Genomic DNA, 238,887 nt, shown 5'->3' on the forward strand with positions numbered 1-238,887 from the left:
GTTTTCTGTCTACCGGCTCTTGCTCACTCAAGAGAGAGGTGTTGAAGTCTCTACCTATAATTGGGGATTGGTCTATTTCTCCATTTTCTTCTGTCAGTTTTTGCTTCATGCATTTTGAAGCTCTGTTGTTATGTGCTTCATAATATCTAGGATTTCAAAACATTTAGAATTGCTTTATCTTCTTGCTTCAATGACCCATTTATCATAATGTGATATTCCTCTTTATCCTTGGTAATATTCCTTCTTCTGAAGTCTACCGTATCTGATATTAATATAGCCCCTCCAACCTTCCTTTGATTAGTGTGTCTGCATCTTTTAGTTTTGATCCTTTTACTTTTAACATGTCTATTTCTTTATATTTAAAATGGGCTTTTTGTACATAGCATGTAGTTGGATCTGACTTTTTTATCCAATATAACAATGTCTGTCTTTTAATTGATGTGTTTAGACCATGTGTGTTCTTTCATTTTTTAAAAAAATGTTTTTAATTTTTAATTTTTTAGAACTGTTATAGCCATTTCCAGGGCCCTTAAAAGACTTCGATGTCCTTAGAGCTTGTAACATGGCTTTACTTATTGCTAGCTTTTAAAAAATTTCTGCAGAAACACTTTCAGGTGAGCATATTCATTGGCTAGCTTAGACTGTTTGTATTTAATGTCATAATGCTATGATTGAATTTAAATCTACCATCTGTCATTCACAAATCCAAACTTCTTCACAACCTTAAGCTCCCCTCTTAGGATTGAGTGCTAATTTATGGTTAGTAGACCTTTCTGGAAGATCACACAGTCATTATCTCTATCCCTAGCTTTTCTCAACTCCATGCCCTGAGAGAACTTTGCTGATTTCAGGGAAAGCAAAATGAAAACCAATTTGGGAAATATATCATTTTGTACTCTCTTACTGTGACACTCTGGCTTGGATCGGAGAACTCAGAATGTAAATCAGATCTACTCCACCCACACTTTCTTCTTCCTGCACATGTCCGCCCACAGACCAAGCAACAGCAGCCAGTGAGAACTGGGTGATGTACACCCAGTGGCATGCTGGAGCCTGCTCATACCTACTGGTGAGAACCAATTATTAACTTTTCAAAAATTTCTCCAGCTGGCTTTTAAACACAGTCATTATTAAAACTTAATATACACATAACTTTATAATGAAATTATCTTAAAAACAAAAATGGTGCTCAAAACTCATTACTTCCTGATTATTTTACCTCATTTTGCTATTATTTATGCTCTTAAGGTTACTAATGTCTGTTGTATCTGTATGGTGGAAATCTTTATAATGATATGGTACTGCTCATCTCTTCCCAAATCTGTGTTCAGTGGTATCCCATTGGTAGCTTGACATTGGCCATGGTAGAAGTCTTTACACCATGGAAATCAGTATAAATTATTGTTTTGTTTTGTTGATTTTCTAGACCAGGGGTCAGCAGACTCTTTCCATAGAGAGCCAGATAGTATTTTAGGTTTTGTGAGCCATATGCTGTCTCTGCTTCTTTGGTTGTTAGATCTCAGGCTATACAAAAACAGGCCACAGGTTGGCTCTGGCTCACGGGCTAGACTTTGGCAGCCTCTGGTCTAGACTTCAGAAAGTAACAGGGAAAATACTAATAATACAGATTAAACTCAAAACTCATACTGGTACCCCTGAAGGAAACCATCAAAGGATTACAGCAGATTTTGGCAGGTGACTATGACCATCTCCCAGAACAGGACTTCTACATGGGGGGGACCCACTGAAGAAGCAGTGGCGAGATAGCTGAGAAGCTGGCTGAAGAGCATTCGTTGTGAGGGGTCCTTTTGGCAAACCAAGCACTCATCCTTCATGCTGTCCCTCTCCTTTAACTCCAATCCAAAAAGCTTCAGGCCACAGAAGAGCCTTGATTGAAGACATTATGTTTTGTCTGAAGAGTACTTAAGGTTTCCAATAAAATGTATACCCCTCAGAAAAATACATTAAAGGCAGTGCCACACACAACCAGGGGGACTATGGGAAACCCAAAGCAACTAACATGGCAATTCACTGATGAAGAGTTACAGATGTGTCTTGTACAGGGTACGAGACCGCTTGGAAACAGCCAACAGACGAGCCTTAACTCACATTGGACTTTCTAATTAGAGAGTCAAAAAGCTCTAAAACTTGGTGGAATTTTTTTTTTGTTTTATTTGTTTTGTTTTCTAAACAAATTATAGCTTATAAAGAACAAGTTTGCCTTCTAGTACAATGTCAACCCTAGAAGAACAGGCAAACACCTGAAGTTTTATTTGAATCCCGTAACAGCCAGTGTTGGCCTTAGAGAGTCCCTATGTAGTCTGTCTTGGTTCTGGTTGAGAACAGGCTCCACACCAGAATCTGAATTACTGCAATGCCCAGCGGGACCAGGCAAATCAAACCAAACATAGCATCGTGAAGATCTGGAAGTATACTGGGGGGAGGGGGGAAAGATATAAAACATAGTTAGTTTTTCCAGTGGCTTCTTATTTACTCAAAGCTATTTCATGAAGCATTTCAGAAAAGTTTTATCTATGAACCCATTAAAAAAGTAAAAGAAATTTTATCATATAACTTCGATTTTTTTCAAATAATCTCTACCTCTTAGTTGCTCATACCGGAGAAGGCTGATATGTAAACCTGTGATCGCACAGCCTGGTAAAACGTGCTCCAGCTACAACAGAGGACTGAGGGCCAAGGTAAGAGCACAGATCATGGACATGCACATGTGCACGCTCATAATACCTAAGTCTTGATGAATCTTTAAGTTAAGACAAAAAGTCTTAAAATTACCATCCCACAGGTTTTAAACAAAGTATAGGATTTGGGCATTCCTTTCTAGTACTAAACTTACTTCCATTCAACACACTTAGTGGTTACAAGAGGAAACCAGTGTTAATAATATTCAGAGGTGATAATATCAGACATGGTCTGATTTTCTGTGAAGAACTTTCATTAAGACCAAAGATTGCTACAGTTCTCAATGACATTCCTGATAGATATTTTTCATTTAAATCATGTACAGTACAGAGGAGTTCCTGATTACTCAGATGCTGATTATCTTGTCTGCAGCCTCTTTTTGGTCACCTAGATTATCTAAAACAGCACCTCATTCATTCGGCCAATTGAAGAAAAATTTGAAAAAGTCAAACTATGTAAGAAGAGGAGGGAGTTTGCTACATTTTCCTGCTAAACCCAATCACCATTACCAGAACCTAAGTGTCATTCATTCATTTAAAAACTAAGTACTGTGAGATTAGTAATGTGCAGGGCACTGGGCTGAAAACTGGGTATTCAGTGGAAGGCAAAACTGATAGAGTCCACACACCTGAGGTTACCTGGTAGCACAGGAGACAGATCTTAATCAAATAATCATAAATGAGTTTGATTTACATATGATTACACAGGATGACTGTAAAGAATGCTACAATGGAAGAGCTCAAGGTATTAGATGAGAGCTCATTGTCACAGGGTCTGCCTACTCTCAGCCAGTGAGTCCGGGTAAGGCTCCCTGGAAGAAACGGTATTTGAGCTGAGTTCCGAAGCCTACGTAGGCATTAACTAGAATCACATGCAACACCTCCAACCATCACTACCTCCTCCTCTAAAAGCTGTAGCTGGGAATGTCCTTGGTGCTCTGGACCAGACTATAGTTGACTATATTTGCCTCCCACCTGCTGCTCCTCATGATCACCCTTCACCTTGAGTCCTACTCCGCCCAAGACGTGATTATTACCTACCCACGCTCTCCTCTTCTGTTGCTGCTTTCTGGGCTCTGAGATAACCACAGAGGCCAGGGTCATAGGCTGGGCCACCCCCCACACAGTGACTGCAGCCTCTGGGGCTGGCAGAAGCACGGACGGTGCTGTCAGGGTGTGGTGACACTTCTATACCACCCGAATTATCTATGGAAAGCCTCATTTCTAGGGGCATATGGTGTTTTGTCTTCCCAGCACTTCTTCCTTCAAGAAAACTCCTCTCCCCCTTCCTTAGTAAGCCCACCTCAGTCCTTGAGACTTGGTGGAGCCCGACTGTCCCACTCCCACTGCCAAGGTCAAGCGCACGTCCAGACCTAGTCAGAGGACTCCACGATTCAGGGTACAACTGCTGCCTCAGTGACGGGCCTGTGACTCACGCAGTACCTTTCACAGTCCACCCGGGGACTTTTTCTGTGCTACTGGAACAAAAATGCATGTTTCCTCACAATCTCGGGCTGTTAGGTCCCCATAAACCTGGAGTTATCTTGCTGCCCTGTGGTAAAAGCTTGTACCTGACACAGAAAGTTCGAGATCCAGTTCTGCCTGACTTTTCAGTTGCCTAAGCTGCTATGTTCCTTTTTTGTTTAAGTTGGCCTAGCTTGGATTTCTGTCACTTGCAGCCATGGTGGTTTGAATAATGTACCTTTCCAATGGGTACTTGTGCCCAAATTTCCATGAATTGGCTGCCTCTGACCACTCTAGGGAAAGAATTCAGTGATTTCTAATTGACTGCTACCGATAAAGACAAAGGAGGTTTGAAATAGCTGAGCACAGATTTTTGACAACGACAGGGCAAGGTCACGATTGTACTTTTGAACTTGATGTTGCAGGTGCTCGCAAGCATGACGCTTCTCTCGCTGACACTGTTCGCTGATTGGAACCATGAGACAGACTAGATGGGAGAACCGGACCAACAATGGGCTCAAGATGCCCAAAAGGTAACGGAAACCCAAGTTCCGCGCTTTGAAGTGGCATAAATCACACATGCCTCAAACACAAAAAAGAAAGGAAGTGGCCTGATCAGGACCTTTAAAAAGGGGGGAAAGCCCACAGCGCCATGGCCACGAGCGGCCAGGCACAGAATTATTACAACGTGTTCAGAAACCCGGTGTGTCATGAGAAGATTGGTTTCTGCTTGGCTGCGGCACCTCCGTGCTTTTTGTCTGAGTGTTGGGTTAGCGGCGGGAGTCCATTATCCTCCAGTGCTCTGTAGTTATAACAGATTCCAGTTTCAGAAATGTCAAGGAATTGGATTCCACCTGCCGGTAGTTCTCTCTGGGAGATTTTCTATCTCTGAGACAGAATTGTCTTTTTCTCCTTTTTCCGTGGGGAGAGGGCATGGGTAACACCTGTGACAATCTGCAGAGGCAAAGCCTTGCATGACCACACTGACAACCCCGCAGAGAGAAAGCCTTAGGCTGGAAGTTCAAAGGCAGTCAGGGGAATGAACGTTTAAATGAATAAGGCAGTTTGATAACTACCATGTTGTGGTCCAAGACCCAACACTTTCAGGCTTATGTTGTTGTTACTGAAATTTTAATCTTTTTTTTTTTTTTGAGACCGGGTCTGATTCTGTTGCCTGGACTAAAGTGCAGTGGTGTCATCATAGCTCACTGCAGTCTCAAACTCCTGGGCTTAAGGGATCCTCCTGCCTCAGGCTCCAGAGTATCTGGGACTACAGGCATGTGCCAACATTTCCGGCTCACTGCTCCTTTCTTAAGATTTCCTCTGTTGGCCGGGCGCGGTGGCTCACGCCTGTAATCCTAGCACTCTGGGAGGCCGAGGTGGGCGGATCGTTTGAGCTCAGGAGTTCAAGATCAGCCTGAGCAAGAGCGAGACCCCATCTCTACTAAAAATAGAAAGAAATTATATGGACAGCTAAAAAATATATATATATATAGAAAAAAATAGCCGGGCATGGTGGTGCATGCCTGTAGTCCCAGCTACTCGGGAGGCTGAGACAGGAGGATCGCTTGAGCCTAGGAGTTTGAGGTTGCTGTGAGCTAGGCTGACGCCACGGCACTCACTCTAGCCTGGGCAACAGAGTGAGACTCTGTCTCAAAAAAAAAAAAAAAAGATTTCCTCTGTCACCTAAAATGTTATTCCAAGCAGGGAGAGATGCTCATGACTTTAGAGAATTTCTTTTCCTCTCTCACATTATATCCACCCCACTGCGATATGAATGAATCTATTGACGACTAGCTAGGCTATTATGCCTTTGGAATGTCTTCACCTCTCATTTCCAACCTGTTTAACAACATTTTTGAATGAATCTCTGGTAGAAAAATAATTCTGAAGTCCTGCTTATGCTCTCATTCAACAAATATTTATTGCACACCTACTGTTCTATGTACTTTGGATACAGAATAAAAAAATCCACAATGATCCTTCCATTCAACAGAGCTTACTTTCTAGTGGAGGCAAAGAGACAGTAAACAAATACATTTAATATCATCTTCTTATAATGATAACAATTGTACCTCTGCTCACGGAAAAAAATTTTGCACCCAATTTTCTCTTACTATCTTCTACTTTCAAAAGAAAAAATATCTACCTGCAGGTAATAAACTTGTAAAACATTACTGTCTGGTGCCCTTTACGTCATTTTCTTAGCTTACACCTGCCAACCCATTTGTAAATTCGGCCCTGTGTGGTAAAGGGGGCCATACAAATTATCATACTCTCACCTCTAATCCTATCATCTTTAGGACCCTCCACATCACAAAATTAAAGCAAAGTCTAACTCCTTTCCACTCTCCTTTTCCTCTATCAATAGCAACTCAAAAAAGTATGAAATGAATAATGTTGCAGCGTGATGGCATCCGTGAAACAACTTCATGGCCATTTGCATAAGAACAGACAATTCTGGCAGTGGAGTTGCTACCCAGATCTGTCAGTGAGCACCCCTGCAGAGAAAAGGGGAGCTCAGGATTGATAAGGCCAAAGAAACCTAAATAAGGTTTACGTGGCAATGTGGTCTCTTTTGAATTAGGATCAGGGAAACTTGAGTCCACATGAACTGCTGCTACCTCAAGAATAGGAAGAAAATTTCTCCTTTCTAGGGTCAGCCTGATGAGTGCCTTTTCAGAATAGTGGCATAACATGTATTGCAGGAGACTTACTATGTGCCTGGTCCTGTGTTGTGGTCAGCTTGGGCTGCCATAACAAAATAGCACAGATTGGGTGGCTTAAATAACAGTAATGTATTTTCTTATAGTTCTGGAGGCTGGAAGTTCAAGATCAGGGTCCCAGCATGGTTGGGTTCTGGTAAGGGATCTCTTCCTGGGTTGCAGACAGGAACTCTGTGTATTTTCTGCTCAATTTTGTTGTGAACCTAAAATAGCTCTAAAAAATACAGTCTATTAAACCAACCAACCCATCCTTTACTATTAATACTTCGCCATCACCATTCCTCTTATAGTGAAATCAAAGTAATAAACAAGGCTGCAAGGCCCTGCACGATCTGCCCTCCCTCCACATCCCTTCTCTATTTTACTTATTTCATTTCTTGTCTGCCTCCCTCCCACTAGAATGGAAGCTCTGTGTGGACAGAGATGTCTGTCCTGTTCACTGCTGTCACTCACTGCCATATCATGGGGCCTAGCACTTGCTAGGCTCTCGGTAACATTTGTTGAATGAATACATGAATAGCTTATCGAGAGTTCACTTGTGCTTCCAGATATTTGCCAAGCTGTTTTCTTTACTTGGAATGACATTTTCCATGTGCAGGAGGGAAATCCAAGTCAGCCTCCAAAACTCAGCTCAAAGACCCCCTTTTCTGAGAAGTGTTCCCTGACCCTTGGCAGACAGAAGTAGCAATTTCTTCTCTGAATTACCCCAGTGTCCCATTATACCTCTGGTGGGGCCCTTATCACAGTTTGTTGCAATCTGTAGGGCCCCTTAGAAGCTCTTATTCATCTTGTATTCCCCATACCTTTGTACCTGGCATATAATAGCAGGCCCTCAAAAACATTTGTAAAATGAAATAATGAATGAATGACTTGGATAAAACAATCAATATGTAGCTTAGTGTGAATTATATAGACATACATAGTATGTACGTAATCTAAACAATGTACTTAAAGATACTCCTATTGAAGTCCGTTTAACATTAACACGTTTTATTGTAGCTTGTTTGGGATATATGAGTTAATGGCTAATAATATCCAAAGTCCAAGATAGTTGCTTAGTGATTAATGTAAAAGGCTGAGTTTGCTTTCATATTTCTTTTACATTATTTCAAAGGTTTTTTACTTTACCTGCTGTTTGGGTTCCCATATCCATGCTGGTTTAGCCTAGAGAGTATCATCATGGGAGCCAAAGACTGAGCAGGTTTGGTAAACAAAGCATTGATGCCAAAAACCACGGAGGGAAGGGATGACCTGTAACAGACAAAAATAGCATGGGTGTATATCACACACAAATTACATGTGTGCATATGTTTGTTTGTATATGTGTATGTATATATGTATTTGTAAATATGTGTCAAGAACCTTTTTGTCCATGAAGTCTTCCTTGATCCTAAGCAGACAATAGAAATATTAATAGTATAGTATTATAAAATATTAACCCTTTAGTTGTTAGGGGTTATAAAACTAAAAAACTAACTTTTTTTTTTTTTTTTAGATAGTCTTGCGCTGTTGACTACAGGCGCAAGCCACCACACCCAGCTAATTTGTCTATTTTTAGTAAAGACGGGGTATCTCCCACTGGGCCAAGAACCTAACTCTTAAATGAAGAAACTAAGATTCAAAGAGAAGACATGAGAGTTATTTGTGCCTTGTACTGTAGTATGTGTTGTAATTATTTCACTTAAACCCCACGTCAATCCTATGGGAAGGACATCACCACCCCTGTTTTCGAGATGGGAAAACAGACTAACTTGTCCACATTTACACAACTGGTAAATGGTAGAGCTGGGATTCGTGCCTCAATTTTTCTGCCCAAATTTCATTACTTTAATGTATTCATTAAATAGAGTTCATTAAATAGTAATCCTGCCATATAATTTTTAAAATAATCATGTCATATAAAAGAAATCAAGTACATTGAATAAACTGATGTCTTATCATATTTCAACTAATGATGGAAATCTTGCAACTGAGGAGGCAAAAAAAAAAGACAAAAGGGAGGAGAAGAAAGAAAAAGAAAAAGGGGGAAAAAGAAAAGAAAGAAAGGGAAGGCAAGGTCAAGGAATTAGAGGACTGGGCTCAAGCCATCCTCCTGCCTCAGCCTCCCAAGTAGCTGGGACTCCAGGTGTGTATCACCATGCCTGGCTGATTTTTCTATTTTTCATAGAGATGGGGGGCTCTTGCTAAGTTGCTCAGGCTGGTCTTAAGTTCCTGGCCTCAAGCAATCTTCCCACTCCAGCTTCCCAAAGTGCTGAGATTACTGTGCCCCAGCCTGGACCTTGTTTTTTAATTTTAATTCTTTCAATGTCACAGAGTAAAGGTCATCTTGCCTTATTGTCCTGTGTAATAATGGATATGCAATATGTAGAACATAAAGCTAACTGAGACTTCACTTCGGTTTCTTAGATATTGGCTATGTGAACCCGAGGAATAAAAACTTATGATTTCCTTTCAGAAATGGGGAAAAGTTGCCTAGGGCTAACAAATATGAATATCTTATTATAATCTACTCCCTGGTTCCCAATGATGCCTTTTACAATTGTCTTTCAGATACGTGATTTGTAGCAGCAATGTAACTGAGATATGGGAACTCGTGCCTACATGTGATATTTCTGTGGCTAATGTTTGAATAAATATACTTACTGCCAATTGAACTTTAGTAAATCTACATCAACCATGTCAGCTAGTGGCAGGTTAAACAAGGAAAAAGAAGCTCGCAGAATCATCCTAGAAAATAATTTAAAATATAGGTATGAATATTTTAAAACTGGGAGGCAGAGCTTTTTGAAAAAAAAATCAGATGAAAGTTGTTGACATTTGGCTCACAAGAATAAAAAGGAAATAATATACTATAAAAGTAAAGACATATTAGGCATATATTAATACTCCTATCCCCTCAAATATTACATATCTATGAGCATATAACTCTCTTTTAAAAATGAAGTAACTACTTTCACTTGGGATTTTTAAAAATGGATTTTATGCTTTTTCCTCATTCCCAAATGACTACCTGCTCATTTAATCTGCTTAAATTATGAATAAATTCTAAAGAATAGAACATGCCAGAGAAATGCATCAGACACCTTTCTCTTGATATCAAGAATAGGATAAGTTAAGAACTGGAAAAGGGCATATAATATTTTAATTATGATAAGACAAAAAAATTAGGGGGATGATTTAAGTTAAAAAAAGGCAAATAAAAATTTTTATTCTAAAAGTTACCACAAAACATCATTGTAAATATTATATAGCCAGAGCCACTCTTACATACTTATAAAATAGTTATCCATTGGTGTTCTAATGCCTTAAAGTCTCATATACAGATTCAATCCTCTGGGTCCATTACTACACTCTCTACTACCAATTTGGTCAAAATGTAAATAAACCCTCATGAAAATTTTCTCAAATTATTCCAGCAGGGACCTAAAATAGAATTTATTAATTCATCCACTCAAAACACATTTTCTAAGGACTATTTGCAAGAATTCTAACGACTAACTATTGGCAAGAACTGAAGTAGGTAATGGGTCACAGTGATAAGAAACTAGACTTATGCACAATAAACTCAGTCTAGTGGGGACCACAGACAATCACAAGTAGAGAGGCATAAGCACTGCAGCAGAGATAAGCTTTGGGCATTGGGGTCATGTAGGAGGAGCACTAATCCAGATAAGGAAATCAAGGAAGGCCTCCCACAGAAGCACATACTCAAGCTGTGGCCTAAGAAACACTGAGAGAGAGCCAAGCAGGAAATGGGGAAGAGCTTTCCAGGCACAAGGAACTGCATCTGCTAAACACGGAGGTGTTTGAACCCGGAGCTGCAAAGTCCTTCTGTATGGCAGAGAGTGCAGAATAAGTGGATGAGTAACAGGAAATGAGGATGAAGAGGGAAAGAAGATCTACATAACAGAGAACATCACATGTCATCATTTGGATATATCCTGAAAGCAATGAGAAGCCACTTAAGACTGTTAAGCAAAGGAATGACATGTCATTCTAGAAGCAATATGGGAGAAGGGGTTGGAGGGACTGCAGAGTAGAGACAAGGGGACCACAGAGGAGGTCATATAAGTCCATGTAAGAGAATGAGGACCTGAGCTGCAGGAATGGCAATGGGACAGAGAAGGCATGGATTCAGGACACATTAGGAAGATAAGAGGGCTAATAATTGGTAGTGCGTTGGATGTAGGTGTCAAAGAAGAGAGTGAAGGCAAAGACAACTCCTCAGTCCCTGACCTGGGCAACTAGAGAGATGGCAGAACCATTTCACAAGGTGGTAAACAATGGCAAAAGAGCAGATTTGGGGGGTGAGATCCTTGATTTGAACATTCTGGGTTTGAGATGTCCGTGGCAGGGGAGGAGTGGGTGCTTGGGGAGGAGGAGGAGGAGAGAAGTTGCAGGAATAGAAGGAAGAGTTGAAGGAGGAACAGAAGCTCAGCCTCTTTTATACCTGGCAGCAGGATTTACTAAATCTTGCACTTTAATAGGTTAAAAAAAGGAACTTTACTCCAAAATTCAGTGTATGAAACTTCTTTTAAAAAGCAAGCTGGTAGGTAACTTTCAGACAATTTGGCAGAGAGGTACAAGGACTCTGCCTAGGAATGAATATTAAATTCAGTTCAGATCAAAGATGTTTTACCACTTGAGTGAATGGCAAGACACAGTGTAATTTTAAGATTGGAACTGGCATTTACTTACATGATGAAAGTGAGATAAAGAGCGAAACAGTAATAGTATTGCCGTCCCAGAAGTAGCATGACAATGGAAGCTGTTCCTTCTAGGTAGAAAGAAATTAAGATAATCTTATAGTAACCAGACTTCTTCAGCCAGGACAGACTGGTGAGTACAAGGCACTGAAATGGAAACAGAATGGCATTGTGTTAAGATGGAAACCTGTGCATTATGCTTGCTTACTCTTGCTGATGACAAAATAAATGTTCTCGTTACACAATAAATTTGCTTTTGAATTATAGTATCAGTTGAAACACACAACTAATGTTATCTTGGTTAGAAATGGTATTATCCATATATGTCAAAAAATTCACTATGGATAGTAACTTCTATAAATAACAAAGAAATAGCAATTATTTCCTATGAAACAAATTAAAAAAAACAGGAAATTGTTTCCTAATTTTTTATTTTCATGCTGACATAAAGAGATTTTATTAAAACCTGACCATATGAAAGAATCCGCCAGTTAGAAACAAACAGCATCGCTTTATGGTAATGTGAAAGGTCCAACTCAAATCTAAAATAAATCCAAATTTAACCCCCAAAATTTAACTCCCAAAATTTGGGGTTAAAGCTCAGAATTCACCTAGCACATGGTGGTGAAACAAATATTTGTTGAATAAATGTATAAATAAATATCTCATCCCTACTCTCATAGGTCTGAAATGCACTTTTTACCCTAAAATCAAGCATCCGAAGTACATAATAGTTTACAATTTTATTTATATTTCTTCTGGTTCCTGTGTACTGCCTTACCTTATAGATTTTTAACCATTCCAATAGATTCATGTTAAAAGCTAAGACTGGATTTTTTTTTTTTTCCTGCATTGCTTACTACCAATGAAAAAAACTCATTGTTCTAGGCTGAAAAGTTTTTGCTAAATACACACATATACATTAATAGAGATCAGAAGGTAATCTTTGTCAGCAATAAAAAAGCACATTGTTTAGCCCTGAAAAGTTTTCACTAATCAAATGTATTTACATTACAAATAAGAAGAGAATTTCAAATAATATAAGTGGAATACAAATATTCTTTAATAAACATAAGGGCTTTTTTCCCCTGACTGATTTTTGTCCTTCTCTACTTTCAAGGAACAAGAGCTCATTTTCTGGGTTGTAAAAACAATGGCTCAGCGATTGATACAGTGCAAAGCATTTCTTAGAGTTCTACAAGAGAAAGTACATAAAACACCCCAGCAAGTCCAGGCATGGAGGCTCATGGCCTATAATCCCAGCACTTCGAGGCCAGGAGTTCAAGACCAGCCTAGGCAACATAGCAAGACTCCCCGTGTCTATGAAAAAAATTTTTTTTAAATTAGCTGAGCATGGTGACACACACCTGTAGTCACAGCTACTTGGGAGGCTGAGGCAGGACAATCACTTGAGCTAGGAGTTCAAGGCTGCATTGACCTATGATTGAGCCACTGTACTCCAGCCTGGGTGACAGAAATAGACCCTGTCTCTAAAAAATAAACAAACATAAAAAAAAAAAGAAACACCCCAGCAAGTACAATTATATTCTTAAATAGAATTATAATATTATAAAGTAACACATTTCCACATGTTGACATGAAGCTGCTTCTTCTCGATCTCTAATACATAAATACACAAAATAAAAGAAGTTAATAACATAAGAAATGTGTGGCAGAGTAGCAAGTGCAAGATTTGAAATCAGATGTCCCTAGGTTTGAATTCCAGCTTTGTCACTTTTATCAGCTATGTGTTCGCAAATTACTTTACCTGAGGGGCATTTCCCCACCAACTAACTCTCTCTCTCTCTCTCTCTCTCTCTCCCTCCTTCTCTCTTATCTAGCACCATACTCAACATATAGGGTACTCAATAATTGTTAGCTGTGTTTTTTGTGTCCGATATATAAGAAGATATAAGCCAATGATGAGTAGTATTACAAAAATCATGAGAAAAAAAAGAAGAGAAAGACTGCTTTTTCTTTTACTAAAATAAAGCCTCTACAAACTGAGGATTGTGGCTCCCCGTTCAACAGTGAGTCCCAGCGTAAGTGTTGGCAAACCTACACCAAAAGAGTCTAAATCAAAACAGAGAGAGCCCGGATAGCTCAGTCGGTAGAGCATCAGACTTTTAAATCAAAACAGAGAGATGAAGGCAGTACTGTGCTTGCAGTGAAAGTCTAATAAACATCTGCTGTATTGAATTAGTTGTACGTAATAAGAACTAACATTTCTAGAGTGTTTATTTAATGCCAGGAAACATTTTAAGTACTTTGGATGTTTTAATTCATTTAATCTTCATAGTATTAACTATTCCATTGGGTAGGTACTGTTTTGATTCTCATTTTGTAGATGAGGAAACTAAGAGGTTGAGTAACTTAGAGTCACACAGCTAGAAAGCGTGGAGTCAGACTCCTCCTGGGCAGACTTCAGAGCCTTTCTCTTAACTCAGCTACTATTCTGCTTCTACGAGGGGAGTCAAATGTGGAAAAGTGACAGACCTATTAAAAACAGTTACTGGAGAGAAAGAGCGCTTGTCCATTCTTTTCTCCTTTCGTTTATTCAACTCCCCCCCAAAAAAACCCACTGAAAAGACAGCCTGAGAAAATGAAAATATATTATAGTAGGTTCTCACCCTTCATTACTATACCTGATCATTACAGTGTTAAAGAGACTTAGCCAAATTAAACAACAATAACAAAAGATTCCAATGAGCTGTCATTTTTTTACAATGATGATTTATGCAAGTGTTACTTCTCTGGAAATTAAGAATAAATTTAAAGCAACTTTGGGTTTCCATTTTATAATGACTTTTTATTGAGATCAACAGAAATTCATGTTCTTGTGAGGACTTGAGAAAAAGGGCTGTTGAAATCTTTTGGTCATACTTCTCTTAACATTTAATAACCAAGAGAGACTAAGAGAAAATATTTACTGAACATATATCTGACAAAAGATACATATCTAGAACTCCTACAAATCAGTAATACAAAGATGGATGATTCAATTAAAAAATAGACAAAAGATTTGAATAATTCACCAAAAAGATACACGGATGGCAAGTGAGCACATAAAAAGATACTCAACATCACTAGTAATCATTAGGAAAACATAAATCAAAACTACAATATGATATTATATACTTTACCTAAGGGTAAAGTATATAATTATATTATATTATTATAATTATTATAATATATTATATATTATACTAGCATGGCTAACATGAAAAAGATCAATCATATCAAGTGTTGGTAAGAATATGGAGAAACTAGAACATTTATACACTACCGGTAGGAATGTAAAATGGTACAGCCATTTTGGTATCTGTTATCTCAAAATGTGAAACATGGAGTCACCATATGACACAGTTATTCCATTCCTACATGTACACCAAAAAGAATGAAAATATACATCTCTGCAAAACTTGTACATTAATGTTCATAGCATCATTACTCATTAATAGCCAAGAAGTAGAAACAACCCAAATGTCCATCAACTGATGAACAGATAAACAAAATATGTTATATCCATTCAATGGAATATCATCAGGTCATAAAATGGAATGAAGTACTCGTACATGGTACAACATGGATGAACTTTAAAAACGTGCCAAGTCTACATCAAATTATGTCTAATGTTTAAGAAAACATGCTAAGTGAAAGAAGCCAGTCACAAAAGACCACATATCATATGATTCCATTTATATGAAAGTCCAGAATAAGTAAATCCATAGAAACAGAAGGTAGATTAGTGGTTATCAGGGGTTGAGGGGAGAGTGGAGATTGACTGGTTCTTTTTAGGGTGATGAAAATGTTCCAAAATCGATTGTGGTGCTGGTTGTACAACTCTGTGATTATATTAAAATACATTGGATTTTATGCTTTGAGTGAATTGTATGGCACATTAATCATATCTCAACAAGGCTGTTTTTAAAAATCTATCTACTCTCTTTTCTTACATAAGAGTATAACAAACTTTACTTGGAGAAGAGGAGAAACTATAAGCAAGTACTGTACACTGTACGTAATTTAAAGTAAGAAGGTATATACAGCCCAGAATCTGATAGCAAGTAACAAGCACAGACAGGAACATGAGCAGCTTCCCATTGTGGGTGTTTGAACTAGGAGCAAACAGCTTGATGAACCTCAAATTGCTCTGAAAGGAGAGCATTGTTTTATCATGCACGCACCTAGGACTATATTGATAAACCAAAATGAAATTTCATTTGATATACTCTGCTAAATGAATGATGTAAGCACAGTGCATTTTAGAGAGAGAATTTTAAAGTGTGTGGTCGTAAAGGCAGATGCCTCTGCACCTCCCTTTTTTCATCTGTAAAGATAAGAATCTCTCCCTTGAAGGTTATTGTGAGCATTACATGAGGCAATGTATACAGTGTGCTTGGCACAGCAAGCACTCAATAATTGTGAGTTATCATTATTATGGTACACACAGTAACCATAGAGACCTTGGGATAGACTTTCAGAAAGGCAAATTCTATCCTATATTCTTTGCTTAAGGAATTGTGGCAACACTTAAAACATTTTAGAACCATTTCTACCTTAAATGATTTAAATATTTTTGAAAGTTGGTAAACAGCAAAAACTAGTCTATCTAGAACAACTTATTCCCTAAAAAGTATAGGTACCATGTTTTACTTATCATTTAATTGTGAAAATGGGAAAATCCATATTATAGGCTAGATTAAGTCATATTTTTATTTTTATTTTTTAGAGACAGGGTCTCACTATGTTGCCCAGTTTGGACTTGAACTCCTGCGCTCAAGTAAGCCTCCTGCCGCAGCCTCTTGAGTAGCTGGGACTACAATTGTGTGCCACCATGCCCTACTCAAGTCATATTTTTAAAGGATATATTTAGGTTAAGGGGGGGAAATACATCAGCTCTCCAAATTGTATAAAAAACAGCAGGCCAGTACATTTTTTTGAAGAACATGCCCTCTACAATAATGGTCATGACCATGGAATTTTAATAATGCTCTGGAATTCCAGGACTCAGGCTTTTAGCCAAGTGTTTTGAAACCTGGCTCCAAGAATTCTTGATTGAGTAAACTTTTCTTCTATGTAACATTAACAGAAATCTTAAATGCCTGAATAAAGCAAAACTATTAATACAGTTCACATGAAGCTGCTTATTTTCTTCCATAGCTCTCTGCTGAGGCTTAAATGAAAAAGCTTAGGTGAACAAAATCCAAAAGTTGAAACTTTCACTAGGTTCTCTTTTCTTTTTTCCTTTCGTTTCTTTTTTTTCCATTATGTTTCTGTTGAATCTTGTTTAATATCTGGAGTTCTGAATCTTTGGGTCTCTTACTACATGTGTGTCATTTTATTCCAAGCTATTGATAAAATCAGGTTTCTAATTTCCTCACCCAGGTAAGAGTTAAATCTCTAATCCCTGCAGGAGGAATACATGAAGAATTATCACATACCTGTGAGCAAATAAAGCCTGCCCCGTACATGAGGCTCCTTATGGAAGAAGAAAGAGCATCCCTGGGAATGAGACTGTCTGCAAAGATCATCATGAAGTTGTTGAAGAAGGTTAAATGAAAGACTTGGAAGAAATTCATTATCAGAAAGAGGTAAAAGTTCTTCTGGGACAAGATTTGTCTCGTGGCTAAGACGACAGTGGTCCAGGCGAGATCTTCTTCACTTTCCAAGAGAAGGTTTTCCTTGGGGCTTCTTTTAGGTTCAAAATGTCTCATGTCATACATGCCAGCATAAAGGCTGGCAGCAGCAAGAAAGGCAATGACAATAGCAACTGCCTGAAAATAGGGCAAAATTTCCATGTTATTAGAGATGAGGTCACAGAAAAGGATACTGGTGGATGCTACCAGTGATGCCACTTGGTTAATTTTAATAAGCTGAAGCCTACTTCCGTGTCTAGTGAAAATCTCTGCAAACAGTGCACATTGGGCTTGTTGAACACAGGTGAGTGTGCTATCAAAAGCACATAATGATACCACCAGGTGCAGTCCACTAAGCCAGTCACCTTCTTGATAGTATTTCCAAGGGAACCAAGGAAGCAGGAAGGCTATTGCATACAAAGGGGCGCAACACAAGATAGAAACATGACGACTTGAGCAGCATTCAGCCTTAGAGTTGTCGTGAAAATACCCAATCAGGTTATTAAGAACATTCCAGATCATAAAAATTATCTAGGGAGAAAAAACACACAGGATTATTTCAATGTATTAGTATAAACTACTCCATGCATACAAAATATGCATATAAAATAAAAATGACCCCTGAATTATTTTTCACTCATGTGAAGTAACCAAAGCTGATCAGTACAAAAGCTCACTGTTTTCAGAAGTAGCTGAAATATTAATAACAGCTAATACTACTCAAAAGCCAATGTGCATTCACATTGTGTTCAGACATGGTATAAGTGCTTATGTGCATGATTTTATCAAATCCTTAAAAACAACCCTATAAGACAGCTACTATTGGCCGGGCGTGGTGGCTCACAGCTGTAATCCTAGCACTCTGGGAGGCCGAGGTGGGTGGATTGTTTGAGCTCAGGAGCTGGAGACCAGCCTGAGCAAGAGCAAGACCCTATCTCTACTAAAAATAGAAAGAAATTATATGGACAACTAAAAATATATATAGAAAAAAGTAGCCAAGCATGGTGGCACATGCCTGTAGTCCCAACTACTTGGGAGGCTGAGGCAGGAGGATTGCTTGAGCCCAGATGTTTGAAGTTGCTGTGAGCTAGGCTGACGCCATGGCTCTCTAGCCCGGGCAACAGAGTTGAGACTCTGTCTCAAAAAAAAAAGAAAAAAAAAAAAAAAGACAGGTACTATCATTACCTCTCACTTTACAAATGAGAAAACTAGGGCCAGAGAAGTTAAGCAACTTGCCTAGCTAATAAACAACAGAGCCAGGGTCCGTGCTTTCAATCGTTATGCTAGAGTCTAGCCAGCAGCTAGACTGCCTCTTAACAGTGGCACGCAGGGTCATGCCTTTGCAAAGAGTGATGGCCTGTTTACACAAAGGCATTGTTTTACATAATTTCATTAGGAAAAGCTAAATATCAATGTTTATCGTCTCAAAATGGATCTAATAAGTATGTTATTGGTGGTAATAAATGGCTAACATTATAAAATATGAGAGTTTTAAAACCATGAACTCTATCCAGCCTGACCTAATTGGTCATGAGTTACGATACAATTTGTGAACACTATGGGCCTTTTCAAGGATATAAATATCTTAATAATATTACTGATTGTTCCTATGTAATTTTCCAGATAACCAAAGCTTATCCTTTAAACTCTAAAGCCTTTATGTTTTCAGTGGCAATCTTTTAGAAGATCTTTCTTTGCCCTCAAGCAGAGAAACCTGGGCATGAATAACTTTTTCTGATAATTCTTTCAGCTGTGTTGAAGAAGCAGCTCTTTGGCAAATTACAACAATACACAACTGTGAAGGAGGAGAAGGTCTGACCTACGTGAAAGGACAGTAAACATTCCATCTCACCTGGGCTTGATAAAAGGCCATATCCGAAATCTTGTACAGATGTAGAAAAAGTTTCACATAGTAGAAACTGAAGACAGAGTTTAGCATTTCAGTCCCTAATGTTATCATAGAGTATGCCCAAGCGATGGGTTGCATATTTAAAAGTGTCATATTCCATGCAGAGGAACTCTTCTTTCCTTTGTTTAAAAAAAAAAAAAGTTAAATTCACTGTTTGCATACAATAGCTGGTGGGTGGCAAAATTCTACTGGACATTAGTTAATTTTAGTTAATTAAGAGTCCAAAACTACTCTCTGTGGATATGTCACCAGATTTAACACTTTCTTTAATCATTCAATCAATATGTTTTTGAGATATTGCCAGGAACCCTAATTTGCATGGAGTGTGACTCTACTTATATTTTTATTATCTCTTCTAACTTATAAAGTGGGATTTATCCAACAGTTTGGACAAGCTTAACTAGTGGTCAGGGAGATGGGTTTATGGTATTATTATCCTCTCTATTTGGGAGGGTGCAACAGAAAAAGAACAAAGTGACAGCCTTTTGCTAAGGTCAGAGAGAAGATACAGAAGCAAGCCCTTCATCTTACTATAAAGTCCATTCAGTAGTACAGACTTGCATTTGAAGATTTAGTCTTGATCTTCTCCTGACAGACAATGTAGCTTTGACCCAAAGGATATATCTAAGATGGGTATAAAAATAACACATTCTGATCCTTGCTCTGATGTACAGGCCCCTCTTAAATCTAACCCATTGTCTTACCTTTTGATTTTCACAATTGGAAAACAAGAAAAGGCTACCCAAGCAAGAAGTAGGCATAGAGTTATCTTCCTTCTAATCTTGAGTATAGTTTTACGAGAACACTATGATCTTCCTGTTTTATCTCTGGCTTACTGGAATATTTGACCAGGTCTCCACAATCTTAATCAGAAAACAGACAAATATGTAAATAACTCGAGGGATGTCATTTGCTTGGATAATCCTTGGGCCTCTGCTTTAACTTTGTAGACTCAGGAACAGAATTAAGCAGACACTTCAGTCTATATTGCCAAATTTCTTAGGGAAAGGGAGGGCAAGTCAGAAAGAGGAAGTAGGCATTTGGTTCAGATTATCAAATTATTTAAAGTCCCTAAGCTTCACTTTGCACCGGGGAGACCCAAGAATGATTCTAATTCTCTGAGTGGTAGGGCCCTAAAATTATCAAAAGGGGTTATCAAACCCATTTGCATAGCAAGCACTGTCTGTAGACTGAATAAAGAATATTTTGCCTACATGTTTACTTGCATTCTTAAAATGTTTGTAGATTCTGCTGTAATGATCAAATACAAATACGATTTTTTTTTTGTCATAATGCAGTTCTCAAACACTTGAAAAGTACAAGTACTATTGTGAGGAGGTCAGCCAACATTTTTGGCTTTAAAAGGTAATTCTCAGATTTGAAAAAGCTGGGAAGTACTGGTAAAGATCTCTAGGGAGTTTCTTTTGGCTTACGTGAGAATGAAGACTGAGGTTAGAGGTCGCTTTGTTACTAAGATGGTCAAAAACAAGGGAGTCGATAGAACCAAAAGCTAAGATACAAATTTAGCCTACAAAAATCTAGGCACTCTTTGTTTTTTCCTTAGCTTTATTTCGGGCATGCTAAAACAAGAAGCATGCCACACCCTTCTAAACTGATCTATCATTAAGTCAGAAGGTAAGTATTCATAAACTCAAAATTCTGAAAGGGTCATAAGCTGCCTGATTTGAATTGAAAATTTTTTTCAAAGAATTTAAGTTAAGTACCCAGCCTGTCTGAAACATAAGAATATAAGGTTTTAAGAGCATTATGCAAAACTCTGTAGTCTGAACTCTTTGTTTTTATATATTGAGAGGAGGAAGTAAAAATCTTCCTTATAATTCCTTCTGCAAAAGAAGTTATCAATATTTTGCTTTCTGTTACTGTCATCATAGTAAATACTAATTTTTATAAGTATCAAACTGAAAATCATCACTTATAACTTTTTTAAAGCCACCACTACTATCTAAAAACTCTCCTTACATGAATTGATTATAGCAAAAAAACTCAAAAGAACAAGTGCATTGTATCTTTACAACCAAAGACAAAGAATTTCTAAAGCTGGATCATCTTCATCACAAAATGTTTTATATAGACTTTAAAAGTCGCAAAATGATGTAGTGATTAGGCTGGGCAAGTGCACTAAATAGTAATGAATTATTAAATGAATGCCCCAAATCCTCCTTTTGGAATCAACTTGGGTAGCTATTTACTAACCTACTACAAAACCAAATAATATCAATGTCACCGAAGAGGCTACTTATTATTGCTTCTAAGCTATGACTAAGTAGACTTTAAAAGAATAACGGTGATCCCTCCAAATTTAGCGCGGAAAACTAGCACTACTTTTTCAATGCAATTTTTGTTTAAGATTTTCCGGGGGGTGGTGGGGGGAAGTTTCCTTAAATAGTGTCCTTAAGAAGAACCCGATAACACACCAAAGGGCATAAAAGCTTGTGGGGTGTGTTGTTTGGTTGTTATTTGAAACTATCAATAACTTTAATTCTCCAGATGGATTTTTCTTTTTTTTCTTTCTTTCTTCCTTCCTTCCTTCCTTCTAGAAAGTTCCAATACACTTTTTCCATTTGGAGTTAGAATGAGCTTCTGTTTGCCATGGAGCAAACAGCCAGCACTTTCAACCTTCCAGATCAGTGATGATCATGCAGTCAGGTGCATGATTTTGGCCCTTGAGCTTCCACAAATCACTATTAGCAAACCCTAAACCCAATTTTCTCTCTTTTCAAAGGGCTCTATCTGTAGTGATTTGGATAGTTGGTTTTAAATGATTTTATTTTGACTCTGGACTAATATCTCTACCTGAATATTAACAACTAGCGTAATGGAGGATTTATAGGAGACCTAGCTTTCTTCTTAATCTAACAATAAAAAGCAGATCAGTAACATTTTGCCTTTTAGTATATCTGGATTCAGAAGAAAGGGATTTGTGAAATTACCATTCCTCTTTTATTATTACTTTCTAGCACTGTGATTCCTTCTACATTTTTTGGTTGGTATCCTACAGAAAGAGCCTTCTTTTCTCTCCCATTTATTTATGTATACTAGTATGGATTCATGGATTCTTCCTTTATTCGATGGGTTATAATCCATTATTATCATTTATTTTGATGCTCATATTTGTCCCCAAGGGTACCTGCACTTTAACCACTATCAGTAACAATGACACAGCTTTACATTTAAAAAGGGCACAAAATACTTCTTCGTAGTGTTTCTCTTTGATCCTGCTAACTCTGTGAGCAAGGCAAAGAGGCAATCTCACCTGCAAACCATTTGGCAAAAGGCTTCTCTGCTGGTACCAACTATGGCTAGAACCCTAGCTTTTCTGACTCCAGACCCATTGTTTTCCACTCTATTAAGCAGTCTTTGTTAAGGATCAAAGGGCAAAACTTGAGGCAACAACCACACAATGGGGAGGTCTTCTGTCCTTGGCCAGATTTCAAGGGCAGTGGCCTACAGCCTATGTAAAAGGTGACCCTGGAGTCAAGCTCTTTGACCCTCACAGCATCAGCATGAGGTTACACTGACTTGAGCAAGGATGGGGAGGCAGTAGACACCCTAAATTTTACTACCCACAAGAATTATTCGGGGTGAGTTTTTCCCCTCCAAATTACCCAAGTCTTTAAAAAGACAAACGTAGTTTGAGAGTCTACAACGCCTTCCCTACTATTTCCCTTATTTTTCATCCCAGTAATGTGTACAAAGTGGTAAAAAAAGAAGATCACAGAAGGGTTTACAATAAAAAGCCAAAGTCCCCAACCCCAACTCGCCCCTCCCCTGAGGAGGACTTAACTACTTCCCATATTTAGTTCTGACAGCTCTCTCCATATCTGTGGAAATGATTTATTGAATTATCAACTTAAGGTATTTATTATCTGTCAACTCACTGCTAAGATAGATCAGGGTTTAACTCATACTACGCCCCTTCTCTTCCCTCTCTCTGAATTTCTGATTGTTATTACCTTATGTTCTATAGATATTCTTTCAATAATATACTCAAACCTCTATTTTTTGTTCTGTTTCATCAACGTTAGACAGATATTGGCACTGCTGTCTTCTCCTCTCAGCTATAACTATACCTGTACCGTCAAGGTTGAGAACACTGACCTTCATTCAGGTCTGTCGCCCTATTAAGAGTTTCCGTGCTTTGTCTGCACGATGGTGCTAGAAGCTTAAGTCTCGAGCAGTATTTACTGTTTTATGTCTGGAGGACAGCGTGCACTACCCTGCTGGCCATCAAGTGCCAGGGCTGCAGCCTCTCCTCTCCAGGGGCAATGTCATGTCTCCAGATGTTTACCTTGTGGTCTACCTGTACCTTTTAAAAATCGTATGCACAATCGCTTGCAATTTTTTGTCCCCCAAGTAGCAGCTTCCAGCACCCCTCCCCGCCCCAGATTCTCGAGTAGGTCTGGCGCCCATCGTTGTAGCGGGAGTGAGTACCATTCCCAGCGGCTCACAGGGCTCAGATGTCAAGGAGAAAAGAGCTAATATACAGAGGGCGTTTTCTCAGCCCTAGACTCCCGATCGGCCCTGAGTCTCCCAGCATCACCGAGAGCAAATCTGAGACGCAGGACCCGAGAAGGGCTACATCGGCAGCGGACCTCGGGCTTCCGGCACCCCGCGCGCCTTCCGCGGGCTCGAAGATTCCCCAGGACAACCGCCCACTGCTCAGAGGCGGAGTCCTCGGCCACTGACCCGCCCGCCGACCGGATACCCACCACAGGAGACGCCGCCGCCTCCCCACCCCGGAACCCCAAACGCACTTCCAGAAGCTGCACAAGGCAAATGAGGGGGCGGGGCTCTCGGCCGCACCCCTTCGCCCTTGCCCCGCCTTCTTTGTTCCTTCCAGAGGCGCTATTGGCTGCTTGTCCTCGAGACCGGGCGAGCCGCGGGCCTTCGGGGAGACGCGATTGGGAGAAGAGGCTGCCGCTCGGCCGGCGGCCCGCGCGGGATTGGTCGAGGTGCCGCCGGGGGTTTGAATCGCAGCCCGGTCGGGGGGGCAGCTGCCAAAGTGCCACGTTGGGCCCGGCTGCGGCGTGGGGAGCAGGCTCCGGGCGCCTGCCGGGACGCTAGCGCTGGGGTGCCGGCCGTTGGGGCTGTTGGGCTGCGCAGGGCGCGTCGGGAAGCCAGTCGGCGGCGTGCGCTGAGGGCCGCTGTGGTGAGGCGACGCGGCGGAGCCTGGGCGGCGGCGCGTCCCGCCTGAGGGCGGCTCTGGCTGAGGGCGGAGGGACCGGGGAAGCGCCCGGAGCAGCGGCTGAGGCGGGACGGCGGTGGCGGGAGCCGCTATCCCCGGAGGACCCGGCCGAGATGCTGGCGGAAAACCTGGTGGAGGAGTTTGAGATGAAGGAGGACGAGCCGTGGTACGACCACCAGGACCTCCAGCAAGGTGAGGGCGAGGTCGCCCCGGGAGCGGGCGGCCTGGCCGGGGAAGCCCCTGGTGCGAAACTGTGAAAAAAGTTGCTTTTGCTTGCGGGCTGCCCAAGCAGGTGCGAGGAAGGTCTCGGGCTCACCTGCGGCGGGGCCGGCCTGCCCGCCCATCCCGCCCGCGGAAAGCCGGCGCGCGGGGCCCGCGGCCCTGCTAATGCGCAGCACTTGGAATAACCACTAATGCGCGCTGAGTGCTAACTGCGCGCCAGGCACCGTTTTAAGCGCTTTCCGTGGATTAGCTGATTTAATCCTCACCGCATTCCTCCGAGGAGGAGAGGGGTGAACCAGCGTACCCCGCTGTAAGTGGCAGAGCCGAGGAAGCCGCCCCTTAGCTTAGCAGGCTGCAGACCCGCTGTCTCTCCATCCGCGAGTCATAACAGCGCCTTTAATGGCCAGCTCCGAGGGTGAGCTGCTGCAGGTGGTAGTGGCTTTGCTGTGTGGCAGGAGCTGTGCCAAGCTCTTTGCATACCCCGTTTGATCCGCACCATAGCTCTATACGAGAGAATAACTTGTTATCCCATTTTCCAGACGAGGAAAGCAGAGGCTAAAATGGTAAAGTGGCTTGCCTGAAGGTAGGTCGGGAGCAAGTGTTATCGAACCCACACAGAATGAGGAGTCGTGGTCACTGCTCAAGCCCTATCTCCTTATCCCAGTTTACAGCTTTTTCAGTTGGGCGTGCGTCCACTGGGTGCCAAATGAAGTGATGTGAGGGCACTTGTACCTCTGACACTTCAGTTTGAGGTCTGTCTTGGATTTCTTGCTGATGGTGTCTCCAGAGAATAATCTTAGTGCAGCCCTCGATTTGGAGCCAGTGGCCCCCTTTTTTGCATATTAATAGCAGGTGCTTGCAATTGGGGAACACTTTTTATGTGCCAGACTCTGATAGGCCCTTAACACAGCTGCACATTTAATCCTCCCAATAGCTATAGAGGTGGAAGTGGATAGTGTTGGGTGAGCTGGGGTTCCGCTTCAGACTCCACAGCCGACATTCTTAACCACTGCACTGAATACTGAATAATGCTCAGGAGTTTTTCCAGGCATCTTCAGTTTCTGCAATTTTGTGTAAATCAGTTATTTTGGTTCTAAACTTGCAGTGAAAATTAACATCTCTTTTAGTTAAATATTAAATGATCATGATTCTTGTTCATGCTGAACATTGAGCTTGGAGGGGAAAAAGAATGTAGACTCAAAAAAGGAAAATTAAAATAAAGCACCTGTTTGGGGAGAAGGTGATTTCTTAATATGCAATCACTTAAACCAAAGTAGTTCGCCATTAATGCTTATATAGCGCAAGCATTAGTCATTTGGAGTGCGGTGTTTGCCACCATGTTCTCTATGTCCAAAAGACAAATTTGTCACACGTTTTAAAAGACCTGTTTTTGGATTTCCCCATAAGGATTGATGGCCTAGTTTGATACTTTCTCCAGGATTTATGAGGCAACCACTGTGGCAGTTGCAACATTTCCCTCTAATTTAAGAAGTTTGTATAATCAAAACTAAGTATTTTTCTTTCCTGTATTTAAGAGGTATAAATCTTTAAGGACATAGAGAGCAGGCTCTCCAGCATCTAGCATAATACTTGGCACATACTAGAGACTTGATTTTAATATTTGTTGAACTGAACTGAAGCACTCACACAGGATTATGGTTTTCATGGCTCTTCCATCAGGTGCCTTAGTCCACACTGCACTCTTCCGCTGTGGGAGGTTGTTAAGGAACAACCAGTTGTAACATTTCAATCACTGAAAAGCAAATGCAAGGTGTCCCGGTTACACAGGGAATTCTCTTTAACCTCTGATCAAAATGAAGTTGTCTTCAGGTTTAACAAACTAAAAAACACAGGTCTGAACCTCTTTACTGCCAATTTGCATTTGGAATTTGTGCTTTTCAAAGGATTTTTGCCTCTAGTATCACAGTGGACTTTGACATAACCCTTTGTCATAATCGAATATGTCAGGTAGGAATAAAGTATGTGACGTTACAACAATTATAACTTGTGACTATGGCGTATAAAAGAATGAAGGCTGCCATGGTGAATAAAAGGATATCTTCCCCCAATTTTGCTAAATTATGTTAAAGAACTCCTAAATGTCTAACAGATTTTAAAACTTGTTCATTTCTCAAGAATTTTTTATGTGCTCTATGCCATGTATTCATCTAGGCACTGAGCCCGCAGTGCCTACCCATGCGATAGTATAGGCAGGGTTCCTCCTCTCATGGAGTTGATGTTCCAGGAAATGTGTTCACTAGAGAAGCCTGGAGACGCTGCCTCCTACTATGTGCCTACTACAGTGCCTGGCACACTGTAGGCCCTCAGATGTTTGCTGCTGAAAAAGTCTGGGAGCAGGTCTGTCCTGTTAAACAGATTGCTTAAGCAGGTCTAGTGGGATTTTATCATGTGCAAACATCTGTTCATTTTTAAACATCCTCACTATTAACTTACTGAGCAAGGCTTATTTGGGGAGAGCTGCTTAAAACAACTTTTTTTTTTTTTTTTTGAGACAGAGTCTCAACTCTGTTGCCCGGGCTAGAGTGAGTGCCGTGGCGTCAGCCTAGCTCACAGCAACCTCAAACTCCTGAGCTCAAGGGATCCTCCTGTCTCAGCCTCCCAAGTAGTTGGGACTACAGGCATGCACCATCATGCCCGGCTAATTTTTTCTATATATATTTTTAGCTGTCCATATAATTTCTTTCTATTTTTTTAGTAGAGATGGGGTCTCGCTCTTGCTCAGGCTGGTCTCGAACTCCTGAGCTCAAACGATCCACCCACCTCGGCCTCCCAGAGTGCTAGGATTACAGGCGTGAGCCACCGCGCCCGTCCACAACTTTTGAAGATCTTGTTCTCAAAGTCTTACAACTACAAAATTTTTTCCTTTAGCAATAGAAGCCATTGTTTAAATAGATTGAATCTTTGTATCAAGGTGAGCTATGGCATTCCTTTTAAAATTCAAATTGCTGGAAAACTCTAACCTCAGTAGACTCTGGTCTACTATTCATACCTTGTTAGAAACATGCAAAGCTGTGTGTAGGCAGGAGGAGAAAACCCTTTGCTTTTTCAAAACACTTTGATGAAGAGACTGTCTTTTGTCAGAGGGCTGAGTTGGCACAGTAGGAAAAGTGACAATAATCTCTGTGGGTAAGATCTTTTCTGGGACAGCAGGAGCCTTCAGTTCAGGTAATGATGGAGTTTGCTTTGAAATGTGCCCCTGGGAACAAGGTGGAAAGACTTCAGAGACTGGATTTTCTTTTAGGCCAGCTGCTATTATAATTGTCATTTGGTGAGCTGTACAAACTTAGAATAAGGATTCAGGTTTCTGCTATATGGATCAGCAAAGAACTCTTAAGTTTAAAGGAGTCCCAAAATTTCTTTTCAAGATGAGTACATCTTCCTTGTGTGCAACTTATGTGCTGAATCACTGTTTAGAAGGTTACTAAAACTGATGCCATCGTTTTTCTTGATGTTTATATTCAGTACTTTTGCTTTCCCAATTATAGTAACGTTGGCAACAGGAGTTAAACAGGCGTCACCAAATGACGCATTTGACTTTGTAATAGGAAAAGCTTTCAGCCTTAATGTTATTGAATGACTGCTAGACTACAGCTAACATGGGAATGTGATGTCCTCGGATTTTTTTTTTTTTTTTTAAGAAACTGAAGTAAAATAGGAAAAATATAGCAGTGGGATTTAAAGGTTTCAAAATTCTGAAAGGAAAGTCCTTTTAAAAAAAAATCACTCAGCTGCTAGTGCTGATTTTTTGTCTGAGGCATAGGGCTGAGTGAATATCTGTTTAAAGCTAACAGTTTATACCATTAAAGATAGAATATTATTACCTACAAAGACTCATTGGTGAAAGAATATTAAACGTATGAATATATTGATATGTTGCATTTTCAAGCCTGCAGGAAATCTATGGTATTTTTAGTGCCTGTCTAAGCCAGGGCAGTTCAATAGGATTTAGAAAAGACAACCTCTTAATGAAAATCTTTATTGTAATCCTTATGGAGGTGAACAGGTGTGCAAGGCTTCAAAACTATAGTTTCCTTTTCTTTTGTACCTTAATAAAAAATAAGGGACATTTAATATTCTCCTATTCCCTCCACTAATTATTTAGAAAACCTTCTTGGGCTTACTGCCAGTGTTTGGCTCTTTTGGTTATGGAAGCCAGATGCTACACAACAGGAAACAAACTTTTTTTTGAGACCAAAAAAAGTCCGGTGTCTTTAACAGATGAAGTAATATCCTATTTTACAGTGTGACTTCACAGAAAGCTTCTGTGAAGTTCAGACTTGACTTGCTAAAATTCTATCCTAAACATTCCATGAAATATTTAGGAGACTGAGACTTCAGGTTACTGAGCCAGGTTGGGGCTTTGTTTAATTGGAAATAAGGATTGAGATAAGGACAAGTCTCAAATTCTTTTTTGGTTGCTATTTACTAAAGAGTGCTATACTTGGCATCTCTTTCTGTAGCAGCAGGAGCAGGAGAGATGTTCCTGGCTGCTGTTAAGTAGCATAGGTAGGTTCATTACTGAGTGAAAGTGGTTGATGATGGTCTCAAGTCACTCTTGATTCTCAGAGAGGTTTCGGCTCAGGTTTTGATTGCTAGTTAAGAACATTGGTGAGTCTGATCCTTCCCAGTGAGGAATTACCACTTTACAACTTAAGGAGAGACTTAAGTAATAACTAGGTAATATTTTTATGCCTTGTCTTTAATACAGTGTGTTGGCTTCTAAATGGGTCTATGTATACACATTACATACCCTGTGAGTACAAAATCATTTTTTCTGGAACATCTTCAGCCATACATAGTTCCTTTTTCATTTGATGAAAACAAGATATTAACTTGCCTGGGGTTGTATGTGCTTCCACTGGCAGAGCTGGCAGTAAAAACCCAAATAGTTGAACACTAGTTTCTCATCACCATCTAGGAAAACAAGTAGAAAAGATGAAGTAACCTCAACTACGGGGAAATTTATATTCTCTGCGTTAAAGAAATACGTGGACACCCCTTTCAGTAGCCTTAAAACTGTGCAGATGAGGATAATAAAGACTCGTGATGAGAGTAAGAGTTAGAACCTGTAGACCTAGTAGTTTCTGCCTTGTCCGTGACTCACCACGTAGATTTGATCAGGTCATTGAACAGCTTTGTGCTTCAGGTTGTCCTCATCTGCAAAACTGGATTAAATACCTTGTAAAGATTTAAAGGCTAATGTCTCGCAAATGCTTTGAGCTGGTTTGTAAAGCTTCTGTGTTTTGTGAATACAAGATGTTCTTTCATAGACTTGTTAACTAAAGACTTAATGTTATGATAGTAATGGGCATTGTTAATATAAAAATCACATCAGACAAGACCATAGGAGACGAGGAAAAAAAAAATCAGTAGAGAATGTATTTTAGCACCTATCTACCAACAATATACTTTTTTATTTAAAATGGATGTTAAGTGTTTTAAAGTGATCTGGAGTGGTGTGTGGTAGGTTCTGCTGCTTTGTTTCTATTAATACTAATCTAGTAGAATACTAATTACACACTTGAATGGACATTACCAGGTAAAAAGTTGTTGTCACTTACTCTAGGTTAAATTTTACTGTCAGTAGTAATGGACAGACATTAAAACTTGTCAGTCTCTAAAAATTAAGTTTAAAAATCATATGTAGGTGAGGTTCCCTGTTTTTATAATAAATGTTTTTATGACATTAACTGAAATTACTTTCCATTGTACCTTGAGTAAAATTCTGGATTTCTCTGCTGTAGCCTAGAAAATCTTGTATGGTCTGATCCCTGCTTGCTTCTCCCACTTCATGTCGTCTCACTTGCCCCTCATGCTTCTGCCATACTGGCTGCTTGTAAGGTTGTAGAGAATATCCCAGGTTCTTTCCTGGCCCTTACATGGTAAGTTCCTTATCCTTCAAGCTCTAACTAAAATGTCACCTTAGATCTTCCTACCTTCCTTCCTAAATTGGGCCCTTTGTTCATTATCACCAAATCCAAGGTTTTTTTCCCCTTTTCTCTCTTACACTTTGTATTGAATTGATCAACAAATCCTTTTAGTTTTACTTTAAAAAGATGTCAGAATTCTCCTTCTCCCCATCTCTATCTCTGCCACCCTAATCCAGGGCACCACCATCTGTCACCCAGATGATTGCAGTATCCTTCCGTCATTCTGCTTCCACCTTTGTTCCCTTCAGTCGTTTTATGTAGTAGCATAGCGATCCTGTCACACCGCCACTGGGTTCCATCTCATTCAGAGTAAAAGCAAACTCTTGACCTCCTTAGTTAGGCCCTGCCTATGTTGGCCAACCTTGGTGTCCCTCTGATTTGACTCCTGTCCCCCTCCACCACCACCATACCCATACACATACTTCTCCAGTCATGCTTCCTCCCAGGGTCTTTGCACTTGCTTTGTTTCTGTCTGGAATGCTATTTCCTTAGATAGATCTACATGGGTCACTTACTCAGTTCCTTCACATCTTGATTCTAATGTTGCCCTTGTCACATGTTCTTAAATTTCAACCTCCCACATCCATACTCCTCTTATACCTCTCCCTTGCTTGATTTTTTTCTCTTCAGCATTTATTGCTTTTTTTTTTTTTTTTTTAAATGTAGAGATGGGGTCTAGCTCTATTGTATAGTGTTTTCTCATGCTCTTTCTCCCAATAGAATATAAGCTCCATGAAGGCAGGAATTTTTCTTATCCAAGTCCCTTATGGTTCCTAGGCACCATCCCAGTACCTAGAATGGTGTCTGATATTGAATGCATGCATGTATGAATGGTGTTTATCACAGTTTCTAAGTTTACTCATTTGCTGTCTGGCTTCCTCCATTAATCTGGGAGTGTCAGCAAAGCAGGACCTTCATCCATGTTATTCACTATTTTATAGCCAAAGCTTAACATAGTGCCTAGCAACAAAAACATTCATTTGTGGATCAATGAATGCTAGTAAAACTTTGCCCGTGTATTGTAGCTTAATTTGTAAAGTACTCCCTTATTTCATTTGACTTTCAGTTTTATATTGACAGGACAGTCATCTCTCTAAACAAGAATACTAAGTGTAGGGACTTTTAAAGTCACCATATTGAAAGTGCTCTGGTAAATGGCAGTCAGAACCGGACCTTAGACCTTCCCGTACAGAGTACAGCACGTTTCTCGCTGTTCCAAAGGACTGCTCCGGAAAATTTACTCGCTGATTTCAATTATGTATGTTACAACTAGGGTCCTTTTTTGTATTGTTACTAAATTATCATTTCTGGGATTGAGTATAATGTAAACAAATTCTGTTTTATGTGCATATCTGCCTAAGAAAGAGAGTTGAAAAATGAAGTTTAAAACAAAATATGGTTCTGTGCTAAGTGGAAATATGAGCTGCTGACATGTAATTACCTCAGAAACCATATTGCTCCTTTGCTTCTCTGGTTTGCTCGTCTTACAGAAGGACGTGAAGAAATGTAGAAAAAAAGACAGACCCGGGGCAGTGTTCTTAAGGGTGATGTATTTTTCCTTTTCTTGACTTAATCATTTTTAGTCCGCTTAGGAATCCAGGATATATGACAATAAACTTTACTTTGACAGTTGTATTCACAGCAGCCAGATTCATGGGAACTTCAGAGATTATTGAAAGATTGTTGAAAGGTTTATCTATACTTAGGCTCAAGAGTCCATCCAGAAAAATTGACTGTCAGAATATGAGTATGTTCATTCCCTTAGCAAATAATTATGATTTTAGAAGTCAACAATGCTGAATGATCATTCCTGAACTAATGACTACTTCTCCGTAAAGTAGATGACTATTTTTCATATCTTACAAGTACAGCTTCATTAGGAGTACCTGCTTGAAGGCCCCAGTTTAACTGAACTTCAAGTAGAACTCGGGTTTCCTTCTGTCCTGTTCCACCTTCCATTGGGATCTAACTTAAACTATGTGTTGGGACTTACTTGAGGGGGACTGAGTTATGTAAAATGTTGACATGAGATCACTTGTATTATTCTAAGATTCATTTGTTGTTGTGCTAGATCTCCAGCTTGCTGCTGAGCTTGGGAAGACATTACTGGATCGGAACACAGAGTTGGAGGAATCTCTTCAGCAGATGTATACAACCAATCAGGAGCAGTTACAGGAAATTGAGGTAATTTACTTAGGAGAGTTAGACTTTGAGATGTGACATGTTGCTGCTGTTACACTAATCATATACTGCTAAGATAACACTTCCATTTAGAAGCAGCATGTAATTTCTAACACAGACATTTTGAGAATAAGAACCATCAGAGAAATGAGGAGGTTGATTTCTACTTTGGTTAGGCTTTCCCAACACATAAGTCTGTTCTGATGAAAGAGATTAATCTCTTCACTCTTGGTGGAGTGTACTAGAAGTAAATGGGTCCAGTATTTGCCATTATGTGAAACAAAATGAAGCTGTGAATATTATATTTAGTTTTTCAGTTTTTTTCTTGAACTCCTGACCTCAAGCAATACTTCTGCCTTGGCCTCCCAAAGTGCTGGGGTTACAGGCATAAACCACCACATCCGGCCTTAAGTCTTTTTCTAAAAAAAAAAAAAAAAAAAAAGTATTTAAAATTTATAGAAAGTTATAAAAGAATAATACAAGTGAACACCCATGTACCCACCACCAAGCTTAAGAAAGAAAACTACCCACACTGTTGAAGTTTGCTGGCATCTCCCTCCCTCCCACTACCAAACACCATCCTAAATTTGGATTTAGGTAAAAAATTTAAAAAACAAGGTACCCATGCTCTGGTTTCTCTTCAGATCGTATAAATCTTTCGCTTTTTAAAAAACATAGTGCACGATTTCATAATGTGTTTAAATTTTTGGTACCATTCAAAGAATTAATCATAAAATACATCTTTCTTTCTCCCTGTTATGATCTTGATTGATTTATATTTGGGGTGGGTATTTTTCATTAAAATATTACTTTTTGCCTAGTTTAACAAACTAAAATGAAAAATGCTAGACTAAGACTTTAAAATGGAAGGTACTGCTGTCTTATAAATGGTCCCATTCAAGTAGCCCAGTTATGTATAGGCCACTTTGACTGTAAGGAAGATAATTGTGGATATTAACCAGACAGTTGTTCCATCCGAACACCTTTCTCCATGCCCCAACCCTCCTCCCACAAAAAAGCTTTGCACTTAAAATTAGAAACTCCTCCCTCCTCAAATTGGTATAGTAGACCAAGGACTCTTGTGTCAGGCTAAGAAAAATGTAAAAGACCCTACAACAGTCAAGCAGTTCATCATCAGTAACTTACCAAGCTCTGATTATTTACTGAAACAGGTGCTGGGAATTCAAAGACGCATAATTACACAATCCTTGCCTTAGAAACAATCAGATTCACAAATTTCAACTTTTAGGAGCTGGACGCAGTGGGATGTGCCTGTAATCCCAGCTACTCGGGAAGCTAAGGCGGAAGGATCACTTGAGCCAAAGAGTTCAAGACCAGCCTGGGTAGCATAGTGAGACCCTGTCTCAAAAAAAAAAAAAAAAAAAATTTAAATAAAAATTTTAACTTTTGAATACAAATTAACCTAAAACTAAAGCAAATTTATAACCACGGTGTCTATTAATTTTATTTAGTAGCCATAAAAGGCATATACAATAGACACTCTCCTTCAGCTGGGTTTATGTATATTGCCAGTAATGTGACTGACATACACTTTTATAATTCCAGGGTGCTGTAGCTTGTAATGATATTGTAGTTGTCAGGTACCATTTTTAGCACATTTTTATATCAAAAGAACATAGAACATGCTGTACCCTAAATTGAATTTAATGACTTGTAGAGTTTGCCAGAAACCTGAAAAGGCAGAAAAACCAAGCATTTTAAAACTATTAAAGTAGCCAAATGTTATATGTGGTCAAGGAATTTTTTCCTGCTTTGTTTCTTAGACTTTGTTTTTCAACTGATTGGAAGATTTCAGAGTAGTCCTCGACTATCATACACTGTGAGGTACATGTATTTGGGTAGAAACATAGTCTTAATGCATTGTATTGATGTTTCTTTTGAAAACATCTATAAAGCACTATAACTGATACTTATTTTAGCATATCTTCCTGGTATAGATGAAAGATGTCCAAATATTTTGTAATTAGGAGAATGATGCCTATTGGTTAGTGTAGGAGATTACAAAATAATTGCTTTATTTATTTATTTTTGAGACAGTCTCACTCTGTTGCCCAGGCTAGAGTGCCGTGGCCTCAGCCTAGCTCACAGCAACCTCAAACTCCTGGGCTCAAGCAATCCTCCTGCCTCAGCCTCCCAAGTAGCTGGGACTACAGGCGTGTGCTACCATTCCCAGCTAGTTTTTTCTATATATATTTTTAGTTGTCCATATAATTTCTTTCTATTTTTAGTAGAGACGGGGTCTCGCTCTTGCTCAGGCTGGTCTCGAACTCCTGAGCCCAAACAATCCACCTACCTCGGCCTCCCAGAGTGCTAAGATTACAGGCGTGAGCCACCGCGCCCGGCCCAAAATAATTGCTTTATGGTCTAAGTTGTCTTTCTACCTTTTTCTTTTCTGTAGTGTCAAGGATGATTAGACAATTAAGATAGATCCATTGATATTCTAAAAGAATCCAAAGGTCTTTGAGATTCTCTAAATCTACAAATAGTACTCCACCATCTAATGTCATCCATAAGATGTTACAAAGCATAATGGAAATGAAGTATCCAGTTCAGACCTTAACGATTACATAAATATAAAATTAAATACACGTATAAAATTATTCAAATAAATTTCAAGTATTCTGGAGTACTTCCAGAAACATTTTCATGAGTATCTTGTTTCTATAATAGAGCATGTGGTCCCCTGGGTCATAGATCTGAGCATTGCAGAATTCAATGTTTTACTCTTTATCCAAAGCTGTCTTTTGGTTAAGGACAGTCACTGTTTTAGATTTCAGCCATTACAGTTGGCTTTCTTCTTTTTATAAATCAATTCATGAAGGTAAACCGGGGTGGTATGAAGTGGAGAGGTGAGGTGGCAGTACTGGCTAAGCCCACTTATCAGCCAGGGGACTCCCATAGATCAGCCTTTCTGCCTGCTCATTCACATCTGTGCCTGGTCATACTTTAAATCACAGTGTGGACGCCTGAGGTCTCTCTCCAGTAGTCTAAAACAAAAAATGCCAGATGCTCTAACCAGGCAGCCCAGAGCCTAACTCCCTGCTAAAAAATGACCCTTGCATTGCATGCCTCTTACTATTGCAACCCTCAGGAGGCCCCCTAAACTTTATAAGGCTCTTTGCTTAATTTGCACCTTGTGTCAGTTTTTTTGTCTTTACCTAAAACTTTTTTTTTGTTGTTGTTTTTCTTTTTTGAGACAAGGTCTTACTTTGTCAACCAGGCTGGAGTGCATTGGCGTCATCATAGCTCACTGCAACCTCAAACTCCTGGGCTTAAGCGATCCTCCTGCCATAGCCTCCTGAGTACCTAAAACTTTTTATTGAAATACACAGAAAAGAGCACAAATCCTAAGTGTACAGTTTGGTGAATTTTCATAAAGTAAACATGCCTATGCAATTAACACCTTAGATGAGTTTAGTCTGTTTTTGGACTATACATGAATGGAATCACTTGTAAAAGTTTTAAACTAACTTTGTGGAGTGTTTATTGGGAGTTTTCCTGGTTAGAAAAGAAAATACATGATCATTTTTTTGATTTAGAAAAATACATAGCTGGAAACCAAAAAATCAGCTCTTATCTCACCACCCAGAGAAATTTAACTCTGACTTATTATGGAAATAAACAACTGGGACACTACCAAAGGGTATTTTATAAATAGAACCACAAGTGTTCTTTCAAAGAACACAGGGTTTCAAATAGTCCTGATAATATTGATCAGTATTTTTGGTAGGCATTGTTTTTAATGAAGAAAAAAAAAAAATAAGCTATTGAAAGTAATGGCTCCGCTGGCTTCAGAGAGGCCTGTAGCCGTACTTCTTTTCAGTGCTAATTGGAACATCTAATTTTTTAAGAGTCTGGAGTAAGTTTTTCTCTCCTGGATGGCAGAAGGGAGACAGGGAGAAAAGCTGTGGAGAGTAATGAGATCTGACACCATCAGACACAATTGGATTCACTTACACTTTTCTACAATCGTGTGAACAGGCGGGAGGGTGGTGCGCAGGAGGGTGGTACGCGCTGCTTCTCTGCTTAGACCACCTGCATTATCCCCCACAGGAACTGTGCCTCCCAATCAAGTGGTCCAGCCTTCAAGGCGTCCCTTCTTTCAAGAGTTCATGACCTCCTTGGAAATTTTAAAGCATTGTTGCTGTTCTTACTGCATTTATCAATACACTCTGATATATTGTACTTATTTCTTGATTTGTTTTACTCTACTTTCCCCTCATTTCCTGTTGCGACATTGAGAGCTGTTCCTGTGTTTGTTTATGGTCTTTCCAGCGTAGGAGGTAATCAATAAATACTTGTTAAAATCGGTGTCTTAACACAGAGGATAAGCACTTTATGAAGCTCTTCCATTAATTCCTAAACAGAGTTTCCACCTCTAGAGAGATTTTTTTTTTTTTTTTTTGGCAGAGTCTTGCTTTGTTGCCCAGGCTAGAGTGAGTGCCGTGGCGTCAGCCTAGCTCACAGCAACCTCAAACTCTTGGGCTCAAGCGATCCTCCTGCCTCAGCCTCCCGAGTAGCTGGGACTACAGGCATGCGCCACCATGCCCGGCTAATTTTTTTTTTTTCTATATATATTTTAGTTGGCCAGATAATTTCTTTCTATTTTTAGTAGAGATGGGGTCTCGCTCTTGCTCAGGGTGGTCTCGAACTCCTGACCTTGAGGGATCCACCCGCCTCGGCCTCCCAGAGTGCTAGGATTACAGGTGTGAGCCACTGCGCCCGACCATGTCTAGAGATTTTTAAAGGAAGTAGAAGGAGCTCTGGCTTCTGTGTAGGAGATTCAGGGTTAAGCCCTCAATTTTATTTGCAAATAACTAGAGAATTTAGCCATGTGAATTACCGCTGAAATCCTGTTTTCCTCTTTAGGGAATGGTGCTAAGAGTGCTTGCACTACTTTGGTACAGGGTTGTTCTGAGGGGCTGAGATTACAGAAGTGTATCAGTTTTGGACAGTATGAATTGTTGCATAGTTTACCCACGTTTTAAGAATTTTAATAATGAAAATCTTTAAAATTTTTATGGGTACATACAGTTTACATATTTATGGAGTGCATGTGATATTTTGATACAAGCATATAATGTGTAATGATCAAATCTGGGTAATTGGGGTATCTGTCACCTCAAACATCTATCATTTCTTTATGTTGGAAACATTCCCAAATCCTTTTTTTTTGGCTATTTTGAAATATACAATTATTGTTAACTATAGTCGTGAAAGAGTCTTGATTCTGAAGAAACAAATCTTCTTGAATAACTGGAAAGTAGATTGTAAAAACAATCTAAGCTTTTAATTATCAGATTATAGGTGGTTTTTGTTGTCATATTCATTTCCCCCTCTAAGTTTCCTACAGGGGAAATGTATTACTTTAATCAGGGGAAAGATTTTTTTCAAAGGTAATAGGAATATTTTTTCACTATTGTGGAAGTTCATTTTGATAACTAAATTCAGAGGATTTGGGCTGTAATCCTTAATTTAAGGATAATCCCAATACTGCTTAACAGCCAAATTTCCATTTCATCTCTTATGCGTTTTTAGTTTGGGTTATGTCTGTTTTTTTCCTACATTCCAGGTTAGGGTTCTACAATTGGAAATGGGTGTTAATATAATCCTGCTGGTGTTTATTTTCCAAAGATTTACCTCAGCTGTAAAGGAGCCTATTTATAGTTGTTGTGCATGACCTGAACCTTATACTCCATAGTTGAGGTGACATTCTCTGTAAATCCCTAGACATTTAAACTTTGATACTCTTGCTATAAGTGGACATTTTTGCCTTCATTTCTGCCACTCTGTATTTCCCTTCCCCCACCATTTTGCTTAAAATATCTCCCTCTCCCCTGTTAAGTATGGCAGTCAGATTGATTTGAGGCTGTGTATCAAAGAGAAAACCAGAACGTCAGCAGCATATCTATACCTTGAGATGAATGGCAGGAAATTAGCTAATCCATTTCCTTCTAGATTCAGGAAAAAAAATGATAAATACTAAAAGTTTTAGAGGCTAATCTTTGAAGCTCGGTATCTGACTACATAGAGCTAGCTGTCTGGCCTTACATCAGTACTTGCTTAGAGATTTAATAATTTTTAAGTTGCTGACCAATTTAGACAGACTCCCGTGTAGGTACCCTATAACTGATTCTTGGAGAAGTGAAGGGCTTTTCTGATTAATTTTGGTCTAATAAGATTAAACTCCTACCCTGTGAAAATAAGCTCCCTGCCTTTTTTTAGATTGTCCTTAAAGCCAGGTCCTCTAAGACCAAAATACAAGTTCTTAAATAGTTTCATTGTGTTTTTTATCACAGGTTTTTATATATCAAACAAGAGGAACTTTCTGTAGTTTTAAAAGTGGCTTCTTTGTACATACTTACTGACCTGTTTCCTATCTATATGTTGGCCACAACCTTAATTTGAGCATTATATCTTTAAAAGGGAGCACAACTTGGGACCCATATAGTACCTGGTAGGAATTGTAAATGTCTCCCCTTCAGATTACTGGGGGGTATTGATGCCATGGGAATAAATACAGAGAAGTGATCTATAAATGGGGAAGCAGGGAGAGAATTAGTGGCTAATAGGCTCTTTTCCCAAGAGAGCTATGACCAAAGCCCTTCTCAAAATCTTTCAATTAAATCTCTCTTGACATTTCACAGTCTGAGTTGTGATGCTGAGCACCATAAGCTGTTGTGAATAGAGATCTAGAAATTGCCATTGTTTTTTTTAGTCCCTACTGTGTGTAAGGAATGGACTAGATATACAAGAGCCTTCTGTTCTTACGGCACGACAATAATAAGTAAACAATTTAGTTGGTTATTACTGTGTTAAGTATTTTGAGAGAAATCAATAAGGGTACCTTGGAAAGGGTGCCGATGTAGACCAGGTGTTTTGGAAAGGCTTCCAGAGAGGTTATTTGAAAGGAGGCCTGAAGGATGACTGAAGTTGAACCTTTTTTTGTGCCATGGGTGCCTTGTCCAGTGAGATCTATGATGATCCCCTTAAAATACATTGAAGGCTAGGCGCAGTGGCTCACACCTGTAATCTTAGCACTTTGGGAGACCGAGGTGAGAGGATCATTTGAGGTCAGGAGTTCGAGACCAGCCTGGGCAACATAGTGAGACCCTGTCTCTACAAAAAATTTAAAAATGGGCTAGGCATGGTGGCATAGGCCTGTAGTCTCACCTACTCCAGAGACTGAGGCAGGAGGATCACTTGAGCCCAGGAGTTTGAGGTTGCTGTGAGCTATGATTGCACCACTGCACTCTAGCCTGAATTTGAATTACCATGGAAATCTGTTATATTGAAATATGTACCAAATATTGAAAAAATAAATTTGTGGTATAATAATGTAGGTATATGTTAACACATCAAATGCCAAGATCTAGAAACTACCATGATTTCAAATAGTGATGAATGTAAGCAATAGATCAAGATTTCTGCAGTCACTATAATGTGATATGTTCATGTTTCATATTCGTAGTGTGATTTCTATTGCTGATGAAGTCAGAGATACCGCTAATACTACTGGTGTTTTGTTGCCTCTGTCAAAAGACAAAATTAGGTAGCTGGGCTTGGTGGCATGGGCCTGTATTCCCACCTACTCAGGAGACTGAGGCAGGACAATGGCTTGAGCCCAGAAGTTCAAGCCTGCAGTAAGCTAAGATCACGCCACTCCACTCCAGCCTGGGTGACAGAGTAAGACCCTGTCTCCCTGTAAAAAAAATAAATAAATAAATAAATAAAGATCTTAATTGGCTTTTATTTTTGATGCTAGAGTTGGGCAACACCTCATTCTGCAGAATGAATATTGAAATGAGCTGAGCAGAGGAGATTGGCCTTAGAAAAGGGCTAAGGAAAGCAGGAAAAAAACAAAAAGCAGATTGGTTGTTTCAAAGTTAATTTCCTTATAACATTTAAAGCAGAGGGGACTTCCTTATCATGCCAGCTAAGACTGGCATTTGGCTATTATTTGTCATCCCAGTTTCTCAAAACATCAAATAAACAACTTAGTTTCAGTTGAGTGACATGGAACTTTAGCATGAATGACTGACTCCATTTTGGTTTGGTTTGTTGGAACTAGTACAGGAGCTCAGTCCAAACCAATGGCCTCTTATACATTTCATTTAACGCCTCCATTCATAATTGAAGGAAATGCTAAATTTCAGTTAGAAGTTAGCAAAAATGGGCCTGGCAAAGTGGCTCACACCTGTAATCTTAGCACTTTGGGAGGCCAAGGCAGGAGGATCACTTGAGACCGGGAGTTTGAGACCAGCCTGGGTGGCATGGAGAGACCCCGTCTCTACAAAAAAAAAAAAAAATAGAAAAATTAGCTGGATGTGGTGCCATGTGCCTGTGGTTCCAGCCACTTGGGAGGCTGGGACAGGAAGATCACTTGGGCCCAGGAGTTCAAGGTTGCAGTGAGCCATGATCACACCTCTGCACTCTACTCCAGGCAAAGATCGAGAACCCTGTCTCAAAAAAAAAAAAAAACCCAAAAACAACTGCTGGATTAGATGGAGCCAGCCAGGAGAGGTGCATCCTCTGGGATAGGGTAAAAATAGGATAGGAGGGAGGAGCTTACCTTAGAGTGGGACAACTCTAAAATTATAGTGTGAAATAAGAAAAAGCAGTAGCTGACAAATGAAAGTGGAAGAACCATTTAAGAGACAATTGGGAAAATATTAATGCTGAAACATAATAGATGTTAAGGAATTATTGGGGTTTTTTTCCTTTTAAGAATTGTGATTATTTTAAAATGAAAAGTCCTATCTCCTTTAGAAACACATGAAGATGTAGACTTGAATTAAGATTACTTGGATTTGCTTTGAAATGATTGGGGATGAGAAGAGTGGAGGTGAAATAAAATTGTCTCTATGTTCACAGTTGTTGAAACTGGGTGATGGGTAAATGGGAGTTCAGTCATTTTCTCTGCATTTATATATGTTTGAAATTACTCATAATAGTTTAAGAATGTAGTGGATAAGATGAGCCATCTGTTTGGTCTGTAAGAGCATGGGCCAATTAAAAAAAAAAAAGATTAGCCATCTGTAGAAAGTTAGTATTTGTGTGGACCTGAGAAGTTAGCAAGGAACACTGAAGGTTAAGGCAACTAGTTTGTAATTTCAGGGAATTAATGATTGTAAGAACAAATCAAAATGTAATATGGTGAAGAATGCTGCTGTGATATAGTTAAAAGATAACCTAATCTTAGTGAATAATTGCAACTAAGCTATAAGCTGAGTCCTAAAAGAAAGGAAATGGTAAACGTTAAGCTTAAGAGTGATTTTTATCCCAGTGAATACTTACGTCTCCTCTACCCAAGAGAAAGAGACGAGGGAACTTCCAGGATTTTCCATGTCCAAGATCAACATTTCTGTACTAAGTGTGATCTGTGGGCTACTTGTATTATACTAGTAACACCTGGGTTTTTTGCTAAAAATGAGGAATCCTGGCCTGACCCCAATCTCACTGAGTTAGCATATTGGGTGAAAGGGACCTAGGTTCCTACACTTTAATATAATAAATCTTCCAGGTGAATCTTAGCACATGTAAGGTTTTGAAATCTATAGATAAAGATGACAATAGCTACCTATTATGGAGAGCAGTTTTACCGTATGCCAGATACCATGCTGAACTCTTTATTCTTTTTTTTTTTTTTTTTTTTTTTTTTTCTTTTGAGACAGAGTCTCACTTTGTTGCCCAGGCTAGAATGCAGTGGCGTCGTCACAGCTCACCACAGTCTTAGACTCCTGGGCTCAAGTGATCTTCCCGCCTCAGTCTCCTGAGTAGCTGGAACTACATGCGCGCACCACCCCGCCCCTGGCTAGTTTTTTCTATTTTTGGTAGAGATGGGGTCTCGCTCTTGCTCGGGCTGGTCTTGAACTCCTGACCTCAAGTGATCTTCTTGCCTCGGCCTCCCAGAGTGCTAAGATTACAGGCATGAGCCATCACACCCAGCCCTGAACTCTACATATATTAAGCTTTATGTAAATTAATTATATTTGCATATATAGGGGAGGAAACATAATTTTCTTCCAACCCTCATGAGTTCTTAGTTGGAATGGACCCCTGTAACAAAAGACAGATTAACAACAGAAAGACAGAAGTTTATTTACATGCATTATATCTCTTATATAATGGGAGATACTCGGGGAATGAATAATTCTCAAAGCAGTTTGAATTCCAGTTTATACAGCATCTTCAACAAAGAATGGTAAATTTTTGGAGAAGTGACAAGACAAAGGAAAAGGACTTTGTCTAGGGGTGTCAACTTGTGGGAAGGCAAATAAATGGCAGATAAAGGCAAATTAGCAAAGCTTATTAATGTAGATTCTTCTGGTGCTGTCTTCTGGCCCATAAGGGCCTAAAGTTGTCATCAGTGGTTAACCTTTGTTCTCTCTGGCAGAGAGGGAGTGGGGCAGGATACCTTTTGTCTTTGTGCCAAAAAGTCATATTTTGGTGTGACATATTCCAGTCTCTCCCACGCACATATTAATCTTTACAGACTTATTAAGATAGTTGATAAGGAAATCTCACCTTAGAAAAATAAAAGTTACTTACTGAAGGTCACCCTGTTACAAATGGCAAAGCAGGACTTCAAACCAAATTCTGACCCCAAAGTCTATGCTCTTAGCTGCGGTACCACTGCCTCCCATCAGACTCTTGACTCTGATCCTGTGCCCACCAGAAAGACTCCATTCATGAATTGGCCTTTCACATGCCCTTTGTGGGGCAGATGTGTCCTATATAGAGGATGTGAGTATTCCAGTCACTGGGCAGGAACAGCTCCTATTGTAAATTAATGAATTAGTGTCTGGTTTATATATTAGCCTTTTTTAAGATTGTTCTGAGTCAGTCCCAAAGAATACTTAAGCCTGTATTTATAAAATAGCTTGCACAGTTTCTGTAGCTATTATATATACATTCCTATGATTTTGAAGCTTTTTTCCACTCCGATATTACTCGGAGATTGAACACATTCCCATCAGTGACAGGAACCTCCTCTGGCATTGCTAGCCAGAGGACAGGATTAAGGCCTACTCCTATAGTTGTGAAAAAGCTTAGCCCATGAGAATTAGTGGTTGATTTCCAAGGGACCAAGAGAAGCTGGTGGGGATTTGAGGCAGTGAGAAATAAATACAGGCTTCTACAGGTCCCTGCTGTGTCCTTGCTAATTTAGTCCAGTCAGTTCTACATGGTGGATACTAACAGATCCATAACCTCTTATTATCAGTTCCTATCTCAAAAAGCTCTATAAGCCAAGATTTTTTTCTTTAAGTTTATAGCAAATTCATGTGGCAGCAGATCCTGACCTGAACTGATGTGAGGCTTTTTATAATCTTTGTTCATACTTTTGATGCAGAAATATTAGTGCTTGATTACAGGGTACTGCCTAAACCTCATAGGTGATGATATAAAGTTATAAAGTATGTATAAGGTATGAGGGCCATGTTGTCTTTCTAAAATTCAAAGAATTTTTCAAAACACTTTTGGCCCCAAGAGTTTTAGATGAAAGTTGAAGTTAAAGACAGGTTAGATGTTTGCTTAACACATTGCTGCTGAGTTATGTAACTAACTAGATTTGAAAAAAGGGTATATATACTTTAACACTTGACATAAGAGACCTTTGAATATCATTTAGCTCGTTCTTTTAGAGAAGTCTGTTAGCCTTGCAAATACTTGCATAGTTGTATGAGAAACTTAAAAAGAGTGTTTTTAAAGTCAAATGCTCAGCGTATTACAATTTGATCATCAGTAATGCTTCAAACTACTTTTTTCCTCTTTCTGGTCATGTCCGTGGAAATATTATGAATATTTCATTTGAAATATACACTGTGTTTTGGTGTCTTGGGTAGCTGGGGGGTGGGAATCAAGGTGACTTAGCACTGCAGCATTAAGAATTGTCATCATTCCCCTTGATCCTTGGCCATTTACAAAGTAGTCTTAGAAGGCTCAGAATAATCTGATAAATTTCTCACAAATAAGGAGGTTAATGGTGATAACATTCTCATAGAATTAAAACATAACAGGGGTCTTTGAAGTGTTATTAAGCTAAAAGAACTCTTTATGGTTAAATCAATGTACTTTTCAGTACTTTTTGTCCAGAATGCCACACTCAGAGAAAAAAATTTATTTTTTTCCAAGTGAAAATCATCTAAAATCTTCCTCTTTAAGTTTTATTTCTGTTAAACATATTTTTGCTTAAAGTTTGATCACATGTTCCATGCTTTCTTCTGGTTCCTGGCATAGAGCCTTGGAGTTTGCTGATAGAATGGGGACTTGGTCACCAGAGGACCCAACTGTGTGATTGAAGCATTAGAACTATTGATCCTACCCCACCAACCTCTGGAAGGGGAGAGAGACTGGAGATCGAGTTCATTCACCAGCGGCCAGTTACTTAATCATTCCTGCCTATGTGCTAAAGCATCCGTGAAACTCTGCAATGGGGCTAAGGGAGTGTCTGAGTTGGTGGACAGACAATGTACTGCGGGGGGAGGGCAAGCCCAGAGAGGGAAGTGCTGCACTAGCCCCCACCCCCACACTCGTTGGTGTTGGAACATTGCAGGTGTCTCATCTGTGTCACCTGGTCCTAATCTTCTCTTACAGTATCTGACCAAGCAGGTGGAGCTTCTGCGGCAAATGAATGAACAGCACGCAAAGGTTTATGAGCAATTAGATGTCACAGCAAGGGAACTGGAAGAAACAAATCAAAAGCTAGTTGCTGACAGCAAAGCCTCACAGCAAAAGATTCTGAGGTAAATTTTCTAGAATCCATGGAGGAAGCCCCAGGGGGAAGTTATTTAGTGTAAACTAGAGTGGAACGTGGCTGCTGTGGGTTTGGGTCGATATGGGGTAAAGTTTAACTTAATTCTTTTTTGAGAATGGAGATTAACTGGAAGTCCTTCTCAATTAAGAAAGCCCAGTTTGAGTGGCTTGCACCTAATCTCTCCTCACTGCTTTTGCCCTTAATTTATTGTGACAAGCGGCAATTGGCTTCTGTCTGTTCCTCGCAGCCTGACTGAGACAATTGAATGCCTACAAACCAACATTGACCACCTCCAGAGCCAAGTGGAGGAATTGAAGTCGTCCAGCCGAGGGAGAAGGCGGCAGGGGAGGTGTGACCAGGAGAAATCGGCGCCCAGTTTCTCATGTCTTAAAGAGCTGTATGACCTCCGCCAGTAAGAGCCTGCCTTTCTGTGGATTTACAGACTGGGACTGTCGCACGTCATTGACACATTCTGGATTCCAGTAGATTAAAAGTACCATTTTAAGAAATGCCACTTAGTTATTAAACTGCCAGTGGTTTGAACAAAACCACTTAAACATACAAATTATAGAGTTCTTGGGTATTAGTAATTCTGTGAAAACTCTTTTTGAAAGTTGAGAGCATTTATTTCAGTGCTTTTTAAATGTTAAATCATAGCTTAAGATGAATTACTTCTGATTACAGATTTGGGGTTGTATTTCACATTAGTGTGAAGAGAAAAGTAGAAATTTCAGTAAAACAGAAATCCAGGCGAGCAGAAGTTTTTTTAACCTAAAGAAATGCCTTTATACTTTAGAGTTATGGCTTTGAATCTTTAAGAATTATTTATTGAACACCTATTATGTGGAAAGCTCTATGCCACACTTGAGGAATGGTGGCCCAAATAGACCTAGTTCTTGCCCTCATGAGCCATCAGGCCAATGGAGAGGCAGATGAGCAAAGAAAAATACAAATGCAATTACAAGTTGCCTAGGACTTAACGGGAGAAACCAGCTGGTTTGTTTGGTGGTTCTCAACCTTGGCTGTACCTCAGATCACCTGTGGAGTTTTTCAAAACTCAAATACCAATATATTTCCTTGGGCTTAAATCAGAATTTCCAGATGTGGGTAAAAAGCTGCCCAGGTGATTCTGCTGTGCATACCTGGTGAAAAATTGCGACAATAGTGGTCCTCGACCTTGGCTGTGTATTATGAGTCACTTGGAGAGCTTTTAAATAGCCCCAAGTCCAGGTAGCAAAGCAGCAAGGTTTGGAATCTGTAGGGTAGGACCCGAGACATCGGTGTTTTTTAAGGCTATGCAGTGATTGTGATCTGCAGTGTAAGGGAGCTGTCATGCTGCTGGTCTTTGGGAATGGATGTTCTGTAGTACTTTTAATGTTAAAGATTAGTCACAAAAATTGTTTGCTTTCATGTGTTTATTTACCAGCCCCACACAATTTTATCTTAGCCACTGCTCTCAAGTAGCTAAAAATCAGTCACTGTCACAGCTTCTCTGAAATGTAGTTGAAAAAAATGGCCAGTCTCCCTCATTTCATTCTCAGTTGACCTGTGTAATATATTATTTCAACATTCTTTTCCGTAGACACTTTGTGTATGATCACGTGTTCGCGGAGAAGATCACATCCTTGCAAAGTCAGCGAAGCCCTGATGAAGAGGAGAACGAGCACTTGAAGAAAACAGTGACAATGCTGCAGGCGCAGCTGAGCCTGGAGCGGCAGAAGCGGGTGACCATGGAGGAGGAGTACGGGCTGGTGCTGAAAGAGAACAGTGAACTGGAACAGCAGCTGGGGGCCACGGATGCCTACCGCGCACGGGCGCTGGAGTTGGAGGCTGAGGTGGCAGAGATGCGACAGATGTTGCAGTCAGAACACCCATTTGTGAATGGGGTTGAAAAGCTGGTGCCAGACTCTCTCTTTGTTCCTTTCAAAGAGCCCAGCCAGAGCCTGCTGGAGGAGATGTTCCTGACGGTGCCGGAAGCACACAGAAAGCCTCTCAAGCGCAGCAGCAGTGAGACAATCCTAAGCAGCTTGGCCGGGGGTGACATCGTGAAGGGCCACGAGGAGACCTGCATCAGGAGGGCCAAGGCTGTGAAGCAGAGGGGCATCTCCCTTCTGCACGAAGTGGACACTCAGTATAGTGCCCTGAAGGTGAAGTACGAGGAGCTGCTGAAGAGGTGCCAGCAGGAGCAGGACTCCCTGTCACACAAGGCTGTGCAGACCTCCAGGGCTCCAGCCAAGGACCTGGCTGGAGGGAACGCCCAGTTGGAGCTCATCGCTGGTGGCTGGGAACTGGCCTCTGTCACCCCAGAGCCTGTCGGTTCCCCCACCACAACACCTCCAGAATACAAAGCGCTGTTTAAGGAGATCTTTAGTTGCATCAAGAAGACTAAGCAAGAAATAGATGAACAGAGAACCAAGTACCGATCGCTCTCCTCTCATTCTTAAATGAACCTCTAGCTCTACTACTAACTTGCCTATTTCCCACCCATTCAGACAAGTGTTCATAGACTCCAAAGCCTGATGTTGCTCATGATGGCTGCCTCCTTTGGGTGTTTAGCAAATGCATACAGTGAGGATCAGAGGTGGCTGCCGGTGTCGGTTCTACAATCTGGTTCTGTTTAAGCTCCCGAGGAAATCCCATGACAAACTGGCCTCTAGCTGGTGCACTGATTAGACTGTGATTCCTGGAAAAGAACCAGTGGAGGGAAGATCTGTATTTCTAAAGAAGTAGGCCTGGAGTTAGCATAGTATGGGGAGAAAGGGCAGAATTGGAACAAAGCTAGGGCAATTCTTATTGCTTCTTTGCACAACTTCTCACAACTATATATAGTCGGAGGGCTGCCAAACTGAAATCTCTTTTGCAAACACTGTTGGATACTGTGAATTCATTAAGAAGAACGTTCAGGAGAAAGCAGGGGTCTAATCCAAAATAAATGGCATTAACAAATGCTCCAAGCCCTTGAGTTTTGTTACATCTGCTACCATTTGAACTGTGACTGACAGGTAATCCTAATATATCTAAATCCAAATTGAAAGGGCAAGATTTGATTTGATCAAAGTTAGCTTGTTAGCATACACCCTAGAGGGCCTCCACCCCCCCACATTCAAATATTTTTACTCAAAGCTCTAGCTTTTAGGATAGGTAAATATGTAAATCTTTAATCCCTTTCTCAAATTCAAACCCCTTCCTCTCCTACGTGTTGTCTGAGCTGGCTAACTTGCCAGCCACAAGCTGCTCTTGCTCATTTTTACCATTCCTGTCCGTGTTTGACTTGCTGTAGAAATTCCTGTCTACTATTTTATTAAGCAGTATTGATGTTCTGACTGTGGAAATATCCTCTCACTTGCATACTTTTAATTTAAAACTATTTAAGAATTGAGGTTCTGATTATTGTATATATTTTTCTAAAAACCAAATAAAGCTACTTACGAAAATGAACAAATAGATGTAGTGCTTGTTATTACAAGTGTAAACCGTTTCACTGTTATAACCAACTGTTTTTTCCTTCCAACAGGCATCTGTAGGAAGATTTGATAGTGATATTTTTCCCATTGTCTTTTAAGCAGAGAATCCTTGGGATTGCTGCTGGAGCCCTCAGGCAGGCTGACCTAGCACCTGGGTCTGCAGTGGTATGAGCCTGGTGCCTGCATCCATGGGATTCATCCTGGAACCTAGATCCAGTGGGTGGACCAGTTGATTGGGTCTGTGGGGTTGTGACTGAAGCCTAGGTCCATAGCCCGGAGCCTGAATCTGTAGGGGTGTGCCTGGGTCTTGGGTCCACAGGGACTGTCCTGGAGCCTCAGTCTGCCAGGACCTACCTGACATTGGGATCTACTGGGGTGGGCCTGGGGGCTGGTCAGGTGCTAAGGCAGGCATGGAGCTTGGGTTCACGGGTATCATTTTGGAACCTGAGATCATGGGTGCCGGCCTGGGGCCAGGTAGAGTCTGGAGCCTGGGTCTGCAGGGAGAGGGGAAGCCTGAAGGCTGCGTGTGCACATACTGGACTCTAGAGACTATGTCCATGGGGGCTGCGGGGGCCGGCCCAGCACTGGGGTTTACTCAGATGAGCCAGCACCCTGAGTCACAGGAGTAGGCCTGGCATTGAATGAATATGCTTAGGGCCTGTTCCTGAGGCCTAGGCTAGGGGTGCTGACCTAGTGCTGGAGCAGACCTAGAGCCTGGGACTTGTGTGGGCCAACCTGGTTCTGGGCTGGTCTGGACCGTGGGGTAAGCCTCTAAAGCCTGGGGCTGTTTTACTTGGGTGATCCCTGTTTGGGGGTCTTATACTCACTCTTCCTTCCTCCATACAGAGGATCTCTCGCTTCTTCCTTCCTTCCTCCATACAGAGGATCTCTTCCCACGCTGTGCTGCCTCAGGATGGGGAAGGGCTGATGCAGGTAATGTAAAACAGTCCTTCCTACCCTCTTCAATGCATTTGCTGTGCCACACCCAGGGGCTGTAATCTCTCACGTGGTTTCCTTAGCTTCTGTGAAGCCATTTTTGTGCATGGATAATTCAAATTGATGTTTCTGCAGAGGGACAAGTGCTGGAAAGTCCTATTCCACCATCTTGCTAATATTCCAAGTCTCCTCTCAATTTTTTAATAATAATTTCCTCCTACCTTCCGTAAGTTTTTCTTGCTATTTGAATTTAGTGTTTTAACTAATTCCTTTTTGTGTAAGTATTTAAGGCACCAACTCCCTCCGCCCCCAGCCCATGAAGTTCTGCTGTGTGGTAGTGCCGACATTCTCTGTGCTATGCCACATGAGGGTTTCCCCTTTCAAAGGGAGAAAGAAACATTAGTATGTAATAGCTGAGACATACTCTAAATCAATTTTGGCAAGTGTTTACTCTTTCCAGGTTTATGCATGTTAACAAAGAAGAGCATAATATACAGTCAGCCTGTTCAAACTACCAAATACTTATTTGGCAGAGTATGTCCCTATTACATGCTTTTGTTTTTTGGCGAGTGGGGAGACGGCATGGACCATCCTTTAAACCTTCAGTGGCTGTACCATACAAGAGGTGATGGCAAAAGCCTTAATTATGTACCAAAATTCACATCTCGCCCAACCCAGTTTACTCTTACTTTTCCATCTTCCCATAGGGCGGTGCTGTCCAATGCAATAGCCACTAACCACACGTGGCCCCTGAGCACTTAGACTGGGGCTAGTCCAAATTGAGTGCTGTGTGTGTAAAATGCCAGATTTTGAAGACTTACCTTTTTTTATACTATTTTTGATATGTTGATGTTTTAGATATTTTGGGCTAAATAAATACTAAAACTTTTTTATTATTTTAATGTGGCTACTAGAAATTTTATATACGTGACTGGCAGGTTTCTACTGGACAGCCCTGCTCTAAGGAGTTCTCCCTTCCTGTGGAGTAAACGTAATGCTTTGCAAGCTCAGACAGCAGCACCATGATGCCATTTCAGTGTTAGTATTTATTTTAAAAATACACAAAATAGAAATTTTTACATCAAAGTGATAACCTCACTTACATTGTTCCATACTTACCTGGTTTTGTTTGCATCTTTGTGCAAACATTGAGAGTAGATGGATTTGATTCTAATTTTTTTTGCTATGGTTCATGTAAACAGTTGAGACTGCTACATAAAGTAGGTTGTTGTAGAAGGTAAGGTGGCCACAGAAACCCAACAGTAAAACAATTCAGTTTGGTTTGTTTGATGAGATTGGCAGAGGTCTTAGCAGATAGATAATCCAAGACTAAATATTGTCTTCTAGGCATTTTAAATATTAAAAACCTCGAGGTTTTCCTCATCTTGTAAACATAACTTAATGCCAACAAGGTCTAAGTTTACAAAAGAAAATACTAAACCATGATTTTCATCATCCTGCCTGTGTCAGTATACACTCACTTTATTATGAGACTGAAACCAAATAATAAGCAAAATACATGAGGATTTTCAAATTGTACTGCACAGAATGTCCCAGCTGGTCTCTCCGGAGTGATCTAACTTAAGCTGACCCTGCCACTGGCTGAGTGTGATCCCTTCTGTCCACTGGGCCATGCAGTGCCACAGGCCGTGAGCGGGTCAGTTCCTCTTGCTCCGTGTCTTCCGAAGCAAGTCGAGACTCTACTTCCGGCTCTGCCCTTCTTCCCTGGGCTTGGACTCCTTGGGTTAGCGGTCTGCTACTACTGTCAAGACTGTACTGTCCCTTTAAGGTACCACATGCCACCATAGCTTACACAGCAATCCTATGGAGAGAGAGAAGCAGGTTAAGGACAGATTTTTCACAGAATATCGACACTTGATTAATGATTAATGGGTAGAATACAAACGGGAAATCAAGAACTGCCTAACCACACTGCTGTCATAACTACCGGCTACCCTTTCCTCAAATATTTTAAGAGTGTTGAGGGACTATAAAATGAATGTGCTCTGTAAACACAAGATATAAATGCTGTTAATAAGTTGGCCAGAACAAAAGTGCTTAATAAATAGTACCACTGATCTATTAGATGGTATTCTTTTATAAACTAATTTGGACTCTAACCTAGGCTTGTGACCCATAAGACTACAGTGTCCGTAAGAGATTAGTACTCTCGCACGTGCCCCCACACCAGTACCGATCGTTACCGGTTGCTGAAGACGAGCCTGACTGGGGAGGGGCCCTGAGGAAGCCTGAGTTAATACACAGTGAGAGGAAGGGTATCCAACTAGAATCCTCACCCAGCACTGTCAGCTGCCTCCTAAGACGAAGGTAAGAGCTAGTCGTGGACACCCTCACTCTTAAGCCCAAGCCTTTGAGTGTTATGCACAAAATGGATGTACCTTTAGCACTTTATCCACCTCTTGTTTACTTAGATCTTCTCCACACTCTTGAGTTAGCCGAGACTGGATCATGTTTCTTCGTACCCGGTAATTTTTGGAAAAAATCTCAAGCAAAACCTGTCGATGCTTTAGTAGCAAAAACATGTTATTATGGGAAACAATGATCTAAAAGAGAAACATCCCCAAATAAGACACCTAAAGCCATGGACCTAACCCCACATTACAGGCTCTGATAAAATTCCTTGCCCACAGGAGGAGCGCTTGAGCCCAGGGAGAGGAGTTCAAGGCTGCAGTGAGCTATGAACGCACCACTGTACTCCAGCCTGCATGACAGAGACCCCAGCTCTTGATGTATAGAAAGGTATGTGCTCACAGAACAAAAAGAGCTGGTGAAGAGACATCAGCAGATGAGCAGCTTAAACATACTTTTTTGCATGATAAAGCACAGTGACAACCGATTTAGCAGGCAGGGGAAGCCACATCTAAGTGAGAAGACAACGTCAGAACTAGTTTAAAGTCTTGATACACAAACATGCCATTGTATCCATGAAATACGATGCCATAAAAATGCATTATGCCCCAAAATAAAACTTAAATAGAAGATTGAAGCCAGTATGTCCAACATCTGACATAAGTATTCTGAAAGAACAGAAAAAAGGTGAAGTTACTAACTTGTAGGATTTCCCAAGAACAACCCAATTGTCTAGTACAATGATGACCTACCTATATACCAGGGCACATCTGAAATTGACTAATATAATGAAAAACTCATCAGTTTGGGATAAAGGAAAGGATATAGGTCAAATTTAAAGGAGCAAGAAGGGGAATGTCATTGAACTTCAAAAACTCTGAAAATGTAACAGAATGGAAAAATACCTTAAATTCAGAGTAAATGACTATCCCTTAAAATTTTAGTACCAGACCAACAATAATGCATGAGGACAAAAGAAAGCTATCTTAAGAAACAATGCAGATAGCTCCTCTGCCCCCTTAGAAGCTAAAATAAAGCCAGGAAGAAGCCAAGACTAGAAGCCAAACAACAGACGTGGGGAAGAGCCAGTCACACTGGAGGGGAAGACAGTTATCAGAAGAAAGGTATCGACGTTGGTATGTACATGTTTAGAAAATCATGCAAGTAAAAATGGGAAGTGGCATCTGGCCCTATGGTGAACCAATTTGTTAAGTTGAACAGTTTGTTCAGTTACGATGCTATAAACAGCAATAACTGATTTAGCCAAACTATCTACACCTCTGCATTCTCCCAATGGTTGAAAGCCAAATCCTCACCAGCCACGATGAGAAGCCCATTGATAATATCAAGTTGATACTTCTAACAGTATATGCATATTTTCTATTTTAAAAACGGCAGTAACTCTTTTAGTGGTATCTTCTGGTAGCTTAAAAAGGGATCGTCCCTGAGGAGTGGGAGTCAGGTCAGACAGGGCAAATTTCCCCATATAGTCTTACTTGGTTTTTCAAAACTTTTTTTTTTCTTTTTAGTTTGATCAGAGTACTTCAGACTAGGAAACCCAGATGTCCCTATTCTGGCCAAAAGGCCCCACCAGTCAGCTACCTCATGGAGGAGAAGGGGACGGAGAACTCTGGGGGCTTCCACTCACTCCCTTTCTCACCACACCTTAGGAGGACAGACCAATCTTAAGGTTTAGGTGAGTTCACGATGTAAGGAAACCCTCTGGACCTCGGGATCCTTGACTCTGCACTACACACACAGCACTGCTAGCTTAATTCACATTTCTGTTCACTGGACAGCTGTGACCCTCCCTGCCCGGGCGTGACGAGAGGCAAAATGACCAATTTCTCCAACCTAAAACTGCAGGACCTGAGATCTGATAAGGAGTCCTTTTGAGTCCTGCTGTCAGAGGCCACTTGAGAAAGGGATCTCATCAGTGCTTCGCAAGCCCGGCTGGCGCCAGAATCCCCTGAGACACCACCCCACACCTACTGAAGGGAAGTGGATAGTGTGTGTGTGTGTGTGTGTGTGTGTGTGTGTGTATATATACATTTTCCCAACCAATCCTATGGAAAGTAAAGAATCCATGTATTTTTTAAAAGATTCTGATGGAACTGGCCCAGACTGGCATTTCAGAACCAGAGGTTTAGGCTCAAACTATCCGTACAACCAGCCTATTTTGTCAGCAGAGATAGGGGGAATGTTTAACATCAGGAGTGGCTGGAAAATCTGAAATGCACACGACTGCACTCATCTCCCCAAAAGCTCTCGACCCTCCCCGAACCCTCTCCCCTCCAGTCTTGGGGAAGATGGCAGCAAAGATCACCTCACCTGGTCACTCATGTCTCCAGACTCCCAGAGGGCAAACACTTTCTGCTCATCCGGGGAAGCAGCAGTCTGTGGAGGAAACTGAACAAGGCCCAGGTATGAGTTGGTGGTTTCTTTACCACGTGGGTCCACCTGCCCGCCTCACCCCTCCCAATCTGCACCAGCCCAGTTGTAGGAACACAGGTTCCGATCCCAGCTGTGAGGGCCTTGGGCAGCCACACCCTCCATCTGCTTCCTCACCACACCATAGGGAGGCAGCTACCCTCAACCCCAGGGCCTTACAGGGCTCCGGGGAGAGGAGTGTGAAATGCACAGTGAACTGCCCAACTCAAAGCCTGCAAGTATAGTCGGTACGGTAGAAAAGCCAAGTTCTTCTGTTTTTCCCATTAGCCTGGCTGCAGGTTCCCCTGGCCTGGGCACTCAGAACGGCAGCACTCCCTTGGTAAGAGACAGCCATCGCCCCACCTCACACCACTCTGCTGCCAGGTCTGGGCAAAGCCTGGGAGGAAGGAACCAGAACAGCCTCCCTCAGGCTGCAGCCTGGCTCTTCACCTCAGGGAATGGAAACGGCCTCCAACACACCTCCGTGTCGTGGCCCCACCAGGGACAGAAAGCAGTCCCGGGTGCTTGTTCTACCACCCTCGAGGCCTGGCACCAAAAGTGCTGAGAGGCCAGGCCACGGAGCAGGTCCCAGGCATAAGCTGAGGGCGCTGTGGGGAAGCGCTCAGCTCATCATCTTAGGTGAAGCAGAAAGGATTCAAGGAGACGCTACACTGAGGTTCCAATTCCAGCTCTGCCACTTCCCGGGCATGTGACTTTTAAACAAGTTCATTTCACTTCTTAGAATCTGTTTCTTCATCTGCAGACTGCGAAAAGGATCAAATGATAAGAAGTGAAATCATTCCAAACAGTGGCCGAGCTGGTATGATGCCATCAGGGGGTGAGATACCAGGAAGAGGAACCCTGCCCTATCCCAGGCTGCGGGTAGGGCCTTCAGACCCCTCATGTGTAATAGCTCTTACAAAAACCAACGTTGTCGCACACAGCCATCACCTGAGAGCAGAGATTCCAGAGAGCCGGCTGCCCCAGGCCTCTCCCCCGGCAAGCAGCCTTCCCACAGCTCCCAGGTGCCCTCCTGAGGGTGGCTTCCCTTCGTCTGCCCGTCCCAGCAGGTGCAGGCTGTACTTACAGGCACCAATATCTGTTTGCAGCCAGCGGCCAGCACCGTGTCCTGCAGCATGCGGTCCGAGATGCCGCTGAAGAGCGTGTGGCCGGGGGGCAGGCTGGCCAAGTGCAGGTTGAAGAGGCGCTTGAGTTCGCTCAGGGTGAGCACAAACTGTCTCTGAAAGGTGGCCTCCACGAATGCCCTCAGTTCCCGGGCCACAGGGGTGCTGGCACAGCCTGGGGGCGGGTGCCCATTGAAGCTGTCCCCGCCTGCTGCCCGCCCAGCAGGCAGCCCGTTGGCCAGCCTGCTGTTGAGGCCACCACTGGGTGACGTGTCCATGGGCTCCTCTGTGTCCTGCTCTTCCTCTTCCTCCCCTTCCTCACTCACAGGCTCCTCCTTGATCCGCACGCCGGGCAGGACCGAGGATGGCTGGATCTGCTCCTTCCGCCGCTGCAGCTCCCGCTCCAGCAACGCGTGGTTCTGCTGGGCCTTGGTTTTGGCTACTTGGACCCGCTGGTCCCCAGAGACCAGCCGCGCAGGCCCTGGGGGAGGGAGGCAGCATTGCTCAGGAGGCGCTGGGCCCCCTGAAGACCAGGGTCCAGCAGGGGGCCCAGCCCTGCCTTTCCCCACTGCCTTACTCAGGGAATCGAGTTACCCAATGGTGAGGGAAGAAAGAACTAAGGGGAAAAAATCGAATTCCCACGTCCCAAGAGGCAAGCACGGATGGGTTACTGCCACATTCCAGCCAGCAGCTCCTCCTAGGCCCCCACCTTCTATTCACCCAACAGGGCGAGGTCTCGGGAACCCAGACACGGCCCCTGAGGTGCTGCTGCAGGGAAGGGAAGAGGGCCCGGACAGGGTGGCGAACAGCAAGGGCCACGCGACCCTGGTCCAGGCCTGAGAGCTGAACTGCAGCCCTTCTGGGCCAGAGGGTCCAGGGTGGGGCTGCCCTAGCCCAAGGCCCCCCACGCACCTGACTGTCCATCCGGCTTCTTTGGCATGGCTTCCTTTACGAGATTATAGACTTTCTCTAACCTGAAAAGAAGAGTAAACTTTCTCAATTTCAACCGTGTCCCCAGTATCTGCCTCCCAATAACCCTCCCCCCGCCCGCCGCAAGCCCCAGCACATGCTGGTCCCTGATGGCAGGACGGGCATGGAGCACAGCCAGCCCCATGGGGTCCCTCTTCCCCCGTGGGCCTGTCCCAGCAGCGTGCAGGCCCCACGTCCACCTCCCCTCGCCTCACATCCGGGAGGATGCGTGGAGGAGCAGCACGCAGGTGGGCCCCAACGGGCCTGCGCTGCCCAGGTCCACCCGACCGCTCCTCCCCGGAGACAGGGCTGTCCCTGTCCCAACCCGCAGGCTCCGGCAGGCACCTACTTGGCCTGGATGCCGGTCCACAGCATGTGCTGCCGCTGGACCACGTCCGGATGCTTCCTGATGAACTCCCCGTCGTAAGGCAGTACGAACTCCCAGCCTTTGTTGATCCTCACTACAGCCATGTGCTCCAGAAAGTCCTTCACGTCCTCGGCGCAGAGCTGAGCGGGAGGGAGAGCCCGAGGTGAGGCAGAGCCCCCTTCCCCCCGGCAGGAGGCCTGGGCCTCAGACCACGACGACACTTACTTTCGTCACTGTTGCAACCTCTTTCCTGACCACCCAGCGGCTCTGTGTGAACTTCCACATCTGAGGGGAAAAGCAGCACGTTCCAGGAGGCAGCATGGACTGGCTGCCCCCAGGACCCGCCCCAGCCCCACCGAGTAGTTCCTGGGAGCCTGCACCTCATGCGGCGCTGGGTCTGGCTCCTGGCCTGGAATCTTCCCAGGCCTGGGGCTGCGGGTCATGACTTGGGACTCTGAGCCTGTTTTCTCCCCTGGAGAGCATCTGCTGGGCCACCCCAAACACTCCCTGGGGCGGGCAATGCCCTGTCTGGCCCCGGCTGCACCCCGGCCCTCCCTCAGGCTCTGCCCGGGGGCCCTTCACAGTGGGGGCTGCTCTTCATTCCAAAATCGCACAGCCCCCTGCAACCCCCCACTCTGCCTCAGCAGCTCTCCTGCCCCCCAACTGCTTTAGGAAGTGCCTGGGAGAGATGACAGTGGATGTCTGAGAGACGTGGGGGAAGGGACAACTGACTGTCACCTATGCTAACTCACATGGAACCCAGACCCTCTCCCAGGCCCCCAGTCCTGACAGCATAGCCAGAGGGGAGCAGGCAGGAGCTCGGGGGACACCGGCACTCGGCTTGGGTGGGTGACCCTAGGGTGGCCACCTGCTGTCCCCCAGAGACACAAATACACTGCTCAGGCACCTGGACACCAACTACCCAAAGGAGCTAGTGTTCAATCAGGAAGGAGAAAACACAGATACTCTTCAAGCAATGCAAGGGCTGCCCTGTGTGACCAGGCTGGCGGTAGGCACAGCGAGGGGCATGGGGGCAGCGTCCAGGAGGCACGTTTCAGGCAACACAAAGTGTGACACCAAGGTTGAGGAAGGCAGTGTGGTTCCCAGCAGAGGTCTTGGGTGGGGATTAAGTTCTGGATGGGGGCAGGACAGGGCCACGGAAGGACTCTCGAGAGTAGGAGTGGGAGAGTAGGAGGCCAGAGCGCCCAGGTACTTACAACAAAGTCCCGGCCCCTGCAGAGCACCTCGGCCGGCACGCCGCTGTGAGGGCTGGACGAGTCCTTGGGGTACAGGATGTCACTGTCAAGGAAGGTGGGGGTGGCAGGTCAGTCCTGTCCTTAGGCCCCGCCTGCCATCTAGGCTCTGAGCTGAAGCCCAGCCTGGGCCATGCCTCTTTCCAGCATGGGCCTGTACAGGCCTGAGCCCAGCACCTCCCGAGGAGCCTGCTCTGTGAGCCCCACCCAAGAGTTCTTCCTCCAAACCCTTCTCAACCCACCATCCGCATACCGGCCCAGGCCCCTGCACGTTCAGGGAGAGTCAGGGGCTCAGGCCAGGCAGTAACTAAAGGCGGCACGTGCAGCACCAGGCACAGAGCCCAGGGTGGAGTCATGGAGCTCAGCTCTAACCCCAGCTCCTGGCTGCCTTGCTTCGAGACTTCTGGCAGGTGTGTGACGAGATGGCCCCTCCAAGCTTTCATTTATTCATGGCATACATACATATAGGTGGTTCCATTTAACAAGTGACAGTGCCATTGCAAAGGGCTTCCGTAATGGACAACAGCCACCAGGTACTGACAGTCATGTTTACTGGTGAAAGAGCGCCGCCACGTGGCAGTAACGTGAATACACGTTACAATTTGTTCATATTTGGCCAACCAGCTGAAATCATGAGCTTTCTGCAATTACTTTTTTAACAAATTTGGAGCAATTCACATTTTGTCAGATTGTTCACCTTATACTACACTACTTAAAGAAATACATCCTAATAATAACGTATTTTCTGTAATACCATTTAGAATTAACATAATTGAAGTATGCGTAAAACAGAGCCACGCCGTATTTACCAAGGGGCTGCTGTGTGCTGGGCACTATATGGGGACCTGGGGGGACAGCAGAAAGTCAGAACAGTCTCCACTCCCTTGACTGGACGTCTAGCGGAGAAATCACAGAAGAAAAACGACCAACAGGCACCGAGCTACACATTTAAGGCCTAGGAACCCCAGCAGAATATGTAAAAAGAAATTCACACTGAGACACATCTTAATAAAACTGGGGAAAGCTGAAACAAATTCTTAAGAGCAGCCAGAGGGAAACGAAGGGAGATTACCTTCAAAGGAACAGAATTAAACTGACAGTGGCCTTGTCAGCAGAAAACAATGAAGTCAGAATACAGAAAGGAAAATCACCACCAACCCAGAATTCTACACTCGGTAAAAATATCCTTCAAGAACAAAGGTGAAATACACATTTCCAGAGAAACAAAAATCAAGAAAATTCATCACCAGCAGACTTGCATTAAAGAAAATACTACATTCTTAGGCAGAAGGAAATTACCCCAGATAGAAACTCAGAGATCCAGAAAGAAACGATGAGTAAACTAAAAAGGTAAATACGTGAGTAGATCGAAGGAATACTGATTAACCAGATACAGCAATGTCTTGGGGAGATTAAAATATACAAATACAGAAATACCTGCGTGGGGAGGAGGATAAATACATTCTAAGATCTTCGAACTGTCTTGGAAGTGGGTAAAAAGTGGCAATCAATACCAAACTGGGTGAGCCATGAAGGCAAGCCGAATGCTGTAGGGTAACCAATTTATGAGCCAAGGGAGAATAACTTCCGAGGAAGCAGGAAAAATGGGAACATAGCAGGCAGGACAAACAGAAAGTACGGCAGATTTAACCCCAAAACATCTGTGATGGCATTAAATGGAAATGGACCAAGTGCTCCCATCCAGAGGCTACGGAACAACTTACCTCTTCACCACCCAGTTTCCTTGGACTAACATCGCTACCTTCTGGATGCCACGCAGAACAGCCACGGAGTCGATGGACGGGCCCAGGAGGCTCATCAGGTTGGCAAAAGGCATGACCTTCACTGAGGAAGACACAGGAGACGTCAGGCAAGGGAAGGCGGCCTGGCCCTCCCTTTCCCCCACCAAGCATTTGCATGGCTTCAGGCTCACGTGACAACCTCAGAATGTGGACAATAGTAAGAACATCCGTGAGGGGAATAGCTCAGATTCACTGTCTGCTTACTACCTGCCGGGCACCATGCACCTTGCTGAATCCTTCTGAGGATCCTACAAGAAGTGCCTACTGAGGAAGACTGAGGAGTGCCTCAGTAGGAGGGGGCTATTACTACTCAGGCCTGGCCCATGATCACTTGGCTAGGAAGTGGCAGAGCCAGGATTTGAACCCAGGCCCCCTGGCTGCAGAGTCGGTGCCCTTAATCACGGTCTGTTGACCCCCAACCCAAGCAAGCACTGGGCAGGGCCTGGGGAGGTCCTCTGCAGGAAGCCCAATGGCCTGGTACCCTGGTAGCCCCAGAAACAGCAGGGCACACCCCTCTCGACTCAGGCCCGGAGACCTCACAGTGGCATCTCCGGAGCCCAGAGCCTGGGGCTCCACTCTGAGTTCAGGGCTCAGGTCTGCTACTCACCAGCTACAAGCTCCCTAAAGGTTCCAGCCCTCACAGTCCTTTGAGAAGAGGAAACCAGTCCCCACTGTGCGAGTCTGGTGAGGGTGCCACAGTATAGAGCAAGCGAAAGCACTTTATTATGAAAGTGACTCTAGTTCAGCCAGGTGTGGTGGCTGTGCCTCGGTCCCCAGCTACTCGGGACGCGGAGTAGGAAGATCACTTGAGGCAAGGAGTTTGAGACCAGCCTGGACAACATGGCAAGAATCTCTTTAAAAAAAAAAAAATTAGCCAGGCCTGGAGGTGCACACCTGCAGTCCCAGCTATTCACACTGAGGCCCGAGAATGGTGCTTGAGGCCAAGAGTTCAAGGCCAGCCTGGGCGACATCGCGAGACACCATCTCCAACAACAACAACAACCACCACCACCACCCTAGTTCATGTTCACATGAAAGGCTCTGTACTAAGCCCTTTAGAAGCCTCATCTCTGATTCCTCCCATCAGCCCCTAGGAATTATCATTAGTCTCTTTTTATAGATAAATACACTAAAGCTCCGAAAGGTTAGTGCCTGCCCAAGCTCACAGCAGGTGATGGCGAGGATAGGACAGGAACCCACTGCATTGCTGTCGTGTGCCATCCTCCCAGACAAGGGCGGAGCTGCAAAGCTAGGCAGACTCTGGGCAGCAGGGGCCACTGGCATTGCCCCCTGGTCCTCAGACTGTCCCACAGACTCCAGTGGGGCTGGGGCCCCCGAGAGGGCAGAGGGTGGCCACCCACCGTTCTTCATCAGGATCTTGATCTGATCGGCCAGGGGCAGGGTGCGCAGTTGGGCCATGGACAGGACATTGCTGGGGGCCACGGGCTTGTCTCTGTTGGAAATGAAGGTGACGGGTTAGAGGCGGCCGGCCCGGGGGAGGGAGAGGGAGAGGGAGTCCAGCCCGCCTTACTCACTTCTCCTCCTCCTGGCTGGGCGGCATCAGCATCATGAGGTACTCGCTGCGGGGAGAGGGCAGGGGTCAGAGGCCCGAGGGCTGAACCTCATCGGCACCCCCGGGTGAGGGTCTGGGGAGGGGGCGCACACAGAGGCCCCAGCAGCCCTGGCTCACACGATGAACACTCCCACAGAAGGGGATCATTTCTTTCCAGGCCCACCCTCCTGGCCCTCTCCAGAGGACAATGGGGCCCCATGCCCCTCCCCTATGATAGAGAAAGGGCCACGGGCCCAAGGGAGGACCCATCCTGGAGGGACCCTCTCCTGGGGCCCCTGGCCCAGCCCGTCCCACCTGGGTGACTTGACGAGCTCGGTGTTCTCCACCCCACTCGAGCCTGGGCACAGCAGGTACTGGCGCTCGTGCTCAGAGCGGCTGTCCTGTCGGGGGAGGGGAGCATGTGGGAGGAGCCTCAGCCAATGCCCCAGGCCTGGGCCACCCCCAAGGCCGCCTCTACCTTCCACTCCTGCCACTCACTGTCCAGCACCAAGGCCAGCCACAGGACCACGTCCAACCTCCTGAGCATGGCACCCAAGGCCTCTGATGTGGCCTCAACCACCTGCCTTCCTGGCTTTATGACCTGCCAAGCCCCAGCACCAGGGCCTTGGTACCCTGTCTGTAATTTGGGAGCACTACCAGCAATGATAAATAATAGCTAACATTCATCAAGCACCTAAGATGTGCTAGGCTGTGTTCCAATGGCTGTACATATCTCATTCTCAAAATATAATAACTGTGACGTAGGTACTATTATTACTATTCCCATCTTATAGATAAGGAAACTGAGGCTCAGAGAGGTTAGGCAACTTGCCCAAGGTTACACAGTAGGAAACAGCAGAGCATCTGGAAGTCTGACCCTGAGTCTAAGGCTCTGCCAACACAAATCTCTTCCAGGAAGGTTCCAGAGAAATCAGGAGTTGCTCCTCCCTCCCAAAAAACACTAGGGAGCCCTGGCCCCTGGTGTCTTTGGGGGGGTTAATGGTCAATTGCTTCCCTCACTCAGTACACAGTTTCAAGGATTAGGTTCTCACGGCAACACATGAGATGAAAACCGAGTACAGCACCTCTGGGGCACCCGACAGATGGCTGACCCTCCAGCACCAGACAGTGTCCGGCCCGTGTTCCGGGCCAGTGCCGCGTGAAACATATGGACCCGAACGCCAGCCCCGCCGCAAGCCCCGCAAAGTGCCCACACTCACGGGCACCCCAGAGGGCCAAAACCCCAATCGGGGAACAGCAGACTTGCATGTCTGGGCACACACTGGCTAAGTGGCATGGCTGGAATGAAGGACTGCCCACGGGACTTAATCCTCTCCCTGTGGTATTACCGAGCGGCTACGAAGGAATCTGACATACGGAGAGACCAGGTGTCCACTCCGTAACACTTCTGGGCAACAGGGCTTTCCCCCAGGATGCCATCGGGCCCCAGCTCACCCTGAGGCCGTAGTAGTGCAGGTGGACCCAGGGCTCCTCCGCGTGCTTCTTCTGCAGGAACTCATAGGACTGCACGCGGCGCTGGCGGGCCTGCTCTGACTCGGGCCGGGAAAACCGTACCTGGGGGTGAGATAGGGGGAGAGACACACGCTCAGGCCTGTGACCCTTCCTGGGCTGCCTGCAGAGACCCAGGCCCAGCCAGGAGACCAGAGAACCCCACAGAGATGTTTTCGACTCCCTCTTCCTTTCCTGACAAGGATCGTTTAAACCAGTGCCAAAGGCCAGGTGCAGTGGCTCACATCTGCCATCCCAGCACTTTGGGAGGCCATGGCAGGAGGATTGCTTGAGGCCAGGAGTTCAAGACCAGCCTGGGCAACACAATGAGACCGCGTCTCTACAAAAAATAGAAAAATTAGCTGGGAGTGGTGGTGCACACCTATAGTCCCAGCTACTCGGGAAGCCAAGGCAGGAGGATGGCTTGAGCCCAGGGGTTTGAGGATGCAGTGAGCTATGATCACTCCACTGTACTCCAGCCTGGGTGACCGAGCAAGGCACTGTATATATATGTATATATATAAATAAATAAAATCAATTAAGTTCCAACCACGCCCCTCTCTGTGAGCTGCCCAAACAAGTCAGGGAGCAGCTTTTCCTTGCTTTATGCCTGCCCTGCCCGGAGGCTTCGGCTGGATTATAGAATCCAGGGGTGCCAAAGCCAAAAGAGTCTTTAATGTACATGGGCATAAGAATGCCGCTTCTAACAAGGGCCATGAGTCCCAGCAGGGGCAGGGAGTTGCTAAGGTCACACAACAAGCTGCTGAGAGAAGAGGACAAGCTCCCCAAGGCCTGAGCTCCGCGCCCACATCAGGGATGCCAGCAGTCCCCGGGCCTTGAGGACATGTGAGCATCTGCCACCACTTTAGTCATGCCTGGGTACCATCTGCATCAGTATCTACACAGCATTTTTCTTTAAACACTACTCATTTTAACCTAATTATGCTTAAATAGGGAAAACATTATAAACCATAACTGGAAGGTAAATATTCTTCAAATCATCTGTAAAGTTCAAGAATTAACTATGAAAGATGGAAACTGTTCGTCTGGGCACCATGGAGAGGATGGAATCACCAGTTCACTGACACGGGACTTCGGCTGTCAAGATATGGGTCTCCTGGCAGAGACTGTGTCTGCGGGTCACCCGGGGCTCCTGGGCCTTGGCTTCCTGTTCCGGGCGACCCCAGGGGGCCCAAGGAGCACCCATCACACACAGCCAGGGCTTCTGTCTTGTGCACAGCCGTGACAACTCAGGTGGCCCAAGAAGAAGGCTCAGAAAGGATGGGCACTGTTATCTGTCGCACCCCCTGTCTGCGTAGACTCTCCTGGCGCTCGCATCTCCGGGCAGCTGAGCTACAAAAGCGGTCCTGCCGCTGCCCACGCCGCACCCTCTTCCCTCCCAGGGCCACAGCTCACTGTGATCTGCTTCACATCTTCTTCCGCCTCGTCCTGCGAAGAGTCCCCCGCTGCAAGAGAAACAGCCACTGCTTACTGCCTCTAGTGGACTCCCAACTCCCCGTCTCAACCCCAGAAAGAGGTAGTTCCGTAAGTTAGTGGTTCTAAACCGGGGGCAGTTTTGCCCCCCAGGGGGCATTGGACAATATTTTTTGGCTTTCGTAATTATGGAGTTGGGTTCTACTGGCATATAGTGGGCAGAGGCCAGAGATGCAGCTAAGCACCCTATAATTCCATCCCTGCAATACCTTCCCCATGACCAAGCCACCCCGGGAAGATGCGGGCAGGCAGACAGCAGGGCTGGGGACCCAGGGCTCACCCTCATTGGCTGCCTCCCTCTCACGGTGCTTGGCGTCTGCCTTATCCAGGTAGGAGAAGCTGGGCCGCAGCTGCAGGATGCCATGTAAAGGTGTCAGGTGGAGCTCCCCTGGAGGAGGAAGAAGGGCTTGGACCTGACTCTAGAAACTGATGCTGAGCCTCCTAGCTTGGTTCAAGGGAGTCACCAAGTCTCCTGAAAGCCAAATCACCCCCCACCCCTGCCCCAGCCCCCCATCTACAGCCCCGGGACCACCGGGCTGGGGGCCAGTCCCAACTCCACCTGGGTCTGCTGGACACAGCAAGCACACACCCCAGACATGAACCATGAACCTGGACTCTTCTGCTCAAAGCCGCTTCCTTCAGGGCCACCTCCCAGCCTCCCCGCTCTCCTCCCCCAACTGCTCGCCCACACTGGCTATATAGTGCGCTACGAGCATTCCACTGCACTCCAGCCTGGGGAGTCGCAGAGCAAGGCACTGTCTCAAAAAAAAAAATCTATAAATGTACATATATGTGACATATGTATTTTTATATATAGGTATATGTGTATATATATGTATGTATGTGTGTATATGTGTGTGTGTGCATAGAGACAGAGAGAAACATGCCCTGCTCTTTCCGTTCCAGGCCTCTGCCAAGCTACCCTCACTGCCCCTGCCCTATACCCGGATCTCTTCTCCTCATCCTCGACCTCTTCCTGTCAAAATCCCACCCGCCCGTCAAGGAGTCTGCCTGCCAGTGCCAGCGTGGCTGGAGAAGCAGCCCTGCTTGAGCTGAGCACATGAGTGTCTGCATGGTCTGTGATGAAGATTATGACTTTTCCTCATGGTCCTGGCTGCAAGGGACGTGGCTTTAAAGAATTATATCTTGGAGACACTGGGTCAAAACATAAGACTACAGTTACTGGACATCCTACTTTTGATTCTATTCTGGTTCCTAGGTGTTCAAATTAGTTTCACTTATTGTTTTAGGGACTCTGAATACTTAAGCACCTTGTACTTTTTACCAGCTTTGAGCTATGACACATGCGACTCACCCATTAGAAACATACAATTCAACGTATTTTAATATATTCAGAGTTGTGCGATCAGCACCACGATCGATTTTAGAACATTTTCACCCCAAAAAGAACAGGTCAGTGTCCACTCTACTCTCCCCTGGTGACCATTAACCTACTTCTGTCTCTATGTCGCTTCATAACGTGGATATGTTCCGAGAAATGAGTCTTTAGGCGATTCTGTCATCATGGGAACATCATCGAATGTCCGTACATGAACCTAGATGGCAGAGCCCGCGACACACCTAGGCTACGGGGAACAGCCTACTGCTCTGGGCTACAGACCAGCACAGCATGTCACTGTGCCGAGTACTGCGGGCAGCTGTGACACAATGGTCAGAACCTGTGTATCTAAACACAGAAAAGGTATGGTAAAAATATGGCAAAAAGATAAAAAAAATATTCTTTCTTTATATCCTTATTCTACGAGCTTTTTGCTATTTAAAAACTTTTTCTTTTTCTTTTTTTTCTTTTTCTTTTTTTTTTAACTTTTACACTTTTTTGTTGAACACTAAGACACAGACACATTAGCCTGGGCCTACACAGGCCTGGGTCATCTAGACATCACTAGGCGACAGGAAGTTTTCAGCACCGTATCACCGTACGGGACCAGGTACACACATGGTCTGTTGCCGACTGAAACATCGTTCTGCAGCGTGTGACTGTAAATGGAAGCCCACGACACGTGGTCCTTTGTAGCTCGCTTCTCTCACTTAGCACACTGTCCTCCAGCCTCATCCATGTGGCATGTAGCATGTGTCATGCTTCATTCCTTGATAGGCCAAATACGCCACCGCATGGATGCGCCACATTCTGCTTATCCATCCATCAGGGGATGGACATTTGGGTTGTCTCTACTTTTTGACCATCTCAAATCATGTTACTATGAACATCTGTGTACAAATGTTTGTGTGGACACGTTTGCACTTCTCTTGGATAGATGCTACCTAGGAATGGAAGTGCTGGGTCCTGAGTACCTTGTATGTAAAAACAAAATTCCCTCCCAAAAGCTATGTTGTGCTGTGTGTGTGTATCTGTGTTCCAGGAGGGCAATGGCCTTGGAGCCTCACCCCTATTGGATCGGGCGGTGTCCAGCCAAAAGTCCCCAAAGGTGGCCACTTCCAGTCCTGACAATCTGTAATTTCTGTCATTTCCACACCTGCCTGGCCCCCACAAGTGTCTAGTGTTCAGGGGAGGTGGAAGCTGGACCCAGGCTGGCTAAGGTCTCTCCCTGACCCAGCCCCATCCTCTGTCCCTCCCCCTCGGACGCCCAGCCCCGGGTACCTTGCCTGTAGAGCGCAGCCGCGTAACGGGATGTGTTACTGGTGGTCTGGGAAGAGCAGAAGGTCTGCTTGTCCATCAGCTTCCTGGGAGCAGAGAAAGAACCGACGTCAAGAGGACGGAAGCCCTGGAGCCAAGGCCTGGCTGGCGCAGCCCAGGCCACCGCAGGCAACTTCTAAGATGCAACAGCCGGAGACCAAGGCCACAGGGTAGCCCGTGTCTGCCTTGGGAGAGGAGCCGGGGATGAGAAAACCCATGGCCTTGTTTGTGCACCAAGAGGCGAGGGGCATATGGGAGCTCCAGGGACCAGCCAGGTTGGGGGGAAGGTGTGGGGTCCACGACAGGCCAAGCACCCCAAAGGCTGGGACGCTGGTGGGGAGCCCAGCAGTGGGGCGGGAGGGATCACCGTCTGTAAGGCCTTTCAAAGGCTCCTATGTGAACACGGGAGCGCAGAGGGCTTGAGGCCGGGGACTCACGAGGAGTACGTGCTGGTCTCGTCGGCGCAGGCCCCATCCACGTTCAGCGCGATCTGCTCCCCTTTGCTGCGGCAATAGTTGGGATTCAGGGTATCGATGGCCATCTCAAGCTCTACCTGGAGGCACCAAGCACCCCCACCAGCTATGAGGACCCCAAGGCACAGCTCCCCAGGGGCCACCCGTGGACCCGCTGTGGCCACCTCCTAAGATGGTCTCTGCCCAGAAGCAGGACTGACACATGTCCCTCCACAAGGGACCCTGGGCTTCTGTCCACACCTGAGATTCCAACAGAAATGTCCACACAATCTTGTTCGTTCCCTTCTCCACTCCCAAAGATCGAAATTAGGAGCCAACATTTAAAAATCGAGACCTTTCTCATAAAAACCCTTATTTCCAACTTCCCTTGAAATGTCGGCAGAACTGGCAATATTGGAAGAGGACTTCCATGTGGCCGCAGGGGGCTGGAGCTGCAGCCACCGCCAGGGATAGGGCGTGCGACTCCGATTCTCCTTATCCTGGTCACCCCACCCTGTCTAGGTGCTGTACCCTCTTCCTATCGGTCCCGTCTCCTCCCGGGAACCCGACCCCGAGCTCCAGATCACCTTGAGCCTCATCTGCCCTGGCCACTCTGCAGCTGCCCACCCCGTTCTTTCTGGAAAATCTTTCCTTCTTCAGCTTTTCAAGGCCCTGTGAGCTGCTGGTTCTCCTAATTCTCCGTTCACTCCTTCTCTGGGCTTCCAATCCCCAAAGGGTCCATCTCCTGTCCTGCAGCAGCTCCCCCCCAATCACCCCCACCCCAATTCCGCCAGAGGGCAGCCCCACCTTCTGCTGCTTGGGCTTGATCTTGGCTGAGAGGTGCGGGATGTCATCATAGGTCATCGAAGCTGGACGCACAGGGTACTGGGGAGGGGAAGGAAGCCGTCAGAACACCCTGCCCGGAGCTGGGCTCCAGGAGCTCCGACCCCAACCCAGACAGTGGCCAGGGACCCAGGCTGGACAGGCCCTACCATGAGGTCCCCCGCTGGTCTCTGCCTGCAGTCCCCTTCTCATCGGTTCCTCCTGGCTTTCTTCCAATGGGCAATTTTAGGATGTCTTTGACTCCTGAGGGACATGCCTAACCACCAGGAACCCAAACAGGCGCCCTGTGGCTCTAGTAACCCCTAGAACACGGCCGTGGGAGTGAAAAGTAAGGCCTAACCACCAGTCTACAGGCCATTTGGGAGAAGACCAAGTGAAATGAGACCACAAAGAATTAAGAGGGAAAATAAGACTGGACAAATGGCGTGGTGCAGTGGCTCACACCTGTAATCCTAGCACTCTGGGAGGCCAAGGCAGGAGGATCACGTGAGGTCAGGAGTTCGAGAAGAGCCCGAGCAAGAGAGAGACCCTGACTCTACTAAAAAAAGAAAAAAATTAGCCAGCCCCATGGTGGTGGCGCACACCTGTAGTCCCAGCTACTTGGGAGGCTGAGGCAGGAGGATCACTTGAGCCCAAGAGTTTGAGGTTGCTGTGAGCTAGGCTGACGCCATGGCACTCTAGCCTAGGTGACAGAGCAAGACTCTGCCTCAAAAAAGAAAAAACAAATAAACAAAAAGACCAGACAAGTGTTGCTCATCGAAGCTGGATGACAGACATGGGGGTTCAGGCTCCGGTTCTCTCTCCTTTTACAGTTCCCCGAAGAAAACGCTGGAGAGTGAAGGGAGCTGAGCGCCCCATCTCTGGGCTCTCGCCCTCTCATGTAAAGTTCTCTCTGTAAATGGCTCACACTACAATATGCTGCTCCGAAACCTGTTTGTTTCTTTGATTGGAACACACGGGACGCCATCCCATGTCCATCCTCACGATGCACCTTCCCTTCCTGTCTCCCCCACAGCAGGCTCCGGGTGGAGGAGCCACGGTTTGGACTCACCCGCAGCTCTGGCCAGCGCTGCCTGCCTGCAGGACAGCCTCTGGAATGAGCCCGGTGGAGGCGTGGCAGTGCGGAAAACAGGCTCTGCTTCTGGGACCATTTTAGATCAGCTATGTTCTAGCCCAAGGAAATGGTCACTTTCTAAAAGCTCACTTAAATAGCGATGCAGTGACTCCTCCCTGCTTCCTGGGCTAGGGCTGGGGGCAGCTCTGACATCACCTGACCTGGAGCTGGGAAGGTGAGGAATCACACAGGCCTGGCTTCCAGCCCTCACTCTGGCACTTGCTAACTGCCTGGGCAAGCCCCCTGCTTCCCTGAGAGTGAGTGTCCCCACCTCCCAGGGCTGCTGTGAGCATGGAGGCCACAAACGGAGCCGAGGCCAGCACAGAGCCTAGCACACCGTGCACACACTCAGGAGTCACCGTCACCACCACCATCACCGTGCGGTCAATCAAGGGCAGGCCCCCATGCCTGCGGCTACGAAGGCAGGCTCTGGGGCAGCGGAGCCAGGCCTCGTCCAACACACGCTTGCAGCACTCGGCTGCAGCCCTGCCCCAGGCCCCTTGTGCAAGTTAGGGCCTCCCCGTGCCTCAGTTTCTCATGTGCAACATGGAGACACACAAACTTAACCTTTGTTGGGAATGCAAAGTGGTGCAGAATAGCCCAGCAGTTCCTCAAAACGCTGAACACGGAGTTACCATGTGACCCAGCAATTCCACTCCTAGGTATACAACCAAGAGAAATGGGGACTTCTGTCCACACAAAGACGTGCAGTGGCTCATGTCTATAATCCCAGCACTCTGGGAGGCCAAGGCAGGAGGATTGCTTGAGCCGAGGAGTTCAAGACCAGCCTGGGCAACATAGCAAGACCCGTCTCTACAAAAAAAAAAAAAAAAAATTTAAAAATTAACCAGGCATGGTGGCACACACCTGTAGTCCCAGCTACTTGGGAGGCTAAGGCAAGAGGATCATTTGAGCCCAGGAGGTTGAGGCTGCAGTGAGCCATGCACTTGCCACTGCACTCCAGCCTGGGCAAAAACATAAGACCCCGTCTCTTAAAAAACAAACAAACCTTGCACATGAATGTTCATGGTGGCATTATTCGTAACTGCCAAAAAATGGAAACAACCCAAACTGCCATCAACTGATGAATGGATACACAAACCATGGTATATCCATACGATAGAGTATTATTCACCTATAAAAAAAGGAAATACTGATACATGCTACAACATGGGCGAACCCTGAAAACATCACGCTAAGTGAAGGAGCCAGTACAAAAGGCCACATATAGCATGATTCCATCTATACAAATGTCCAGAACGGGCAACCCACGGACAGAAAATAAGGAGAATGGCTGCCTGGGGCTGGAGGTGAGAATGGGGTGTGGAGTACATGGGGACCGAATGCTAATAGGTTTGGGGTTTCTCTTGGAGGCACAGAAATGTCCTAAAATAGACTGTAGTGCTAGTTGCAAAACTCATGCATAGACTAAAATCCACTGCATTGTACACTGAAATGAAGACATTGTATGGCATGTCATTTATATCTCAATAAAGCTGTTATAAAAATATAATGATAACCACCATAGGGTGATTGTGGGATCAAATGAGTTATGTAAAGTGCTGTAAATAGTGCCTGCAGTCAGTGCTACTGAGCTAGCATATAGCCACACGCTAGCCACTGTGATAAGCTTCTGCACCAGCAGAGAGGGGAGGGGTAGGGGTGACCACCTCAGGGCACAGACCGCTGGCAGGACTGAGGGCTCGTGGACTCCGCCTTGGAGCTGCTCCAGAAAGCCCCATCTCTGAGCCTCCGTAACTATCATGTGGACTCATCCCATCCTCGAGGGACCCTATGAGGCAGGCATCATTACTGTCACCACTATGCAGATGAGGAAACTGAGGCACAGAGTGGTTAAGAAACTTGCCCAAGGGCTGGCAGCTAAGTCGTGATGGAGTTGGATCTCTCGGTCGGGACAGTCTGACCCCAGAGCCCAAGCTTTAACCACTGCACCGTTCTGCCTCTCCTGTGTCACCTCCGGTATTTACACCTTTGAAATGAGAGACTAACATTAAGCCACCCACAGGAGCAAAGAGAACTGTCCTATCACACACTCCGTCCACACCAAGAACCCTAAGCAAGGCCAAGGTTTCCCACCGTTTCTCGCCCGGCTTCCTGCCTCTCCCCACCTGTGAACACTTGCTTTTCCCCTTCACCTTCAAGTCCCAGTTACCTGAAACAGATAGAGCTTCTCTGCCAGACTCTTGGCCAAGTACACGTCGATCTGGGAACAAGGGAAGAAGACTTAACCAGGAGGCCGAGCGCAGCGTCCCCCTGCCCCGGGACACGCATACTCCTCGCACTCCAGTTAAGGACTAGGGGCTCGGCGGGGTGGCTTGGGGGAGAAGAAACCAAGTCTTCAAACTGCACATGCCCAGGAATCCCTCCCGACAGCTCCAGGGGCACCAGAACAAGAGTTCGCCTGGCCCTTACCCAGTTCACTGCAACCCAGCAAGGACACATCCTCCCCTGCTGCCCTGGTCAGGTTAGGCTGGGCAGGTGAGGGGGGAGGTGAGGACGCACCTGTGCGTGTGTTGCCTCTCTGTGCCCTCCCCCTCACCTATCCTGGACCAGGTGGTCTACAAGGCCCCCCTTGACCGCCTGGGCCTATTTTCTTCCTTCCCAGCTCTATCCACGCCCCGCCCCTCCACGCAGCACTCATCTTCCGGCTTCCCCTGAGTGACGTGGGCCTTCGCACGTGCTCTTCCCTCCACCTAGAGCGTTCTTGCCACATGCCTCACCAGCCTTCCCTCACCTGCATCCTAAGGACTCGGCTGAGTCACCACTTGAGCAGGAAGCATCCAGGCCCCCTGGCTACAGGGGGCGCTACCTCCGTCCTCCAAGTCCCTTGGGCTCCCTGGCCCATCACCAACCAACCCTATTGTAACTCCTGCTACCGCTGCATAGTGGTGGCTTCAATGCATTTAAACAACTCAAATTCAAAAACTTAACAGCCCCCAGGCAAGAAAGAGCCACCTCCACTCATCCCCAGGGACCTCCTCCTTGCCTGCCCCTCCCACTAGAGGTCTGGCTCTGTGTCCAGGGAGGCTGCAGGCAGAGGCGGTTACTTTTGCTCTCTGACTCCCCAAGGTCTAAGTTCTGGGTTGAAAAGATTCTGAAGTATGAACAACTCTCTCCTTTCATGCTGCCTCTGAGACTCCTTCCTTGTCAGTGTCGCCAGTGAGCCCCCAGGGGGCGGGGACGCTGCCCTGCCCACTGCTGTGTCACAGCCCCCGGCACACGGTGGGTCCAGTGAGCAACTGCAGAACGGCTCACTCTGGGTAGGCCCAGAAAGGAGGGGGAGCTGCCGAGCCCATTCATTTGTTCATTCATTCATTCATTCATTCAACCAACAGTCACTGACAATGGATTAAGTGCCAGGCACTGTCCTTGGCTTTGCAGACACAGGGGTGAACAGAACAAAAGCAAATGAACTGGTATCTAGGGGCTGACGAGTGCTACAGCCAGTTGGAGGTATGGCCGAGGTAAGAGCAAGGGAGAGACCCGCAAGGCTGTGCAGGAAGAAAGCTGCGGGAGGGCGGGCGTCAGGGAGGCCTCTCTGACAAGGCAACGCTGGATCAGAGACCCGAGGGCAGGGCGGCGTCAGCCATGCAGGTGTGTGGGGGGCAGCAGAGGGGTCCAGGCAGGGGAACAACAAGGGTTAGGGGCCCCCAGGATGCCAGCAGGTCCCAGACTGGCCTGCGGACGCGTGGAAGGGGCCCAGTCCTGCAGCCCCAGGAGTGGAGAGCAGAGTCACCTCCTGTACGACTGGGTCATCCTCTTCATTGGCCATACTAGGGGACAGCTGGCCTCGCAGTTCTCAAGCTCCACCTGCAAAGGAGAGCAAGAGACCTGAACCATCGGTCTGCCGTTCAACAAAGCATTTCTGGGGCTCCTTTTCTGCAAAAGACCCTGCACTGGGAAGGAGGAGCCCGTGACAAACTGACCTTTCTACATCCACCGTGAAGTCAACAGTGGACAGCCAACTGTATACCCCATCAGCCAAACAAACAAAGAGAGAGAGAAACCACCCAGCAACGGGTGTGAACACGTAGACCCATCAACACGTGTCAGCTGTACCTGTGGGGAAAATAAATGGCTGGTTTTAAGGGTTTTTTCACCACTCACAAAGATTTCGCCACCAGGCAGGAGGACAGAGGCTGGCTGGGCCACAGCCATGATTAAAACACTCGAGAACTGAGGGCCACAGGGAAGCTTTAAAGCGCCAGCCAGCAAGAATGACATCCAAAGGCCGTCTCTGACATTTGAGTTTCAAGCTGACTTTAACTCTAATCCCAAGTGAGGTGACTCTCCTTTGCTTCTGGTCTAAAAATGACCCTATTCACACACTTCTCTCAGGCATTCAACAGCACAACCCTGTGAGGTGGCTTGAGTGTCCCCATTTTATAATGAAGAGACAGAATAGAACTCGGAGACACTTGACATGTCTTTATTCAAAGTCACACACCAAGCAAGATGACAGACGGGACTTGAAATCCAGGCCCTCTGACTGCAGGCGACAGGTACAGGTACAGGTGGGGGAGTTCAGAGCGGGGCAGGGCCTTCCTGCTAGGGGAGGGACACATGGACCGTGCCCTGAAGGACAGAAGGATTTGGACGAGGCTGGACGGCAGAGGAGAGGAGGAGTCCCAGGAAGCACCTCCACCAGTCCCGGCAGGGAAGGCTGCAGGTCTCCACAGTGCGGGGAGAGTAATTCAGCTGGGCTGACCCTTCCGATACCCAAAGAGGAGGTGGCATAGTTAGGAAGGCACCTGGGCACCTGAGGACCTCAGCGGTTGCCAGCTTTTAGGTAAGACCAGCACAATTTTTGTCTTATCTATTTAACATGTGAGCTACTTAAAAGGGCATAATACCTTCACCATGGGATTCAATGTCATCTAAGCCCCCTCCCCAGCCACCACCTGAAACCGCCTCAGCCATCAAAGGTACACATTCCGAACCTGAGCTTGCTCAGGCCAAAGCGCTGGCATCATCCTGCTCTTCCTCTCATCCCACACCAGCAAACCCTGTCGGTTCCACCCTTGAAGTACAACCAGAATCTGGCCACTGCCACCACCCCAGCCCAGCCTAGCCCAGCCAGCTCCTGATCACTTCCTGATCACAGGAGCCGCCCCCTGACCGGCCTCCCTGCTCCCACCCTGTCCCCTGCAAACTTTGCCCATACCCACAGCCAGTGATCCTTTTGGAAGCCAAGTTAGATCATGAACCTTCAAAGGCTTCCCCTCCCACTCAGAATAAAAGCCAAAGTCTTTATCGTGCTATGTAGGCCCTAAACAACCCCTACCCCTTAACCTCTCACACCTCATCTCCCACCAGCCTCTTCCCCTCCCCTCTCTCCCAGCCCTCTCTGGGCCTCTGCAGCTGCTCTGCTCCCAATAACTTCATGGCTTCCCCCTTTCAGGTTTTTGCTCAAATGTCACCATATCACTAAGACCTTCCCTGTCCAACTCAAAATTGCAAACTGCTGCCCGCCCCGACTCCCTCCTCTGCTCTGGTTTTCCCCTTGGCACATAGCACCATGTGACAGTTTACAGCTCTGCATCTGTCCCCATCCCCACTGCTACTAAACCATAAGCTATGTGAGGGCAGAGATTTTGGTCTATTTTGTCCCTTTGTGGTACTCCTGGTGCCTAGTACGCAGCAGGCACTCCATACATGCTTGTTGTCTGAATAAATGGACCACAGGAATGCTATCTAGTAGGGAGCTACAGGAGGATTTTGAGCAGAGGAAGATCTGGAGGGGGCAGAAAGAGAGCTTGCAGGGAAACAGGTTCTCATAACAGTGCAGGAGGTAGAGGACTGGATGAAAATAGAAAATCAAAAATCGGCCGGGCGCGGTGGCTCACACCTGTAATCCTAGCACTCTGGGAGGCCGAGGCGGGTGGATCGCTCGAGGTCAGGAGTTCGAGACCAGCCTGAGCAAGAGTGAGACCCCCGTCTCTACTAAAAATAGAAAGAAATTATATGGACAACTAAAAATATATATAGAAAAAATGAGCCGGGCATGGTGGCACATGCCTGTAGTCCCAGCTACTCGGGAGGCTGAGACAGGAGGATCGTTTGAGCCCAGGAGTTTGAGGTTGCTGTGAGCGAGGCTGACGCCATGGCACTCACTCTAGCCCGGGCAACAGAGCAAGACTCTGTCTCAAAAAAAAAAAAAGAAAAGAAAATCAAAAATCAAGTTTTAGTGCAGACAGAGGGCAGTGTGGAGGGAGAGCCCGAGACCCCACCCCACTTGCACTGGCTGCCAAGTGCCAGACACACACACGTCAAGCATTTACCTTCTCTGGAGCTTGCTCTGTGGACAACTGAGAGGTTGGGGACTTCCAGGTGATCAAGGGAACAGAGCACATGCACTAAGAGGGTATGGTTCGGGAGGTTCCCAAGACGCAATCACTCTTTCTCAGTTATTGCTGTGCTCTGCTGGCCTCTGCCCAGCTACTGGGATCAGGGAGGATGAGCTGCCCTCTCAGCTGGAAAGCAGGGTGCCTCCCTCTGGAGAGGACACCTGACTGCGTTAATGCAAAGGGTGTCCCCTCCCTTCATTCCCCCGCCCAAGATGATCCAACTCAGTGGCTTTGAAAGTTTTCAGCCTAAGACCCACAGGAAGAAATTAATTTCATATAAATGACCCAGAACATACATACAATTACATAACCAAAACAAGGTTTCATAGAACCGTAATTGTCCCTACTATATGTGTTGCAGTGATGTTTCCTACTTTAGTTCATTTGAAATAAAACAGTTGCTTACAATCTCCCTAAGCTGATTTCATATCCCACTAATAAATCTCGATTTGTAACGTGAAAAGCACTGATCCAACAAGTCTCCCTATAGCCCCTCTTTCCTACCTCCAGCAAGGACAACTGGCATCCTTGTAAAAAGGTAAATCACATCACTTCCCTGCTTAAAACCCTCCAATTGTCACATAAAGTTCAAACTCCTTTCCATGGCCCCCCTAAGGCCTTCCATGATCTTGCCCCTGCCTTCCCCTCACCATCCACTAGACTTGCTGGGCCTCCAACAGTCCAAGCTCCAGCCTACCTCAGGACCTTGGCACACCATCTATTTCCCCAGGGCTGTTCAAGGCTAGGTCCTTTTCATTAGCTATCATCCCCTGCCCCCCAGGAGAAGAAAGATTCCTGACCACGGTATCTTAAAGAACCTCCCCCAACCCCTCCCCAGGGCCCTACCACATCTCCTTGTTTTCCTTCCTTAGTGGTTCTTATAATCTGAAACTACCTGGCCTACTTGCTTAGGTGGTGTCTGTCTTCTGCACTAGGATATAAGCTCCATGAAGGCCTCTCAGCGCTTCAGTTTCCTCAACCATAAAATGGAGATGATAATTATACTTACTTCATCAAGTTGTTATGGGGATTATTACTTTTTTTAAATCCAATGCTGTTCTCCCAATACTTAGAACAGTGCCTGGCACAAAGTAGACACTCATTACAGTGCAAAGAATAATTTACATTTTATTTTCTCATTAGCTCTGTAAGTCAAAATTTATCCTCCCGAATTTAGAAATGAGGAAACTGAGGTTCAGAGCGTAAATAACTCACCCAAGGTGGAATCAGGGCAGAAATCTGGGTTTAGCTGATGTCAAAGAGCTTTATTCTTAACTACTATACTGCAGACATATTTGATAAAAGGCAGTATGGTTTAGTGGGTAAGAGGCTGGACTCTGGAACGGAACTGCGCAGGTTCAAATCCCACCGCTGCTGCTCGCTATCTGTAGCCCACCCTGAGTTGTATGAGCTTGATATCCCTTCCTATTTTCACCCCTATCGCGGGGATAGAAAGTACAGACCCCCGGATGAAGGCGGTAAGGTAATAATGTAACCTATGGGAAGGTTTGTAACTTGGCCAGCAACATGTTTTCTTCCAACGTAAGAAGGTATGACGAGGTATGACGAGACTTAGCCACAAATCAACCGCTGCAAGCAGGAGCATCACCCGACTTACCCTACTGAGCTGTCACCACAATGCTATGAGGTAGGAGTATCTATTATCCCCATTTCACAGACGAGGAAACTGACGATTGCTGAGATCTCTTCCTTCCGCCCCCAAGCCCAACGATCCTAAAGCTAACTTAACAGAACGACCTTGTTTGTTTACTGACACCTCCTCTGACCCAATGGTCAGAGCCGTATCCGCAGCGCAGCTGGCTCTCAATAAACACTGAATGGTTGCCTGATTAAATGAATGAAGAATTCCTGGCCTCGCCCAGCAGAGTAACCCAGCACAGCTGCGAAGGGGCCCGGGTAGCCTTAGGCACCCTCCCCTGCACGTAAGGCGGGCCGCCAGCCCAGAGCCACACTGTCCAATGGTTTCGCCTCCCTCGCAGTGGTCAGGCCCTCTTCTCACGCCCACCACGCAGTCGCCGCCACGCCGGCGGGACACCGGCTGCCCTCGGACAGGTGCTACTCCCGTAGGAGGCCGACTCAGCCCGGGCGGAGCAGAACGGCTGGACCCTGAGTCACCGCCTGCAGCCTCGGCCAAGGCCTCTCTGACTCCTAGGCCGGACCGGGAGATCGGAGTCCGGGGGCGGTCTGGGTCTACTAGGGCGGGCTGCCCGTCCTTCGCGTCTGAGTCCCGAGAGGCTGCCAGCCTCTCGGCACGGTGCGGCGCGGGCCTCCCCGGCCTACTTGGGAGCCCAGCCCAGGCCCACCTCCTGAGTGCGGTCCGGCTGAAGCTCGAGCCCCGTCGCTCCGAATTCGGGACTCACCTCTCCGCGGGGGCCGCGCGCGGGCGGCAGCAACGGCCCAGCTACCCGCGGGCTGCAAAGGCGGCGGTGGCCCGGTTCTCTGCTCAGGCGGCGGCCATGTTGCTGGTAGAGAAACTCCGGCGGACACGTGGGGGGAGGCCGGCCCCAGCGCTTCCTTTTACCCACAATGCCCCGCCCCGGCGCACGCCGCCCCGCCCCTCCGGTCAGCGCCATTCATGCAGGACGTGAGCCCCGCCCCGCAGCAGGGGGCGCTGATGCGCGCGCAAAACGGAGCTCGGCGTCAACGTGGCAGGGACAAAAACAGACAACCCTGGCAGCGGTGGGATTCGAACCCACGCCCCCGAAGAGACTGGAGCCTTAATCCAGCGCCTTAGACCGCTCGGCCACGCTACCCAGACGAGGGCGTTATCTTCTAGACAACTACTTAATGCCTTTTTAGAGATTACGTTTCCTTGACGTCGCAACGTATTTCTTTCAGAGTTTCTTAGCTTAATACGTACTTTTTGCTTGACGCCAGTAGAATTATTTAGACTGCGCCATGCGTTTGAAATAAAATACTTGCCCCAATATTTATACCTAGGTTTGTTCGAAAAGTGAAAAGCAGTTTAAGAATCTGTATTCTAAGTCTAATGGTTAACCCAGAGACCCTCCTGGTGAACCCGCACGTTAACCCACACGACCTGGATCAGGTGTTTCCGAGAGAAGACAATGATCCGGGCAGAAACACGCACCTGGGGCTCTGACGGCCAAATCAGGGGAGCTGGTCTAGGCTGTTCTCTCTGAAAAATTATGTGTTTAAATTTTTAGTTACACAAATAACATGTAAATTATTGCAAAATATTAAAACTTTGCAGATAAGATACGAATAAATGCTCTGACCTTCCTCTGACCGATTCTAGTCCCCTCTGCAGAGGTAATCAGTATTATCAATTTAGTATATGTTAAGGTTTAAATGTGTTTCCCAAATTTCACGTGATGGAAACTTAATTCCCAATGTGGCAGTATCGAAAGGTGGGGCCTTTAAGAGGTGATTGAGATCATGAGGCTCTTGAATGGATTAATCCATTCATGGATTAGTGGATTAATGGATTAATGGGTTACCATGGGAGTGGAACTGATGGCTTTATAAGAGAAATCTGAGCTAGCATTGGCACGCTCAGCCCCCTCACCATGTGATACCCTGCCCCTCCCCCCCCAGCCCCGGAGGCTCTGCAGAGGGTCCCCACCAGTAAGAAGGCCCCCACCAGATGCACCCCCTTGGTCTTGGACTTCCATAATTGTAAGAAATAAATTATTTTTCTTTTTAAACCACCCGGTTTCAGATATTCCGTTATAAACACCAAAAACGGACTAAAACAAATATATTTCCTTCCAGATCTTTTGCTGTGAATTTGTATGGATATGTACGGATATATTCACATGGAGATATATAGCCATAGAAAAGAATTTTGTGTTTATTGTGTATGGGTTTTTACATAAATATCATACTATTAGTATAGATCTGCAATTGGCTGTTTTTTTCCACCAGGCTACATATTGTAATATCTATCCACATTTCATATATGAATAGATATTTTAAAATACAGGAAAAGTACAAAGAAAAAATAATCATCCATAATCCCACTACCTGGAATTAAATTAATTACTGTTAATATCGTAATATTACTGTTGATATAATATATTAAATACTGTTAATAAAATAAATCTTTTCCTATTTATATGGCAGGAAATATCCCTGTACGTGATTCCTTATGCGTGTCTATGGATATTTCCCTAGGGCATACACCAAAAATGGAAGTGCTGGGCCATATGTATATTTTCCATTTTATTAAATATTACCAAATTATATGGACTTGGATGACTTTTTCCCTAATTCTTCCTAGGTTTTCTACTTTTTCCTGAGTCACATTTGGTTAAGTTATAGATTTCCGGGAAACAAAGCACTTCACTTGATTTTTCACATTTATTGATGTAAGAAATCTCAACTCTCCCTCACATCTGAGGTTTTGTCCCCTTTATCACTGTCTACTATTTCTCTTTCCCTCTCTCATTTGCATGGCTTCCTTTCTCGATTAGTTCAGCTCAACACAAGCTCCTGAGTCCACTCCTTGGGGAAAAATTAAGCAGCAACCCTGCCAATGCTGGTGATGCTCTAGACGTGTCCCTAGCAAGCCACAGAAATCACACTTTTGTAAACAGAATTCTGGTTTCCCGTTGATTTGTATTAAACGTTTCAGAGACAAGATTCAAGTTTCCAGCTAATATCCAGTTGGTACACACCCCTAATATTTGGGCATGATGTAGCTCTCCCTTGCTTCATTCCCTCCTTAGCCCATTTTTTTCTCTCCAACCACCTTTAACACAAGTAATGACATGCAAAGATTTCATTGTGCTAGGAGAGTTTGTTGCTTTTAAAGGAATTTTTAAAAATAGAGAAGCAGCCATCTATCTACTGAGGACACAGAGCAGGCAATGTGGAGAGTTTATAGCTAAGTGGCAGGGTGCAGTGGCTCACGCCTGTAATCCTAGCACTCTGGGAGGCCAACGCGTCTTTTGAGCTCAGGAGTTCGAGACCAGCCTGAGCAAGAGCAAGAACCCATCTCTACTAAGAAAATAGAAAGAAATTGGCTGGACAACTAAAAATATATAGAAAAAATTAGCCGGGCATGGTGGCACGTGCCTGTAGTCCCAGTTACTCCAGAGGCTTAGGCAGAAGGATTGCTTGAGCCCAGGAGTTTGAGGTTGCTGTGAGCTAGGCTGACGCCATGGCACTCTAGCCTGGGCAAAAAAAAAAAAAAGCTAAATGAGGACTAGCCCTTGATGTCAACAGGAACATTGATCTAGTGTATTTTAGTACCAAGAGGGACTTGATTTGTTTGTGAGTTGTGTACTGGGCTTTCCGATAGGAAATATCCCCATAGTGAAGGATAATTGCTGGCATCTCTGCCCAGTCCCACTTTTCTAGGAATTGCCTGACCAGCCCAGAGAGGGTCCCTGGCAGCCACTTTTGTGCTGTGTGCCTCTAACTCCCTCAGCTATGGCCAGAGGGTTCTACAGTGGACATAGGATTCAGGTTGGACCAATCAGATTCTTTCTTGAGACTCTGAACTGAGATGTAATGAGGCATCAATTTGTTAATTTAACTGTGCTGTGTTGGAATTAGTCTCGGAGACTGGCTGGAACTAGGGAGAAAGGGAGCTTTGGGGTGGCCATACTCTGTGAGATGAGTTGGAGAGGCAGAGAGAGCCTGTGCATAGAGAAAGAGAGAATGAGTAAGGAAGAGCAGAGTCATAGAGAAATCCTGATGGTTTTCTGGCTCCCAGCTCAAGACCCTTCCCAAGGCCCAGTGGACTTCCCATTCTTGGACACACCCCTTTATTGGTGTCATAAATTCCCCCTTTCTGCTAAAGCGAGTGCTACCTTGTAGCTGTCAATTGTAACCAATCTGAGCCTGGCAAGGGCTCAGATGAAGCCAGAGATATTTCTGCCAGAACATTCTGGAGCAATTGGGGCCTGTCCCTACCATCACACACTGCCCAGGATGCTTAAATAACAAGGAGCCTGCAGGCTGGACCTGGAAAGCAGAGCCCTGGGCCACCTTTTGGGAAATTTCTTATAGTCGTTCAGCCCACAGTAGCCCTGTGACAATCAGATGTGAAATTCTCAAGCAGGAGAAGCAGAATGTTGCATCAGAACCAGCTCAAGCACTACAGATCCAGCGTGGCCCACTTGGTCCCCACTGCCAATGTAAGGGCTGTCAGGTGCAGGGTGTCTGTCTCCATATCCTAAGTCCTAGGCTGTGGGCAGTGGGAAGGGGTGTGGGGGCTCAGGCCTGAGTCCCCTCCACTCTTTACTCCCTTGCCCCCCACAAGGAAAATGATCTCAAACCTGCTCTGAGACCTCAAACCTCTGCTCTGAGGTTTCTGGTAAAAAATTGGCATTCCTGGTAAAATGCTTAAGCATTTTTCTTAAAAAATTGAATAGCAGTGAGATTTTTACTGAGAATCTAGCTTTCTACCCACCCAGTTGGCTGTCATTTGTCAGTGAAGAGTGCAGTGGCCTTTAGTGGAACATTCTTTTCTTTTCTATCTTGTCTAACAATGAGTATCATTCTCTTCTTCTATAAAACGTCTCCACCAAGACAGAGGTCAGAAGAGTGATCACCTTGTTTGGGGTGGTGCGGTGTGTGTTGCCTGGGAGGGGGCCCGAGAGAGCTGTCTGCCGTGCTGGAAATGTTCTATATCTTGAACTGGGTTGTTAGTACATGGATGTATACATAGGTAAAAATTCATCAAGCTGTATACTTAAGAATGTGCAATTTACTCTATATAGGTGATACTGTGATAAAAAAAACCAAATTTTTTGAAAATGCCCCTACCAAGTACCAATCTCTGAATTAAACTCCCAGCGTGTTTAGGCTTGCAGCAAGATTGTAATCAAATTTTGGTGTATGCTTGTAACAAAACCATCTGAAAAGTGTTCTTTAACACTGTGCTTTACTATTTAGGGCCCTTCTCCTCTTCCTCCCCAGTGGGAATACCCTCTGGATGGGAATCCGTGTTCTTGCCTTAACATCGATTCCCCCATTTTCTAGTTCCAACATGGATTTTCTTTTGGGGGAAACACTCCTCCCCTGTGGTTTTGGGGGAACTGTCAATCAACACTGAGGAGGCGGGCACAAGACGCAAATTAGGCCAATCAGATGTTTTCTCCTGGGACTGTCAGTCTGGATACCAAATACTAATGATTTAGCTCAATAGCAGAGCCATGAAGAAACTTCCAGACTGTCCCTTGCCGACTGCTTCCTACAATTCCACTCTTGCCCTGGTACCTCCCTTTCTAAAGCCTGATTCTTTCCGTTTTACCTTCCATTCTGTAAGCTACTTCCTTCCAGAAAATTGCTTCTGACTAAAGTCGGCCAGTATTGATTTTTGTTCCCTGCAACAAAGGAACCCACCCGATCACCCAGGCTTTCCGAAAAGGAACCTGCTCTTGCAGAATAGTCCATTGAACACTCACCTCGACAGGGTGACCTGGAAACTTTTATCTGGAACAAATGCTTCCTTGGAAGGAGAGCTTGGAAACAGGCGTGACCTGCTACTCTCCCTGGCAATCTGGAACGTGGGGTCCTCTTCGCCCTCCGCCACTCAAAGATCCACCAATGAAGCCCAGGGCAAGACACACCTGAGCTGAAAGTCTTGGTTCTACTGTAATACATGCTAGCTGGCTAGCAATCTGTCAGCCCTGTCTGTGGCCCTGTGTCTGGATGAGGTTTCCTGTGTTGAGTCAAATTAAGGGGCTGGCTTCCGTACTGCTGGTGCCCTTCGGATCGTTCCTGTAAGTTTCAGCTTTGTAATCGCACTCCTGGTTTCCCCGGCAGGTGCTAATGGTTCATCAGCATGGTAGATCAGTATTGATCTTCCAACCTCCACCTTGCCTTTCGATCAGTGAAAACATCCTTTGCTGTTGCTTTCACTGTGGCACTGCCCGCAAGCCTGTTTTCTTATCTGTAAAATGGTCACAATAACACTCAGGTTTGTTGCAGGGTTAGAGACAACCATATGTGCCAACCCCATATCTGACATATCCTCTGTCATTGTTTCTAAGACATTTTTTTTTTTTAAATTTTAGAATCTCAAAAATTGACCTGTGTTTTATGATCAATGGTATGTAGTTTCTTTCCAATGTTTTTTTCTTACTAATACATAAAATAATGGTATATCTTAAGATTGAAGGTTTCTTACTCACTAAAATACAGTAGTAGATGCTCAATCCATGAGTTACTATAATGAATTTTTAATTTAGCAAGTTTAATTTTGTATTTTTAACTTAGTAAATATTTTAAATTCTTATTTTGACAATTTTATCGAAGTTATATATGCACGTATCAATTCTACAAGGCTTCTTATTAATATCAAAATTAGCAGCAGTATACCTGTCCCTCCTCTCTCCCTCTACCCAGGCAACCATTTTCAGCTTTTAGCTGATTCTTTTAAATTCCACTGGTGTAACTTATCTCCACACATCCTAGCAACATGCTTATAATTGGTGCTTTTTCTCATCTTTCATTTCAGTTTCGGGCATTTCCTATTTCTTTTCCATGATGGAAGATGAGGATTTAACGCCAACTACCCCTTCCCTTACTCACATAAACACTCCCCTTACTGTCACCCTCCTAAAAGAGTCATATTATAATTTCTTTGAGCAATAATTTTTTAAATTAAAAAAACCTTTTTTTTAGAGACAGGATCTGCTCTGTCACCGAGGATGGAGTGCAAAGGTGCAATCATAGCTCAATGTAACCTCAAACTCGGTAGCTGGAACTACATGTGCACACCACCACACCTGGCTAAAATTTTGTAAAGATGGAGTCTTTCTGTATTGCCCAGGCTGCTCTCAAACTCCTGGCCTCAAGTGATCCTCCTGCCTCAGCCTCCCAAAGTGCTGGGATTACAGGTATAAACTACCGCACCGGCCTCTTTGGGCAACAATTGGTAAAATGCTATTTACAACTTGGCCATCACTTGGCTATGACTATTTTCCTTTTCTGGAAAAATATTGTTTGCTTTATAGTTAATAATTGCCTTTTTAAAAATTTGCCTCATTTCTATGAATTCATCTTTAACTCAAACTGTCCATCCTTGCAATACAGACACATGAGGTATTCATTCTTTTTTTTTTTTTAATTTTTAAAATTTTAGAGGTGGGATCTTGCTATGTTGCCCAGGCTGGACTCTGAACTCCTTGGCTCAGAGAGCCTCCCACTTCAGCCTCTCAAGTAGCTGGGATTACAGGTACGCTCCACCACGGCCAGCACACTTCATCTTCTTGAAGGTCTCTCTCCTGGCAGGGTCCAGGCAGGGCTGGCTTCACAGCAAGCCCGTCGGGTTAGGATCGCAGGGACCTCACCTCATGTTTGTGCTGGATCCCTGCATCTCTCTTTAGTCTCCCCCACCAGCCCTGTTTTGTTGGAGCACATCCTCCAGTTGCTTCTGAGAAGGGCTACATGAGAGATTACTTTTTTTAGAATTGATGTGTCTGAACATGTCTTCATTTTACCACTAGACTTGATTAATAGTTTGGGCATATGGTTCTCGATTACAAAGCATTTTCCCCGCAGTTTAGCAGGCCCATCTTCTAACTTCCAATGCCACTGTTGCCCTGTCTGATGCCACTCTGACGATTCTCGATCCTTTGTGCAAAACTGGTTCTTTCCCCCTGGGAAGTTTCTCCTTGTCCTCAATGTTCTGAAATTTCATGGAGATGAATCTCAGTGTATATGTCTGATTTCTTCCATTGTGCTGGATCCTCCATGGGCCCTGTTGCCCTGGAAACACATCTCCTTCAGTTCTGAGACATGTTCTTTTTTTTTTTTTTTTTAAGATTTTCTCCCCATTTTCTCTGTTCTCGCCTCCTCAAGTGCCTGAGTTAGGCTCCTAGACTTTTTTTTAAAAAATGAGGTTTAATTAAAACTATTACACTTCTATTTTCCAATAGAAACTACTTTGTGTAGTAAGATCTCTAATTCTTTGGAATTAATTCAATTTCTAATTGGGAAAACTAAAACTGTACAGGAAGTCAGAAAGAAGAAATATATGTATGCAGAAAAACAACTGGGAACCTCAAATGGCTTATAAAAGAACAAACCCAGTCCTAATAGACTTATGAGTTCCTTTTGGTGATCTAAAATACTGATAAGTATGTCAAGGTAGAAGGAAAGAAACCAAACCCTTTGGAAACCCTCACTGAAAAGTATTTGTTTATGGCTAAATGATTTGCACGCTGGAATAAATTTAACCAATATTAACTATAAAGAAGTATAACTCAGTCCTAAATTGGTTTTCCCTTTTATGAGCCATTCAAGGTATCTAGTTTTAGTTCTCCCAAGTGCTCTTCTGGTGTGTGAATTTTAGAATTGCATCTTGTTCTTTTTCCATGGAAGCCATATTTCATCTAAGGATAGTCATGGCAGCTTTTCTGTTTTTTTAAGTTTTCTTCTGCCTGCATATTGTTTCTTCTCAGATATGTTCTTCTGATAGTTTGTTTTGATGTTTTTCATACTAAATGCTTTTCTCTTACATGGTGATTGTTGGCTGTCTGCTTAAGTTTATGAATGGAGCTGTAGTAAGTTGGTCGGGAAGTCCTGGGGCTATGGGTGGTCTTAGTGGCTGAAGCCTTTCTAAGGCAGCCTGTTTCATTATGGGGCGATACCTTTAAGTCTTTTATCCTACGCTAGTCAGATGCCCTAGGGGTTTCTCCCATCATCTGCCTTCTGCCAGAAGGGTCCAAATCAGGCTGCTAGTGCCTGGGAGCACAGGCGGGGAAAGGCTGGCAGGGCCTCTACATCCAATATGGAAACTCCCACCTACCCATCCTTGCAGAAGAGCAGCTTCCCTCTCTGCTGTGCCTGCTGTTCCAGGCCTCTGCAGGGGAACAGAGACACAGCAGGCTGGCTGCACAGCGTGTCTAATGACAAGGTCTAACAGTCTTTCAAATGATCCTCCATTTTCAGACCCATTTCATTGACCCTTCCAGAAGTTCCTCATGCCAATTCCTCAGCCTTGTGGGGGTTCTTTGACAATGAAAGTTGGGTTGTTTCTCAGATTTCCCTACTGCTGACTTAGGATCCAGACTTCCTGGGTCCATTGATTCAGTCGCAGTCCATCTGTATTCCAGCATCCAGAACTTGATTGCGGTTGACTCCTCTCTCTTCATCCTCATGGGCTTATGCCATGGGAAAAAGTCCCCTTCTGTCATTGTACTGGGGATCTGGGAGCAAGTGGACCTAAATGTGTGTGTTTGAGCTACTGTGCACAGTTAGGCTACTGTTCGAATTTCCTAAAAAAAAAAAAAACTGTTAGCTTGAAATCAAAGGATCATACTGGTAATCAAGAGTTTTGGATCAAAAAACACTTTTCTCTGAAGCTGATGATAACCCTGTAATGGCAAGATTATTCCTTATGTTCTACAGGCAAACAAATCAAAACATGGGAGGTTCACATACTTTGCCTAAAGCAAACTGACAGCACATGGGCCAAATCTGGACAGCCTTACAAATTATTAGAATTTATTACAAATGTTAAAAATCAGACCATGTGTTTAAAAAAATCCAATTTTCAGCAGCTCTTGAAAAACTGGAAAATGGGGCAGCACTGGGCCAAACGTCCCACAGTGACAATCACTGGAAGCTCAACGACGGCTGCCCCTTTCGGAGGGTTCACCCCAGCCTCCAGCCAGTTACCTCACTTCATCTTTTACCGGGAGACATTTGAATTCGAGACAGGAAAGAAAGAAACCACTTTATTTGGAAAAACAAAATGGAAGTTAGTACATATGCCAAAACAAATCTGTAACACAGGCCACTTCTCTGGGTCCCACTGAGTATCTGCCTTGAGTAGGGTCCAGTGGTTACCTCAGAGACCAGAAATGCAAGAAAGGGGCAAAAAATCCAAGTGGAGATATGCATATTTCATCTCCTTCCCCTCCCCCCAACAAGCTGCATATACTTGTGTAAACATTTGTTGATTCGTAAAACATGTCTGCGGACAAACATGCTGGGATGAAAAGCAATAAAGTCACTAAAACAGCCACAAAAGCAGTTTTTCTGGATTGGTGCATCCAGGTTGCATTTGATGATAAATTCCCACAGTGCCTCAGGCGAGGGGGAGGAACAGGGATGTTCAGAAGCACTGGGGTTTGGGAGCTTTTTCTCTTCTTATATCCACAAAGCCTGGCATTTCTTTGTTTATTTCCTTATTATCTTTCTCTCTTACTTACAGCAAAACTGAAAGGGTCATTAAACTCCAGTTTAAATTTTATTCCCAGGATCCGCTAATAGCAGCTCTCAAACACTAGCTCCAATGTAGTGCGCCTAGCTAGCAGCGTCACTGTGAAATAGCCTACCTGGCAGAACCGTGGGTTCTCTGTGAGTGAAATGAGGGTGCCAGATGATAATTAGGAACCGGCTCTGCTAATCTCCTGGACTTACATCTGCTTCTTGCACTTGAATGTGTCCTGGGTGAGTTTTTGGTTTTTGGCATGCCCAGCATGTGTGGAAAATGATGATGCCCTAGCCAACTTTAGAAGGCACGTAATATGGTTTTGAAGGTGAAGTTCATCTGCTGGCTTGGAAGGATCTCAGCATCTTGCAGGTTGCTTTTCTACTCTCAATTTGCTTAACCCTATATTCAGGCCATCTCAGCCTCCCAGAGGAGCAGACCAACTACTGACATTAAGGCCACGTGGGTGGGGAATGGAATTGTGGGGCTGATGGTTCAAGCCAATCCAGACAATGAATCGTTAATTGCTTGGAGGAATCGGAGCCTCAAAAAGTAAGTGGAACAACTAGGGCTGACTCTCCATCTATGCACGCACTTGTTGAGTGCCTACTCTGTGACAAGGCACTGTGTTTTTGAGCCCTGGAGGCCACAAAGTTAAGATAACTCCTGCCCTCAGGACTTAATAAAGTAGCTCTCAGTCAACAGAGCAGGAGCTGACAATCTACAGCTCAAGAGGGCTCCCTGTTTTTGTTGAGTAGTTGCAACAGAGGCCATGTGGCCTGCAAAGCCTAAAATCTTTACGATCTGGCCCTTTACAAAAAAGTTTGCCAATTCCTACTAGAGAAGAGATGACATATAACTAAGAAATTAGATGGGAATACAAATTATTTGCATAATAATATCTCAGAGAGGAGGCTGGCTGAATTAACAACAAAAAGCATGAATAATATGAGGCTTGATTACTTTGAAAAGTCACAACAAAGTTCCTTCTTACATTTATCATATGCAACTTAACTATATGCACTGGTTTAACACACACTCACATATCTTAATCAACTACTGATCTGGTACAGACATCAAAGGGCTGATCAGTTCCAACTTCTAAAGGAAAACTGGCTGTGATGAGTCCATATGAAGAAAACCAGGGACGCTGTCATTTATGGGTGGTCTAAGGGATTTTTCAAGGGTAATTTAGACTCCGCTTGATTTTTCCTTTAAGGGTACATTCTGGACTTTGAAACCTAATGCTTGCGCAGGTTCATGACTCCACAGCACTCAACACTAAAGCGTTGAAGGACCTGTTTTAATGAACAGATAAGAATGGTTGACTGGGTACAGTGGCTCATGCCTATAATCCCAGCACTTTGGGAGGCCGAGGCAGAAGGATCGCTTGAGGTCAAGAGCTTGAGACCAGCCTGGGCAACATAGTGAGACTCCATCTTTACAAAAAATTTTAGAATTAGCCAAGCATGGTGGTGCACACCTGTAATCCCCGCTACTCAGGAGGCTGATGCAGGAGGATCACTTGAGCCCAGGAATTTGAGGCTGCAGTGAGCTATGATCATGCCACTGCTCTCTAGCCTGGGCAACAGAGTAAGAATCTGTCTCAAAAAAAAAAAAAGAAAGAAAGAAAAAAAAAATTTGTATGTTATACTCTGCTTTTCTATGTTTTGCTTTTTAAACAAAGAAAGAGAGGCTGCTTTAGCATTTGGGATCGATCAAAGAAGTTTGCTTTCTTTGCTATTTGAAACACCAAATGAAATCATACTAACATGAAATCTAAACTCTGTTTAAAGGAAAAGCTCATTAAATTAAGATAACCATAGCCTGGCCGTAGGGAAACTACCAGAATTAATGAGTGCTTACAGTTCTTGCCCTCTCACTCTCAGACATCTAAGATAAAACCTCAACAGGCTACTGCTGAAAGCATCGTGCTGCAAATTACAAGAAAACCAACGTAGCTTCAAGCAGAAAATGCCAAGGATGGGGTTTGGGGAGCAGATTCTACACAGGAACATCAGATGCTAAGAACATGTTGAGGAACACTGTACAAGGGACACTTCAGTCACGTTGTGGATGCTGCCACTGAGATGCGGAGTACATGTCAGCTTGGAGGAAAGGCTCCAACATTCCAAGCCACTGTCCTTATATGTAAAAGCTTTGAGGTGCACCCTCTTCCACACTAGCTGACGTAGGAGTTGGAGGTAGTAGATGTGTGCATACAAAAGTCAAACCTGTTTTGTAAAGCTCACCATAGAAAGCATGCTTAAAAAACGGAATTTGGCTGTAGGCCAGAAAATCAGTAGCATTATGGGAGGGAAGTAAACTAAAAGATTAGAAAACAGTCAGTAAGCGAGCCCTTCCCTAGAGCCGAAGGGGGTGTAGGTATTGTACAACCTCACATCCACCGAAAAATGCCATACACGCTTCCAAATGCTTCAAGAAAGAAGGCTTCGTGCTAAGTCACAACAATACGCATCCCCCGGGAAGTTAGCGTGCAGCCCCTACACTCCCCTTCCCGATTTACAAAACGCAGGGCTCTGGGGGCCTGAGATTTCAGTCCAGCCTGAAAGGGCTGGTGAGCGGAGCCCTAACATTGGCCATCCAAGGCAAAAAGCACTTTCTTACATCTCGTGACAAAAAAAGGAAATACAAATAAAAATAGAACTTCAAAATGATATGTCAGTTCATTAGGCTGCTTTTTCAATCCCCACTCCCCCAAAAATGCTGACCCCCTAAGGGACAGCTGTAGTGTCTCTGCTAGTAGCAAAGACATTTTCGAGAGTCAAAAAATGAAATACAAAAAAAAAAAAAAGTTGATTTACAACACACTAAAAATGCTTTCCCCAAACTAAGTAAGTCCTTTTTTTTTTTTTTTTCTTTTTCTTTTTCTCCTAGCCCTTTGGCTTGGGACTAGCTGGCAGTGATCCTCCTGGCAGGTCACTCTTCCATCTGGGCCCAGGCCTCCTCTGCCTTCTGGTAGTACTGGTTGGCCAGCCGGCCCTTCATGGCCTCCATGGCTGCCTCTGCCGCCTGGGTGTACAAGTCCCCTGAAAGAGAGCAAAGTGGGGCACAAAGTCGTGATCTGCCTGTTGTTTTTGCCAGCCCAGTGTCCCCTACTCCTCCCTGGGAGTGCACCTGAGGCTTCCTAAGGAACCCAAACTACCCCTTTTGCCCTCTCCCTCCTGCCAGGTGTTCTGGGTGGTGCTTTAAGGGTGGGCATGCAATCAAGCCTGACCAATCAGAGCACTCTGCCCCCCCCCCCACCATCCAGAGATTGGTCCAGTCTTCAGCATGGCCAATCAGAGGAAGCCATCTCAATGACCACAGTGATTGGTTTAGGGATGCGCAGGTGATTCAATTTGAGCCAATGGGAATCAGGCTGAGGACTTCTGCAGAACTAACTGGGGATATATGAAAATGGAAGAAATAGACTATAAACAGCTTCACCTCAGCTCAAGACAGATTTTGCTACCAAATTCTATGAATTCATGCAAAAGTTACAAAACTACTTTTGGTTTTCAGATGTTTATGGATTTAGAAATTTTAAATAAGATTATAGATTTGCATTATTATTTTCTAATTTTTTATACAACTTTAAAAAGAAAAACCTTTTTAAACTTAGCTTCATCCTACACTTGTGAAATCAGGAATTTAGTAAGTTTATTATGTACTATGGACTGAATGCCTGTGTCCCCCTTCCCCCTGTCAGGCCCCCCGATGCACAAATTCAAATGTTGAGGCCCTAATGCATGATAAGACTGTATTTGGAGATAGGGCCTGTGTATTGGACTGTCTTGTGTGGCTATACCAGAATACCACAGACTGGGTAATTGCTCATGAACAGAAATTTGGCTCACAGTTCTGGAGGATGGGAAATCCAAGAGCCTGGCAACAGCATCTGGTGAAGGCCTTAATGCTGCACCATCCCATGGCAGAAGGCAGAAGGGCCAGAGAGGGTGAGTACAAGTGAGCAAGGGGGCTCCAAATTCACTTTTGCAACAAAGCCACTATCGCAATGACTGACCCACTCCTGGGGTGAGAACATAATCCATTCAGCAGGGTGGAGCCTTCATGGCTGAATCACCTGTTAATACTATCACTATGGCAATTACATTTCAACATGCCTTCTGGAGCAGACATGCAAACCACAGCAGCCTGTGAGAAGGTAACAAAAGTTAAATGAGGTCATAAGGTGAGGCCGTCATCACACAGGGCTGGTGCCCTTACAGAAAGAAGAGACAGCAAGAATGTTCTCTCTCTGCACTTGCATCCAGAAGAAAGGTCTTGTGAGCAAACAGTGAGATGATCGCTGTCTAAAAACTGGAAACTGAATTGGCCAGCACCTTGATCTTGGACTTCCCAGCCTCCAGAACTGTGAGAAATAAATTTTTGTTGTTTAAGCCACTCAGTCTATGGTATTTTGCTATAGCAGCCCAAGCAAACTAATACATTATGTAACAGAAAAAAATATATAACTTGTCCATCAACTGATGAACAGATAAACAAAATATGGTATATCCAGACAATGGAATCTTATTTGGCAATAAAAAGGAAAGGAGTTCTGATACATGCACAATATAGATGAATCCTGAAAACATTATTCTAAGTGAAAAAAGCCAGACACAAAAGGCCTCATATTGTATCATCCCATTTATATGAAATGTCCAGAATAGGCAAATCCAGAGACAGAAAGTAGGCTAGAGGCTGGCAGGGATAGGGGTGGGGGGAATTGGGAGTGGCTGCTAACTGGTACCGGGTTTCTTTTTGGCGTGAGGGAAACGTCCTGGAATTATATAGTGGTGATGATTGCACAATACTGTGACTATACTAAAAACTCGACCATATACTTCAAGATGGTGAATTTTAGGTTATGAAAATCTGAACTCAATTTTTAAAATTGCAAAACTCCCCCACAAAACCCTAACATATAACCATCAAAATAAAAATGTTCATCTTCGTATGAGCTCCATAAAGGAAGAGGCTCACCCAGGGGCAGGTCTGCCAGGCCCTACCTGATCTCTGCGGGTCCTTCTCCAGCCTGCAGCCGCCTGTGAACAGCATCTCGGCCTCCCTGGCCAGCAGCGTGTACCGGGGCTCATCTTGCATCCCGTCGTACTCGCCACCCTCATCGCAATCTGTCCTCTCCAGGGCAGCATTGTACCAGTGCAGGGCCTCCACCCAGTCTTGGCATCTTGCCAGGAGATGAGAGGGAAAGGGGAGGTTACCATGGCAATGGAGTGGAAGGGAGAAGGGCCACTCAGCAGGAGGGGAAGTCAGGGATCCCAGCAGGGCCACCACTTATGGTTCACAACCCATCATACCCACGACCACCACATCTCAGGGACACCTTCATATTGTAGATTTATATACTGATTAAGAGAGCAGTCAAGTAGCTTTTCCTTAACAAAATCAGTATATTACAACAATTTCCCAAGAGATAGAAGGAAGTAGAGCGCCTTGAGGAAGGGAGCCATTTTTCTAGTTTGCACCAAAGCACCTATGAGCTAGCATCAGCAGCGTCCTGGCGGAGCTGCCCTCTGAATCGGGTAAAGAACGGGTGCACGGGACACCCTCCGCAGAGGCCTCCAGGGCCATCTGAGCTAACAGCAACCGTTCAGCCCCCTTTTCTGCCCTCCTGCGCTGGCCAGCCCTTGCTCTCCTGCAGCACAACGTACAGCTTACCCTGGAATAGCCGACTCCCCCCTCTTCCAGCTCTGTCCCCCTACCCTCATCCTCCTCCCACTGCAGCACACGTATGGCCACCGCACCCCCAAGGGCATGCACAGATTCCCGCCAAACCACACAACACAGAATACAGAGCCAACAGGGCGGTGGGCTCTTTTTCTTTGGGTGTAACCCATGTGAGTAACTGTTTACAGTATATCAGGAAAGAGCAAAGAGCGAGACCCAGATAAGAAGGTCTGTAGTTCTCATGAAATCTTCCAGGAGCAACAGCTCTAACGACGCACTGTCCTCTCTCCGTGGCCACAGCACCCTCCGAGGCCTAATCTGACCCGGTCTGCCCTCCTTACCGGCTCCTGCTCATCATCCTCTGCGCCAGGCTCACAGGTTCACCTCCTATTCCCCAAACGTGCGGCTCCTGCCTGCTCCTTGGCCGTTCCAACTGCTGTTCCCTCGCCTTGGAACATTCTTCCCCTAATTCTTTCCACACCTGGCACCTTGCTGCTGTTTGGATGTGTGTTCCTTCCAAAACTCGTGTTGAGATTTGATTGCCAGAGTGACAGTATTAGGAGGAGGGACATCTGAGAGCTGACTGGGCTGTGAAGGCCCTGCTCTCGTGAACAGCTTCATGCTGTTACGGGGGAGTGGGTTCATCATCAAAGGGTGAGCTTGGCCCCCTACGACTTTTCTCTCTCTTCCCTTCCCTGTCACCCTCTTCTCCTTCTACCATGTGAAGCAGGAAGGCCCTTGCCAGATGCTGGACTTCCCAGCCTCCAGAACTGTGAGCCAGTAAGTTTCTCTTTATGATGAATTACCCAGTCTCAGGTATTGTTTTATAGCAGCACAAAACAAAGACACTTCTCACCCCTCCAGACTCAGCTCACAAAGCACCTCTTCAGAGCCCCCTGTCCCCAAACACCCTGTTTCTTACAACAGTTATTGCAATCTTCAATTCTCCTTGTTCACTTGTTTATTATGGTCTCCCCTGACTAGCATATAAGCCCCAAGAAGGCGGGGGCCTTAGTCTGTTTTGTTAACTGTTAGAATTCCCAGGGCCTGGCAAGCAGCACAGGCTCAAATATCTGCTGAATGAATAAATGTAAACCAGTGACTGTCTGGGATGGTTTTCAGGAGATAACCTTGACTCCATTTTATCTTATTAAAAAATGGAAATCATTTGAAAATTATTGGTCGCATGCTCAACAAACTTGAGTTTTAAAGCTGGCTGGAAGTCACTAGACTAGATGACTTCACTCCTTTCTGCTCTGACCCTCCCCCGTCTTAAAGGGCAAAGCAGAATTGTCCCGAAAACATTATATGGGAAAGGGCCTAATCTCTCCCTGCCCACCCCCACCAACACTATCCCAGTGATACGGTGCCCACCCTGCCTTGGAATTTCCAACATCTTTTCCTTTCCCTATTAGATGGCAACTTCAGAGAGCCAAAACCCCTTAAATGCACATTTGGGCCCTGCCTTACCCATAGCTGGTCCTTAATTAACACTCCCAGAATGGAAGAGGTTAGACCTGCTTGGAATAAGGATGAAGAATAAAAAAAAAAAAAAAAAAAGACTACAGCAGAAGCTATAAAAAAAATCTTGATAGATTTAACTATATAAATACTAAAAACAGGTGTGTCCCCAAACCCAATAAACAAAAGTCATTATGTGATGCCTGTGTCCTCACCCCATCTATGGTAGCCATCTCTGAAAAACACCTTTTTAAAGAGAAACACATGCCAAAGGGATAATGGCCTTAATATGCAAAGAATTCTTACAAATCAATAAAAAATCTATCACCTTGAATAGAAATAAAAAGTAGAAAAAGGCAGGAGCACACCTAGCAAAGACTTTTAAGGATCACAGATGCAAATATCCAACGCCCAGCTCCAGCTACCCCCACGCATGCGGTGCTTCCCCAATGGGCACCATGCGTATACACTGGCATTTGACCTGATACGATCACGTCAAGTCTTTTTTTGATTACTTCCCCTCCATGTCAGTAGATATACACTGGCTGAGGGATGAGAAGGCCTAAGTTTTGACCCTGCCGTGTCCCAGGTATTTGACCAGGGGCAAAGACCCCTCACTTCTTAGAACTGCAGTTTAGTCATCCATAAAATGGGGCCAAAAATACCTGCCCTGTCTGTGTCAAAGAGATGTGTTGGTTCATTCATTCACACAACTGCTGAGCCAGGCTCTGTGCTAGACACTGGGACCACAGCAACGTAGGAGACCCGATGTTTGTTTTTGATGAAATAAGATCACAGGATGAAGTGTTATCCAAACATAAGGGAGCATTACTGTTACACGGTAGGTGTCTGATAAATGTTGGGGCTACGTGATATGTAATACAGGCAGGATGCCATGTGTCCAGAAGTGTTTGACCCTGGGAGCTTGATATGATAGAGCCACAGTCCTGACTTTACTTTGAAACCCCTGAGGGAGCTGAGACCTTGACACCAGCGAGGAGGGAACCGCCATGGTGCTCTGATCCTGGAGGTTTAGACAATGAAGGTGCCCACCCCACTCCCTTCTAGAAAGCCACGGGATGCTCCTGAGGATGGGGTGGGGGTAGCCAAGTTCCAACGGGCACCAGAGACGGTGAGCAAAGCATCCCACGATAACTTCAATGCCCCTACACAACCTCTGCCCCTGGACTTCTGGGACCTTCTACTGGCCAAGCCAACTCCCTGAAATGACTGGGCCGTCCACTGCAGGAACCTGTCCTGGCATCTCAGCCTGAAGGATAAATGAAAAGGGTTGACACCTACAGAGCCGCAACCTTCAGGAGTCTCGAAGCCATTGGGGAAATCTCACCCTGGAGCTTGCCTCCTTCTACCTGCTCCTTCTTAGAAGTGAAAAATAATACAAATAAAAATAAAAGTAGGAAAAGCCAATTAAAATCACCCATCATCCTAACACCTAGGGACAACCACTCTGACCTTGACGCTGCATATCTCAGATTTTTTCTTGCATATACTGGCTAGAACGGCTGCCGTGTGTCACGCACTTTACATGCTGGGCACCGTGAGAGTCACGGGCAACATCTCATTCACTCCTTGCACAACAGCCCCAGGATACGGATGCTATAACTACTCCCAGCTTGCAAAACGAAGAAACTGAGGCCAAGGAGGTAAAATAACTTGCCCAATGTCACTGGATTGGTAATGGGGAACCAAGACTGGAACCTGGGTCTGTCCTAACGCTGGAAGGCAGCGTCCGCCCGCAGCCCTGATTCCCACCAGCTCCACCTGAGTGACAGCCGCAGTACCTGTCTGGGCTGAGGTTCTGGCCGCTGTCAAAAGCTCGTGCCACCAGGATCATGGACTGTCTGTCGCCAGCTTCAGCTGCCTTCAGTAAGTAATCGAATCCTTTTGTTTTATTCTCTTCTGTCTCCTGTTGATACAAACCAAAGAGGGAGAAAGCAAAGCAAATGAGGCTTGCGTTAGAGGAGGCTGCCAAGATCTCACTAGTCAATCCTCCCCGTTTCTTGAGTTATTTTGAGAGCTCTGGGCTGGGCTGCTGTAGAAGTATATGTCAGCCATTTTTAGTATATTCGCAGAACCGTGTAACCATCATCACGATCAATTCCAGAATACTTCTACCAATCCAAGAAACTCCATACCCTTCAACTGTCAATCTCCCCTCACCCCTGCTCTCCCCAGCCTGCCCAGCGCTAGGCAACGACTAGTCTACCTGCCATCACCATGGATTGCCTGTTCTGGACATTTCCTGTAAACGGAATCATACATGTGATCCTTTGTGACTGGCTTCTTTCACTTAGCATGATCCCTTCAAGGTTCATCTATGTCGTAGCATGCATCAGGACTTCATTTCTTTTTATGATCAAATGGTAGTCCATTGTGTGCTCATCTCACATTTTGTTTATCCATTCATCCAATGATGGACGTTTAGGTTGTTTCCACTTCTTAGTTATTATGAATAATGCTGCTATGAACACTCGTGTACAAGTTTTTGTGTGGATGTATGTTCTTATTCTTTTGGGTACGTAGCTACGAGTGGAATTGCTGGGTCACATGTACCTTTATGTGTAGCCTTTTGAGGAGCTGCCTGCCTGTTTTCCACAGTGGTTGAACCTTTGCACGTTCTCCCCAGCAGTGTAGGAGAGTTCCAGCCTCCACTCTGGTCCCCTGCGGACCATTCCACAGCAGCTACAGAGATGCTTTTGTTTTATTTTTTAGAGATGGGGTCTTGCTCTGTCACCCAGGCTGAAATACAGTGGTGGGATCATAGCTCACTGCAGCCTCGAACTCCTGGGCTCGAGTGTTCCTCCTGCCTCAGCCTCCCAAGTAGCTGGGACTATAGGCATGTGCCATCATGCCCGGCTAACTTTTTTTTTTTTTTTTTTTTTTAAAGTAGAGACAGGGTCTCACTATGTTGCCCAGGCTGGCCTTAAACGATCCTCCTGCCTGAACCTTCCAAAGTGCTAGGATTCCAGGCTAGAACATTTAGCCGGAGAGATGCTCTTAAAACCTAAGTCAGGTCACGTTACTCTATTAAAACTGCTCCATTGCCTTATTACCTCGCTCAGAGACAAATCCAAAACTTTCATAGTGGCTTATAATGTTCTTCTTAACCTTCAAGCTTCAAGAAGTGTGGCAGGGACTACCACTTACCCCCACCAGCCACTCTCATTCTCCCCCGCCATGTCTTCACTGGGCATAAGGCTGACCAGCTAATGACTACATTTCCCAGGCTCCCCTGCAGCCAGAGCCTGTGTCCTAATACAAGAGGCCTATCCCATCACTCTTGATCACATGCCCCATCATATTTTTTCCTCCCTTGCACTTTAGAACAATGCTTGGTGCAAGTGCTCAATAAAGGTTAGCTACTTTTAATTCTATTGGAAATGTTTTTATTTGTTAATTATTATCTGTATTACATCCTAACCCATCTGAAAAGGTTTCCCCATGAGCGCAGAGATCTTGTCTGCCTTACCCACTGCTGTGAATAAGAACCTAAGACAGTGCCCAGGTTCTCAAAATGCAGGTACCCGAATGAATGAATGTCTTAGCAAGACAACAGAAAAAGGCCCAAAGAGTGGGGGCGCTGGGGGAAGTGGGAAAGGGGCTTCTAGAGCACACAGTGGCCTCTCAGCGCACGTGGTGATCACTTTCCTTGCTAAGCTGTAGCCTGGCCGGAACACAGCTCACGTCCTTCCTGCCTGCTGTGTCCTAACCCCACACCGCTCTATGCAGCCACACTCCTGCTAGGGGAAGCTGCCAGAGTCTGTCCCCTAGAGAAAGGCCCTTGGAACACCTATAGATGAGGAAGCTGCGCTTGCTGCTTAATTCCTTTACAAAGTTGCTGGGGCGGGGCGCAGATGGTGTAAATAGCATGGGATTGCAAGGCGAGTTCGAAAGTCTCAGAGAGATGGGATCACCCGTGGTCCTGGTCCCCTGCACTCTTTTATTCTGCCCTCAAACACTTCTGAGCTGTCCTCTCTGTGCCGGGCTCCGCGGTAAAAGCTCGCACAGGCTGAATGCAGCTGTGTGCCGGAGTCGGCTTGCACAGGTTTGCAACAGACTTAAATTTTCAGGGATTTGGCAAGCCAGTTGTAAAACACGGCCATTATTAAAAATTATATCACATAAATTATGCTTATGAGATAACATAATTATGAGATGACTTATATTAAATGAATTATATTAAAAAACCAAGGCAATAAATACTCAAAACTCATCACCTCCTCATTATTTTTACTACATTTTACTATTATCTATGTTCTTGAGTTTATTTATGTCTGTTGCAGGGTTGCTCAACCTTGGCACTAGAGACATTTGGACCAGACACTTTGTGGAGGGCTGTCTTATGTTGTGTGTGATGTTTAACACAATCCCCATCTCTACCCACCAGATGCCAGTAGCACCTCACTGTTTATCACAATCAAATGTCTCCAGACCTTGCTAAATGTCCCCTGGGGAAGGAGAAGGCAAAATCCCTGCTTAAGAACTGGTTGAGAACCACCGCTCACTGCGTGTGTATGACGGAAACACCAGATAACGATGTGCCACTGCCCACTCTCCCCAGCTCCGTGTTCAGTGATGTCACCATGGTAACTTGAAATTGGCCGTGGTGGGAGCACGTACCCCACAGAAAGCAGATGACGCTGCAAATCAGGGTTTGACTTATTGTTCTGTCAATTACCTGAACTTAAGAAAGGATAGAGCTTACAAGCGGGTCGAGTCTGTGGCCATTCTATTGTGACAACCACAGGAAATCAAAGAAATATTCCTCCAGTATTTAAAACTACGATCCGATTCAGGAAAGAAGTTGGTCACATCAGTGGCAAATGAAGTTCCAGTTCTAACATATCTCATTTTCATCTTATTTATGTCAGACTACACTCTTCATCAAGTGTAACCATAGGTTGGCTATGGATACAAGAGTTTCAACAATAATCAGTGAAGTATACTGTGAAAATCAATTGACTATATGGAATTTATAATAAAGAGTACTTTTTTTGTTATTTGTAAGCTGAATGCTAATATTATTATTATTTATTTATTTTGTTTTTGAGACACGGTCTTGCTCTCCCTAGCTAGAGAGTGCAGTGGCATCATCATAGCCCACTGCAACCTTAAACTTCTGGGCTCAAGTGATCCTCCCACCTCAGCCTCCCGAGTAGCTGGGCCTACAGGCACATGCCACCACGCCCAGCTAATTTTTAAATTTTTTGTAGAGATGAGATCTTGCTATGTTGCCCAGGAGGGTCTTGAACTCCTGGCCTCAAGCAATTCTCCTGCCTCAAAGTGCTGGGATTACAGGCATGAGCCACCACGCCTAGCCAGTTTCAACTAACTTTGAAGGATCTGCCCCCAAAGCGACGGCCAGGACATTTCTGTGCGCTGCATAAACTTCTAGCAGGGGAGGCAGGTGAATGAACGACCAACAGGAAGGGAGGTGGCCGAGTGACGGGTTAATCAGGCCTCCCCCGACCCCTCACCTTCACAGAGACGTCGGCCAGGATGTGGTGGGGCAGCTGTGAGTACATGAGCCCCAGGCCCACGATGGCCTCCAGCTCGCCCAGGTCGGCCGCGTGCTCCAGATGGAAGACCGCCGACTCGCGGTCCCACTCTTCGTCCTTCTCGCAGAAGCGCCCGCCCTCGTGGTAGCGCACCATGGCCAGATGGACCTGCCACACAGACTGCGGTGTTGGCCCGGCTGTCTGGGAGGCCGAAGCTGCACCCCAGGGCCGCCCAGCCAAGCCTGCGGGAGGAAGCGATTAGCGGAGGAGAGGCGTGAGCTGGGGGCCTCCGGGTTAGTGCAGAGAGGGCTCTGAGACGGGTATCGTGGATACCTTCCCCAGAATGGACTTCCCGATTTTCTTTTCAAGGTCCAGAGCATTAAGCCTTTGCACTTCCAGGGCCACGGCCGAAGCCCTCGGCAGGTGGAGGCGGGAGGAGTTGAGGAGATTCCACTTCTCTACACAGACCTGAAGGGAGAGAACCGGCCAGAGAAGCGCGGGGCTGGGGTGGGCACATCGTCAAGGGTTGGCAGCCCCCACTACTCAGGAGCCTGGCTGGAAAGGGGGGAGCGAACCCTCACGGTGTCACAATTTTATTGGACAAACATGGCTCCAATTTTAACAGTTCAAATGCCACCAGCAACAGGGCCACTAGCTGCCACTAACCGAACAGACTGCAGGAGCTCAAGGATGCGTTTCCCCCTCGTTTATCAGTGCAGCAACCCCCATGCCAGCTCCCCATAGAAGGCACCAGAAGAGCCTGACTCAGACCTTCCAGCAAGTCACTTTGCTTTCCTCTGTGAAATCACCACAGTGCCACGGGCAACATCCACAGGGTGGTTCAGAGAATGGGTTTAGAAAATACATAACTTCTGCCAGCCAAAGACGCCCTGGTCCAGAAGTTCTTGCAGCATGAAGCTGGGTATCTATGTGCGGTCCCGTGTGTGTGCTAAGCATCCCACAATGCACAGGGCAGCCCCCACAGCAAAGGATGATCCAGCTCAGAAGGCCAAGAACACCACGCCTGAGCAACCCTGCTCCACACTGAGCTGAGAAGACCCCGACTCCACCAAAAAATACCCCATGGTAAATAATTAGTGTTCTGGGAGGAACAAGAGTCACGCCTGCAGGGGTGGGCAGGGGAGATTCCCAGAGAAGGTGCCACCAGGATCCAGGCTTGGAGAGCAGGTAGGCTTTGAGGAAAGATGACCAGAGGGGGAGGAAGGACCTTGCAGGTGGGAGAAAGACTCAACTTAGCAAAGGCTCAAAGGCGAGAGGTTCAAAGCATGTTGGGGAATCAGCTAGAGGAGTGGGCAGGGGACAGGGCTGGTCTGTCCCAGACTGGCCTAATGATGACCGTCACCTAAGATGCTCATTAGACGTACGAGCTGGGTAACTGGGGAAAGGTGCATAAGACCCCAGTTTTCTTGCCCCTGAAATGGGGATGAATGATATCAGCCTGTCTCCCTGGGTGGCTGCAAGAAGTAAACTGATGAATGCTGCAAGATGCCTCCACAGCAGGCACTTTAACATGTGAGCTGTAGCTGTTGTGACGTCCCCTCTAGGACGGGGCTGCTCTGCTCTGATGCTCTCCATAGTTCCCCATCCCCCACATCCAGTCCAGGGCCCAGGCTCAAAAATCCCCCCTTTGCCGAGGGGATCTGCTCCTTTGCAAAATCCTCCTTTAGGACATGTAGGCAGATGGGCAGGCGGCAGTGACACGAGGGAGGAGAAACAGCACAAAGCCCAGAGGAGGCGGGCAGCCGTGCCCAGGGAGCCGCGGGGCGCATTACCCGTCCGGAGCTGCCCAGGCTGTCCTCGTCAGACTCGTACCGCCGGCTACTGTTGGAGTGGCCCTGAAGGGAGGCAGAGATGACAGTGATCCAAAGAGCAGGTCTTTCCCCCAAGAACCTCCCCCTGACAACCAGCCCTATCCTCCAGGGGAAGCAGGAGCCCTCGTCTGGCCAGCAGAGGGGGTGCTGGGTCAATGGTGTGTTGGGGCAGCCACGGCCTCGAGGTCCCTCTCCCTGTGTGGACAGATGGGACCGGATCCCAGCAAAAAGCCACTGGGGAAACAGTGCTGAGTCCTTCCTTTAGCCAAAGCTCTTACTGCATGTTTTATATTCACAATCATAAAGCTGAGACCAGACGTCTCCCAGCAAGACTGGCCCTGACGTGCAGGCTCGATCTGGGGACATGGTCAGTATGGCCTCTAAATGGCCGACACTCCCAGGATGCTGCGGGGAGGGGCCCTGAGGAAACCGATCTCTGCAGCCCTCCCCAGGGACTGCCAGGACCCTGTGTGCCTTGGAGCTGGGCCCTCCCACCTGCGCCAGCACCCTCTCTGCCCTGCAGCCAAAGGCTCCCGCCGCACTCTAACACTTGTCCGCCATTTTCAACCTTATATCCAAGCTTCCTCACTTGCCCCCTGACTGGTCCACATGATCCTGCTTTATCTTCTCTCTTGCATTTATCTTTATCTGAAATACTCTTGTTTACTAATTTACTTCTTATCTTCTCAGGACCCACTCACATTCCCCCTTCAGGAAGGGGGATTTTTATCCTCCTGGAGGATAAACGAGGCAACAGGGGACACTGGTCTCCTTCCCTGGTGGATTCCTTACATGATCTCGGAGCTCAGGGTCATCCAGCTCACCCCGCTTCTCACTGGGGTATCCGCTGTCCCCACTGTTCTCAGAGTCCTGTGGAGAGAAGATGATCTTAGGGTCTGAAAGGTGACCTTACTAATAAACTAACAGAATAAAATAAACTATCCAAGAGAAAGTAAGAATAAACTCACAGCACATAATTGCCCCTTTGGAAAAACAAAAACCTCACAACTACCCCCTTTGTTTTGTTTAATGAAAACACCTATGGTCTAACTTGTTATCTCTAAGACTTCATTTTTCTCAGCCTTGAAGAGCCCTAAGCGGATAGTAGGGGTACGAACTCCCCGCTCCAACTCTGCCTCAGTTCCTGCAAGAAACATTATTTCAAGGACTCAGATAAGCTGGATTTGCAGAGAAAAAAAAAAAAAAAAAAACAGAAAAAGCAAACACCACTGCTCCACAGCTGCTCCTGTTGTCAGTTGCTAAAGCAGAGGGAAAAGCGCCATCGTTACCCTCCAAAACACCAGCTGCTTTTCTCAACTACCCGGCACTTTCACTCCTTTCTCTGTGGGCTGTGGCCACTCCCTCCTTCACGCACACTCTGCCTTTCTTGGGAAAATCCATAAACTCTGTACATCTCTCTACCCTAAACTCTGTGTGAGAATTCTTTCTCCAACCCACCATGAGCACCTAGAAACTTTCCACCCTAACAGGGTCCCAGTGGTCCTCTAAGTACCTGGCGGTGACATCTGGACATCCCAACCACTGGCTCTCTCTCCTTTGTCCATCACCTCACTTAACATCCTCTTCCTTGCCCCTTGCTGGTTGGGTGACAATGAGGCAGGATAAAGTAATGGTAAAGACCTTGGGCTTTGGAGCCAGACTGCCTGGGCTCAAACCTGGCTCTGCTACTCGCCAGCTGTGACCTTGGGCAGTTGCTTAACCTCTCTGAGCTTCAGCGTTCTTAGCTCTGGGGATTCATTACAGCACCTACATCAAAGGGCTGGCCGTGAGGATGAAGCAAGGTGTTACACTCTGCAAACGTGGATAGCAGTAAGGGCTTTACTCAGAGTGACTCACCCACTTCACAGGCAGAAAAACAAAGGCTGGTTTCAGGTCTATGACCCATGGACAAAAATACAGCCTTGGGAACAATATTTACTATGAGTAAGTCCTCAGCCAACACTGCACAGGTCACCTGGGCATGTTTCTTGTCCTCCCAGACCTGAGTTCTGTTCTGAAAGGGAATCTGGTATAATTTAGAATTTCTAAAACTTCAGTCATGTGCCTAACCAACACTGAGTTCTGGCCTTCTCTGCACGTCACCTGCCCCGTTAGTTACCAAATACTTTTATTTTCTTTCCTTCTTTATTCTACTAGGAAGTATTTCAAACACACGAATAAGCACTGAGATTCTAAAATGAACTCCAACACACCTACCACCCAACTTTGTCAACACCTGACACTATGCCTTAGTTACCCAGGATCTTTTATTTTTAAAAGGAACTAAAATGTTACTGTTAAAATTTGGACCTCTGTGTGTCCCTTCCCCTCCCATTCTCTCCCTGCTCCAGATAAAACCACTTTCCTTCTCCTGTCTTTAGAGAAACCATTGTACGTTACTTAAATAAATACATATTTTTTAGAGCAGGTTGGTATCGCCACCATAAACGTAAAACCTGGATCTCTCTTGCAGATAGACGGGAGGCGTTCAAACATGTATGGTGAAATCCTTGGCCTCCGCTTTGGCCAGGGACCCCCTCGAGCCCGAGGAACTGAGCTGTCCTCAGAGGGCCCTGCCCTTGTCTCTAGACAACTCTAGAGCCTTTGTCCTGCGTGAGCTGAGAGGCTGATGGGTTTTTTAAAAAAACTATTTCAATTTTTTAAATTGAGGCATAATTTATGTACAATAAAATTAAACTGTTGATTTTGTTGAGGGAAAGGCTGTTTTTTGGAGAGGCTCAAGTGACGCTCCCACCTCAGCCTCCCGAGTAGCTGGGACGACAGGCACTTGCCACTGTGCCTGGCTGTGAAAGGCTGTTGTTGAAAATGGATCACAGGCCCTACCTGCCCAAGAGTTTCACAACCTCGGGCACCTCGTCCCACCCTCTGGCGCCACTCCCAAGCTGTGACACAGAGAGACTCATTCAAACCCCAGGTCTGTGATCCCAGCGAGGCAGCCAAGCTCTCCAAGCTCAGTTTCCCCATCTGAGAAATGACACGAACACAAGGCGGCAAGGCAGAGGGTGAGCGTGGGGTCAGACAGCCTGGTCTGACCGCTGGCTCCATCACCGAGTGACCATGAGCAAGCAGCTTAACTCTCTTGTGCCTCAGTTTCCTCTTCTCTAAACCAGGGATAATGAGAGAACTGCCCAAGCAGCTGCTAACACTGGGGACAAGATGCAGGTGACAGAGGGCAGGGGTGCAGGGAAAACTCGTCACCACGCTAATCCTTCGTGCCTTTTCCTTTTAACACGTGAGGATGTATTTTTTACCTATTCTAAAATCTTAACATTTATTCTAATTCTAGAAGAAATAAATAACATCTACCTCGTAAGTTGTTGTGCGGATTAAATGAGACTATCTACCGAGCCCATAGTGATGCTTCCAGATGTATCAGCTATTATTATTATTATTTTTTTGCCATTCAAGAACTCTGAAAAGCAGCCAGGAGTGAACTTGAACCTTTGGGACAACCTGAGAGTGCAGCTTAAAGTGAGCATGTGGTCTGTGCAAGTGTGACATTTCTGCAAAGTCTATTTAAAAAATTCATAAGAAATTTTAATTTGACACCTTAAAATACATTTGCATGCATGCTAATATGATGCCTTCAGTTTCTTACCACTGAGTCAACCTGACGCTGCAGGAAACATTCTGTTTATCCAACCCAAGAGCATCACAGGTTACTGTGCTACGTGTTACAGATCTGAGACCCAGTATAGTGGCGAGATGAGACAACCGTCCACACATGTGGCCAAACCAAACCTGGGGCTGAACCTGGCGTTTACCACAAGGTCGCACTGCCGCTGATCTGGAGTCCCTCCTTCCCTAACCATCTCCAGGATCTGCAATGAACCCAGCTCTTCCCTGAGTAAAGCTCTGCCTTGGGCAGAAGGCTGCAATCCATCTGTATCCTCCTGCCGCCCCTACCCCATGCCTTCCTGGCAGTGCCCAGGGGAGATCTGGGCTGGGCTGCCTCCCTCTGAGGTTGAAGATTCACCCTCATCTCCCACTGGGATAGAGTCCAGTCCTCCACCCCAAGGACACTGGAACCTGCAGCCTCTCTCCCTCCGCACTCACCCGGTGGTTGTCCAGATGGTCATGGTCTCTGGGCGCCATGTTATCGAGGTCACTGAACACTGGCCAATCTGGGCAGGGAGAGACAGAGATGACGTGCTGGTTCCACTGCAGGAATAGTCACAAGACCAACCTACAGCCCAAAGCAGACCACACCTGGACACCAAGCCTTTATTATTATTTTTTTTGTTTTAAAGAAAAGCACAAGAGAACTTGGTCTAAGTCTGCCACTTGCCAGCTACATAATTCTGAGCAAGGAGCTTCACCTCCAAGCCTCCTCAAGGCTGTGATAATGCAATTATACTTGTAATGTGTTTATTAGCATGTGTGCCTGGCTCATACTCGGCCCCCAGTAAGGGGCAGTTGTGAAGGAAGAAAAGCCATTTGTACATTTGGGGCCCAAGAAGTGGGCCTCAGACAGCTTCAAAACCAACCATCTCCTGCTGATTCCCTGTCTCTGTCTCCTGCCAAGCTCTCTCGAGCCAAATCTGTTTGGCTGCCTGTTTTTATACAGATTTTAAACACGGCTCTTGCATTTTTAAATGGTTGTCAAAAATCAAAAGAAGAAGAAAAAGAATTGGTGACATGAGAAAATTATATGAAATTTAAAATTTCAGCGTCCACTAGTAGTTTTATTGGAACACAGCCACACCCATTCACTTAAATACTTTCTGTGGCTACTTTCATGCTGCAAATACAGAGACTGAATGACCTGCAAAGCTTAAAATGTTTCCTCTCTGGTTCTTTTAAGTCTGTTGGCCCCTGCTCCAGACGATCCCAAAGGTCTTCCAGGGGAGACATCTAAAAGGCTCCTTTAACGTTTTGACATAAAATCTTCCCCTCCTGCTCTGAGCCTGCACCCCTATGGACTTTCCCTGAATAAATGACCACACTATCCTTCCTGCCTTACCTGCACACCCTCAGCCACATAACCACAAACTCTATCCCTTCAACTTCAGGAACAATGATTCCACTTTTCACCTCTGACCTAACATCATGTTAATAGATTTCCCAATGTTGAACTACCCTCAGATTCCTGTGAAAACCCTATTTGACAGACTATTCCTTCAAGATACTACTAGTTTTTACTTGTTAATACCTTATTTAGAATTTGTGTGTTCTGTGGATGTACATGGGTGTATATTACTGAGGTTGGGATATAGTTTTCTTTTTTGATGTTTTGTCAAATTTTGATATAAGAGTTTTGCTAGCTCCATAAAACACACTGAAAAATGTTACCTTGTTTTCTACAACAGGAGTTGTTTTTATGGCATTTAGATGACCTATGTCTTGAAAGTTCATTCAAAGAACTCACCTGTAAAACCATTGGGGCCATGCATCTTTTTGGTTAGCATGGCTGATTTTTCTAACACAAATGAAAGCCAGTTTAGCTCTGCCCTACCCCTTGCCTGTCCCTTCCAACCACAATGACCAGGGACCAAACCATCACTCACGGAGCTGGTCCAGCTTCTGGCTGTGTGGTGTGGCCGAAGACGGGGAGGAGGGGAGAGAGTCAAACGTCACATCGCTCATGTTCTCATCTCCAGAGTTTTCTGAGAGGCGGAGGAGCAGGGGGGGCCGGCTCCCAGAGAGGGTCCTTACTCGGGGGCTCCCACACTTTTCCTCTGTCCCCCTCAAGATGGTCTTGGCTGATTGCTGGGGACGTTAACAGGGATATTCATGTCACACAAGCACCCTCTGGGGAATGAAGGGCTCTTCCTGTTGTTCCCTTTAACCCTGAAGCTCTTTCAGCCATGGCTCCTGCACATGCCCATGTAGGGGCTGATAGAAAATTTATAAAAAATCAGAAGGGATTAACCCTAAGACCTCCAAGGGGGGACATCTGGAACAGGAGCTCAAAGGACCTGCCAGCCCCTAAAGTGCTGACCACACTTTACAGCTCTGAGCAGGAGAACATATCCCACTCTATGTCCAGAACCCCAAGCTGGTCTTTGCCAACATTCTCTTTTATCTGGGCCATGTGGCAAGGTTGGGGCAAAGGGGCCTCATCCTGGACACATCGAGGTGCCCGGAGAGCCAGGTCTAAGTCCAATCATCTGTCGATACACCACACAAACATGCACACCACGCACACACCTTCTCGCTGTCTCTGTCCCCTCACCCTGGTCAAAAATGAGCCCGACTCGAGCAGACACCAGCCACTCTATTGTGGGGACAATCAGGAGGGGTGAGTTGTGGCATAGATGTGACAGATCCTTCCTACCCTGGTATTCTTCAATTAAGCATTGCCAGACCTGGCTGTCACCACCCAGGGAGGCAGGGCTTGCTGTCTGGGTAGCAGAAGGGCCTGCCTGGCCAAGCAGGTTCATGTTGGGCACCCACCAGCAGCTTGGTGTTCTGATTCACCGCGTCCTTCTCCCGTGGCGAGAGGTCGAAGGGAGCGAGGCCCATGCTCGTGCAAATCCGGTTGCAGGCATGAGAGTAGAAGAAGAGAGCCATCCCCCGGACACCTGTGGACAGAGCAGGGGTGTCTGGAATGGTGCTTTGCTTTGTGACAAGGGACGGTTAAGTGCCAGCCCCGTAAGTGTGCCTGGGGCAGGTGTAAAATGTGCTGAGCTTAGAGCAGTCAGACATCCCAGGCCCCCATCTCGATGACCTTAGGAAAGCTCACAGACTGTCGCAGTCTGTTTCTTTGGGTGTATAAAGAGCTGGGAGATTTTAGTGGGCAGGTTGATATCCGTGGAAATAGGCTGGCTTTCCTACCTACCTAGGTTGCCATCTCCAAAGTCAGTGCCCATCTCAGTGTGGATCTGCGGGTCGGTGTAGAGGTCGCCCACGCCCTGGATGTCCACCACTATCAGCTGATGGCCAGAACGCTCAAACGTGAAGTGGCTGAAAGCCTGTGGGGGACAGGAAGAAAAAGGTAGTCACAAGAGACCAGGCTGTGACCTGTGCAGACACTGGCCAGCCTCTGGTCTGGGTTGAAATGCCCCAGCTCTGCCCATGTTGGGGGCTTTCTCTGCAAGGAGGTGTATAGAGGAAAAGACAAAGGAAGGAGGCCTGTTTAATTGGCAGAGACCTTGGGGCTGCAGTCCTGTGGCCACCTTAGGTCTGCTGACAGAAGTCAACATGGGGTGACAGGTGTCCCATTACAGAGTCTTCTACAGAATGCTCCAAGGGGCTTGAGGGTCCTCTGAGGATGTGGGATCCCATACCCACAGGGACCCTCCTCTCTAGGGCCTGAACCTGGCCAGGCTCCCATCCCAAAGGGCTGGGGTGGGCAGAGGGTGGAGGTGCAGGCAGGGTGAGCCTGGGGCCTCACCTGCGGTGTCAGACGGATGTTGTCATCACGGACAAAGCCTGAGTTGGAATTGTACTTGATATACTTGCCCTCGATGTAGTGCTCCAGGTGGAAGAGGGGCTTGCCTGGCCTCTCCTTCAGCTCAATGATGCACATCTGCATGATGTCCACCTGGCAACAAGGGAAGTGGCGTCACATGGAAGGGCAGGGGGAGGGGTTGAGAGCAGCCAGCTGCCTGGGCACAGATGCTGGCTCCATCATTTACTAGTTTGTCTCCAGAATCCATTCTCCCCTTTTCCTTTTAGAATGAAAACACCCATCCCTGAATTTTAATAGGATATACAGCCATCAGCTAGAATGACATTGCTGAGCTTCCCTTGCAGCTAGGTGTGATCATGTGACCACGCCTGGCCAATGGGAAGTGAGCAGCTGCAATGACATCACTCCAGCCTGCCCCATAAGGTGGACTCTTCCTGTGAGCCAAAACTAACCACGTGGTCCACAGCAACCCCCAGGGGATGGCAGAGCAACAAGATAGAAGGAACCAGAGCGCTGGATGGCTTCAAGAAGGCGAAGTACCAGCCCACCCTGTGGCACCCACCCATCAACAGGACTTTTACGTGAGCAAGAAAGAAACCATGTCAGCACATATTTGTGGGTCTGTTTGCTAAGCAACTTCACCTGTGTCTTACACCAATGCTGTGAATTCGGGTAAGTTATTTTACCTCTCTGTGCCTCAATTTCCTCAGCTGTGGAATGGGAATCTCAGGCTTAGTATGTGAGTTAAATGTATTGATTCACAAAGGAGCCAGGAACCTTTGCTCATGTTGTTGTTATCAATAGACACAGTTCTAGAGTAATATTAGGTCATTAAATATGAAATGTCCAATTTCAAATCAAAAGTTTAGTTTATTATATCTTAAGAAGCAGTACAATTAATCAAAGTGTACACCCTAAACTACTGACACAGTTTTACCATCTTAATGGTAGCTTGTTTATGCCACCAGTGAAGAAACCTGGAGAATGAGTGGTGAAATCTCGAAAAGGCATTTTCCAGCTTGTTGAGAATTGAATATTTTTCTTTGTAGAAGTGGTCCAAAGCCTGGAACAGGTGGTAGTCAGTTGGTGCAAGGTCTGGTGAATATGGTGGATGACAGAGACTTTCCAAGTCCAGCCTCTGTAGTTTGAGCAGCATTGTTTATGTGACATGCGGTCAAGCATTGTCTTGCAAGAGGATTGGCCTGTCTCTATTGTTCAACCTCGGCTGCTTAATCGCAAGCATCCTCATCGCTTCCACCCAGTTGGTTCCAGTAGACATCACTGTAATCGATTGACCAGGTTTCATGAAGCTGTAGTGGATAATACCAGTGCTGGACCACCAAACAGAGACCATTAGCTGTTTTTTATGAATATACGGTTTTGGACTATGTTTCAGCACTTCATCTTTATCCAACCATTGTGCCAAATGCTTGTGATTGTCTAAAAGAATCCATTTTCCATCACACCAAACAACATGGTATAGAAATGGTTTGCCTTTATGTCGTGACAGCAAAGAAAGGCAAGCTTCGAGAGGATTTCTCTGCTGGTGCTCGTTTAATTCATGTAGTACCCATCTATCCAGCTTCTTTACCTTGCAAATTTGTTTCAAATGGTCCAATATTGTTGGAATAGTAACATCAAACCTTGCTGCTAATTCATGCGTAGGCTGAGATGGATTGGCTTCCACTACAGTTTTCAGCTCATAATTATCCACCTTGGTTTCAGGTTACCCACATGGCTCATTTTTCAAGATTAAAATCATCAGAATGGAACTTCTCAAACCATCAACATACTGTGTGTTCATTAGCCACGTCCTTCCCAAACACTTCGTTGATATTTCAAGCTGTTTGCTGCACTGGTTTCGAACTCACATTCAGAAGTAACGTGTATTTTTGACTTATCCATGGTTTCACAAAAATTGCTCAAAAAAAAAAAAATTGGAAAGATAATCACAAGCCAAATGTGTTTGAAATAATGAGGATGTACCTTCACAATAAAAATAAAACAAGAAGTGTCAAAAGGAAATGTCAGAGATATCCACTGTCAAACTTAGTACTTAAGGAAATTGGATATTTCTTAATAATCTAATATATACCAATATATTATATATAGGTTATATATTATACATATATAACCATTATATTATGTATAATATATACTAATTATGCCATTATATATATATATATATATAAAATAATAAATATATATCTGTAAACAGTGGTTTTCTCCTGCAATGGGGAATTATGGGGAACCTTGACATTCTTTGCTGACTTTTTTTTTTTTTTAACAAAGTATATGTTTAATCTTGTACACAGAGGAAAATGTATAAACAGTGTGTATGGTCTATATAGCGGGGTAGGGAAGACCTGTGACTTGAACGTGGATCTCCTGCCCTGTTACGTAAGGTCTCAGTCACAGCACTCGCTCCCTCGGTGCCACCTACACCATGGGAGGAGCCGGCTCCAGGTTTCCCAAGGCAATGACCATCCAGGGAGGGGGAGTCACCAGGCAGGCAGACAACAGCTGCAGAGGCCAAACGGGCCCTGAGCTGAGAGTTTCCCCCCAACATCACCTCACTTCTGAGAACCAGCCTGAGGGGAAGGAGGAGAGGCGCGGTTCTCAGAGGGTTCTGCACCAAATGCTGGCTCCATCCCTACACCAGGAAACCTGTATCAGGGCCACCTGCTCGGCCAGAGGGCTCCCTGGGTGAGGGGCAGTGGCATAGCCACTCGTGGACAGCCAGAACCTCCTCGAGCAACCATATCCCTTCCCCTCCCTTCATTCAACCACATTATTACTTACTGGACATCTAGACGGTGGGAGACAGCAATGAACAGAACTGATAAAACCTCTGCCCTCGGGGACAGAAGCAACTAACATATGAACTGAATGAATAAAACTCTCTCTGCACTAACTGCTCCAAAGAAAAGAAAACAGAACAAAGCAGAATGCCATGGGAGAGGTGACTGGGTGGAGGGGCTACTCCACTTAGGTCGGTCTGAGCCAGCCTGGCTGCAGAGGGGACACACAGGCTGAGACCTGAGCTATGAGAGGACCAGCCACGCAAGTGTCATGGAGACCAGTAATGCAGGCTGGTGGCATGGCCAGGGCAAAGGTCCTGAGGCAGGAAGGAGCTCAGGGAGGAAGAGAAAGGAAGCCAGGCTGGAACACAGCAAATAGCTGAGGAAGTCACAGCCCCCCAGAGTGGGGACTGTGGTTTGTGTGCCCATCCCACGTGTGCTTAAATCAAGGGCCCAGAAAACAGGAGGAGCTCAATGAATTCTGCTGGTTGCCTGGAAGTGCGGCTCTCCCGAGGCGCCCAGGAGGCCTTGCATGTAGCAGATGCTCAAACTACTGGAGGGCTGAGCAGTGAATTTAGGCAGAGCAGAGGCTTGGAACAATGTTTCCTTAAATGGCCACAGGCAGCAGGAAATTGGCCCTGGCCACAGTGACCCAACACCCTAGGGCTCCAGTGAAGGACCCAACCTGGCAGGGGGCTGGACAGCTTGGATTTGAGCCCTGGCTCCATCCCTGCCTGCTGGGGCAAGTCATTTAACCTCTCAGAGCCCTGGGTTCCTCAGGGAGTGGACATGGTATCCATTTCCCTGTCCTTCCATTTTTTTCTTGGGAGCCACCCCTCCGCCAATCTCAGCCTAGGTGGTCTGGGTGGAACCCCACATTCCCAGCTCTAAGTGGGCTCAAAGCTCAGGCCTGCCCAATCTGCATATCCCCTCCCCTTGGCCATTATGATTGGCTCAGTGATAGGCATCTGACCTTATCAGAGCCAATGAAACCCAGTTCTGAGACATTCATTCGAACTTCTGGGAAAACAGGTGCCCTCATTCCAACAAGGCTGCTGAGAAGACAGAATGCAAAGCTTGCAGCTGCTGGGGGTTGGCGTGTCACTGCAAGTGGAAAGGCTGCCTGAGAGTGACACCAACATAGAAGAACACTCAGCCCAGAGATGGAGGAAGATTCCCGAAACTTCAGTTTGGTCCTGGATACAGCCATGCCTGTGGCCAGCACTATTTTTCAGTTACATGAGGCAGTGAATTGCCTTGTTAGATTACATCAATTTGAGTGGGCTTCTGTCATTTGTAAACTAAAATCCTGACTGATACCCATCTATAAATGGGGATAAAAACATTCCAGTCTCAGAGCTCCAATTTTGAGAACAGTACTCTCTGCATATATAGTATTTGGCCCACCATGTTCAATAAACAGTGGTTGTCATTCGCCACTGTTAAGAAGGTGAAGGAGGGACCCTGCAATCAGCCCCACCCTCATTCCCAGACACCGTGCCCAGCTGCCCTGGCATGGGGAGGAGGCGGACAGGGGGCACTCACCTGCTTGGGGGGCTTGTGTCGATTATACTCCTCCCCCCAGAGCTTGGCCTCCATCTGCAGACGTACATCCTCAAAGTACACGTCCCTGCTCACAGGCTCAATGTAGCGCTTTGCCACGTAGTTGGAGGCCCCCTTCCACTGCTGGGCGTGCAGGAAGTTGGAGAGCTTCTTCCTGGGGGGAGAGGGAGCAGGGAGTCTGCCTGGGTGCTCTGGGGCCACAGCCCTGGGTCCTCAGGACGGTGACACCCTGCCTGGCTGGCTGCGGTCAGGAACAAAATGTGGGCAGTGGGAAGGGTTTTCCTGCCCTACTGTATCCTTCAAAGAGCTGGGAAGGATACCATGTCCACTCCCTGAGGAACCCAGGGCTCTGAGAGGTTAAATGACTTGCCCCAGCAGGCAGGGATGGAGCCAGGGCTCAAATCCAAGCTGTCATTGTTAAGGGCCTCCTATCCCATTTGCCTTGACCTCTAAGCGCCAGAGCAGAGATGAGTGGGCTACTCCCTGTTCTTCCTGAGCCATCCCCACAGCCAGGCCTCGTGTGTGGTCCAAGGGAGACCAGAAGGAGAGAAACTTGGGACACAGGAGGGAAGAGGCTACTGTCTCCATTCCTTGGCCAAAAATGTCCCAGTGCCCCAGCTTTTAGAGGCCTTGGGGAGTCTGGGCAGGGCTCCAAGCACCAGGCTGAGTCACTTACGTCCTGAAGCACTCCCTCATGGCTCCTCGGCCGAAGGGCTGAAAGACACCACATAGAGAGTAATCAGTCCCTACGCCCCACCCAGAAGCAGCCCTGAGCCAGATGTCACCCTCCAAATGGGTGTCCAGGCCCTGGACCTCATGTCAATCCTGAGAGCCCTACGCTCTCCCCTCCCCCACCAAAGCCTGAAAGGTCTTCCAGTCCAGAGGCTCTGGGATGACGAGGACCACCCCATCCCTCCACCCCAGCTGAGGGGAGGAACCCACGGTGGACAGGATGTTGGGGGAGAGACAATGCAGCCCTGTCGGTAACAGAAAAAAGTGGAAACAACCTAAGTGTCCATCAACAATACACTGGAGAAGTCAACCAGGTCTATTCATTCAAGGAAATACTATACGACGCTGAGAATGAACACAAAATGTCGCGCAACAGAAGCCACGCTCAAAAGAACACCTGCTATATGGCTCCACTTACAGGAAGTACGTCAGCAAAATTAAGCTGGATGCTGGAATTCAGAGTGGTGCTCACCCTGGGGGCAGGTAAGTAGACACGGGGGTGGGGGGGCTTCTGAGGGGAGCTGGGTATGTTCTGTTTCTTGACCTGGGTGCTGGAGTCCACTTTGTGAAAACTCAGCAAGCTGTACGTTTTTCTGTGTGTATGTTACACTAAAAAAGTTTCACAAAACAATCCTTGCCCTCACTGTGCTGGAAGACTCTATTTTCTAGCTTTTTTTTTTTTTCTTCCCCCTTTTTCCCCCCCAAAGGCTGGTGACAACCTACTGAATTTATTTAACAACTCAGTAATGGGTTTAAACTTTAATTCAGCAATTTAAAAGAAAACCTGATATATACATTTATGGTCAATTGTTTTCCAGCAAGAGGATAGTCTTTTGATGTATGACATCTTAGTATATGGAAGACCCAGAATAGGCAAATCTACAGAGACAGAAAGTAGAACGGTGGTTGCCAGGGACTGGGGGAGACGAGGAAATGGGGAGTGACTACTAATGGGCATGGGATTTCATTTGGGGAGCGTGAGAATGTTCTGGAATTGGTTGTGGTGATGACTGCACAACTCGGTGAATATACTAAAAACCACTGAACTGTACACTTTAGACAGGTGAACTGTATGGTGTGTGGATTATGCCTCACTAAAGCTGTTACAAAAAACACAATAAATAAACAATAACATTAAGAATACCCAAAGTTAAAAAAAATTAAATAAAGCGGGTGCGGAGGGCAGGGTGCACAGACTGAAGTCGGCTGGAGGAAGTCCCCACTCATCCCTGTCCCCATGGGGCTCTGGGCCCTGCTCACCTGAGACGCCATCTTGATCAGAACGTCATCTTGTAGCCACTCCCCGGTGACAGCGTTGTACCTGCAGAGACCAGAGCCCACCCAAGGGCACAGTGTCCCTGATACGATCCTGTCCCCTCACTGGCTAAGGCACGAGACCCTTCTGGGCTCCGCACTGCCCCCAGGGTCCAGCCCCGGCTCCACCGTACCCCCGGCCCCGTCTCCCCGGCACTCGCGGCCAAGCCACCTGCTGGCTTGCTCTGTCTTGGGCTTCCCCAGGGACGGTGACTCCACAAAGCAGGCCCACATCTGTCTTCCTCATGCTGCCTGCTGTGTGTGGATGCTTAATAAATAAAGCCGTGGGGAATGAGTGATTGAGCAAATAAATAAATATCCTGATTATAACTGGTCTACGTAACGAATGGACATCCCAGGAAGGGAGGCGACAGTGCCCTCAATCTTGCCAGGCAGCGGGGCATCTCCCAAGCAGTGACCACTGTCTGTGCAGGCGGAGGCGGGAGAGGGTCCTGCCTCTGATCCAGCCAGGAAAGGGGCCGCCAGTTTAGGGACAGATAGGGGGTGATCCCTTTCCTGCCATCACAAAGGTCACAGCCAACAGCCCTATAACAAAAGGCAGGTTAACGAGACAAAAGCATGATGAATTAATTTGATCATAGTTTTGCGTGACACAGGAGCCTTCAGGACAAAGACCCAAAGATACAGGGGAAGCTACCAGATTTCACGCCCAGGGTCAATGAAGCTGGGACAGCTGTGGAGAAATGCGACTGCACAAAAAGGGCAAGAGCTGATGGTCACAGACTGAGTGGGGAAACCCAGCATGGCTTGTCTGTTCAGATTCTCCTTGGCCTCTCTGTTGTAGCATTTCCTCCTCCCGAGTATGGGGCAAGGCCCCTCTGGAACCAAGATCTTAATTTCTTTAAGGCCAGCTGTTACGCAGAAAGTTTGGGGAAGGTTAGAGTAGTATTTTTAGGTTTTGTGGCTGGCTTTGGGCGAAAAGGGTTCAGGTTTCTGTGACCTGCCTTGGGAGAGAACGAAGCACGAGAGACAGGAGGGCAGAAGGTCAGAGAGAGGCTTTGCTTCTGATGCTGTTTCTAAGGCCTTGACTTTGGGTATCATTTTCTGAGCCCCAACACTGGGTTGTGATATTGTAAAATATATATATTTGGTGTCGGACACTGTTTCCCAGCATACAACTCCGAAAGTCCTTAGACTCTCCAAAGGGATGTCTTTCTGTATGCTAATGAGATGGCTGGTGACCAGCAGCCCCTTGGTGGCTTCAGGATGGGGCTGGTCACCAGAGAGACCATGGCAGGATCAGGGGGTTGGACTCTCAGCACCGCCCCCCCCCCCCAAACCTCCAGGGAGGAGAGAAGGCTGAAGGTTGAGTTCATCACCAATGGCCAATAGTTTAGTCAATCACACCTACGCAATGAAGCCTCCATAAAAACCCAAAAGGACGGGGTTCAGAGAGCTCCCAGACAGCCAAACACAGGGAAGGTTCCAGAGGGTGGCATGCCTGGAGAGGACATGGAAGTCCCTGAGCCCCTTCCCACATGCCTGGTCCCATGCTTCTGTATTCTTTGTAAAAAACCTGTAAATGTGAGCGAGTGTTTCCCTGAGTTCTGTGAGCTGCTCCAGCAAATTAACTGAACCCAGGGAGGAGGCTGTGGGAAGCCCAATTTGTAGCTGGTTGCTCAGAACACAGATAACACGGTCTGGGACTTGTGACTGGAATCGAAGTGGCGGGCAGTCCCGTGGGACCGAGCCCGCACCCTGTGGGATCAGATGCTACCTGGGTAGACGGTATCAAAAGTGAATTGAAAAAAAAAAGAAAAAAAAAAAAAAGTGAATTGAACCAGAGGACACCCGGCTGGCATCCCCTGCAGATCCAACTGCTTGTTTGCCGGGGGAAGAAATCCCCACACATCCTGGGGCCCCAGCAGCATGCTGTGTTGTGAGACTACGGTAGGAGAAACTGAGTTTGTTTTTTCCACAGATGGGTGCACACCCAAGGCAGAGAGAGAGCTGGAGAGGGTTCCAGAACATTTTCATCTTTCCTTTCCCAGAGCAAATCAGCTCCTGGGCCTGGCTGCACCTCAAACAGGTTTGCTTGGTGGAAATCTCAGCTCAGGCAATCCCTGAAGTCTAAAGCCTCCCTCTGGGCTGGGGTGTTCTTAGCTCTAGTTAGAGGCCTGCCCTGGCCCACCCTGCAGCTAGGGCAGGCTCCAGAACACTCCCAGTCTCGGTGGGAACAGGTTTCCCAGAGCTTGAAAAACAAGCAGAGGCCTGGCAGGTAACCTCCTCCGGGCTCAGAGGAAGGAGAGGACGTCAGACCTGCCAACTGGCTGGCACCGGCCTGGGCAAGCACAGCTGACCCTGGGGCAACATGGCTTTGAAGTGTGCGGGGCATCTTATACAGAGTTTTTTCAAATATGTCGGAAAATTTTTTTAGAGATTTGCAACAATTTGAAGAAAACTCACAGATGAACCTCATAGCCTAGAAATAATAAAAAATTTAAAAGCTAGGTATGTCATGAATGCATAAAACATATGTAGACACTAGTTGATTTATGTTTTAATTGACTGTATGTTATTAGCATGTTATGGTCAACAGTAGGCGATCGGTAGTTAAGTTTTAGGTGGCCAGAGTGATGGCTCACACCTGTAATCCTAGCACTCTGGGAGGCCGAGGCGGCAGGATGGTTTGAGCTCAGGAGTTCGAGACCAGCCTGAGCGAGAGCCAGACCCCTGTCTCTACTGAAAATGGAAAGAAATTAGCTGGACAACTAAAAATATATAGAAAAAATTAGCCAGGCATGGTGGCACATGCCTGTAGTCCCAACTACTCGGGAGGCTGAGGCAGAAGGATCTCCTGGCCCCCAAGGGTACTTGGGCCTCACTGATTGTCAGCAGAAGCAGGACCCATCCCCACCACCCAGGACTCCTTAAGGCCCCTGGACAAGCTGCTGACCTGTGCCGAGTAGCACATTCTGTGGCAATGTCCTCGAGGTGGAACTCAGCCCAGGGGTCGGGCATGTGCTTGGCCTTCTCGATCGCATGCTTCCAGGCTTCCTGCAGAAGGAAAAAGGTGGCGTTAGGCTCAGACCAGGGCCCTCAGGGACACTGCAGCCCAGCCTCCTCCCTCTCTGCTGTTTCTTCTGGGGGACAGACAACATCTGTGAGAGAGAGGGTCTCCCATCTAGTATTCTTTCTGGAACACAACTCCATACCCCGCAAAGACCCTACTTGCTCTCACAGGCACAATCTTCCTGTAGGCAGAAGTGATGCATCTTAACTAACACCATTTCACTAGAAACTGGAAAAGTTGAGAGTGAAAATAAGACACCATTCCCCCGTTCAGACCGACAAACATTTCAGTGAGTGCTGGCCAGGATGTGGGGAAATGAGCATCCTCACAGATCATCAGTGGGTCCAAACCTTTTCTGAAAGGCAATCCAGCAGTGTAGTAAAATGAAAAAAAAAAAAAAAAATGTATTTCTTAATTTTGGTCCAGTAGATGTAGACCCAATGCTACATCTAGGAATTGATCGTGAAGAAACATGAACACAAGTGTGCAAGCATATATTTATAAGAAGTTTCATTGTGATCATGCAGAATCGAATTTAGCCCAAAGGTTCATGTGCAGGGATTGGTTAAACACATTTTGATTGCATCCATTTAAAAGGTTAAGCAGAGGCCGAGGTGGGACGACTGCTTGAGCTCAGGAGTTTGAGACCAGCCTGAGCAAGAGTGAGACCTCGTCTCTACTAAAAATAGAAAGAAATTAGCCAAACAACTAAAAATAGAAAAAATTAGCCAGGTATGGTGGTGCATGCCTGTAGTCCCAGCTGCCCGGGAGGCTGAGACAGGAGGATCACTTGAGCCCAGGAGTTTGAGGTTGCTGTGAGCTAGGCTGACGCCACGGCACTCACTCTAGCCTGGGCAACAGAGTGAGACTCTGTCTCAAAAAAAAAAAAAAAATAAGGTTAAGCAGCCCTTCCAAAAGGCTGCATTTGTTCTATAGGGAGACCCAGTGCCCCCTTTTTATAATAAATATTGCCTAACACACCTCGTTTTACTGCCCCACATGAAATCCTTAGATAACACACATAAGCATGCTGAGCTCAGAACCATGCCAAAGGTATGTTACCTTTACATGGAACCTGGCATCAAGCTCTGGACTCAGACCACTGTGAACTGATTCCCACGAGACATTCCAAGGTCCTGTGGGAGGCAGGAAGATCCATCGTGCAGAGCTGCCCTGCCCAGCTCAGGGCTGCTAGCATCCCTGGCCTCCACCCACTTGTGCAGTAGCGTCCCCATCATTGTGATGCCCAAAAATACCCCTCAAATTTTTAAAACCTGCTTAGAACCAGAGCTTTTTGAGTGTTAACTGGGAAAGATGTCCAAGAGAAGAGAACAAGCTGCTAACCTGTATTATGGAACAATCCCATCTTTGTTTTTAAAAGCCCATTTTATGAGCCCACAAGTTTGAGTCTAACCTGGGCAACATAGCAAGACCCCATCTCTAAAATAAATATTTTTAAAATTAAAAAATTAAAAAACAAAAACAGGGACAGCAATTCCACACTTCTCCACACCCCACCGGCATCCCTCAGCTGCCCCAGCCTCTGCGGGAATCCAGCCTCCCAGGAACTCAGCCCAACCGGGGCTGCACCTCACCCACCCCCCAAGCCCGGGCCCCTCTGCCAGGACCCTGCTCAGAATAGAAGCGGCTCAGCAGAGGAGCTGGACCTTCCACAACATACACACACAGCCCAGGGCTTTCTAATCTCTGCAAGTCCAAACAACAAAGCCTGTAATTCTTTTCTTCCAATCTGGAAGCCAATTAGGCTTCATGAAAACACTTGGAAAACACAGAAGACAAAAATCCAACGCACCCTGTGCCGTCCATCAGAGCCACAGTCGATGCCTTGGACTAGTCCTCAACCAGAACTTTTATGTGCATTTTGTAATACGACTGGAATCCACACTGTAAATAAATAGAATTCCTATCCTTTCAGGAGAATGGGCCAACAGTTCTTTATACTTTATTGAGTGATCTTGATCTTTCTTCCTCCAATTCCGCAAGTATGGTCTGCTTCACGTAAACACTGCAAGCACTGTAGAATTCTAGACCAGGAAGTGGGAGTCCTTCCTAATCTGCTTCCTGTGAAAACCACAGCTGATGGTTGATGGAGACATGTTGCAAGTTTTTCCTATGCCTCAGTTAACACAAAGATGTATTTAGAGCAACACGACCACACCACATTCTGCTCTGCATCTTGTTCCCCTTCACACAGGATCTTGGACATCTTTCCGTGTCATATGTACAGACTGGCTGGGTGGACTCATTTCCTTCCCACGGCTGCCAGATACATAATTGTATGAACGGACCTTAAGGTCTTTGTCTAACTTCTAGTTCATGAATATCTGGATTCTCTCCAACATTTCCTAGTACAAACAGTGCTGAAGTGAACATTCCCTCATAACTAAATCTTTGTGCACGAACTCAGGTGTGACCTATTATTTTGGAAACGTAACTGCTGCATCACATTTAAAATTTAGAAATTACCGAGTTCGCCTCCAAGAAAGTTCTCCTAAGTATACTCCGAGAAGCAGTGAACAAGTCACTTAAATGTTTTTTCAAACACAAGCATTACATCAAACAATTGTAAAATTTACAAGTTAGTTCCGACCTGCTTTAACAGTTGGGTAATAATCCACAGGATGAGTTTATCGTTACTATCTATTCACCTGTGGTTCTCCACCATTAGTCTTTGAGCTTGTCACGGAGTTTTCCCTGTTATAAATAACCCCACAGCAGACATGTGTACATCTAAAACATTTTCTTTATTCCAATCCCCATACTTTAAAGTGCCACGGTCTCTTCTCGTATTCCAGCGGCTGTGAGTGGCAGGGACAGCCTTTGACCCCCACTTGTCAGGGAGCGGGCGGTGTGCTGAGAAGTCAGCAAGCCGCTCTCCTGAGTGTGTCTACACAGGTGCCCTGCTCTCTGCCTGACACACGTGACTCCGACTGTGCCTCTCTCAAACAGTGACTCTGCCACTCCCTAAGCCGCCAGTGGCAGGGGCCTCCCCATTCAACGAGGATTACCAACGAAATTACCTCCTGGCTGGATGCCATGGCACGAGCCACAAAAACCAGTCAAGGAACAAAGTATTTCAGAATTAGAGGGTGTAGTATTTCACAGGGTCAAAATTACCTTTTTTCCCCAAACGCAGAAAAGAATCATGCCACGCCTTATTGGCAACAGGTGGGTTTGAGGCAACTGATTTTTTATTAAAAAGCACAATATAAAAAGTCCTGTACTAACATTTGGGGCCCTTAACCCTGCTTCCAGCCCACACTGACTAGCTGTGGGAACTTCCACCTCCTTGTTTACAAATGAGGATGAAGAAGGTTTGGGCTACTGGTGGGCAATGTCTTCCGTAGCCCCTGGACCTGGGGTAGATACGCTCCCCCCAGAAACTGTGGGTCAGGAAAAATGTGCTAATAGAGGCCTGGGAAGTGGAGAGTCTCAGACACCTCGAGGGGAATGAAGGCAGGTATTGCCACCTTGCAGAGCCATCTAGCAGTGGCTGTGAACCTTCTCCTGCACTGACTTGTGACCCAGCCATTCCCATCACCTCCCCAGGTGTGCCCAAGTGACCTGGCCCAAGGACAGTCAGTGCTTATAATGTTATAATGGTCCAGCAGTGCACACAACCTGCCTGCCTATAGGGGGATGGTCATACACGTTTGGTATACTCAGAACGAGGTGCTCACATGGGCAATTTCTTAGACTTATTGTTTAGGGGGGAAAAAAGCAAGTTGCAGAACGATATAAACACTATGACACCATTTACTGGTGAAGGAAACCCACAAATCAATACCATGGATTTTCTAAGGATGTATCTGTAGACATATACATAAACGTATATTTATACGTAAATATATAGAAAGAGGTCTGAAAAGTGATTTACACCAAATATAATAGTTATCTCTGAGAACAGAGGGTATAAGAGGGTGATCAAGTGACTTCAGCTTTATCTACACTGCATTTTTTTTATAATGAGAATGTATTTAGGTATTGCATTGTGTAAATCAAAGTTAATGAACAACAACAAAAAAAATCACTGAGTTAGATGATCCTTAAGGCCACGCTAGCTCCAATATTTTCTAGTTCTAAAGATTCTAGAACTCAGCTGTTGAGTGGGCTAATTAATCCTATGCAGAGCAGGAGGCCACGGGTGTTTCATAAAAAACAAAAATACAACCCTGGCTAGAGAATACAAAGGCTTTGATTCTTCGAAGCCTGAGAATACAAAATAAAAATAAAAGTTGAATAATAGTAATGATAATATATTTCCTGGAATATGCAGGAATGAGGCCAGATGGGCAGGTAATGTGTTTGCAATTTCTTTGGCACATAAAAATGGTAACAACAGCAAAAACATTCTATGTTATCATTATTCTTGCCACTATCACAGCAATCAAGGCATCCCCCTCTCCAGTGACTCATGAGGCCTCCCTTCTTGAAACATCGACTGTTGTAAAATACGTTTGCTTTCCCGTCATCACTTCCGTAAACTTTAAGAAATACAGCTCTGAGACAGCCCGACTCCTCTCCCCTCCTGGAGGAGGGTAAAGTGCTTAAACCAAAGCCAGGGGCGAATTAAAGCAGCAGGAACAAGTGGGGACACACAGCCAGGCTCAGGGACGGGAAGAGGCCAACGGTGCTATGTGGCTGCCCCTCTCTGTGCTGCAGGCCTTTGGAGATTTAGTACAATTATCAGTGGAATCTGGCACTGAATATGGTAGGAAAAAATTGGAAACTGCCTTAAGTATGCCTTAAGAGCAATGTCTAAAGAAACTGTAGTATATTCACGCAATGATAAACCATTAAAAAAATGACAGACTAGATCCATATTTACTGATGTTGAAAGATATGAACTATTAAAAACTGGTTACTGAAGAGCATATAAACCATCATCCTGTAAGAATAAAAACTCCATATTTATTTATTTGCAATGGTATTTATACTGAAATACAAAAAGGTCTGAAATACACCAAGACCTTAATAGCAATTATTCTCACTTTCACTGTTTTCTGCAAGGAACATGGAATACCTCTAAGATGAATTTAAAAAATGGTAAAAGAAACTAAACTAAAAATCCTAAAGAAATCACTGTCTGTTGCAAAGAGGAGCTGCAACTGATCTCCCCTGATGGGTGGGATCCGGGAAATAACAGACCCAGGACTCAGCCCAAGCCTGCCAAGTCCCAGTTGCTTGTTCTTTCACAAGAACGAGAGACTAAACGTTGCGTTACCACACGACACAGCAATTCCGCTCCTCGGTATCGACCCACGAGAAATGAAAACATACACCCTCACGACAGCAGCATTGCTCATAATAGCCCAAAAGGTGGAAACGACTCAAATGTCCACCACGAATGGATTTTTAAAATGCGGTCTATCTATACAATGGAATATTATGCAGCAATAAAAGGACTGAAGTACTAATATACGCCACAACGTGGACGGACCTTGAAAACATTATGCTAAGTGAAAGAAGCCAGATACAAAAGGCTACATAGTGTATGATTCTATTCACGTGAAATGTTCAGAATAGGCAACTCCAGAGAGACAGAAAAGTAGATTGGCAGTTGCCTGGGGCTGGGCGGGATGTGGATATTAGCGGGGGATGGCTAAGGGACATGGTCTTTCTTTTTGGGGTAATGAAAATGTTCTAAAATTGGTTGTAGGGAGGCTCATACCTGTAATCCTAACTACCGGGGAAGCTGAGGTAGGAGGATCACTGGAGCCCAGGGGTTTGAGTTCAATGTGGGCAACACAATGAGACCCTGTCTCAAAAATAAATTTTAAAAATTGGTTGTGGTGATGGATGCATAATTTTATGAATATATTAAAATCTATTGAATTGTACATTTTAAGTGGGTAAACTGTATGCTATGGGAATTATATTTTAATGTATCTGCTTGAAATTTTTTTGAAATAAATAAAAGGGGACCCTCATTAATAAATACTCTAGCACATTTCCACAAAGGACTTTAGCACATACACATTCCTTTAGAAAGAAGGGTCCCTACAGCTGGGCTCAAACCTTAGTCTCCTCGTGTGTTCCAGACACCAGGTCAGTGGGTGGCTTCTTGCCTAATGCCAGCATTATTCCTTTTTCTTCATCTGCCCAGCAGGCTCTTATGTTGCTGAAAGTTCCAAAGCATTTTGGACCAAGGCTGCCTAAGCTTCACTTCCTGATCCTGCACTCCTAGAGCACAAAAAATCCCAACCTCCTCTGAGTGTGCCAGCACTTCCCGTGGTCAGCAGCATGGGCAGGAACACAAGGCTGACAGGGTGGGGCCTCCCGGGGCTTGGGCGACAGAGATGCCTGTCTCCCCAGTGAGTCATCAGACACTGTCTCCTTGGGCACCTTCCGGGGTGATCCCTGTTCTTTGACCAAACTGTTAGAGCCACCCTAGGTGGGTTACAAGCATGAGTGTAAACACCAAGGTTGGCCAACAAGGGCGTGGGAAGCAGGTATGCCCATACATCGTGGGGGCACGTGCGTTGGTATAACCTCTTTGAAGAGCAATTGCAACACCCAGCCAAGTTTAGACACACAAACATTTTGCCCCAGCCAGTCCATCTCTGGGGAGTCCTCGGGCAGGCACACCCCCTTCATGGGTACAAAGACACATGCACCAGGAAGCACTATTTGTGTCAGGACAAGACTGGAAACAACCTACGTGCCCTTCAATGAGGGACTGGCTAAATTTATTATGATGCTTCCAACAATGAAATGATATTAAGCCATTAAAGATAAAAAACAAAACAACAAAGTAAGTGAGAAGACATACTGCAGTGATTAAGAGCATCCATTCTGGAGCAAGATTGCCTACGTTCAGACATGGCCCGTCTATTGACCAGGGCAAGTGACTTAAGGCCTCCGAGCCTCAAGTTTACTACCTGGCAAAATGTCAGTCATCACAGGCTTGCTGCACAGACTAAATGACTTGGTAAGACTAAGGCACGTAGACACACCTGGGCCACAGCAAATGTTACGGAAGTTCTGGCTCAGGGCAGTGCAGTGGGCCAATACAGAAGTTGGCCACAAGGGTGCAGAACAGGTTTGTGACATTTCTGTGAAAAAGAAAAGGGGGGGGGGGTCACATGCATATAAATGCTTGTATATGCAAGGAACATTCAAGAAGGACATCGCCCAGGGAAGCAAGGCTCAGAGGTGGAAAGCCTGCTTCTCAATGTATACCACTTACATGGTTTGAATTCATTTTGCCTTGTATGTATATTATTTACATACTATAAAATACATGGTTTTGAGGGTCTTTTTTTAAGTGAGGTTTCACTTTGTTGCCCAGGCAGATCTCAAACTCCTGGGCTCAAGTGATCCTCCCACTTCAGCCTCCCAAGTAGCTGGGATTATAAAATATGTGTATTTTAAAAGTTCCTTATATATGTGTGTGTGTGTGTATCCATATATATGAAGATATTTAATACAGCACTATTTGTAATAGGAAAAACAACCTCAACATCCTTCTTAACATCCCTTCTTAAGATAATGTCATGTAATGAAATACAATTTAATGCACACTTTAAAAAAAAAAAGAGGTGATCTATATGTGTTGACGTTGAATGATTACCAAGATCTCAGACCAGGAAAACAATTTTTTTTTTTTTTTTTGAGACAGAGTCTTGCTCTGTCGCTGCTGCTAGACTGCAGTGCCATCATCATAGCTCACAGCAACCTCAAATTCCTGGGCTCAAACGATCCTCCTGCCTCAGCCTCCCAGTTAGCTGGGACTATAGGCATGCAACCATGATGCCTGGCTAATTTTTCTACTTTTAGTAGAGACGGGGTTTCGTTCTTGCTCAAACTGGTCTCAACTTCCTGAGCTCAAGCAATTCTCCCACCTCAGCCTCCTAGAGTGCTAGGATTACAGGCATGAGCCACCACACCCAGCCAAGGAAAACAATTTTTAAAAGATAAAATTTCTGGGCTGGGCACAGTGGCTCACGCCTCCTTTGGGAGGACGGCTTGAGGCCAGGAGTTCAAGACCAGCCTGAGCAACATAGTGAGACCCTGTCTCTACGAAAAAAAAAATTTATTTAATTAGCTGGGTGTGGTGGCACATGCCTGTAGTCTCAGCTACTTGGGAGACTGAGGTGCAAGAATCACTTGAGCCCAGGAGTTCGAGGTTGCGGGGAGCTATGATCATGCCACTGCACTCCAGCCTGAGCAGCACAGTGAGACCCTGTCTCTAAAATAAGTATGAATGATGAAAATAAAATTTCTTACCTTATTAAAAAATTTAAAAATATATATGCCATGTATGCTTAGTCTAGAAAATAGAGACATGACAGAGAAGGAGAAAAGAAAGTCACTCCTGTTCTATCCAAAGACAATCCCTATTGGCATGTTGATGTGCTTCCTCCCAGGCGTGTGTGCGTGTGTATATGTGTGTGTGTGTGTGTGTGCGTGAGTGTGTGCGCGTGCGCACGTACATGTCTCACAGAGGTATAACTACGTTATACTCTTCTATAATTTAACCCTGGAGCAGAAGCACTTTCCCATGTTACGATAAACTCTGTAAACATCCTTTGTTTGGCTGCCTGGGAGGGTGGCCCCTTAAGTGATTCCGCCATATCTCAGAGGAACATGGGCGGAGGCTGGGCCTTGGCAGTGACACAGCCTGACCTTTCACAACCCACACCCAGCACCTGCGGGCATGTCCCTTGGAGGAAGGCCAGGGGCCATTCTGGTGAAACAGCCAGGTTGCCAGGCAGACAGTAAACAAAAAAAATACTTAGGTCTGTGGAGTGCCAGGGGGAATGCGGTTTGGAAAACTAAGCTGGGTTCTCCCTCTGAAGTCGCCCCAGGCGACAGTAACCCAACAGAGCCCAAAGGGTAGGAAAGGAAGAGCTACATCCTGGCTGTAGACAAACTTTTTACCAAGTGCCCACTATGTGCAAGTCAAGGGAACAGAGATGCCGTCAGACACAGCCCCTAGCCTTGCAGGCAGGCACCGACTCAAACAAACAATGACACTGCAGAATGACACATGCACAGAGAGGTCTGCTAAACGCCCCAGGAAATGCAGAGAGGGCCAGGAAAGATGTCTTAAACCTGGGTTCTGGAGGAGCCAGGACTGTCATTTTAACAGACTGAGACATCAGCTGAAAGAGGTTTCAAGCAGAGATGTGAACAAGGGAAGCCCATTCCAGGAGTTTCCAGACGTGTGGTGGGGGTGAACAGAGCCCAGAAGGTCTCCTAGGAACCTGGTGGAGGCTTTCATCCTAAGAGAGGATGCTGAACTTGGCCTTGTAGAAGTGATGCACTTTGAGGAGGGAGCTCTTTATCAATGTGTTTGTTTAGGGGAGAGGCGTTACCTGGTTATTTTGCTTTTTTTCCTTCTTTTAAAAACATCTTTTTCTCCACACAAGTAATGCACACATGTAGCTTTAAAAGTTTAGAAAGTATAAATATATACATAATATAGATAATCAAAGTGCCTTTTAATGGCCCCATATCCCCCAACCCCCGGAGAAAATCACCATTAACTATTAGATACAAATTCTTCCTTCAAATAGTTTTTGATACATAAATACTAATATGTATATATCACTGTATATATATATTTTAATAAAAGTGGGATCAGGCTGGGCAAGGTGGCTCACACCAATAATCTTAGCGCTCTGGGAGGCCCAGGTGGAAGGACTGCTTGAGGTTGGGAGTTCGAGACCAGCCTGAGCAAGAGCAAGACCCTGCCCGTCTCTACAAAAAATAGAAAAATTAGCTGGGCATGGTGGTGCACACCTGTAATCCCAGCTACTAGGCAGGCCGAGGCAGGAGGATCACTTGAGCCCACAAGTTTGAGGGTGCAGGGAGCTATGACCACGCCACTGCACTCTAGCCAGGGCGACAGAGCAAGACCCTGTCTCCCCGCCCCACAAAAAAAAAATCATATTATATTTCAACTTGCCTTTTTACTTAGTGATATATAAAAAATTGCTAACATTTTTGTCTTTATTATGGACCAGCACTGTGCCAAGCGCTTTTCATGGATTTTTTTACACACACACACACACACACACACAAACTCTCTCTCTCTGTATGTATGTATACACATATATAAAATATATACATGTACTGTTTTAAAGTCAAATCACATGGAACTGTCATCTCTGCTGTAATGTAAACACAGCATTCTGTGAGGACCACGGTCTATAAATAGACCTTCCCAGTGGGCAGTCGAGCTGCCCTCCCTGGCCTCGGTGTGCATTTCACAGCTGCTTTAGGACCGGAAATGTGCAAAGTGGAAACCTGCCTCGTCAGGGGCCCCCAAGCCCAGAGGAGACCCCTGGAGCTATTTCTGGAGCTGCCTGCCCCAGAGTGACTTCAGCTCGAACTCTGGCCCCGAAAGGAAAAAATGATCCAACTGTCTCCAAGAACTCAAATTGGTAGTTTTCTAAAAACAGATTAAATCGGAAACTATAGAAGAATAGTTTTAATTTCAAATCCCAAAATGGTAATAGGGATTTAGCTTACAGTACAGATACTTACCGTTTGTGAGGACTAAATAAGGATAACACTATTGCATTTTTTAGTTTTTCCTTACCCGTTATTACACAAAGCCCAATAAAATGTTTGCCTTTCCCCCTCTCCCTGATGCCTACCAGCTTTGCCATGGTCTGAACACAGATCCCCAACACAGTAAGTACCCTGTCCCTCAGCCCAGAGAAGGAGGTCCGATCCTAAACAGTGGCTGTGTGACCACAATCAACATGAAGAACCACATTTTATACCACATCCTTGTAGTGATCTGCACACATGCAGGGATATCAGAACATTTAAGCCCAAACTGGACAAATGTAGAAGACACGAGAGGCAGAAACCTTCCAGTGAGTTTTTACTAGTAAACAAATTTGGCAAAAGGTAGTTAATCCACGGAAAGGTTTTAAAAACCATTAATTCTCATAGTCAATGACAAATTGTTGGGGCCACGTGCTGGAATGTGGGAACAGAAAGAGAAGTAACATTTGTTAAGCATCTACGTTGTGCAACACACAACACTAGGTATTGTGCCAAAAATAATGATTAACAAGAATTAGTCTATCCCTCGCCATTGTAACCACACAGGATGGCTGTCAATGTAAAAGGAGATCATTTTTTCAGTGCTCCTAAGACATATTTGTATCAAAGTAATAGCTTATCATACTTTTTTTCTTTACCTCGATGTCTCTGCTGGATAAATGGGAAGACTCTTAGGTCTGGAAAACATTGTTGCTTGCCTCTCTGTATGCAATGCGTAGCCCAGTGACAGATACATGGTATGAATTACAATTGCATTTATTTCTCACATGTCAAAGTACCCAGGCTGGCACCTACCAAATGGTTTTCAATAAAAGTGTGTTGGTAAGTAATTTTTTAAAAAAAAATTAACAATGTGTACACAAGAGGCTGATCATCAACAATCAGTATAGTTACCAAATGTGCGTATGTGAACAGGTGTGTACATATGTTTCGACAATAAGATCTTCAGACTTCGTAGTGCTCTCCAATATCTATTCTGCTCTGTTCCATTACTTTAAAATGATACATTGGGGCACTGACCATAAGCAAGTGATATATTCACCAAGGTCATGTATGTGAATGTGTACATTATCTGTGTTCGAGAAATAAGATCTTGGGAAGGGAGGATATATACCTACATGATGGGTGCAATGCGCACTGTCTGGGGATCAGACACGCCTGGAGCTCTGACTTGGGGGGAAAGGCGGTACATGGGCAACGTATGTAACCTGCAATTCTGTATCCCCCATAACAATAAGATGAAATAAAAAAAAATAAAAAAAAAATTTCAAAAAAAAAAAAGAAATAAGATCTTAAGCCAGACGTGGTAGGCCACGCCTGTAACCCCAGCCACATGGGAGGCCTGAGGCCAGGAGTTTCAGACCAGTCTGGACAACACAGAGAGACTCTGTCTCTAAAAAAATAAATAAGTTAGCCAGGTAGGGTGGTGCATGCCTGTAGTCCTAGTCCCAGCCCCTGGAGAGGCTGAGGCAGGAGGATCGCTTAAGCCCAGGAGTTTGAGGTTGCAGTGAGATACGATCATGCCACCACACTCCAGCCTGAGTGACAGAGTGAGACCCTGTCTCTTGGAGAAAAAAAAAAAAAGAAAGAAGATCTTTACAATTTGCAGCGTTCTCCAATATTTTCTATTTCATTCTGTTCTGTCCCATTTCTTAAAAAAAGCAAAAGAGTTGGGTAAGACTCACTAAAAGATTTTCACAACCCAGAAGCTATTTGAAAAACATTGCTCCAAGGTAATGACACTTGTTTCTAACCAATAAAATCCTCCCACCTTAACAAGTATATGCTTAGATCTAGAATTCAGAGCACAGGCTAGGTTTGGGAAACACAGGGAAGACCCCAACCTACCATCCCTTGTGGTAGGTGGAACAGGTGGTTCACTCACCTTGACATGGAAGGAGCTTGCCGGGGACTCGCTGGAGCCATACCTCTCACTTTTCATTAGGTTGCTGTAGTAGTTATCAACCTTGGAATTGACATTCTGGTTTGATCTAGGGTCCTCAGTGATGGGGCAGATGAAGTAACCGTCTTCATCATCGCTGTCCACATCAGAATCTCCATCATGGTCAGCCTGGGAGGACCGGCCGCCATCAACGCCTTCCAGGCGGAAGATGAGGTCTTCGTCTGCCATGTTCCTGGGGTGTCCGTTTTACCCAAGGGGCACGTGGTACAGCCAGAGTTACTGGGCAAATGCAGTGGCGAAGGTCCTGCAAAGGAACAAGAGCCAGAGAGTGGGTGCTGCTGCCCCGAGGGTGAGAGCTCGCTGGGCACCTCACCCCCAATGCAAGAGCCGGCACACTCAGTAAAACCTAGAGCTAACTTCGGGGGAGGCAGCTGGCAGCATCCAGGAACATTTTAAACGTCCAAACCTGTCGACCCAGTAATTCCACTTCTAAGAAATCAGCACTTGGAAATGTCGGAACAAGGTGGGGAAAAGAACTGCTGCTTAAGCAACCAGAGTGCTCTTTCTAGAAAATAAATCAGATCAAGGCTCTCCTCTGCTTAACACCCCCAGCAGCTTCCCTTCATATTTATAATAAAATCCAAATGGCTTATTAAGGCAACAAGAGCTGCGTTCATCTGGCCTCCTGCCCACCTCCTCCTGCAGTCCTGGCCGCTCTCCAGGCACACTGGGTTTCTTGCTGTTCTGGGAACACATCAAACCCATCCCTGCCTCAGGGCCTTTGTACTTGCTCTTCCTTTTGCCTGAAACAACTTCCCACAGCGGGTTCTTTCTCATAATTTAGATCCCAGCTTGAAGGTCACCTCTTTAGAGCAAGTTTCCCTGAATCCCCAAGTCAAAGACCACCCCCTCCACACGCATATCCAGTCGCTTCCCAGCACGTCACCCTTTTCATTTCTTCACAGAGATCTTCCCAGGCTGAAGTCATTCTATTTACTTTGTTATTGTCCATATGCCCAGTGCCTCAAAGAGTGCCTGGCACAGAGAAGGCGCTGAAAACACTTCCCCAGAATGAGTGAGTGCCCCAAGAATGTTCTCTGCAGCATGATCAGTTACAGAAAACAAACAAACAAACAAAAAAAGCCAGCAGCCCCAAAAGTCCATCAATACAGGCTTGTTAAAAATTACAGTATTTCTTTCTACACCCTGAAATACCGTTTGACCGTTAGAAAGGGGAAGCTCCGGCTGGGCGCGGTGGCCCACACCTATAATACCAGCACCTTGGGAGGCCAAGGAAGGAGGATGGCTTGAGGCCAGGAGTTCGAGACCAGCCTGGGCAACATAGTGAGACCCTGTCTCTATAAAAAATATAAAAGTTAGCTCAGCATGATGGCATGTGCCTGTAGGGAACTATGATCACACCACTGCACTCCAGCCTAGGTGACAGAGCAAGACCCTGTCTCTTAAAAAAAAAAAAAAATAGGCAAAGGGTTTGAATAGACATTTCTCTAAAGAAGATACATGCATGGCCAATAAGCACATGAAAAGATGCTCAACATCATTAGGCATTAGGGAAAAACAAATGAAAGTTATACCCACTAAGATGGATATAATTTAAAGAATAGAAAATAACAAGGGTCAGCAAGAATGTGGAGAAATTAGAAGCCTTATGCACTGCTGGTGGAATGTAAAATGGTGCAGCCACTTTAGAAAACAGTCTGGGAATTTCTCAAAAAGTTAAACATGGAGTTACCATGTGATCCAGCAATTCCACTTCTAGGTATATAAGCAAGAGAAATGAAAACATATGCCCACAGAAAATCTTGTGGCCCAAACAAGAGGAAGACCCCACCTCTACAAAAAATAGAAAAAAAAATTAGCCAGGCATAGTGGTGTGTGTCTGCAGTCCCAGCTACTTGGGAGGCTGAGGCAGGAGGATGGCTTGAGCCCAGGAGTTTAAGGTTGCAGTGAGCTACGATGATGCCACTGTACTCTAGTCTGGGCAACAGAGCAAGACCCTGTCTCAAAAAAAAAAAAAAAAAGAAAGACTTGTACACAAATGTTCATAGCATTATTCATAATATCCAAAAGAGAAAACATCCCAATTGTCCACCAGCCAGTGAATGGATAAACAAAATGTGATATATTCATATACCGGAATGTTATCAGGCAGCTAACAAAATGAAATAATGATAATGTGCTCCGACATGGATGAAACTTAAAACCATTACGTCACATGAAAGAAGACAGTCACAAAAGACTACACATATTGCATGATTCCATTTATATGAAATATACAAAGAAGGCAAATCTATAGAAACAGAAAGTAGATTTATGGTTGCCTGGTGCTGGGGTTAGGGCAGGGGTGGTTAAGGGGAAATGTGGATGATTGCTAATGGGCATAGGGTTTCTTTTGAAAATGTTCTAAAATTGAATGTGGTGTTAGTTGCATGACTGTGAATATACTAAAAACCATTGAATTGTACACTTCAAATGGGTGAACTGTAAGCCATGTGTACTCTATCTCAATACAGCCAGAGTCCAGAGTTAAAGGGAAAAAAAAGTCAAGGAAAACTGTTAAATTTAAAAAGCTGCAGAAGAGCAGGTATGTTATGGTGACCTCATTTGGGTTAGAAGAAAAAGAGGACACCTGTACTGCAATAAAACTTTCCTGAAGGATCCATGGGACCTGCACACACCTAGAATGGGCAGTCGTGGAGCTGGGAGCTAGGCGTAGAGGGTACTTTTTAAAAATTTGTACACTTCTATACTGTTTAAACTTTTTACAAAGCTGGATTGCTTTCAACGTAAAACAAATTAATTTAAAAATATTTTTAGCTCAACCGAACAATTTCAATTATTCTCGACAGCTCTGTCCACTAAGTGTGCTGTTGTCTAGATCTGAGGCTTTGGCACTTTCTTGACAGCTAAGAAAGCAGGAAATATACTTACAGCCTAGCCTAGTATACATGGAGAAAATGGAAATTAAAATTTCAGGGAAACTGTACTTAGCCTTATACTTCGTACGATGCAGTCTTGCTATTTTCTATTCTACTTATGTCTTTTGTTTTTCTTTCTGTTTATTCTTTTCCTTAATACACCACCCACACGTTGATTTCTCCACTGACAGTTTGAAAATCAGTGTCAACCGCCAAGTTTGTTTCTTACCCTCTGGGTAAGACACAGTCACAGGCCTGGATCCAATGCCAGAGCCACCGGATCCTGCTTGTTACCAAAAGCTTCCCTGGGCCCCGGGCCCACTTCTCCCCACTCTCAGCCACTTTGGCCAGCCCTTGGCCAGAATCCCTGCTGACTAGGACAGTGTGAGCTTGAGCTGCCAGCAAGTCCAGCCAAGTGAGTTGGCTCTGGGGGCTGGGATGTTGCCAGGGGAGGGGACTGAACCACAGCATCCGCCTAGAGACCTCCAGGCAGTGTAGCTCAGTGGCTAAGAGCTCAGATTCGGGAGCTGGGCAGCTGGGGGTGCAAATCCGGGCTCTGCTGCTGGTGACCCTGCCAAATTTTCATCTCACCAACTCCCCCATTTTATAGTGTGGGGAGCTGAGTGGCAAAGTGGCCTAAGTGGGGTTCCACAGTTAGTTCTCAGGGGAATTAGAACCAGAACTGCAGCCCTTGGCCATGTCCCCCCACAGACCTGATGTTCCCCTCATCCCTGGGAAAGGAAAGTAGCTGCAGACAAGCAGCTGCGACCTTGCCTGGCACAGTGCCTTGTAAACAGCAGGCACTCGATGTGCATTCCAGAACTGAGCAACTGTGATCTGTTTTATGGCTTTCGAGTTATCACAAATTTGCTCTTAAGGCAGCTGTGGCAGCGCCAACAGCTGTTCATTCTTTCTTCGTTAGTAACAGAACCATTGGTTTTTGGCTAAGCACGTGGCCACTCAGAATAAGATCTGTATTTCCCAGACTTCTTTGCAGCTAGATGTGACCATGTGACCAGGCTCTCGCCAATGAGATGTAAGAAGGGCTGTGTGCAACTTTAGGGAAGGTTTTTAAAGGGAGGGAATGTGCCCTTCTGCTTGCCCACCTCCCTGTTAGCTGGAATGCAGGTGTGATTGCTGGAGCTCAAGCAGCTATATGAGACCATAAGGCGGAAGTCATGTGCTGAGGTTGGCAGAGCCATGACACAAAGACAGCCTGGGTCTCTTACATCATGGAGCAGCATAATAATCCTGGACTCACAATCTCCCTAAACTTGTATAACCTACTGTAATTTTCTTTTGTCTTTACTCCTTGCTAATCTTATCTGATCTAGTAATAGCCCCTTCTCTCCTATATCATAAAAAGTCACATCCTAGGCTGGGCGCAGTGGCTCATACTTGTAATCCTAGCACTTTGGGAGGCTGTGGCAGGAGGATCACTTAAGGATAGGAGTTTGAGACCAGCGTGAGCAACATGGCAAGACCCTGTCTCTCAAAAACAAAAAACTTAGCCAGGCATAGTAGTGTAGCTCTGTAGTCTTAGCTACTGAGAAGGCTGAGGCAGGAGAATCACTTGAGCTCAGGAGTCCAGGTTACAGTGTACTATGATCATGCCACTGCATTCCAGCCTGGGTGACAGAGCAAGACCCTATCAGAAATGAGGAAAAATGAGAGAAAAGAAAAAGAGAAGAGAGAAAAGAGAAAAGAAAGAAAAAGTCACATCCTTTATGATAAGTTGATGCCCAAGTCTCAACCCAGAGTCCTAACTTGGCAGATGCTCCCACATTTGCACGTGAAGACTGGGCACCTGGGGGATAGTGGATCCCTCAGACAAGCAAGGAACCCTGGTCAACACCAGGACACCAGGGAAGGCACCCAGCCTCCTAGGAATCTTTCTAACCTGGGCTCCCTCAGTCCAAAGGAGCCTGCTTCTATGAGCAGGGAACCTAGGACCCAGAGCAGGACCCCAAGATATCAAAATTCTCTAGAAGGTTTCCTCTGCCCTCGGTTAGGGATCCACATCTTCCCTTCCTGGTCCCTATTTCTATGGAAAGGCAGCGGAGTGAAGTTCTGAGTTGGAAACACCCGAGTTCAAGCCCCGGTTGCACCACTAGCTAGCTGTGAAGCTCCTGAGCTTCAGCTTTCTCATTTATTAACTGGGATGCCTAATTGTACCCACCCCATTAACTCAACAGCTATAATAATAATTTTTTTGGTCAATCCCTTGGTCAATTTGCATACCATTTTTATTATCATAAATAAAGGGGGTCGAGGCTTGCTTAGGTCCCATCCAGGCAGATGACCTGGTCGCCTGGCTAGGAGCACAGCCAAGCTGCTTCAGGATTCCTCAGAGAGCAAACTATTTTAGGCTCTGTCCACGGGAACCTCTGCTCTCACTGCGTCTTCCTATAAAGGACTGCTGTGGCAGTCACGGCGGGAGGAGGTGGCAGGAAACTGTGCTTGCAATGCTCAGGCCAGGGCCTGCTGGATCAAGCCACAGTAGCTGCCGGTCCTCCTCGGGTGTCGCCTCACCCCGAAGAGCCACTTTCGTGCTGCAGAAAGAAGTGAAATTTCCCCAGCCTCACTGCCGGGAGCCGGGATCCCAGAGCCAAGGTGGCCCACCCCCAGCCGGCCAGTGCACACGCCAGCATATGCCCCGCACGGCAGATCCCGCAGGTCTTCGACTGTAACCACGGTGGATGTGAGCGACTGATCACCCACCTTCGGTCCTATACCAGCTTCTATATGGGGATCTGCCTCACCTCCACCCTCAGGTCATGTGGTTGGGGTGTGTCATGTGATCCAGGCTTAAACCAATCACAGCGTTGGGGGTCCCACCACGGTGATTGGCTTAGAGGTGGTCACGTGACTGGACTCAGGCCATTCTCGCCCATAGCTAAGCGTGGGCTTTGGCTTGAACGGCTGGAAGAGTTGGTGTGTCATTTCCTGCCCGATGTGAATCTGAGACGGGGGCTGGGGCCACCACAGGACAGAGCTGACGTGTAGTAGAAAGCAGAACCCGAGATAGAAAAATGAATAGCAGTGACATCATTTGAGACCCAAAACCCAAACCTGCCTGAAACCAAACTGCCTACCCCCGCCTGGACTTGTGAATTACACGACACAGTAAACTTTGCCTTTGGGGGGCGGCGAAGACTAGCTGGTCACCTGCAAGTCCGAAACCCAGCCAGGACTTGAGCCACTGTGTATTACTTACATAGAGTGTTAAAATACTTTTATTAAAACACATGGTTAAAAATAACATCCCTTTCTTACCGGGGCCACCGTGAATGACCACATAGTTTGGGTACTGCTCACCTCCACAGAGCCACCTCTGCAACTGCGCATGGACAGCCCTACTTCCAACCCTTAGAGGAACTCCTTCCAACTATTCTCAGTGTTATACCTCTAGATAATATGCTCTCCCCACTATTTCTTAATTTAGCTGTTTTAGGCCTATCTTCTGATTTCTTGGTGTGATAAATGAGACTTTAGCTCCACCTCCCCTAACCACTTCCCTTCCCCACCCCACCCCCACATTGGCAGATCTTCTGCTGGTTCCTTTAGATACCGCGCCAAGAACTCTCTGTCCTGTTCCACCAACTAGAAGCAGCTAAGCGTTTCGCACAGTTCAGTGTGAATTCGTCTCACCATGAGAGAAAAGGGGAGATACAGCTCTGTGCTGCCAATGAGTGATAACAGAAGAGACCTTTGCTCTTATCCACCTGGAAAAGGCGTAATTTTTACTGAAATAAGACAGAAAAGTACACATAAAGGGCTTACAGCACACTAGATGCCACACTACTAAGCACTTGACATGGACTCTCTCGTTTGACAATAACAGGAGCCACCAGGCCCAGGAGAAGTGACTGTCTACGTCCAAAAGGGCACCCTTAGTTGGGGGAACTGCGCCATGCTAGGCTGCTCTGGGCTGCACCTGGCTTGCTCCCGGTATATCCTGAACCCCAGCTTGAGTCCTCAGTTTCCTTCAAATAAGAAACAAAACCAAAGCCCAATAGAGTGGCTAACAGCTTGTGCTCTGCAGCCGAATCCGCAGGGTGTGAATCCCGGCTCCATCATCAGGAGATGGGAAACTTCCTTAAACAGTAGATTCCATGGGGCAGGCTGTGCCTTCCTCAGGTCTGCATCCCAGGTAGTGAGTGCCTACACCGTGCACACGCTCAACACGTGCTAATCAAACACCTTTCCGCTCCACGTTTTATTTATTTACTGCGGATGCAGCATTAGGAGTAAGTCAAGCATCAAGCTAAGAGTTCACATTGGTGTCTTATTAACGTACTCCCAGCATGCAGTGGGTGCTCATAAATAAGCAATTATGTAGGCTATTGAGAGAAATAGTATACTTCACGTCAGAATGAAAGGACTGACTTACAGATGTCCATCCCTGCCATCTCACGTCCCCAACTTTCCAAGCCCAAGAATCAGTCACCCTGCACGACCAAGTTCTCTGCACCTCCCTGCCCTTGTACCCACACATCCCTCTGCCTGGGACACCTTTCCCACTTGCTGGCCAACTGCTTTGCTCTCCTCAAGATGCAGCTCAGATTCTGACCTCCTCTGTAAGACAGGGGGCAGCTGACGCTGCCTCCCCCAGGGGTTGTTTTGAGGATTCAGTGAGATGAGGCACATGGCGCCTGGCATAGACTTGGCTGACACTCAAAAGCACTAGCTGCTAATATGCCCTGACCATCCCCTACTCCCTACCCCCACTAAGTCACTTCCCTCCTCCCAAGCCCTCTACAAGCATTGCCTTACGCCCAGAGGCCAGTCTATGTGGCAGGCAGTATAACAGCCCCCCCCCAAAGGTGTCCACATCATAATCCCTGGAACCTGTGAGTAGGTTAACTGATACCGCAAAACGGACTTTGCAGATGCAATTAAGTTAAGGATCTTGAAACGGAGAGACAGACCTGGATCATCCTGTGAGCCCAGTGTAATCACAAGGGTCCTTATAAAAAGGAGGGAGGAGGGTGAGAGTTAGAGGAAGAGACGTGATCTTAGACAAAGAGAAAGACTTGAAGATGTAAAGCTGCTGGCTTTGAAGATGTCGGGAAAGGACTTTTTTCTTTTGAAGACAGAGTCTTGCTATGTCACCCCAGCTAGAGTACAGTGGCATCATCATAGCTCACAGCAACCTCAAACTCCTGGCTTGAGTAATCCTCCTGCTTCAGCCTCCTGAGTACCTGGGACTACAGGCACACGCTGTCACACCCAGCTAATTTTTTCTATTTTTAGTGGAGATGGGGTCTCGCTATTGCTGACTGGTCTCAAACTCCTGAGCTCAAGTGATCCTCCCACCTCGGCCTCCCAGAGTGCTAGGATTACAGACGTGAGCCACCACATCCAGCCAGAGGGAAGAGTCTTGAGCTAAGGAATGCCAGTAGCCTCTCGAAGCTGGAAAAGGCAAGGAAACAGATTTTCCCCCTAGAGCCTCCAGAAGGAACACAACCCTGCTAACACCTTGATTTCAGAACTTCTGACTCCCAGGAACTACAAAATAATAAAAGCGTTGTTTTAAGCCACTAAGCAATTGCAATAATTTGTTACAGTAGTAATAGGAAATGAATACAATCTTGAACAGTGGCCCTCAACCTGGGGTGATCTGCTCCCCCAAGTGACACTTGGCAATGTCTGGAGACATTTTTGGTTGCTGCAACTAGCATCTAGTGGGTAGAGGAGAGGCCAGGCATACTGCTAAACATCGTATCATGCGCAGGATGGCCTCCTACAGTGAAAAATTATCTGACCAAAATGTCAATAGTGTTGAGGCTGAGAAACCCAGCTCTAGAACGATTCTGGCAGAATCTCAAGGAATCCTCCCCAACCCTCTCTCCCCCCTCCTCCTCTTCAAAAACAAATCTCCACGAATACCATAAAACGATAGAGAAATTGGCTTGCTTACTGACACAGAAACCAGAGACAAGTCAACATTTGCTCCGCTAAAGGCTCGTAAAAATATCATTGCAGTACACCATGCTTTGTTCACATGAGACTGTCAGTGTGCAAGGGCTATCTTGTTTTAGAAATGAGACAAATGCACTTTAGAATATGAAGCAAAAAATATTGTAATTATAGCTTCAATTAGCAAAATGCACAAAACAGCTTGATTTTTAATGTTTAGTCATCTGCTGGGCACCCTTCTCGTCTCCCTGGTACACTCCGTACTCCTGGCAGGTCCGACCAGGGGTACAGCGTGTCTCACTTCTCACAAGAGCTGTGTTTACGTAGCCCTCTCAGTGGCCAGACCATGTGAGCGTCTTGAACAAAAGGGACCCTGTCTTATTCTTCTCCAGCTTCCCAGCCCAGAGCACAATGTCTGGCACACACCATAAATGCATAAGTGCAGGTTGCATGAACGAATGAGTCACTGGAGAAAAGCTGGCAATTTCCTGCTGATGTGTGGGGCACTGCAGGTGGGGGCGGAGGAGCAGGACTATTGTGTTGTAGTTACAAGGGGGTTAGTTAGCCCAGTGACACGGCGGAGACCCTAAGTAGGAAAGCCTGGATAACAGAAGACCTGAAAAACACCAAAAGCAGGATCTGGCCAAACAAAGCCTTTGCCCTGGCACTACTACCAGCTGAGCAATATTGGGCAAATGACTTCACCTCTCTGAGCCTCAGCTTCTTCATCTGTGAAATTCATGCATCCAGCAGAGTGGAGTGGAGTGGAGTGGAGCTGAGTTAAGTGGAGAAGAGATGAGAGAGGTGGCCAGGGGCCAGAAAAAGCCACTGTAGCATAGACAGCTGGCTTTCCACCAGGAATTCCTGCTCCCCTGCCTGGCCAGGGACTACATTTCCCAGCATCTCTTGCATCTAGGTGGGGCCACATGACTGCATTCAGGCCAATGAAATGTGGGGAGAAATAACTTATACCACTTTCAGCCTGTCCTAGCAGCCCATTTTCCAGTCTGGTGGATGTCCCCTGTACTGCAATCCTGCCCAAAGCAGATTGATAGCATTTCAGTATCGCTTACAAAATATTTGCCGTGTAATTCCTCTGAGCTCCCTGGAGGACAAAGGCTGCTTCCTCCGCGGGCTTTGAACACACCCTGTTCCCCGTCTAGCACACGCCCCAGCCTGCCCTCCCTACTCATGCCCTGGCCAACTTGTCTGCTTATCACTCAGGTCTCGGGCTAGATGTCACCTTAACAGGGCACAGTGGTTCACTCCTGTAATCCCAGCTACTCGAGAGGCTGAGGCAGGAGGATTGCTTGAGCCCAGGAGTTTGAGACCAGCCTGGGCAAGGCAGCAAGACCCCATCTTTAAAAAATGAAAAAAAAAAAATGGCAAAAAGATGTCACTTCCTCTAGGAAGCCTCCTCTGAACTCCTAGAGGTAGGCACTGTTAACTTCATTCTACAGATGAGAAAACTGAGGACCAGAGAGGTCAAGTAACTCACCCAAAATCACATGACTAGAAAGTAGGGAAGTTGGGTTGGAAGCTGATGGAGGCTGAATCCAGGGTTTTCAATGCAGTTATCACTTCCTTAAGTGGTTCTAAAAGTGTGGGCCCGCTGAGGCTGCGAGCTTGTTAGAAATGCAAATTCTCAAGTCTCACTCCATACCTCCTAAAACTCTGGAAGTGGGCCCAGCAACACAAGTTTAACCAAGCACTGCAAGGGATGCTGGTGTGCACTGAAGTTTGAGAACCACTGGCCTAGAGAAATGTTCTGCAGTCCAGCCCCGTGCTTTTCAGGGACTTCTGTGGCTTGCTAGTCTTTGCTAGATCTAGAAAGCTTCACAGATGGAGACTGGAACACCATCCACCCGCCGATTCTAGCCGTTTCAAAATACTTCTTTAGGAGCTCCATAGCCCTAGGACTTTGGGGGCTGGGGGACTGCCATCTTGTGTTTTATTATCTGCATGTTAATGACACACTCCTTTATTTGAAGCCTTCTTGCTGTGCCCATCAGCCTTGGCTGCAAGAATTTGATCCTGCAACAAGTTAAGGCCCAAGTCACTTTCATTCCAGTTGTAGACATGGTTGTCACACTAACCACTTTCTTGGAGTATTCTCAGTTCACCAGGTTAACAGTCTGCAGCTTCTTGGTTAGCAGAACGATGCAGACCATGTTACTCAATTCCCTGAGACTCCACAGCCTGTCTAGGGCTCTCCGCCATCAGCGCCACAGGCCTTCACACACTCACTGTGTGCCAGGTACTGTTCTAGCACCTGACATGTATTTACTCACCTAATCCTTCCAGCCACACTAAGAGGTAAATGCTAATATTGTACCCATTTTACTGATGAGGGAGCTGAGGGCCAGAGAGGTTAAGCACTTTATCCAAGGTCACAGAGCCTGTAATTGAGTCAGAATTTGAACTCAAGGCTCCAGCTCCGGTGTTTCCTGCCTGTAGGTATTTTTTCCCCCGCTTGCCCGGAGGCAGGTCGTGCCCACCACCGAGGACCCAGAGGTCAGGCTCCCTGCGAGTGTCCCCTCCACCCCTGTGCAGCCCACCGATCCCAATCGTGGTGCGGCTGGGCTCGTTCCCCCAATCCCGCGTGTGGACACAGGCCGATCTAGGCCCGGGCTTACCCGGGAGGGCCCCGCCCCCGCGCGGCCACTCGATTATTAATGCCCGTCCCCTTGGCACACACATCAGTGGCGCCTGCCAACAACCTAACTCCCGCAGCCAACAACGCAGCAAGGGTGCGTCTACACAGTCCCCGAAGTTCTGGGAATTTGGCTGACGCAGACCTCTTTTTCAGGGGACTGGGTTGGGGATGCGGCCTTGGGACCTGCAGGGGACAGGAAGGCAGCGCTGGCCGCGTCCACCCTCTGCAGGGCCCCGGGGACACCCCAGAGCTGCCTCTCCCAGCCACAGTGCAGCCAGCCCGTCGCTTGCCAACTGTTTTCCCCATCCGCATCACCATTAGTCTGCACGGCTTCCTCGTTTTACAGAAGCAAACACTGAGCTCCGGAGAGTTAACCACCAGAGGAGAAGCGCCCCCAATTCTCTTTCCACGCCGTCTCGGGCCCCACTCCCAAGCCCGGACCCACCGCACTCCGGGAACCTGCTGCACCGGGGCGCGCAGGCCTGCAGCGCCGGATCCCGGCCGCCACCCAGCCCGGCCGGCCGCACCTACCTCCCTCGGGCGGACAGGCGCGGCAGCCGCTGCCCACGGCCGCAAGGATCCAGAGGAGTTGGCAGAGGCTCGAGGTCCGGCGCTCCAGGGTGCAGGCGGGTGGGCCCCCCGAGAGTGCCGGGGAGCAGCGAGCTGGGGCGCAGGCCGGCGCTCCGGGGATGCAGCCGGGGCCGCGCGGAGCGGATGGATCGATCCCGGGGTGCAAGGGGCGCGGGGGGCGCGAAGGCCCGCTGGGACGATCCGGGATGCTGAGGGCGCTTGCCAGGGACACGAGCGCAGACGACAGCGAGCCGGGCTGGGGCAGCTGCAGCACGGGGCCAGCGGGCGTTGGATCCGGGCAGGAGCCGAGCTGGGCTGGGCTGGGGCAGGAGCAGACGGCAGGGGCGGGGCAGCGGCCGGGCTGGCGCACCACGAGGTGCTCACGTGGCCGCCCCCCGGTGGCCACCACCTCTCCGGCGGCCACCACGCCGACTTCCCGGCTCTGGTGCTGGCTCTGAGTCGCGGCTCCTGGGCCTGCTAAACACACAGTGTCGGGATCTAATAATGTATACGGTGGGTCTCGCACCCAGCGACGAGGGGGACCGACCATTCGAGAAAGGATGGCCAGTCCGGTCCCTTCCACCGCGCTTCCCCACTCTCCGACCGCCACTTGCCTAGTTCCTGTATTTGAGTCCTTTCCACGATCACTAGTAATCCGAGCCCATTGCTTGTTTGTATAAATCTATACATAACCTTAACATATTTTTATCAGAAATGTTTTGCTTTTTCCTGACTTCTGCTTTGTAAAAACTGAGGCACTTACGATAATTGCAATTATTTGTATAATTTTTAAAAATTAATATCCCCCTCTAGTCAGTCCTTATCTGTTTTGTACGTTGCTATATTCCTCACTACTCTTGCCACAGGGCCTGGCACACAGTAGGTGCTTAATACATACCTGTGGAATGAGTAGAGGAATGGATAAAAATGAAAAGGTATAAAGGACATAAAACTAATAACTACTGTGAACATTTTGATATTGTATCCTTCCTGATACTTTTCTATGAAATCTTAGAATTTTCACAAATTCTATTTTAGGTATAAAAATAATGACTGACATCTATTCAGAGATTTATCTCATTTCATCTTCACACCGACTCTCTGAGGTAGGTAGGTGTCATTAGCCCTATTTTACAGATCATACAACTGAGGCTGAGAGAGATAATGACTTGCCCCAGATGACACAGCCAAGGAAGGACAGAGCTCACACTGAATCCAGACTTCTGATTTCAAAGGTCAGGCTCTCTAAAGAATACATTTTTTCCCCTGTGTTGATAACCCCCAAAAGATAAAAATGGCTTTTGGCAAAAGACAAAATTGCACCTGAAATTCTGACCCTGGGGAAATCAGACAGGAAGAGGAGATCAAAGAGATTCTGTCCAACCCAAAGCAAGATTATAAAAAAAAAAAAAAAAAACAAAAAACCCACCAACTACTTAAAGCTCTATGGCTTTGGGCAAATTGTCTAACTGCTCTGAGGCTCTAATTTTTGTCTTTGGCAGAAATGCCCTTTCTGTGCTTGAGCGTCTTGATTTGTCTTTAGGGAAGCAGCTCGCCCTATTCTCAATTCAGAAAAACAGCCCTGTCCACTCCCCTGGCTCCCAAAGTGAATGCATGACCAGACCTGGCCAATCAGCAAGCACATTCTATCCCTTTAGCTGCATGGATTGGTTCAGGGATGACCATGTGACCTCTCAGACCAATGAGGTACCACTCTGGGTCTTTTCACAGTAACAGAGGAGGAAAAAAGTTAAAACTGTACCTCAAAGTTACTGTATCCAAGAGGAATAATGGTAAACCCTTTACAGGGGACCCTTTGTTGGCACACTCCAGTTCCAAGCTGAGCGCCCCTTCCTAAGGCTGCCTTTCCTCTAACATGGACAAAGATCCCCTCTTCACGTTCTGAGGAGCAAAATCCCCACGTCTGTGGGACTCAACTCACAGGACGCAAACGACACCATCAAGAAAGTGAAAGGAATGGGAAAAAATATTTGCAAATCATATCTGATAAGGGATTCGCAGCTAGAATATATAAAGAATTCTTATAACTCAATAATAAAAAGATAACCCAATTAAAAATGGGCAAAGAGTTTGAATAGACATTTCTCTAAAGAAAATATACAAATGGCCAATAAGGACATAAAAAGATGCTGGACAGCATTAGCCATTAAGAAAATGCAAATCAAAACCACACCCACTAGGATGGCTATAATCACAGACTCAGATAATAACAAGTGTTGGAGATGATGTGGAGAAACTGGAACCCTCAGACATTGCGGAAAGGAATGGAACATGAAAACCAGTTCGGCAGTTCTTCAAAAAATTAAACACTGAGTTACTATGTGAGCCAGCAATTCCCCTGCTAGGTATAAACCCAAGAGAAATGAAAACATATGCCCACACAAAAACAGATACACAAATGTTCTTAGTAGCGTTATTTATAACAGCTAAAAGGTGAAACAACCCAAATGGCCGTCAACTGATGAATAGATAATTAAAATGTGGTATGTCCATACAAGGGAATATTTGGCAATAAAGATGAAATATGGATACATGCTCCAACATGTATGAACTTTGAAAACATGCTATATGAATGAAAGAAGCCAGACACACAAAAATCATATGATTTCATTTATCTCAATGAATAGGACAATCCGTAAAGACAGAAGTAGATTAGTGGTTGCCAGGGGCTAGAAAAAGAGTAACTACTACCAAGTATAGAGTTTCTTCTTTGGGGTGATGAAAGTGTCCTAAAATTGATTGTGGTGGTGGTTGCACAGCTCTGTGAATATACTAAAATCCACTGAATGGTATGCTATGTGCATCGTACTGTAATACAGCTCATGGTGTCTCCACCTCACCATGGTGCAGCAGCAGGAGAGAGATCACAGGGAACAGTGGCCTTGCTGTTACATGCTCTAGCCCAGCCACACGCCTGTGGCTGTTCCCAACTACAAAGAGGAGGGTATAATCCTCCCATTGGCTCAGAGATGGTTGGAGAACTGCACTGGCTACAGGTACCGTAGGAGGGATCTGGTTCCTAAAATGTTAAGTGCTCAAATAACCTGTCCACAGTGGGCTTTGTTGGTATGATTTTAAGCAGCAGCATGACAGTCCTCCTTGGCTCAGGAGGTCCTGGGCCTACTATACATGAGAAAAGCCCATCACAGAGCCACAGAGCCATCTGGATGGCCCACCTGTGGCTGCAGAAAAACTTGCAGAAGCTATGAGATGACCACTCTTCTGTCTTTTAGACGGTATGTTCCTCCCCTACCCTGTGCCAGGCAAACCCCAGGATGAGGGTGGGGCATGTTTGAGCCTGTAGGTCCATTTGCCTATATATTTGCATAGGAAAACACGTGGAAGGATGCATGCCAAACTGTTTTACCGTGGTTACTTCTGAGCTGCAGGATTTGGTTGTGAAGGAAGACCACGGTAAGGTACAGAATTTCCCTTTTAACTTTATACCTGTGATTTGACTTTTTTGACACAGGGTCTTACTCTGTTGCCTGGGCTAGAGTCTAGTGGTATCACCATAGCTCACTGCAACCTCAAGCTTCTGGGCTCAAGAGATCCTCCTGCCTCAGCCTCCTTAGTAGCTGGGACTACAGGTGCACACCAGAATGCCTGACTAATTTTTTATTTTTTGTAGAGACAAGGTCTTGCTATAGCCCAGGCTGGTCTTGAACTCCTGGCTTCAAACAATCTTCTTGCCTCGGCCTCCCAAAGTGCTAGGATTGATTACAGGTGTAAGCCACTGCACCCACCCTGATTTGACATTTTTAAAAATGTATAATGAGCATGCATTACATTTCAAATTTAAAGAGATAAAAAACAGCTTCATTTATCAAAGCATGGGCAGTTTAAGTAGAGAAATGTGATTTTATTTTCTTACATGTGCTTTTCTGTCTTTGAGTTTCAACAAGGAAAACATATTAGTTTTGCAAAAGTTATTTTTAAATGTTACATAAAAACACACAACTAAACAGATCCCAGTTGCTCTGGTTTCTGTGGCTTCCCCACCCCTGCCTGGCTGTGGCTGGGCTTTGCATATGAGCCTCACCCTTGAAGGCATAAATCACCAGAGACGCCTAGTCAGCAGGACAGTGGGAGGCCAGCAGGGAGGCTGGGCCCCTGGAGAAATGCAGGGTGGAGCAGATGAACTGCTGGCCTTGCCTCCATTGGATTTTTATTCTGTTAGAGAAGAAACTCTGAGCAGCTCCAGAAATAGCTCTCTCCACCACCTCAAGGGCTGCTTTTGGCCTGATTAGGCCTAGAAGGTGCAGAATAAATGTTGACCTGCATTAAATTACGAGAGAGAGAGTTGGGGGGCACGGTGCTGCTAGGAAATAGTCCAACTACTGGCAAATGCTTTGAGTAATTGTGGGGGAATTTCCTAAAGAGAACTCCAATTCCCTCCTGTGGCTACAGGGGTTGAGCGTCCAAAAGAGCAGGCCACAGTCTGGCCATGTCCAGATAAAAGTGGACATGTGAGCTCTTATGTCAGCAGCTCCAGCCAGAGCATTTGCCTCTGGCTCAAAGTTCACGTGGCAAGGTAGAGTGGCCTTAACCAACAGTGCAAAACCATTTTTGCCAAGCAATATTCTTAGCACCAGCACTGTTCTGGATAATGAGGGTATAGCAGTGGGTCACCAAGACACCATTACCTGCCCTCCTGGAGTCGACATCGTAGCAGGGCCCAGTGTCATCCTGGGAGAGACTCACTGATACTGACTTGCAGCAGTGTGCTGGGGAGATGTATGTGAAATCCCAGCAAGTGACCAGTGTCCCTATAAGGACGCTCGTGGGGGGTGCCTGGAGATACCCGGAGGGAGTGGGGAACTCAGGCCTCAGGAGTCACCACCGGTCACCCACCTCATAATGTGCCAGACATCTGTCTACACGCTTGGCACGTATTAGCACATTTATTCTGTGTCTGCTTCATTCTCTGGTATGACTAGAACAGTGCCTGACACATTGTAGGTGCTCAAGAAATACTTGCAGAATGAATGAATTGAATTCTCACCGCTAATCCCCTGAGGTGGGTACTACAGTTATCACTCCATTACGGGGAGGAGCGACAGGGGCCCAGCGAGAAGTGACTTTCCCGAGGTCACACACAGCCAGGACAAGCTCAGGCTGTGTGATTCCCAAGCCCATTGGAGAACCCACTGTATTCTTTTCCTTTTGCTGCTGTAACAAATTGCCACAAAATTTAGTGGCTTAAAACAACACAAATCTGTAGTGTAACTATTCTGGAGGCCAGAAGTCCTAAAATCGAGGCGTCAGACACCTTGTGTTCCTGTTTAGAGGCCCTAGGGGAGAATCCGTTTCCTTACCTTTTCCAGCTTCTTGGGACAGCCCAGATTCCTTGCCCTGTGGCTGCATCACTCAGACCGGCCTCTTCGTCCACCATTCTAGCTCCTTCCCTGAGGCCTGCCTCCTTCTTATAAGGACGCTTGTGATTACATTGGGGCCACCTGGGTAACCCAGGCAACTCTCCCCATCTGAAGACCTTTAATTTAATCACACGTGCATAGTTCCTTTTGCCACGTAAGGTAACATATTTACAAATCGTGAAGATTTGGATGCGAACATCTTTGGGGGGCCATTATTCAGTGTACCACACCCACTTACCCGGCTGTCTTTACAACCCTGGATTTCTGTTTGCCATTTTCCTCAAACATTCAAGGAAACGGATAACCCTAAGGGAGCTGAAAAGATTTGAAACTCCTGAGGAAGAAGGAAGGGGACTGGAACCTGGGATATCAAAGGAGACTTGGATTTTATCTACAGTGTTCATTTTATTTTTTATTTAAAAAGATTTGAAGCACATAGGCAAAATGTTAATAATCCCGAATGGCAGGAAATGGAGTTTTGCCATGTTGCACTCTATATTTATTGTATTTTTCTTAAAAACAGTGAAAACTAGTCTGCATAGAAGAACAAGGGTCTCGGGAGGCTGGGAGTGCTGGCTGTGGCTGGCCTGTGGCTGCGGCACCTGAGACTACTTAGCCGCTCTGGTTCCTGCTGTGTGAAACGGGGCTGATCTAGTAGCTGTGATTGAGGGAGCCCACGCGTGCAAACGATCTGTAGGAACGTTCGATGATATTTCCCCCACCCCTGGATCTGTGATTCTTACATCGCGAGGGGAAGGGCCAGGCCACGAGGCCACCCAGGGCTGCAGAGGCGACTTATAGAGAATCCTCAGGGTGGCGACCCAGCCGGGTTCGGTGCAAACCGGGGTTCCCCGCGGGACCCCCAGTCCAGCCGGGAGGAAGCGGCAGAGCGACACCGCCCCCATGTGGCTGTAGGCAGCATCACACCCGTAGAAAACGCAAAGATCAAATCTATACATGTGAAGAGTGACTATTAATGTTTTTCATTTCTAAACTCCTCCGTCCTTTTTAATGGTGCATTCCCACTGTATTTATTGCTGCTATCACAGGGCACTGTGACTCTGAAGGAAGCCAGGGGTTGATGTGTAGTGACAGGCGCGGGAACCGCTGGTTCCACATCGGGCACGCGCAAATTCCGGGGGCGGGGCTGATAGAGCGCGAGACGCTGCGTCATCAGCCTAATATGGCCTCAGAGGAAAACGCTGCGCACGGGAGGTAGCGTGGCCGAGTGGTCTAAGGCGCTGGATTTAGGCTCCAGTCATTTCGATGGCGTGGGTTCGAATCCCACCGCTGCCACACCGTAATGGTCTCACTTTTCTAGCCCCCAAGTCTTTTCAACCTCTTTAAGTCATTCTTTCCCACTCTCTCTCCCCTTTTTCTCCTTTCTGACGCTTAATTTTTTTTTTTTTAATGGAAGGGAGAAGGGAGGAGAAAAGGAAGAAACTGCATCACAGGCTCTGACTCTCTAGCCCTGTACACAAACCTCTCTTTCACCCACCAATCCCACTCCCTTAAAACAAAAAACTGCTCCCTATTTCCAGGAGAAAGCATCTGGACTACCTTGAAAAGTTCCCAACAGCCTTCCTGGGACTTTAATTTAATCCTTCCAGGCCTGAGGCCATGGCGAGTGGGCCTCTTTCCCTCCCAAGGAAAAGGTTAGGTGGGAGCGATTGTAATCATGACCTGAGTTAGGAAGGGTCCCTTTCTGGCCCACTTTGTGTCCTTCAGAGGGCCGAGGCTGACCCCATGTACCTCTGTTGGTAGAAGAGGTGTCAGGTGACACCGTGGAGAGGGGCTGGGGTAGCAGAGGTCGGGCCCCACGTGGGGGTGTCAAACTCAACGACACCCCTGAGGGTCTCGGCTTCACTGATTCACCTCCTACTTGGTCTTCAGGCTTGGCTTAGGGCATCCTTACTTATTTATTCATTCACCAATTATTTACGAAGGGCCACCCTGTAGCAGGTGCCCAGTTCGTCCTGAGGCTACAGTACTGCACAGGGCAGACGTTTTCAAACCTGTAGAGTTTACAGACGTTGTAATTTCACTAATTCCACTTGTGAAGAGTGTTGTGCAGTGCAGCCTGCTAACCTGGCCAGGCTGTGGAAGAGTAGGAATAACTATGTGTTTTGTTGAGGCCAGTGGCCCTTGGGCAGCTCCCCCAAATCCTCCCAGCTGCAGAGCAGTGACTCCCACCCTCCTCTGCTCTTTGGAGATAGACAAATTCCCAGTTTCCTCATCTATAAAACAGGAAGAATAAGCCCTATTGACAGGTGGCCCTAAGAATTAAATAAGATCATATAAATGAAAGCCCTTTCAAACTGTTAAGCATTAAACAGACATAAAGGATTCTTATTCTTCAAAAAATTACATACACACATGCTATTCATCCTAGCAGGAGGAGCATACATTTTTTTTAGCTCCTTCACAAACTGCCCCCCTGTCCAGCAGAGGCATAGCCAGGGCCATGTTGGCTCTGATTAGCACATTCATTCCCCTCCCCCACCGTTTGTGATGGGTTTCTTCTCTGCCAGGATCCACGGTTTGCTTAGCCAGTTCCACGTGTGCATATTGTGATGTATACATGGATGTATTTACACACTGATGTCTTGGTACCTACGACTGATACCAAGATGATAAGGAGGCTCAGTTTCTGTGGAGAGCTAGGCTGGATGAACAAGTTCCGAGGCCTTAAATGTTCAAGATAATGGTGATCGACACCAGCCCTCATTAATAGAAACAATACCAAATCATAAAATATGACCAGCTTGGCTCTATTTTTCCCCATGATAACTATATTGGTATTTCTTCAAAACATTCAATTCTTTAAAAAGGTTTTTTTTTTTTTTCTTTTTTGATGCCCTTTCTGGTACTGAAGCCTGTGCTTACTATGCTGTCATCCCCAGACACCTAAGCCAGAACCCTAAAAGGCCAAGCTGGGAGGGGCAGAAGCCTGAGTCTCAGGTGGCCCCTCCAAGCCCTGGCTATCAACACACAGGGAGATCTGTGAATGAGTGAAGAACCAAGAACTTCTGGGTCAGGGAGGATCAAAAGCAATGTTACCAGAATGGATCTAATCCAAGATTCCGAGACGATCTCGGGACAAGCCCAGAGAAGCTCGGGCAGCGAGGAGGGTCCACTCTCCCCAGAAGCGGCAGCAGACAGCGCAAAGCACAAGCGCCAACCCAGCCTGCACTAGTGGATGGAGACTCCAGCAGCCAGGCTCCAAGGGGAACCCACCTGGGAGGCCGGGATGGGAAGGACTGGACCCAGAGGGAGGGCAAGGCCAGTCCCAGAATGAGAAACCAAGGGGTGGGCCCAAGCACGAGCGTAGGGCCAGACGGTGGTGGAACCAGGGCAGAGGGTCCTGGGCGTGGCAGGACTGGGCAGGAACGGGGAAGTCCCGGACGCGGAGCAGCCTGTGAGGCCAGGATCTTGTCAGTAACCGGCCCGGCCAGAGAGCGAAGCATGGGCGTGGCCAGGGGGCGGGGCTAAGTATGGGCTGGACCAGGGGGCGTGGTCAGGCCCAGGAGGCGTGCCCAAGCCCAGGAGGCGGGACGGGGCGTCACCAGAGCGCCGAGGGAGCGAGGCTGGGCCTGGGGCGGATCCGGGGCGTGGCCGTGACTCGGGGGCGGGGACAAGGCCCGGGGGCGGGGCGCGGGCGAGGGTGATGCGGGGCGGGCCCCGGCGGGCGGCCCACGGTCAGAGATGCTACGCGACCGCCCGCAGGGGTTGCAGGCCCAGGTAGTGCAGGGCCAGGGCGAGCAGGCCGAGGAGCAGCAGCCCGAGCAGCAGCCGCAGGAGCGCCCGCGCCGTGGAGCCGCGTGGCCGCGGGGCCGAGGACTGCACGTACCGCTCCACGGCGTCGGAGAAGCTGAACTTGTCGGGCGCGTAGCCAAGCTGAGCGCGGGCCTTGGCGATCTGGAAGGTGTGCGTCACGGCCACACTGCACACCTGCGGGGAGAGGCGGGGCAGCGCAGGGCGGGGCTAGCGGGAGGGGCGCGTCCTTCACCTCCGTGTCCAGGATGCCTTTTCTGCATCCCCCTCCAGCCCCGCCGAACTCGCACCTTACTGAGCTCCTCCGTCTCTAGGAAGCAAAGGTCCCACCTCTGCACGTTCCTTCCGGGCCCAGCAGGGTACTGGCACTCGGGAGGTCCTCGATACATTCTTGGGTATCGCTGGAGAAGCCTGACTCCCGCCAGAAATACATCTCCAGGACACGGCCTTGGCCTCCTGCCCCCAGCCCCAGACCAGCTGTGGCCAGGCGGGCCCCAGGCGTCGCCTTAACGCGCTCGCTAATTAAGCTTCCCTGAGAGTGGAATTCAATTGTGCAGAACTGATTTCTCCCCAGGGTCTGAGCAGCGTTTCTGGGCTTACCAGATGGCCTGGGGCCCACCGGCTTCTAGGGTAATAATGACAGCGATCAATCACGCACACACGCTGTGTTTGACCTGGGCTAAGTCCTTTCTATACCTTACCTCATTTTTATCTTCTGAGGTGGCACTTAGCATCCTCTCCGCTTTGCATATTTGGATAACGGTCAGAGAGGTTGAGTGACCTGCCCAGAGTCACACAGGGGAGCCAGATTCTAGCCTAAATTCTTCCCTGCTATGCTGGGGCCTGGAGATGCCCTCCCACTGGGTTCATTTCTTCCTCTCTAGTTCCTCAGGCAGACCCTGGGGAAGAGCCCACCAGCGGCGTGATTCTGAAACAGCCCCTGGGGACCACGCCCTGGTCATGGGTGCTTGAGGGGGTGAGGAGAGAGGCTAGTTCTTGTCCTTTTTGCCCCAGCTGGTAAGTGCAGGACTTTGGGGAGCGCACAGGTAGGCTTACTACAGCTAAGCTAGATAAGCAGGGTCCCTGGGCACAGGATTCTCAGATCTCAGGCTTAGATGTCACCTCCTTTGGGAAGCCTCCCTGACTTCCTCAGAGTTGACTTAGGTGCCCCTTCTGTGTGCTCCGAAGTTCCTCGAAATTTCCCCTACTAGAGCTCTTATCGCAATGTATTATTGAGTTGCCTGGTTAATGGGCTGTCTTCCCTTTTGGACTGTGAACTCCCTGGGGTAAGGACTTTGTCTTCTTGCCTCCATTACTCAGTACAGTGCCTGGTACACAGTAGGTGCTCAATAAATGTTAAATGCATGAAAGGCTATATATAAATTCAAACTAGACGACTGGTTGTTGTGTCGCAGACTGACCAGCAGAGGGCGCCAGAGGCACAGCGGAGATACTTCCCCAGTTTAGGATTCTTTTTGCCTTTGAGCTTAGCAAGTAAACCCACAACAGGTAAGAGTGAGGGAGCCAAGTCCCTGCCTGGCCACAACTCAACAGCACGTTGGCAGCTATTTCACATGGACAGGATTCCTGATGCATTTCACAAGCTAGTGGTTAAGCTAGAAATCATTTAGGTCTAGGTTGGAATCCCAGCTCTACCCCTTAAGTGAGTGATCGTGGGCAGGTTATTTCACTGTGTCTCTTTTCTTCCTCTGTAAATGGAGATGATAACAGGATCTACAACTTAGAGTAATAATGAAGATTAACGGAGATAAAGCACGGTGCCTGGCATATCAATAGTCACTATTGCCATTATCCTCTGGCCTCTCCTAGTCTGGGTAGCTCAAAGGAGAAACCATAGGTAACTGCTTCTGGTGGCCCATTCTGCACCCCCATTCCCTGGGTTAGAGAGCACTGGACTTGGAGTCTGAAGCCAATTCCAGTATAGGTGTGACCTTGGACAAGTCACTAATTTCTCTAATTCTCAGTTTCTCAGCATAAAATGGAGATCATCATCTTTCGGCCCTTCCTAACTGAGCAGGGCTTTGGAGAGAATCTAATGGGACAGTGCACTGGAAGGATTTTGCAAATAACCCCAAATGCTTCCTGTTGCCTTACTGTTTACAATCCGCAATTCAAACATCTTTTTTTTTTTTTTTTTTTTCCTGAGACAGAGTCCTGCTCTGTTGCCCGGGCTAGAGTACAGTAGTGTCAGCCTAGCTCACAGCAACCTCAGACTCCCGGACTCAAGGGATCCTCCTGCCTCAGCCTCCCGAGTAGCTGGGTCTACAAGCACACACCACCGTGCCCAGCTAATTTCTTTCTATTTTTAGTAGAGACTGGGTCTCGCTCTTGCTGAGGCCGGTCTTGAACTCCAGACCTCAAGTGATCCTCCTGCCTCGGCCTCTCAGAGTGCTAGGATTACAGGCGTGAGCCACCATGCCCAGCCCAAACATCCTATTTTTTAACTAAGCGAATATACACCTACCTTATTATTATCATGAGAATAATATTCTGTACACAGTAAGTACTTAATATGTACTTATCATTCAGTAAGCATGAACTATGAGCAAAGGACCGCCAGACTGTGTGTGTGTGAGAGCGAGTGTGTGTGTGTGTGTGTGTGCGCGTGTGTGTGTGTGTGTGTGTGTGTTGAGAGTTGGTGGGGTTGGGGGCATTCAAACAGTGAAGGCATGAAACCTGCCTTTGGGAGCCGCCAGTCTTGCTGGAAGAATAAGCTGCTTACGGATGAAATACCAGGGCTGAGAGCTGGGCTTGGAGCTGTCACATTTCAGACCAAGAGGGCACAGCCTTGGCAAAAGCCCAGAGGTTGGGGTGATTATAATGGTGCTAACCAGCTTTGGGCCCACAAGGAAAGTTCTGAGGCTTCAGACGAGCCATCCAGTCACGGTGTCACAGGGGTGAGGAGTGGCTGCAGTGGGGGGAGGAAGAGGCAGAGAAGGGGGGAGGGGAGCACGTTAGGGGTGGGGGGTTTCCATGGCCGCAGCCCACTTACCTCACTCCGGGTGAGCAGCAGAGGGACACTGCAGATGGGTCGCAGGGCCAGATGCAGATGCTCCATCACGGAGGCTGCGGGGAGGGAGGGGCCGTGACCAGGGGCCTCGCTTCAAGCAAACTGCAAGGAAGCCCTCGGGGATAATTCAATTGGGGGCATTTATTGGCTCTTCTAGGGGTCACTTTGCAAAAGTCATTGAGTTCCTTTAAATCAGCAGCCCAGGCTGGGATGCCTTGTTTAGCTGTGAAATATGTCATAAGTAACTTGTTATTAATAGTAAAGGACTGAGTTTTTAAATAAATCTGAGTAGATTCAAAGTTATCGCTATAAAAATCTCTCTCTCTTTCTCTCTCTCTCTTCTAAGCTAGGGTTCTCAACCTGAGCTGCACACTGGACCACTTTAGAAGATACTAAGGCTGCCGTCCCACACCCTCCCCACAGATCTTGCTGTCACTGGTCTGAGGTGTGGCGGAAGTGTTTCTCCATTTTACTTTATTATTTCAGCATATTATGAGGGTACAAACGTTTAGGTTATATATACTGCCTTTACCCTGCCTGAGTCAGAGCTTCAAGCATCCCCCAGACGGTGCGCATGGCACCCATCAGGTGTGAACATGCCCATCCCCCCCCCACATGCCCAACACCCGATGAATGTTACTACCATACGTGCACATGAGTATTGATCAGTTAGTACCAGTTTGAAGGTGAGTACATGCGGTGCTTGTTTTTCCATTTTTGTGATACTTCACTTAGTAGAATGGGCTCCACCTCTACTCAGGATAATACAAGAGGTGCTAGATCACCAATGTTTTTTAAAAATATGGAATGCTTCACGAATTTGTGTGTCATCTTTGCACAGGGGCCATGCTAATCTCTGTATCATTCCAGTTTTAGTACATGTGCTGCCGAAGCCAGCACGTTTCTCCATTTTAAAAGCTCCCAGGTAATGCCAGTGTGTGGCCCTGGCTGAGCAGCTGTGCGTCGCAGTTAACCCACGGGGAACCGAGAGGCGTATACAACCCTCCACAAGTGCCCTCGCGCAGGGCTGCAAACCCAAGCTTGCAAGCCCCTGCTTTCAATGGCAAGCATCTCAATGCATTTAAAATGCAGCACATCTAGCCAAGGAGTTCCAGAAACACAGCGATTTGTGACTTGAGGGCCACCTATCCCCTCCAGCTGGTCACTCCACGCCTGATGCCTGCTCTGCACTCCAGCCGGAAGGAGGCCGGCAGCCAGGTGCTGGGGCTGGGAGAAGAGGGCAGCTGCCAGAACACACTGTTGGACTTGGGGTGGGGGCAGAGACTGACCTGCAGGGACTGCAGGAGCATCTAGGGTCAGATGGAGCCTCCACATGTCTAAAAGCAGCCCTAACTTCAGGGTGACCTCAGGGTGACTGGGGCTCCCTCTCCTGACTGGCATGATGCCTTCCAGCGAGGCCACGGGGAATCGGCCACTCTCAGAGCCTCAGTCACCACATCTTTACAATGGGCCCAATCATAACTGCCTTGCAAGTGGGATAGTGTTGGGACGGGGGGCGGGGAGGGGAGTAAGGCGCCCAAGGTGTGAGATTTAAGGAGACGCTTGCTCCCAGGACCCTGCAAGTGCATTGTACGGCCTCCTTAAATTTTGTGCCCTTGGTGCCCCACTGACCTCATGCTAGTCGCAGCCCTGGGTTACGTCAGGCACTGGGAGGGCTCTTTTCCTTACCTGTCAGGTAGATCCAGGAAGTAGGCACCTGGATCCAGGGCTGGCTGTACCCCAGCTTCTCAAACTGCAAGGAAACATGCTCTGAGATGACAGCAGGTCATTCAAGGGCTGGTGTGAAAAGGCCACATGCTCCTCCTAGCCCCTCACCCACCCACCCAAGGGGGCAGACCCCAGAGCCAGCCCCAAGCCTGTGGCAGGCTTGAAATGAAACCCACACCTTGACCCAGAGAACTCAAGTGGGAATTGAATGCATGAGGTGGGCTTTTAACTCGCACTCACATTATGCAGTTTTACTTATATCTGTCTACACCTAAAGACACTCCAAGGCAGTTATATAGGATCTAATTTTTCTAGAATTGACTTTTGTTCTATTCGAGAAAAACATAACACCGCAGCATGTGTGGAGCGTGGCAGGAGACACATGCAGGGACGGGCTGAGCGCTCCGCTTCTATAAAACCTCTCCAGGTCAAAAAGATACACAGTTGGCAGGGTGGGGAGAAAATGGAAGCCCCTTATACTGCTGGTGACCAGTAAAATAGTGCAGCCACTTTGGAATACAGTGTGGCAGTTTCTCAAAAGGTGAAACTTAGAGTTACCATCTAACTCGGCAATTCCACTCCTATTACATATCCAGAGAAATGAAAACACATGTTCACACAAAGACAGGTACACAAATGTGCATAGCAGCACTATTCATAATAGCCCCAAAATGGAAAACCCCAAAATTTCCATCAACTGGTGAATGGGTAAAACAAAAACTGGTATAACCATAGAATGCAATGTTTTTTTGGCAATAAAAAGGAGTGGAGTATTGACATGATACATGCTACCACATGGGTGAACTCTGAAAATTAAGTGAAAGAAGCTGAACAAAAGGCGACATATTGCACATAATTCCACCGGTAGGAAACGTCCAGAAGAGGCAAATCCACAGAGACAAGCAGATCCGCGGTTGCCGGGGGTGAGGAGGGTGCGGGGTAGCGGGCAGGGACTGCTAAAGGGTGCAGGTCTCTGTTTTGTTGTTTTGAGGATGATGAAATGTTCTAAAACTATAGTGATGGTTGCACAACTCTGTGAATACACTAAAAGCCCACTGAATTGTATGCTTTAAGCAGGTGAATTGTGTGGTATGTGAATTTATACTTTAATAAGGCTGTTATTTCAACAAAACAAACCCTCTGTGGGTGCAAGAGCTGAGAGGAAAAGGGAAGCCCTAGGTGGGCTTCGCACCACAGTCTGGAGGCATGAATGAGCCCCGAGGACGTGTGCTTCCTCCCAGGCTTTCTGGTCCCCCCTGAAAGAAGGTGAAGGCCAAGGTGGCTGGGCTGCTCAGACAGGAGGTGAGCGTGCTGGGGTTGGGAGGGGTTCAGGACAGGACACCCTGGGGCCAAACACCTCCCTGAGCTTGGGTCCACCCTCCTTCCATGAACCTCCTTGGGGCCTGACACATAGTGTGAGAGGTCACAACATACAGCCAGCACGAATTGGGAAGAGGTTGGAAAGGAGTGCTGGCCAAGTAGGGAACACGTGGCCCCCCAGAGGGCAGCCATGACCCAGCTCCAGCTAGTTCCAATGTCACCTCATGGACACTGGAGCCAGAGTTGGTTTTTATTGTGATATTTTAATGTTTGGAAGTTGGAAAGGATGACAGGAAGAGAACACGGGGACCCCAGAATCCTCACTGGGGGCGGGGGAGGGGGCAGGTGGCACCTACCAGCGGGGCTATCCACTCGAAGAGGTTGATGCTGTCCCCGTCATTGATGTAGTACGCCTGCCCACTCTGAAGGGGACACACGGGAGGGGGACAGTCAGGCTCCTGACAGCTGCTCCAACCCCTGGTTCTCCTGAGCAGCCTGGGGACAGAGCTGGGCCACTCTCTGTGAATTCTGGGGCCACCACACTGACTAGCAGTGTGACCTCGATGGAGTCGCTACCCTCTCTATACCTCAGTTTCTTTATCTGAGAAATGGGAGGATAATTATGGGACCTCCCTTTTGGGCTGTTGTGAAGATTAAATGCAACCATGTATATAATTGCTTAGCATTTGGTGACTGTTAATTCTGCGACCAACAACACCTACCTTCCAGGGTCACCGTGCAGAGCTAAAGATGCTCCACAAAGAACTTGCCCCAAGCTTCCCTTGGCCACGCCAGCTTCCAGCTGGGGAAATCCCGTGTGGGCCAGGGGTGCCCTCTGGACGGGGATGGGCCCCCTGCCTGCTGCAGCCCTGGCTTAGGGGGGAGGGGGCACCGCAGGGGACTCACAGCCACATAGCCCTTGGCTGCAGTGAGCGCCTCGGCCGCCAGCACGTGTGCCTGCACCAGATTGCGCACGTGGACCCAGTTCATCCGTGTCCTGCGGTCCCCAAATCGGAACATGAACAGCATCCTCTTGATGTGGCTCTGGTGGGGGGCGGGGAGGGAGCGATTGACACAGGCTCAAGCCTGGAGTGGCTTCATTCACAGCCCACCTCTAGGCTGACGGCTCCCAGATTTCTAGCTCCAGGCCAGCCCCCCACCCCCACCCCGCCCCACCCCGCCCCACCCACCGCCCCAGACTCTTGGATCGCCGGCTGCCTTCCCGACATCCACACCTGGTTGTCTAACAGACATCTCAGCTTACCGGATCCTGGCGGGAGCACCCGCCCCTCCCTCCTTCCCAGCTCACTAAGTTCACGCCACCGCTCAGGCTAGAACCCCGAACCCTCAACCTTCCCTTCTCTCACACTCCACGCCCCACCCACCTGCAAATCCAGTTGGCTCAACTGTTAAAATCTGTCCAGAATCTGCCCACCCTGACTGCCACTCTCATCCCTCACCTGGACACTGCAGTAGTTTCCTAACTGGTCCACCTCTGTCACCCTCAGCCCCTGTGGCCTGTTCTCTGCACAGCCAAGGGAATTCTTTTAAAAAAAAAATTGATTTTTTTTTCAGGCTATCATTGGGCATGAATTTTTCGTAGAGATGGGGTCTTGCTATGTTGCCCAAGCTGGTCTCAAACTCCTGGCCTCAAGCAATCCTCCCTCCTCAGCCTCCTAGAGTGCTGGGATTACAGGCACAAGCCACCATGCCTGGCCCAGGGGCATCCTTTTAAATGCTGACCCAGACCATGCCTCTCCCTGGCCAGAACCTACCAGGGTGCCAGGCTGGACGCTGCAGTCCTGACATTGGCTGACAAGCCCTTCCTGACCGTGCCCCAGCTACTCTGTGACATCACCTCCTCCTAACCACACGCTGTTCCTGGACGTGCAGCAGGTTCCTATCTCAGGGCTGTCTGAAAGGCTTTTCCTGAAAACACCTGCATGATGCGCTCTGTCACCTCCATCAGGGGGATGCTCAAATGTCACCTCCCCAATGAGTGTCCCTTAACTGCCTGGCAAGCCCGATTCCCTCACCCTGCTCCACCTCTCCTTTCTCTCCATGGCTCCTGGCACCTTTGAACACACCTCATAACCTAACTCGGTCACTGTTTATCGTCTAATCTCACGTGGGAAGACAAGCCCCACAAGGGCAGGCATCGCCTGTTTTGCTCACCGATCTCTCCCTACACCTAGAACAGTGCTGGGCACATAGTAGGAGTTCAGTATTTGTTGAATCAATAAATAAATGAATAGGGGAGAAAATCATTCGGGTTGACCCCACATTCCTTGAGAACCCAGTTAATTAAAAAAACTAAAACTAAAACAGACAGCCCCAGCAGAGGAATGTTTTGACACTGCAGACCGGAGCTGCACCCCCCAATCACTCTCCATGGCCCCCCAGGACCTCGCACTCCCAGATCAGATCTGCTTTCTAAACCCACCACAATCTTTCTCATTTCCAGGTTTGTGTCCCCACTGCCTCCTCTATTTGTCCTACTTCCTCTCTACAACCCCATTTCCTTGGTTAATTCCTTCTTCTTTTTCCAAACAGCACAGGCACCACCACCTCCATGAAGCCCTCCTGGGCCTCTCCTGCTAGGCCCATCTTCCTGTGCTCTCCTCTACACAGCCCTTACCTCACGGAGGCTGTGACTATGGTGTCTGTCGCCCTGACCAGCCATGAGAAATCTGAGGACAGGGCCTGGAGCCCCTTGTAGCTATATTCCTGGCACCGGCTTTCCCTAGAGAGAGGTTATCTGCACGATGACTCTGTGCTGCCGGCATGGGTGAACCGTCCAGCCCTCAGGGCGCCCACACGTGAGTGGTGGCAATGGGCTCCCTTCTGTCTCTGTGGGGTCACCGCTCCATGTCTCCCCTACCCGTGCCTGGGTCTGCGTGGCACACACTGGCAGCTCTGTTCCTGGCAGGGGCATCTCCCAGAACCAAGGGTCCCCTCCCAGAACCAAGGGTCCCAGGCTCGGGGGGCCCTGCCTCGAGGCTGACGCGGTGTCCGTGCTCTGGGGGCGGGGGGTGACATACCACCACACGGGGTAGGTGCTTCTGCTCTTCAGGGCCATAGATCCCCGGGGGCCGGAGCACACACGTCCGAAGAGTGCCTCCTCCTAGGACACAGGGGAGGGCAGGCAGCAGGCCGGGTAAGAGCAGCTCGGCAGGGAGAGAGAGAGAAAGGCTGTCCACACCCCCCAGTCCCTACCTAGACAGGTTAGAGGGAAGACCAGCTCCGGGGTTTCTGCATTCAATTAGTTATTCTCCCAGTAAATCAGTTAGTCATTCAACAGACACTATTCAGAGTCCCACTCCCACCCCTTCTGCCGCCCTGGGTGGGAGCTGTGATGAGTATAAGGTCCCTGTCCGCACAGAACTCACAGGCCAGTAACAGAGTTAAGACCCAGATGCAAATATTGGCACGGCCCGTGAGAGTTTAGCAAGCACAGGACAGTGACCTCCTTCCACTCCCCCGGAGTCTCACTGTGCCCACTGCACAGATGCACCCAGACCCACACCCCTCACACGACCGCTCTCGCCCTTTCCTCGTTCTAACCATCGGGAGAGGCCCCAGTCTAACAGATAAGAACATCTATAGATGTCTAATAGATAAGGACCATCAGGGAGCTCCTACTACGTTCCTGGTGCTCTGGGAAACTGGGATTTTCTCTCTTCAAGGCAACCCTACGAGGTGGGAGCTGTTACTATGCCTGTTTTATGGATAAAAGGCAGCAGGCTCAGAGAAGAGATGTGATTTGACTACAGTCACACCGCCCAGCATGGTGGAGCTGAGATGGGGACCAGAAGCCCACGCCTTGTCCACTGATGCCCCTGCCTCTCGGGGGGGGGGGGGGTGGGGGGCGCTCAAGTGATCATCCTGCCTCAGTTTTCCGGACAGCTAGGACTACAGGTGCACACCACTGCACCTGGCCAATTGCTGTTAATGATGGTCGTCCCAGAGAGCAGCAGTCCCCAGCCTTTTTGGCACCAGGGACCGTTTTCATGGAAGACAATTTTTCCACGGACTGGGGGCGAGGACGGTTTGGGGATGATTCAAGCGCATTACATTGATTGTGGGCTTTATTTCTATTATTATTACATTGTGATATATAATGAAATAATTATACAACTCACCATAGGTTGGGGACCCCTGCTACAGTGCTAGAATTTATTCTTTTAAGAGTTTCTAAAAAGATTTAAAATGACTTATTTTACAAATTGTTTGACTCTCAGCCCCAACTCCTTAACTGAAATGGAACCTCCTGGAACGTGTTCTGCTTTCCCTCCCAGGACTCGCATTCCCAAGGGGCTGCACCTCGGTACAGGGAGCCCAGCGTGGACCTTTGGCAGCCGCTGCCCCTCCGCAGGAGGTCTTGGCGGGGGCTGACAGTCTAGACGGTGGCCACAGGGTGTTCTCACCCAGGAGTGGGACTCGCAACATCACTGGCACCAGGACCTAGGATCCTAGGAGTGGATTCACCCTGAGGAGACTGGTCACTGGCTCCCGCCACCCTGGTCCTGACACTGTCCTTTCCAAGCCCTGGTGGTCATTTTTCTAGAAATCAATTTTCCAGAAGCTATCCTATATCCTTCCAATATACATTCCCTCTTCCTCATAAACGAGCCAGGGCCGGCGTGGGTCATAACCAAACACCCTGACTGCCGCGACCTCCACCCCTCACTCCGCAATGGGGCCTAGTGCACTGGGTTCCGTGGTGGCCTCCCCAGAAGATCTGTCCACATCCCAGACCTGTGAACGTGACCTTATTTGAATACAAGGTCTTCACAGATGGAATTTAAGTCAAGGGTCTCAAGATGAGGTCACACTGGATTATCCAGGTGGGTCCTAAGTCAGTGACAATGGTCCTTCTAAGAGACTCACAGAGAAGAGACAGAGAGGGCAATATGAAGACAGAGGAAGGGCTCGGAGTGCCGCAGCCACAAACCAAGGAATGTCTAGGGCCACCAGAAGTGGAAGGAGATGAGCAAGGTCTCTTCACTAGAGCCTTCGAAGGGCGTGAGGCCCAAATGACACCTTGATTTCAGACTTAAGCCATCAAGTTTGTGGTAATTTGTCACAGCAGCCACAGGACATTGACACTCCCAGAGACAGGAGGACACAGCCGCGTTGACACTGAGCTGGGCGCTGTGGGCCTCGGGACTCTGCTCCCGGGCCCAGGAACCTCCGTGCCGAGTTAGAAGGACCGCCTCAGGGAGCAGCTGGGGGAGCAGGGAGTGGAAATCACCTGGGGTGACCGTGGCTGGGCTCCTGGAAGGCCCGTATCTGGTGAGCTTTTCTGCAAAGAGCCTGCAGCTAATTTTAAACTCTGGGTCACCTGGGCACAGTGAGGGGCGGTCGGGTTGCAGCTGATGCTGGCAGGCGGGGCACTGGGCAGTCACTTCACGGAGGGGCCGGGCCCAGGGTATCCGTGACTGTCCTGACTATGGAAAGTGGGGGTGCTCGCATAAATAATTCTTGGCCAGAGGATTAGGTGTCTAGCACGCAGGCTGCCGGGCCGGCCAGGGAAGGCCGCAGGTAGGGAAGAGAATTCAACTGCACAGGCTCAACCCCCTGGGAAACACAGCTGGATGTTCCCACTGGGATCAGGGGGCCAGGCCCAACTGGCCCAGGGTGATGGGGATGGGGGAGATTTTAGGGAAAAGAGTCCACGCTCCGGGACCCACTCAGCTGTGGCTGCAACGTTGTATAGCGGTTAGACCCCGGGCTCTGGTGTTAGACTCCCCTGGGGTTCAAATCCTCCCTCTGCCACCTAACAGCTGTGTGACCTTGAGCTAAGTCAGGTCATCAGTCTCAGTTTCTCACCTGTAAATCAGGGATTCTAATTTTAACCATCCTTCGCTTCCCAAACCCACTTGGCTCCCAAGTTTAGATGGTTTTGATAAGGAAGGGAAACCAAGGTATCTGATTCTTTTTAGTTTCTGAGTTTCCAAAAGCAAGTAGCAATAATTTGGATAGCAAGGAAGTTATCTAGATAGATTTGGCTTCTGGCTTCTAATCTCTAGATAGATTAGGCAACCAAGGGATGCCTAAGGTTCTTACCTAATAGAGATGTTATGAAGAGTTCATGAGACTTTTGCACATAAAATTAGCATGCAAAACAGGGCCTGACACGTAGTAAGCACTCGATAAATATGGACTATTTGTATTCTATTATTTTATCACTTCTCTGTAACCAGAAGAGGCAATATATTGCCTTAATGTAACAAGACAACCAAGGCAGATTTTTCTGGGAAGTTATTGAAGGTCAAGTTTTAGGACCCCTCGGGTCTTGCACGGCCGTTACAGACCACTGCATCTTATCCATATTCCTAACTTCATACTTTGTACTCTTTTATCTGAAGAGGACCCCTAAACCTCGATTCACTCCTGTGCAGCAGAAAAGACATCTAGACTTAGGTTAATGCCAGTCTCTTCCCTGCCAGACTGTGGGTGATGTGAGGGCAGACGCTGGGCCTGACTTTTTCCAGGCTGTGTCCCTGGCAGGGTGCTGGCACGTGACAGGTGCTCAGAATCTGTTGAATGATCAATGGCTACAGCTCTGGGTCCTCCAGAAGGAAGGTGGGTGTCAGACACACGTCAGCTAAACGCTGGAATCACACACATACCTCGGGGGTGGCAGCAGTGGCAGGTGCATTTGGGGCGAGCAGAGCCCGTAATACTCACCTGGGAGAGGTGTCCCGTTGGCCATGAGGGTCAACTGGTCGGCAATGGCTTTGGTTCGGGAGTAGTGGTCCACGTGCTGCCAGAGCACAGGGAGAACAGAGCCACCAGAGAGGGGTCAGCGATGCTGCTGGCAATACCTACCCGGCCTGGCCCAAGACTGCACCTGCCCTCAGACCCCCCCCAGGGACTGGACTCTGGGGACCCCCACTGGGATATGGCCAAGCCCTGGGCCCGCCCTGCTGCCCCTGCTCTCCCTCTGGATGGCAGGAGAGGGTGTCTCCTTCCGAAGTCACAGAAGCGCTGGGCTCAGAGAGCAGCAAGGCCCAGGGCACCTTGAGTCAGGGACGCTCCTGCCAGCTCCAAACAGCCTGCCCTGCGACGCCAAGGCTGGACGTGCACTCGGTGACTGACTTATGTGTCACCTGTTAGTGCTCACGCAGCATTTTCACATACACCATCGCATCTCCTGCTGTCCACAGCCCCACGGCGATAGCGATATCATGCCCCGATGAAGACACAGGCTCAGGGCACTCAGTGACTTGCTCAGGGTCACACAGGTAGGAAGTGGCCAGGCTGGAGCTCAAGGCCAGGTCTGTCTGCTTTCAAAGCCCCTGTGGGCGTGGCCAGCTGAAACTGGAGCAGGCTGGTGCCACCCAGGTTTGGGGTCCCCTTCCTCCTGGGACTCACCCCAAGTTGTGAAGTCGACCCCAGCTTCACCCATCCCTACCCTTTGGGCCGAGGGTCCCAGGCCCGTCGGCCCCGCCCACCTCTGCTGGAAGCCGAGTACCTTGTCCAGCGGGAAATATGGCACAGAGTCCTCGTCGCCCTGCTCTATGGGCTTCCCACCGAAGACGACGTTGACGGTGCTGGTGTAGATGAGCCTGGGAACCCGCCGGCGAACGCAGACTGCAGCGACAGGTGCACACGGTAACACACACGTGCACAAAGACAGGCACACACCCGGGGCCAAGTGCGAGGAGGGAGTCAGCGGACGAGGTGCCCACAGGGACCTCTCTGGGTGAACCCACCGATTTCTACCCCATCTTCAACACATGTCTTGGCCCCCAGGGCCCTCCCAGAATCCAGAGCTGCTGGAGAGGGAAGGGCTTCCTGCCCTGAACTTGGGGTGTGGCACAAGTCCCTACACCCTGGGCCCCCGAGGGCCAGGCCTGCTCCTTATTCTTTCTCAGTGTGGCTTTGGCCCCTGAGCTACCTCGCCAGGGACAAGTCAGAAGAAGCTCTCACTCAATGGGGACATAGAAGAAAGACATTCTAGAATCAGAGAGAAAAACGAGATGCAGAACAAGGCAGGACATACTCAGAGACCCCAGACATGGATCTTCTATTTTGGCGCTTTGGCAAATTTTCTTCCTCCCCAGCCCCTAAACCCCAAGTGCCAACTCTGCACCCTGCATTCCCAGACACACCGAGGCCTGGCTGTCACCACCCACGCAGGGCTCTGGGCAGGTCTGCAGTGTGGGAAGGAGGTGAGGCCCACAGGCCCTCCGTGGGAGTGGCCAGGAGGGTCCCAGCTCTGACCCCCACCCCCACCCCTGGGAGCTGGGCCTGCAGCAGGAGCGGGGCGAGAAGGGGAAGCGCAGCAGGTCACACTCGGCTCTGAGCACCTACCATCGATCACTCGTTTGGTGCCTCCGACATTTATTGACTCAATCTGCTCTTTTTGCAGCTAAAAGACAAGATGGAGGTGGGAAAGTCATGCCTTGTTGCTGAAGCAGAGGGCTGGGCTTAGGGTCAGGTGGGGCGGGGGTGGCAGAGTGTCCAGCTCAGAGGCAGGGGGTCTGAGTGGCCCACAAGCCGTGTGCATGCCCAGCTCCGCCACCATTTCCCTGGGCAGCCAGGACAGGCTCTATCCCCCATCTGGCCCTCAGCTCCCTCATCTGTCAGTGGGGTTGAGCCTCTGGGGGGTCAGCAGTATTAAATAGGACACTTGGGAGGACCTGGTGTAGTGCTTTGCACATAAGAGTCACTGAAAACCTGCTGGCAAGTTACCTTGTTCTAGGCCACATAGCTAGGAAGCGGCAGAACTGGTATCTCGTCTCATGGACGCAGAATGCAGGATGGGAGTAGCCCAAATCCTCCCCAGAGTAGGTGAAGAGTGATGCGGGATATATGGACATGAGGGGGTGTGGTGGGCACAGCCAGGACACGAATGCCACTCCGTCCAACTCCAGGCGTTGCACGTGAGGGGCTCACCTTCTCCACACCGGACATTCCGTAGGAGGCCATGTGGAAGACACAGTCCACCCCTTCGAAGGCACGGTACAGGGTTTCTTCATCTCGGACATCAGCCTGAACCAAAGAAGAAAGAGGCCGGGGGTTCAAGGCCAAGGCCAACAGAGACACCAACTCTGCACCTCGTCTGGTCCCAGAACTGTTCCCCACACCTTCCCCCGCCCCCACCACCCATAGCCCAGGCCAGGCCAGGCCTCTGCAGCTCAGGAAAGGCTGGTGGGGCAGGATTCGCTAGACAGCTCTCCAGACCAACCGCAGCACCACTGGCCCAGGTATCATGTGCTCTAGGTCACAGGGGCTGTGCTAGGTGTTTTATCATCTTGTCATCTCCCTGTGAGACCTTGTGGAGCCAGTATTATTACCGTCCCCTGTCTGAAGATGAGGACAGTGAGGATCAGAGATAGGGAGCTTGAGGCCACAGCTGCCCAGCTGGGAAGTACCAGAGCTAGAGTTGGAGCCCATGCTCTGAAACTCCATGCCACTGGTTTGACATCAGACACTGTCCCTGAACACCACCACTGGTCCCCAGAGACCCTTGACCCCGCACCTGGATGAATTCGGTCCCGGAGGGCAGTGCCCACTCGGGTCTCTGGAGGTCGAGCAGAATGACGGAAGTGCCGCTCCTGGCCAGGCTGGAACCCAGGGTGAAGCCCAGGTAGCCTCCTCCTCCAGTCACCAGAACCTTCTGCCTAGGAGCCTTTGCAGGTTGGGCTTGAGTCTTCTGCTGCAGCACTGGTGCTGAGGTTGTCATTGATTCACTGGGTTTGAGCCCAGTCCCAGACCCCCATCTGGGCCCAGGCTTTACCTCCGGCCCAAGTAGTGACCCAGCTCCCGGCCCAGGGCCCAGACCTGGTCCAGGCCCCAGAACAGCACCAGGTCCCGACCCAGGTCCTGGAATAGCACCAGGTTCTAACCCAGGACCTGGAACAGCACCAGGTCCCAGCACAGAACCAGGCCCTGCCCCTGGTCCTGGAATAGCATTAGGCCCTGGCCCAGGCCCTAAACCTGACCTCGGGCCTGAGACCCCTCTGCAGGCCTGGCAGACAGGGCAGCTCTTCTCGCCCTGGTCTGCAGCTTTGCGGGCCTCTGGGGAGGAAACTGTGGGGTTGGGCTTCATCCTCTACAGAGCCATACAGACCCAGAAACCGTCTCCAGCTGTGGGGAAAAAACAGAAGAAAGAACATTCTAGAGGTGTCTCAAGTCACATAGATTATCAGACCCCTAGGCCTGAGGAGAGAACTCCAGGTGGAAATTAGAGACCCTCTGAATTCCCAGGGAACCTGTCCCTTTCGGCATCTCAAGAACTTCCAGGGTGGCTACTGCCTCCTGTACAGGGTCGGAGACAAGGCAGCCAAGCCTTGGACTTTAGAGCTGGGTAAACTGAGGCCCAAAGTCACACTTCGTGACTGAGATTTATACCAAGCATTCCTGACTTTACCAGTTCCTTAAAATCCCAGTTCCCAGGTAGACCAGAGGAAGACAGGTCACATCATGCCAGAGGGAACCTCACCAGACTGGGAGGTGACTGTTTTCTGACTGGGGACATGGGTCGGGGGGCTTTCTGGAGGAGGAGGAGAAGGAGGAAGGGGGGGAGGAGGAGGAGGAGGAGGAGGAGGAGGAGAGGAATCTGCGTGGGATCTGTAAGGGCTCTACACCCTGGAAACCTGTACCTGATTTCAAGTGCTACGCCTGCCCCTGCCCCGACCCCTGCTGCCTCTGGTTCTCCCAGGCCCCACAGAAGTGCAGGTGGCTGGCATCGCAGGGCCTGCCCCAGCCCCCTGCAGGCTTTAGGGTCAGGTCTCTGGGCCTAGGGAGACAGCACTAAGGATCCTGTCCTCCTTGCTCTAGACTTAAAGTGAGCCAGGCTATTGGTCACTGTCACCACCAGCACCCCCCACCTCCCACTCCACCTGAGGCTGAATGAGGCTGGACCTGGGGCCAGGTCATCATCATCGTCATGATCATCATCACAATAGCAACTGTGTTGTAGGGGCCTGCTGTGCGCCAGCTGGCTGCATGACAGAACAGGTGTTTGTTGAGTGACTGACTGACTGATAAACCCCATGGTTGCTGCTCATTGTGGTCACAGGGCAGGGACTCTGACAGCCACTGGGGCTGAATCTGAATTTTAGTCTCCTCTGTCACTGCCCTGCTGGTCCAAGGTCTGGGTGAGGGCTACAATCATGCCCCGAACACGCACGAGCGTTCATGGGCTTAATGGAAGGACACCCCAAATCAGAGCCATCACAGAGGATGGCCCTAATTCCCGCAGGGGCAGGAGAGGATGCAGCTCCAGAGTGGAGCCCTCCTCTGTCCAGACCCAGAGCACCCTTCTGGGGAACGGTCTGTGGGACCAGAGCTCTTTCTACCCAAAGGGGATGACTTTTGTAGCAAGGGCTGAGACCTGGTCTCAGGCACCCATTTGCTGGGGTGTGCCCTTGGGCAAGATCCCTAAAACCTCACTGCACCTCAGCTATAAAATGCACCCAAATAACCCTGGCTGCTCCTCTTCCTCACAGGGTGGTCATGGGAGAACAGATGCCCAAGAGCTTTGCAAACCTGGATGCAAGCTCCGTAGTGTCCCCGGCACCTAGAACAGTGCTGGCAGCCCAGGGAAGCAGAGGTGGAAACTGAGGCTCAGAGAACCTTAGGGAAGTTTGATGGAGTCACTGGAAATGGCTCGGCCCCGAATCCAGGTCGATGGGGACCCCATCACAGACGACCCCCAGGTCAGGAGGAGAGTGCCCCCGGGCAGCTCGAGGGTAAGTCCCCACCCCAGGTGGCCCCCTCGCCCTTCCTCTCTCGCCCACACCCGCGTCCCCAGCCCGCGCCCGGGCTGCGCTCACCTGGCCTGGGCTCCCGCAGCTATGCCGGCACCTGCGCCGCGCTGCGGGGCTCACGCCGTGTGGGGCGGGGCAGAGCGGGGCGGGGCGGGGCGGGGCCCAGGACCGCCCCGCCCGCTCTCTCACCTTCTCCTGCGTCCCGCCCGCTCCCAGCGCGGGAGCACCGCGTTCTTTCGGGCGGGTTGGTCGGGTAGGGATGGGGCGAAATGGGCTGTGCTTCTGGGGGAGCAAGTAGGCAAAGACCCTACGTGCCGGCCTCTGTCCTGCCCGCACAGTCGTCCTAAAACCCCCGAGCACTGTTCTTTCCCCACGCCCCCATCCATCTCCCACACGCTTCTTGTTCAGCCTGCCTTGCTTCCTCCTTCCGCCCTTTCGTTTATCCATCATCCCGCTTCATCTTCCGTCCGTCTCTCTTTGTCCACCCATCCATCCTTCCGTCATTCCATCCGTCTCTCCCTCTATCATTCAAACTTCCACCCGTGCATCACTCCATCTGCTCCTCAAGCCACCCCTCCATTCATCTCTCCGTCCACCCTCCCACCTATCTGCCCAACCTTCCATGCCCCCAATTCATCCCATGTGTCTTTCTTCCACCCATCTGTCTACCCTTCCTTTCTTGCATTCTTCCCCCAGTCTCTGTCGATCCGTTCACCAATGCCATCATTTCACATTTAATGGGCGCTTCTACACTGGTGGCCTTTCCCCTGTTCTGGGAACCCAGATGAATCACACCCTCCCTGGGAAACTCATTCAAGTGGCAGTAGCTGAGGGGCAGGCACTTGTCCACAGAGCTGCTATAATGGAGCTACAGGGGCTAAGAGCAGGGAGCGCTGGTTGCTTTGGTCCGAAGAGGGTGACTGGAAAGGCTCCACCCACATGGCACCCATTGTGGGCATAGGTGCAGGGAAGAGAAAAACAAAATGGTAACCCTGCATACATCATGTGTCAGATGGTAAGGTATCCTGTTTAACCCTAACAATTCTGTGCTAGTGCAATTTTAGAGACAGGGAAACAGGTTCAGAAAAGGGGCTCAGAGTGTGGTGGGAAAAGGCCATGGGTCAGCCCTGGTTTTTTTTTTTTTTTTTTTTTTTTGAGATGGGGTCTTGATATGTTGCCCAGTTGCTCAGGCTGGTCGTTAACTCCTGGCCTCAAGTGGTCCTCCCTCCTTGGCCTCCTAAAGTTCTGGGATTACAGGCATGAGCCACTGCGCCCAGCCGGCCCTGCGTTTCAATCTTGACTTTGCACTTCTTTGTCGTGTTTCTTTGGGCAACTACAAGGCTCAGTTTCCTCATCCATAAACTGGAAATGGTGTGTACAGTTGTAAAGTTGAGAGGCTTATAGCTAACATGGTATATGCAAAATGCTGAGCATGGAGCCTGCTCAATCAGTGCTCAACTGATGGTAGCTGTTACTGTCGTTATATAAATGAGGTTGGGGTTTGAACCTAGGTCCTGCACTTTACCACGTCACAAGTCGTGTCTCTGGTCCATCCTTCCATTCACGAGAAGCCTCTTCCTCTGCCACCAGCAGGGCCAGAGAATTCACGTTCCCCAGTACCAGCTGCCGGTGTTGTCTTGCAAGAAGCAGCATAGTTTACAACACAACTGCGATGGATTGAATTGTGTCCCTTGAAAAATTTGTATGTTGAAGTCCCAATCCCCAGCACCTAACCCTAACTCTGGAAATAGAATCATTGCAGATGTGATTAGTTGAGATAAGGTCATCATGGAGTAGGACGGGGCCCTACTCCAATATGATTGGTGTTCTTACAGAGAGGGGAAATTTGGACACACACGTGCGCACATGGAGAACATCACGTGGACATCGGAATTATCCTGCTACAAGCCAAGGAGCTACTGGAAGGGAGGTGGGAAGCCTGGAATGGATCCTTCCTGGTGCTCTCAGAGGGAGCATGGCCCTGCTGGTACCTTAATCTCAGACTTCCAGCCTCCAGAACTGTGAGACAATAAACTTCTACAGTTTCAGCTACTCCGTTTGTGGTACCTTGTTATGACAGCCCTAGCAAACTAATACGACCACCACAGGCCATTTTCTCTGTGTTTACAGACGAGACCCAGAAGGGCAGCTGTCCAAGATGGACCAGACTGAGATTCGCCATGGCAGGGGCTGTGGGCCCAGCACGGAGCCTGCTCAGAACAGGAGCTTGTCAAGCCTTGTCAAGTAACGGAGTGTCTTTAAACACCTGGATAAATTTTCACTTATGTATACCCCAACGTAAGTACTGCCCAGATCAAGGTATAGAACATTTCCAGCACCCTGGATGTCCCGTTTGTGACTCCCCCACCACCAGGGTAACCACTATTCTGACCTATGTCACAATTAGTTTTGTCTGATCTTGAACTTCATATAAATGGCATGCAGTATGCATTTTGTGTCCAGTTTCTTTTGGCCAATATTGTTCATGAGATTGATACACCTTGTTGAATACAGCTGTTGCTCATTCTTTTTAAATTGTGTAGTATTCCCCTGCACAAATGTAGCACCATTTCTTTACCCATTCTACCACTGATGGACATTGGGTAGTTTCCAGTTGTGGGCTCTTAGGAGTAAAGCTCTATAAACATTCTTGTATGTCTTTTGTTGAACATGTGTCCTTATTTCTCTTAGAGTAGAACCGCCAGATCATAGAGTAGGCATGTTTTACTTTAGCAGAAATTGCTGATTAGTTTTCCAAAGTGGTTGAATCAATTTACACTTCCTGGCCCCTTCTCCTACCCCAGCAACATAGGAGTTTTCCAGTTGCTCCATGTCTTGATATTGTCAATCTTTTTCTTTTTAGCCATTTTAGTGGGCATGTAGTCATGTTTCACTGTGGTTTTAATTTGCATTTCCCCAATAGGTAAGGCTGTTGAGCATCTTTTCAAATACCTATTGTTCATTTGTGCTTGAATCCTTTGTCTATTTTTTTAAAAAATGGGATGTTTGCCTTTTAGTTATTGATTTGAAGTCCTTTATGTCTTCTGGATATGAGTCTTTTCTTTCTTTTTTTTTTTTGAGACAGAGTCTCATTCTGTCACCTGGGTTAGAGTGCCAGGGAGTCAGCCTAGCTCACAGCAACCTCAAACTCCTGGGCTCCTGCAATTCTCTTGCCTCAGCCTCCTGAGTAGCTGGGGCTACAGGCACCACCACATCTGGCTAATTTTTCTATTTTTATTAGAGACAGGATCTTGCTCTTGCTCAGGCTGGTCTCGAACTCCTAACCTCAAGCAACGCTCCCGCCTCAGCTTCCCAGAGTGCTAGGATCACAGGCTGATTCACCGTACCTGGCCTGGATATGAGTCTTTTAATAAAGTTTTATCTCACCAAAAATTTATACACATACACCCCAATGATCACTTCAAACAATTAAAGTCACTTTGATCCTATTAATGAAATAAAGCAATTTTTTAATTTTAGAAAATGACCCCAGATGACATAATACATGACGCATTCATTTCATAGGTACCCAGTGGGGCTGGGCCCCGAAGACCCAGTCTTATTTTTACATCTTGAGCAGAGCGTTCGCTCTGGACTGGGTTCCAGAGCAGCCTTCGGTGCAGTTTGGTTGAGCAGGTGGGGGGGGGGTGGCACAGAGAGGATGGGCTGATGGTGAATCCGCGTTGGTCCTCGTGGTCCAGGGTGGTGGAAGCACGGAGAGGACCGGGGTGGAAATAACCCCGTTCGGCTGGTTGCCAGAGCTGGGCTCCGCAGCTCAGCCGGATGCTCACTGTTTACTATGTGCCTGCCACGTGGCAGGTTCTGGGGGCCCCACAGTCTCATCCTGAGGGAGCTCACGGCCAAGGAAAGAGGTAGGTAAGCGAGCGAGGAGTCACGACATGCAGTGCCAAGTGCAATGAGGGGTATGGCCAGTTGGTACACCACGAGAGGGAGGCTGGAGGCTCCCAGCACTGCCTGAAGGCCTCTCTCTCTAGATGGCTCCCAGGGACATCTTCACAGTGGAAAAGATGATGTCATTTGAGCTGTGCCTTGGTGGACAAGCAGGAGTCACCAGGAGAGGGTAGCAGGAAGCGCGTTCCAGGTGGGGAGCTTGGTGCAGGACTCCCCAGCGAGTGACAGTCTTGTGGCTGGAGTGTAGGGTGCATAGGCGACAGGGCAGGAGAGTTAGGGTAGACTCGGGGATGGCCCCACACACAAAGAACAGAGCCTTTCCCTCCTCTGCTTCCGGGAAACCCTGGTGCCTGGAACCGTGTTTTCTGTGGATGAGGTGTAGGCCACTGCTTTCCATAACATCCTGCCCTCAGGGCCAAGCCGCACTCAGTGGGTGGTCCCTTGTAGGATGGCCTTTCTGCTTAGGGGAATCATTATTTCTGGCCCAGCCCACCCCTACAGGTACTAGTGTCCACAAAATAGCGCATGCCGCCTGGCCCTTAGATGCTCGATGACCTGTACAAAGTCCCTCCCCTCCCCTTACCTGAGAGTGCTTCTCTAAAGAGGAGCGACCTTTGGTTCCACGTTGTTTTGCTTCTGGAGTTGGGATCTGGTGGGCAGGAGATGAAGGAAGATGGGTCCCCCTAGTGCCCAGATTTCTGGGCTGGTGGGGAGAGGCAGGGCAGGAGCTCTCGGAGCAGGGGTGTGGTGACTGGGCAGGCCCTTCTTGATCGGGCCCAGAGTCTGCGTGGGCACAGGCACATGGCAGGTGGGAGGGGCCACTCGGAGGGCGTACCTGAAGGACTGGGCCTGCCACAGGAAGCTTCTGGCCTTGGTGATCTCTCGGGCCAGTCTCCTTAAATCATCTCCTTCAAATGGTGGCAATGCGGGATCCTTGGAAAAGGGAAATGAGAGTGAAGTTCCATCTGTTCAATAACTGGATGGGACCTGATAATCTAAAATCTCAGAAGAATTTTAGATCTAATTAAATGCAGCCTCCTGCCCAGTGCAGGAAATCTTGTGGGCCTCAGCATGTATGTCTCCAGGGATGGGAAGCTCACTACCTAGCAAGGCAGTCATTCAGCCAATGGGACACTTTGAAATAAGATGTCTGAGCGGCAACACAGAGAGGGGGGTGGTGGCCAAGCAAGAGGGTCTCTGAAGCTGAGTGAAGCTGGCACCTCTCCAGACTCAGTAGAACTGAAATGGCATCTCTCTGCCACTCAGTAAAATCTGTTCAGGCCTTTCTCCTTTTCTTCTAATAAAATAGACATTCACAGGCATGCTTTTGTGTGTGTTTGTTAACTATTAATAATAAAATTTCAGAGACTAGCCTTAAAAATACACGTCTCGGCCGGGCGTGGTGGCTCATGCCTGTAATCCTAGCACTCTGGGAGGCCGAGGTGGGAGGATTGCTCGAGGTCAGGAGTTCAAGACCAGCCTGAGCAAGAGCGAGACCCTGTCTCTACTAAAAATAGAAAGAAATTATCTGGCCAACTAAAAATACATATAGAAAAAATTAGCCGGGCATGGTGGCGCATGCCTGTAGTCCCAGCTACTCGGGAGGCTGAGGCAATAGGATTGCTTAAGCCCAAGAGTTTGAAGTTGCTGTGAGCTAGGCTGATGCCACGGCACTCACTCTAGCCCGGGCAACAAAGTGAGACTCTCAAAAAAACCAAAAATACCACACACATCTCAATTAAGTTCCAAGAAAGCTATGAAGCTGTCCCTTTTCCCCGGCAGTAAGTAGTAGCAGTGATCCCACTCTGCAAACAAAAATTCTTAAAGAATCAGACTTGATAGGTACTAAACTGAGAACCTTCACGGTAGACTCGTTTGTTTTCCTGTGTCATAAGGACCCTCGTGTGACTATTCATGACTTTTACCAACTTGTTCTGCTGTCCGTGTTATTGGTAATCTTTGTCCCTAGAAGAGTTACTCAAACAAAGCAGTCATTATAAGGCCACCCACATGTCAAAAACTGTGGCATATCATGTGAAAGTAACCTTTAACTTCCAAAAAGCAATCTGGAATTCTGATCGATTATCTTACTCGATAATTTGTTGCCCTGGAAGTATTATCGTTGGCAACACTGCATTCCTAAAAGATACAAATACGGGCAGAAGTTTTCCATCAAATCAAAAGAGGGTCACCAGAACCAGTAACTTTCCTGGATTTATTACTGAATAGATAACCTATGACTGTACTAAGACCTATTGCTTAACAGGTAATTAGAACATCTGGGTTTCAATGAATTTATAGGAATGAGTGCAATGTGCAGGAATTAAAGCACAGAGGTTACAATCGCAGGTGTCTTGGCTTCGTCAGCTCCTATGATGTCAGGTGTATGCCTAGACCTCCCCGAGCTGTTCATTCATCTGTCAAAGGGTACAATGATTAAAAGAGATAATCTATAGAAAGCAACATGAGTCTGGTCTGACCATTATTAAATAACGCCCCCAAACCCTGATTGTTCCCCAGGCTTGAAGAGAGTTGGCCTAGCCTAGAGGACAGCAGCAAGGAAATCCCACATTTTTTAATGCACGCTTTGTCTCACAAGAGAAGCAGAGGTCTCTTTAGTGAGAAGGGAAACCGCTCGGCTGTCAACAGACCTCGTAGCTCCGCAACCTACCCTTTCCTCGATGAAGCCTTTGGTCAGCAGGCCGTGGATTGTGGCGAGCGTGTCCTCACCGGCAGGGCAGTGGTAGCGGCCCCCGGTGAGCGAAGCCAGCTTTCTCAGGAACTCAACCGCGGCTCTGCGGGGAGGAACGGAGGCCGTACCAGGCAAGTTCGCTATGAGCCCCCAGTCCCACGGGGAACTTAAGTCTGTGGGGCTTAAGAGAAAACGGCCTGGCAGTGGGCCTCGGCTTGAGCCATGGAGAACACCGTGCACGTCACCAAGTACACTCTCCCGGACAGTGCCCTCCTGCCCCCATTCCCCTACTAGACATCTAATTAGTGCTTACTATGTATCAGGTCTGTAAGCGACACACTGTGACCTTTACGGAGCTCATGGTTTAGACGGGGAGATAAAATATGTAACTATGTAACCCATTTTGCTAATAATAAGGCTTTTTTCTAAAGGAGCTTAGTCTCTCTGGTTTAACCATGTTCTATAGTGACTGTTTATGAAAATACCATAATGAGGCCGGGCTCGGTGGCTCACGCCTGTAATCCTAGCACTCTGGGAGGCCAAGGCGGGAGGATCGCTCAAGGTCAGGAGTTCCAGACCAGCCTGAGCAAGAGCGAGACCCCGTCTGTACTAAAAAAAATGGAAATTAGCTGGACAGCTAAAAATATATACAGAAAAAATTAGCTGGGCAAGGTGGCGCATGCCTATAGTCCCAGCTACTCGGGAGGCTGAGGCAGAAGGATCGCTTGAGCCCAGGAGTTTGAGGTTGCTGTGAGCTAGATTGATGTCACGGCACTCTAGCCCGGGCAACAGAGGGAGACTCTGTCTCAAAAAAAAAAAAAAAAGAAAAGAAAATACCATAATGATGTTATATTAATCTGTTAGGTTTTCCCCTCTAGCTTTTTCCCCTCAATAGTCACATGTGTTCCCAAGAAAGATGGGGAGGGAGGCTATGACGTGACTGTGGGAACTAGGGTGCAAATGTGTTTCCAGGCTGTAGAAAATCGGGTGTGCAGCCCACCGGTGGGTACAGTGAGGGCGGAGAGAGGGGCTGTCCCTCTGTGGTGCGCTGCCTGCCCGGGCCCTCTAGGAAACAATGCTTCTCCTAATTTCTCACTTACGTGAGTAGGGCCCAGGAGAGACGGCGTCTGAGTGAGTCCCCGGATTAGGTGAGGAGCTCAGACTTTCCCCCGTGGGAACAGAATAAAACTCAGCACCGATTCCTTCCTGCCCACCTGTCTGAGCAGTTCAAGGAAATGGTGTGTACTTTCACGTCTCTCCTCTCCCTGAGTCTTTGGACCTCACTGAGAACAAGGCTGCAGCTCGTGTCTGGCTTCCCGTCGGTCAGGAGGTATAATCCTTCCAGGTTGTGAAAACTGAAAGCTTTCTGAAAGAGCACAGAAGGTTGTCAGGTTGTCAGGAGCAGGGGAAGGGCTCACCCACAAGGACAAAAACCAGTTGCCTGAAGGTGGGGCCTGCTGTCCCCAGGGAAAACATGTCTGGCTGGATGCCACTGATTTGTTGTCCGGTGAGACTGAGAGACTCCCCTTTCAGCCTAAGACAGACCAAGGAAGCTGCTAAGGTTTAGGAGGAAGAGCATGGCCCACGTCCTAGCTGGTTAACCCCAACTGAGTCACCTAACCTCTCTGAGCCTCTGTGTCTTCATCTATACAGTGAGAACAACCAGAATCCCTTCCTCACTGGGTTGCTGAGAAGATGAAAGGAAGTCACACTTTGTAAATTCTAAAGTGCTCTTTGTAAATCCTACAGCATCATGCAATATCAGTATAGGGGACGATGGCATTTGCTTTGCTTCGGGGTTGGGCTCAGTGGTAGAACTTGCCAGCAACGCTTGCAAGACTGAGGTGCTCCCCTGAGCTTGCAGGTGGGTCACCCACTGCATAGCCTTGTGACACGCTGCATCTGTGGTCTCCACCAGAGCTTCCTGCCATGGCTGAAGGCCGTCTGCAAAGCTGAGCAGGTTAAAACTGGAGGGGTGCAAGGGGAGAGAAGATTGGTTAGAGCAATCTGAACTGAATTCAGAGGAAGTCACCTTCCTGAGGACTACTGACGCCTGCCACTGAAGACCCCTATGACGAGCCCCGTGGCCCCTCAGGGAGAAGGCTGGGGGCCCCTTGAGAACAAGAGGGGCACACTGACAATAGCAGATGCAGACAGAAACAGGGTTAAATCCTGTTCAAATCCTAGCTTAGCCACAGACTGGTTATGTGATCCTGGCAAATTACTTAACCTCCCTAACTCCTATCTTCCTTTTTCCGGAAAATCAGGAATAATAATAGCAAAACCCTATAGGCTGTGAAGATTGATGAAATCATGCAGGTGAAGCACTTGGCACACAGAGAGTGCTCAATAAATGCTTACTCTTATTAAGGCAAGAAAGAGTCCCACCCTGGGACCAGAGTAGCCTGCTGTCCTCTCAGGGTCATCTCTTCTGGATAGAGAGAACAAACAACTTCCCCCACTTAAAAATAAAGTTCACAAAAATAAACAATAATACCAATCATAATAAAATTCAGCTGAAAGCCATGATTCAAGGCTGCGTGGTAGTCCTTTTGCTGTGTCTGTGATTATTCCTAGGCCTGAAATGGATTCTAAAAATTGTTCTCTTTCTGCTGCAGAGCAGAATACAGTGGTCTTCCCTGCTCAGGGAAGCTACTTGGAGGAGCATCTCAGAAAACTCCAGGCCCATTGGAACCCAGAGGAAGGAGCATGTCCCGCCAGGGAAGCCCCAGAAACTGCCCCTTGGATCTCCTTGAGCCCGGCCCAGCCTCCTACCTGTTGCAGCGCTTCCGCACCTGTTCCCAAATCAGCAGAACCAGTGCTGTTTTCACCTGCTGCAGGTAGGGGCCCATGGACCCCGATGTGTCCAGCAGGATGCACACTCTGCTCTCCAGGATGGCGCCGAACAGTCGGCGGCTCCCTGCTCGGAAATGGGAGGGGGCAGAGGCAGGACGTGGTGAGGGGTGCTCCTGCTGGGTGGGCTTCCTCGCCGTGTCTGTCTTACGCAAAGTCTCACAACACCCGTCGCCTGCCTGATAGTGGAGCACACATCACCCCACGTGGCAGGGTCAACTGTCCCAGGGCAGAGCCAGTCGGTGGCTTGGGCCCCTGGCTTTGCCCATGATGATTTGCACAAGTGGTTATAACTTCCCCGGGCTCCAGTTTCCTCATCCCTAAAATTGAGTGACTGTATTAAATAGTGTCACAGTATTATTTGGGGCTGGAAAAGATGTTAGGGAGCCCGTAGTCAGTCAACCGGTCCTCAGAAGTTAACGGAGCATTTGCTATGTGCCTGGCACTGCACGAAGTATGGCGGTGAACAGGAGAGGGTCCCTGCCCTGCAGAGGTTATGGCTGGGCAAGGAAGACAGATGTTAAATAATTACAATTCTGCCCAGGGTTAGGACAAAGGAGTGCCGTGGAAGCACATAATGGGGAGAACTGAAGTTATTAATGGATGGATCCAGGGTGGGGTGCCGGGAAGCCAAGGAAGGATGTGCAGCAGTTAGCCACGGTCGGCAGACAGAGGGAACAGCCTGGACAGGACGTGAGGACAGGGAGGAGAGTGTGGCCTGCTGGAGGGGCAGAGAGAAGCCCATGTGGGGAAATGACAAGGTTGGACTGGAGAGACCCGCGGAGGGAGGGATGAGAGATGAAGCTGGAGAGGTTGTTAAAGGGCTTGGGATTCAGCCCCAGGGGACACCCAGAGAGCTGGGGACTTGGCGGATCACACGGGCTGGCAGAGGCAGAACCGAGATCAATACCCAGGTGCTCTGACCCACACGAGAGTCAGGCCACCTCTGGCCCTAGTCCCAAACGGCGCTAAGACGGGGAAAGCCAAGCAAGCAGAGGGTGATGTGTCCAGTGTTCTGGAAACACACCCCTGGCGGCAGTGGAAAAACTGACAAACCACTGCAAAATGGAACAGCCTGAGCCGGCTGCACCTGCTGCCCGGGAGCCGCCAGGACTCATGTGGGATGTTCTCTGGCAATGACTGTGACAAAAGGAGAATAAGAGGTGAACCTTCCCGAGGCAGGGGGTTCCATGAGGATATCCATCCAGCCAGTCTGCCGGCGGGGGACCTCCAATCACGAATGGCCCGAGGTCCACCTTTGAAATACTGCAAGCCACCAAACCCTGTCGTCTTTTATCTCCCAAATCTCTCTGACTCTGCCTGCTCCATCCATGTCAATACCTTTTCCAGCTCTCTTAATCTTACACCTGGGCAAGACTAGGTCACCCTGATTCCACTCTGTGCCCTCAACAACTTATTTCCCACATGGCAATCAGCCAGATTACTGCAGATGCCAACCTGATCACTTTCCCCCTCTTTAAAGCCAGTTAGTGGCTTCCCATTGCTCCTAATCAATAGCGAAGTCCCTTCCCTGGCCTTGCCTGTCCAGGAGGGCCTCGCCCTTCACTCCTCTCACTCTCAGCATCCCCTCCCCACTCGGGACACCTCAGCCCACGCCTGTCCTGCCGCTCTCTGCCCAGGGATCATCTATTCATTCTGCAGATCTCAGCTCAAATATCACCTCCTGGGGAAGCCTTCCCTGACCTGCCTGCCCAGGCCCACTGCCCCTCTTGAAGGGTCTCCAGCCCATGCCCGCTTGTGCCCACACTTGTCGCAGTTGCCACATCAGACTCGTTTGTGACTCTTGGGTTAACGTCTGTCTCCTCCGAGACTGTACGCCCCGTGAGCTCAGCGACCATGTTGGGCTTTCCTTCTACCCTTTCCCCGGCGCCTAGCACGAGAGCAACACTCACTCACAGAAGAAGGAATGAAAGAGAGAATGAATAAATGGATGAGGCATCCCGGGGGAGGTTCTGAGGTGTGAGACAGCGTTTGTATGTGAGCTGTGGGACTCGTTCTACGAAGGAAGTGGCTGCATTTCTGGGGTACGCGTGAACCGGGAATGGGGAGAGGCTCACACCCACTTTGTCTCACCTCAGCCTCTGACTCGCAACTGGAGCCTACAGCCCCTGCAGACCCTTTGGGATCAGCTGTCATATGGCTGCGCCCACTACCTGTGGCCTGTGCCAGGTCCTACTGCAGGGGACTGGACCTGATGAATTTGCACAGGAGCCTGCGTGGCCCACACAAGGCCACCCGTAGGGTCTCCGTATGACTCCCTCCTGCCTCCCAGGCCCCAAAGCCTAAATCCCCTCCTGTCTGGGTCTAGCTGTCTGCCCGGCCTCTTGGACTTGGTGCTTCAGACCGTCTCGTAGTCCCCAGCCCTGGGACGTGAGCCTGTTTCTCCTCAGCCAGCCCTGTCCCTCCGCCTCTCCTGGAGGGCCTGGGCGCTCTTTGTAGAGAGGAATGGAGGCTCCTTCTCTATCAGGACCCCTCCTGTCTCCATCTCCATCTGCCAGTTCCACGGGGCCAGGTCAGTGCTAAAGTAAGCTCCTCCGGGTGAACCCCCTGTCACATGCAGGCAGACGAGCGGCAGACTGTGGCCTTGCAGAGAGACCTTGCCAGGCATGTGTTCTCTCTGGGGCCCTTTGGCCCCTGCGCCCCTGTCATCCAGCACCTCGCTGGACCTCTGAACCCAGAAGCCATGTTGTACCTGGATGACTCTCCTGGCTCAATTCCCTGATCTGACACTCTGCGAGGGCCTGGCCTTGGAAGGACTGAGCCCAGGGTCCCCGGATCCTCCCCTTCCTCTCCTGCCCCGCCACCCCCCAGGACGGTGGGCAGGCTCACCAGACAGCAGCCACTGCAGCCTCTGGACATAGCGCCTCATCACCTTCTCCACGCACCTGACGTACACCTCCATGTCCCTGGGCGTCCAGTGAATGTGTCTCACGACGCCCTGCAGCGAGGCAAGTGAAGGCAGACAGCCACCCCTCAGCTGTCTCCTTGTGGCCCCACCACCCCTTAAGACAGTTATTCCACGTGGTTCACGACTCCCAAAACATCTGTTAAGCATGTATTTTTGTTGGTTTAAAAGCCTTTTTTGCTTTTATTAAACTAGTAGATTTATGGTTCTGCAAAGGAGCAGAGGCATGAGGAGGACGGTTTTGTGGCAAAGGCAGTCACTGTAGTGCTAAGAAAATACAATATCTCTAACTTTTAAAATAGAAAACCCTGGGTGTCGGGGCGGGATGTCCATAAATTTCAGACCAAAAGATGACTTCGACGGAGAGGGAGCAGCACGCTAGAATGACCGTAAGTTCTCTCCGTGAGTCATTTTGAATTTCATGGCTATTTTAGTTTCCCCTAATGTTGATAACACAGTGCAAAAGGGCAAGGAGAGAAATGATTAGCTTTTCATTTTGTATTAACATTACTTGTTCCAGTCTCAAAGCAATGAAAAACATTACCCCCAAGTTGGAAAACAGAGACGAGAACCACCTCACTTCCTACCATGGCCGCCGTTTGCTGCCATCCGAAGGCACCATTGTCAGTGTCGGGGTACAGAGCGCTCAGGGGTGATTGCAAAGCCACTGCCGTCTGTGCCCAGCAACTGTTTCTCATCCCCCTCCACGAGCCTGGCAACCCTGGAGTGGGACTCAGGCCTCTGGGGGGCTGGCTTTTCTCCCAACAGGATTCTGCGTCCCCTATTTGCTGAGGGGAGCCCCACGTTGGGGGTGGCGTTCTTCCAGGCAGGAAGAGATGCCACGGTGCTGTGCACTGCTCTCTCCCACTTGCAGCTGAGCAGAGGCAGGAGCTGGGGGGGAAGCAACAGCGACAGCAACTGTGACTTACATTGACCTCTATGCTGGGGAAGACACTGCAGTGCTTGGCAGACGCTGATCTCCGTGCTGACTTTTGATGAGCGCAGCTGGGACCGAGGCATCTGGAGATCTCCAGCTTCAATTTTTTCAGCCCATAATTTGCTACCCACTTTGGAATAAAGGAAAGAACTATTATCTTAAGTAATTGAGGCTTAATTGAATGATTGACTCTTTTTTTTTTTTTTTTTTTTTTTGAGACAGTGTCTTGCTCTGTTGCCCAGGCTGGAATGCAGTGTCACCATCATAGCTCACTGCAGCCTTGAACCCTTGGGTTCAAGAGATCCTCCCACCTCAGCCTCCCAAAGTGCTGCGATTATAGGTATGAGCCACCATGCCCGGCCTGGCTCATTTGTTAAAACCTCATATTTGGCCAGGAGTTTGAGACCAGCCTGGACAACATAGCAAGACCCCATCTCTGCAAAAATTTTAAAAACCAGCTGGGTGTGTTGGCATGCACCTGTAGTCCCAACTACTTGGGAGGCTGAGCCAGGAAGGCTCAAAGCAATTAGAGCAGCATGACATCCAGGATTTGCACAATCAGAGCCAGGCTCAGGCTTCCATTAAATAATTGTGGGAAGAAAGATGTTCTATCTTCTTATAGGAACAAGTAGGGGGATTTCTGTTGCTTGCAACCAAAAGGATCTGATACCACTAAGTACTTTACACAAAATACACTTTAATCCTCACATCAATTTCCTTAGTAGGTACAACTGTCTTCATTTTACAAATAAAGATTTTGAGTGTAGCTAAGTGAATTGCCCAAGGTCAGGCAACTAGGAAGCAGCAGACCTGGATTTTGAATTTAGATCTATTTAACCCTTATCACATCTGCCGCAGTAAGCAGTCATTCTTTGCAAGTTTGTTCTTGTTTCCAAGCATGCCCCTCTCCTAGAAGTAATGGTTGGTGGAAGGAATTACAGTATTGCCTACAGGGCATGTGCTGGTGCAGACATCTCAGTACCTCTTGGCTTGAGCAAATCATATCCTTTCTGGGTAACTCAATGGAAGAATCAGTCCTTCTCACAACCCTTCCTTGAGGGTACTTCTTGTACACTGTGCCTAGGAGAAACAGAGCGAGGTCACTGCTACAGTTTGGATGTTTGATCTCTCCAAACCTCATGTTGAAATCTGACCCCCAATATTGGAGGTGGGGTCTAGGGAGAGGCTTTTGGGTGGGACATGGGGGCAGATCCTTCATGAATAGATTAATGCTCTCCCTGGTGGGATGGGGGGAGGGAGTAGTTCTATTAGCTCTATTAGTTTCCAGGACAGCTAGTTGTTAAACAGAGCCTGGCACCTGCCCTCTCTCTTGCCTCCTCTCTCCCCATGTGATCTCTGCACACATTGGTCCCCTTTGCCTTCCTCCCCGAGTGGAAGCAGCCTGAGGCTGTCACCAGATGCCCAGTCTTCCAGCCAGCAGAATCGTGAGCCAAAGAAACCTCTTTTCTTTATAATCACCCAGCCTCAAGTATTCCTTTACAGCAACACAAACGGACTGAGACAATGCGCACCTCTGTCCCCTCGTCCTCCCCCAGCTGCTCCCTTTCTCCTGTCAGTTCCTCTGTCAATCAAGTCAGCTGTAAAATTCCTTAGGTGCCATTTGCTGTCAGGTGCTCAGGGCCTCCCAGCTGGCATGAACTGTCGCTGGGTCTGCACTCTGGCAGCACTCAGTCGGGCTGGCCTTGGGGAATCATCCCCACCTGCTTCCCCATCTGCCTCCAAGCTAAGGAAACCGCCCCTAGTGGATGCAGCCAGAGTTCCCAAGGGTCTCAGAGGTCGCATCTTCAATACTGACTTGCCTCATTCTCTGGCCAGCGCCAAGACTTTGCGTGGCCATCTCCCTGGGCTGGGAGAACCGCATCGTGTGAGGACAGCCGTGCTCCAGAGGCACTGCGGCCGGTGTCCTGGGACAGCAGGAGGGACCTCCTTCTGGTGGGGCCCGCTGCCCTTCAGCAGTTCCCACGGGGCGAAGGGGCTGGCTGCACACTCGCACAGCCCCCAGCTTACCCACTTTATTCCCTGCGTCCGTGTAGAACAGCGAGAGTGCTGTCTCTGCTTCCCGCGACTTGGTCTTCCTCCTCTGCTCTGTCGTCACGTCCTGCGCTGGCTGGGCTGCAGCTAGAGGACATTGGGCTTGTTGGCTGGAGCAGCCCACTGAGTCCACGTGATACAGCTGTCCAGCCTGACTTAGAGACTTCTCAACTCCAGCCAGACTCCACCCCAGGAAGTGGGGCTCCAAGATGGCTTTGATGTGCCCCTTGTCCCCATCCCAAGTCCTCTGGCCTCTCCCGGATCAGCGATAGCCAGAGCCGCCACGTACTGAGTCCGAATGTTCACCAGGTGTGGCGCTCAGTCCTGGCAGACCCCGCCCCACTTCACCCCCCAGCCCCTGGACTGCAGGTGAGGGAAGCGGGACTCAGAGCTGGTCAGAAGCAGAGCAGTGATCACCCCCTGGTCTTGCTGACTCCAGAACTCAGCTCTGAGCCACTCTGCCATGTCTTTGACATTAGAAATAGGATACATGGTCTTAGGTTCTTTCTTTCTTTTTTTTTTTCTCCTTTCTTTTTTTGAGACAGGGTCTCACTCTATCACCCAGGCTGGAGTGCAGCGGCGTGATCCTAGCTCACTGCAACCTCAAACTCCTGGGCTCAGGCGATCCTCCTGCCTCAGCCAGCCACCCAAGTAGCTGGGACTACAGGCATGTGCCAACATGCCCAGCTGATTTTCTATTTTTTGTAGAAACGGGGTCTCACTACATTGCCCAGGCTGGTCTCAAACTCCTGGTCTCAAGTGATCCTCCTGCTGTGGCCTTTAGCTGACTACTTTCATAAATATCATGCTGGCCCCATCATGACCAGTGGCACCTTATCCTTAGCCCCTCCAAGCCCGAGTTCCTTTAGGTGAAATGGGAGCTGATCGAGTACTGGGCACAGGATTGTCACAGGCTTTAAGCCAGACAGTCTCATAGACGGGCCGGCGTGTGATCGAGACTCATGCCTGATCACAGATAATTTTCAGTGCTATGATTATTAATCCATGCCTCAGCTGTGCCCGTGCCGCCCCTTCACCCCGCCTGACCGTGAACATGCCTTACCTGGCGAGGTGCCTGCTCTGCCGCTGAGTGGACGCCATTTCAGAGCCTTTGAGGGGGGACTCTTCTCTCTGTCAGGGTCATCTTTAATGTCCTAGAAAACAGGCCGTCTCTCCCATCAGAGGCCTGTTCTCTGTGGCGGGCAGTACCCCACTCACCCCAGCCTCAATCTGTCAACGAGGAACTTTGCAGGGAGGAGCCTAAGGGAGGGGACTCCTCAGACAGGCCTGGCTCCTCGCCTGCAGCGGATTCAGAGGGGACTCTGGGTTTTGAGGCGAAAGAGTGTGCACCTGTGCATGCGTGTGCGTGGCAGGAGAGAGCGACAGAGTGTGCTGGGACAGTTGGGGGGGGTTGCTAACTGCGCCAGTCGCCTGCAACTCTTCCTACCGGCCTGGGATATCAGGGCCTCCAGCATGTTGAGCAACCATTCGGGTAACTTCTATGCCCTGCTGGGCACCTCAGTTTTAAGGGAGGAGTTTCATCATTACTGGGCACAACTGGAGTGTCACCCAGGGTCCTGTACCAGCTATGGAGATCTCTGGGTGAGCTGCTGGGACAGAGACCTGGAACTGCCATCCAGAGAGCCCCCAGCCTGGTATCAGGAGGGCCTATGAGAGGTCCTGTACAGCCTCAGCCTCCTCACAGTGAATCACTCAGGAACCACTGGCAGCCCAAGAGGTGAACCCTGAGATCCCAGCGTTTCACCCCAGAACTTGGGAAGGCAGGAGAGGGTGATGTGCCTGGGCTGGCTGCTGAAATCTGGTGTTCTCTGGATGAGGGCAGCGCTTGTGTGCACAGAATGCCCTGGCAATGCAGCCCTTTGGCTGGGAATAAGCTACGTACTGTCTGGGACGGACGTCCTCATTTTGGAAATGTGCTGTGTTCACAGGGGCCCGCCAGCCAGTGAAAGGCTGAAGAGCTCACGGGTTTCTGCGCCCCTTCGGCTCACAAGCACAGCTGTGTCTGGGGTCTTCCCTCTGGAGGCCCCCTGACCGCCGTGGCGGGGTGGGTACTTCATGCAGGACAGATGTGACAGGCCAGGGCTGGGGCTAAGCCCCAGCAGGCACAGGTCCACCCTCAGCCTCCTGCCAGGTCCCTGCTAAGCCTTGGGCAGCAGCAACAGAGCCCGTGAGAGACCCTGATTCCCTCTCCCTGAGAGACCCTCCAGATGTGACAGTGGCTGCCAGTTCCACGGCATCCTCAGGACCAGGCTGGGGACGATGCTGGGATAGGCAGGCAGAGCCAAAGGTGGGGAGGGGAGTCCAGAGGAGCCCCCGGAGCTGAGAAGCAGGTCCCGCAGGGGAGTTGCCAGGGCAACAGGCACCCGTGGGATGTCACCATGGAAGACCCCGCCCCCACCCCTGCTGGCCCTGGGGCCCGGGGCCTGGCCCAGGCATCTTAAGTTCAGGAAAGACCAGGAGCCGAAGTGGAAACCAAATGCTCTGAGTGTTATTAGGGAGGGGACTCAAACCATTCTGGCCACCGAGGGGGCCGTGGACTTGGGAGAACAGAGTTTCTTGGGCTGACTTCTCTGCGGGAGCATCTTTGGCTTTTCTTTCTGGAGATCTGCACTTTCCTTTTCTTTTCCTGAGCGGTTCTTCAGGGAGGCCACCAGGAAGGCACACTGCAACGGGAGTGGAGGGTTAGCAGCACCCCAGCCACCGTGGACGGACAGACGGACAGGCACACACACACCTGACAGGAACGCTTGGGCCCATGGAACCCCTGCCATCTCCTGGACTCCTCTTTTTGTCCCTAGGAAGCCACCCGGGGTGACAGTGCTGTGGATCAGTCCTACTAACCGTAAGTACCAGGCGTGGAGGGCCTGGGACGCACCAGGCACTGGGCTAGTTAATGTCACGCCAACAAGAACACGCCAACAAGAACACGCCAACTCTGCCGGCAGGGTCGGTGCTACCTTATCCCCATTTTATGGACGAGGAAACCAAAGCGCTGTGAGCTTAAGGTCCTTGTCCAAGGCGACACTACCAGTATGTAAAGAAGCTTCAATTCAAACCCAGCGCCGGCTGGTTCCAAAGCCAGCGCTCCTTCCGTGGTAAGGCACTGTGGCCCGCGCAGGGGCTGGTCAGCTCACCGCATGCCAGGCTGAGTCCAGATACTGGCACAACAATGGCGTAATACTGGGTTCCTTTGGCCTACAAATTTCTCAACTGCCCAAAAGGTCCTCCAGTAATGTCAGTGAAAGCGCTAGAAGACACCACTCAAGTGTAAGTAAGCATCCTAAGGAAGGGTGGATCGAGCCGTTACTGCCCATTAACACCTCGCGAATGCGTGGTTCAGGTGAGGGCACGGCACTGACGTGCACCTGAGGAGAAGGGACTTTGCAAACCGCCGAAGGGTGCTGGTTCCAGGACAGCTCAGGCAGGTGCAGCGGAACCACGGATCTGCCCATCCAGTGGCCACAGAGGAAAAGAACGTGGAGATGTGGCCCTGCCCTCCCAGGAGTCCACAAGCCAGCTGGGGACATGAGTCTTTCTGCAAATGTGCCTTGGGGGAGAGCCCTTTGCAGACACCTCCCCTGCCTGGACCGTGGCCCCTACGGGCTCTCTGTCCATCGGCATGGCTTCAACTGCCCCAAGTTGCTATCTCCAGCCATAGCTGTTCCTACCTGCCCACAGGATACCCTCACTTCTTGATTTCAAGGCTCCACAAACTCACCTTTGTCCCAAGTCCACCTTGACCTGCACCACCCCCCAGGGGGTCTTCTACTGTTTTCTCTGTCTGGGTCAATGGCACCACCGTCTACCGGGTCCCCCAGTAAGGAACCTGGGAGTGTTCTTCCGTAAGTGTTCTCATGTCTGTCCCCTTGTTCCCATGCTCACGGCTCCTACCGTGATCTTCCTACCTAATTGCACCTTGTACCGCTCACCTGCCTTCTTTGAGGAAGTGACATTTTAGTGCATCTCAGACAACAAAGAGCAAGCCACGGAAGGTCTAGGAGGGGAATGGTGGGCAGAGGAAACAGCAGATGCAAAGGCCCAGAGTTTAGGAATGAGCTTGGTGTGTTCAAGGAACTCAAAGGAGGCCAGAATGTACAGCACCCAGACCCAAAACCAGTGACTTGTGGGAAACACTCATGTTTCGCCCAAAGCCTTGGGTGTCAGTGGATCAGGACATGAAGAGGGAAGCTGACATGGGGTGAATTGTGTCACCTCAAAAGACAGGCTGAAGTCTGAGGCCCCAGGACCTGTGAATGTGATCTTACTTGGAAATAGGGTCTTTGCAGATGTAATTAAGTTGTAAATTAAGATGAGGTCATCCTGGAGTAGAACGGGCCCTTAACCTAAGATGACTGGTGTCCTTATAAGAGGAGAAGGGCTACAGACACACCCAGAAGGGAGACAATCATGTGAAGATGAAGCAGGGGTTGGAGTTACGCTGCCACAAGCCAAGGAACATCAAGGATTGCCGGTGACAAGGACTCCCTCCTTGACCAAACTTAGGTTCCTCTGAGGCTCCTTTTCAACAAGGCCTTGGCCTGCTGAACCCAGTTTTAGCAAATAATCCTGCTAAGTCTGGTTATTCAGACCCACTCCACCCTTGATATCTGATCAAATTCCTCATCTCCCACCTTGATATTAATGTCTAAGTCCTTGGCCAGCCTTTAGCAAGAATCCCCTTCCTGTGACATCTAATCAAGTTCCTCTTAGTAATTTTCTATCCACTGACTCTGCTCATCGGCTATAGATCCCAAGGTATCATTGTTATTACCAGAGTTGAGTTCAATCTCTCTCCCTTATTGCAATAGTCTTAAATAAAGTCTTCCTTGCCATTTTAAATGAACATCCAGTGCCATTTAAAAATAATAATAATAACTGGCCAGGCACGGTGGCTCATGCCTGTAATCCTAGCACTCTGGGAGGCCAAGGCGGGCGGATTGTTTGAGCTCAGCAGTTCGAGACCAGCCTGAGCAAGAGCAAGACCCTGTCTCTACTAAAAATAGAAGGAAATTAGCCAAACAACTAAAAATAGAAAAAATTAGCTGGGCATGGTGGCATGTGCCTGTAGTCCCAGCTACCCAGGAGGCTGAGGCAGGAGGATCACTTGAGCCCAGGAGTTTGAGGTTGCTGTGAGCTAGGCTGACGCCATGGCACTCTAGCCCAGGCAACAGAGTGAGATTCTGCCTCAAAAAAAAAACAAATAAATAAAACAAAAATAACAGTCACCCCCAGAAGCTAGGAGGAGGCAAGGAAGGATTCTCCCCAAAGCCTTCAGAAGGAGCATGGCCCTGCTGACACCTTGAGTTCAGACTTCTGGTCTCCGGAAGTATTTGAGAATAAATGTGTGTTGTTTTTAGCCACCCAGTTTGTGGTAGTTTGTTTTGGCAACTACAGAAAATGAATACAGAAGCCAGTGCCGTCACTTGGTCCATGCCCACGGCATACCTTTTGGGAGTAGTTGAGCGCCTTCTCCATCTCGGACACAATGGAGTTGATGTCATCGCTCTCATAAATGCCTGGAAACAGAGCACACTGTGAGCGTGGGGCAGGGCCTGGGTCCTGCACGTGTCCACATCTGGACGCACCTGCGGAGGCCACTGGAGTCCGAGGAGCAGGGTGGGGCCTCAACGGGCTGAGCTGACCAGCCCCCACCCCACACTGTCCAGCGGGGAAGAGGATGGGCAAGTGTGATGTGGTCACCAACAGTGAGGCTGGCCTTGTGACCCACGGCCCTGGCACCCACCCACAAGAAAAGCAGGTTAGGTGCAAAAGCCCCACTACTCCAATGAACAAAAGGACCTACCCTGGAATTATCACAATATGTAATGTCTACAGTGAACACTGATGTCTCGTTCAAGAGCGACTAGAGTATAATGGCTACGAAGACAGACTCTGAGGCTGGGCTGCCTGGGTTCAACTCCTGGTTCCGCCACTTAACTATCTGTGTATTCTTGGGCTCTGTGTGTCAGCTTCCCCATGTATAACATGGGATAATAATCACCTACTTCATTATCTAGTTTCTAGTTAAAAAAAAAATAATAATCACCTACTTCATAGGGTCATTATGAGGAACAAATCGTAATACAGGTTGGCATCCCAAACCCAAAACTCTAAAATCCAAAATGCCCCCAAATCTGAACTTTGAGCATCAACATGATGCTCAAAGGAAATGCTCATTGGAGCATTTCAGATTTTGGATTTTCAGATTTGGAATGCTTAACCTGTAAGTATTCCAAAATTTGAAAAAAAATCCAAAATCCAAAACACTTCCGGTCCCAAGCATTTAGGATAAGGAATACTCAACCTATATCTGTAAAATGCTTAGAACTGTGTCTGGTATATGATAGCTAGCTGTTGGGTAAGCGTTTGCTATTATTAGTGATAATTACCAATAGTAACTTAAATGTACGTGCCCAGAACTTTTCACGAAAGAACGAGCTGGGAAACAGGGCCCCAGCGTATAACCGCTGACTTTGTAACCACGGGCACATCACATCCCTGGGAGTTACTTCACTTAGGACTCAAAGAGGTTGGAATGCACTAGTGTGTTCTAGCTTCAGTCACTCCCATGTCACTGTCGTGGTTTTGTCTTGTCTGCATCCCACTTAAACCATGATTTACTTCAAATGTATATTTTAATCCATTCACTTTTGGTTCACTTAAAAGTACAGTCGTGCACTGCTCAATGATGGGGACGTGGTCTGAGAAATGCATCGTTAGCGATTTTGTTGCTGTGTGATCACCGCATGCACTTGCACAAACCTAGATGGCGTAGCCTGCTACACACCTGGGCTACATGGAACAGCCTATTGCTCCTGGGCTACAAACCAGCACAGCATGTTGTTGTGCTGAGTACTGTAGGTGACTGAAACACAATGGTAAGTATTTGTGCATTGAAGCAGATATAAACACAGAAGAGGTGCAGTAAAAACATGGCATGATAATCTTATGCTGTATGTTCAGTCCATCATTGACTGAAACATCATTATGCACTACATGACTGTATATTTAAAACAGAAGATTTATGTCACTGCTGACAATGGAAAAGCCAGTATTTTTCTAAGAATGTTAAAACAAGCATATAACTGTCACAATAAAAAAAATTGCTTCATGTGACATTTACAACTATCTTGCCACCACCTGTTGTGAAAATTCTATGCTTTGGGAAACATTAATCTAAGGGATTTTTAGGGCACCTTCCAGCTCTGACATTCTAAAATACTTTTTTTTTTTTTTTTTGAGACAGGGTCAGGCTTTGTCACCTTGGCTAGAGTGCAGTGGTGTCATCATAGCTCACAGCAACCTCAAACTCCTGGGCTCAAGTGATCCTCCTGCCTCAGCCTCCCAAGTAGCTGGGACTACAGGCATGTGCCACCACACCCAGCTAATTTTTTTATTTTTTGTAGAGATAGGGTCTCGCTCTTTCTTAGGCTGGTCTTGAACTGCTGGCCTCAAACCATCCTCTCACCTCGGCCTCCCAAAGTGCTAGGATTACAGGTGTGAGCCACCATACCTGACCCTAAAATACTTTTAAAGTTTTACTTTTTCTTTGTTAACTTTAAAAAAAATTGTGGTAAAAATATATACAACTGGCCGGGCGCGGTGGCTCACGCCTGTAATCCTAGCACTCTGGGAGGCCGAGGCGGGTGGATCGCTCGAGGTCAGGAGTTCGAGACCAGCCTGAGCAAGAGCGAGACCCCGTCTCTACTAAAAATAGAAAGACATTATATGGACAACTAAAAATCTATATAGAAAAAAATTAGCCGGGCATAGTGGCGCATGCCTGTAGTCCCAGCTACTCGGGAGGCTGAGGCAGTAGGATCGCTTAAGCCGAGGAGTCTGAGGTTGCTGTGAGCTAGGCTGACGCCACGGCACTCACTCTAGCCTGGGCAACAAAATGAGACTCTGTCTCAACAACAACAACAACAAAAAAAAAAAAAAAAAAAAAAATACACACAACAAAATCTATCATTTTTCTCATCTTCAGGATGGGATTAAAAAGAAATTTTTAAAAAATTGTCATTTTGATTATTTTTAAGTGTACAGTTCAGTGGCATTAAGTACATTCACGCTGTTGTGCAGCTACTGTGACTGTCCGTCTCTAGGATAGTAGTTTTACATTTTAAGATGTAATTTTCACGCAACGCTTTTCTGGATACGTCTATGGTGTAAGGGAGCTCTGTTGGCGCTGAGACAACTGTCTGGAAAGAGATGAAGGCACCAGACAACATCACATACCTGTTTCTCCAAACCAGTGGAACCGGCCACCAGCAGCCTGGGTGACCTCCCTGTAGGCAGTGGCCGTGTCATTGCGGCTGGCATAGCAGGCGGGGGGCGTGGTGTCCATCTGTGGCTCACCCACGTAGAAGAGACACACGTTCAGCTTAAGGTCGTAGCCCCCACAGGCCTCGGCCACGTAGGAGCTGAGCATGGGCTGTGAGGGCAGAGAAGGCAGAGGGGCCCGAGGCTGAGGGCCTTGAAGCTTCCAGGCTCTGGTCTGTCCAGCCCAGTAAACTTTCCTGAGGGCTTACTGTGTGCCTGGTCTAGTATTTGGCACTAAGGATAGAAACATCTTCATAGGGTGTGGCCGGGGAGCTGGACCAGAGAGCCCGGTTACACCAGGGGAGGTCTGCAGCCCAGCAGCATGGGCACCCCCGGGAGCCTGTTAGAAGTGCAGACTCCCAGGCCCCACCCAGACCTACTGCACCGGCCCTACAGTTTAGCAGCACCCCCGGGTGCTGGTCCGCACACTAAAGCTTGGGAAGCGCTGGTTTCCAAAATCAAGCTGGAGCAACTGCTGTGAGGTACCCAAGAGAGGATGGATGGGGTCGCAGAGGATGATGGACACCCAGGACGCAGCCTACCCACCATGTCCTGGTCGGGGATGCCCCCCGTGAAGAGGTAGATGCCCTGTAATTGGTGCTTGTCTTTGTCCTTGAAGTCCACTTCCACAGCCTTCCGCAGGGCACCGAGGACGTTCCTGCTGCCCTGACACTGCAGGTTCAGGGCCCACCTGGGGAGGCAGAGACAGCCGTGCTGCAGGAGGCCCCCCACGAGCCCCGAGCAGAAGGCCGTTGGTTTCTGATATCTGAGGACAGGGATGCTAGAGAGCTCTTTCCCGGTGGAGAGGGGAACAGAGAACACAACACCTGTCAGGCTGCCCCAGGACACAGCAGCACAGACTCCGCCCGACACCTACCGCCACGCGCTTTGTAAATTGTCGTGGCTCACGGGAACCATCTCCGGCCTCCAGCTTTCGATTGCGCTTCCAAACCTTTGAAGAAGCAAAGAGGGCTTGTTCTTAGGCAGGGACCATGTCTGCGCTGTGGCCCAGTGCTCTGGGCTCCACAGGCTTTTAAGGGGGCAAAGTTCTGATGACACTCCCAAAACGTCAGGATGTCACTGGCCTGGGCCAGCCACGAAACTTCCTTGCTGGTCACCGACACATTCCAGCACGAGACACAGCACGAGGACCGGCTGGGGTCGGCTTTGAGCTCCAGCCTGTGTCGCCCCTCCAACCCCCACCATCTCCCCTTCTCCTTTCATACTATAATTCCTTTTAAAAAAATATACATCATCTCATTTGCCCTGTAAGACAGAATTTAAGACCCTTGAGAAGAGGATTTATCCCCGTTTGTCAAGGAAAAGGTGTCATGTCTGTCGTTCAAGATCAATTCCTCCACCGGGGCTCCAGACCTCCCCGTTGCCAGTCTCTTCTGACACTGCCCCTCGGCTGCCCCTCACATGGACACATCCTTAACTGCCCTGAGCTCCCCTCTTCCCCCTGCCTCTCTGTATACATGTTTAAGCCTCTTCATACTTAAAAATAGCTCCCTCCTTCCACTGGGGAGCTATTCTTCCAGCAACTTCTCTCTCCTTCCTCTTTTCCCTTTATGACAAGCTCCCTGGAAAAACACTATGCGGCACTTCCTCACTTCCCTGGCCCTCTGCAGTCAAGCTGCAGCCTGGGGGGTGGGGGTGGGGGCTCGACCGGAACACCCTTCCTCCCCACTACCCCATCATTCCCATGTGCTGGGCAAACACCTACTCTCTGGCAAGACTCAGCTAAAGGAGCACGTCCTCCATGAGGATTTCCTGGCCCTACTCTGCCAAAGCCAAGCACGGTGGCTCATGCCTGTAATCCTTGCACTTTGGGAGGCCGAGGCAGCAGGATTGCTTGAGGCCAGGAGTTGGAGGTTGCAGCGAGCTATTACATGATTGCGCCACTGCACTCCAGCCTAGGCAACCCTGCCTCTGAAATAAATAAATGAATAAACAAACTCTGTTGATAGGATAGATAAGTGAATTGAAATACTCTCTAGATGTTTCTCTAACCATTTTTCTGTAGAATTTATTAGGGAAAGATTAGGCTCTGTTATAGAATAATATCTCAAATTAACTGCTGACATAATAGGTTTAGAATAAGCTCTATTTCGTGTAAAGTTGTGTAAAAATGTATACTTCAAGTGTCTTCCCTAATTAGTTAAAATGGTATACAATTCTAAAAACTATAGGCCAGGAGTGGTGGCTCACGCCTGTAATCCTAGTACTTTGGGAGGCTGAGGCAGGAGGATCACTTGAGGTCAGGAGTTTGAGACCAGTCTGAGCAAGAGTGAAACCCTGTCTCTACTAAAAATAGAAAAATCAGTCAAGCATGATGGTGCATGCCTGTAGTCCCAGCCACTTGGGCAGCTGAGGCAGGAGGATGGCTTGAGCCCAAGAGTTTGAGGTTGCAGTGAGCTGTGATCACGGCACCACACTCTAGCCTGGGCAACAGAGTGAGACCCTGTTTCAACACAGGAAGGAAAGGAAGACAGAAAAGAAAGAAAGAAGGAAGGAAGGAAAATATATATAATATATAATTTTAAAACTATAGTTTTAAAAAATTGCATACCATTTATAAATACATAAACTTAAACGTAATACATAAGATTTGTATTTAAACTTAGAATTAGAATCCTAAACGTTTGAAATGGCATGGCTTGCTAGAACCGGGCTGAGGACTAAGATGCAGGCACGGTTGGGGACCTGCCTTCTCTCTTGCATTCACCGGCTCCAAAGCCAAATGGGGCAATGAGTTACTTTATCCTGGCTGATCAAGCCTTGTTTTTTGGGGCCACTTATCACCTTTGGCCCAGTGGGACAGTCCTGCAACCATTTAATTATTCAGTGCCCCAAGCAAGATCACCCAAATCAGATAAACGGATGGCCATCCTAGGATGCCGGGTGCCTGTAACTTCAGTATCTATCATCCAGCTGTGTCCCGAAGCCGCAGCCCAGTGATGGCATCCAAACGCACAAGACCCACCCTCGCCGCCGCAGACCCTGAGAAACATACGCGACGAGGTTGAAGCAGTCCTTGTTGGACAACTGCTCCTCCAGCAGCAGTCGCAGGGAGTGCTGGATATGAATAATGTACATGGAATTGGTCACAGAGACATCGAGCAGTATAACCACCCTACAAGGAAACACAAGCTTTACGGGGAGAACCGAATCTCTCAGATAATGTTTATTTTGTTCCATTTTACTATTTAAAGTTTTTTCCAGGGGAATTTTGCATGCCAACGTCACAGCTGGCCAAAATCTTCTCTGTTGTTTGAGGGCAACAGAGGTGGGTTTATAACAGTAGACTAAGGGCGTTGTGGAACCTTCTCTCCCAGGAGGTTCTACAGTGGAATAAAGTCTCGTGGTGGAGATGATTTAAGGGGTAGTGGCTTCATATAGTGATTTCCATCAATTCTTTAAAGAACTAGCATTCAATATTTTTATAGGTTGGGATCTTTATAGGGAAAACAGAAACCAGGTGAGCAAGTAAGATAAGGAACTAAGTGTATGTGGGCCCCTTGGGAAATGTTTTTATCTTTTTGTTTGCTCTCTCTCTAAGATTCCCAGCCCCATTTGGTCTTTGTCTCCTTTTACTACTTTAAATCTTATATTCCCACCTCTTCCCCCCGATTCTCCTTTTGAGACAGCTCAGGATAACAAAAGAAAATCCACTGGATTTAGAATCAGAAGACCTTGGTTCAAATTCCACTTCCTACAGCTGTGTGGCCTTAGGCAAGTCACAAAACCTTTCTGATCTGTGATGTATTTAACTATAAACTATTTATACTAAGACTCCTCATAGGGTTGCCTTGAGAGTTTTTTTTTTTTTTTTTTTTGAGACAGAGTCTCACTCTGTTGCCCAGGCTAGAGTGAGTGCCGTGGCGTCAGCCTAGCTCACAGCAACCTCAAACTCCTGAGCTCAAGCGATCCTCCTGTCTCAGCCTCCCGAGTAGCTGGGACTACAGGCATGCGCCACCATGCCCGGCTAATTTTTTCTATATATATTTTTAGCTGTCCATATAATTTCTTTCTATTTTTAGTAGAGATGGGGTCTCGCTCTTGCTCGGGCTGGTCTCGAACTCCTGAGCTCAAACGATCCGCCCACCTCGGCCTCCCAGAGTGCTAGGATTACAGGCGTGAGCCACCGCGCCCGGCCGAGAGTTAAATTATATAATAGATGTATAATATTACAAAGCATAATATTTTATAAATGGTGATTCATGAAATGAGGTACAAAATGATAATAATGGCCTATTATTTCTCCCTATTCAGCGTCCCTTACCTCCTCTGGCAACCGTATCCTGATTTTCCTTTGGGAAACACTCTGCCCCCAACAGTGCCTTTGGGTTGGGTGAAGCTGACCCCACTCCGAGCTTCCAGGGTAGGTGCTTGACCCTGGACAATCAGAACATCTCATCACCCAGGCCAGAGTGAATGGCTCTCGGATGGGCTGGTGCCCGCAGCCCTGGGGTGCTAAGCTGGTAGAAGGTTAAGTTTGGGCGCTTCGGGTGGCCATCCTGCCCCTGATCTGAATAAACCTGTGAACCCAGCCATGCCTGAAGACAGAATCAAACCTATTCTAGCATTTTCAGTAACCTTAATCAGACTGGTCTTGTTTAAGCCAATTTGCATTTAGTTCCTGTTGCTCTTTAACTGCCAGAATCCTGAGTGATACAACGATCATGTTATCAATGTTCACGACGGTGGTGGTGACTTTTTCTTCCTCCGGGGGTTCCACTGAGAGATTTCAGATCCCTAATCTAAGTGATGGCTTCTGGTGCTACCAACAGGGAACTCAGGAGTTGGATAAATGCTGTGTCCCGCCCCCCGACACCAGACCCATGAGGGACAAGAGCACTGCCCGGGGAAAGGTACCTTTTTTCACAGACAGTGCCCCAGATTCTCCTGCTGGCCAGAGAGAGCCACTCAATCCGCCTCTCGAACGTCCGCATAGCTCTGCTGAGCTGTTTCTGCGAAAGCACGGGCCACAGTGAGGTTCGGCGGGTGGGCATGAAGGGCCTGGGGGAGGTGGGCACACGCCAGCCGGCTTCTGGGAGGGGAGTGCCAAGTCCCCCGGTGTCCAGGTAGTGTGACTGTGCTACTAAATCACGGACAAATCTGCCAAGACCAGGAAGGGGAGTCAAAGTATTTGACTGTGTCAAATGGAGAAGAGGTAGATCTTGCCCCAGAGGATTATGAAACTTTTGTCTGAGGCATCTGGGTCCCTGGCTGGGGAAGTGGGTGGAGAAAATTCCAGAGGCGCCTGTAGGTGGTGCATACAGTGTCTCCTTACAGCAGGGGGCTTGGTCAATGGCCTGGTGTCCCCACAGCCCACAGCACTTTCCTCCCGTTCCCCTTTCCTGCGTCCCATGTTCTGACGGATTGGACCCATCGCTGACCTGGTACTCATAGAGGAAGGGCAGGTCCACGTGAATATTCTTCACTGTCCCGTCGTGCCATTCGAATTGCACCATTGCCTTCTGCGCTCAGCAAGGGTGAACAGAAGCATGTGTGGGAAAGGATTTCCAGTTCAGTTTGGGCACTGAGTTCTCCAAATCAGATGCACGAGAGGAAAACGGGCTCTGAACGTAGATTCGGCAGATTCCTCACCCCCACTCCCCACCACACACACGACCACCACCACGCAGCCAGGTCATCGTCTTGTCTGGAGCTGGCAACAGAGGCCCTTCAGGAGAGTGGTCCCTGCATGAGCTGTGCCCGACAGCAAGCCAGCCTTGCTGGCTCTTCTGAATGTCACAGTCACTAAGATGTGCTCGCAGGGTGTTGGCAATAGAGAGCAGAGTCGGAGACCTCAGAACATACTGTTCTGGTTTCTTAGGTTTGGGAACCCAGATGGGCCTTCACGGACATTTGTGACTCTTGTTGCCAGAACATGTAGGAAAATGGGAAAAGCCACCAAGGAGCTCCCCTGCAGGGCACTGGCGAGAACGCTGAATGAATGCGAATTACCTCATGGATAGTGGATGACACGGTTTTCTGGAGAATAGGCACAAATTCCTCCACAGGAGAGAACGCATTGGGTGCCAGGACCTGATAAAGGCTTAATTTCTTGGCTGAAAAAATAAATAGTGGGGGTGGGGTTTGAGGCACTGCCCAGGGCGCCCCAGAGGGTTTAAGCCTTTTAGTTGGTCACCTGTGTCCCAGGTTCTGCCCGCTCTGGGGATTTACCTTTCAGACCATTGACCTTTAGCCATTCTGCTGAAGTCACGTCCAAGTTTGGGAACTCGATTGTGAGAGGAGCTTCATGCTTTGGGGGTTTAGGCAAGAGACCTGTGAGTGGCCCTTTTGCAGTCTCTGTAGAAATCTAAATGAAGTTAGAACAGCCTCGTCACATAATGGTATTTGGGAGCTGGGCAGTCTCTGCCACTGTCCAGCCTCCCCGAGTGGAGCGTCTCGAAACGTTACCTGGCAGGTTAAAGGCAGTTCTGCCTTTCTCTCCCCCTTTGTCCCTGTCCCCTTCCTTGGAGATTTCTGGTATATCCAGGGGCAAAGGGGGACATACCCTTGCAGCTTTCATTTTCCTATCCTCCTTGTCCCTTCCTTATCTGTTAAGACCAGCACCACAGACTCCAAGATGACAGGTCACCCCTCCGAGGGCTCAAAATACAGTTACTTTAGGGAACTGAAAAGTAACTCCTACACCGACTCATTGAGGGAGTCCTCATCCAGCCCAGGTGCCCCTTGCCCACATTTACAAAGTGAAAAACTACGATTCTGAGAGGTTAAATTACACAGCTAGCATAGAAGCAAAACGTAGAACAGCAACTCCCAAATTTCAGACATTTGAGCACCACCTTCATGAATTTTGCTGTATCTGAGTACCAATGTATTATTAATATTTTTAAAAAATTAAACATGTGGCCTGGCACAGTGGCTCATGCCTGTAATCCTAGCACTCTGGGAGGTCGAGGGGGGTGGATTGTTTGAGCTCAGGAGTTCGAGACCAGCCTGAGCAAGAGTGAGACCCCGTCTCTACTAAAAAAATAGAAAGAAATTATATTGACAACTAAAAATATATATAGAAAAAATTAGCTGGGCATGGTGGTGCATGCCTGTAGTCCCAGCTACTTGGGAGGCTGAGGCAGGAGGATCGCTTGAGCCCAGGAGTTTGAGGTTGCTGTGAGCTCGGTTGACGCCACCACACTCTAGCCGGGGCAAGAGAGTGAGACTCTGTCTCAAAAAAAAAAAAAAAAAAAAAAATTAAACATGCTAACATTAAAGATTTTTAATTATGAATTTAATGCTTTTCTTAGAGACTGGGTCTTGGCTCTGTTGCTGAGTCTGGAGTACAGTGGTGCAATCATAGCTCACTGTAACCCCTAACTTTTGGGCTCAAGTGATCCTTCCATTTCAGCCTCCCCAGTAGCTGGGACTACAGGTGTTTACCACCATGCTCAGCTATTTCTTCCTTTTTTTTTTTGGTAGAGATGGGGGTCTTGCTATGTTGCCCAGGCTGGTCTTGAACTTCTGGTCTCAAATAATCATCCCACCTCAGCTTCCCAAAGTGCTGGGATTACAGGCATGAGCAACCACGCCAGCCCGGTTGTATTTAATTTTTAGAATCCACTCTCTTTCACACTCAAATAATTTTAGAAAGCTCTATTACAACCATGATGAGCTAGTTTTAAATAGATAACATTAAAAAATATATTAATCTACGTCCCAGCTAAAGCCATCTGGCAAACCACGAGTAGTACAATCACTTCGTTTTGGGAAACTCCTGGCAAGATTTTGGCATCAGAGAGACCTGGGTTCAATCCAAATTCAATCTATTTCTATCTCTGTAATTTTGGGCAAGTTATATAACCACTTAACTTTAGTTTTCTAATTTGTAAAAAGTAATAGTAGACTTAGCTCAGACTGTTGTGAAGATAAAATAAAGGGATTTAAAGAATTAAACATTGTGCCTACCTTATAATGAACACTCGGTAAATGAGAACTATAATTATAATACTAATAGTTATTATGATTTATAGATAATCTATAGAATAGTTGGAATTAAAATTTAAGGTCCCAGACTCTCAGTGCTCTGTTTCTTTCACTACCGTTGGTCAAAATGCCTGGTACTTCAGATCCACACCTTCAATCAATGAAGCTATAAGTGCATGCTCACTTTTCACCTGTACACAGCAAAGTTTTCTGTGTAGTATACACAGCATTTAGCTTTTACAGCATGTGCATTCATGTGCTGGTTGAGTTATTCTGCTGATGTTAAATGAACCAAGTCGCCAGGTGCACTGGCTCACACCAATAATCCCAGCACTTTGGGAGGTTGAGGTGGGAGGATCACTTGAGCCCAGGAGTTTGAGACCAGCCTGGGCAACACAGCGAGACCGTGTCTCTATAAAAGATTTAAAAATTAGCTGGGCATGGTGGCATGTGCTTATAGTTCCAGCTACTCAGGAAGCTGAGGCAGGAGGATGCCTGAAGCCAAGAGTTGGAGATCGCAGTGAGCTATGATCATGCCACTGCACTCCAGCCTGGGTGACAGTGTGAGACCCGATCTCGAAAAAATAAAAAATAAATAGGAATGCTTGACCTACATGAGGTGCTTGGAGTGGGAATGATTCTCTTCAAGACAGTCTGTTCTATGTGGTTGAGGTTTTCGTCATTCTGCAAGGTGTGGGGAAGAGAAGGGACAGTGACAGGATGGAGGGTGTGGCAGGAGCCGGTGGGTCTTTCTCTGAAATAAATTTTTCAGTTGGAAAATCCACCAGGATCTTTGTGGCCTTGCCTTGTTTTACTTTCAGGAAGTGAGGGCATTGGTAGCTGTGCCTTGGAAAGACAGGTGAGAGGGCAGGATGGAGGGAGGCGGCCAAGTGCCTCTGGGGGAAGGTTCCAGAATCCATGCCCGCACTACCTACCTCCCTCATCATGCAGGTGAGCTCCTCACAGGGGTTGCTGGAGCTGCTGCGATGCAGGGCTTGCACGTGGCTGAGGACGCTCTGGGCCTTCTGGGTTTCTGCCAGGAGCTCATCCACGTCCCGGCTGGCGTAGAGCTGAGGGCGGGGGGAGCAATCAGCCGTCCAGAACTCACCTGGCTGCCAGCAGCCTCCAAGGCAGGAAAGGGCAGGCAGCCAGGTGAATGCCTGAAGTTAAGTGGCAGCCTGTTTAAGCCAGATGTTAACACCTGGGCCCCGTGTGCCAGGTGGAGCCTGCAAACGCATTTTGTTCCTTTGCATGGTATCAGCCTGCAGCGCTTTTGAACAATTGAAGGGTTTTCTAACTTTACAAATGCAAAGAAATTCTTTACATCCACTAGGATGGCTATGCTAACAATGATAATTTTATGATCATGGTATCTCCCCTGCCAGGTAAGTATAATGATAATTTTAAAAAATGAAAAATAACAAGCGTCGGTGAGGATGTGGGAATTGGAAGCCCTGTACATGCTGCTGGTGGGGATGTAAAGTGGTGTAGCTGCTGCGGAAACAGTTTGGAGTTTCCTCAAAACGTGAAACATAGAATTATCATCTGATCCAGCCATTCCACTTTAGTTATATGCCCAAAGTAACTGAAAATGGGGACTTAGACACTTCCACACTCATGCTCCTAGCAGTGCTATTCACAATAGCCAAAGGTGGAAACGACCCCAATGTCCATCAATAGCTGAATAAACAAACAAGATATGGTATATCCAGACAATAGAATATTATTCCACCATAAAAAGGAATGAAGTTCCAATACGTGCTACAACGTGGATGAACTTTGCAAACATCGCGCTAACTGAAAGGCAGACACACAAGGTGTATGATTCCATTTATGTGAAATGTCCGGAATAGTTAAATCCACAGAAACAGAAAGCAGATTGGTGATTACCAGGGGCTGGGGGAGGGGAAATGGGGAGTGACTAGCTTAATGGGTACAGGGCTTGCTTTTGCGGTGACAGAAATGTTTTGGAACTAGATAGAGGCAGCGGTTGTACAATCCTGTGAGCGTACTAAAATGCCACCCCATTGTTCACTTCAAAGAGGCTAATTTTATGTTCTGTGAATTTCTTTAATGTAAATACATCACACCCACAAATCATCCAGATATCTGGCTCTTCCTGAAACGTCAGAAGACCTGCATACTGAAGCCACATTCCCACAGAGCAACCACGGGCTGGGGCTGAAGAGGCCGCCTCTTTAGACCGGTGTATGTGATCTAGTTTGTCACCGTCCCTGTCGCCACTCTCTGTTGCTCCCCGTCAGAAAATCAGTTGTAATGTTTGTCATCCTTGCACTGCTTGTTTTGCTCATATTAAAGAAGAGCGTCTCTCCACCCAGAGCAGGAAAACAATAGGTAAGCCAAGAGGGCCACAGGTTTGAAGATAAAATATTTCTCAGACCAGCCAGTTTCATTCATTTACCTTCTTAGCCTCTGGGGTCTGTGGCACCTACAAACAGAGTCTGGGCAATGACAGGTGTCAAGATGGGGTGTTGCCTGACCTTGGGTCAGTGGGATGAAATGCTAGACTTTGTGATGCTTGAACACACTTGCGGGATGCAAACACTCACATACTCGTGGTTATCAATGGTAGCCAAGGCACAGCCTGTTAGCTGAGCAGACGGTCGGATTCTCCATCTGCCAAATGGGTCTGCATCCATGTTTGCTCATGGCTACCTCCATTGTGTACATGGGATGTAGTTATTAACTGGGACAAGGACACTAATGATTGGATTGGTACAAGATCGACTGCTCATTCTGCCCTACTATGGGTCCCTTGCAGCAGGAGGGGTCTAACTAGGAGAAAGATTGAGGCAATTGTTTTAGACTCAGGGCTTTGGTGGGGGCACAGGCAGGGTGAGACCTGTATTAATGGCAATAGGACAGTGATTGAGGATTCTGCCAGCCAAGCTTTCAAAGGCCTCTAGGCTCCCAGGCATGCAATCAACTCAACGTACACACTGACCAAAGGATCTCTTGTGACTTCAGGTTGTCCCTGCTCCTCCCATATATTCATTTTAACCTGATTTACCTGCATAAACCCATTGAATATGGGTCGGGTGGGGCGCAGAGGGAAGAGGGAAACAAGCACACAGTAAGGCCGTGGCCCAGACGCCCCGGCGCAGCCCGGAGACAGGCAGGGAGAGAAAGGAGGAGGGGCAGTGCTGGCAGGGGGCTTACCTCCGTCCCTGGGCCGTAGCAGTGGTAGTAGCCCCCAACAGCTTCTGCAAGGTTCTTTAGGACAGCCTGTGGGCATGGTGACAGGGTCAGCCCTCCCAGGGCAACGGCAACACTCTAACAAGCTTTTTCCTTGACTGAACCTCCCAACTCCCGTTTTACCAAAGGAAGAACCAGGCCCCAGGGGAGGTGTGTTCTGGTCCACAGCCTGGGGGCCTGTCCAGGCAGGGAGCCTCACAGGCCGGCCCAGCTCACCGCTGCCAAATCCAAGGGAAATCTTGGAGAATCTCAGGTACGTACAGGGGGCACCTGATCACCACATTTGTAGGTGATGACGTGGGTGATGAGGTCCCTTCCCATGCTGGACTGCTGGATGTAGTCAGATAGGATTTCACAAGGCTGGTCTGGGCTGCGGAGGAGACAGGAGAAGAGAAGTGGGCACCCCACGTCACATCACTTTGAGAACATTCCAGAGCAAAACGGTAGCTCCCAGAAAACATCTACCCATTCTTCACTGACCGTCTGTGACCCCGGTCACCTGTGTGGGATGTAGGGTTGGGGGGACACAGGCCCTGGCTGCCCCACCCCACCTATGGGGGGGGTGGCCTGTGAACGACATCCTTCTCTCAAGCATGTGTGAAGAGTCAGGCTCCACGATCTTTTCTCAAACAGCAGTTGGGTTCTTCAACCTCCTGCATGTAGTCTGTTACCCACTTAGGAAAGTAGACCTACCAGCGTCCCATTATGGCCACCAGGGAATTCAGCCCCTTTAGGGTGAAGATTTTCTTCAGGGCTTGCAGCAAATTGCTGCCTCCGTCAGGTTGCAGTGTCTTTACCCAGAACTTGAGTTCCTGGAGGCTGGGGGGAGACAACAACAGTGACCTAATTATATACTCTTATTAGGGGTCAGGCCCAGGACAAATACTAGCTCATTTAAGCCTAACAATAACTCATTGAAGTGGTTGGTCTCTTTATTCCCATTTTGTAGATAAGGAAACTGAGGCTCAGAGTTAAGCAACTGCTGTATGAGGGTCTGAGGCTGAGTTCCCTCTTCCCCACCATGCCACACCCAACTCAGCATGAGGCCTGGAGTTCATCCCCCAACCCCAAGAGGGCTCTAAGAGAGGGCGCCATGACTGTGTGGCCACGTCCCACATGGTCTGGGATATACACCACTGGTAAGAGGAAAAATGACTTAACTTGGTACTTTCTTGCTTAAATAGCTTGCATGGCACTAGTGAAAGAGTTCTGCTCTCTCTACCTCAAAAAATCAAAATTCTCAAAAAGAAAATCTCAGGTTGGTGCTATTTAATAATAAGTCTGTCTTCCATTATCATAACTGTTGAGTCTCCCTTTTGAACAGTGAGAACAAGTCCCAGGCCTCGTGCCTATTCCAGCCAATAGGTTTCAGGCTGGAATTTGATGTCTTTAAATTGTTTTGCTTTCATTGTATTTATTTATATGGCTACTTTCTAATTACGGCAAGTGATATGGGCATCTCAGTGACGGTATTGATAGAAAGTTTCCTTCAATAATACATCGAGTTGGTAATAAAAAAAAAAATTTAAAAATAAAAATAAATAAGTAAACTGATAATAGTACAAGTGGCAACAAGTAAAGAATAGTACACATGGCACAGATGTGACACAGGGATATGACAAGTGAAGCTCAGGAATGACCAGTGTTGAAGAACTTTTGGGTAGGTGATCTCAAGGTGACTTCCAGGTCTAACCAGAGTGGAAATCAGAGTAAAAAATGTCTCATTCACTGAGGACCTGCCACGTGCCAGGCATTCATTTTTCATTTCCTTCTCACAACAATTCTGTGAAAAGTAGGTACGGTTGGCTTTGCTCTGCAAATAAGAGAGTTAAAGGACTAGTCAAGATCCCCCAGGGACTGTCAGAGCTGGGATTCAAAGTCAGAGCTGCCAGGAACCCAGGGTTTCTCTACTTGGACACGACACAGTGCCCTTTACATCTAGTGCTGGGAAAGGGGCCTCCCTCCCGGGAAGCCAAGCAGGTGGTTTCTCCTGGGATCTGAAATCCAAGCGGGGCTCTGCCACTTTGGGCATCTTCCCTAACTGGAGTCTGAGCTTCCTCATCTCCAAAACGAGGATAATAATCCTATTCCATGGGGTGGCTATAAATATTAAACACAATCATACGTGTAAAGTGCCCATCATGGTACCTAACACATGGTATGCGTGATTGAGCATACTGCCTTTGTGGAAAAGAAATTTCTACTTTATTGGCATAAGGACGTAGAAATTCTTACACACCTCCCCGCCATCCCTCAAAAAACCCCCAAACTCGAAACTCCCAAATAAAGGATGTTTATGCTGTGGAATACTATGTAGCCATTAAAACAAATGAGGTAGATCTCTATGCACTGCCAGAGAATGATATTGAAGGTTAGGTAGAATGCCAGGGTGCAGACCAGTGTTATGTGCTCCTGGTTATGTTTAATAAGAGGGTAAACACGCAGATGCATGTATATGTGCAAAGACTGTCTGTGGAAGTAGATACAAGAAACGGTTACTGGAGACGAGAAGTGGTCTGGAGTGAGAGGGAGACTCATTTATTATTATTTATCCTTTCACACTATTGGGATTTTTAAAAACATGCGTGTGTTATTTTCACAATAATACAACTATCTTTGCTAGTCGGCTGGATAAAAATGATGTCTTGTGGTTGTCTTGTCTTTCATTTTGTGGACTGCTCCTAAGGGTGAACATCTTTCCAAAAGTTATTGGCTACTGTGCTTCTGCTTTTGTGAATTGTCTCTTTGTACTCACTTAGCTATTGGGGTCTTGAGGTTTCTACCGTAATCATTCAACTACGACACTGACACTTAGGGAGGAAAATGAACAAGTAAATATCCTGGTGGAGCCTGGGTAGCTACTCACGTGGAGGGGTTGACTTCCACGGGGTCTGGCCAGAGGGACTGGGTCGTGGTGCCAAAGGACAGGACAAACAGCTTCTCCTTCTGGCTTAGCTGTTGATCAATGAGGCTCTGTGGGATAAAAGGACGTCAGTGGCTCCCAGAGCCAGGGGCACATGGAGCCTGGCTTCACTTCTCCTGCCTTGCTGGCCCCTCTGGGCTGGGCTGTGAGCTGTGCTGAAATAGTGCTGCTTGCGGCCCAGCTCAGCGGCTGGCCCCAAGCTGACATTTGCTTCCCGCCCACTGGGTCTCCTGTGTGTGGGGTCAGCATCTTGGCTGCCCTTCTTGGCATGTGCTGCGGCTGGACCTTTGGCACTTAACTGTGGCACCCAGGGAGGGAGGACAGAGGTCAGGGGCAGTGGTTTCTCTCCAAGGCAAGTGAGTCAGGGATGGAGCAATGGGGACGATGTCAGCCTGTTCGATGCTCTCGAGCTACAGCTGGTGAGTATCCAACAGGAGCCTGCACTCCAAAGAAACCAGAGTAGCTCCTCCATCCAGCAAGGTCCGAAGCCCTTTGCTTCTGTTCTGCTGTGCTGGAGTCAGCCACCAGCTGATTGCTGTCCCCCTTCCTCTTTCCAGGGATCTGTGGGCTCTTTGAGGCAAGGTGTCTAGTTGGGAAATACTACTGTGGTGAGAATACTAGAAGTTCACGCTGCAACCGAAAATGACTCTGGGGTTGGATTTCTTAGAACTCAACAAATTTCTTTAACCAGAGGTGCTAATTAAGTGTGAACTGTTCTTTACAAAATACCCTGTTTTGCAGGTTAGTAGGCTCAGGAAGGGGACGGTGGGGGCGGTGGGGAGGTTCCATTATTCTCTGTGGCAGAGACTTACCATGAGGTCACTTTGGAACTCCTCTTTCTGAGGGCCACTGCTGATGGCTGACACATCTATGAGGACACCGACTCTGGCCCCCCTGATGAGGCCAAATGCCTAAGACCAGAGAGGGCATTCAGGAAATTCAGGAACAGCCAGCACAACTCTGTTTCTCCTGAGCCTGGCCCAGAAGCTGTTGCAAACGCCCCCTTGCCTCCCGGAGAAGCAGACAGAAGCCCCGTTTTATAGGGGAAAAAGCAAAACCCAATGTCCTGACTTCATGCTCCTACTTCTAGGCAGCCTATTCTTTAAACGGTTTTTTTCCTTAATAGTCATGGCTCATTCTTATAAAGTAACATATATTTATTATAGGAAATCTGGAGACTATAGAAAAGTATCCTTTGCTTGAAGATATAAAGTTTGATAGCTAATTATATCAGTTTATCTTCTTTCTCTATATCCTCATTTATTTTTTGCCCTCTCTACCAATGAAGGTATTTTTGTGAGTTTCCTGTTATAACAGCTGTCACTATACAGATGCTTCTCGACTTACAATAGGGTTATATCCCGATAAACCCACCGTAAGTTGAAACTATTTTAAGTCAAAAAACTCATTTCATACCCTGACAAACCCATCGTAAAGGTTTAAAATTCCTGAGTGGAGCCATCCTAAGTCGGGGACCGTCTGTATGTTAATACATGTCACTGCCGTTTGATTCTGCACACGAGTGTCCATCCTGTAGAGCTGCACTGTGATTGAAACTGTCATTCGTATGACATCGAAAGTTGTTTAGGGGTAGCAGGTTCCATCTCGTGTCTTTTGCCTTAAATCCTACTTTATTGGAGACCTAATTTGCCTGTTCAGTTCACGCTTCTCCTCTCAGAGATGAGTATTTTACATCTCACACCTCCAACATTCCCAACACACCTCCAACTCTCCCGTCAAGCGGTTTTTTCCTCCAATTTTACTGAGAAAACAGAAACAGGCAGGGCGCAGTGGCTCACGCCTGTAATCCTAGCACTCTGGGAGGCCGAGGCGGGTGGATCGCTCGAGGTCAGGGGTTCGGGACCAGCCTGAGCAAGAGTGAGACCCCGTCTTTACTAAAAATAGAAAGAAATTATCTGGCCAACTAAAATATATATATATACAAAAAATTAGCCGGGCATGGTGGCGCATGCCTGTAGTCCCAGCCACTCGGGAGGCTGAGGCAGTAGGATCGCTTGAGCCCAGGAGTTTGAGGTTGCTGTGAGCTAGGCTGACGCCACGGCACTCAATCTAGCCCAGGCAACAAAGCGAGACTCTGTCTCAAAAAAAAAAAAAAAAGAAAAGAAAACAGAAACAAACTAAAGAAAATTAAAAAAATTTTCTTCCATGTAGAACCTACCAACCTACCTGCCTCTATGCCCACACACTTTACCTTTCCCCAGTTACAATGCATCTAAGGCCAACCCTTTCACTGTCACAGGTGGATCTTCTCTTGCCAAATAGGGACTTTGCTCCTGTCATCACTCCTTCCCCAGATCGTCATTTTCTCCCCATCTATTGCACAATTTCCTTCACCACATACAGGCCACCATAGTGCCCATCTTAAAAAAAAAGAAACAGACCTCTCAGGATCTCACCTCTCCCTCCTGCTGCTGCTTCATTTCCCTGATTTCCATGTTAGCAACATGTCATCACCTCCCATTTCTCTGTGACCCACTCAGATGAGGCTCTCACCTCCCCACTCCTCTGAAGCCACACTCATCCAGGTGATGGATGACCTCCCTCTTGCCAAGCCCAATGGCCAAAGCCCAAATCCTCAACTTTCTTGAACTCTGAGTAGCAGATGACACAGTTTGAAACCCTTAGGACGCGTGTCTTCCAGGTGACCGTGTTCTCCTGCTTTTCCTTCCACTCACTGGCCAGTCCTTCTTTGTCAGAGAGACCCTCCTCCTTGTTCCAAGGTCTGAATTACTGGAGTGGCCTGGGAACGTGCTCCTGAAGGTGTGGGCTGCAGACAAACAGGGTTTGCATCTCCCAGGAGCTCATGAGACATGCAGAATCTCCGGTCCCACCCCAGACTTACCTAATCAGCGTCTTCGTTTTAGCAAGACTACCCCCAGGTGATTTGGCTGCATGTTAAATTTGAGAGGCACTGAGCTAGGGCTCTATCTTCCGTGCTCTTCTTTATCTATGCCAGGCTTTGCCAATCACACTATTGACATTCAAGGCTGGATAATTCTTGTGGTGGGGAGCTGCCCTGTGCACGGTAGGACGCTGAGCAGCATCGCTGGCTGCTGCCAAACTGGACGTCAGTAACACCCTCTCCTCTCCCCCAGCCATGACAACCAAAAATGTCTCCAGACATTGCTTGCCAACCCCTGTTCTGCACTCCCTCCCTCATGAGCTCACAAGTGTCACGTCTTTAAATACCATCTGAATGCAAACGATTACCCAAGGTCCATCTCCAAGCAGATCTCTCTTGAAACTCCTGACACATACGCCCAACAGCCTGCTCCACATCTCTGTCTGATGTCTAGTACATCCCTCAGACATCACATGTCTGGAACAAGACCGCTGGGCTTTCCTCCGCATACTTGTTCCTCCCTCAGCCTTCCCCATCTCAGTAAAGGGCCTTCAATATCGGGCCAGCACTCTGGCCTGCCCCAAACCCATCCAATCCATCAGCAAGTCCTGCCAGCTTGACCTTCCTGCTGTGCCGTGAATCCACCCTTTCTCATTCTATCCACACTGGTGCTCGAGTCTAAGCTGCCATCGTGCTCACCTAGCCTGATCTTCCTGTTTCCACCTTTGCTCTCCATAGTCAGCGGATGCAGCAGCCAGCGTGATCCTTTCAAGACTTCTCAGATCATGCCCCTGCTCTCCTGCTCAGAACCTCACCTTCGGAATCAGACCCTCCCTGATCTGAACCTGCCTGTCCAACCTCATCTCTTCTCCCCACCTTGCTCACTCTGTCCTCACTGCACTGCCCCGTGTGCTGCTTCAGGAACATGCCAACCTCATTCCCGTCTCAGGACCTTTGCACTTGCTGTTTCCTCCACCTGAAACATTCTCCCCTAGGTCTCGGCAGGGCTCACTACCTCACTGGGTGTCTGTTCAAACATCTCCTCCTCAGAGTGGGTGCTTTGACGGTCTGTTTGAACAGCCCTCCTTCTGTTCCCCTCTAGTCTCCTACTCGGCTATATTTTTCTCTAGCACTACCACTAACCGACCTTGTGTATCATGGGTTAATTTGTTCATTTTCTGTCCCCCTCCTCTGGGCTATAAGTTCCATGAAGGCAGGACCTTCATATTGGTCACGTTCATACCCTTGATCCTAGACAGTGCCTGATACGCACTGACAATAAAGATTTGCCAAATCCATGACCCAAATGGAGCGTGAGGCTTGCCAGCATGTTGCCAATCCTGAGTGGGTGGCTACAAGAAGTTAAAATTTAGAGCCAGTTCTTTTCTTTTTAAATTTTAAAAAAGCTGCCATCAGAGCTTTAGAGCTTTTGTAAGTGAAAACGTGCGTTCCATACACCTGGCCATTGAATGTCTAGACATTTATTCCATAGAAATAACTGGACAGGGACATAAGAGGGAGTTGGAGCCCAGCAATTCCAGAGATTCTCATCTTTCAAGAGACATAAAAGTGAAATCCCAGGATTTTAAAATCTTGGCAACTAATTCGAAAAATATTTAAAACTATGGGGCCAAGAAAAACATGGCTGTGGGCCAGATTCATCCTGCCTACCACTGGTTTATAACCCCTGCGTTCGTCCTGTGCAGATCCAGATCCAGAGAAGTGAGGCCACTTGCCCACAGCCTTCCCGACAGAGCAGAGGGGAAGTGGGACCAGTGATGGTCTGTCCCTCACTCCAGGCTGCCCGGGCACCCGAGGCCTCGTGCGTGGATTCCTTTAGAGGTGATCACTTCCCTGGGATGCTATCTGGGCTCTTCCCTGGCTTCTCTGTAGCTCCATCGGAAAGGGGGAGGGGCAGGAGGGGCCTCTCAATCACTGCCCACTCTGCAAAGGAGCCAGTACGGGCGTTATGGGGGTGGGGAGGTGAGAGCAACATTCTCCAAATGGATGTGTTTGGAGCCCGTGAGGGTTCCACCCCGAGGTCCTCTTGGCCTGTTGCCATGGGCAACCAGAGGGCGCGTGCCATAGCTGGAGACACGCATGCGCTGAATAGTCTGAGCCAGCGAAGGAGCCTCTTAGCGCTATGTTGTCACCTACTGGTCTTGGGGAGAGGCGGGGACTGGGGAAACATGAATTTCAGCATCTGCCTGTCTGAGGGTTTAAAACAAGACTTGAAGATTGTGCCTAAGGGTGTAAGCAAATGGGGAGCCAGAAAAGTAGCAGTTGGAGGAAGTTAAGCTAAAACAAGCAAAGGTTGATTTGCTCTTGATCACTCTTCTACCCTTGGGGTCTGAGGAAAGTGTTTAACCAAACTTTTAAGGAAAGTTATGTCCAGATAATCCACCTTAGTCTTATAAATCTCATTACGGGTCTGAGGGTCAGTGGTCTGCGGTTCTCACCTTCCCAGGATCTGTTCCCCCTCCTAGTGACGGCACCCTGGCTTTCCACGTGCACCTGGCTGCCTTTCTCAGTCCATGAGGTTTGCGGGGGGCTTCCCCAGTCACCCTCACTCCCCCAACCCCTGCTTTTCCCCAGGAGTGAGCGCTCATTCCAAGCCCAGACAGTTAGTATATTTCAACCCCTTGGCTATGGTCCCAGGACTTGGGAGGGGGTACAGGGAACAGGAAGTGAGGTCCCTTTGGACTAGAGATGTCTAGCTGGTGACACGTAAGCTTAGAGGTGCTGGTAACCATCTTCCCACGCCGTTGGGAGAATAAAACCACCCCAGAGGAAAGCAAATCCCAGAGACAAAGTGATGCCACCATCTGAGTACCCGGATGCAGCTGTGCCTGGGTTTTTCATTGATGTAGGTTAAGATTTTTTTTTTTTTTTTTTAGCTCAAGGCAATTTAAGTTGGAGGTCTATCATTTGCAACTGGAAGGCTTCTGACAAGTAGGGATGGAATGAGTGCAAGGGGCAAAGAAGGAAATCCATGCCTGTTACCTTCTTGCTGTTTTCTGTGAGCCACTGAAGTCTCTGTTGATAGAGTTCAATAGCTCTGTCAAATACCAGAAAGACTCATCACCCACAGTCAGCTTCGTCACTGAGCAACACCCACTTACACACATGGGAGGAAGGTATGAATGGGATTTTTTTTTAAATGTGTCTAAGGACTTGGGAGAATGTAAAGCAAAATGTAGCAAAGGCAAAACCGAAGATATTAGTTTTCTAGGGCACCAGGTGAAACGCCGAGGGGATTGTGAAAGGGATTGGGTGTGGAGCTGCTCTGTTGGTGATGCAGTACACACTACAAATGACCTGGTTTGGTGGAACAAGGCGTGAGCGGCCAAGTGAGGGTAGGTCTCGGGGCATGGGGGAGTGCGTTCTCATGAGGACGGTGGAAGAATCCCCTTGCACTTGCTCAAATCTGTGTCTTCTCAGATGAAACTGTTTCATCTGGAGATTGACCATAAAGGCCCAACAGAGGCAGTTTAGCAGCAGTTTCTTGCTGGATTAATAAACAAAATAACTTAGTTTCTGAAAGTAGCCAGGGGAACCTCTTGAACTTCCCTTATTGCAAACCATCCGAATGGCTGGTTGGAGACCAGCACCTACCAGGTACACAAAGTAAGGACTCAGTCACTTGAATTTCACTGACTTGCCCTCACTGAGGGCAGGTGGGATTTGGGGGCCTAGAAGGGGAGGACAAGGAAGGCCTTTGGATATGACATCATGGGACAGTCGGTGGTGGGTACAGTCAGAAGGGATACATGAATATGAATAGAGCTAAGAGAATGAGCTTTATGCTGAGACATGCTTGTGTCCAAGATCCAGCTCCGCCATTTAATAGCTGTGTGACCTTGGACAGGGGCGGTAACCTCTCTGAACCCCAGTTTCATCACCTCCAACATGAAGATAATAGCAGGATTCTGTCCAAGTCAATTTGCCAAAAGTTAATTTACTGAAAGCCAGCTCTCTGGAAATCAATTTGCCAAATGACCAATTAGCTAAATAGACTTCCTTAAAATGCTGAATTCCCAATTAAAACTAATCAACCAGAATATTGCAGAATTCTTTAAAACCTGTTTAACTTTCCAACCTTATAAAATCTACAGTTAAAAGGTTTTGACAAATTTGGCAAATGGCTCATTCTCTGAATGGCCATTTAGCAATTGACTTCTGGTTAAGTGGCTTGAGAGTAATACAACATTTGACTTGTTATAGGGGTTAAATAAGATAATGCATGAAGCCTTAGCAGAATTTCTGACACATTAATAAATGTTGCCGGGCGCGGTGGCTCACGCCTGTAATCCTAGCACTCTGGGAGGCCGAGGCGAGCGGATCGTTTGAGCTCAGGAGTTCGAGACCAGCCTGAGCAAGAGCGAGACCCCATCTCTACTAAAAAAATAGAAAGAAATTAGCTGGACATCTAAAAATATATAGAAAAAATTAGCCGGGCATGGTGGCACATGCCTGTAGTCCTGGCTACTTGGGAGGCTGAGGCAGGAGGATCGCTTGAGCCCAGGAGTTTGAGGTTCCTGCGAGCTAGGCTGATGCCACAGCACTCTAGCTCGGGCAACAGAGTGAGACTCTGTCTCAAAATAAATAAATAAATAAATAAATAAAATAAAAAAATAAAAATAAATGTTAGCTATTATTATAAGTTTTCAAGAAACCTCTGGCAAACAGTAATCATGAATCCCAGATCATTATAGCTAGGATAGAATCTTAAGAACCATCCTATTTACTGATCAAGTAGTTTATTTATCAAGAGATGTGTTTGTGTGTATATATTTGCATGTGTACACGTGCTATTAAAATGTGGTTTAGCAGTGGGATGCATGCATATTTTGGCATACACAGGAATGAACCCAACCAATTTGACATTGAAAGCAGTCACTTTTTTTTTTTTTTTTATATAGAGATGGTGGGTCTCACTCTTGCTCAGGCTGGTCTCGAACTCCTGAGCTCAAGCGATCCTCCTGCCTAGGCCTCCCAGAGTGCTGGGATTCCAAGTGTGAGCCACCGGACCCGGCCCAAAAGCAGTCACTTTTAACCATCAAACATCAGATGAAGCCGTGAGGTTTTAGGTGTTCATCCAAAGAGAACATGGATTTTTTTTTTTTTTTTTTTTTAAAGGCCGGTCAAGTGAAGCAGTGGGAGTGGAGAAGGAACAAAGGAACCTGTAACTGGTTGTGATCAATTAGTTGTAAACACCACTGCACTCGGACCAGCTGGGACCATGGATTTTTAAAGACTGAGAGACACTGATCTGATCCAACCTTTTCATTTGACAAAAGACGAAACTGGGGCTAGAAGTGGGAAGAGACCTGTCCAAGGTCCCACAGAGAGAGCTGTCTGACAAAGTTACTTTCAGTCTGCTGAAATGAGATCATTCCTGCGCTCTAGTGTGTTGGGAGGACATTGACAAACATACTTACTCAGAAAGCTTCGATTCAAAGTGGCAGATGAGCTGGGTGGAGAGATGCATTTTCTGCAGGACACTGGTGCCGTCCTCCCTGAAGAAGCAAAGCCTTATGAGGGGGTTGCTCAGGTCCAGGGGGCTGCACCTGTCACAGCAGCCTTGTGGGGGGCGGGGAATGGCTTCGGACTTACGGCACTGCTGTGCCCTGACTTATCAGGTCGGCCAAGGTGAGTTTCTCAAACTTTAAACTGTGAGTCGAAAGCCAATCTTCAGAGTCCCCCCATGCTGAAAACTGGGGCTCGTTCCCCTGCAGCCTCTGCAAGACAAAAGCCAGAGGCAAACGGAACGCTGTGGAAAGAGAGCGCCACGTTGAGAGGGCGTGGCCCATCTGTATGGGTTCCCTTCATACAGATCCCCAAGCGTTGCTAGCTTCGACTGACCTTCCTTAAAGCAGTCTCAAAGTCCGCCTTGCTGAGGGAAGGGATGAATGAGGAAGCCTGTGCTCTGGATCAGTTTCCCTGGGGAGACCGTCCATTCCTGACCTCCCACCCCATCCCTGATATGTGGCTATGTCGCTCGCTATGTCCTGCCTTGTTTAAATTTACAAACATACAATGGCCAGACAACGCGACAATAGAACTCTGACCCACAACTGCTGCAGCAGTTGTCCCAGAATGGTCAGGGTTGGGTCAATGACTGCCAGTTTCCCTATTTTTTGTTCCTGCTTCCAACTCAGAACTCACTGAGAAAGCCAAACACGCCCCCAACCCAACCCATCAGATGCCCCACTTCTAACGAGCCTGCCTCCCGCCCCTCTGTGCCAGGGACCTCCAGCCAGGGCACACCTGAAGCCTCCCATTTTTTGCATGACACAGCTTTCCCACTCCCTGCCTGCCTCTGAGTCTCTGCCAAACACAAGTGACAGTGGCTGACTCCCTTGCTAGAGCAAGCTCTGAATGAATTGTCTCTGTTCTCATTCGGGTGGTCTGTTTATTTCTACACTTGTGTTCTTTGTCTTTTCAGGTGTGTGGGTTCTGCCTCCTGTCACTCTAAGGATCCTCAGCAAACGTTGGTTGGAGGACAAGGGAATGAGTGTATTCTGTCCGTCCTAGAGGTCAGAACTGGGAGCAGTGAGTAGATGTCTCAGAGGAAGAATTTCTCAGCCACCACAGGAGTCTGGCCGTGAAATGGACTACACTCCCTAGATGTACCTCGTGACATCTGTGTCACTTACATGGTGCTAAGCTTGAGTTGTGGGCGGTGGCCTTGGTGGTAGAGCTGAATCGTTCATGGCAAGTATTCAACACCGGCAGTGTTTTCTGGAAGCCAGAGGCAGAGTCCCGATGGGAGGCTCTGAGTCTGCTGTGCCCTGTTGACCTCTCCCCGAGGCTGCCATTTCTTCCTTCCTTTTTCCAGTGCGCATCTCTGAGCCCTTGACTATGAACTAGGCACTGTCCCTGGTGCTAGAGCTACCAGGTGAACAAGATAGAAACGTTCTTGCCTTCTTAGAACTTACATTCTAGTGTGGACAGATGGACAGTGAACAGGAAATGAAATCAACATAGATGATGTTAGGCTTAAAGAATTCACCCTCCCCAAACTTCCATCCAAACCTATAAAACCCACCCCTCTCCGCTTCCTAGGGGCGTATCAGGCACATGGACTTTGCCAGAACCCAGGGAGACAAGGGAATGAGATGGAAAAGGGGAATTTACTTTCCTTATCCCTCCTGATAAGGACTACTTATCCCTCCCTGTTGTTCCCTAGGGGGATAGAGGAATGGAATGCAAGAGAGAAACTTACTTTCCTTATCCCTCCTGGTTGTTTGAAGAGGATTTATTTATTCCTCCCAGAAAACCCTCTGTAAAACCCAAGGCTCTTCCCTTTTCTCCTGTGACTGCCTTTTTCACCTCCACGCATCTGCACCCAGATGTTCAAAATAAACCGCATTTTGCTACACATGAGACTTCGTGTGTCTCCCTCTCGGCTCCGTACCTAACACGTAACACTTTCAGAAAGGAACAGTTCTATTAAGAACATAGAGCAGGGTGGAAAAAAACAAAAAACAAACAAACAAACAAAACCCACAAAGCAAAACAAAACCTGTCTCAGACCAAGGCTGAAAACAAAACCAAAACCAAAAATAGAGCAGGGAAGTGTGGTAGGAAATGACTAGGGCGGAGAGATGAGGGGGCCACTTTAGATGGGGGTGGGGGTCAGAGAAGGGAGCCGGCCCTGCCTGTGCCTCGCTAGGGACACGGTCCAGGCAGAGGTGTGCAGGTGAGAAGGGGAGGGAGGGTCGGAAGAAGGTGGCTGCTGTGGTTGGACTGTAGTGAATACGGGGTAGCATGACACAAGAAGAGGCTGGAAAGGCGTACGAGGCCTGGGTCAGGCAGGAATTCTGCAAGAATTTCCAGTGCAGCCAATGTTACATGGAATAGATGGGCCTTAAATGTTGCCAGCGTTGGCTATGACTCACTTGGGGTATGGAATGACGTCATAATGAGGTGAGGCAGGGACACCTCTTAGGGGCCTTCCAGTCTCCCCCCAAGCATGGAAATAAAGGAAAAATCTTGAGTCCCTTCAGGGGAAATTCTGGGCACCCAGCTAGCCTTAGAAAGTAAATGAGCAACTCTGTAAGCAAGAAGACAGGAATAACTTAAACAACAATAGTCTCCCAGGCAAGTAAGAGTCACAAGCTGTTTTGGTTTCCTATAGAAACTAAAAGATAACATCTTAACATATGTTCTTGAGTTGTTTTTCAGAAACCAGGATTTCCACCAGAGGGAAAATGCCAACTACTGTCACGTAGACAGACTTCAGATAAGAAAGAACTGAGGACTGAACTTTGATCACCTTTCTTTGTTCTAAGTTTCTTCCTGAGGGCCTGGACAGGGCTGTGCCCACAGGCCATCAGTCTTACTAAACTGGTCACTCTGACTCCGTAAATTATGGCTTGCTCTCACACAAGACTCTGGCACATGATGGTTAACAGGTTTCCTTATCTTGACTAACACATGTTAAGTCCAACCTTAACATTCCTTTCTACTGACCTCAAGTTTTTAGACAAAGCCGTCCTTCCTTCATCAATGACTAATCAAAGAATCTCTCACTCCACCTATGACCTATAAGCCTCTACTTCAAGATATCCCACCTTTTGGGGGCCAAACCCATGTATAACCTCTTTTTTTTTTTTTTTAATTGTTCATTTAGAGATAGGGTCTCACTCTGTCACCCAGGCTGGAGTGCAGTGGCATGATCACGGTGAATTCCTGGGCTCAGGTGATCCTCCTGCCTCAGCCTCCTGAGTAGCTGGGACTACAGGTGTGGATCATTGCACCCAGCTAATTCCCTTTTTAATTTTTTGGAGAGACAGGGTCTCGCTATGTTGCCCAGGCTGGTCTTGAACTCGCGGGCTCAAGCAGTCCTCCCACCTCGGCCTCCCAAAGTGCTGGGATTATGGGCATAAGCCACTGTGCCTGGCCCCATGTATTGATTTGCAATTTTGCCCATGACTTCTGCTTTCCTGAAATGTACCCCTGCCTTTAAAAACCCTTACTTGTAAGCCATCGGGGAGTTGGGGTCCTAAGCATTAGCTACCTGTTCTCCTCACTTGGCGCCCTGCAATAAATGTCTTTCTCTCGCTGCAAATCTCGGTGTCAGTGTTTGGCTTTGCTGCACCAGGCAAGCAGACCCAAGTTCAGTTCAGTAACAACAAGGGGAGATCGGCTCAGTCCCACTGCGACAGACACTGCCCTCCAGCATCTGATGGCTGTGGAATGGGCCCGAGCACTGTTTAACCCACTGGACCCAAGTCTGGGTTCAAAGATGTCTCTTGGGCACCGGCTTGAACGCTAAGTCGGTTCTGTTTAGGCTTGTGTATGCCAGGGCTTTCATTTTTGCAGGTGGGGTGGTGAAGACGGGGTTGAAAACTGCTGTACCTGAATGAGCCACATTGGACAGGACAGAGGATGTGGGGGACGGACTAGGACAGAGGGTAGGTGCACACAGAGACAGTTACTAGCTTTCTTCCACCACTGGTGATGTAAAGCCGTGGTGTAGAACATAGCCTTGAGTGTTTCTGCGTAAACAGTTCTCACCACTGATCCTATTTCCCCCTCAGGTTTGGTCATAAATAGAAGGTCACCGTAAAAAAAAGACAATGAATATAAAATGCTGCCATTATATTCCAGCTAGATAGCAGTGAATGCCTTAAGTTCTATGCCTGAGGCCTGCTCCACCCTCTATTTCAGAAGAAAATTAGCAAGCGTTAAAAACATGTGAAAAACACACACATAATCACAGCAAACTTAAATAGCACTTATGACTAGCAAGCACTTTCCCTATGTTAACTCATTTAATCCCACAAAGTATCTGCCATCATTATAACCCCATTTTACCGACAAGTAAACTGAGGCACAGAGAGTTTAAGTAATTAGCCCAAAGTTATCCAGCTAATGAGCGGTGGAGCTGGGAGGCAAACCCAAGCTGTAAATCTCAATGACCTTTCAGACCACAACACTGTATTGCCTCTCTAAACTAGCACCAAACTTGCAACCCTAGCACTCTGGGAGGCCGAGGCGGGTGGATCATTTGAGCTCAGGAGTTCGAGACCAGCCTGAGCAAGAGCGAGATCCCGTCTCTACTAAAAATAGAAAGAAATTATATGGACAGCTAAAAGTATATAGAAAAAATGAGCCGGGCATGGTGGCGCATGCCTGTAGTCCCAGCTACTTGGGAGGCTGAGGCAGGAGGATCGCTTAAGCCCAGGAGTTTGAGGTTGCTGTGAGCTAGGCTGATGCCACGGCACTCTAGCCTGGGCAACAGAGTGAGACTCTGTCTCAAAAAAATAAAATAAAATAAAATAAATAAACTAGCACCAAACTGTGACCATCTCCATGAAGGACTGAGAGAGAACAGGTGATAGCATTACTTTCTCATCATGTGTTCTGTGCTAATGCATGTCCTGCCCTTGAAAAGCACAGCCTAAAATCACAGTCCCTTGTCATACTCAGGGCAATGCTGCTCCGCGTCATATGAACACTAGGTGTCGCTCTTCTCATCTCTCCGGACTCGACCGTCTCCCAGGTTGGTAACACCGAGGATGGTAGATTTTATAATTTACCTTTCTTCCATCTTTCTTGCATTTGAAATGATCTGTCGTGTTTTAGGACATGGATTTTATATTACTGATACTTTAAGATCCACTGTTAAACACATTTAGAGTTTGACTGTAGGCATGCTGATTATATACGAAATTAGCCGCTTTACATAGAGAATGGTAAGATTTTCATGCTGGGGCGATACTTTCCCTCTTTCCCACAGGTCTTCGTTTGTGAGGCAAGGAGGCCCCAGATGTGGCTGATAAATGTAAGAATGGTCCTTTGTACGCCTGGAAAGTCAGGCATTTTGACATAAAATTAGATGAAATAAAGACCCATGACATCGTCATCTGAAGTCCTTGAAAGATTTCTTCAGAATCTCAAGACTCTATCAAGCCCTTTCCTCATTTCCCTTTAATGAAACTTGCTTTCCTGTAAGTGTCAAAACTTGAGAACAGTGAAACATGAGTATTTTTCTGACTGTTTAATTGCCAGCATTGTAACTGTCTGGTTTTCAACTGATGATCTTTTCAGAGCTAGCATATTTAAACTCTAGGGTAGAGTGGGTGGATGGTCGTGGGCTCACCTTGCACCTGACAACTCCTGATGGCAGTGGTTCCAGGTAGAAGGAACTCTGAGTTCTGGACAGTCTACTCACTCTCTTGGGAAGGCAGCTCACTGACACACTGAGAGTCAGCCTAAAGCCATGGTCTGGTTATTCTAGAGGCTAATTCTCCTGTCATAACCCTCTCACTCCAAGGCGTTTCCTGAAATGGATTTCTGGCTCTAGATTTTAGGGAATCCCAAAAGAAAAACAAATCTCAGGAAGGGGAATTTTAAAATTAAATGCCTTAGACGTCAGGCTTTGATAACATAGTCAGAGTCTCCACATGCTCCTGAATATTTAGTGATGGGGCCAAGTAGGCTATAACATTTCTATAAATACCATAGAGATTCTTCAGTCATTTCTAAAGGCAGGGGATTAGAGATGAATGTTTAATTAATCTTTTTGCAGTCCTAGGGTCCTATGAGTTGAAGACATTCTGCATTCCCTGGCCATGATTTGCAAGCATCACTACCCAGTTAAAGCGCTGTGGTTTTTACCAGTAGGTCCCGTGTCTGGTTTACGTGTGTAACTAGTAAGCCATTGTCTGACTTTTGACCAAGTCCATTCATTTCCTTCTGCTTCAGTTGCTTCTTTGGCTCTGTGTCCGTGTTTCTTCTCATGCTACAAAACAGAAAGTGACGTGATCAATGCCCCAGCCCTGGACACTGACTACACGCTCTTCCTCTCTTTCCCCTCCAGGGATTCCAGAAACATTTTTCTGTGCTGTAACTGAGAAGAGTTCCTGTAGAGTCCTGATGAAATGTGGACTTCAGGTTCATGAGACATTTTACTGTACCATCCTGGTAATTAGATAACTAAAGGCGCTCAGGTAGATAAAAGATGATACAATGACCATTTGCCCAGTCTCATTTCAAGGCAGGTAATTTCCCCCCTAGCCTCCCATGAGCAAGATGTTGTTGCTGTTTTCATTTGAAAAATCAAAAATATTTGCTTACCAATGATTTTCCAGAAATGTATTATCTTGAGTAGGGAAGACATGACTGGTTTGTGTAGCCAGTGTAAAAACACCCAACACTTATGTTCCTAAGGAGGAAAAGAATTCCAGAAAAGGGAATAAATGCAGCATACAGACAATAGCTTTGGGGTATATCTATGCTCGACTCAACTCTTCTTTAATTAATTAATTCAATAAATAATTATTGAACACCTACTAAGTATCAGGCCTTATGCTTGGTGCTAAGGATACAATTGTGAAAAAGATAACAAGGCTTTCTCAACCTTGGCACCTGTGACTCTGGGACCAGATAATTCTGTGTTGCGGGGGCTGTCCTGTGCATTGCAGGAGGGTTGGAAGCATCCCTGGCCTCTACCTACTAGATGCCAGCAGCCTGCCTCCCCACCCTGCCCCAATGTGATGACCAGAAATGTCCTCAGACATTGCTGAATATCCCCTGGTGGGGTGTGTGTGTAAAATTATCCCCAACTGAGAACCACTAAGATAGACATTGTCCTTGTCCTCATAGAGCTTACATTGTAGAGGGGAATCTGATATTTACAAAATTAAACAAACTGATTACAAATCATGAAAAGTGCCATGAAGGAAGCAAACAGCATGAGAGGACAGAAAGTAGTCAGGAACGGGTACAGGTAAAGAGGTCAGGGAAGGTGCCGTAGGAGCCTAGGCCTTCTTGAAGGATAGAAAGGAGGTGTCTGTGTCAAGATATGGTGAAGGCTGGGCTACAGAGAGGGGACAGCAGGTGTCAAGACTGTGAGGTGGGAAACAGCTTGGCCTCTACAGTGAACAGACAGAAGACCATTTGGCCAGACCAAAAGGATTTCAAGAAGGGCTGAGGGAAGAAGAAAACCTGTTGAGAGGAGGTTGAGTTCTCTTCTCTGAGAACTGCATCTACACTCGGAGGGGTGAGTCCCCGCAGCCTAAAGTCACAGCTGATTGAATCAGTGTTAGACACATATCCAAGCTGGATCAGATTCTCTCTCTGGGAATTCGGAATTAAGAGCTGTGAAGCTACCTTGTACCTTCAGAAGCAGGAAAAGAAAAGTGGAGTGAACGGTCATTCCCTGCCTTGGTTTCCAGGCGCCACTCTCTCCCGGCGTCCTCCTGTCTGCTTGCTCCTCCTCGGTCTCTTTCAAAGGCTCATCCTCCCTCTACGTGGCCACTGGTGTCAGTTGGTGTTCTTTGAGGCTACATAGTACACACTCTTCTCACTCTCTCCTCTCTTCCTAGGCCATCTTATCCATATCCATCGCTTCAACTACCATCCATCCTTCAAGGACTCCCAGGTGTACGGCAAGAGCCCAGACTTCCCGCTCTGACTGCAGACCTGTGCACTCACTGACACTGGCTATCTCCACCTGGAGCATCTCCAACTCGACGTGTCCAAGACCGAACTTGCGATATTCCCTACAAACTTATTCTCTTTTCATTGTTCTCTAGCTTAGAGGAAAGAACCACCATCTATTAATATTTATGAGTAAAAACCGAGGGATTATTCTTGACACTCACTCACCATGTCTAATCCATCACCTAATTTTGTTAATTTTACCTCTCTCCAATCTCTCTACTTCTCTGTCTTGGCTGACATTTCTCTAGCCCAGGCCACTGTCATCTCTGCCATAGACAATTGCAGCAGATTCTAACTGGCCTCTCTACAGCCCATTCGTCCTCCCATCCAATCTGTTCTCCTTACCAAAGCCAGAGTGATCTTTTAAAAACATAAATGCAGTGTCTCACCCTCTTCTACCTCCTGCTTGAAACTGTTCAAAGTCTTCTCTTTATTTCTAGGATGAAGACCAAGATCCTTCTGAGGGCATTTGAGGCCCCACAAGGTCTGGCCGCTGCCCACCTGCCTCTCTAGACCTCCCAGGTCACCACTGCCCCTTGCCCTTCTCAGTTCCTGGAACGCTATGTAGTTCCTTTAACCACAGGGCCTTTCTACGTGCTGCTGTCTTTGCTCTGGAACATTCTTCTCTTTCTCCCTCCATTCTCATCCTTGACATTTCAGCTCAGATGTTGCTTCCGCCAGGAAATCATCCCCAGCATCCCATTCTATTTCAGGTTGTTTGGTTTTATGTAGACTTTCATAGAACTGTGCTCCTTTTTTTGAGAGCACTTATCTTAATTTGGAATGATACATTCATTAGTGTGAATTTAAAAAATTTGTGTGTCTCTCCCATTACACTGTAAATTACATGACAGCAGGGACTGCCAGGCACTCCATAAACATTTTGAGGAGCAGAGGTGAAGGGAAAGGAGGAGGTTGAGAAACTGCCTTGGTTCTCAAATTTTTAATTCTTTATCGCAGGCATGTGTAAGAACTGACTTCACTTTCTGCTCTTGGGTTCCATGAGATACTCTGTTCCTTATAATTCCCTTTTTCCTTAAACGAGCTCATTTAGGTTTCTGTTACTTGCAACCAAAAAAAAAAAAAATACCAGTTAAGGCACAGCAAGTGAGAAACTCTGAATCAAGTTGCAGCTTAAACATTAATTTAGAGCATGTGTTCTTGTGAAATCATTAAATGAAATAGCCTAATGGTTCAGCAACTTGCTTTTCTTGTTCAGGTCTTTAATCTTTTATTCAGAGGATGCTTTGTTTTCTGGGAAGCACCAGGAAAATGTGGCAATGTCTTTAAAAAAAAAACAAAAACAAAAAAAACTGGCTTTACTTCAGTAAGCTTTCCTGGGAGGCTGTAATGGCAGGGACTGTTGAAACAGAAACGCTACAGGAACACCGGACACCCTGTAGTGTCTCGGTTCCCTCTTTCAGGTGAGTGATTAACAGCTCTTAATGAATTCAGAGGCCTGCACGACTGGATTCTGGGGGGACTTGTGTGGGCAGATAGATGGAGAAGGGGTTGAATTGCACAAAACTTACAAAACAATGTCGTGTGCTAGGAAAAACTCTTATTCTTTGTTTTCTCCATCTGCAGAATGGAATGGGGGTAATGCTAGCTGCCCTGCCTCCTTCAACTTCATTGTCAAGAGGATCAAATAAAATTGAGAGTGTAAAAATGCTTTGGAAAATACAAAGTACTATAAAAATGTAGAATACCATAAAAAATGTGCTGCATTTTCAAGCAGTTCAGAGTACGAGATGGAAGCTGTTATTTGTGTCATGAACACTTAGAGTGCCAGAGAGAGCTAGTGCTGGGGAGACAGGGGACAGGGCACCGTCCTTACCCTCTGGCCTTTGCTCAGATGAACTTATTAGAGAGGCCTTCTTCGAGTACCGGAAGTCACCTGGCACCCCTTCCACCTTGCTCTCTCTCCACAGCACAAGCCACCATCTGATGTTCTATATATTTACTTATTTACTCTCAGGGGGGCGGGGCACATAAACACACTAGAAGATCCATGAGGGCAGGGACTTAGTAGTGTTTGCTGCTAGAATACTTTTGCCTAAAACAGTGCTTAGAACATAGCAGCTGCTCAAAAAACATTTGTTGAATAAATGCACTAAGGACAGGTCCAGAGTTTAGGCAAAGGTGGGCCACATTACCCTGGGGGAGGGAGTAGCTGGACGAGGGGAAGAGAACAAACCCGTCCATGGCAGAGAGCACTTAGCTCAAAAGGAGAGAGGGAGTCTTGATTATTGGATAAAAGAAAACCTTCTGCTAACTTTCTGGCTTGTTAACAGCTGAATCTAGGATTCTTGTAAATATGTATCCAGGATAAAGCCATCCTCAGGGTCTACACTTGTAACTACAAAGTTACTTCTATTCATGGCCCCATCCAATCCACTCCAATCCATGCTGCCACATGAAAATTGTTCCTATTAGTACCTGGTTAGAGCCCTGCCATGGCTCTGCAGCATCCCAGGGTGATCAAGGTGGACCTTCTTTGCAAGGCTGCTCATCCTTCGGGATCCATTTGTCACGCACCCCTCCACCCCAAGTCCCACCCTCCTCTGCTCCTTGGCAACCCCCACTTACACACACCTTGCTGTTTCATAGCCCCCTGTGCTCAAGCTTTGCCCCTTTAGTCTGACAAGAAAACTCAGGCAGTCTTTCCTGAACCCCACTCGCTGTCCCCAAGCCGTCAGGAAGGAAGCCCTTCTCTCCCGTGGAAGTCCTCAGGTGGCTGTCCCCTCGCTCTCTCACGTGGCGTTGTCATGGTCTGTCTCCCTGCCAGCTCCACTACTTCCAGGTCTGCTGTCGTACCCACAGCGCCTAAGACAGTGCTAGCCATGTAGGGAGCGGGTGCTTAAGACCCCAGCCTCCCTCGACCTTCTCCCTCAGTCCAGAGCTTAGCGTCTGGGCCTCCCCCACCCTCTCTCTCACCACCCCTGTGAACCCTAGTGGCACTCACCCTCGCTTGTACTTCTTCATTTATTTCTCCATCTTTGGAAAAAGGGCCCCTGCTACCCCAGGGCCTTGCTTCTCCCAGTTCTCACTTCTAGTTTGTCCAAGCTCCTCCAAGCAAGGCAACAGTGAAGCTTGCCCCGCGGGATGTGTTAGCCGGTCTCCAAGGTAACAGACTGCACCACTGCAGCTTGGGGTAGGGAAAGGGAGAACCTTCCTCACCCCAGGGGAGAAGTTACCACTTTGTTGTTGATAACCACCTCTCCCGGATCATTCTGCCTTTCTCCACGCTCATGAAAACCTGGAAGCAGGATTTGGACCTCTTGTCTATTTTCAGAACCTCTTGGTCCGCAGAGAACTATGGTTTAGGCCAATAGAGCCCTGGTGCCTGCTGCCTTCCTGTGGTAGGAACTGAGGAAAAATATGAGAGAACCTGTCACATGTACGAAGGGCGGTAAACATCTTCTGCTCTTCAGATTGCCTGGGAGAGGTCTGACAGCCTTCTACCCCCACCAGGTCCAGACCCACCCAAACCCGACTAGTACAGCAAGCTCAGGGAGCTCTTAGCCTCAGGAGAGATCATCTACTACAGTGGCTCCTAAACCCACGTGCCCATCAAGATCACCTGGGTTGTTTGCTAAGAAAACATTCCCATCCAGGAGATTGATTCAGAACCATGCTTAACTGTGGAAACATGAATTTTTCACAATGGCCCCAGGTGATTATGATGTAACTAAGTCCTTGTTCCATAGTTGGGGACCTCTCCAACCCCTTCTTTTACAGAGGTCAAGAGAGACAAACTGATGTATCCAACGTCAACTAGCTTGTAAGTGCTACTAATTTTCTCTCATCCAGGCCATTTCTCAAATCAGTCTTTACATTCTGAACCTGTAGTTTTACTAGTTAGAACATGTGCTACTTGCGGTGGTCATTACTGAGTAGAGAACCTTCAGGTGTTGACCCCAGCAGGCCAGGTCAGAAACAGCCAAACTCCTCAAAATAGGAACTGCTTATTAACCACCAGTTACCCTGGGCAGAGCAGTCGTGGGCTGAGAGCAGCACCGTGTGTAAATCCAAGGTGTTTGTCGTTTGGCCAACACCAAAAGGCAGAAAAGGAGGAAGAGCAGAGAGAGGTAAGGAAGTCACAAGAGGCTGGGAGCAACCAATGGCTACTCTGTGGACAAGAGGTGAGGACTCTTGTGCCCACCGTGATGGAAATTCTGGGTCGAATGGGCTGGCTAGCTTTGAGATGCCATTTTTCGTGACACGGGAGCCCCAGACAGGTAATCTACCATCCTCGCAACTTTCTTTGCTCCCTGGATACATGGGTTTTCAACATTGTACAAGAAGTAAAATCCAACGCTGAATATTCTTTGTTTCTGGTTTCTTCTGCTTGATCTTATGTGACACACTCATTCTAGATATATTTGTGCCAGAGGGATAAAGCACAAAGACTTTCAGCCTGCTGGGCCAGCCAAGAGGAAAGCTATGCATGGGCACCATCTTTCTCAGCTCCCCTCAGGATGTACATCAGGACTGGCCCCATGTAAGGCATCAGAGCACGACAGGAGTTTCTCTTACCTTAGGTTCTTGGAAACTGATCAGCGTCAACTCATCTCTGGTCTTTTATTTAGGAGCTCTAACCTGGTCCCATCCCCAGGAGTATGGTGGGATATATTTTTTTAGATATTAATTTGTGTTTTGCTTTGTTTCTTTCCTCCATTTCAAACCAGGAGCAGGTGCTTTTTTGCCGGGGCGGGGAGGGGGGGTTGAGAAGAAGCATCCTGAAGTCAAGGGTTTTTTATGTCTTTTGTAAAAGCCTAAGTGAACTAAAAGATTAAGGTGACGTGCCAAAGCAGGGGAAGTGAGGAATGTGTTTAATGTCAAGAGGAAAGTGGGAGTGTAAAGATTTTTTTTCAGTTAAAAGAGACAGAAACCCAACTTAAACCGGCTTAAGGAGAAAAGGGAATTTATTTGCTCAAATAACAAAAGAATCCAGGGATAGTTATGGCTTCAGGCATGGCTTGATCCAAAGGCTAAAATGATGCTAACAGCACTCTGTCTCCATTTCTCATCTTCCTTTCTTCTGTGATGGCTTGATGCTTAGGCAGGATCTTCATGCGTGGCTGCCAGCAGTACCAGGCTGTTCCCCCTGCCACTTAGCAACCCTAAAGGAAGAAGGACACCTCTTTCCCCAGGAGTTTCAGTAAAGTCCCAGGCTGGTCATATGCCACGCTCATTTCTGAACCAATTACTATGACACTGATTGGCCAAGTTTATCTTCTGTGTCCAGCTCTGGAGCCAGAAGGTAAAATCAGCCCCATGAAACCACATGGCCCAAAGGTAAGAAAGGAGTTTCCCCAAAGAAAAAGAGCCTAAAAAAAAACAAAGAAGGAGATGCAAGTACTAGGCAAACATGTCTCTGAGGGAAGCCAAAGGGGAGAGCATATTCTCCCAGAGATTAAAAAAAAAAAAAAAAAAATCAGATTTCTGAAAATCAGAGGGAATAGAGACACTCGGTGTTTGGTAGCAACACTTTGGTAAGATGGCAAGACCTACAAGGAAACGGGTCTTAGTACACTCAGGGAGACAGTCCACAAGCACAGGAGTTCCCAGCTCACTGAAGTTTATCATGCTTCAAGCATGAGATGGACACAGCAAAACTACTGTACCATCCAGCCTGGGGCAAAAGTCATCTTCCAACAGATGACAAATCGTTGGAGGGGGCTTCCTAACGTTTGCACCACGGAACTCTGCATGACCTAGGGTCCCTAAATAACAAATAAATTCCCTACCAACATGGTAGAAGAATCCAGTTGGTTTTTAAGTGCTGTGGGAGCGGAAATGGGGAGTAGCCTGTTTGGGAAAATTTCCCTGGGTGCTCCAATCCTGAAAGGGCCCCAATAAAATCAATGGGTCACCTCATCGAGCTTCACTAATCAAGGAAGTTAGCCCTATAAAATGCCACTGAACAATGATGCTGAAGAGAAAGCTTGACAATGAGAGGGGAATGATGGAAGATTAGACACAAACAAGTAGGAGGCTTTTCTTACATGTTTTTTTCCTTTCAACAAAGTAGATAATATTCACAAGTTGTTCCTAAATAGAGACTACCTTTTATGGTTATTTGCATTCCATATCCATAAGAAGCACACCATAGATTTAGCTGCTCATGTTTGAGCCAAGGAATCATGCAACTGGGACGAGCTATTTTTATTTCCTTTAGACTAGCCAAACTGGCAATGTGGGACAGGAGAAGGAGTCCTAGATCTGAAGTCAGGGAACCAAGGTCTGAAATCCAGATTCACCAGTGACTAGTTACAGAAGCTTGAGCCAGTTGTTTACCCTTTGGATCCTTAGTTTTCTGGTCTATAAAATACCACCTCTTACTTCACAGGAAGAGGATTAAGATGATTTATGGAAAAGCACATAATCCATCGGTTTAATGTTAATTTCTTTCTCTAAATGTACTGAATGCCACTTAACCACCATACTTTTGAAAATATGAATTGCTTTAATAGAGCAGTTGATAGGCTTCAGTTAGAATGTCAGGTTATTATATTTGGAAGTTTTTGTTCTCTAAGGACCGAAGTTCACAGCAGCATTATTTGTAATGGAATAAACCTGGAAGCAACCTAAATGTACATCAAAATGGGAAGACAAATATATATATTTGGTATGATATATATTAAATGGAATACTAAGTAGCCATTAAAAATGAGGAAGCTCTATATTTACTGGCATAGAAAGATTTCTATCACAAATTAAGAAAGCAGTGGCAAATATATGATCTTATTTTTATGAAGCTGTAACAACAGTAAAATGTCTGTTAAAACATCCAATAAACTGTTAACAATGGTTATCTCTGGAAGGTAAATTGTGGAGGAGGGAACTTTTAATTTCCTTTATTCCTGTTCTGTTTGTTTTTTAAAAATTTTACAGGTATTTGTTATTGTAAAAAGAAAATTCTTTTGTCCCAGTTTAGAGTCATAACTTCCCTCTCCACGATAGCACTTAGGGTTAGAAAAAGTTATTGATGATCCTGAAAGCAGAAATGAGGTAAAGCACTAGAGTGGTGTGTGTGAGGGTGGGATTGCAACAAATGAGTCTGTTTGCTGCTCATTAATTACACTAATAAAATATGTAGAAGATGAGGTGGCCAAAAGTTTTCTTAGATGTGTAAATTAATTTTTTTCACCCTAGAGCAATTTATTACGGATCATGGAAAGTATTTTCTTCGACTGCATTTGCATTTGCCATGGAGAACAAAGCAATGTAAAACAATGAGAGTTTTTGTTAAACAGGAAAAAAAAAAAAACCAATGAGAGTTTTCATTTTTTAATTTAAGACAACACCTGAATTGTCTTCAACAACTAATATTAAATGTTATTAGATATTTAAACAATATGAGGAAGAGTGCCAGAGTCAGAACACAGTATTTATTTCACTGATTTGCCCCAACAGATAATGAATGGGGATTGATTTAATAGTGACCAAATACATTGGCAATATTTACTTAAGTGCCATAAAATGGACAATTGGGGATAACCGCATCTAAAATGAGATCAAATCCTTGAGTACATGCCTTTCAGTAGAAAATAATTTAAACTATCTTGTCAGGACCAAGTCCTTGCAAAACATACCAAATGTGTGGCTTCAAGACAGCAGAGAACCCACAATCTTGAAGCAACCTCCAGAGAGTTCTCTCAGGATCGACACTGTGCTTGCATCATCCTGGTCCTCCAGTGTTAACGTATCAATGTTAGAGCACTGTGAGTTCAGCAGTAAAGGATCTTGAGTCCACAGAGAAGTCCTAAGGAGGTCAATGAAACTGACATTATATAGTCAAACACCAATACAGTAACCACACTTATAAAGGCTGATTTAGGCAAGCCTTCAGGAACAATTTTACTGAAACAATTCTGGTAGATACATGACTGGGTCTTTCAAATCTCCAGGAAATATGGTTTCATAATTTTCCTTTATAACCAAATTTAATTCAACGTGTAAAAGCATTGTGCCAGTTCTCTAGGGAAAACAATATGAGAAGGCCATATTCTTTGCATTTGAGAGTTTATAATCTAGTTTTAGAGAAGCATTAAATAATGATAATAGCAGCAACTAACATTTGAATGCTTACTATATGCTAGGTACTTTATCTCATGTAAGCCAATAATAACCCATAATGTAGGTACTATGATTAGCCCCATTCTACAGATGACAAAACCAAGGCTCACAGATTTACTAAGGGTCACACAGCCAGAATTGTGGAATTGAGATTGGAATCCAGGCAGTCTACTCTTCTCTGGGAAGTTGTGTTACAGAGGTATAGCAGAAGAGACACAAAGTGCAAAAGATTAGCTATATTTCAAATCCAGGAGGGATTAGGAAAAACCGAGAGGAGGAGGAGGCAGCACGGACGCAGCCAAGGCAGAGAGTAGGTGTGGTGAAAGAACGGAGAGTGGGGTGGTTGCCAGTAAAAAGCGGAGAGAGAGTGGTGGGAAATAAGATTTGAGAGACAGCCTGAAGCTGGATCATGAAGGGTTTTCAATGCTACGCTAAAGGAGTCTGGACTTCATTCTCCAGACAGTGGGAATGACAGAAATGTGAATAAAGAAATTATATGCTTTCTTTAGTGTTAAGACTATTTGGACAGAATTGATTTGGATGAAGTAAATGGCATCAGTGGCAGGAAGACAGGTTCAATGGCTAGAGAACACAAACATCTGTCCTAGGTCCAAGGCCCGTTGGTCAAAGACATTCTTTCCCATGTTGAGCGCTCTGGTGAGACCTAGTTGTGTGACTTTGGGGAAAGTCAGTAAGTCTTTCTGAGGCCTCCATTTCTTCATCTGAAAAATGAAAACACTAGACAAGCTCTTTAACATTTCATCCAGCTCTAAAATTTTTAAGTCTCACGAATAATCTCTTCCTGAAATTTAATCTTGGGTGGTCTTAGTTTGTCACTGGAATCAGGGCTGATTTGTAAAAACCTTGAATGTGCTTCAAAATACCATCCCACAGTGTTTTCTTATCCTGGGAAAAGAACCAAAACCCTAAAAAATAATACATTATGCTTGCTATCTTTAATACCATTTATAAATAACTACCTTTATTTTTGTTGCTGGGTAACTGTGACCCAGAAGAGTTGAGTTTGCATAAAAAGGAAGCTGCAGTCCTCTAGTCTTGGTATTTTTCCTATAATCTTCTCCTAGTGGCTAGAATAGAGCCGATGGAAGATTAAGTCAAAATAAGGTATTTCTGAACGCAGTTATTGTTTTTTAAAGCCTCTCTGTTGCCTTTCCTAAGGTATTACCAAGAAGGAAAAAGTGTTATCATCCCCTCTTGGAAGTTTAGTATAAGTCTACCATTACAATTTCCAGTTGACCTATTCACTGATGTTTATAGAAAAGAACCCTTCAAATACTTCTAACCTGTGTTATAAATCAGGATAAGATTTAGATGGTGTAAAGATGGGTGACCAACTCCTCCTAGTGTGCTGGAACTTTCCCAGTTATAGCACTGGAAGTCCCATGACATGGGAAAAACCCTCAGGCAAACCAGGATGCTTAGTCACCCTATTAAGACGCTCTGAAGTCCCAGAACCCACGAACACCCAAATCATACTATGTCTTAATCGCCCCACAATTCCCCATGAGGCTCCTGAAAAGGCCATATAAAGAAGAAACAGCACCAAAGGGTGACTATTTTACTATTAGTAATTATTAAGCAGGACTAACACTGACACCCTCAGAGAGAGCTATAGTAAAGGGGCACATGGATGAGTCTGAGGGCCAAGGGCTGCTGTATTGCTCACATTTTAAGATCTTAAAAGCTTAGATCTTTTGGCCTGCAGTAAAGTAGAAACAGAAGACCGAAGCAAAAATGGACTTAGGTTTACGTGCAAGGTAGAAAGAAGAGAAAGATGGCTGGCCTTGGGGGCTTTGGCTCAGTTTCTCTCTTCCATGTTTCTCATGGAAAACATGACGCAGAAGAGAGCCACACATATGTGGTCTTTTATTGCTGAGTGACTCTGCTTATTGGTAAACATGGCCTAATTCATGTCCTGGAATATTAATGGCATCTCTTCCCTAGGGATGGGCTAGGAGTGGGAATGGAAGAAGACAGGGGAGGGTTCCCCCCTCCCCCAAATGCTAACAATGAAACCAATCCAAGAGGCATGAAAGTGTCCCTGTGTGAAAATGTGAAACCCCTGTAAGAAATCACTTTTTAAAATGAAGCTTATTTCAAAGTAATAGAAGCCTTTTTAGTTTCTTTAGTAGACAATTTATTTTGATAAACTTGCTCAATAACAAAAATACAAGTGAAGAAAATTATGTTCATTTTATACAGTTGTATTAACAATTTGTTTTGAAACTATTAATTGAAAAATGTTATAACCAATTAGAAAACAATTCTTAATAAAGTTTGGGATAATATACAGACCTTGATCACAAACTTCAAAATCTCTGAAGGTGATACAACTAAAAGTCCTATGTAGGGAATCATACCTACACAGGCCACTTTTTTCCTTCATATATTTTTACCCTTCAAAAATTTTCTAAAAGACAGCTTACTATTTTGAATTGTGAACATAAATTTAATTTTTTAAAGAAGATCAAGTGGGTTGATAAAACAGTAACTATAATCAGAGTAACTTGTGGCTAGTAGTCTTTTAATAAAGACAAAATAAATGCAACATGTTCTTCCCATGAAGCCCACGATGCAAAATAATAGCTAACGGTATATTCAAAGTTAGTTTCCAATACTTTTTGGGGGCCTTTCCTCTAAATCAACAGATTGTTTGTCACCAGGACTATTTCTTATTTCATTTAATAGATTAAACAGTGAATTCACAGAACATCAAATAGGGATATCAAAGCTTTAGGCAAAAGGGTAAAAACCAATAAAGTGTTTTGGTCATCTAGAACATTAAAAAGAAAAAAAGAGCCATCCTTCAAAAACAAAACAAATGAAACAGAAAATAGGTTTATAAGAGGTGGAAGAGTCAGAAAAATTACATACACACATTAACAACATAGAACATGGATTACCTTTGGAAAGAATCATACTGAAATGTTTGCTTTTAATGAATTGAAAATTTTTCATGTTTACAGATGTTTAGGCATATTCAATAGGAGCTTCCAAAAATTTCAAACTAATTCAGTCTTGTGCAAATAAAACCTAAAAATAGTATTCAGCAGATTTTACAGTGATATTCTTAGGTATGAGAAGAATGCACACACTCTAAAAACAATGTAACAGACAAAAGTTTGACAAATGATTGCACCATAAAACAGTGTTTTTATATACAGTTTATAAGATATGATTTCCTGCTATAAATTAATACTGTACTATATAGTACTCATTATAGTGACCTTTTTAAAAGCAACTGCTGACAGTTGTCTATCTTTTCACTTACAGGATTTATAGAAATTTATATGAATGAGTCCATTTCAATGTTTGGTCTGGAAGTGTACAAAGACTTGACTTCACATACTACTTGATGGGATGGTTTTAATCCTGGGTTAGAGTGCTGACTGGCTAGAGGAAGTTTTCCCCTATCAGCCCTTTCGTGCACTGGCCCCCAAGATAATAATGAAATTAAAGACAATTTAATGGTTTGGGTAATAGATACAAATAAAACCTTACATTTTGTAATCTTAAATGCAATACCACTGTAAGTGAAAGAAGTAAACAGTGGGGAAATTCTTAGCAGCTGAGAAACTTTCTCTCCCCATGCTCATGATCCAGTTAAAAATATTTTGAGAAACTATTTACAATACAATTCATCTTTTGGAAGAGAAAAGCTCTTGGTCATATTATAAATTAATTTGAACCATACTTTGCTAACACTTGATCTCAGTGGTATAATGGTGACAACCAAAGCTTTCCTTTAAAAGTGATCCATCTGATTGAGGACCAATCAAATCACAATGGGAACTGCAATCCCAAATGTCCATAGAACATGTCCAGTGGTATTCTTAGAATTGACTAGACATCATAATACTTGGGGAAAAATAGTCTCCCTCAGGATTTCCCAATGGTTTCTTTTACCTTGGGAAGGAAAAGTATGACATTCCCACAGAATACTCAAGGAATGCACCACAGTGGTGGTCCATCTCTTCCCGACTCCCGAGTGAGCTGAAACACTGGGGTTTTCTTTCACAAGAAAATACTGCTGAATTAACAGTAAGATATAAGAATGTCAAACAAGCCAGTGTGAAACACATCAAGCTCCTCCATTTTATACTTTGAATATCTGTGGAGGTAGCCCCATCTCTGAAGTAATCATTTTATAATTTACAATCTAGCTTTTTAAAAAACAGTGCATTCATTTCTGCTTGTGTGAAGCATGGGCTACATAGGACTCTACCTCTACTGACAGGGACATTTGGGTCACCATTTCACTATAAAGAGGAAAAACTCCGCTCCACTGCCATGAGACACCCTCCTGTCCTACATTTCAAACAGGAGATCATCTATAGTGTTCACCAAGAAAAACAACTAAGCATTGATACGAAGGCATGGAAATGTGGAGAAGAGAAATACTGTATTTTAAAACTATTTGTGAGTTCCAGGGTTAGCTGCAATGCTTATTTTAGGAAAAAACTTAAAGCTGTGGGTTTAGTACAGCCCTTTAAAGTAACTGCAAAAATGTTAGCTTTCAGCAAACAAAGGCATATAGCATATAAAGAAAATATTGTATTGCTCAGGTTTTTGGTAAAGATGTATCAATAATGCTTACAGATGAAAAACATGAATTTTTACGGCAGAGTGAAATTAGTGTTGTAAATAGCCAAAATAGCCAAATATGTACTAGTGAACTTTGTATTTATGCAAAGTTGTGTGCTTGAACATATAAAATGCATTATTAATGTAACAGACCGAGCCAGTAGAAAAGAATCTTTGTACAATAGACAATAGTTGCCAATAATTTAAATAGTGTCAGATTCCCCAAATTATAAGGTTTGACATGATCTTACCTTCTACTATCATATACAAATAAATTAATCCTACAAAGAATTTTTAGCTTAACTTAAAATTGCACCTAGAAAGGTATGGGATTATTTGTACCTATTACAAAAACCTGTTAAAATCAAGGGCTGCTACAAAGAATGAGGTAAACTGAAGACTCTCTCCACTATGCAGCCTTCAGATAAATGGCTTTTTTTCTATTGAATTCTAGGTTTGCACACCACAGTGTTTTGCTAGCAAAGCATTCAGAATTCTCTTCCAGGAACTGTTTGCATGTGTGTGTATATAAATTTACACACACATACACACACACACATATATACACACTGTATACTGCATCAGCAAAATATATATATTATATATATATTTATATAAATATAAGGAAGATTTCCCCCACCCACCCACCCCAAACATGTCTCTTAGTGTTTCTTTTTTTTGTACACAGAGAATAAGGAATTTCAGAATTTTTACATACGTTTTAGCAAACAAGTTTTGATCTATTGGCTTCTTGGTGTAGTGATGCAACGGCAATCCATTCTGGTGCCGAAGGCTCACACCATTACAAGGAAGTTGTGAACACTAATTTCTTAGGAGGTGAGGCCAGCCCCACATTAACTTCTCTTGCATCCCTCTGGTCCACCATG

At 47.0% G+C, this 238,887-nt stretch overlaps 5 protein-coding genes and 4 non-coding genes across 20 annotated transcripts; 2 read left to right on the forward strand and 7 right to left on the reverse strand.

Moving 5' to 3' along the window:
- Positions 1–506: 506 nt before the first annotated feature.
- Positions 507–638, reverse strand: LOC138394951 (small nucleolar RNA SNORA33). The gene has a single exon (XR_011235459.1). It is a non-coding gene; the product is annotated as a small nucleolar RNA SNORA33 (small nucleolar RNA).
- Positions 639–24,158: 23,520 nt separating this feature from the next.
- On the forward strand, positions 24,159–48,919 carry CDR2 (cerebellar degeneration related protein 2). 4 transcript variants are annotated; one of them, XM_069485988.1, is made up of 5 exons: positions 24,159–24,541; positions 32,594–32,706; positions 45,322–45,470; positions 45,729–45,893; positions 47,064–48,919. In XM_069485988.1, the coding sequence occupies exons 1-5, from the start codon at positions 24,463–24,465 to the stop codon at positions 47,923–47,925; spliced, it is 1,368 nt and encodes a 455-aa protein (XP_069342089.1). In that variant the 5' UTR covers positions 24,159–24,462; the 3' UTR covers positions 47,926–48,919. The 4 variants fall into 4 exon arrangements, with proteins under 4 accessions (XP_069342089.1, XP_069342090.1, XP_069342091.1 ...); XM_069485989.1 differs by lacking the exon at positions 24,159–24,541 and adding an exon at positions 26,556–26,614 and having other exon boundaries at positions 47,064–48,878; XM_069485990.1 differs by lacking the exon at positions 24,159–24,541 and having other exon boundaries at positions 32,642–32,706; positions 44,965–45,470; positions 47,064–48,878.
- A 1,505-nt stretch (positions 48,920–50,424) lies between these two features.
- On the reverse strand, positions 50,425–78,694 carry POLR3E (RNA polymerase III subunit E). 9 transcript variants are annotated; one of them, XM_069486832.1, is made up of 21 exons: positions 78,566–78,694; positions 73,574–73,647; positions 71,990–72,040; positions 68,667–68,744; positions 67,845–67,910; positions 67,372–67,454; positions 65,032–65,139; positions 64,674–64,723; positions 63,204–63,323; positions 62,064–62,149; positions 61,732–61,776; positions 61,558–61,649; positions 60,119–60,239; positions 58,359–58,440; positions 57,367–57,426; positions 57,124–57,281; positions 56,718–56,779; positions 55,769–56,286; positions 54,583–54,660; positions 52,281–52,406; positions 50,425–51,703 (listed from the first exon to the last, which is right to left on the reverse strand). In XM_069486832.1, the coding sequence occupies exons 4-21, from the start codon at positions 68,714–68,716 to the stop codon at positions 51,647–51,649; spliced, it is 1,962 nt and encodes a 653-aa protein (XP_069342933.1). In that variant the 5' UTR covers positions 68,717–68,744; positions 71,990–72,040; positions 73,574–73,647; positions 78,566–78,694; the 3' UTR covers positions 50,425–51,646. The 9 variants fall into 9 exon arrangements, with proteins under 9 accessions (XP_069342933.1, XP_069342927.1, XP_069342924.1 ...); XM_069486826.1 differs by having other exon boundaries at positions 52,281–52,343; positions 67,845–67,960; XM_069486823.1 differs by having other exon boundaries at positions 67,845–67,960.
- Positions 78,695–78,876: 182 nt separating this feature from the next.
- On the reverse strand, positions 78,877–78,958 carry TRNAL-AAG (transfer RNA leucine (anticodon AAG)). The gene has a single exon. It is a non-coding gene; the product is annotated as a tRNA-Leu (tRNA).
- An 8,902-nt stretch (positions 78,959–87,860) lies between these two features.
- EEF2K (eukaryotic elongation factor 2 kinase) lies at positions 87,861–144,506 on the reverse strand. The gene is made up of 18 exons (XM_069486833.1): positions 144,166–144,506; positions 132,100–132,421; positions 119,553–119,653; positions 116,582–116,642; positions 115,266–115,303; positions 114,572–114,743; positions 110,208–110,357; positions 109,653–109,785; positions 109,268–109,395; positions 108,379–108,580; positions 106,928–106,995; positions 103,643–103,720; positions 102,812–102,874; positions 101,352–101,486; positions 100,998–101,186; positions 97,302–97,426; positions 93,360–93,538; positions 87,861–91,394 (listed from the first exon to the last, which is right to left on the reverse strand). Exons 2-18 carry the CDS (start codon positions 132,343–132,345, stop codon positions 91,285–91,287), a joined length of 2,178 nt encoding a protein of 725 aa, XP_069342934.1. The 5' UTR covers positions 132,346–132,421; positions 144,166–144,506; the 3' UTR covers positions 87,861–91,284.
- A 6,311-nt stretch (positions 144,507–150,817) lies between these two features.
- TRNAL-UAG (transfer RNA leucine (anticodon UAG)) lies at positions 150,818–150,899 on the forward strand. Its single transcript has one exon. It is a non-coding gene; the product is annotated as a tRNA-Leu (tRNA).
- A 2,412-nt stretch (positions 150,900–153,311) lies between these two features.
- On the reverse strand, positions 153,312–169,519 carry SDR42E2 (short chain dehydrogenase/reductase family 42E, member 2). Its single transcript, XM_069485684.1, has 12 exons — positions 169,465–169,519; positions 168,950–169,140; positions 168,364–168,459; positions 167,779–167,836; positions 166,937–167,055; positions 166,150–166,225; positions 162,498–162,580; positions 160,363–160,500; positions 159,813–159,878; positions 158,098–158,161; positions 156,391–156,464; positions 153,312–153,554 (listed from the first exon to the last, which is right to left on the reverse strand). Exons 1-12 carry the CDS (start codon positions 169,517–169,519, stop codon positions 153,312–153,314), a joined length of 1,263 nt encoding a protein of 420 aa, XP_069341785.1.
- LOC138394915 (U6 spliceosomal RNA) lies at positions 157,205–157,308 on the reverse strand. The gene has a single exon (XR_011235432.1). It is a non-coding gene; the product is annotated as a U6 spliceosomal RNA (small nuclear RNA).
- A 5,275-nt stretch (positions 169,520–174,794) lies between the features above and the next one.
- VWA3A (von Willebrand factor A domain containing 3A) lies at positions 174,795–228,155 on the reverse strand. The gene is made up of 34 exons (XM_069485686.1): positions 228,068–228,155; positions 223,943–224,021; positions 223,484–223,607; positions 217,469–217,593; positions 217,294–217,371; positions 214,856–214,910; positions 209,802–209,900; positions 208,933–209,039; positions 206,760–206,885; positions 206,328–206,436; positions 206,031–206,096; positions 203,786–203,920; positions 201,090–201,225; positions 200,871–200,974; positions 200,300–200,380; positions 199,776–199,870; positions 197,914–198,033; positions 195,775–195,849; positions 195,444–195,588; positions 194,814–195,009; positions 192,021–192,091; positions 189,086–189,238; positions 187,618–187,708; positions 186,531–186,641; positions 185,485–185,582; positions 184,495–184,632; positions 183,490–183,598; positions 180,562–180,706; positions 179,609–179,753; positions 179,001–179,152; positions 177,766–177,889; positions 175,930–176,027; positions 175,678–175,743; positions 174,795–175,330 (listed from the first exon to the last, which is right to left on the reverse strand). The coding sequence occupies exons 1-33, from the start codon at positions 228,153–228,155 to the stop codon at positions 175,692–175,694; spliced, it is 3,630 nt and encodes a 1,209-aa protein (XP_069341787.1). The 3' UTR covers positions 174,795–175,330; positions 175,678–175,691.
- Positions 228,156–238,887: the final 10,732 nt, after the last annotated feature.

Source organism: Eulemur rufifrons, chromosome 14 (assembly GCF_041146395.1).
Source record: "Eulemur rufifrons isolate Redbay chromosome 14, OSU_ERuf_1, whole genome shotgun sequence".
In the NCBI taxonomy this organism is placed as follows: domain Eukaryota; kingdom Metazoa; phylum Chordata; class Mammalia; order Primates; family Lemuridae; genus Eulemur; species Eulemur rufifrons.

Bases quoted from the DNA above. Each gene is read 5' to 3' on its own strand.
- CDR2 (XM_069485988.1), top strand. From the start codon at position 24,463: ATGCTGGCGGAAAACCTGGTGGAGGAGTTTGAGATGAAGGAGGACGAG. The intron at 45,471-45,728 runs GTAAATTTTCTA...TGTTCCTCGCAG, and splicing joins TCACAGCAAAAGATTCTGAG to CCTGACTGAGACAATTGAAT. The intron at 45,894-47,063 runs GTAAGAGCCTGC...TCTTTTCCGTAG, and splicing joins GAGCTGTATGACCTCCGCCA to ACACTTTGTGTATGATCACG.
- POLR3E (XM_069486823.1), bottom strand. From the start codon at position 73,609: ATGGCCAATGAAGAGGATGACCCAGTCGTACAGGAG. The intron at 65,140-67,371 runs GTACCCGGGGCT...TTCCTCCTCCAG, and splicing joins GGCTGCGCTCTACAGGCAAG to GGGAGCTCCACCTGACACCT. The intron at 63,324-64,673 runs GTGAGCTGTGGC...TCTCACCCCCAG, and splicing joins AAGATGTGAAGCAGATCACA to GTACGGTTTTCCCGGCCCGA.
- EEF2K (XM_069486833.1), bottom strand. From the start codon at position 132,345: ATGGCAGACGAAGACCTCATCTTCCGCCTGGAAGGCGTTGATGGCGGC. The intron at 109,396-109,652 runs GTAGGTAGGAAA...CTCTGTCCACAG, and splicing joins CTTTGGAGATGGCAACCTAG to GTGTCCGGGGGATGGCTCTC. The intron at 97,427-100,997 runs GTGAGGGGTCGG...TTGTATCAACAG, and splicing joins TGGCCGACGTCTCTGTGAAG to GAGACAGAAGAGAATAAAAC.
- SDR42E2 (XM_069485684.1), bottom strand. From the start codon at position 169,519: ATGAAGCCCAACCCCACAGTTTCCTCCCCAGAGGCCCGCAAAGCTGCA. The intron at 169,141-169,464 runs GCGAGAAGAGCT...TGACAACCTCAG, and splicing joins CCGCAAAGCTGCAGACCAGG to CACCAGTGCTGCAGCAGAAG. The intron at 160,501-162,497 runs GTATGTCACCCC...GCCCCCCACCAG, and splicing joins AGCACCTACCCCGTGTGGTG to AGCCACATCAAGAGGATGCT.
- VWA3A (XM_069485686.1), bottom strand. From the start codon at position 228,155: ATGGCTAGCACTGTCTTAGGCGCTGTGGGTACGACAGCAGACCTGGAA. The intron at 217,372-217,468 runs GTAAGTCCGAAG...TTGCTTCTTCAG, and splicing joins AGTCAGGGCACAGCAGTGCC to GGAGGACGGCACCAGTGTCC. The intron at 200,381-200,870 runs GTAATTCGCATT...TGCTGAGCGCAG, and splicing joins TGTCATCCACTATCCATGAG to AAGGCAATGGTGCAATTCGA.